Raw genomic sequence first — 288,358 nt, 5'->3', positions numbered from 1 at the left:
GAATGTCAATGGTAGTTTAATAGGAATAGCATTAAATCTATAAATTGCATAGGCAATATGGCCATTTTAATGATATTGATTCTTCCTATCCGTAAGCATGAAATGTTTTTCCATTTTTTTGTGTCATCTCTGATTTCTTTGAGCGGTGTTTTGTAGATCTTGTAGAAATTTTTCACCTCCCTGGTTAGCTGTATACCTTGGTATTTTATAGTTTTTGTGGCAATTGTGAATGGGATTGCATTCCTGATTTTGCTCTTGTTGGTGTATAGGAATGTTAGTGATTTTTGCACACTGATTTTGTGTCCTGAGACTTTGCTGAAGTTGTTTATCAGCTTAAGGAGCTTTGGGCTAAGACTGGGATTTCCTAGATATAGGATCATGTCATCTACAAACAGGGATAGTTTGACTTCCTTTCTTCCTATTTGAATGCCCTTTATTTTTTTCTCTTGCCTGATTGCCCTGACCAGTACTTCCAATACTATATTGAATAGGAGTGGTGAGAGAGGGCATCCTTGTCTTGTGCTGGTTTTCAAGATGAGAAGTGATGCCTTATATTATATCACACATGTCTAACCTGCCTACCCCAAATCCCTGTAAAATAAATGCATATTTTATAGTGACTTCAATGCAATGTAAATAAAGAAAGATTAGGCCTAAAAGTAGCATTTACCTTCAAATTGCTTTAACTCCAGTGCTGAAGATGCACATACAATGGAGCAAATATTTTGCAAGCCAGAGTTAGATATATGATACCATCAGTTCAAAAGATGGGCTATGGCCACAGAGGAAGGACCAAGTATTAGTGGGGATGGGTAGACCAGAGAAGGAAGGCTTCAAGGAGGGCGAAGAATTGAGCTATGACTTGAAGCATAAGAAGAATTTATTAGAGAAGAATGTATATGCAAGTGATCTAAGAGTTCACAGTCAATGCTGGATCCTAGAACACTGTAAGGTTTCTGTGTTGATCTGGATGTGCAGACGCTGGGCTAGGTGCTCAGAATACAACAGGGAAGCCACAAAGTTCCTGCCTTCACAGCACTTACAGTTTGGGGGATACAGACCGACAAGAGTTTGCAATGTAGAGAGATGAGGGTAAAGTATGGGGTGCGGTGGCCCTGTCTCAGGCAGCCAGAGACACTGAAGATGGGATCTGATGGTTGGATGGGAATGGGCTAGGAAGAACGGGGGCACATGTCGTTAGAGGTCTTGATGTCAGTGGATGACCATTTTGGGGACTAGCGATGATGTGACTCGTTTAGAGAGCTGCAGGTTGTTTGCTAGAACATTTCAAGGTGGGCTGGAGCCAGATGGTGAAGTGGGAGAATACATAGGGACAGGATGGATATGGGCCTTGAAGAGCACAATGAGGAGTTGGATTGCCCCAAACCTTGTTCTTGTCTTTGACATTAGTGTAAATGTGAAGAATTCCCATTTGGTAAGAGAGATTAGAGGCTTGTGACAAAGGACCCCAGTTCCCACTCTTCCATTTCTTGGTCATCATCGAACCCCTCCTCCCTCAGCTCAGCCTCACAAAGCATTCTGAGTTTCTGTCCCTTCTACGTTATTGGTTACACGCAGTCCCCAACATACATTCATCTTTGCACCATATTTCTTTTTTAAAATGGTTATTTTATTTTAGTTTATTTTTTTCAGTTCTGGGGTACATGTGCAGCATGTGCAGGTTTGTTACATAGGTAAACGTTGCACCATGTTTCTTATGCACGAATAACCTTGCAGGAATGGCCTCCTGGAGATGACCAGGCAAGTGACTTCCTTCCCCCTTCCCCCAATCCCAGCTCCCATGGCATTCCTTCCCTTTTCTCTCTCCTAATCTTCTCTGAGCTGATGTGAAGACTGCTCACCTCTGCCCCATGGGCATGGTTTTTATCTCACCGTGGGGTAGCTTGGCAAGAGGGGAAGGAGAGGGAACTGGAGAGAGTAAACATCAAGGGCTGTCCTCTGCCTCTGCCTCCCGCGCCAGACCTTGTCTTCCTGCCCCCTCAGACCTCCACTTCCTCACCGTGGGTGATAGATGGACCCCTCTGGTAACCTTGGCTTTCAGCTTTCTCTCAAATATCCAGGTCTGCCACTTCAGAATACAAGAGGGAAGCCACAAAGTTCCTGCCCTCACAGCACTTACAGTTTGTGGGATACAGACTGACAAAGGTTTGCAATGTAGAGGGATGAGGGATGAAGTGTGAAAGGGGCCACTGCTAGAACATCTGTGTGTGGATTTCATCTTTCTCTATGATATTTCAATGAAAACAGAACGGGGTGCAGAGGAGAGCCTTGTAATCCCAGGTCGGCCTCCCTTTATTATCGTAGATGAATTAGAACCCTTTTAAAAGAAAGCTTGCTTTGAGGATAGAAAAGTAACAGGAAAGCTCTGTGATTATCATTTGTTCCTTAATGGAAAGATAGCAAAAGTTTTCACAGCTACAGACAGCCAAGCCCTGGGGCCACTGAGACGCAAGGGTAGCAGGGGTACACCCCAGAGTTAAGCAGAGACCCTGTTCTCAGCCTTTCTCGTGATGACAATTCATGCTCCCGGGTTTTAGTTGCTAAAGGATCAAATACACTTTAGATCTAGAAGTGAATGAAGAAGTGTGTCTGTAAAAGAACACTACTGCCACCTCAACAACAAAAAAAACATTTTCCTCCCAGCCTAACATAGGTAGGTCCTGCCGTGGTCTTGGTGGTCGACCACTGGGGGGCAGAAGAGGATAAAAGTTTTCCCTAGAAGATGCCTTGTCGACGGGAATCATTGGTCTCCCTGGCGCTTTTCCAATTCTCTGTGATCTGGTTCAGGCTAACTCTCTCAGAGGTTTTAGAGGAAATTACAGTTTGATCTTCCGGGCAGGAAGGTTATGTAGAGCACTGGTCCTCAGAATGTCCTCAGATTCCTGGGGATCACTGAGACCCTTTCAGGAGGTCCTGGAAGTCAAACTATTTTCAGAATAATAACAAGATATTGTCTTTTTTCCCTGGGTTGATACCTGCACCAATGGTGCAAAAGTGATGGTTAAATCTGCTGGTAGCTTAGCACAAATCAAGGTACTGGCACAAAACTCTTCTAACAGTCATTGTATTCTTCACTATCACACACACGCAGTTAAAAAAAAAAAGCCAGTTTCACCTAGGAATGGCCTTGATCAAGTGGTAAAAGTTATTGATTTTATCAAATCTTGACGCTTGCTTGGATTTATTTCCTTTTACTATTCAATGTGACAGAATGGGAGTACACACAGAACAGTTTTGCTGCATACTGAAGTAGGATAGTTATTCTGAGGAAAAACACTTTTGCAACATATACAAGATTCCTCCCTTTTTGGGGAACATCAATTTTACTTTGAAAAAAAAAAACTAAAAAAGTGACTGACAGAGAAATTATGGTTTTTCAGACTTCAGTATTTGGCTGATGTTTTCTCAAAAATAAAGTGAGCTTATCCCTTTAAGGAAAACAAGTAACTACAGTATGTGTGTCAATGACAAAATGTGAGCTTTCAAGCAAAACTTGGAAATCTAGAAAACTTGTATCTACCACAGTGAGCTTCACAAGTTCATATCTGAAGACTTTTCTGATCAATCTGATGGTGATATTAATAAATTTGATATTTTTTGTATTTTATAATGAAATGTGTCAAAATGGTGATGATTTGCATAACTCACTGAATGACTATTTTACCCTACACATAGTAAATTAAAAGATCTATTCAAAGTGTAAGACAATAAATGGATTTTAATATAACAGAGTACAAAAAGTTCATTGATATGGTTTCAGATTCCATATTACTACTAATCTTTCAAAAACTAACATTTCGGTAGTTTGTTTTTTTTTTTTTAATTGGCCACAAAAATATCTGAAAAGCTGTTGAAATACCCCTTCTTTTTCCAACTACTTATCTGTGCAAGGCTGGATTTTCTTATGTCAATCGAAACATGTAGGGCCTGGCGCGGTGACTCACACCTGTAATCCCCGCACTTTGGGAGGCTGAGGTGGGTGGATTACAAGGTCAGAAGTTCAAGACCAGCCTGGCCAACATGGTAAAACCCCGTCTCTACTAAAAAATACAAAAATTAGCTGGGCGTGGTGGCAGGCGTCTAATCCCAGCTACTTGGGAGGCTGAGGCAGGAGAATTGCTTGAACCCGGGCGGCAGAGGTTGCAGTGATCCGAGATCGAGCCACTGCACTCCAGCCTGGGTGATAGAGTGAGACTCTGTCTCCAAAAAAGAAAAAAAAGAAACACTGTATTACAGCCAACGGAGAACAGGAGCAGATATGAGGCTCTGCTAGCCACTAACCACTAATTCTACCATGTTTTGAATAAACATTCAGGAAAGTAGGTGTCTTGATTTGTTCCCCTGTCATTTAATTACTACAAATAAACATGACTTCCTCCTTTGTCTACAAATGCTCTTCTTTTGAAAACCAAAGATCTTGACCAGGATAGTTTTACTAGGCAACCTGTGCTTTGCTAACAGCAATATGATCTATCACTTATATTGTAAATGTTTTTAGTTTACAAATACTACGCATACATTCCACTCAAATACTCTGAAGTCAAGATGGGATTTGCCCAAGGTTGTGTAGTAAACAGCAGCAGAGTCACTAAAACTCTGTTTTAATGACTTAAGGTCATTTGCTGCCCCATGACACCGCTTGATCTGGAAAGTGTCTTCGCCTAGGCAGTTTGCCAGAAGAGGGAGAGAAGAAATTAAAGAGACCAGATAACTTTGCATTTGGTAAAGAACAAATCTGTCTCTCTTAGGCAGGAGTGAAGAGGATGAGATTTTTGTGTGTGGTAGGTTATGGGTCTGAACTACAATTCAGATTCTTTTTAATTTTTTTTAATTTTTTATTTTTAGATACAGTCTCTCTCTGTTACACAGGCTGGAGTGCAGTGGCACGATCTGGATTCACTGCATCCTCGACCTCCCAAGCTCAAGCGATCCTCTCACCTCAGCATCTGAGTAGCTGGGACAACAGGCGCCACACCACCACGCCCGGTAAATTTTTGCAATTTTTGTAGAGATGGGGTTTCACCGTGCTGCCCAGGTTGGTCTCGAACTCCTGGACCTAAGCGTTCCGCCTGGCTCGGTCTCCTGAAGTGTTAGGATTACAGGCATCAGTAATTGCACCCGGCCAAACAATTCAGGTTCTTTTTTGTTTTGAGACCGACTCTCAAACTGATCGCCCAGGCTGGAGTGCAGTGGCACGGTCTCAGCTCACTCCAACAGAGGTTGGAGTGATTCTCCCCAGGTTGAAGGGATTCTCGTGCCTCAGACTCTTGAGTAGCTGGAGTAAGCCTAATTAATTAATTTTTTTTTTTTTGGTATTTTTAGTAGAGATGGGGTTCCACCATGTTGGCCAGGCTGGTCTCGAATTCCTGGCCTCAGGTGATCCCGCCTGCCTCTGCTTCCCAGAGTGCTGGGATTACAGGCGTGAGCCACCAAACCTGGCACATTTGTTACATTTGTAGACAAGCGGGACAAAATGAAGGGAGGGAAGCTGTGTATAGAATGAAAAAGGCGATTCTTCAGGAGTTAAGAGTAGTTTATAGAATCTGTCACCAGTGTCTTTTCCTTGTATTCTGTTTTCCCGTTTCACACATCTCTTTCCTAAAGAGTTGGCAACTTTAACAATATTTACATTTGCATGGCCCCTCTCAATTTTCAAAGTATTTTCGCAATCATTGTTCACTAAACCTCAGACAGAGCCTTCCCTCTGTGAGGAAAGCTCACAGAGTAGGTGTTATGGGCTCCTGGTGCCTTGGCAAGCAGAAGTATTTCAGGAGCTAGGCGAGCTGACTCTAGCCTAGTCTGGAGGATGAGCTGGTAGGATGGGGAGAGCCTACCCCAACTCAGCTGCCCACAGCATCAGCACCACCCTCCACTTGGAAAAGAGGAAGCACCAGAACCCAACGTTCCCCCAGACAAAAAGCCCCAGAGTTTCTGATTCAGTTGGTTAAGGGTGGGGCCTGGGAATGTGCATTTCTATCACGTTCCCAACAGATGCTACTGGTCTGGGAACTACACTTTGAGAACCACTGCTTTAATTCATACCATATGTTTGCAGAATTGGTCCACAAACTTGTATGTTAGGTGACACCTGATGAAAGAAAAAGTTCATCTGAATTAAATTTAAAGAAGTTTAATTGAGCAATGAACAATTTGCGAATGGGGCAGCACCCAGAGTCACAGCAGATTCACAGAGACTCCAGCACAACCACGTGGTGGAAGAAGATTTATAGACAAAAAAAGGGAAATGAAGTACAGAAACCAGAAGTGACGTACAGAACAACTGGATTGATTGCAGGTTGGCATTTGCCTTTTTTGAACACAGTCTGAACACTCATCAGTGTGTGAGTAGTTGAAGTACGGCTGCTGGGATTGGCCAAGACTCAGCTATTGTTCCAGATGCATACTCCTAAGTTAGGTTTTCAATCTTGTTTATTAAGCTAGGTTACAGTTCATCCCCAAGGACTCAAATATAGAAGAATGGAGTCCTTCTCAGGCTATATTTATTTTGCTTTAACACACCTATGTCCTTGAAGGAACCCATGAAGAGCCCTTTCATGAAGAGTCTGTTTTGCTGATGAGGAAGATGAATAGAAATAAGCAACTTGTCCAAGGCCATGCTGATAGAAATTTGGTAGAATCCGTCTGAAGTAGACCCATGATCTTCTGATTCCTTACTAAGGGTAGTTCCTAAGGCTGTTAGTCTTTCACAACTTTCTTTAATAGCAGACAGGGGTGATTAGCAGTTGCTATTTGTGAAATGTCTAAGAGTTGATGCCTGGGTTGGCCCTTGAGTTCATAGCTGTGAAAGTAAACCCATTACAACTATTTTTGTTGGTTTGTTTGTTTGTTTGAGATGGAGTCTCACTTTGTTGCCTGGGCTATAGTGCAGTGGCCTGATCTCGGCTCACTGCAACCTCCGTCTCCTGAGTTCAAGCAATTCTCCCCCCTCAGCCTCCCAAGTAGCTGGGACTACAGGCGCACGTCACTACACCCGGCTAATTTTTTTTACTTTTAGTAGAGATGGGGTTTCACCATGTTGGCCAGGCTGGTCTTGATCTCCTGACCTCGTGACCTGTCCGCCTCGGCCTCCCAAAGTGCTGGGATTACAGGCGTGAGCCATCGCACCTGGCCCCCCATCACAACTATTTTATGGTCTGGGTCCCAGATTTTATTCACCTCTCTACCCCCGCAGTAACCTACACAGTGTTTTCTGCATTCTAGGTGTATTAAATAAATACATGTTGGCTGAGCACAGTGGCTCACACCTGTAATCCCAGCACTTTGGGAGACTGAGGCAGGAGGATTGCTTGAGCCCAGGAGTTTGAGACTAGCCTGAGCAACATAGTGAGACCCCAACTCTAGAAAATAAGTTGAACATGAGCATGACCTAATAGCAATGAAAAAAGAATGCTCCCTATTTTTATCCATGACACATTATAGGAGATAAAAATGTCCTTCAGCGTACCTGAGATTATCAAGGATAGAAGTACATAAAACATTAAATTTCAGCTCTTTAGAATTATATGCCTAAATGCTGTTGGGTTTCCAAAGATAGTGGATTTCAACCCAATTTAATTTTAAAAAATGATGTTCACTCTAAACAAATAACTGTGCTGGGGTTGTAAGTAAGATCTAGTTTCTCACTTACAGGAATTTAGTGTCAAGTGGGAAGATGCAGAATGTTCGTAATTAACTACAGTATTACATGAAATAGAATGTGTTACCTGCCAAAATAGAGATCTACAGTGCAAAGAGACAAAAAGGTGAGAACTGGCTTTCACTTAGGAGAGTGAATGAAGCATTTGTGGAGGAAATGGTATCTGAACCGAGCCTCTAAAGGGTAGGTGGATCTTGCCTGTTAAAGAGAAAGAATCTTCTGGGCAGAGAAAATCACATGGGAAAAGAGATAGGCACAAAGCTCTCTTGGGAGCAGCTACTTTTCCATATGGACTGGGCAGGGCACGCGAGTGAAGTATGAAGTTCAACTGGAATGTCATTGGGAACAGCCAAGGCCGAGAACTATGGAATAGTTTTGAACCAGGGGAGATATGATCAGGGCTGTGCTGCAAAGAAAGTGGCTGCAGCAGGGAGCAGTGTGGAGGGCAGGGGGAAGAGATAAGAAGAGAGAGGTGAAGAGTTGGAAACCAGTAAGAAGGACACTTCAGAATGTGACATGAGTGAGAGAGTGGGTTTGGGCTCCTCTGTGGTAAACCTCATTTTGAAACTGGTTTCACTCGCTACCCCTGCAATTTAGGCTTTAAAATAAGACTGTCTTTGGACTTTAGTTTTCTCACCTGTGAAAGGAGAGGGTCGATGCTGGCTCAAGTCGGCCATCTCTGATGGTCTGTGATGCTAAGCATCTTATTTGTCATCTGCTACAAATCCAATTCTGGATGGCCGAGGTCACTTCTCATCCTTAAAATTTGCTAACATGAATTTGGTGCTGTTTGCAATTGGAAATCCCACTGATATGGCCATGATTTGGGGCAGGATTGGGAAGATGAAATCATTGAGTTGGAGTTTATTCCAATTTGCCTTATTTAAAACTTATTTCAGTTATACCAACTTTTCAAGCATGGCTGAAAAGAGAAAATATATCTTGCTGGGTTTACAAACTCGGGGGACAGGAAGTAGGTTTCCAACTCTGAACATGTGGTAGGTTACTTAGGTTACTTCTTATAAACACAAGGGTTTTACATCAGGGGCAGAGGCCAGATTTCATGACTATAACTGGAAATCTTAGGGAACAGATGAATCATATAACCCATCACTTCAACCGGAAAGCAAATGTATCCTACTATTAGAGTTTATCTCGAAATGTTTTGGGAAATCTCAGGGGGCTGGAGGAACCCTCAGCTCAAGCCATTTGTGGGATGTGTTGGTCCGGCATAGACTCCAGCCAAAAGACCAAATATTGCCTTTTGTTGTTTCCTGGAGGGAAGGATATGGACAACAATGATCTGGCCATGGGGAAGATTCAAGGGAATAAAAATGAATCATCACCAGCCACCAGGAAGCATCAGGAGCTCTCTAAATGGAATGGAGGCCTCCCATACCTTGGGTGGGTGAGGTAAAACAATAGCTGATGAGGGAGACAGAGGCGGAGATAGGAACACTCAGCTGTACTGAGACTGGCAACCATGGTGAAGGAACTAACCAAAAGAAATATGAGCTTGCTGCTGCCCCGAATTTCAAAAGAAATCACTTCGGGGCTGGTTTCCTGTAGTGTCCCTTAGGGAGGTCATTTTTTTTTTTTTTTCTGAGCCACCCCTGGTGATTTCCTCATCAGCTGCCCCAGCTCTAGTATCCACCATGAGCAATGTCATCTGCATAAAAATGTGGAGAATGTAACCAACTATTCACTCCATGTCCAAAAGGGCTCTGTGAACTATGAGGCTGCACGTGCAGCCTGCTGCACAAAGAGCCTCCAACCAGAAGACTGGAGTGCTAATTGCTGCCCTAGGAAGGAGGGTGGAGGGACATCTGCCCTCCAGTTCCGGTCCTCAGCTGCGGCTTTGGGGGAATTTTAGGCACACCCTGCTAGTTGCTGGACCCTGGGACATAGGATTTGAGCTGGATTCTTTCTTGTCTTCTTGTGCTTTTTAAATAATGTAATTAATTAATTACCTTTTTTAAAGCATCCTTATATCTCTCCATTTATTTTTGTCTTCTTTAGTGTTTCTAAATAAAGTCTTTTTTTAACCTTTAAAAATTAAGGATATTTTCAAACATACAAAAATTAGAGGATAGTATGATGATCCCACACCACCTAACTTCGATATCTGACCAAGTTTGTTTCACTTATGTCCCTTCCAGTTTTTTTCTAGATATGTAAAAACACATTCCAAGTATCATGTCATCTGTAAAGTCTTCAAAATATATTGCTAGCAGATAAGGAGTTTTAACAAATAACAGTACTACTATTATATGTAACAAAACTAGTAATTTTTTCACCTCACGTAATGCCCGGTGATCCACTTTCTTTTGTTGTCTAAAATGTCTTTTTTGAAGTTGGCTTGAGTTGGAAACCAAGTAAGATCTATACAAAATACACGTTAGTTCCTCTCTTCTTTTCATGCTATTCATTTGTAGAAGAAATCAGATAATAGGTTCTGTAGAATTTCGAGCTTTGGCTTATTGCATTCTTGTGGTGTTTTCCCAGGGAGCCCTTGTGTCCAGACGGTGGTCTTTCAATAACATTTGCCAGTTTTTTATGATTACAGGGTTTTTGCTTATTTGATTTTATATTTGTATCTTCTTGTTCCTATGCTGAAAAGCTCAGTCTCTATATTAACATAATTACTTATCAACTTTAGCTTACAACACATATATAGCTTAAAAATAATAGGCAATAAGACTACTGAACCTAGGTTAAGAGTTCTCTGCAATAATTCCATGGAGGTAATATCTTCTTTTACATCCCTAAAGATATTTACTATAGTTCCTTTCTGCATTGATGTTTTCCTTTATTTTCTTTATCATTTCTGTTTCACTTTTCAGGCATTGATAAACCTTGGCTGTTGCTTCAAATATAAATGATTCTAGAACATCAGAATAACTAGTAACAATAAGATTACTCAAATAAGCACATAAAATCAAAGAAGGTAAGTAAAAATTTTATAATCTAACGTTTGAATTGGACATATCACTATAAACTCATTTTATCTTTTAAAATAAATTTTAAAATGCATATTTCATTGCTCTGTCCCTTGAAAAAGTCTAAAAGGAATGACAACTCAGCAGTAATTAACACAATAAGCATCCAGATTGTGGTTTTTAAATCCTATTGTGTCCAGAATTGGTGGGTTCTTGGTCTCACTGACTTCAAGAATGAAGCCGCAGAGGCTCGCGGTGAGTGTTACAGCTCTTAAGGTGGCGCGTCTGGAGTTTGTTCCTTCTGATGTTCGGATGTGTTCAGTTTCTTACTTCTGGTGGGTTCGTGGTCTCACTGGCTCAGGAGTGAAGCTGCAGACCTTCGAGGTGACTGTTACAGCTCTTAAGACAGCGCATCTGGAGTTGTTCTTTCCTCCCGGTGGGCTCGTGGTCTCGCTGGCTTCAGGAATGAAGCTGCAGACCTTTGTGGTGAGTGTTACAGCTTGTAAAAGCAGCGTGGACCCAAAGAGTGAGCAGTAGTAAGATTTATTGCAAAGAGCAAAAGAACAAAGCTTCTACATTGTGGAGAAGGACCTGAGCGGGTTGCCACTGCTGCCTCCGGCAGCCTGCTTTTATTCTCTTATCTGGCCCCACCCACATCCTGCTGATTGGTAGAGCCGAGTGGTCTGTTTTGACAGGGCGCTGATTGGTGCGTTTACAATCCCTGAGCTAGACACAAAGGTTCTCCACGTCCCCTCCCGATTAGCTACATACAGAGTGTGGACACAAAGGTTCTCCAAGGCCCCACCAGAGTAGCTAGATACAGAGTGTCGATTGGTGCATTCACAAACCCTGAGCTAGACACAGGGTGCTGATTGGTGTGTTTACAAACCTTGAGCTAGATACAGAGTGCCTATTGGTGCATTTACAATCCCTGAGCCAGACATAAAGGTTCTCCACGTCCCCACCAGACTCAGGAGCCCAGCTGGCTTCACCCAGTGGATCCCGCACCAGGGCTGCAGGTGGAGCTGCCTGCCAGTCCCGGTGCCGTGCGCCTGCACTCCTCAGCCCTTGGGTGGTCGATGGGACTGGGCGCCCTGGAGCAGGGGCTGGCACTCGTCGGGGAGGCTCGGGCCGCACAGGAGCCCATGGAGGGGGTGGGAGGCTCAGGCATGGCGGGCTGCAGGTCCCGGAGCCCTGTCCTGCGGGAAGACAGCTAAGGCCCGGTGAGAAATCGAGCGCAGCGCCGGTGGGCTGGCACTGCTGGTGGACCCAGTACACCCTCTGCAGCCGCTGGCCTGGGTGCTAAGCCCCTCATTGCTCGGGGCCGGCAGGGCCGGCCAGCTGCTCCGAGTGCGGGGCCCGCCAAGCCCACGCCCACCTGGAACTCCAGCTGGCCCGCAAGCGCCGTGTGCAGCCCCGGTTCCCGCTCGCGCCTCTCCCTCCACACCTCCCTACAAGGTGAGGGAGCCGGCTCCGGCCTTGGCCAGCCCAGAAAGGGGCTCCCATAGTGCAGCGGTGGGCTGAAGGGCTCCTCAAGTGCCGCCAAAGTGGGAGCCCAGGCAGAGGAGGCGCCGAGAAGGAGCGAGGCCTGTGAGGACTGCTAGCACGCTGTCACCTCTCACTATTCCCAACTAACAGGAACTAGAGCTCTTTAGAAAAATGCTTGATTCCAAGTCTAGGGCAAAAATTAAAAGGTGAGTCTGGGACATTGTTTTGTGTCAAAGAAGAAACAAGAAAGCCTTTCAAAACAAATGGGGCTGTCGTTATCCAATGGGTTCTTCCTGCCTGCTGCAGAGACAAAACCCATTCACTGAGACCACAGTATTGCAGTAAAGAAGGAGTTTAATTAATACGAGGCCGGCCACGTAGAAGAACTGGAATTATTCAAGTCAGTCTCCTGAAGGCTTGGAGGTTAGAGTTTTTCAAGGAGAGCTTGGTGGGCAGGAGGCTAGGGAATGGGAAATGTTGATTAGTTGGGGATGCAGTCATAGGAGCCTGGAAAAATGGTCCTTATGTGCTGAGTCAGCCTCTGGATGGGGGCCACAGGACCATTTCAGTCACGAGTCATGGTCTGCGTAGAGTCAGTCAGTTGCCGTAAATGTAAAAGTCTAAAAACATCTCAAAAGGCCAGTCTTAGGTTCTACAATAGTGATGTTATCTACAGGAATAATTGGAGAAGTTACAAATCTTGTGACCTCTGGAACAATGGCTGGTTATTGTTTAACTATGCCTGTATCTTAACCAGAATTCAGGCCCTTCTCATAATCCTAATCTTGTGGTCTTCCGTTATTTTTACAAAGGTGGTTTAATTTTGGGAGTGGCTATTATCATCCTTGCTTTAAGGTTAAACTGTAAACTAAAATCCTCCCAAAGTTAGCTTGACCTATGCCCAGCAATGACAGCTTGGAGGTTAGAAGCAAGATGGAGTCAGCTATGCCAGCTTTCTCTTACTGTCATAACTTTGTAAAGGCAGTTTTAGGGTCATATCAAAAAGACACAAGAACTGCCATTAAGGGGCTCCCACTGGCCAAAAATGGGATAATTTGTGTGTGAGAAAGAATTAAAATACATCAGATATCTAAAAATTCGTGAGTATTTAATGACTTAAAATTCCTCCTTGGTCATCTTTGGAGGCTGCTAAAATTACTCAAAAATGTATTGAAAAGGGAAATATAAAGGATTTATTCTGCCTTTCTTGTATGTACTATATTTCAGGGTAACCACATTGTTGATGAGGGGAAGCTCTTTATAGGATAATTCCAATGAATAAATGCAGAAGAAATGATAGAATTAGAAAATCATCATTTTGCAATCCCTATAAAATGAATCCAGGCAACAATTATGAGTCGCTTTTAACCCGTTTGCTAATACAGGTTAAAAGTTGACAAAGAACTTCATAATGGAAATATTAGGCTTCTCTCATCAAAACCCAATCACCAATCTTGGTATCATTAAAAGTACAACTGGACCATATAATGATGTTGTGCAGTAGAAAAAACATACCACCACTTAGAAGTATTTTTGCCTAAAAATCTTATCAAGTCAGTAGGTTTAACTACCAGTTTAAAGAAAACAAAAGAAGTAGAACAATTTAAACAAGACTATGAAGATGCAATAAACCAAATCCTGAATGAGATATTCTACAAACCAAACAATCCAGTTTCTCCAAAAAATAATTGCATATAAAAAGAGGGATAAATTTTTAGAGAATAAAAGATACTTAAGAGATGGAATAACTGATGTCTAGACCTTGTGTGGATCCTGATTTAAACAAACCTACTATAAAATACATCTTTGAGATAATCAGAGAAATTTGCACATAGACTTAGTATTCAATTATATAAAGAAGTTATTATAAGTTGTATTACTGTCATAATGGCATGATTGCCAGTTTTTAAAAAGTTTGTATTGGTCAAAGATGAATACATATTGATGTATTTACTGGTGAGTTGATATGATGTCCAGGATTTGCTTTAAAATACTCCAGGAAAAAAAAATAGGAAGAGGAGAGGTAAAAAAGGAAGAATAGCTGTTTTTTTAAGTGGCAGACTGCTGATTAATTGTTGAAATGGGGTAACAGGTGCATGTGAGTTCCTTGTACTATTCTTTCTAAGTTTGAAAATGTCTATGTTTTTCAAAATAAATCATAAAGGTTTTCAAAAATAGAGAAAGTAGTAAATTCCTTGTGAATAATTAAAAATCTAAATTATTTCTAAATAATAATAATTTAAAAACAATGGAAAAAATAAATCTTAGTAATCATAGGGTATGGCAAAAAAGGAAACTGAATATTCAAAACAAATGAAAAGAGAAAAATTATCTCATGAAGTAACCATCTTTTCTATAGGATGATTTATCTTTATATTGTCACTACCAATTATCTAGAACCCAGGAACCCTCTCTTCCATGTGACTCTGTTAGTACACAGACAAATTCCAATTTTTTTGGACTTTTTAAAGATGTTCCTTCTGTTTATATTTGTAATGTCATCACCGCTTAATCCATGCCATTATGAAATTGCCCCATGATTAACATGATTTGTGGATTTCAGTTTGTTTAATATGGCTACATATTAGGTTTCTTTTTCTTGATGTCACTAAAGGAGGCACCCAAATTGTGTTTGCATCACGGTGTTGGTTGGGGTACAAATCATTCCTTCCAAGCTGGGCTGTTTCCTCTCCATTGGTGGATCCTGGTTTTGTCACTCCATCCCTGACAGCAAATTAGGGACCCATTTTTCGCTCAAGCCTATTACTTATTAGAGTGACCCATCATCTACTTACTACAGTGACTATCAGCAGAAATGAATTTTTTAGTTTCTGAAAATGAGCCCATTTCACAACATAGCTAACAACTAGCCTGATTCAAGAATTCCAGCTCTCCCAGTACAGACTTCTCCTTCTCTTCAGAGGCAAACGCTGGGGGTTGGGGCAGGGCGGGAACAACTGAGCCTTGTGCTCTGCCCTCAAGGTCAACAGATTGAATGTGGCCTTGTGTGTGTTGTGAATGTACAGTACATGACATCATGCATATTCAGTGGGCTTTTCCAACCGCCAGTCTCACTAATGATTAAAATTTCTTTTTAGAAAGGCACCCTTCTTTGGCTTTTGAGATTATTTGACTATCTTGGTACTGTTACCTCCTTTTCTGTCTTAGCCATGATTCTTCTTCATCCTGACTTGCCCCTTTTTCTCTCTCCTCTCCTTTCTCTTCCTCTCCTGCTCTCTCCTCTGCTTGCCTTTTCTCTCTTTTCCTTTCCCCTCCCCATGCCTGTCCTCCTCTAACTTTTCCTTCCTCTCCTCAATCTTCCTTCCTCCCTTTTTCCCTTTCCATTTTCCATACATTAAACCAATAGAGATACCTGACCTCAACTATCAATTTTAAGTGGATACATTTAAACCTATACCACTTTACTCCAGTGCCAATTCTATACCTTCCATGGACTGTGAAATATTTATACTCATATATCCCATTATTAAATCCAAAGTATTAGGTTGGTGCAAAAGCAATTGCGGTTTCTGCCATTGAAAGAAATGGCAATTTCTTTAATTAATTTGCATCAACCTAATAAAACTTATCTCCTGAAAAGATTCCCCTCCCTTTTCTTTGACTTTGTAGATGACTTCCATTCTCCAGACTTGGAGCCATGTAGTCATCTCTTATTCTTTCCTTAACCACTCTTTTGAGCTAGGCAATGAATTCTATCCCTTCAACCTTTAAACCACATCCTAGCCCATTCCTCCCTCCATTTTTGCCAGTACCACGGTGGTCTGGGCCCTTGTCATGTGAATTATAATAATGGGCCCCTTCATGCTTCTGCCCTCTATACATTTTTCTTCTTGGGTCTCCTGGGCCCATGTTCAGCCTAGATGATTCTCACTTGAACACTGCTTAACTTGCCTTGATACACTTAAAACCTGTGAATACCTAACTAAACCTCCTCTGCAGGAACCTATATCCTCAGGCTGGCATTTGAAACTTTTCTTTTTTGTTTGTTTGTTTGTTTTTTCAGTTCGAACTCATTTCCCTTTTATTAAAGTCCAAGTTATCATTACATGGTTTGGTACTCAGTAAAGGAAAACTTGTTCAAATAAGGTAATATATTATCATCAGTATTTCCAGGTGACTGTTTACACTTAAGTAGCAATAGCAATAAATCCTTGGGAAGCTCATCCATGGGGTTTACACTTTGTCAAGGCCCAGTTCCTCCGGAGTGGAGATTCCCAGTTCATTTAAAGTTGGTCTGAGTTCCTGGATGACATAGGGGCAGATTTCCCTATAAGGTCCTGCTTTGTCCTTAACAGCCTCTAGGATGCCAACTGCACTAGCAAAATCATATAACTGTCTGAATGCCCACAAAGCAGCATCAGTGATTTGGGCTCTGGAACCAGATCATAGCCAACAAGTGTGTTCACCCCTTTACACAATTCCCAAGCATCTATATCTGGCTTGTTGAAGTATGTTACCCGGAAAGCATCAAATTCCTCATCTGTCTCATGTGACCCATGGGAATAGCAGCGAACTGACTGGATAGCCACGGCCAGGTGGGGGTCACAGCTGGGTGCAGAAGGCCTCGAGGGCCAGAGAGCTGTGCCTAGTAAGATCGCAGGCTGAGGCTGGAGAGAGGCCTGGCGTGAGCTTGCGGGCTGCTCTGGAGCTGGCGGGTTGAAACTTTTCTTAATCACTTCCAACTGATCTGTCCAACTTTCTCTCCATTCAGGAGGGTTTCTTCCTGACTCTGTATACATAATTTTCATTTCCTGTCCAAACTTCTTGTGCTTTCATTCCCTGTTAGGATGCCACTCTGCCTTCTTCCCACCCTATCTATGACCTTTCCATTCTCCAAGTCCATATGAAAGCCCTCTTCCTCCAGAAGGGATTTATGGATGAAACGACTTAGATGTCTGGTTTTGCTTTAAAGTAATCTGGTGGGCAATGGAAAAGAGTGTGAGAGCTATAAATGAGACAACCTCAGCGATGTGTTGATGTGTTAGATATATGGGGGCTCATTATCCTATTATCTCTACTTTGGTATTTGCTTGAACTCTTCCATAATAAAAAGTTATTTTTAATGAAAGAAAAGAAGCTATGAGTGTGGCTATGAAACCTGATGCTCTATACCAGCAGGACTCATCAGCAGCTGGGGAGGATCCCAGCAGAATGGCAAGCTGGTCTTAGGATGGGTGGGAAAGAGGAGGCTGCTGGCCAAGTAATTTCCTATAAAATGAACTCCACAAGGGTGAGGATTTGCCTCCATTCTGTTTATTGCTGCACCCAGAATATGGAGTATTCCTGGCCCTCCATAGTATTTATTGAGTGAATTTATTGAGTGAATAGATGAATCTACAAATCGAGGTAGGTCTGAGAATAGCCTGCAAATCCATTCTGTGGGAGAAGAGGGAAATGACCATGTTTCTACTGGGCTCTAAATTTGCTCAATGTGCCACAAAAGTATCGATAAAGGCATCAGATAGCTCATCAATTCCAAAGGTCATCATGGTGTGCATCCCTTGCTTTACGGGTGGATAAGGCAGAGAACAAAGAAGTCTCTGCCTTCTGGGGCTTATACACTGGTGGAGATACAGACAAGAAAACCCATTGTTAAATCCTATTGTCTGAGAGATAAATGCAGGGTGAGATACTTAGTGCCATGGGAGTACAGAAGAGGCTTCCCCAACTCTGGAAGCACAGCTGAAACCTGTTGGCTTTGTGAAAAGTGGGGGGAGATCCATTCAAAGCAGAGAAAACAGTTGGAGAGGAACAAATGGAAGAGTTTGCTATGGGTGGGTTATTGAACAAAGGGGATGGGGTGGGGTGGTTGTTGAAGCATCAAGAGATAAGACTAGACAAAAAGGCAGGAGCCAGATGCTACAGGGTCTTGTAGGTCATTTTAAGGAATGTGACTCTATTCACAGAGCTGCAGGAGGATGTTTAACGTTTTGGAGCAGCTGGAGTGATCTTTGCATTTTAGAAAGATCTCTCTGGCTAAAGGGTGAAGAATAGATGGGTGGGTGAGAGGAGCGGAGCCTGGAGACAGCAAGAAGAGTTAGAAAGCAGTTGCAGTGGTTCTAGAGAGATGAGGGGAAATTGACCTGTGAATAGAATGGGATACAGAAATTTTAGGATGGATAATAAGGTCCTTTTTCAAACCAGGAAATGAAGCAATGAAATAGATATCTATTTGTATGGGTCTTACTCTAAGTTAAGTTCTTTTTCCCAAATAGATTTTATTTGGGAAAATAAAGAAATGTCTTTAAAGTCCTTCTACTATATAGGGAGTGCCCGACTTAGGGAAGGATGCAGTGTGGAAAAGGGAAAAGAATGGTGGCCTGAGAATGAGGAAACCAGGATTCAGCCTTAAAGTGCTGTTCTGATTGCTCCACTAACTTTGTATTATTATCCATGAGTTCTTCCATGGCTTTAGTTCATTGTCTCCATTCATGGAGGTTGATTTTCTCTAATACTTCATGTTTCTTGATTATGGGCTCATCTTTGTGGTTGAGATTTCCTGTTAGACTCTTCCCATCTGTTTGCATGGTCTTTTTGGGAGAGACAATAATTGCCCTTGTGATTTGCATTCTGACTTGCTTTCAGGAAGAGGAAGGACAGGATGTGTCACCTGGCAAGGCCATTTAGTGGTTGCTCTGTTGGGTGTTGGTACTCCCCACTCCTTCCTAAGGTCACTGGCCACCTGTTACCCTGTCTCTGATCTAGTGTGGCCTGGAGGCAGACTCCCCATCATTGCTGCCTGGTGGCTGCTGCTTTCACATCTACACCCTGTCTGTTGCCTCAGACCCCTTTCTGCTCCAAGTGTATACAGCCTCCAGGCATAGCCTACCTTTCTTATTGATCTTCTATAAGTTTGGACTATAGATTTCCTTTCCAGGCCAACCTTCTTGGGTGCAGTGGCTCAGGCCTGTAATCCCAACACTTTGGGAGGCTAAGGCAGGCTGTCACTTGAGCCAGGAGTTTGAGACCAGCCTGGGCAACATGGTAAAACCCCATCTGTACAAAAAATTAGCTGGGCATTGGTAGCACTCGCTTGTGGTCCCAGCTACTTGGGAGGCTGAGGTGGGAGGATCATCTGAGCCCAGGGAGGTCGAGGCTGCAGTGAGCTATGACAGCACTACTGCACTCCAGCCTGGGTGACAGACCAAGACTCTGTCAAAAAAAAAAAAGAAAGAAAAAGAGAGAGAGAGAAAGAAAGAAAGGAAGGAAGGAAGGAAGGAAGGAAGGAAGGAAGGAAGGAAAGAAAAAGAAAGAAAGAAAAAAAGGCTGGGCGCTGTGGCTTAAGCCTGTAATCCGGGCAGATCAGTTGAGGTCAGGAGTCCAAGACCAGCCTGGCCAACATGGTGAAACCCCGTCTGTACTGAAAATACAAAAATTACCTGGGCGTGGTGACACATGCCTGTAGTCCCAGCTACCTGGGAGGCTGAGGCAGGAGAATCACTTGAACCTGGGAGGTGGAGGTTGCAGTGAACTGAGATCATACCACTGCACTCCAGCCTGGGCGACAGAGTAAGACTCTGTCTCAAACAACAACAACAACAACAAAAAACAAACAAACAAAAGCAACCTCTTTAACTTTTATTCCTTAAATTATTGGTAGCCAAATTCTTAATCTAGTTTTTAAGCACAACTATTTCTAGAAATTTGGAGGAAACTACAGCTTGTACATGGTCTACCATTTTGAAACAAAAGTCTCAGTTCTGGCTAGACCAGCCAGATATCTCAGAAACCAACCCTCTAATGGCCATTGGGATTAGTGTTTATTCACCATCTTTGCTGTAAGCAACATAAAAAGAGGGTGTGCAAAGTTTGGAAGGAAGGACAATTAATTTTCTTAAAGCTGATTTCTTGTTAATGCCTGAGTGGGAAGTAAGAAGTTTACATCCAAATGAGTATAGTTTTGGTCATTGGGAAATGGGTCAATAAAACACACTCAATGTCAAAAAAGTATCTCTAGTTGCATTTTGGAATTTGGAATTATATAATCCCACAAATGACTACATTTCAGGCTCCTGGGTTTGGCAGGGCTGCTCCTCTAGGCTGCGAAGCAGTTTGGTTCCAGGCAGCTAGAGGATTGAAGGGCACCTGAGCTCAATCCAAGTGAGGAGGAGAAACGCTTGAGAAGGAGGTAGCCAGGTACATGGCACGATTAAGGCCACAGCTGGGCAGAGGGCAGTCCTCCAGCGCAAGCCCCAGCCTGAGGGGCTGTCATCAGTGCAGAGAGAATTTGGAGGGCTCCGGGATTCTCCTTGGGCCTTGGTGGTGAAATGGAATGTGGGCTTTGATCCTTTGGGGAGGGGCAGGCTCTGTTGAGAGAGATTCCAATGAGAGAATCTCTAGAGAGGGGAAAAAAGGGTTAGTCCTGAACAATTAAAAACTCTTTTTTTCCCCTCTTTTCTTTTTTCTTTTCTTTTCTTTCCTTCTTTCTCTTCTTTTCTTCTTTCTCTTTCTTTCCTTTCTTTCTCCTTCCTTCCTTCCTTTCTTCCTTCCTTCCTTCTTCCTTTCTCTCTCTCTCTCTCTTTTTCTTTCTTCCTTCCTTTCTCTCTCTCTCTCTCTTTTTCTTTCTTCCTTCCTTTCTTTCTTCTTTTTTTTTCTGATGGAGTTTTACTCTTGTTGCCCAGGCTGGAGTGCAATGGCACAATCTTGGCTCACCACAACCTCTACCCACTCCAGGTTCAAGCAATTCTCCTGCCCCAGCCTCCTGAGTAGCTGGGACTACAGACACCCGCCACCACGCCCAGCTAATTTTTTTGTATTTTTAATAGAGACAGGGTTTTACCGTGTTAGCCAGGATGGTCTCAATCTCCTGACCTTGTGATCCACCCACCTTGGCCTCCCAAAGTGCTGGGATTACAGGCGTGAGCCACTGCGCCCGGCCCTATCTTCCTAATCTTAATCTAACTTATATTTGTAATTTTGCATTACTTTTCTTTAAGAATGCACCCCAAATCAAGTATATAAAAGCCCCTCAAAACCAGGATCCACCTTGCTTTCAGGGAAGTTTGAACCCACTTTCCTTGTGGTCAGAGGCACTTAGATACTGTGTGAGGGACTTCCTCTTTGGGAATTACGTGGCAAGCTGGTCATTTCATTGCTTTCCATCCCTTTGTTGTAAACCATTTTCTTTCTCAGCTTAGAGCACTTTCAGGAGAAACTGGCTCATGCAACACCTTCATTAAATGTGCAATATCTTGCAGCATTGCTATGGTTGGTTGAATATTGTTCAGCAAAAACTCCCTCTCTCTACTCCCCTTTCCTTCATAGTAGAGACTACTTCCTTATCCTTCTGACATTGGGCTTGGCCATGCATCTCACTTTGGCCAGTGGAAACTAGACAGAGAAGACATGTTGACAGTTTTAAGCGCTCTTCAGGGTCTTCCCTTGTCTACCCTATTGGGAACTCATGCTCCGGTAGCTGGTGGTCCTTTATTGTGAGTCCTGGAAGAAGATACGCAGGACAGACCTAGATCTTGAATCCAATATTCAGCATAAAGATGAGACACTGCTGCTGGCCTGCAGACCTTGAGTAAGAAATAATTATTTGTTATTCTGAGCCACCAAGACCTGGGGGTTGTCTTAAACCCAGTAGAATTGTAGCAGGAGCTGACTACTACAGTTATACATTCCTAACCTGAACAGCAGAGCTAATATCACTTACCTCCCAGGAGGCAGCTAAGCTTGGACCGAAAGCTCAAACTTCCAAGATGTCTGACAGCAGCTCCCAATACAGCACCTTCCCAGGTTCCCACTTTAGCATGCTTCCACCTTACAAGGAAAACTGTGTCTAGGAAAAGGTGCTGTCTCCTTTCCCTCCCTCCTTCAGCCATAATTATAAATGCAAGGTAGTTCATGGTTTCCACTCTCTATAATCGCATTTTTGTCACTGCAGTTAATCTCCTTCCAGGACAGACCACTACACTTCACCTAATAAGCACTCTACTCTTTAGCTTCAGTTTGGCAACCCTATCAAAAGTCTAAACATATCTGGAGGATTCTTTGACCAAGAAGTTACACTTTCAGAAATTTAGCCTGAAGGAATATTCATGCAAATATATAACAGTACATATATAAGGATACAAAATATAGGAAACAATCTAAATGTCCAACTATAGGCAATTTATTAAATAAATTAAGGTGTAATGGACTCACTCACACTGCATCATTAAGAGTGATACAGTAAAAATGTGTTTTTCCTTGACACAGAGAGGGTTATCAAGAGGAATGCACAGTATAAATTCATTTTGTGAATAAAAAAGTGTATATTATATATATACACATATTTAGAAGGATATATGTTGATTATGTACAGTTGTTATATTTGGTTGTTAGAATTATGGGTAATTTTTATTTATTTCATTTTGCTTATGCTTTTTTCTTCTTTTAAAATCATATTTTCTAAAATGCCACACATGTTTAACTTTTGTAATAAAAAGTAAACAGTAAAATGTATTGTTATTTTTGCCCCTCACAACTGTTTTAGATGAATAAAGAGGCCTTCTTATTATGAAGCTGTCTACTTTTTCAGAGAAGAAATCATTTCAAATCCAGTGTTCTCTATCTGAAATAAACAACAGTAAAGAAATAAAATCAGGCCAGGCTCTGCACCTCTAACCTGTAATCCCAGCACTTGGGGAGGCTAAGGTGGGAGGATTGATCACCTGCGCTCAGGAGTTTGAGACCAGCCTGGGCAACATGGTGAAACCTCATCTCTACAAAAAGTGGAAAAACTTAGCTGGGCATGGTAGCATGTGCCTGTGGTCCCAGCTACTCTGGAGGGCTGAGGTGGGAGGATTGCTTGAGCCCAGAAGGCAGAGGTTGCAATGAACTGTGATTGCACCACTGTATTCCAGCCTGGGTGACAGAGCAAGACTCTGTCTCAAAAAAAAAAAAAAAAGGAAAGAAAGAAAACCAATAAAATGAAAAGCTAAAATATAGGGAAATAACTATAACAGTGTAAATAACTTGAGATAAAATGGTTAAACAATCCAAGTTTTAAAAGATCACAGAGTAAGACTGTGCTGTTTGTCTAAACAAAGGTAGTTAAAGCCGCAGTAGAGAAGAGAGCTGGACTTCTTCATAGTGGGAACTTCTAACAGGGCTGAGTAAATCTGGAAAGCAACAGACCCTTAAGTCGGCCTGACCATTGTGGATCAGAACACGTAAACGAGTGGAGTGCTGGAACGGCTCTGGGTCTCTTCCTGGCTCTGTATTCAGTGAGATCAGGCTAGTAGCTTAAAATCAGCTACCATGGGAGTACTGACACCATAAAAATCAGCAAATGCTACAAATCAGTGTTCTCCTTTCCCGGAGAATTGGTTGTTAAACATTTACTTGAGACAAACCATATAAACTTCCAGGAAAAAATCCAGGAACCACCAGAATCCTGGCAGAAATTCAAAGTTATACAAACACCTTCCCCAGTGGCTTCTCCCCACTACCTCCTGCCCACCACAGTGCCCTAGGACTCCCAGCAAGCCCACCTCCCCAAACCCTGCTTTCTATGCCCCAGTGGAAGCTCCTCAGGGGCTCTGAGTCAGGCCTGAAAATAGGGTATGTTCTCAAGGAGAAGCAAATGAATGAATAAAAAATGACTCCCGCCATGCAGTGGCCATGCCACCTCTTAGCACAAAATGAAACTTAAACTCTTCATCCCTTTGAACTTATAAAGAAAATATGAAGAGAAATTAAAATGCCCCTAGTGACACTTGAACTTGTAGAAGAGTACATCTAACTTCCTTTGTATCTTTTCTCTAACATTCTTAGCTCTATCTTGAGTAGAATTGCAGATGTTCTCTTGTTGCTTTTTTCTTTTGAATGTCTGGAAAAACAGCTCAGCTTTCAAAGTAGAATTATTAAAATAATTCCAGTTAGAATGTAAAATCTTTCGCTTTTTCCAAGACATCAACTTTTCCTGTGTTACCGTAAATTCTATAACTCGACCTACTTCTCTCCCTGTCTTGACTGAGCCCTTGTTATAAAGTAGGTTCAAATGATTCCTTCTTCTGATTGGGTTTTGGTAGGAAGAGGGAAAGAGGCTGGGGGCAGAGAGAGTGAGTAGGCAGCTACAATAAAATAACACCCTGTTCGCACCACTGCTCTCCAGCCTGGTGACAGAGTGAGACTCTGTCTCAAAATAAATAAATAAATAAATAACACCCTGCTTTACTGTCCACTTGACGTGGTTCTCATGTTTTATGCTGGTGTCTGCGAGTCTTGTATCTCTATGACTCTGTCAGTAATATCTGTTTAACATCAACTTTTAAGAAATATTGAAGGGAGGAAAAGGGAAAGGGTTGAAAAACTAACTTTTGGGTACTATGCTCAATACCTGGGTGAGGGGATTAATCATACCCTGAACCTCAGCATCACACAATATACCCAGGTAACAAACCTGAACATGTACCTCCTGAATCTCAAATAAAAGTTGAAATTATTTATAAAAGAACAATTAAATATTTAATTTAATGGCAACCATATGTAGGGAGAAACAAGAAAAAGAAGCACCAGGTTTTGGGCAAGATATTTTTTAAAAAAGAAATTGTACTTTGGCGAAAAGCAATGCTTTAAAGTTTCCATTATGAAAGTATCCATGCATATTAAAGAAAACTTAGAATATACTGAAACATTAAAAAAAAATAGAAAACACCAGAATCCCATTATCCAGCCATAATGGCTGTCTCCATTTTGATCTGATTCTGTCTTATAGCTATTAACGCATGCATATCTTTATTCAAATATAGAGCAGAAGGTATAAACAAACAGCCTTTGGGAGAAAAAAAAAGTCTGATGTGTTTTATTTGGCCTAGGCAATATATTTTTAATTTAAATTAGATCTTAACATGTAAAAATTAAGAGATGTCACATTAAATTTAGATACAGGGTTTTTCTTGAAAAATTGAACCTGCATTCCTAAATGGCTGGAGTTGAGGAAAGGTGGCTACTCTCAGAGGGAGACATGCTTGCCAATTTGCCAATGTCTCATTGTTTGGCTCCTGTAGGTATTTATGTTTGATGCCCCTGTAGAGTTTTTTTTTAAATCCTTGCACTCATATTATATATGCAACTTTATATTCAGATGCTTTCTCTGAGCAATATATTATTAATCTTGCCATATGTTGCCCCCTGATTATACCAGTGTACCTGGTAGTACATATCAAGTGCTTAAAAGTATAAACAGGAAAGTAACTATAAACAGGAAAGTAATTGGAATATGTTCTTCCAATTGTTTCTATGCAAATATCTTTTTAAATGGTGGAAATCATACAGCACACAATCTTGTATCCAGCTTTTTTCACTTTTTGTTGTATTATAAACATGGTACTCATCAAATATATACAATGTAGCTAAGTCTTTTTCCCATGGTTGGATACACTGCAACCTCCGCCTCCTGGGTTCAAGCGATTCTCCTGCCTTGGCCTCCCAAGTAGCTGGGATTACAGGCACACACTCACTCCTGGCTAATTTTTTATTTTTTTTTATTTTTAGTAGAGATGGGGTTTCGCCATGTTGGCCATGCTGGTCTCGAACTCCGAGACCTGAAGTGATCTGCCTGCCTCAGCCTCCCAAAGTGCTAGGATTACAGGTGTGAGTCACTGCGCCCAGCCTAGATTATCCTTTTTCTATCATAATTATGCTATGATGAATATTTCTTTGCTGCAGGATTTTTTACTATATTAAAGATTCTTGTCCTAGGATGTATTCCAAAAAATGGGCTATGCAATTGAAGAATACAAACAATTTTAAGGCTTTTGATATATGTTGTCAAGTTGTATCCTAAAAGGTTATCCAGTGTTCTGATTTGAATGCCTGCCTGCATTGTGTGAGAGTTATGTTTCAGGACACATTGACAGAATTAAATATATATACACACACGCACACACACACACACGCACACAAACACAAACACATATATAGTTGTAATTGTATATAATGAAAACCTATATGTATATATGTGTTACTGATTTGATACAGAATATGGTACCTTCTGGGTTTAACTTGCAGTCTTTTCCTCTCCAAAAACCCAACTTTGCCCTTCGAAAGGACCAGAACAGCCAGGATGGAAACTCACTAATTCAAAAGGATGGCCTCAGCAATGCAGGTAGAGGCAAGTGTCGGGGCAGAAACCCAGAATTCCTCACATTAGGCAGAACCGGAGGAAGAGGCTAGGAGCAGAGACACCTGAGGACAGGATGAGGCAAAGAATTCAGGGCCACAAAAGTCAGTCCTGTGAAAACCAGGAAGGTTCACACCACAGTCTAGGATCCAGACCTCACAGCTAAACCCAAAATAGCTAAATCCACAGGATCCAGATTTTTCATCTTCTAATGTACAATGTTTTCAGGTCTTAAGTCCTAATGAGGCCCACAGTCTGGGAGGCCACTTTAAAATTTCTGCCACAGGCAATTTCTTTATTTCGCTATCAGCTCTTTCTCCTCAGTTCATTCCATCAGCTAGAAATTCCTCTTGAAAAACGATTTGTCCAGAACAGAATGTCTTGAATGAAAATCATTTAGTCAACTCACAGAAGCACGTAACCAACCTAGAAACCGAGTACCACAGACCTGGACTGCCACCCTGGGTTAAAGCCACCCAAGACAGGAAGCAGAAGCCCAGGTGGCCCATTAGACTGGCACCAAGGGCAACATAAAGAGTGGCCAGCGCTCACTGCCTGGAGCTATTTATTATCAACATGGAGTGAAAAATCTCTTCATTTTTTTTGTGAGCACTTCATGAAGCGACAAAAGAAGTATGAGTACCTGAAACCTCATATGAATAAATGAGTATACATAGCTACAGCAATCTGTAATCAAACTTGAAGAGAATGGTTGTTTCTAGATAGAATATGAAATCTTTTTCATTAAAGGCATTTTTATTCCTTTCCACCTCTGGGTTTTTGGATTTGATACTAGCGTGTCTATTGCCTGGTAAACTGGGAGGGGAGGATGAAAGTGATAGCTGTCTCTTGCTCGCAATGTGTTAATATAGGTATTGAGCTCTACATCAGGGTTAGCAAATCTAGCCAAGTCCTAGCCTGTGTTTGTACAGTCTGTGAACTAAGAATAGTTGTTAGATGTTTGGAAGGTTGAAAAAATCAAAAGGAAATAATTTTTTTACTTGTAAAATGATATGAAGTTCAAATTTTAGTGCCCCTAAGTCAAGCTGTATTGGAACACAGCCATGACTTTTTGCTTATGGATTCTCTGTGGCTGCTTCTGTGCTACAATGGTAGAGTTGAATAGTTGCAAAAGAGACCATACAGCCCACAAAACCAAAAATATTTATTCTCTGGCCCTTTACAGAAAAAATTTGCTGACCCCTGCTCTAATACATTTAGAGTCATAGTCTTATATAATTTAACAACCTGACCAGGGATTCTATCACGATGGGAAGATACAAGAGAAAGACATCCATATGACTTGAAATCAAGTATTGAGCTTATGTTTGTTAAATTTGTAGATGCTGTTAAATCAGGCAGGATGAAGAGGGGGTTGTTAATGGAGTGTCAGAAAAGGAATTAAAAATGAAGATGATAAATGATTAAGTTTAAGTGTGCATTTAGGATCTAAAATGAAATGCTATAGATACAAAATGAGGAAAGCCTGAGAGAAGTATGGCATTAATATTCGGATGAATGTTGTCAAATTGTGTTAAATAGCAATGTCACATCCTCAAGAGAAGGAAACACGGGCAAGCTGTGGGAGAAGCTCAACATCGGGGCTGCACTTCTTGGTTTGTGTTGACCTATTGTTGATCTCAACGTTGGTGTCTGGATTTTGAAGCTCCATGCTCTAAAGAAACATGAAGCTGAGGGTCCTACAAAGATGTAAGTGGGGAGAAACAGATGTCTGAAAAATGGCGAAATGTGCTGGTGTATTTAAACACCAAAGCTGTTGTGGAACAAGGACTGGATGTGAAAAGAAGACTTGTTTTCTAATGCCTGGCCTTGCCACCTTCCAACCATGCACTTTAACCTCTCTAGGCTTCCTTATCTATGAAACAGATAATATCTCTGTAAAAGATTCTTGAAGGAATTAAATGAGATAATTTGTAAACTCTCCAGCACCGTGCAAATGTGAGATACTGTTGCTGGAAAGCCATGCTGTGATAATGAATACCTGGAGTACTGAAGAATTATCCCATACAGTTGTGGAGTTTGTGCACTGCACAAGGGGTTGCAGCCCGGAAGGCCAACGGGGCCTTGCAAAACGGCTTTGGCTCAGGCTGGATTCCTCAGGAAGGGGAGCACTTTCTTCTCATACTAAGGCATCGTCTGCTTGTAAAATCATGTACCCACCTAGAGGAGGTATCTTTCTTCATTCATTCTTATAAAGGTGCTGGATTGGTTTTACACATTTATATATAAATATACAGCAGTGTTATATATCTCAATGGTAATCAAACATCAGACTACTTAAAGTGATAATAGAATGTCCATTTTTGCAGAATCTTTTAAGGCAAAATGGAAAACCCCTTCAGTGTCTACCAGTTAAATGTCTACCTGATACTCCTGGTTCTCTGATTCTGACATTTATCCCTAGATTAAAAGACACATAGCATTCTAAATGGCTTCCCTGTGCTTCACTCACATGGAAATAAAAGTTCCTTTTTCTTAAATTTGTGTTTATCCAAATATCAAACTGCATTGTATTAGCGGTGGGATGGTGAAGATAAGTAAGAAGAAAAATAGATAGGGAATATTTAAAACCTTTTAGAGTTTTTGTAAATGTTTTGTGTTCTGTGCATATATCCTATGTACAAAATTTTCCTAATGTTTATTGATAAATCTATTCAGCTTTTTAGCCTAGTCTGTAAGAAGTGCTTCCTGCATTAGCAAGAGGCTGAGTGATATAATCTGTAGGCATCAGTAGTGATAATGCTGCCTGCTCTGAAGTAGGAGTTGAAATAAAAGCAAACAGGTGAACTATTGGCTTGAGCCAGATGTAACTTTCAACGATCCGGCATGTTAATTTCCCTTCCACTTTCAGAAAGGCTGTGAAAATTGTAGCTGAATATTTTTGGGCTGAAATAATGGCTTCCCTCACGAATACTTTATGCAGAGGACTGTGCTTTCAACACGTTTTTGCAAAGCAACGACCTTGTTTTCTGTCTGACTTTGCACCATAGAGGACTGTCTGGTTTTTCAGTAAGAGCAAATGGCCTACAAACTACTGCTTAAAATCCATGTGAGGTCTGATGGGGATATCAAACACTTTTAATATAGAATAGTTTACATTATAAGTACCTTTCTATATTACATAATTTTTATTAACCCTTGTAATAACTCTGAGAGACACAGACAAATATGATCCCTGTTTAACAGATAAAGGGATACAGTTGGAAATAAGTTAAATAATGAATTCAGTATCACACAATAAGTCAGTAACTAAATTAGGTTTGAACCATTACTCTTGGTCAGGTTCTTTTTGAGCTACTTACTCTGAATAACAGGAAAAATGTGGCTTATTTTTGGCTATTCTGAAATATAAACAAGCAGATATCACCATCAGATCACATTAGATGTTCAATTATATCAATTCAGTCAACCTCCATGCTGCTGCGTATCACATGGTTTAAAAATTATTTTCAGGGGCCTCATGAGTACGGCATAGGATAAGATAGGAGGATCTTGACCTGCTTTTAATTGTTCTTCATTTTCCTGGATTTAGACCTCTAAAGGTTGTTTTCATTCCATTATCAGCCAAATAACCCCCCACAAACATACTGAGTGTCTGCTATTGAGAAATTTACAATTAAGTCAGGAAGGCTGATTTTACATATTCAAAATGGAAAATACAAATGTAATGCCAATGTCTAAAACTGGTAAATACAACTATGGTCTCTTTAATGCACATATCTAAGTCTTGACTGCAATATGTACAATCTCTTCCAGAGCCTCTCTCCTTAATAGATCTTGATCTCCTTAAATAGATCTTGAAATTCCCAGAGATGCACACTTGAGTCCAAGACCCAGTCTTGGTTATTGAAGCAACAGTGAGTGACAAAGCCAGGGTTCTGAAATCCTGGTTCTGTCTACCCTACAGAGGTGTCTCCTCGGACTGTGAGGTACTGCTTGCCCTGCGTGGCCACTGCCACAGCTACACATGTGGCCACCACCAAGAGGCCAGCTGAGCTGTTCTGTCCAATTGCTGAGACTACTTCTAAGTTGTCCTTTATCTGTGCAAGTGAGGGAAACCTATTTATTCAACAAATTCTTATTGAACATCGATTATCTGCCAGGCACCATTATAATACATCTAGGCAGACTGAAGTTTCAATGGCAAACAAGGCAAAGTTTCTCTTCTCAAGAGATTTAGATTTCTAATGGGGGAGAGAGACAAGAAACAAGCACACAAGCCTGTCAAAACAAAATCTTGGCAAGGTGTGGTGGCTCATACCTGTAATCGCAGCCCTTTGGGAGGCCAAGGTTGGAGGATTGCTTAAGCCCAGGAGCTTGAGACCAGCCTGGGCAACATAGCACAACCCTGTCTCTACAAAATTTTTTTAAAAAATAGCTGGGCATGGTGCCTGTAGTTCCAGTTACTTGGGATACTGAACTGGGAAGATCGCTTGAGCCCAGGAGTTTGAGTCATGTCATTGCACTCCAGCCTGGGTGACCAAACGAGACCCTGTCTCAAAAAAGAAAAAAAAAATCTTAAAGAAAAAAAAATCTTAAAGAAGCAGGATTTACCATGAGGACCTCAGTCTCTTTTTGTTCAGTGTCATCAGTAAAAGGCAGAGAAATACAAACATGTATGACAATAACTACAAATACCAAAAGAACACTGGAATCAATTTTTTTTCTCTAGGCTCTTTTATTTATCTATTTTTAATTTTTATGGATACATAATAATAGATGTATTAGAATAATAGATGTACTGATTAGGCCTAGGCTAACTGAAAATTAAATGCAAATTAATTTTACTTAGCTTAGCCCTAATCAGAAGAATGTGCTCAAGGATTGGTTTGATCAGTTTTAATTGAGCAAATGACTTTTATCCCCTTTATTGATTGATTGTTTTTGATGTATTTACTTAGAAAAAATAGAATGCATTAAATATTGTAGACTTCATTTTCACTGGCCAGTAAATAGTTTTGGGAAATTTTATTATTTAGGACAATTTTAGCCACCAAATTTATACTGGCCTCTTGAACTCAAGGTGGAGGTTTGTTTTTTTTTTTTAAGGTAAGTTGCTTTTTTGATTTCTCTATTGTCAGAGATAAATTGTGGATTCCACATTATACATTCAAGAATCCTAATGTAAAACAATGAAATACACTATATTGAACCACTTTTGATAGGGTACCATGTCAAGCTTTCAATAAAATGTAAACACATGAAAAAAAAAAGACTTTGAATACTTGGGAAAACTAGATTACCATGTCCAAGGAATAGATCACGTTTTGGCATGGTAAGGACAATAACTCTGTTATTTTTCAAGAGGAATAGACTTAGGTAATTTCCACTGAAGTACAGTTTAATGAGATAGGTACTAATAACAATCTGATCTTAATAGGTCTAATTTTGGATGACAAAATCCCTGGGAGAGTTTTAAAAATCATGCAGTGATTCCTGCATAGCTTTATGGGAAAATAATTGGACCACAGTTCGCATAATTAGTCTTATAGCCCCTTATTTTCTGATGTCCTTGGATTCCTTTGGGGCTCTGAGAAATGTCAGTAACAGCAGTTAATTGATGGGGACCTATGATCCCATTAAAGTGTATGGATGTGTCAAAGTTAAAATATATATTTTAGTGAGTTTTGAGAATATATATCAAATTTAATACTTAGCAAGATTGTTAGTCACTGAAATTCCTTGAGAAAGACAAATTTAGTTCAGAGAATTTTATAGGAAAGAAGCAGTTAAAATGAGAGCAAAAGGATTAACACGAAAGGAGAGGTAAAGAACAAAGAGACAAACAACACAACCTAAGTCCAATCATAAGTCCTTTGACACAAACATAGATGTTGATCTAAAGATATTGAAAGGAAACTGTCTACACCTAATGTCATGTTTTTCATCTCTAGAGGATTGGGAAGGAAGCTGAGGATTTCCAGAAGTTGTCTGCTTCTAGAGGGTTTTCAGTGAAACTTTGGGTCAGATGTACCATGGTGCAGATTGTCAGATATGAACTGAGGATCCTAAGCATGTTTACTGGGAAGCATGTGTCTACAGTGTGTGTTCTGGAACTGCAGAGTAGTATTTGTGGTTAAGAGTACCTGAAATGGCCCTTTTCAGTGTAGTTTTAAGGCTGATTTTTATTGAGGTCATTGCATTTCATGACTGGGGTCTGTTTGAATATATTTGGTCTTCTAAATTTATATCATGTAGTGAATTCAGCAAGGTACCTGTTGGAGGTGCAGCTCACATCTGTTGGATTTATGACTACATATCCTCCTTATCATATCTGACAATACCAGAATGTTCCAAATGATATCTGATATCTGTCAGAGGGAGAGTCAAGTGTATCTCACGGGGCTATATGTAACAATTTTATACAGTGAGAATTTATAGAGATTTTGACAGATCTCATTAAAATGGAAAACGGGGACAGTTTTGATTGTAAAATACCATTAGCTCATTTTATATTTTTAGAGCTTTGGGAATAATATGTCAATGACATTTCTTGAAATATTTTAACTGTAAAGTGAGTTTTTTTTAAAAAAATACAATTTTTTTTCTATTTTATGATTATTAGAGATAAGGCAAGATTTGATCACCTATTGAATCTCCCAGCTAATTTTTTTCCACCCATAGTTTTATAAAGTCTGAACCAATTTCACCCTGATTTCGTCACTTTTTTTGGCATGTAGATATAAAGCATAAGCCCTTGAGACAGGGCTTGGAAAGACATCAAATGGTTTGAGAAAATTTTGCAATTGTCATTATATTTATATAATGTAAATATATAAATAGTTATATATGAGTATGTCTATTTATTATGAAATCACATTGAACAGCTATATTTTAATGGCAGTAACACCATTAACAACTATACATTTTGTGTAATACAGTTGACCCTTGAACAACAGTAGGGTTGCGGGGGGCTGACTCTCTGTGCAGTTGAAAGTCTGCATATAACCTTGGGCTCCCCCAAAACTTAACTACTAATAGTCTATTGTTGACCAGAAGACTCACCGATAATATAAACATAATTTGTATGTTACATGTATTATATACCACATTCTTAACAATAAGTTAAAGAAAATATTAAGAAAATCAAAAGAAAAAACATATTTACTATTTATTAAGTAGAAGTAGATCATCACAAAAGTCTTTATCCTCATCATTTTCGTGTTGAGCAGGCAGATGAAGAAAAGGAAGAAGAAGGGTTGGTTTTGATGTCTCAGGGGTGGCAGATGCAGAAGAAACTAAGTATAAGTGGACCCATGCAGTTCAAACCATGTCATTCAAGGGTCAATTGTAGTTGGCTGGTGTATTTTCTTTTAGAATAAGCTTTAGTCTTAAGTATTGAGATTTTCTTTAGATGGTAGATTACTTCCAATAAGTAAACAGTTTCCTTTAAAAATTTTTGATTGAGGTGCCCACAGAAGTTAGAAAAATCCTTTGTTTTTTTTTTAACTAATATGTCAAAATCATAAACATTAACTTAGACCTGTCTTAATTGTAACATGCTCATGTCAGAGATACGTGAAAAGAAAAAGCTATTGGTAATAGAATATTTAGAATGTATTGTTTAAACAGCACAGAGTATACATTGATTATTCTTAAGGTATTAGTGACCACCAAATAGTATCATATTAGGGTTATCATTAGGGTTGAAGTGGTAAGTCAAAACAGAACAGGGCATGATTAGAGCAGATGTTGGACATTGTGAGAGTCATCTAAACTAGGAAGAGAAGTTAGGGTCTCTGGATTTAGATCAGAGCAGCATTTAATCAGTGTGTAGGAAGCAGACAACACAAAAATTCTATAGGTGACAATCAACTGGCTTATATGCGCTTGTCATTGCTAGGATTCCTGCATCAGATAAACATGGTCGATAAGCCTTAGATGAGGGCTCAAGAGGAGCAGTAAGGTAGGTGATGGGTTCATGATAAGTTTCTAGTTTTTAAATAAGTACCCTTAAAATTAACATTGTCTTTAATGTACAAGTTGTGAAAAGGGGTTAGCATAGTTAGAAATAGCCAAAGTAAGGGGTTGGCCTAGTTTTCACTTAAGAAAGAAAAATGCTGACTTGGCTTCTGGATCCCCAAATCAGGCATTGACATACTTATTTCAGTCATTCGCAGAGTTGATAAAGCTAACTGAAGTATGAATTTCACGAAACATACCTTATTATTTTCGTATCTCTCCTTTCATAAGGTTAGGAGATAAATCTTACTGGTTACCCTGGGACCATCTGGAAAGCCTCAAGGATAGTTTAGATGTAAAAGAATCTTAATGTTTAAAAAAATACTTACATTTTGGGCTTAAATTTAGGAAAGACAAAAATAGGGAGTTTATATGCATTGGTGGTGCTTTAGGAATAATGATACAGCATCTATATGATGATTTGTAATGGGGAAAGTCTACAGCCAAGGACGTTAGTTAGGAAAATATTGCAATGGTCTAGGCATGAGGTGATGAGGGCCTCAACAAGAATCTGGCATTGAGAATAGACAGGAAGGAGCAAATTGGCAGCAGCAAATGAAGCAAGGACTGGCCAGATTTAGTGACTTCCTGAGAAAGAAGGCAAAGGAGAAACCAAAGATGACTTCTGGCTTTTTAAATCCCGGGTCATTGGGAGGAAGAGGGGAACCCTGAGCAGAAATAGGGATATAGTGTGGTAGAGCTAAAGTAGGAAAATTAAGAAGGCAAGTCAGATATAACCTGATAAAGGAGGAAATAGAAGGAAAGATATGTGTGTTTCTACTCATTCATTCATTCACCATACCACCTCATTCCATAATAAATCTGAAACCATTTATAAAATTACATAGAATATAAATAGATGAGGGAATTGGTAGATGAGAAAGATAAACATAGGAAATATCAAATCCAGATGTGATATTAGCACATAGTTTTGCACACTGTAGATTCTATATGCATGTTACTGGAGTTATGGTGTAAATTTGGCTTTAGACTTCTTAATGACCTGTGCAGACACAGAAGCACAACCCGTGGAGGATTGCCAGTATTCGTAAAAATGAATCTGCTGTTCAGCAGGAGCATAGCTTTTCGTGATCCTGAAGCCTATATATTTTCCTCTGCTCACAGAAAGAAGACACAATGATGTAACAGATGACGTGCTCTCTTGTCTAACAAATCCTACAGGGATTTGTGATGGAGTAAATTTATAATATTTAATATATGAATGTTATTTCATATATTAACCAGCCTTTCCCACCCCTCTACTCCTCAAGAGTATTTTGGCTTTGCTCACTCAGTTTCTTCTCCTCCTCCACCATTTGAAGAAAATTATGCCTTTGTGGGCTTTTTTTTTTCTGGATTTTGTTGATGACTAATTGGGAAGAAAGGGAAAGGGATTGAACTAAGTCTGGGAGAGGGGCCCCTTAAAGAGTTTTTGGAGAAGAAGTTGGCTTGGAAGAGTCAGGAGGCATGAAAAAAGTACAAGGAGAATAAAATGACTTTCAGAAACAATTATAATATTGGCTATATGTCACTCTCACAGTGTTTGAAAATACTTGTCAGGGGTTGCATTATTTTGAAATCTTAGCTGGATGCTGGAGTTTTTTCTTGGACGTAGGCACCACTCTAAGACAGGAGGATGTGGGTCCTAAACTCATGATGAATATATGAGGGGGCTGAATAGCCAGGTTGAATAGTAGACCTATGGTGCCATACTCTAACTGTGTGTTAGACTTAAACCATCACTGCAGATACGACCAGACAGCATCGCTTTATTCTAATAGTTAGGCCAAGAGCACAGTTGGTCTTAAAACTTTGGAACAAGGTGCCAGTCAAACTTAATACTTTATCCTTTTGAAGTTGTAAGCTAAGGGATAATACACTGGTGCATGTTCACTAAACAGAGGTTGTTTCATTAGAAAGAAAAGAAAACAAAACAAGAATTCTCAAGAAATGGCTAACTTGAAATTGGTTTCCATGTTAATATATATGAATGCCTACTCTCTCAAGAGGCACAGGCCAATCCCCACTCTGCTTGACTGGTATTGTCCCAGCAGCACATTCAATGCTAAGATATTTTTTCAAGTGTAGGACATTTCTTTGTGAGGGCTGCAAAACATAAGTGCTCTTAGTCTCTCCTTCTCCTGCCTTCACTCCTCCTCAAAGAAGATTCTGGCTTTGGCTGTTTAGTTTTTCCTCTTCCCTTGTTTTCTAAGCAGGATCCTATGGTTAGCAGACTAGTTCTTCTGGGTTTTATGATGAAGAATTGGTAGGAAAGGAGGTGGGGTGGTGTGATGGTTAATTTTACACGTCAGCGTGACCAGCTAAGGGATGCCCACATAACTGATAAAGAGTAGTTTCTGCATGTGTCTGTGGGGGTGTTTCTGGAAGAGACTGGCATTGAAATCAGCAGACTGGATGAAGAAGATCCCCTTACCAATGTAGGTAGCCATCATCCAATCCACTGAGGGACTGACGAGAAGAAAAAGGCAGAGGAAGGGTGAATTTGCTCTATCTGTCTAAACTGGGACATCCATCTTCTGCTCCCATTGGACATCAGCACTCCTGTTTCTCAGGCCTTCAGACTTGGACTGAATTACACCACTGGCTTTTCTGGTTCTCTGGCTTATAAAAAATAGATGTGGGACTTCTCAGCCTCCATAATTGCTTGAGTCAATTCTGATAATAAATCTCTCTCTCTCTCTCTCTAGCTCTGTCTCTCTTTGGTCTCTATAGAAACAGAACCAATAGATTATCTATATCTATATCTACCTAAAAATATGGAAATTCTATTAGTTCTGTTTCTCTGGAGAGCCCTGGCTCATACAGGTGGTGAAAGAAAATGGGTGAGCAGGTTAGGACAAGTCAGGAATTATCCCAGAGATTTGGGAGTTGAGAGACTCTGAAGGAAGTGTGGTGTATGATGGTTGAACACATGTGACATTTTTTTCTGGTAGTTTCATTTATTACTTTTTACAATGTTATTGAGGTATAATTGATATACAATAAATCACACATATTTAAAGTATATTATTTGATAAGTTTGTATAGTAGGGATTCATGAAACTATCACCACAATCAAGATAATGAATTACAGATGAGATTTTTTTCCTTTGCAACTTTTATTTTAGATTTAGAGGGCATAAGTGCAGGTTTGTTACTTGGGTATACTGCATGATGCTGAGGTTTGGGGGTACAAATGATCCCTTCACCAAGGGATTATCATACCCACCAGTAAGATTTTCAACCTGGCCCCTCTCGCCCTTTCCTCTCTAGTTGTCTCCAATGTTTATTGTTGCCAACAGATAAGATTTTAAGAACTATTACTGTGCGGCTGGGCGTGGTGACTCATGCCTCTAATCCCAGCACTTTGGGAAGCCAAGGTAGGAGGATGGCGTGAACCCATGAGTTCAAGACCAGCCTGGGCAATATAGTGAGACCCTCATCTCTACAACATTTTAAAAAAATTAGCTGGGTGTGGTGATGCTTGCCTGCAGTCCCAGCTACTAGGGTCCTGAGGTGGAAAAACTGCTTGAGCTCAGGAGGTTAAGGTTGCAGCAAACCATGATTATGCCTGGGTGACAGAGTGAGACCCTGTCAAAAAAAAAGAAAAGAAGAGAAACAGAAATATTGCTATGAAGTGTGTATTTCCTTCACTGTGCTTAAGAAACACAAGTTATATGTCTGCATTATTTTGAAATTACTTTTTAGTTGCTGAACTATGTTTCTTTTACTAGGATGCCACTCAGATTCTGGAACAGTGCTTCAGTAGGGTTACCTTCTAATACAGAATGTATATGGCTGTCTCTTTAACATTCTTCCATTGAAAATATAACCTCAAAATGTAATTTTGTGGTTGACAGATGGCTTGGGAGGGAGAAGGAGGCATAGCTTTATAGCCATGGTTGCTAGACAGCTTGCTTGAGCCAAGGACAAAGTAGCTAATCTCCAATAGAATGAAGGATTATATGCCATTTGGCAAGCTCCATTCTTGCAGCTGAGCTTTGGCTAAGTCTTGGACTACAGAGTGTTGAAAGCTGTAATATTTAGCAAAAACTTGGAGTTGCTAATAAAAGCCAGATCCAAATGCTTTAGCAATCAATAGAGTCAAGGGTAAGATTATGATTCTTTGACTGAAATTAAGGAGCCTGACCAGAATAGTTGCCTGGATGAATGGCTACCCTATCTCTGCATGGCAGAACAAAAATAATCCTCAGGAAACATTTCTGGGTCTACTCTAATGCATAGGTATGTGAGCAATTGAGACTCTAGGATTCCAAAGTTCTATGACACAGAAGAGATTATTTAAATTGAAAATTTTTAAAAGAAGATAATGTTAACTTCCCCCCAATGTTTTTGCAGAATTATAGATTGAATATTGAAAACATGTGCCAAAGATGAATTTCATTAAGACTCATTCTTAAGTCATTCCTTCCGGCAAAAATTTATTAGCAGGACTAATAATCTATAATCTATAGTAATCTATAAAGACTACTCCTAGTATACCACAGTAAAACCATATCCTTTGCACAGAGAATATATTTCCATTCTTGATGGCAGGCTCATTTAATTCAATCATTAAAATTTAGGTTTAAAAGAAGGAAATCTGAAACATCTCTCTTTTACAGTGCTTCAAATGGTTGGTTATCTGATCAATTAGAAGATCAGTCCTATTAGCCCTGACCTTCAAGGATCTACTGAGATGTAAGTTTTGTATGAATATGATTACCTGCATGGGGTGAGGAAAGGGTTAGTATTGAGCTCATCCAAATAAGCCCTCTCTGACTTATGACCATAGAATCACACATGAAAGAAAGGCCAATAACAGCTGTAAACAACTTTTGTCATTCCTGTCTTCAGAAGGAAATGGAGGGCAGGGGAGGTGGCAGTTGTAGGTGTTATCAGACACCTTCAGCTGGTCTCACCAGGTCTTATTCAAGTCCCACTGTGGGCACCAGCACTGGCGTGGACTCAGACAGGTTTTGCATAAGCACACCCTGACAGGGCCTCATCCTCTCTACATCGTGTACCCTCTTGACCCCAGACCCACAGCTTCCTGACTTACCCAGAGGCAGGACAAACCCCTACTCTGTCCTCAGATAATATGCAGCCTGGAAGTGCAGAAGGCAGTAATGCCCCATGGGGTATACTTGGCCAATGGAAGATGGCAACTGATAGACAAATTCTTCACCCTCTGTCCTCATCTTAGACACAGTTTATATAATGGCTTTTTTAAAGGTCTGATGGCACAAGATTAAGGCATCAGTTGAAATCAATGTCAGAAAACTCTATAGAGAACCCAACCATTGCAACCATTGACTTTCCTTCCTTCCCTGCATCCCTCACTCCTGAGATTACACTTCCCAACAGAGTAGTAAGATAGAATGCAGCTTCAGTCTCTGCTTTCTCTGCTGAAACAGTAGAGTGGCTAGACCTAAAATCTACTGGATCCTTGTAGAAAATAGATGTTTAAGAAGTTGAGGTTCATCATGTATAAAGAGAAAATTTACACAGAGTTTAGAATAGACATATAAGCCCAGGCAAGGCAAATTAGACCTGGAGCCAGACCCTGGGGTCCAGCCTGTGCATGGGGATAAGTGAGTCCAGACGAGGTTGATGTTGGTGGAAAATAGAAGAGGAGCAGTGTTGCCGTGTGGGAATTTGGTTCAAGTTAGCCCAAAGAAGTAGAATTGCAAAGTCAGTTCGGAGATGGAGACTCCACGTTTAAGATCTTGGTAATGAAGTGTTCCAGTCACTGTGTGGACTGGGAAAAATTGCATTTGGGAGGAAGTAAAAAAACATCTGAGCTGCAGACACAGGCTATGCAACCTCAGAAAAAGGATTTCACCTCTTGGGGTTCTATCAGTGGAACAAATCACAATTCTAACATCCTGTCTGTCTTTCTGCTTCCATAGTAATGGGGCAGTGGTGGTGCAGCTCATGGTACCGTACCCAGGGAAATTGTTTGTATGAATGAAGGGGCAGCTGCCCACAGAGAATCTTGTATTTTACCCTGCTCTGGGGTACATCAAACACATTATGTGCTCTTGGCAGTCCTTCCAGCAAAAGGAGGAGACAGATGGTAGGGATAAAGAGGAAGTGGTAGAATTTCCCCAACACTGGAGGACCTTCCAGGGGCCATCCCTCCCACATCTTTCCTTCATCAGCTATGGGGTGTCACTTCCAGACTCCACCACGTCTGGTCTCTTTTTTTCCTGCTGCGTATTTTGCATGGCCTGGCAATGACTGAGAAATAAATGGCTGACCCTTCCCCTAACTGCCTAGTTGGATTGCCTTGAGCTACTGCAAGGGGCCAAGGGCATCAACAGGAGATGACCAGCTACTCCCTAAAAGACAAGGGTACTGAAGAGGCAACTTGGGGGTGGACAAAGAATTCAGCCCTGTAGTTGTCTGGGCTATTCCTGCCATACAGTGAGGGGGACCTCAGGCCTAGGTCCTTCATTCACAAATTTTTATATTTGAGCATTATTTATTTCTCTGTGTTCTGTGCCCTTGGATATTTTGAAGGTATTTTGAAATGTAGTTTTAGCTACATTTTTTAAAAAAAGGATGAAGGTTTTAAGATATTCAAAGGAGGAAGATTCTCTTGTTGGTGTTGTATCAGATTCTTTTCCCTAGGGGGAAGACTGCTGTTGAGGCAGGGTGGGGTGGGTTCAAAAAGTTTGCAGCATGTTCTGGCTTTGGGCCCAACATTGTTGAAAAATGCTCAGAGGAGATTCCCAGAGCACTTGAATTTTGGCTTTAAAACGGTCTTTGTTTAGATGTTCAAATTTGTTTAAATATTTTCTCAAACAGAAACAATAAAAGAACCCAAATAGAATTTTTTTCCCCGCAAAACAAATTCTTTCCCAACCCAGGCAGTCAAGTTCACTGTGCAATCATATTCAGGTCTTCATCAGTACCATGCAAAAGAAGTGAAATATATAGGATGCACCTAAGACTTAAACTACTCCAGATTGTCTAACAACAATAATAGTAACCACTGTCATCCACTATTTGACATTAATATTTGCTAGGTCCTGGTCTAAGTGTTTCAAATACCTTACACCACTTAATCTTTCCAGCAGGCCTTTAAACTAAGTACCATGAGCCCCATCTTACAGTTGAGGAACTAGAGACTCAGAAGACTGGAGGAGCTTCTCTAGGGGCTACTATAAGTGTCAGAGCTTAGATGCAAACCTTGATTTGTTTGACTTTAGACCTGATCTCTATCAGTGGTGTTCTGGGGAATGTTTAACAATCAGCTCTCTGGGTAGGGAAGGGGAGGCCTGCTTTATAGTGTTTGCTGGTTTCCCATGGTGTAAATATTCCCACCATGGTTGATTCAAGCTACCAACTTGACTTCACTGAACACTGAATCGGAAAGAAATGCACAAAACTGACTCTGGCTGGTATCAGATGCTTCTAGCAAGCCACATTGTACCTTCCATATTGTCATCAAATACACTTTGGAGCCTGGAACAACTGGTGTCACCTACTGTTTGGTGGAAAGCCCACAGTCCCTCTACTATTTGTATCTTCATACACTCGTTCTTGCAGGGTATTTTTTGGAACACTGCTGCTGAGCACTTAATCCAGTCGGGCAAAGCCTCAAAGGCTTCCCGGGCATTTCCTCACTTGATTTTCCCTACAGTCATTTTGAGGAGACAGCTCATATTTTTCTGATTTCAAAAAATGAGGAAATGCAGGCTCAGAGAGGATAAGTGATTTGATGAAGGTCACACAGCACACAAGTGAGGAAGGTCTGGCTAGACTAAGGCTAGACCTGAGTCTATGAACCCTGTAGATGATGAAATTTTCTGGAGGGACTGAGAAATGCATAGGAGTTGGAGAGAAGTAATGTTAGTCAAGTAAGATTGGAAAGATTGGACAGAAATGAAATTTTATCTACATAATGCCAAAAAATAATACATCAGTCGCCTGTAGCTGGGTGGCAGCAAATGTCAGAGGATTAGCTGTGTTTTACTTTTTGACCTGGATATTCTGGGTAAAGCAATCATAGTACAGTAGAAAGAATATGGAGGGATCCAAAGGTCTGGATTTGAGCCCATCCTCAGTCACTACATATGCATCCTCAGCCACTTGGATGTGTCACTTGACCCCTCCTGGCTTTGACTATCTCATCTCTAAAATGGTCGAACAGGCTGGGCACCGTGGCTCACACCTGTAATCCCAACACTTTGGGAGTCTGAGGCAGGAGGATTGCCTGAGCTCAGAGTTTGAGACCAGCCTAGTCAACATAGTGAGTCCCATCTCTACTAAAATAAAAAATTAGCTGGGCCTGGTGATGCACACTTGTAGTCCTAGCTACTTGGAAGGCCAAAGGGGTGATTGCTTGAGTCCAGGAGTTTGAGGTTGCAGTGAGCCGTGATCACACCACTGCACTCTAGCCTGGGTAATAGAGTGAGACTCTGTTTCTGGAAAAAAAAAAAAAAAAAAAAAAAAATGGTTGAACAACTGCCAACTGAGAAAATGAGTTTATGATCCACGTGTTTGTAATATTAGGTTTTGGGGTTGAACAGACACAGCTGAATGAAAGGAACTTCTTTCCTTCACAGCCATTGAGCTTTAGAAAAAATGTTAAGAGTTCAGAATTAGCTCAATTTACTGTGTACTATGGGGGTTTATGATTTTAAAAATTATACCTGATTTTTGAAATTTTCAAGGGCTTTTCAAATATGTCCCAAATAATTATTTTTCATGGAACTGAGAAATTGTGAACTTTTGGAAAAGTATCTGAGTCAGTCTTCTCCAGGAGAACTTGCTCCAGCGGTTTTATTGTTTTTTAGATTTTTTTTGGTTCTTGCTGATCTTAAGGTTAAGATGGACAACTACTTGAATAATCCAGATGAACTAAAGTATTTCACCAAGTCCCTTCTTAGCACTGTCATCTAAAATTTACTCTGCATGGAAATGGTAAGCGCATCTCGCTGCAGACTTATGAAACTTTTCTCATACGTCGACACATGCAAATCACAGGCACTATTGGGTTAAGACTTGACATTTAAGGAATTAAATCCTCTACATTCTCCTTTGACCAGAAGGAATGTTGAGAAAGAAAAATATGGTTCTGTTTCTGCATAGATGTGATAAAGTCTGAGACTCGCAAAAGAGCTTAAGTAGTACAACTTGTGTGAGAAGAATTCTTTGGGTGCAGTTAGTATAAACAAAGGGTCCTTGACACGAACAGAGAACTAAGCAGCTGCAAAAGATTTGCTTAGAAAACCAAAAGATTAAATACTCTTAAGAGAAAAGAGAGAGAGGAAATACCCACTAAGGTCTCTGATATTTCCTTTTTCTTTTCTAACTCTGTATAGCCTTCTAGGATTAAATATGCTTATCTATGGCTAAAAAGACCAAAAGAATCTTCTACTTAAGAATGAACATTGTTAGTATTTTCCCTTTATCTCTAAATTTAAGTAAGCATAGGGACCTAAGGTTAAGTCACTAGAAAGACATAAAATAAATAAAAAAGAGGACACTGATAGTACTTTGACCCCCATGAGAATATTATGAGAGTCAATAGGAGTGATTGATGCAGGAAGAAATTGCCTTGAAATGAAACATACCAGAATCAATTTGTTTAATATGGAAAACCCGGTGGAACAATAATACATTTATGACAATAAATTTTGGGTATTTTTGCTATTTCTGATGATAAAGCAGCTACTCATATTCCAAGTTTCTTAAGATATTAACATAAAATTAACGGGAACTTACTTCCAGTAAATTCCACATAATTCCACATAATTCAACTGATCACACTTTTCTAAAATAGTCCTTATTGCTGCAACACAATTTTCAGCTCAAACCTGGGATATGTACAATGCATAATTTCATCATCAAGTTTGTACACTTCACATGTTACTGGAATATACTTGAAATACAACTGCTATTACACTGAAACATATGGAATTGTCAAAATGTGACATTTGACCTAAAAAACAGCAAATTTATGTTCTACTGGAAAATACAATACAATAGACAATTGAATAAAGCATACAACTGAATACAGGCATACCTCATTCTATTACACTTCACTTTATTGAGCTCTGAAGATATTATGTTTTTTACAAATTGAAGGTTTGTGGCAACCCTGCATCGGGCAAGTCTATTGGTGCCATTTTTTCCAACAGCGTATGTTCATTTTGCATCTCTGTGTCACATTTTGGTAACAACCAATATTTCAAACCTTTTCAATTTTGTTATATCTGTTATAGTGGTCTATGATCAGTGAGATTTGATGTTACTACTGTAATTGTTTTGGGGTTCCACAAACTGCATACATATAAGACAGCGAAATTAATTGATAAATGTGCGTATGTTCTGACTGCTCCACCAACAGGCCATTTCTGTTTCTCTCCCTTTCCTCTGGCCTCCCTATTCCCTGGGGCACAGGTATATTGTAATTAGGCCAATTAATAACCCTACAAAGGCCTCTAATTGTTCAGGTGAAAGGAAGTGTCTCTCCCTTTAAATCAAAAGATAGAAACGGTGTAGTGAGGAAGGCATGTCAAAAGCCAAGATAGGCTGAAAACTAGATGTTTTGTGCCAAACAGCCACGTTGTGAATGCAAAGAATTGTTCTTGAAAGAAATTGAAAATGCTACCCCAGTGAACATATGAATGATAAGGATGCAAAACAACTTTATTGTCCATATGGAGAAAGTTATAGTGATCTGAATATAAGGTCAAACCAGCTACAACATTCCCCTATGCCAAAACCTAACCCAGAGAAAGATCCTAACTCTCTTCAATTCTGTGAAGTCTGAGAGAGGTGAGGAAGCTGCAAAAGAAAAGGTGGAAGCTGGCAGAGATTAGTTTATGAGGTTTAAAGAAAGAAAATGTTCCTATAACATAAAAGTGCAAGGTGAAGCAGCAAATGCTGATGTGGAAGCTGCAGCAAGTTATCCAAAAGATTTAGCTAAGATCATTGATGATGGTGGCTACACTAAACAATAGATTTTAAGTGTAGACAAAAGAACCTTCTATTGGAAGAAGATGTCATCTAGGACTTTCCTAGCTAGTGAGGAGGAGTCAATGCCTGACTTCAAAGCTTCAAAGGGCAGGCTGATTCTCTTGTTAGGGGCCAGTGCAGCTGGTGACTTTATGTTGAAGCCAATGCTCCTTTAGCATTCTCCAAATCCTAGAGCTCTTAAGAGCTATACTAAATTTACTCTGCCTGTGCTCTGTAAGTGGAACAACAAAGCCTAGGTGACAGCATATCTGTTTACAACACGGTTTACTGAATATTTTAAGCCTACTGTTGAGACCTACTGCTCAGAAAAAAGATTTTTTTCAAAATATTACTGCTCATTGACAAGGAACCTAGTCACCCAAGAGCTCTGATGAAGATGTACAAGGAAATGAATGTTGTTTTCATGCTTGCCAACACAATAGCCATTCTACAGCCCATAGATCAAGGAGAAATTTTGAATTTGAAGTCTTATTATTTAAGAAATACATTTCCTAAGGCTACAGCTGCTATATATAGTGATTCCTCTGATGGATCTGGGAAAATAAACTTAAAACCTTCTGGAAAGTATTTGCCATTTTAGATGCCATTAAGAATGTTCATGATTCATGGAAGGTCAAAATATCAACATTAACAGGAGTTTGGAAGAAGTTGATTCCAACGCTCATGGATGACTTTAAAGAGCTCAAGACTTCAGTGGAGGAAGGAGCTGCAGATGTGGTAGAAATAGTAAGAGAACTAGAATTAGAAGGGGAGCCCGAAGATGTGACTGAATTGCTGCAACCTCATGATAAAACTTCAGTGAATGAGAAGTTATTTCTTATGGATGAGCAAAGAAAGTAGTTTCTTGAGATGGAATCTGATCCTGGTAAAGGTGCTGTGAATATCATTGAAAAAGGAGTTAGAACAGTGCATTAACTTAGTTGATAAATCAGCAGCAGGGTTTGAGAGGACTGATTGCAATTTTGAAAGACATTCTACTGTGGGTAAAATGCTATCAAACAGCATCTCAAGCTTCCTTTTGTGGAAGGAAGAGTGAATCAATGTGGCAAGCTTCATTGTTGTCATATTTTAAGAAATTGCCACACCAACTCTAACCTTCAGGAGCCATCACCTTGATTAGTCAGCAGCCCATGGAGGTAAGACCCTCCCCCCAGCAAAAAGATACAACTCACTGAAGTCTCTGATGGCTATTAGTATTTTTTAGCAATAAAGTATTTTTAAGTTAAGGTATGTACATTGTTTTTCAGACATAATGCTATTGCACACTTAATACACTGCATTATAGTGTAAACATAACTTTTATATGTACTAGGAAACCAAAAAAATTGTGTAACTTGCTTTATTGCAGTGTTCATTTTATTGCAGTGGTCTGGAACCAAACGCACAATATCTCCAAGATAGCTTATACTATAAAGTCATCAGAAAAAATGGGTGTTAATCTAAATATACAGATATGGAAAGCTATACAAGATTATTGTTAAGTGATAAAAGCAAGTTCCCATGCAGTACATATAAAATACCACCATTTTTGCAAAAACAAATACTTTTATAAATAATAAATATTAGCATATACATGGAAAAATATGGAGGAATATACATGAAGTAGTTGTTAACAGTGGCTATATCTAGAAACTAATATAGGAAACTTTTGTGTTCTATATAACATATTTCTGTAGTATTTCAATTTTTAATAAGCATATATCATGTTTGAAATAAAGACTACTTAAAAACTTTGAATACACAGACAGCAAATAATCATATGAAAAGATGCACAAAATCATTAATAATTAGAGAAATGCAAATTAAAACCACAATGAGATACCACTACACATGGATCATTATGTCTAAAAGTAAAACATAGTGACAACCAAATGCTGGAGAGGATGTGGAGAAACCAGACCATTTACACATTGCTGATGGGAATGTAAAATTGCACAGCCACTCTGGAAAACAGCTTGGCAGTTTCTTTAACAGTTAAACATACACTTAGCATATGACGCAGAAATCCCAATCCTAGAAAAAGTGAAAGAAAAACTTATCTTCACGTGAAAATCTGTACATGAATGTTTGTAGCTGATTTATTCATAAGCACTAACATCTGGAAAACAGTTCAATGTCCTTCAACCAGTGAATGGATAAACAAACTGTGGTACACTCATAAAATGGAATACTGCTCAACACTAAAAAGGAACAAGTGTCCAGGCACCATGGCTCACTCCTGTAATCCCAACACTTGGGGAGGCTGAGGTGGGAGAATAGCTTGAGCCCGGGAGTTCGAGACCAACCTGGGCAACATAGGGAGGCCCTGTCTCTACAAAAAATATAAAAATTAGCTCGGTGTGGTGGCACACGCCTGTGGTCCCAGTTATATGGGAGGCTGAGGCAGGAGGATCGCTTGAGCTCATGATCACTCCACTGCACTCCAGCGTGGGTGTCAGAGTGAAGAACAAAAAAAGGAATTCAAAAAGCTATTTGATTCTATGTATTTGACACTCTGAAAAATCACCACTATAGGGTTGGAGACCACATAGATTAGTGGCAGCCACGGATTAGGGTGGAGTGAGGAAAGCAGAAGTACTGGTGAACATTTTAGGGTCACAGAGCCATTGTGTATCTTGATTGTGGGGTTCACTATGCATCTGTAAGTATTTGTAAAGACTCATAGAATTGTACACCAAAAAATTGAATTTTAATATATATAAATCTAAAAACAAAATTTAAAAATACGCCATTGGAAGAAAAATTTAATGAATGTTTTATTTTTAAAAAATGTCTCCACAAGTCTTGATTCATCCTGTACATTTTCTGGATAGAGTTGGGAGAAACTACTTTTAAATTGACAGGGGTGGTTGCCAAGTGTAAATTAACTCTGATATTCTTGCTATGTGAGGAAAGATTGGGAGTTTGGAACCATAGCTTGGAAGCTCTCTATATAAATGCAAACTGTGTGTAGTGGAGGTCACGCTCAGTTACTCACCATGCATGACAGGGGGTTGTGGATGGTGTCCATCAAGGCTTGAACACCAGACAGCGCCCCCTTCACAGGTGAGGGCTCCCTTTCCCTACCCGAAGGATGGATTCATCATGTTTCTCTTAAATTCCTCAAGCTCCTCTTCCTTCTATCGAAACTGTGAATTAAAAAGGCACTTGAAGGGCAGAACCAGGGTCTCTCTCCTCTTCCAGTTTGGGGACCCTAATGCTTAGGCTCCACAAGGTAAACTGCAACGCTCATGGACAGCATGAGAATCACCTCTTTAGCAGTTAGCATCGGATTTGGCAAAATAGCCACCCTGTTCCCAATTATATTTTACCTTGCAGCAGTAAAAACAAAACAAAACAAAAGAGGAAAAGAAAGAGGAGGAGAAAGAAAACACACACACACACACAAATAACAACACAACAGAATCTCCTGAGCCCGGGGCTGGAAAGCTGAGCTTCGCTTTGTCAAGTCCATTTTCCAGCTGAGCCTAAAAAAGAGACTGACTCTATTTATGTGGCTTATTAATGATTCAGGTCTGAAAAATTTGGGTTTGTAAATAGGAGAGGCTGAATTACACTGTCCTGTGTAAATAAGTCTTTAAAATCGCACTGTAAGTAATGGCTGCGGTACACCAGATGTTTTTAATGAAGTGACCACTCCACGGAACAGCGCCCTGAGAGTCTAAGCTGATGGGAGGGCCCTCCCCCAAGTGCCTTTTTATTGTTTTATTCCCCTTCTAGTAATAGACCAACTTTTCCCTCCTGCCAGAAAAGAACAGCGAGAAGCTGGCTTTCTGCTTTTATGAATCTACCTGTTATTCTGTTTACTGTGGCCACCAGATGCTTCAAGTAGGAGCTAAAAGGTCTTTTCAACCCCAGCTCTTAAGTGAATGCTCCCACATCTAAGTCAACTGAACAAGTGTCTGTTAAGCCCTTCCTGTATACTTTATGTTTGAAGAGATAATAGCCAGAGAGCTCAGAAAGAATGCATCACAAGTGCTTTGTGCTGATCTGACAGTAGGTGTTCTTCTCTCCTCTCCTCTGCTCATTCCTGGCTTAAAGTGCAACAGAAAGGGCTGGAACTCTGGCTCACTGACCACTAGCCTGTGACACCAGATATCTGGTTTTCTTCCTATTGGTGCTGTGACGCTTGAACGAGTGACTGAATCTTACTGAGTCAGAGTTTTGTCACACAAAAATGTGGAGATTAGATTACAGGATTTCTCAGGCTCCTTCCAGTACTAAAAAGCTATGAGTCTGTGAAATAAGGGAGAAAATGTAAGAAACACATTTAGGCCAAATCCATAATGATGCCCAAGGATACCTAATGCTCAGGATTCTTTCCGAGTCAACTGATAAAGGTACCTGTTTATTCAATATACTGAATAAAAATTAAAGAAATGGCAAGGGGAGACAAATAACACTTGTTTTTTTTTCTTTTGTTGAGACAAGCTCTCACTCTGTGGCCCAGGCTGGAATGCAGTGGTGCAATCAAAGCTCACTGTAGCCTAAAACTCCTGGGCTCAAGCGATCCTCCCTACTCCACCTCCCAAGTAGCTGGGACTACAGTCATGTACCACCATGCTCAGCTAATTTTTTGCAAATGAAACCTTTAAATGACAATTTAGAAAGGTGGAGATGTTCCTAAGGTTCTAGAGCATATGGCACAATGATGTTAAGTACTCAGGTTTTGAGTCAGCCTATTCAGGTTCAAATCTCAGTCTCACTACTCAGCAGCTGTGTGATCCAGCCCAGTTTCTTTCTCTGAGCTCATAAATATAAAGTGGGATAATACTATTCTCCCCATGGAGTTGCTAGCAGGATTAAATGAAATAATGGATGCATGCCTGGGCCATGAAACATTTGATAAATGTTATATGTTACCACCACTACTACTACTACTACTACTATTACTACTAATACTACTACTTATAGTGCACAGTGAATGATTACTCCAGAAGTACTTACAGCAATGGATGGTGCTGAAGAGAAGAGACAGCTGTGGTGGAGAGACCAAGGCACCTAACTTCACAACCAAAGTCCAAGGTTTTAGGTAAAGATAACACAGAAGTAAAGAATATGTTCACAATCAAAATTCCACCGTGGAAATTATATAAGGTACTGCCCCACAAAGATATTAATGCCTGTCTCTTAAGGGTGTTAGAATGAGTTACATGACATAATGCCTGTGAGTCCTGCATTGTAAACCACGAACTCCTCTACAAATGTAAAGATTGTTCTAATCTAGGGAGATTATGAACCTAAACCTATAACAGCAGTCTTTCTAAAATGAGACAGCTGTTTATCTGACAGGCTGAAATACTTCACATTTTTTTTGAATGACTGGGGGTTATCTTCATGGACATCGATTACTAACAAATAGAACGTCCCTATTCATCGTGCTCTGCTGTTTTAACTTGCTTTCATGTACATGACCTCCTTTCATTCCCATGACCTGAAAGGTACAGAGGGGATTTGTCCCCATCCTGACCCTCTCCCAGTTCTTCCTTCATAGCTGCCACGATCTGGCCTTTGCTCCCATTTTTCTTTCCAGGTAGTGATTATTGGAAACAGACATAAGAATAATATCAAACACTTATCTTGAATTCTAGGTCAAAGGGTGCCTTTAAGCAAGGAAGGGGCATATTCAGGAGTTTTAGAAGGCTTAATGAGCAGCAGCTGACCTCGGAGAGTCTGGAGTGTGTGGACTGAAGCAGGGATGGGTTCGAATGCAGTGGACCGGTGAGTGTCATATCATGAGAGCAAGGGTGGTGAGACCTGCTTGTATTTTGGCAGTGAGAGTGAGAAGCAGGCAAGACACTCTGCAGGAAGTAAATCTATGAACTTCATTTCTTCTGCAAATGTTTATTGAACATTTACCGGGGGTCAGGTATCGTGCTAGGGGCTGGACATATATTGGGGGGTAAAATAGACAAAATCTTGATCTCTGTGAATGTATGATTTGTGGATGTCAAGTAACTGGATGTCAACGAGATGGAAAGTGGGAAGTCAAATGGCTAATTCTAGCTTGGCTGTCAGGGGAAATAGTGGTACACTGGGCTGCACTGGAAGGCGGGAGGAAGACTGGGTTTGTGGGAAGGCTGATGCATTTGGTGTTCAGCACAATAAAGTTGAAGAACTAATATCAAAATACTTTTCTGAAATGAAATCCGTGCTGGATTAAACTCAGGTTTTGTGGCTGGCACCAAGTGACCTACACGGCATTATACAGTGACTGAAAGTCTAATTAAAGCAGCACCCAGTCTGACTGCAAATCCACTTAGTCCTGGTCCCATATTTTAGGAGGCATTTTTCTTGCAAACCTTATATGAGAAAATTTATTGAAATAGTAGACAATGTCTTTGAGTATAGCTTTACAAGAATGTACTGAAATGTATATCAAGTTGATTTTTCTCATAAAGACCATCTATAAAAGTTGAAAGCACTACTCAGGAGGCTGAGGTAGGAGATCTACTTGAGCCCAGGAGTTCAGAACAGCCTGGACAACATAGCGAGACCCCATCTCCTAAAAGAAAAAGTTGAAACTATAAAATTAAATCCTGACTCAGTCAAGGAATTTTTGGGAGTGGTAAAATAACACAATCCAAGTAAATTATTTTCTCATGATTTCACTTAATACAGAGAAGGAATATAGAGAAATGATATGTCCCTTAGGCTGTGTCTCAACTATCAGGTGTGTCCAGGAAACCATTGTTAAGGGCTGGGTTGTGGTTAATTCCTGGCCAAATTCTCTGCCTGGTGCCTGATATAGCAATATTTAGTGTGGCTCACAGGAAGCACTGTAGGTCACAGATGTACAATAGCAGAGTCGACACATTATTGGGAAAACTTAGGAGCCTTGCTTTTTCCTTCTACTTCCCTAGAAGTAGGGCCAAGCCAGGGATCATTCTACTTCCTCACAGATGTGGGCCACAGAGTTGGTGAGATCATATTTTTCCCCCTACAAAAGTACTGAATCATTCTGACTCTTAAGGAACTTGTTTAAATGTCACTACTTTGCCACATAAACTATAAAGACCATTTTATCTTGAAAAAATATTGAAAGTAGGTTCAACCAATCAGTACTAAAGAAAAACCCATTTATAAGGTGTCTAGAGAATAGTTGATCCCAACCTTGGCTACGCTTTGAATCACCTGGGGAACTTTAAAATCTACTGATGCCTGAGTCTCACCCCTGGAATTCTGAATTAATTGGTCTGGGGTATTGTCTGGGCTTTGAGAGTTTAAAAACTTCCCCAGGTGATTCTGATCTGCAGCTATGGTTGAGAACCACAGCTGTTTCTGATGTTTGCTTAGGCTTCTTGGTAGTAAAACCATGGCATCAGCACAGAGGAGGGGACTCTTTTTCCACCTTACTTTGGCAGTGGAAATGTATCCTATGCAACTCCTGGAGTATCTTTATCTATTAATCTTTGTGTCTGATATGAACATTCTACTTTTTGGAGGTCTGCCTATGTCAATGGAATCAAAGACTGGGGTGATTTTGTCGTCTTCACATTTCTCTTCATTTATTTGTTATCGTTGTAATTTCTGATGTTCATACTTGGAGGATTTCTGATTCATTTTGGATATCACAATCATTCTGAATGGCTAATGAACCGGGTTTCTGTACCAGAGTAATGAAGCATAACTATGTTTATGTGTGAGTGACCCCTTGGGGCCATTCATATCCTACTTCAGCTAGTACTATTTGTTATAGCCTGAACAAGTCACTTAAATTCTCAGAATCTCATTTTCCTTATCTTATAGGTTGTTGTTAGGATTGCAAATAATATAGTGTCTACTGCATAATAAATACTCAATAAATTATAGCTATTATTATCTCCAAATCTAGATTGCAAGCTCCTTAAGGATATGAGGTCATGTTTCCTATAAAAATTTTAGATATTTATAATTTTCTGGCATTTATGAGATGGTGTTCAATACAGATAAGACAATTCCAGCTTTATAAATGATAGAGAATACTAGACAGAACTCTTTCATCAGATTGGCAGATTTAGATGTATAGTCTAGGACCATGTTACTAAGTAAGGTAACTGGTCGATTGGAACCTCAGCTCTATAGTTTTAAGTGGTTAAGAGCCTGGGTTCTAGAATCAAACCTTGTGGCTTTGCTTTTTTGTGTGTGGTATAGAGATGGGTTCTCACTGTGTTGCCCAAGCTGGCCTTGAACTCCTAGGCTCAAGCAATCCTCCTGCATTGGCTTCCCCCAGTGCTGGGTTTATAGGAGTGAGCCACCACGCTCGGCTGACCTCCTGGGTTTGAATTCTGCCTTCCATTCTCACTGGCTTGGTTCTTGATCAAGTTACTTAATCCCCCTCAGCTTAGTTTCCTTATCTGCAAACTGGGCATGTTCCTTGGGTGAATTAAATGTTGCACATATTGCATGCACAGTGCTTAACCAGAGCACACTACATTATAAAAGTTCAGTTAAGGCTTGCTATTATTATTATTGGCTTCATTCACATTGTTCTGACTCATGCATCAACTTCCAGAGGAGGTGACAGTGGCCAGCAGGTCACATGCAACAGAAATGAGGTGACACCATTTCGTAAGAAGCAAAGCATGTCTAGGAAAGAAGCACAGAAGAAGCCAAGGACAACAGCCTCTGGAAACTCAGCGGTGGCCACTACCCAATGGAGACAGCACATACTGGCATCACTCTTGGGCAGTCACCCAACTCATTAGAAGTTGACCAGCCCTTATTTATTCAACATTGTATACGGTAGCTATTGGAGTCTTAAAGGAAGTGAAAGGTAGTACCTTTGAGGAACTACAGTCTTGGTGGGAAGAGAAGTCTTCGTGAAGAAGATGGATATTCATGTTATATTATTAAGTGCTAAATTGTGTGATTCAGCCTGTTCTTTCAGTAGGAGTTACAAGAGGGGAGACAGCAATACTGGCCTTTCTGCACTACTCTTTCTGGAGGAAAATAATGCCATTAGCAATAACATTTTCAAACATAATTAGCAGGGAAGGTATCTCTCTGCTAACAAAAAAGCCGAACGATCTAATCCCCCTTTTTCTGCAACAATCCAAAATGTAACAAATATGTGAAGAATCAGGGAGTGGGTTATTCAGGAAATAAGTACAGGAGTTATGAAAGATTTCTTTAGAGGACTTTTTCCCTAATTCGAATCACCAAAGGTTTACTGAACAGCCCTTCTGTAACAGATAGGCACTGTGCTAAACCCATGAGATGGAGAATGAGGAAGATACAGTCCTATCCTCAAGGGGTGGCTCACATTCCAGTGACTATGTGGGACTATCAAGTCTCAGGGCATTTCTAAGGCCCTTCTCTTTTCCTGTGCTCATGGTAAAAACAGTCTGAAATAGAGAAACTGAGTAGATAAGCGGGCATAAGGAAAAAAGCAGTAAATAATGTATCATTCCATGAAAACTACCCTTGAAGACAGTGGAGGGGACAGACATAAACAGACCATTTCAGCCACATAAGTGAGGAGCTCGGACAGGGGTGTGCCCGGGTGTTGTGCATGCGCTGGGGGAGAGGTTCTCTGTGGAAGCTGGAACTGAGAGAGGCTGCCAATGTGATGTGATGTCTGAACTGAGTACTGAAGGGAATGAGAGATCATCAGAAGATGGGAAAGGTGTTCCAGGCAAGGAACAGCCTTTGCAGAGGCCCACCAGGGTCCAGCCGCTTGTGTGGGTGGTGACCTTGAAGTAGCTCATCATTGCTAAGATATAATGTGGGAAAGGGCAGAAGGTGACAGAAGCCAAGCTACAAAGGGCTTTCCCTGCTGGACAGCCTTAGCTTTCCCCAGAGGTGAGGGAGATCCATGAAAGGAACGTGTGGTGGTCAGATGTATTTTTAGACATATGTAGAGAAAGAATTGGGGGAAAGGCTCAATCGTGAGGAGTGGGTGCTGCTGCATGCAACAGTGGACTCAGCTTATAGGGATCTGTTTGCTCACATGCCAAGGAATATGGTGATGGCAGGTACTGACTGGCTTAGATACTCAGCTCCCCTCTGTGTTTTTGCTTGGCCATGCTTTTGTCCTCATTGTTGTACCTCACAGTGAGAAGATGGCTGGCCAAGCTCAAAACATCACCTCCATGTTTAAGGTAGCAAGAATGGGGAAACATACAACTATTCCCTTAAGTCACCAACACAAAACCTTTCCAGAAACCCCCAGACTTTCATGAGATGTCTGGAAGTTAGATCAGGACTATACCAAATGGCCACCTTTGGCTGCAAGAGAGACTGAGAAAGTAATAATCTTACTTCTATAGTGATGGGGGCCAGGGAGAAGGAGGTTGGAAGTAAGGGTTGAAGAAATGAACCTATCATTTCTGCCACAAAAGCTAGCAGGTGACAGTTGGTGAGGACCTGAGATAGGCCAACGGTAATCGAGAAAGGGCAAATATTGTTGCCATGGACTAAAATGGAAAACTCAGAAATACTGAGTATTGAATCTAGTTATGCTAGATGAAGACTTAGGTATTGTCTTGGGGAGATGTTCAGCAGGGAGCTGGATGTTAGTTCTAAACTTAAGTGAAGGCTCAGGCCTGGGGATATATTTGAGAGTCATTAGAATATAGGTGGGAAGCTGGGCCATCAGAGGAGTCAAGACACTCCAGGACAGCATGACATGAGAACAGCAGTAGGCCATGGTCATGCCATACATTTAGACATCGGAAGCAGAGCATGAGAAATTCACAGGAGATACTACAACAAAATGGCTGGAAAAGTCAAGGGAGTAGAGAATTTCTAGAAATGAGTGGTCAGTAGGATCAGAAACAAAAAGGCCCAGTAAGATAAAAACAAAAACTACCTATGGGGTTTGGTAATATGATTTTGCTGTTGGTCTTTCCCTGAGCAGTTCAGTGATGGGGTTGGGAAGATTATTTTTGCAGTGGAAAGAAGGAGGCAGGAAGTATAAATTCCTTTCCAGTAGAGTTTTTGAAAGTAAGAGAAATAAAACTAAGGCAACAAATAAGTAGGGAAATTTGTTTTTTATTTTTATGGGTAAGACTGGGCAGAGGGGATTTAGAGGCAGAGGGGAAGAGGCCAACAGGGAGGGAAGGGTTGAAGTTACAGGAGACTGTATCACTATAAGGGTGAAAGGCTTAATCATGATTGGCTTCCACCAATCTTAGGGCATCTGCCAGGGCTGAGGAAGCAACCCATCATTCCCGGGCTTATTGCACCCTTTACCTGAACAATATGGGGTTTCTAAAACCAAAAAAAAAAAAAAAAAAAGAGGGGATGGCTGTTGGGAGAGGTTCCAATAGTGTCTGCCACACCAACCCTCTCTCTACTTAAAAATGTCACAGCAGAATTGCATCTGCAGTGATTCATATCAAAAGCTTGAACAGTCTTTTCATATTGCACATTTTAATTTAAATACTTTCTCACTTCATGGTTCTCCTTAGGCCTAACCTACTTTCAATTAAGCCTGAGTCTGTGAAGACATACTAACTTGTTCGAGTCTATTTTCTCTACATGCTAGCACACACACCCTGGAATTTAATGGATAGTAAAATTATGCAAAGAATCACTGTGTGCAACAAGAACTGGGACATTTCCTGCCAAGCCCACCTCCAATACAAACATGTACACACACCCATCGGTGCTATACATAGAACTTGCTCTTAAATACCAACATCCATTTGCCACACTGTGGAGCAAATATGCTTCCATTCTCATGATTAAAATAACAGGAAGTATCATCATTCTTGAAGTCTTGGTATTTATAACAACAATATAACCACAAAAAATATGTAACTGTGGAGACTCTTGATAAGGTCTATTGGCAAGGCATCTGGTAGCATCCTTGGCTTGATGAAAAGCCCTGTATCTAAATAATCTTACTTTTCAAGCAATGCTGTGATGTACCCTGAGGATCCAATCCAAGAAGGGTAAAAACTGCTACAGACGTCCTCTATAACCTCCAGCCTGAAAGGGGCCTCTGCCTCTTCAGCCAGTCTGGCAGGTCATGGAAATTCTACTCTTGCAAAGAGAGCTGTGGATACAAGCAAAGTATTTCTTCAGTATTTACTTTGACTGGTGAAAGAGCCACGGCAGATTTTTTTCTTTTTCCCCAAGACACAAAATGACATTTTAAAGAAGAAACCACTCTTGGTGCCATAGCGTCTTTTAAAAATAATATCAGAATAAAAGCTCAAAGGCATGTTCTCTTAAGCACAGCTGTCCAAAGCCTCCTATTTCAGGGAGAATTCAGCCACTTTATGCAGACAGGAAAACAAGACTGTTCGTTTTAGCATCTTCTCTATTGGAACTATTTTTTTGTACTCAGATTGCATCAGATTCAAAACTAGTGACATCCTCTTATGCTCTGTTTCCCCAACCAGATCATGAGCTCTTTAAGGTCAGGGGCCATATTTTGTACTCCTTTATTTCTTGCAGAGTTGTGTTTGTCATGGTGTACTTTCAGGAAATTGTTGTTGAATGGATGAATGAATGAAAGAATGACAAAAATGGGAGAGCAGTGGTAGGTGAGTTGCTAGGCAGCCTGGTAAAGAGGATTACAAGAGTCAGGTCAGATTAGCAGGAAAGGTGGTGTAGGGGAAAGAATGTTGCATTCTGAGCCAGCAGACATGGGTCCTAGTCCCAGGCTGGCTTGCTTGTCTTCACTCATTCAACAAACATTTCTTACACTTCAAGTGAGCCAGGCAGGCATTGCGGCAGACACTGAAGAAGGCAAAATCCCTGCCCTCCAGGTGTGGTGGTAGTGGTGGTGGTGGTGGTAAGGGAAGCATGTGGAGATCAGGATTATGGGAGAGATGTGTGATAGGAGGTATGATCATGGCAAGCACAGGGCACATGGAAGCAAGGAGAAAGGGCTTCTAAATCAGACTGTGGATTCCAGGAAAGCTTCATCCACCTGAAAGGAAAAGACAGAGGCACAAAATATAACAAAACGTTTACTTGAGCCAAAGTGAGGACAGTTGCCCGGAAGACTTAGACCCAAGTAACCCTGGATATGAGCTTCATGCCGCCTTTATTACAAGCAGGTTTTTTACAGGCAGAAAAGGGGGACAGGGAGTAGGCTGATATGAAATTGTTTGTAAAGAATTCACATTGGTTTACAGAAACAACATTGCTCACTGATTGGCTATGCACTGTTAAGCTATAGGCTATGAGTGATAGCGTCCAGTGTGACATTATTAGGTTAATGTATAGCTACTTGTGGCAATAGCAAGCAGTTTCAAGGATGAATACATAGCTCAAAAGGGGGCAGTAGTGTTACTGGAAAGGGTTCCTGATCCAGACCCTAAGAGAGGGCTCCTGGATCTGGTGCAAGAAAGAATTTGGAGTGAGTCTACAAAGTAAAGTGAAAGTGACTTTATTAGATAAGTAAAGAAACAAAAGAATAGGCAGAGCAGTGGCATCGGCTGCTTGACTGATTATACTTATGGTTATTTATTGATTATAAGCTAAATGGGGTGGATTATTAATGAGATTTTTGCAAAAGATGTGGGGAATTCTTTTCTTTTCCCAGATTCCTGAAGGAGGAGGGTTTTGATTCAAGCCTTAAAGATGAGAAGGTGTTGGCTTGAAATTGACCAAGAAATTGACCTTTTACTGTAGGTAAAAGGACTTACCTGTGAGGATGTTGTACTGGAGAATTAAAGTCTCAGCTTCAGGTGAGACTTCAGGGTGGCTGTGATGGGAGATAAATTTAGAGACATAGACTAGAGCTACTTTCCAAAGGGCCTTGCTGCAATATAATTTAGTGGTTAGGAGTGGAGGTTTAGAGATCAGACAGAATTGGGTTCAAATCTCAGCTCTGGTACTTACCAGCCATGTGATAATAACTGATTTTTTTTAAAAATCCCATCTGAGCTTTAGTTTCCTTAACACAATGACTACCTGTTATCAGTTGTCTATTGCTGCATAACAAATTATCCCAAAATGTAATAGCTTAAAGCAACACACAGCTTCTTCAGCTTCTGAAGCTGAAGCTATAATTCTCAGTTTTGGTTGGTCTGGAATCCCACCAAAACTATAATTATAATCTAACCAAAACTATAATTCTCAGTTTTGGTGGGTCTGGAATCTGCACCTGGCTTAGCTGGGTCCTCTGCTTCAGGGTCTCTTGCAAGGCTGCAATCAAATGTCAGCCAGCGCTGAGATACCATCTCAAGACCCAACTGGGGAAGGATCCATTTCCAAGCTCACTGACATGGTTGTTGGCAGAATTCAGTTCCTTGCTGACTGTTGGCCAGAGGCTGCCCTCCTCAGGTCCTTGCTATGTGGGCCTCCCCGACATAACAGCTTGCTTCATCAAAATCAATGAGAGAGAAAGTCAACTAACAAGGGAGAAGCCACAATCTTATTTAGCCTTCTTCTCATCACTCTTGCCACACTATGTTTGTTAGAAATCACAAGGCCAGTCCACACTCCCAGGGCAGAGATTATACAGGGGAATGAACACCAGGAAATGGGGATCATTGGAGACCATCTCAGTGTTTGCTTGCCCCAAAGCTCATAGCTTAGTACCACTAAATAAATGTTAGTTATTATTATTATGCTGAATCGAGAGATAAAGTAAAACTACAGAGGGCCAGTAGTTTTATATCAGGGAGTAACTTCAGATGATGTTGGGCAAGTCAAGTCATCTGTCTTTGAACTTTCATTTCATCCTCAGTAAAATAAAAATACCTGACCCTAGAAAGAATGAGAAAATATATGTGCAAGCATAAATACATTTTTGGAACATCAAATATACAACTCTCCACTCTGAGGAAGCAAACTGCTTTGGGCCAGTTTTCCATTTTGTGTCTGCTCTATGAGTCTCACAGTCTGATGTCTTCACGTTTTTTAGCGTTTGGTCCAGTGGGCCCATAGGAATAAACACCTACAAAGAGCAGTGTGTCTCTGGAGAGTCCTTTAAGGCATTTCCAAGGATTTGCTTTTTGGTTTTTTTCTTTCTTTCGTTCTTTTTAAATATCTTTGCTTTTAAGGACCCCATGGGGGGCCTGGGAGAGAAAACAGACTATCTGGGAAATTTTAAGCTCTTGATAATAAAAATGGTAATAAAATCTCCTCCAGTTCCTGAGGCTTCGCAGAGGGGATGTTTATGGTGGATGGGGTTCCCCTTCTCCTGCGCAGCTGGTTTCGAGGTTGTGCGGTTTCCAGTCCTGCGGAGCAGCTCAGGTTACCGCCTCCGTGGCCGCGGGGGAGGGCATCTCCGACGGCCGCAGCAATGGGCAAGAGATCAGGGTCTTCCCATCCCCGCGACTCGCCCCTTTCTGCCTGGTAACCAAGCGGGATGCCTCATCCTACTCCCCAAACGGAGCGGATCACACACAGTAGTGTTTCATGGTCTTTCCTGCTGCGGTTTTCCCGGGGGAAGGTACTTCCAGAGGGTGGCCAAGTCTTCCCTAGCGGCCGGGCTTCGGGAGGGGGACAGAACTTAGGAGTCAGCCCTCTGCCTTCGTACAAAGGCTCGCTTCTCCTCAGGGCGTCTCTGGGTGGAGCGAAGTGGCCGAGGGGACCACGACAATGTCCCTTTGCTTCTCGGACCGATGGCCAGGCCTCCAGAGCCAGGAGCGCCCGGGACCCCAGGGCAGGGAGCAAAGCTCATACCGCAACCCCGCCACCCGCCCGCGCCCTGCCAGCCTGTTGGGGCCACAGCGCGCAGGCCAGCAGCCGCACTCGCCGCTGCGGGGTTCCCTTTGCGCTGAGCTCATCTCCTGCAACACCGCTGCCCCAGACCTTGCGGGCCATTTGGTCCCGGGGGTGGGGCTCCTTGGGGCCGCGGGGCAGCCCGGATGAGAGGATGACCCGGGAGCTCCCTGGGGGCGGAGTGGAAGGGGCAGCTCCAGGCAGCCCTGGCCAGGAGCTTTTACCCCGCCAGCCCCGCTGCTCCAGCGGCCGCTGCCTTAGAAAACTTAACGAGAACCAGATGTGGTGGCCACTGCCGAACTTTCTCAGAGCCGGTGATTGGTCCCCAGCCGAGGGCCTCAGCCAATTAGCTTGCTGGGTGGGCCTGGAGTCCCGCCCCGCCCAGGCGCCCGCGGAGATCCAGGTTCGAGGCTGGCGCGGCGCGGAGAGTGGGCTGGAGGCCGGGGCGGGACGCGCTGTGCAGCGGGTAAGCGCACGGCCGAGCGAGCATGGAGGGGGACCGGGTAGCCGGGCGGCCGGTGCTGTCGTCGTTACCAGTGCTACTGCTGCTGCCGTTGCTAATGTCGCGGGCCGCGGCGCTGCACCCAGACGAGCTCTTCCCACACGGGGAGTCGTGGGGGGACCAGCTCCTGCAGGAAGGCGACGACGAAAGCTCAGCCGTGGTGAAGCTGGCGAATCCCCTGCACTTCTACGAAGCCCGATTCAGCAACCTCTACGTAAGTTCAGCCCCCTCCTGGCACTTTTCCCGCAGCTTCTTCCCTGGGGTCGGTCTCACGGAAACCCTGCCTCCAGAGGGGAGGAAACAGACCCCACGCCCGGAGCCCCCCAACACCCTTGCGGTGGTACCCGGCCAGAGAGCGATGCCGCTGCCTGCCCCGCTGCTGTAGGGGAGCAAGAATGACCTGGAGGGGAGAGCAAGAATTGTTCGCAGCCACGTACGCGTCCCAGGCAGAAAAGGTGGCGTTGCTAGGGCGGCCAGCGGGCTTTGCAGTTAGGACCGCGAGAAGGCTGTGCCCGTCTGCGGAGCTGGGGTGTTCCCTCTTCAGACCTGGAGGCTTCCTCTCCGGGGACATGGGGCTCCGGGGTTGTGAGGGGAGTGAGAAGATAGGTGAACGAGTTTTAGGGCCCCTGGACCTACTGCACCGCGGAGCTGGGACAGTCGCAAAAGTTGCGCTTGTTTCCCTGAATCCAGACTCCCTGGCCGGTGGGGAAGGAGAGAGAGGCTTTTTGCCTAAGTCAGTTCCCTTCCCTCCCTGCGCGAAAGGGTAGCGTCTTTGGGCTTGAGCGACTGTCACCTTTTTGTCCCTCTCCTCTCCCAGGTGGGCACCAACGGCATCATCTCCACTCAGGACTTCCCCAGGGAAACGCAGTATGTGGACTATGATTTCCCCACCGACTTCCCGGCCATGGCCCCTTTTCTGGCCGACATCGACACGAGCCACGGCAGAGGCCGAGTCCTGTACCGAGAGGACACCTCCCCCGCAGTGCTGGGCCTGGCCGCCCGCTATGTGCGCGCTGGCTTCCCGCGCTCTGCGCGCTTTACCCCCACCCACGCCTTCCTGGCCACCTGGGAGCAGGTGGGCGCTTACGAGGAGGTCAAGCGCGGGGCGCTGCCCTCGGGAGAGGTAAGTGACCAGGGATATTTGACTGCTGAGGAAATTGAAGGATGGGCTTAAATTCTGGGGCAGCGACCCAGGGACTGGCTCGGAGTTGTTTCTGAGCCTACTCTTGCGCTGAACCTGACCTTGGAGGCAGCAGGGCTGGAGTGGCTTGGAAGTGAGGAAAGACGTTGTCTCTAGGCATCTTCTGAGGCCCTGGCAGGTGGTCACTCCCTTGAGGAAAAAAATGCTTAGCGGATCTGAGAGCGGGAGTGCAGATGTGGGAGCCCCTTTGAACATAAGGCAATTTACTGTTTGGTTGCTTATTTTTAGAACCATCTCTAAGTATACAAGTATTTCTAATTATATGTTCATTGAAGGGGAAAAAATCAGAAAATACAGATAATTTAAAAAAAGAAAACAACCACTCATTTTCCCACCACTGATAAACATTTTTCTGCGTACATTTTCAGAGTTTTTTCTTCTGCATATCTTTATTGCTGTCTATTAACAATGATGAGTTTACACTGCACATACTGTTTTATAACTTGCTTTTTTCACAGAATAGTGTACTGTAAATATGTTTCAATGTCAATAAATGTATTTCTACATCATTTATAATGATGCATACTACTGTATCCTGCTATTATCCTGTATAATACAGTGGGTGTACCACAGTATGCTCAACCAGTGTTGGGCCATTAAGGCTTTTTCTGGTTTTTCGTTATTATAAATAATAGCGTGAATCACTTTTTAAAAAGCTAAATCTTTGCACATGTTCTTAGTTGACATTCCAGGAAGTGCAATTGGTAGGTCAGAGAGGATGCACTTTTGGTAAAGTTCTTGATAACTTCTGCCTAATTGCCTTCCAGGTACCAGTTTACAAGTTTCTTAGTTTATAGGAGTCTGCCGTCAATGTGCTTTACAGTCTCTACCTGCGGAAAGTAAAAAATCCCAGGCTCCTGGTCTTTAGTCTTGTCATCAACATTTGAAGTCCTCCAAATGGATATGAGTGGGGCCAGCGTGGCTTGGTAAATGGCAAACTGCCTCATTCCTGAAGAAAGTAAGGGCTTCCTTCTATGGAATTAGACCTGAATCTAAAATACCATACTCTAGGGGCTGAAACCATATGATTCATCTCAATTTTAACTTACGGAAATGCTTCTTCACTATAGAAGGATGGTACATGCCCTCTCTAAGAGGTGAGGTTGCTTGCCCATGTCACTGATCTCTATCTTGTAAGGATGCTGTGACATCTATCTTTTGTATGGGGACTCTTTATTTTTTAATTTTTGAGGGTACATAGTAGGTGTATATATTTATGGGGTACATGGGATGTTTTGGTACAGGCATGCAATACGTAATAATCACATCTTGGAGAATGGGGTATCCATCCCCCCAAGCATTTATCCTTTGTATTACACACAATCTAATTACACTCTTAGTTATTTAAAAATGTACAATTAAGTTATTATTGACTATAATAACCTGTTATCACAGGTTATAGTCACCCTGTTGTGCTATCAAATGGTAGGTCTTATTCATTCCTTCTATTTTTTTTTTTTTTGGTACCCGTTAACTGTGTCCACCTTCCCCTGACCCCTACTACCCTTCCCAGCCTCTGGTAACCATCCTGTTACTCTCTATGTTGCATAAGGACTCTTTAAATGCAAGGTTTTTGGAATTAAAACTTTTGTCTGGTCCTTTTCTGGGGTGGGGGAGGTTTAGGGTAGAAGAGATTTGTAAATTCCATCTGTCTTTTACTTTTCTAATTAAAATCCACCTGCAGACATTACCATTTGCTAGTTGGCTTCAGAATGTTTCATTAAGAAAGGAGGATTCTGTTTGGATAGGGGATGTTCTTTCAATTACCCACATTGAAGTTTCTTCCAATATTTTAAAGAGCTCTGGGACTTGAGTTCTTGTTTTAATAGTTCTTTGGAGATAGACTTTGGCAAACAGTAATCTAATTTGCTTGAAGGACTGAGTTCTACATGGCGTTCTTAAATTTTGGCTTACTAACTTTATATTGCAAAGTTACTGGAAACTGGAAGATTCAAAGCAATGGCATCTTTGCCATTAAAAACAATTGCAGTTGGTGCCCTTTTTCTCCATGGATATTCCTGTCAGGTGTGACCAGATGTTGCACCTGATATTGCAGGAATGTCAAGGTGTAATTGTATCTGAAAAAAAAAATGTGAACAAATAATGTTTGTCAATTCAGTTAATCTGAGATTTCTTGAACTCTCATAGGTAGTTCACAGAGCAAAAAAGTTATGGTGTAGACCTTTGAAATACTTATTGATGGGAGACGTAGAGGACTAATGTTTAGCTGTGCTTTTTGTGGGGAAAGAGGAGTGTTTTGTTTTTGTCATTTTAGGGATGGGGTTAGAGACAGCTGAGTTATATAGATCTCTGTAATGTGGGGAATGTTTTGTTTATCTGGAATTTAAGTCAGGTTGAAAGGGCTAAAAAGAATGGATATTGAGAATGAGGTATCAAGAGAGATCGTTCTGAGCAAAAACATGACTCGGGAGAAGGTTGAGAGAGCAACCTATTAGCAAAGGGGCCAGAGAAATGGATGAAGGAGTCACAGGCAGTAACATAAGACAGATGAGTGCAAGGCTGCCCGCTATGGTTGAATATTTGTCCCCTCTGAAAATCATGTTGAAACTTAATCCTCAATGTGACAGTATTGAGAGGTGGGGCCTTTGAAAGGTGACTGGGTCATGAGGGCTCTGCCCTCATGAATGGATTAATTTATTCATTCATGGATTACTGGATTATCATGGAGTGGGCCTGGTTGCTTTATAAGAAGAGGAATTGAGACCTGAGCTAGCACATTAGCACACTCAGCTTTGTTGCCATGTGATACCGTAAGTACCCTGGCACTCTGCAGTCACCACTAGCCAGAAGGCCCTCACCAGATGTGACCTCTCAACTTTGGACTTCTCAGCCTCCATAATTGTAAGAAATAAATTCCTTTTCTTTGTGAATTACCCAATTTCAAGTATTTTGTTGTAAACAACAGAAGACAAATTAAGACACTGCCCAATGGAGGCCTCCATCTGGGTGGAGACTGAGACATGTTGACTTGGTTCAAAGGTTGATAGTCATTGATGGAGGTGGTTGGATTTCACAGAGAAAATGAGAGGTAAAAGCAGGACTTCATTGTAGCTTTTTGACTTCTGGAGACAAGGTTTAGAAGAGGGGTGGTCTACAGCCCATCCAAGAGAGTTCAGCCTGAGTCTGAGATATCACTGTGAAGTTGAAGAGAATAGAGACATATATGGAAATTGGTTAATGCTGAACCATATATGGAAATTAGAAATGCTGACGTTTTGCTGAAGAGTATCAGGAAGGATATAGTATTAGGGATGTGATAGCACTCAGCATTTGTCTTTGAATTTTTGGCAGGATCTGTAGGATTTAGTGCAGTAAAATAAATGAGGGACAGTCCCGCATGTGACAGTGTCCTACAGGCAGTGGGAGATGAAGAACTACACTAAGGAATGGAGGTTAGTGTTCACAGCAAACACTGGAGGCCAGACCCAATGATCCTAGAGCTCTAGAGGACATGTGGTCCTGAGGAAGATGACAAAGAGAACTTTGTGACCCCTATAAGAGTCACCCTAATTCTTCATTTTCATTTTGATAAGCCTCTATAGGCAAGCCCCTTGAAGAAAAGGATGTCACTATTCTGATTTTTGGCCAGATAGCTGCAGTTAATTAAATGAATTGAAAAAATTAGAAACTCTTAGAGGGGTGTATGTTGCATGCATCAGCCTGGCTCTGATGAGTGTCACTTCAACATTGATTGGGATGTCCTGTACCTGGGAGGGAGAGTCAGGCTCTGGTTTCTGCAGAGGGCTCTGGCTTTTCTCTCTTTCTGATAACAGGGCCTGCAGCCACTCACCCTGATCCTCTCTGTGCTGCTCCTCTCCCTGTGGAGGCCCCTCTCTCCTCTCTGGGATCCTGGGGGAGCTGGGAACCAGTGACTCGTTTGTCGGGTTTGGCAGCCCATCTGAGGGCTTCTCTTTGGAGACAGAGCCTGTGCGGCTCTTGCAAAGGCTTGTATCTAGGAATGTGAGGACCTTTCCTGTTTGGAAGCCAGTCAAGGAGTTTTTTGAGAGGGGGAGCCCTTCAAGACTTCATGAAGTGGGCTCTTTAGCAATTAGATATAGAATTTTGTAGAACTGACCAAGAACTTTACAAGTGATCATTTAGTGTGTGGGTGGCTTTTAAACAGCCAAACTCTTTTGGCGTGTACTTTGGGATCATAAATTCTACTTAAAAGGAAGTTGTTTCCTTCCTCTGATATTTGCCTATTTTGGTGGAGACAAAGAAATTAAATACTTGCCACCCATAATGAGTGCTCATCTCAAGAACAGTATATAGAAGATGTTGAATAAATTTTAATTGAAATGAATTTGTTGGCTGGTTGACTGACTGAATGAATAAAATAAAGTGCTAAATGCCCAGAGTTCACAGCAAAAAGTCAGACTCTCCTCTTCACAGCTCTGTTTACTACTCTCTTCCCCCCTTCCCCATCCCCTTCAATTCTTCACAGTCTCTACAACCTCCTTATCTTATGGAATTTCTCTAAATTTAGAACCAGGATTCTCTCCTATCTCACATTTATTATGGCAGATCAATGCCAGGAGCTTTGAAAGCTTAGCTTTTTGAAATGGGCTTTTTTCTCCTTCCTCTAGTACTTTTCTTTCCCTAGTTGATTTTTCTTTATTCTGACTAATGTATAACTCTGAAGTTATTGAGTCCACATTAGTTGATGATGTAGACTATCTTATGGATAGACATGAGGCAGAACAGCCTTTGTTTATATTTGGCAGTAGTTGTGGCTTCCTAGCATTGAGAAGCTCTAAAAACATTTCTTGCTTTTTGTTTTTGGAAAAGTCAAGCTTTGCTGATGAACAATCAACAACTGGAACAATAACAAATAAACTAGGCACCTGTTACTTTGTGAATTGAATGAATGAAAAAAGCAAAGCAAGATGTTGTTTTTTCTGGGTTAGAGAACTAAAAGAACTGCTGATTGTATTTTATTTTCTCTTGAAAAGTGTGTTACATCTATATTTCTTTATCCTATTAGCAAAACCTCAAAACCTTACTTTGAAATTAAACATTGAAAGGAAAAATTAACATTAGAAAAGAGCTAGAACAACTGTGGGAGTAGACTTAGAACAAAGGGAAGAGCCCATTCCTTCCTTGCTGTTTCCTTCAGTGAAATGTGATGTTCTTCTCTGTGCCCAAGTTTGTCTGTCTAGCAGAATGGAAAGGTAATGATACTTACCAGTAAATAATATTTCTAAGAGTCACATTATTTATGAAGTAAGTTGTGTTTTAAAAATACCTTCCCAGTTCCTTACTAAATTGTAAAAGTAGTGTGATTTAGTGAGAGAGAGACAGTTTCAGAAGCCTAAACATAACAGCTTTTTGAGAATCAAGCACTGTTCACAGATCTTTAGGAGGAGCGGTCGCTGAATGAAGGTAAAGGCAAAAATGTCATCTTGTTGAAAATATGAGGGTAAACAGAGTGTTAAGGAGTGATCCTCTAAGGACCTGGGTGTTGAATTGGCAGCTGATTCAGGCTCCTGGTCCCTCTCTGGTCTGTGTTGGCTCCTGCAGTGTTTATAACATTCACCAGCTGCCTCTGTGACACCTCCCAACCTCCACCCTGAGATCCTGGACACACACCCCGGCTCTGTGGCCTCTACCACCTTCTCCAGTGACCCTACCATTTCAACCATGGCTGTTTCCTAGTCCTACACCGTGAGACTCTCCTGGGCAAAGCCTGTCTTTTGCTCCTTCACATCCTCAGCATCAAGCATAACGTCTGGTGCTTAAGTAGACACTTGGCTGTTTGAATTAGTGTATGAATGAATAAATGAATGGTGTTTACAAACATATAAACAACTAACCAAGCATAATGAGGTGAATGCTCACTAGAGATGCCCATAAAGGTGTTACAGAGGTTCAGAGAACAGAAATTATTCTATAGGGAATCACAAACACCTCTGAGTGGCAGCATTTGAAGGTTAGGAGGCTTTCTAGGCACAGGGAACCACGAACAAAGTGTAGAAGCATCCAAGGACATGGTACAAATGGGGACTATTAAATAGTCTGACAAAGATGCAGTGGAACTGAGCCTGGGAGGGACGTATGCAGCCAGGTTACAACTCACCTTGAATGCCATGTTGAGGAGGGGTTAGGGTGTCCTAGGGTGTGGGCTCTAGAGCTGGCTGGCCCACCACCACATACTTGCCACCTGACCTGAGGAAGACCTGTTAGCCCCTGTGTCTTTTTCTCATCTGTGAAATGAGGATAACCCTGATGCTCGTATGAAAGGGTAGATGGAAGAGGAAAGAGAGTGATGCTGTGAGACAGTAAGGAGGCCTTTTGACCAACTAGTGCCTAACACAGTGCCTGCCCATAGTGGTCATTTAATAAATGGATGAATGAATGAATGAATGATGCAAATGAGAGATGCTGAGTGCCTAGGGTTATAAACTAGGGCAGTGACTGCAGGATGGACAAGTTAATTTTGCTGATTGCTCTTAGCTCTGAAAGAGTTTACATGAGAGAAGTTTGAAACCTTACAAAGTATATATTTTTTAACTTATGTTTTACCAATGCGTATTTCAACTATTAATCTAAATTGACAAATGGTATTTGCAATAATAAATAATATTGCTTATGAAATTATATTGTTAACTTGAAGAGGAAATTTTAAAGAAGGTTATGTTTAAAAACAATTTGGAGGAATCCTGAAAAAGGGGAAATTCTTTGCACGTTATGATGCTTTGCTTGCATTCTGTTTCTTTCTTCTTTTATTTGTTTTTTACAGGATGTTTCTCTCTCTCTCTCTCTTTTTTTTTTTTTCCTCACAGCTGAACACTTTCCAGGCAGTTTTGGCATCTGATGGGTCTGATAGCTACGCCCTCTTTCTTTATCCTGCCAACGGCCTGCAGTTCCTTGGAACCCGCCCCAAAGAGTCTTACAATGTCCAGCTTCAGCTTCCAGCTCGGGTGGGCTTCTGCCGAGGGGAGGCTGATGATCTGAAGTCAGAAGGACCATATTTCAGCTTGACTAGCACTGAACAGTCTGTGAAAAATCTCTATCAGTAAGTAACATTGAGCTGAAGCCCTTTCCTATTTGAATATAAGGACTTTTAGGAAGTACCTGAACACAAGTGACCGTAAGACCATTACATAATATATTGGTGGCTTCTAAGTAAGGCATCAAGTCAAAACCAAGGAACTAGATTCAACCCTGGAAGGATCAAGTTCACCAAAACATAAAAGGTCCTTTATTTTGCCTGCTCTATTGGGTATAGATACTGGAAACAGAACAGTATGTGTGTGTATTTGTAGAGCCACTGAGGCTTGCTATGAAAAACATTGCTCTTGGAACCACATAAAAATATCCAGTCATAAACTGCCCAGTTTGAGGTTTTCCAGATTAATCATTTCACAGGAGGAAACATTGTGATTTAGTCTTTTGGACAGATACTGTTAAACATTAAATTGAGCAATGTAATTTGCAGGAAAAATAACTAAGATTTATAGGTTTCCAGAAGTCTGAGGATGTCTCTCTGGCTTCATTACCTAAAATGAATTGAACCTATTCCTTAGACTCATCAGTGTCTGCCCATAATGGGCATTTAATAAATAGATGGATGAATGAATGAATGATCCAGAGGGCTTACTTAGCTAGTGCAATAATAAGCTCTTCTGCATTTTGCCAGTACAGATAGTGCCAGTAGGATATTTATTGACTTCAGGGTTTTTTGGGGGGTGTGTGAGGGGAGGTAGGGGTGCCCTGGCTTTTATTCGTTTCCTGAATATAGAAGCCAGACAGAATACATTGGTTACTTCCTGGCCTCCTTTAACTGCTTCTTGGCTTCATTAAATCAATCCTGGGTAGGTATAGAAACACCTTACACTTTTAGCATGCCATCCACTCTGCTCGGCTACCAGAAAGAGACCACTATAGCCAGGTTTGCTTACTCAGAGCTGACATTTATTGAAAACTTACTACTTGCCAAGCATCATGCTAAACACTTTCCAGATGTTATCTTAATTAAAACTCACAAGAATTGTAGGTTAGTACTACTATTTTCCCAATTTTACAGAGGAGCTTAGGGAAGTTAAGTAAATTGCCTATGATCTCAAAGTGAAGTGGCAAAGCCAAAATCCAAGCTCAAGTCTGGAGTGCTGAACTACTTATTTTATCTTATGCTGAGTCCTTGTTTCCTTTCCCATCCTTATGATCCACATTGGGCATCTTTAGGGCTCCATCTAGGCTGCCGCTTAGTCTGGACTCTGGAGCAAACTCAGTTCCTTACTCTCCCTCCTCTGGTTCCACCCTCTCTTCTACTTGGGAGCTCATAGATTTATTATTCCATAGATTTATTATTATAGAGAGGTCACAATGGCCAAGCACATGGAATACAAAGATTTCTAAGACACTGGTCCTGCACATCAGCAGCTTGTACCCTATTAGGATTGATAGACAAATAGATAAACAATTACAGAGCCCTGGGTAAGTGCTGGCATCTACACAGGAGACAGGAGACAGTGGGGCCAAAAGACCTGTGGGAAAAAGCAGTTGTGTTCCCTGAGCAGAGCCATAAAGGTCTCTTGGAACTAACATCCACAATCACATGTGACACACAAACACACAGACAGCATTTCCACTTACCCCCTTTCATGCCTTCCCTCATTTTTATCTTTGATACTTCCCAGAAATCTCTGAATTGCTTGGTGAAAGCAGAGTAAGATATGGGGCCAAATAACTCACGTATTTTTCTTTAGTGTAATCCATGCTTAATACAAATAATAAAGTACAAGCAATGCAGAATAATGTGAAATAAAAGTAAAAGTTATCCATGATCACTACTTCAAGTGATAACAAGTGTTAATGGTCCTTCTAGAATTTAGGTATATACAAAACTTTTAAAACCAAAATGGTTCTTTTGCTATGTAAGTGGTGTTTTCACATTAATCACTTCTTATAGGGGTCTTTTAGTCAGATGTCTGTCTATACTACCATTTTAAGGCTACAAAACATTATGTCATATATGTATAAAGACAGCTTATTAATGAACATTTCATGTATTTCTGATTTTTCTTGTTATAAATATCATTGCAGTAAACAGCATAATAAACATTGCTCACATTCTCATTTCTCCCTAAAATAAATTCTTAAAAGTGGAATTGCTGAGAAAGGGTGTATGATTTAAAAGTTGTACATTTCAGATTGTCAAAGTTACTGGTCTTTTCCTTTCTGATTTTGGATCTTGTTGTTATTCTTAGGAAGAACTTCTGTACATCAAATTTATAGAAATGTCCTTCAATATAATCTTCTATTTCACTTTTCATTATTTAAAATTTCAAAAATATACAGAAAAGTGGAGAGAATAACTAGATGAACACCCAAATGCCCATCACCTAGATTTATACATTGTAAACATTTTGCCATATTCATTTTTTTGTTTGTTTACATTTTTTTCTTTTTTTTTTTTTTTTGAGACGGAGTTTCGCTCTTGTCGCCCAGGCTGGAGTGTAGTGGTGTGATCTTGTGCTCATTGCAACCTCCGCCTCCTGGGTTCAAGCGATTCTCCTGGCTCAGCCTCCCAGTAGCTGGGATTACAGGCGTCCACCACCACACCCGGCTAATTTTTGTATTTTTAGTAGAGACTGGGTTTCATCATGTTGGCCAGGCTGGTCTAAAACTCCTGACCTCAGGTGATCCACCTGCCTCAGCCTCCAAAAGTGCAGGGATTATGGGTGTAAGCCACCATACCCGGCCTGTTTAAATGTTTTAAAGTAAGTCACAAACATCATGCCAGTTCATTGCTAAATGCCTTAGTATGCATCTCTTAAGGGTAAAGTTAGGCTGGGCAAGGTGGTTCTAATCCCAGCGCTTTGGGAGGCCAAGGTGGGAGGATTGCTTGAGCTCAGGCATTCAAGGCCAGCCTGGGCAACATAGCGAGGCCTAATCTCTACTAAAAATTTAAAAAATTAGCTGGGTGTGATGGTGTGCACCCGTAGACCCAGCTACTTGGGAGGCTGAAGTGGGAGGATCACTTGAGCCCAGGGGGTTGAGGCTACAGTGAGCCATGATCACACCACTATGCTCCAGCCTGGGTGACAGAGGGAGACCCTTCCTCTAAATAAATAAGTAATTAAGAGTAAAGTTATTTTCCTAGTCAATTGTTTTCTTCCTCAAATTTGTCTCACAACTGTGAGCTCAAAGGTCATAAATTATATAGTTCATAATGTTTGTCATACTCTTCCTCTGCAAATTTAAATACGAATTCACACGTGTATATTTTGAAATCATACTTTTCTATCTTCTGGAAGACAAGACAGTAGTTAATAAGTATTTATGATGTTTAGGGCCAGTGATAGGCATTTTATTTATTTATTTTTTTGAGATGGAGTCTCGTTCTGTCATCCAGGCTGGAGTGCAGTGGCATGACCTCGGTTCACTGCAACCTCTGCCTCCTGGGTTCAAGCTTTTCTTCTGCCTTAGCCTCCCGAGTAGCTGGGATTACAGGCACACACCATCACACCTGGCTATTTTTTTTGTATTTATAGTGGGGTTTCACCATGTTGGCCAGGCTGGTCTTGAACTCCTAACCTCAGGTGATCCGCCCACCTTGATTTCCCAAAGTGCTGGGATTTCAGGCATGAACCACCGTACCTGGTCAGTGCTAGGCATTTTAATGTGGTTTTCTCACTTAATTCTCCTAACAACCCAGGGAGGAAGGCATTGTCATCCCATTTTGTAACCCAATTTTCCTTTGTAGAAATAAATTAAGTTCTTTCTATTACTAAGCTTTCCAAATGACCTTGGATTTTAAAATAAACTCAAATTGGTTACTTTTCCATTATGCATAATGACAAAACCCAGATAGTGATTTATATATAATTAGAAGGTTATTTTATTTAGCTTTTATTGGCCATAATCTGTATTTTTCCACTGTTTGAAGATTTTATAGTTTCTGTTTCTAACTTCAAGAAGAAATTTCATAGTTGCACCACCTCTAATGTGATAATAAACTCAATATCCTCAGAACTTCAGGATTTTCTCCTACTGTCTTTAGTTTTCCTTATTTGCTTGCCAATAAACACCAACATTAATTCTTATGAACTTAACAAATATGTATAGCATATTGCACACAAAATCAGTTTTTCTTTCTATGCTTTTTTCCCTAAATTTACCACAACAGTAACCACAGCATATACATATATGTACACGCATACACACACACAAACACACACAAACACACACAAGAGAAAGACATTTTCAAATTGTACTGAAAAATATTGTTACTATAGAAATCCACATGAACATGATGAGTACCCACCCAAATGAAGGAAGATCTTTTGTTCTTATACAATTCAGTGAAGTTTTTATTATCTTATTAGGCATGGACTGTTATTCCTCATTGGCTGACTTTTGAGGAAATTCCATTGCTTGGGAGAATGTGAGCATAGTGTTTTGTACAAATATCAGAGGAGTATACAAACTGGCATATTCAACCTAGCCAGACTCTTGTTCACTCAAGTTTTCCCATATTTTTAGAAATCATATGTAGTTGTTCTCTTTAGGGTATACCATTGACTCTAAAATAATGGGTTATTGGGATATTTGGAAACTCAATGGAGTTCATGTTCTTTTCTCATGGAGAAAACGAGAGAGCTGTTTCCAGAAGTCTTTAAAAGACTTCTAAGCTACTTTCTTATTTGCTCCTTAACTTTTTCAGTGCAAAAACAAATTTTTTAGGTTTTGGCATTTGTATTTATTTGAATTTTTTTACATTGACTCACCATTCTTTGTGGATTAGGGAATTAATCAGTTCAAGTGAATAAACAATGAAATGTCTTTAATATTCTGTAGAGTAATGATAATTCAGATGCTTATTGACTGCAGTGTGTGGTATGGTTTTCTGTCATAATATAACATAGATGTGTAGAGCATGGGCTTTGGTGTTAACTGAATTCGGATCCAATTGTTTGTTATGTGACCTTCAGAAGATCAGTTAGCCTTTTAAAGCCTATTTTCCCCTCTATAAAATTGAATATGATCACCTCTATTTGCAGATTGTATTGAAGAATGTGAAACACTTGGCACAGGGAAGGGGCATCACCAATTCATGAAAGTATGTCGTAGTCATTTGGGTGTCAGTATTTGGTAGAGTTTTAAGCATACATTTTTAAAATGTGTTATGTTTCCAGACAAGTAGAGGAAGGATGAAACATTCCTACATTCCTTGTTTATTTTCAAATAGCCAGATTTTAGATAAACCATTTGGATTATGGAGCAGATTGATAATTTGATGATCTGGCATTCTGTGGCATACAGCTTTGAAACATAATGTTAAATAAAAGGTAGTTCACATCAAAAGTCCAGTATGATCCCTTTAGTTACCATGTAAATCTGCTTTTATTTGGTTTTATATACCAGTGAAAACTGAACCTGATCTTAATAGCCTTTCAGGTTTTTTGTTTTTTTGAGACAGGGTCTCATTGCCACACAGGCTGGGGGGCAGTGGTTGCAACCAAAGCCCACTGTAACCTGGAACTGCTGGGCTCAAGTGACCCTCCTGCCTCAGCCTACTGAGTAGCTAGAAGCACAGGCATGTGGCACCATGCCTGGCTAATTTTTTTAGAAAAGGGTTTTGTAGAGGCAGGGTCTCACTATGTTGCCTAGACTGGTCTCAAACTCCTGGGCTTAAGTCATCCTCCTACTTTGGCCTTGCAAAGTGCTGGGATTATAAGTGTGAGCCACCATGCCCAGCTGTCTTTCCATTTTAAAATAAGTTGTTCACCTTCTAGGAAGGTGGGTGAATGGACACTTTTGTTACATTTGTTACAATGACTGTTTCCTTTTTATTTAGACTAAGCAACCTGGGGATCCCTGGAGTGTGGGCTTTCCATATCGGCAGCACTTCCCCGTTGGACAATGTCAGGCCAGCTGCAGTTGGAGACCTTTCCGCTGCCCACTCTTCTGTTCCCCTGGGACGTTCCTTCAGCCATGCTACAGCCCTGGAAAGTGACTATAATGAGGACAATTTGGATTACTACGATGTGAATGAGGAGGAAGCTGAATACCTTCCGGGTGAACCAGAGGAGGCATTGAATGGCCACAGCAGCATTGATGTTTCCTTCCAATCCAAAGTGGATACAAAGCCTTTAGAGGGTAGGATCTCCCCTCCAGATTCTCATCTGTCCTCCCCCTTGCATCCAACACCTACTTATTGGCCATTCTATCCTGAAACAGAATCTTCCACCTTGGATCCTCACACCAAAGAAGGAACATCTCTGGGAGAGGTAGAGGGCCCAGATTTAAAAGGCCAAGTTGAGCCCTGGGATGAGAGAGGGACCAGAAGCCCAGCTCCACCAGAGGTAGACAGAGATTCACTGGCTCCTTCCTGGGAAACCCCACCACCGTACCCCGAAAACGGAAGCATCCAGCCCTACCCAGATGGAGGGCCAGTGCCTTCGGAAATGGATGTTCCCCCAGCTCATCCTGAAGAAGAAATTGTTCTTCGAAGTTACCCTGCTTCAGGTCACACTACACCCTTAAGTCGAGGGACGTATGAGGTGGGACTGGAAGACAACATAGGTTCCAACACCGAGGGTGAGTGCATTAGAAAACTGGGTGCTGAGGTTTCATCTTAACCATGCTGGTTTTGCATAGAGTTGTGATTTTTCTCTTAAGTGGGTAGGTGAAAAGTTTAGCAAAAAGAAGATTGGATCTAATTTTTAATCCCTGTGTTTCAAGAGATAGAGTAAATTTCCTTTGCCAAATAAATCTTGGCAGGCAGATTCTGTTCGGAATCTCTTGATCATTAATAATGTTTTTTTAAAATATGGGCCTCATGAAGTGAGTGGGGGGAAAACTGGGTTTGTTATGCCAGCTACGCTCTCAAGTGTAATGAACTATTTCAGTTTGAAAGTTCAGCAAAGGTAAAACATTTTGTGGCTTCATACACATTCCAGTGATGGACGGGTTTGTGCTTTTTAAAGTGGTGAGTTGTGCTGGCTCAGATGAACATGCCAGATTCATACTCTGTTGTGAGACAAGCCTAGCGCTTCCCTTGGTTGGGGAGATATGCTTGTGATGTGTGGGAGAGGAGAGCCCACAGGGAAAGAAAATGACTAAACACCTGTGTCTGTTGTCATTTCTGGTTCATGGCTATGCAGCTGTGGCATGAACCTCCCTGGAGCTTTGTCCTCATTTCATGACCCACTGATCGGACTGAGAGGCGAGGAGGGAGATGGCGAAAGCAGGCGGTGGTTAATTATCATGGACACGGGGTCTATGTCAGTCTTCTAGTCCTTGTTGAGACTTGTCATGCCAGCTGTTTCTTCCCCAACAGGCATGGAAAGATGTGAATGGGAAACTGACTCCAGATTGTTTGTTCCAGGGACTGCTCATCTGACCTCTGATAGGAAGAAAGAGGTCAGAGGTGACTGCTTTGTTCTGAATCTCCATGTTTTTCCACCTTTTCTGTTTCCTGTCACTGTTGTGGCAAAAACATGGCTGACCTAGCAGAGAGGGCCTTCTGGGTTCTGCTCTGGTATTATCTGCAGGCTATTGCATGGAGAGGTACTAATTTCAGGAGGGAAGAAAATATTTTCTGACTAATGTGGCATTGTGTAAGGATTCGAGGGAGTACATTGGTGTTGGCTTTGAGTTTGAATCCTGGCTGCCAAGCTTGCTGGGTGACCTGAAGTAACTTATGTAACCCATAAGCCTCTGATTTCTCAGGAATTACTTGGGAGGATTCAATGAGACAGCGTATGTGAAGTTCTTGGCTTCGTGTCTGCACTCACTGGTTCTTAATAAATAGTGGCTGCTGTTACTAATTTTAGAAGATTTAAAACAGTGGGAATGGGGTGGAGGATGGGTAGAGAATGAAGAATGTGCTTATTAAAGAGTTTCACATTAATTTGTGCCTAAGGGACCACATTTCCATGAAGTTGAAGATGTAAATTTTATTGGAAGTCTTTAGAACCTTCAGATCCTTCTGAGAATCTCCAGAATTTACAGTATGAGTTTCCTCTAAATACATTTTAAGGCCAAGTATCAAAGATTTTCACAAAGGGATTTGAGGTAAAGATGCATTCCTGAATGGCCTTCTCATTTGTGGGTTGTGATTTCCTTCCCTGGGAAGAGCGTGGGAATATTAAAAAGCAGATCTATGGAGTCATGTATTAAAGGGTTAAGAAGGGACTGCACACCCTGCTTCGGGCTCTGAGAGCTTGAGATCACTGGAGTAAAGTGCAGGAGGCTTCAGGAACCAGCCATAGAGTAGAACAGAGGCACAGCTATAACCCTTGTGGGGCATGAACTATGATATTTATCAGCTGCCGGATGCAGTCTACTATAGACATCTTGGTAATGGCAAAAAACGCCTGTGAAAAAGCTGGTTAATACACATTTTGGGGGAAGAAATCTAGAAATGTTTGAAACTTAGACAAAAAAAAATCCAGTTTTTGTTTTAAAAGCATTTAGGGGGATGTGTGAAGTATAGAAGCATGCAATTGTTAAATACTTTTGAGGGGATGCAGTGACTGTTTCTTTCACATAAAACATTGGAGGCTCAGAGGTCTGTCTGGTAAGTGTGGGCTTCCTCCGGGAAGCTGTGGGGTGGGAGTGGCAGAGACACAGAACATTGTCCAGTACTAAGTACCCAGCCATGTGGCATCTGCCTGGCTTTTTCTGCTGATGGAATAGAAAGTACATGGTTTTGGTGCTGGTTGGACTTGACCTTGACTCCCAGCTCTGCTATGTGGTTTGGGGCAAGACATGTAGTCTGTTTGACCCATGGCTCTCCTCAGCTCTAAAACAGAGTTAATGAAGACCTCGTCATATACTTGCAAGAACTGAAATGAGCTTGGGAAGCACCCTGCCCAATACATTTTAGTTTCCCTTTGAAGCTTTAGGGTAGTCATCTTGCTAAACCAAGAAATTAAGATTTAGTTAAAGGCCCAGAAAATATCACTCCTTTTTACATTTTTTTCCCCTTAGGGACTCATTTTACAGACCTTTCTTTTTGTTCAGAAATTTGGATTTTCAGATCATATCTACACCAGGCAGGAATGTCCTGGCCACACTCGAGCTCTGTCTTCCTAGGCCACAGAACAGCAGTAGATGGATGTGCAAGCATGCTTTCTCTGGGGAGTCTTGTTTCCAGGGAGCTCTGGTCGTTTTGTTGTCAAGTCAAAAATTTACCCAAGCACCTGCCGTGTACCTGTCTCTGACTCGGTGCTAGTGGAAGTTTTGGTTGGCATTTGCTAAGTGCAGCCTGCTGCTCTAAAGTGAGAACTTGGCATTAGATTGCATTATCACAGTTAGTCCTCAGAATTGCTCTGTGGGGAGTTCGAGACAAGCCTGGGCAACATAGGGAGACCTTGCCTCTATAAACAATTTTAAAAATTAGCCGGGTCTGGTGGTGCTCACCTGTGGTCCTAGCTACTCGGGAGACTGAGGTGGGAGGATCACTTGAGCCCAAGAGTTCCAGGCTACAGTGAGCCATGATTGTACCACTGCATAGCCTGAGCAACAGAGAGAAATATTGTCTGAAAAAAAAAGTTTTCCTGTAGGGTAGGTACAATCATCCTTCCCATTTTACAGAGATGGAAACTGAGCTTGGAAATACTTAGCGACTTGTCTAGCAAGGGCAAAGACTGCAACAAAGTCATGAAGAAATTAGAGAAAGCTGTAGGGTAACAGAGAGTCAAAGGCACTGTCCAGGAGTGTCACTGCTGTTGAGGAAGTCTTTGTGAGGAAGGAGGGGCTTGAGCCAGGCCTGGGGTCAGAGTCTGAGAGGGAGAATGTGTGAAAACATTATGAACATAGAAGTGACAAGAGCAGAGTTGAAGAGATGAGAATGAGGAGGGAGGAAGGGAGGGAGAGAGACAGAGACAAAGGTTGATTAAGGCAGTGGGGTGAGAGAGTTGCCAGTGAGGGCTTCAGCTGCCTGGGACCATGGGACTGCCTGTGTTGTGAGTAGAAAGGAATGAGGTTTACCGATAGGGGTCTTAGTTATTATTAAGCCTGCTGAGGCGGTGCTATACGCAGCTTAATTTAATCTCAATCTGCATGATGAGTTAGGAGGAAGGACACCTGGCTTTCAGAAACCTCATGTAGTCCCACTCCACTTTTGGCCTTGTGAAAGGCTGCAGGAGTGTGTTGCAAGCTCAACTTCCACCCTGAGAAGAATTCAAGCAGGTTCTGCCACCAGTGCAACCCTCCAGGTGCCAAAGACCATCCCCTGGGTGCACCTCCAGGTTGCAGAGGGTCTGTGACCAGGAGCCGCCGCCCCCCTATACCTGTGAAGACACCTATATGAGGAGATTCCCTGGTAGGGCCCCTCTCCCTTCACCACAAGTGGAGAGAGCCTGTTAGTGTCATGCCAGCAGTTGTAAAAGGCCACCCCCAGGGTCCTGATCACTGCCACCAGCATCACTACATGCCACACACATCAAAATTAAACAAACATGAAAACTGGACGAAAAAGCATTCCACTGTTTATTATAAAGTTGGATATGGTTTTTCTAACTAGTCTGTCATTCTGAGAGATGGGAAAACTTAGAAGAATTTTTCCTGCGGTGAAAATGACCATTTTTTTTTTTTTTTTGAGGTAGCAGTAAAAATTGTTAGTAGTTGCTCCAGCTGTCCTGAGGCAGCCTTGTGCACGAAGCCTCCTGTGTCCCTCTGTGTTGGCCCAGTGAACCCGGTCGACGCCATGGAACCTCCCCTGTGTCTGGGCCAGGGCCTTCTGTGAAGAAGGGCAGGCCGGCCAAGGGCTGCAGACAGGTGCTTAAGTGTTTCTGGGAAAATGAAGATTGAAAGATGGCTCAGAACAAGTGCAGAGGAGAATTTTCCATTTTTGTTACGAACTCCTAGTTAGGACAAGTCTCAAGTCCTTTGGCAGGGCATTTCTTTCTTTCCTCTGATATCTCCCCACCCCATTTTTCTTTCTATTAAGGACATGAGAAAAGTTAAAAACAAACAAAAAAAAACATTAAATAGAAAAAAGAGATTTAAAAAATCTTCATGTTAAGAATCCTTTAGCAACTATCAAACCTCAGTTAACAAATCCATGACAAAACGAGTTCATTCAAACCTGGCCAGCCTCCACCCTCCTGCTGTGCCCTGAGGTGTCAGCAGACTTCTTTATGGTCTGACTCTCCGTGGCAGGAGCTTCCTGGCAGAGCGTGGGTTCCAGAGGCAGCCATGGACTAGAAACTGTATTTCTCAAAGTGTGGGCACTCATCCACCTTCCTCTCACTCAGCTGGGAGCCTGGTTAAAAACACTGATTTCCAAGCGCCTCCTCTACCTTCTGAACCAGAAACTGCATTTTTAAGCCACCTCACTCCTTCAACTCCTCCAGGCCTCTGCCCAAATGTCTCCTTCTCCCGAGGTCTTCCCTGACCATACTATTTCAAAGAGCCAAGTGCGCCTGCCCTCTCTCACCCTCTTGTCTGACCCTGCCATATTCCTCTGCACTTCAGTGATTCTGATGCCCCCTCAATTTGATGGGATTTAGAGCCAGAAGATTGTTTCATCTCTGTAGGCCTCAATTTTCTCATTTATAAAATGGAGATATCTTCTAACTAGAATAGGAAGAAGTGCATGAAAATACACTCAAAGCCATGATAGGGACATGAAAATGACCACCGAAAAGAAAAAGTGCCACTTTTCCTCGGGTGTGTTTATTGCACATCTCATCTAGCTGGGATCCAGATCTTGATTCCCAGCCTTCAAGAAGTTCAGCCTCTTTGAATTTCACTGCAATTCCCATAGAAATTTGAGCAGTCACATTGGCCGGAGGTCTGGCTTTTCTCGCCCTGGATAAATAGCTGCACGTGGGCTCAGCACCGTTCTAGCTCCAGGTCTCCCCCTTCTTCAGGGAAGGGCTATCCGACTGCTGTGCGTCTGTATTACCTTCACTAAAGAATCTTCACGTTGTATTCTTGTGGATGGATGCCCAAATGGGCCGTAAGCACTGAGCTCGGCTTCTCAGGTGGCCAGAAATGAGCACGAGAAATTTCCTAACATTCTGCCCACCCCAGGAGCTGCCAATTGGTCAGATTAAATTTGTTAACGACATTGATGAGCAACACCTAGCTCAGAAATCCAAGGCTTGTTGTATCCCAAGCCTTCTATCAACACCAATTGGTGTGAGAATCACTTGCGGGGTGGCTAAAGTGTAGATTGCTAGGATGCACCCAGAGAGTGGAATTGGTAGGTCTAAGGTGGGCCCTCAGAATTTGCGTTTTTAACAGAAATCTCAGGTGATCCTGATGCAGTGGTCTCTGGAATCCACCGGGAGAAATGCAGCTCTCCGTGTGAAGGACTGCATGGTGCTGTGCTGAGGGTGTAAGTTGTTATTCACCCCTTGGTGAATTTCCTTGATGCCTCATGCTGTTGTCAGAACTGAACCCCACAAACCTGCTCCTCCTTAGTCTCCCTATCTCAGTAACTGGCAGCTCCACCCTTTTGGTTTCCCACATCAGGACTGAACATCATCCCACATCCAGTCTACCAGCAAACCCTCTCAGTTCCACCTTCAGAATATCCCAGACCTGGGCCCTTCTTATCCCCTGTACCAGCACTTCTTACCACCAAGGGACCAGCTCCTGTCTGATTTACTGTAGTCGGAGCATGTTACTCTTCTGCTCAAAACCCTCTAGTGCTTCCTATCTCACTCAGATGAAAGCTCAAATCCTTCCTGTGATCTCTGAGACCCTGCATGAATGACCCAGGCCACCTCTTCTCTCACCATCCCTCCCACATGCCCACACACCCCTCCTGCCTGACAAAGCACTGCGCCTGCCCTCATCTGTGGGGTTCACTCCCTCACCTCCTCCTGGCCTCTGCTCAGTCACCTTCTCCTGAGGTCTTCCCTGACCATGCTATTAAAAAGAGCCATGTACACCTGCCCCCTCCCACCCTCTTGTCTTTCTGTGCTGTATTTCTTTGCACAGCTCTTACACATCCACCCTACTAAGTAATTTACTTGTTTATTGACTGCTGCTGGGGAGAATGTAAGCTTCAGGATGTGAATTTTTGTCTCTTTTGCTCCCTGCCATGTCCTCAGTTTCTAGACTAGGTACAGGTCTATAGTGAATGCTCAGTAAATATTTGTTGAATTAGTGAATGAATGAACAAAAATTGTAAGAAGCATTTACCTTTCACCTAACAAGCTGCCATTGTAAATGGTAAGTGTGCAAACCTGTGTGTGCACTTGGGTATGAAGGCAGGCGTGGAAGAGGGATTATAAATGGAGGCTTGCCTTCCCCCGGATTAGGGGCTGATCCATCTTCTTTCCTTCATGTGGCTGTTATGAAGCTGAAAGAGACAGTGTGTGTTCTTGGCTCAGTAAGTACCATCCTAAAAATACAATATTCCACAAAACTGTTTAAAAAGACTCCCAGGTTAGCTTAACAGTAACTAGTTAACCCATTGTAATTACAGTTTAAGTCTCATAATAGCCTTTCATGGGAGCCTGCTCATTGTTATAACTTCTTTTTCTGTAATAGAAAAATGTAGTACAGCTTCCAATCTATTTATAAACCTTTGCACAGTTGCACTTGTAAGTTGCTGGCTGCATCGCCCTGCCTCTTTTTACTTAGATAAAAGCTATGACTCCACCTAGTTTAACTCTCCATATCTATACTGTCTCTCCTCCATCTTCTCTCTCCTTGTTTCATAATTCAGCCTTAGAATAAGAATTGGGTTGCAGAATAAGGCTTCACAAAATAACTGAAATAAGATACAATCCGAGCCTGTTATTTCCTTAATTTGTGGGCAGAACAGCGTGTAGAGTTTGGATTGATTTTTATCTGAATATTATGAAAATGGCTTTTTTTTTTTTTTTTTTTTTTTTGAGATGGAGTCTCTCTCTGTCGCCCAGGCTGGAGTGCAGTGGTGCGATCTCGGCTCATTGCAAACTCCGCCTGCCAGATTCACGCCATTCTCCTGCCTCAGCCTCCCGAGTAGCTGGGACTACAGGCGCCCACCACCACGCCTGGCTAATTTTTTGTATTTTTAGTAGAGACGGGGTTTCACCGTGTTAGCCAGGATGGTCTCAGTCTCCTGACCTTGTGATCCGCCTGCCTCGGCCTCCCACTGCCGGGATTACAGGTGTGAGCCGCCGTGCCCAGCCAAATGGCTGTTCTTTAGACCTGTAGCAGATTGCCTTTTTACTTGGTGTTCAGAAGTACATTAAGAAGAAATGCGACTTCTGGCAGTGCAGGGGTGAGGAAGAGGTGTTCTACTTATTTTAGAGATGAGGAAGCTGAAAGACACAGTTTGCACAGTTTCCACAAAGCCCCCGAGGGAGGGCTGAGGTTGAGTCCTAGAGCTTGGCGCTTTCTGCAGCCCCTCATTCCTTGAGCTCTGGGAGAAAGTCCTGATGGCCCTTAAGCCGTGAGCACACTCGAGAGTGTGTGAGTCCCTCCTGTAGCTGCTTCCTTACACTTAGTTGTGAATTTCTGAGGTGGAGAAACCTGAGATTTTGACACATCCAAGTTACATTCATTTCCTTTTACTCTAAATGTTTTTTTCCCTTTCTTAAACTAATAGACAGTGATACAGTTTTCTTCACAGCCATCTATTTTACCATGATCCATCCTGGGTTTTTTTTTTTTCTGCCTTGAGTTTTATATCACTTTTCTGTTTAAGTTAAGCTTGTCACTTTCTTGTTTAAATAAAGTTGAGTCATGCCTAATTTTCTATTTTTATCAAACTGGAATGTCTTAGCCAAGTCATCAAGGCCCTATACTAAATCTTGAGTCATAACTTCATTCCTACTATGTTCTAATCAGATTTTCCACTTGAACCTACACTGTCTGTCCTGCCAACCCTCAGCTTGCTGCTTTCCCAAGGATCTGCAGGCAGCACTCCAGTACTGTTCAAAAGCTAATGCTGCTGCTGCTACTCTCATTTCTTACCTGTGCTGTTTTTCAACATGCTGTAATAGTCATCTAGATAATCTTCCCTGCTTGCTTCTACCATTAAACCCAGTTTATAAAGTATGACTCGAATTATACTTGAAGTCTGTGCTGATTAACCCCAGACACGTGATGATCCCTAATCTAGTGCTCATGATCTCTGTACTTGGATCCCATTGAAGGGGTCGTGGGGAGTAGCAGTTAAGATTCTCGAGCTAGATGTCCTAGGTTCAGTTCCCACCTTTGCCACTCACTGCCTGTGCGACTTCAGGTGCTTTCGTCTACTGTGCCTCAGCTTTATCTGCAAACAGGGGTTAAAAAATTGTCCCTGGCCAGAGTGGTGGCTCATACCTGTAATCCCAGCATTTTGGGAGGCCTAGGTGGGAAGATCACTTGAGCCCAGGAGTTCGAGACCGAGACCAACCTGGGCAACGCAGGGAGACCCCTCCCCCCAACCCACCCTACCAAAAAATAAAGTAGGCAGGTGTGATGCACGCTTGTGGCTGCGGCTACTCAAAAGGCTGAAATAGGAGGATCACTTGAGCCTGGGAAGTCGAGCTTGCAGTGAGCCGAGATGGCACCACTGCTCTCCAGCTTGGGTGACAGAGCAAAACCCTGTCTCAACAGCAACAAAAAAAGTCCCTGCTACCTAGGGTTGTTGTGCAAATTAAGAGTTGTTGGCCGGGCAAGGTGGCTCACGCCTGTAATCCCAGCACTTTGGGAGGCCGAGGCAGGTGGATCACGAGGTCAGGAGATCAGGACCATCCTGGCTAACATGGTGAAACCCTGTCTCTACTAAAAAATACAAAAAATTAGCCGAGCGTGGTGGCGGGTGCCTGTAGTCCCAGCTACTCAGGAGGCTGAGGCAAGAGAATGCCGTGAACCTGGGAGGCGCAGCTTGCAGTGAGCTGAGATCATGCCACTGCACTCCAGCCTGGGTGACAGAGCGAGACTCTGTTTCAAAAAAAAAAAAAAAAAAGGTTGTTAAATGTAAAGCTTGTATATGTTAAGCGCGATTTAAGTGTTAACTTTGTTATATTTTTATTTGCTGATGGAGGTCTTTATCTTGGTGACATTGTTACCTATAATGCTATGTCTCATTAGCTCCTTTACTTTCTGCTCTCCCTGGGAATACTGGGTAAAGATTGATCTTTGGATTTCTTCCTCCCCTCCTGTCTCCTCGATTCCAGATAGACCTGGAACACAACTACCACTTGGTTTTTCCTAAGAGTAGGGTGGGTGTCCTCCTTCATGCCAGCATCAGTGTCTCACACTAGAATTCCATGCCATCCCTGCTCAACAGCATGCTCCTGGAGTCTCCAGCCAACTCCACCTCCTGGGGATGTGGAGGCAGAGGTGTGTGCAGCCGCTTGGCCTCCTGGTGGCCATGCTTGGGATTGGCATATTTCCTAGTGCCCCGGAGAAAGCACCCTCCTGTCCATCCACAACCCCCGCCACACCCTACCCCCTTGGCTATTTCCTTTATGAACTATGGCGTTTGCTCCAGTTTCCCCATTTCTTTGTAGCACAGATGGCCCTCTTCTTTTAATGGGCAGAATAAGTAGGAAATGGAAGAAACAGCTGCCAGAGCACTGAGTTTATCCTAGTCCTCCATAATTTCTTGGAAGATCTGCGAGTGGGGCCCAAGCTGTCTGCTATTGCGTGGAAATCATGCTTGTACCATACCCATCATAGTTAAACCCTGCCAAGGGCATAGGGCATTTTAATAGCTTGAATCCCTGTTGCTTTGCCCTCCTCTGTCCCCTTCTCCCCATGCCTTTTCTTTGAGGTAGGTGCCTGTGTTCTTTAAGACCCTTCCCTCAAAACAATCTTGGTAGTGAGACCAGCTATTATCTTTAAGTTCAGTGTTACCTAAAAGAAGGATGGTTAGACATAAGACATTTGTTAGCTTCTCTATTTGTCTTCCTCTCAGGATGTGTTTAGGTTGAACCATATAAAAGTGCTGATATTTAGCCCTTTTTGACCCACAAAAATAGTGGTTTCATGAAGTTCAACCTAACATGTACTTACTGGTTTCCTTTCATTTTACTGCACTCAAACCCACGGGTGCAGCCTCATCTTAGTTCACCAACTCTGCAATGAGACCCAGCCGGGAGCAGTAAGCAATTCTTCTTGCCAGCAGACAAAGCAGGTTAATTCCCTTGGGTTGAATGTTATGCCGGTCTCTTAAACATCAAAAACTGTTTGTTATGATCTAAACTGCTTTCTATGGAGCAGATGTTGTGTCCCTGATGCAGCAATGACATTGGAATCATTTAGTCCTTTTAAGGCAAGTTTGTTTTATTTTTCAGTCTTCACGTATAATGCTGCCAACAAGGAAACCTGTGAACACAACCACAGACAATGCTCCCGGCATGCCTTCTGCACGGACTATGCCACTGGCTTCTGCTGCCACTGCCAATCCAAGTTTTATGGAAATGGGAAGCACTGTCTGCCTGAAGGTAGTTGACTGGGGCTGGGAACTCCTGTGTGTCTATTCCTGCTGCTTACCTGTTTCCAGCTACCACTGTGAGCTCTGCTTTATGGACCAAACATCACTACTTAAATCAGAGTGCTATCAACTTGCAGATGCTCAATAAATGTGTGAGGAATGAACTGGTTTGGGCTGATTCCCAATTTGAGGATTATCCAGAAACGCTTCCTTCTGCCAGCTCATTAGAGCCAAAGTGTAGTGGAGAGGAGGAGGAGGGGAGAAGACAGACTGGAGGCAGGACTGTTTCATAGATGGATAATTGGTTGGTTAGGAAATCATTAAAGCGACTTGCTAAAGAGTGAGTTTTGGAAGTTGTCAGTGGAATAATTATACCTGTGTACACCCATCTCTAGCCAGGATGATGTCCAAGCCTAACTGGATTTGCTGTCTTTTAGGGGCACCTCACCGAGTGAATGGGAAAGTGAGTGGCCACCTCCACGTGGGCCATACACCCGTGCACTTCACTGATGTGGACCTGCATGCGTATATCGTGGGCAATGATGGCAGAGCCTACACGGCCATCAGCCACATCCCACAGCCAGCAGCCCAGGCCCTCCTCCCCCTCACACCAATTGGAGGCCTGTTTGGCTGGCTCTTTGCTTTAGAAAAACCTGGCTCTGAGAATGGCTTCAGCCTCGCAGGTGAGTAGGGCCTCTGAGAAGGCCGGTAGTCAGCGTTGCTTTGGCAGTGGTGCTCCTTGGGCCTTTACGCAGTGACAGAGGAATCACTTGTTTAATGTACTAGAGCCACATGTGTGTAGTTTTCCGGCCAGAGGTTTTTGGGAATGGTTTGACCTCACATCACTGATTTTTGAAAGGCAGTGATTTCGTCTAAATGTTCTCCCAGCTGTTCTGAGAAACAGGATGATTCCATTCAGAACATTTGTGTCCTCTTACCCCAATTTGTTGAAGCATATTTGTCAGGCGTTTTAAATTATGCACAGATCTGTCAAATGCAAAAACGGTACTTGGGGCACCTGGGGATGATTTTACTTCATGGGGAAGGGGTGCCCTTCTCCTCCCAGCTCCACAACCTATAATAGTATAGGCCGGTGCACCCCAGACTTGAACCTGCACACACATCACTTGGAGGTCTTGTCAAAATGTAAATTCTGGTTCAGCAGGCCTGGGGTGGGGTCTGTGATTTTGCTTTTCTACCAAGCTAGAAGGTGAGGTAACAGTGTTGCTGGAAAGGCCACCCGTTGACAACAAGGATTTAGAAGATACTTTTTGGATTCTCACCTTCCAACCTGAAAACTTGTTTGCTAGAGGTTTTATCTTTATTGCATGAAAAATAGTTTTGTGAGAAGTTCTTTCTCCATCTTTAACTGCAGAGCTCGGTAGCTGTTAATAGGTTCTTGCTTTAATCAAAATTTGAATAAAGCCCTTGGGTCAAAAGTAGATAAAATATGGCACACCTGGATAAATTTGTATTTCAGATAAACAATTTTCTAGTATAAGTATTACCCACATATTGCATGAGACATACTTATCTGAAATTCAAACAAAACCCTGAATGTCTTAGGTGGTAGTTTTTTTGTTTTTGTTTTTGTTTTTTTGTTGTTAGGTTTATTTGTTTGTTTGTTTTTTGCTAAGTCTAGCAACCTTAGAGAAAAGTCAAGGACGTTCCCAAGAGTATTTCTCACAGAATACAAGTTTGTTCAAAGAGAAGCTGGGTGAGGTAAGGCAGGATGAAACCATATTCTTCAATGGAAAAGTTTGGGAACTTATGGAATCAACAGCTGATAGTGCTTACTCTCAGATCTCAGATAATCTCCTTAGGCACGATCTCCAACAGTAGTAGAAATTGGGAGGGGGCAGTATATACTGGTAACTTTAAGCAAGACCTCTTTTCATCCCTGTGCTGAATGTTTTTCATCTCCAGGTGCTGCCTTTACCCATGACATGGAAGTTACATTCTACCCGGGAGAGGAGACGGTTCGTATCACTCAAACTGCTGAGGGACTTGACCCAGAGAACTACCTGAGCATTAAGACCAACATTCAAGGCCAGGTGCCTTACGTCCCAGCAAATTTCACAGCCCACATTTCTCCCTACAAGGAGCTGTACCACTACTCGGACTCCGGTATGTATAACCAGTCTTCACATCTGTAAAATGGGGATTATGTCCATCTCACAAGATAGATACAAGGCTTAAATGACTTACATGGCATGTCCTTAGAACAGTGCGTGGAACATAAAATGAGCTCTATTATGTTATTACTCTTATTGTTACCATGAAATACATCGTGTAAGTGAGCAGAATGGCTGCTATACACAAGAATATCTATATCCATACCTAGTATTTTCAAATAATAAAATAGCAACATTGTCCATGGGGTGGGTAGGGATGGTATAATTATATACAGTTTTTAACCATCCTACTTTCTGCAACATGGAAAAATAGTGATTATTGGAATTTGTATTTATCTCAACCTTGTTTCAGCTGATGAGTTCAGGCCGCTTTAAAAAAAAAAAAAAAATCACAGAAAGAGGCCAGGTGCAATGGCTCATGCCTGTAATCCCACCACTTTGGGAGGCCAAGGTGGGTGGATCACCTGAGGTCAGGAGTTCAAGACCAGCCTGGCCAACATGGTGAAAACCTGTTTCTACTAAAAATACAAAAATTAGCAGGGTGTGGTGGCACGCTCCTGCAATCCCAGCTACTTGGGAGGCTGAGGCAGGAGAATCATCTGAACCTGGGAAGTGGAGGTTGCAGTGAGCCGAGATTGTGCCATTGTACTCCAGCCTGGGCGACAAAGCAAGACTCCATCTCAAAAACAAAACCAAAAAACACAGAGATGCTATAATGTATTATAAAACTAATGTTAGATTTGGAGTCAAAAGATAAGAATTTATATCCTGGACTTGCCATTTAATATCTATAGGGAAAGGCCTCTTAATATGTGAGAATGTATTTTCTCATCTTTCGCATGGAACTAAAAATGCTTTTTCTATATTATGTGGTCAATGTGTGCGAAGCGTGATGTGTTCTGTGAAAATACTACCTGCGCGCAGGATGCTGCCTCCATCACAGCTGCTGTTGTGCAGCACAGCAATCCGGATTGAGTTGTGCCTTTCCTCTGACCCCTGCTGCTCCTATGCTGAGAGCTGGCAGCCTGGCAGGAGATGTAGGGAAGACAAGGGGAAGCAGAGACCTGGGCTGTGAACAAAATGGTCAGTGTCCGGATCACTGACCTGAGCTTGACTCCTAGACTCAGATGGTGAGAGACAACCCTTTCCCTTCTCTGGAATCCTTCAGATTTACGGAAGTGCGAGGTGTTGGAAGTCGTCACTTCTGTGAAATGTAGAGGATGGATTGGTTTAAAATTTAGGGTGTAGAGTCAAACCAATGTGAGTTTCAGTTCCAGCTCTACCATGTAGCAGCATTGCATCTTAGGCTACTTAACCTTTGTGAGCCTCTGATCACATGATTTAGTGCCCACCTCACCAGGCTGTTGTGAGGAATAAATGAGGCAGTATGTAGAGAGCACTGTTGGCATGGCTGGCCCTTAGTAACACTTATTCTTTGTGTATAATAACATGGACAATTGTAGTGCCTTCTCCCTCTCAGCACTGTGGCTTTGCATCCACTCAGGTTTTTGGTATTTCCTTGCACATTTTTTCATATAAACTCAGGAAGTTCCCAAGGGAACACACTCCAAGAATGAGATGAAAAACTCTGCAGAAAAATCCACCTCACATGAAAATCTCTGTATTTAATATTTTAAAAAAATTACCACTGTGTTTGTTGCAGCTGTGACCTCTACAAGTTCCAGAGACTACTCTCTGACTTTTGGTGCAATCAACCAAACATGGTCCTACCGCATCCACCAGAACATCACTTACCAGGTGTGCAGGCACGCCCCCAGACGCCCGTCCTTCCCCACCACCCAGCAGCTGAACGTGGACCGGGTCTTTGCCTTGTATAATGATGAAGAAAGAGTGCTTAGATTTGCTGTGACCAATCAAATTGGCCCAGTCAAAGGTAAGGTTTCCTTTTTTGTTGTTGGGTAAAAATGACATCCTTTTAAGTAGAGTTAGAATGATTCACAGAGGTTACTAAGGGTTACCTAGTGCCATGCTGTGTTACGTGCTAGGTGTAAGGATGAATAGAGCAGATCCTTGCCCTTGAGTTGGAAACAGAGGCAGAAAAGAGTTTTAGGGCAGGGAACAGTGTCCCTGCCAAAGTCAGGAAATAGAGCATAGTATGTGAAGCTGGTTTATAGCAATACCCAACTGTGCGTGCCAATCAGGAATATACCTGTGAACAAGGCAGACTGGAATTAGGAGGGAGAGTGATGCTGACAAGTATTTGTTACAAGTGTGATGAGAGCAGGGCACTGTGAGTCTAGTTTGAAGATTCAGAAAAGATGTCCCCAAGAAAGTGACATTTTAGCTAAAACAGATGAGAAGAATTTCATCCAAAACTAAGGTGGAGCAAAGAGCTAGTATCTGGAAAAACCAAACATCATAGAACTTGATGTATAACCTCCCCCTCCATGATTCCCAGAACATTATACTTAATGGTGAAAGACTGGATGCTTTTCCCTGAAGCTTAGGAACAAGACAAGGATGTCTGCTGTTGCCACTTTTATTCAATTCAGTACTAGAATTTCTAGCCAGGGTGATTAGGCAAGAACACAAAATAAAAGCCATCTAAATTGGAAAAGGACAAAGTAAAATTAGTCTCAGATGACATTTTGTGTAGAAAATCTCAGGAATTCACTAAAACACTATTAGAACTAAAGAACAAGTTCGCAATGTTATAAGATATGCAAGATCAGTACACCAAATTGTATTTCTCTATAGTAGCAATGAGCAAACTGAAGATTAGGAAACTGTTTCAAAAAGAGATAAATTTTTTAAAAGAAGTGCAGTACTTGTACATTGCATCCCACAAAACATTTTTGGAAAAAAATTTAAGACCCAGTTAAATGGGAAGATGTTCCACATTCATGGATTGGAAGACTTAATACTGTTAAGATGTGAATACCTCCCAAATTGATCTATTAATTCAACATAATCCCTATCAGAATCTCAGCTGGCTCTTTGCAGAAATTGGCAAGCTGATTCTAGAATTTATATGGAAATTCAAAGAACACAGAATAGCCAAAACAATCTTGGAAAAGAATAAAGTCAGACTTGTATTTCTCAAACTCGAAATCTAGAGTAATCAAGACAGTGTGGTCCTGGCGTAAGGATACATGTAAAGATCAAAGGAACAGAAGTGGGAACCCAGAAATACTCACATTAAAAGTCAATTGCTTTTTCAACAACAGTGCCGGGAGTGGGGAGGAGGGATAGCGTTAGGAGATATAACTAATGCTGAATGACGAGTTAATGGGTGCAGCTCACCAACATGGCACATGTACACATATGTAACAAACCTGCACATTGTAAACATGTACCCTAAAACTTAAAGTATAATAATAATAGAATCCTGATGGTTAAAAGACAAAACAAAACAAAACAAAAAACACAGTGCCAAAACAATTCAATGGAGAAAGAATAGTCTTTTAAACTATTGTTAACTATGGTGCTGGGACCACTGAGTGACCACATACAAAAGAATGAAGTTGAACCTTTTACCTCACAGCATATCCAACTCAAAATGGGCCAACAGACCTAAGTGTAAGAGTTAAAACTTTTAGAAGAAAACATATGGGTAAATTTTTGTGACTTTGAATTTGGTAATGGTTTCTTAGGTACGACACTAAAAGCACAAGCAACAGCAAAATAAACTGGGTGTCATCAAAATTTTAACAGTTTGTGCTTCAGAGGACATTATTAACAAAGTGAAAACACAGCCATAGAATGGGAGACAGTATTTTAAATCATGTGATATTTGTTCTAGAGTATAGGAAGTACTCTTACAACTCAATAAAAAAACAGGCTAACTAAAAGATGGGCAAAGGATCTGCAAGGACCTCTCTCCAAAAAGATATACAGATACCCAATGGGCATGTGTAAAGATGCTCAGCATCATTAGTCATCAGGGAAATGCAAATCAAAACCACAATGAGATACTACTTTACATCATGTGGTCGAGTATAATCAAAAAACGGGTAATAACAAGTGTTGACAAGAACGTGGAAAATTCAGAACCCTCATACGTTGCTGGTGTGATTATAAAATGATGTGGCTACTGTGAAAAACAAAATAGTGGTTTCTCAAAGTGAAACACAAAGTTACCATTTAATGGAGCAATTCTACTCCTCTCTATATACCCAAAAGAAATGAAAACATAGATCCCCGCAAAAACTTATTCGTGTATATTCATAGTGGCAGTATTCGTAATAGCCAAAAGGTGGAAGCAACATACATGCCCATCAGTTGATGGACACCAAAAAATATATTCATATACTGGAATATTATTCAACCATAAAAAGGAATGAAGTACGGATACATGCTGCAACATGGATGAACTCTGAAAACCTTAAGTGAAGGTAGTCAGTGACAAAGGACAGCATACTGAATGGTTACAATTATGTGAAATATCCAAAATAGGCAAATCCACATACATAGAAAGCATATTCATGGTTGCCCAGGGCTAAGAGATAATGAGAGCATAGGGCGTTAATAGCTAAAGGGTACAGGGTTAATTTTGGGGGTGATGAAAATGTTCTGAAATTGATTGTGGTGACGGTTGTATAACACTGAATATACTAAATTGTTTAATTATGTACTTTAAACGGATGAATTGTATGGTATGTGAATTACTTCTCAACTGAAGGCCAGGCATGCTGGCTTATGCCTGTAATCCCAGCACTTTGGGAGGCTGAGGTGGGTGGATCACCTGAGGTCAGGAGTTCAAGACCAGCCTGGCCAACATGGTGAAACCCTGTCTCTACAAAATAAAACAAATATATATATATATACAAAAAAATTTAGCCAGGTGTGGTGGCATGTGTCTGTAGTCCCAGCTACTCAGGAGGCTGAAACAGGAGAACTGATTGAACCCAGGAGGCGGAGGTTGCAGTGAGCCAAGATTGTGCCATTGCATTCCAGCCTGTGCAACAGAGTGAGACTCTGTCTCAAAAAATAAAAATAAATGGAAGCAAATAGTAGTAGAAACAAAACTCTAAAACCATTCTCATCGGGCACAGTGGCTTACACCTGTAATCCCAGCTACTCTGGAGGCTGAGGTGGGAGGATCACCTGAGCCCAGGAGTTTGAGGCCAGCGTTGGCCACATAACAAGACCCCGTCTCAAAGTAAGCAGTGGTTCTCAAATTTCAATGACCATTATCCTCACCTGTGAAGACTGATTTTAAAATGTTCTAGGCATATCATGTCACAGAAAGACATGCAGGAAACTTAAAAGCATGTTGCTCTGTGAAAGCAGCTAGTCTGAAAAGGCTACATACAGAATCATTCTAACCATGACATTCTGGAAAAGGTTACACTATAGAGACAGTAAAAAGATCAGTGGTTGCCAGTGGTTCAGGAGGAAGAAGGAGAAGGATGCATAGGTGGAACATGGGATTTTTAGGGCAGTGAAACTATTCTGTATGATATTGTAATGTTGGTTATAGGCCATTATGCGTTTGTCAGTCTATAGAACTGTCCAACACCAAGAGTGAGCCCTACTGCAGACTATGGGCATTAGTTAATAATGTGTCAGTATTGATTGGGGATAACAAATGCACCACACTAATGCACAATGTTGATAATAGGGGAAACTGCACATTTTGGGTGGGGGGATATGGGAGCTCTGTACTTTCTGCTCCATTTTTCTCTAAATGTAAAACCATCCTAAAAAGCAAGGTCTTAATTATTAAGAAATGTTTCAAGCAAGCCAGAGGATGAGCTTGTGAAGTCAGGGAACTCTACAGATGGGAAGTGGCTTTGTCAGATCAAGGGGACATTTTAATTCTGAAAACCAGGTCATGTTTTCCCCTAGAATGTAAGAGCCACACCAGGAGAAAAAAAACATCTTCCTCAATTCATCCACTGTATTGAAACTGTTGAGCCCAGAGTTAGCTCCTCAGCGAGGTGAATCTGTAAGTGATACGCGGTTCTGTGCTTTGTTATTGGAGCTGAGGGCTCCTTAAGCCTCAGCAGGCTCAATAAAGAAGTGTTGCTCCAGCAATATGACGAGATTAAGGTACAAGGACTAGACTCTTTTCTAGGATGTGAAAGTGACTTGTAATGAGAATCCCGAGGTGCTTTGGTTTTAAGAAACTTGGTTGGGAATGTAGGCATTAGGTGCCCAGAGATTGGATTGTAAGGTAGCAAATGAACACATGAAAATGTGAGTTGATTTTAGAGGAACATGTAAATTAGAAAGGGAAAGATTGCTATAGTAGATTTCTCAAAGAGAGATTTAAACCTACTGGGGAGAATGGTCTTTACCTTTAAATGTCCAGGTCAGCTCTGTGTTGGGTGTAGGCATCTGATCTGTAAAAGCAACTGTTAGTGAAATAATTTCCCAGACTATGGAGTCCCATTCAGATTCTGGAACCATTTAGGAAAAAGATGTGTCTCTGGGTATATTTTTCCTAGAGACATACCAAATGAGAGTAAGAAAGGATCAGAGAAAGCAAACTGGCAGGTACCAAGTTGCTTGTTTTCTTTAGAATTTTATGATTTTCCCTCCCACCCCAGTCAAATAATAATATCAAAGGATGGTTTACTTGGTGCCAAGTACTGTTCTAAGCACCTTACATGAATTAACTCATTTAATCCCCACAATGACCTCTACCCAATGGTGGGGTGGGGGTGGGGTTACTTGTTATCCCATTTTACAGATGATGAGACTGAGGTATAGAAATGAAGTAATTTGCCTGGTCATAGTAAGTGACCTGGGTGAGCTGGGACTCAAACTCAGGCACTGGCTCCAGTACGCACACCCTTACCCCTCATGGCTCTGCTGTTCCACAGTGGCCTCATGACTGCCTCATAATTTAGACCAAACTTTGAAAGAGGCAATGTGTGTCTTTTAAACCCTTTGTGTTTGAACCCTACTTCATCCACACACAGCAGTACTGTTCATTCTACCTGAATAGGAGGGAAAAAAAGAAAAACAAAAAAGAAACACCCAAAAGTTTTTTCTTTCCCCTCTTGGTACACAGCAGTATCTTCCTAAGAACTGCTCAGTTTTTCCAGAGGGAACTATCATCTAGTTGGAATTCATGTGAAACAGCGCAGCTGTCCACACCTGATGTGGGTGTGGTGCGACTTCCCAGGGCGAGGATGCAGAACTGGGGTGTCTTTCCCAGTGAGTAATTGGAGCCTCTGTCCCTCGGTGACTTCTCAACCAGCAGTGCCACCCCCCACCAATTGTTTGAGCTTTAAGCTTTAAGTGTGAGTCAGCTGTTTTTTGTTGTTGGTTGGTTGGTTGTTTGGTGGGGTCATAAAACACGATCCAAAAATGCTTCCTGTCCTTCCACTTCACAGGTCCTTTTGGCGAGTTGAGGAGGCTCTGGGCAGAGGGCTGTGCAGTGAAGCTGAAGGGACTGTTCCTTTAAGGAAAACCGCTCTTCCCCTTGATTAAATGAGTAAATTAGTTCCAGATCCTCTGTTAAGAGAGTCAGGCAGTTTAAGAGGGTGAGGGTGAAATAGAAAATGTCTTAAGAAGGATACTGTGTTCTTTACTTACTATAATAGGAGAAAAGCTTACAAGTCATAGAGAATGAGTTGTGAAATGGTTTTAGAAATGTATTTTAAAAATGTTTTGGGAAGCCAAGTTCAGTGAATGGGGCCCTGTGCTCAGAAGAGCTCCATGCTTGGTTTAATGCTTTGCTTTGAACCGTGGGCTCCACATTTTCATTTTGCACTGGGGATTGCAAATTATGGAACTAATCCTGTCAGTGACATACATTTTAAATCAGTATTGAGTAATTAGGGACACTTTCTTCTCAATTTTAGGTAGGATAATATATCCTGTCCAAGTTTGCAAGTCAACTTTTGAGCTGAGTTTTTGTTTTTTGTTTTTTGTTTTTTTTTTTTAATGCCTAGCAGGGTGGTAAGCTCTTGATGTCCATGTGAACACACTAATCTTTGCTGGAATGTGCCATGGTGAAATTTTGATGCTGGAAAGTACTGAATAAGAAGGCTAAGCATTAGTATTTATAAATCAAAACATGTTGACAATTACTTCCTGCTTTGGTGGGGTATGCCAGGCATTTTGTACAGAATCTTCCTAAAATGGAGAAATAATGATGGGGGATGATCACGTTCTTGTCTTACATTGGGTCCTAATGGATGAGGACATGACCTTGTCCTTAGTTATAACCTATTGAGGACTGACTCAGGAACCTGGTCTAGGCTCAAGTTAACTCGGCAACCACAACCCCAGTGCGGTGCCTCTTTCCTGTCAGCCAAGAGATCCAGAGGAACGGACCTCCAAGGATGTCTGCATGCTTCAGGGAGCTAGGCTTATGCTGACATAGTTCATCAGGTTTAAAAAGTGCTGGAATTATCTATTGGTCCTTTGTTTTGGCAAAGATTCTGTTACTCCAGCCAACAACATTGTGGTGAACTGAGGATAAACCCATAGCCCTCCTTATTTTCAGCCAATAATACGGGAATCAATAATACGGGAATATTCCACTACAAGAATGCACTGTGGTGTTTCTTATAAAGTGGGATGGAAAGAGTTTACCAGAAAACAAGGCTGTCTCAGCCAAGGCATCCCAGCTCACAGCAGGCTATGAGAGGGCACTGGAAGAGCCATAACGTGGGCAGTAGGGCAGGCACGGGGGAGAATGCCAGACACCCTGAAGGACTTGGGAGTGAGTCCAGTCTATGAGGTCAGCTGCAGCAGTCAGCACTTGGGATCTAGATTAGGAGTCACTCTGGGCAAGTCTCTCCCCATAGCAGTGGGGTTGTGGTTGCCAAGTTAACTTGAGAGTATAGACCAGGTTCCTGAGTCAGCATCTGTTACAATGGAGAACAGGGTCATGTCCTCACTGAAGGCTCAGTATAAGACAAGAACCTGATTCTCTCCTGTTGTTATTTCTCCATTTTAATAGAAGATTCTGTACAAAGTGGGGTGGGAGACACGGGTCAGAAAGAGTGAAATGATAGAGAATCCAGGAGGAGGTGGTAAAATGGGTGGTACTGCCAGTGTCTGCCTACAGATGCCATGATGCTGGTGTCTGTGAGTAGTGAGAACTGGTGAGCAGGATGGGACTCAGAGGATGCTAAGCTGGCTATCAAGACAGGGCCTCAGGCACAGAAGTATGAGGCAGAAGCCTGAGTTATTACAACTTAGATGGATCTCCCTTTGTAGCAGAGATGGCTCAATGTAGAATCTGACAGGCTTAGCTGGGGCTCTGGAAATCTTTTGAGTCTAAGATTAGAGTTAATTCTAGGGACTGAGGTTGAGCTAGAACCTCAAATAATGATGAACAGTGGCCCCACTGAGAAGGCAGAAGGAGTGCAGTCAGTAGAGACTGGGTAGACCTGCCAATGGGGAATTGCCTTTCAAATATGTTCTGTTGGGTTTTCTTAATTTTCTTTAGCAGGATTGGCAGATGTACATATTCCTATTTCCATTTTACATGGCAGACTCAGAAGTGCACAGAAGTGCCAGAGTTGATAGATTCATTCTACCTGAGCATCTGACACTCCTTCCAATACCTCTGTGCCATTGGCTTAGACTAGATAACTTCATGAAGTTCCTTCAGTGAGGGTTGCAGCAAAGCGGTGGAAAGCATGAGCTATGGAACCAGACTGCTAGACTTTTATTCCAGCTCCATCCACCTCTTCTGACTGTGTAACCCTGGGCAGGTTATTTGGCCTCTCTGTGATGCAGCAGAAGTGGAGATAGTATTTTCCTCACCATGTAGTTAGAAGGATGTAATCAGGCATCCTCCTATCTGTTTAGAACAGTGCCTCACACATAAATGCTCAATGAGCATTGACTATTATGTAGAAATAAATATATATATTTTAAGACATGGTCCTGTTCTGTCACCTAGGCTGGAGTGCAGTGGCACAATCATGGCTCACTGCAAGCTTAAGCTCCTGGGCTCAAGTCATCCTCCCGCCTCACCCTCTGGAGTAGCTGGGACTACAAGCATGGGCCACCATGCTCGGCTAATTTTCTTTCTTTTCTTTTCCTTTTCTTTCTTTTCTTTTTCTTCCTTTCTTTCTCTTTTTCTTTCTTTCTCTTTCTTTCTTTCCCTTCCTTCCTTCCTTTCTTTCTTTCTTTCTTTCTTTCTCTCTCTCTTTCCCTCCCTCCCTTTCTTTCTTTCTTTCTTTCTTTCTTTCTTTCTTTCTTTCTTTCTTCTCGAGATAAGGTCTTGGCATATTGCCCAGGCTGGTCTTGAACTCCTGGCCTCAAACTATCCTCCTACCTCAGCCTCCCAAAGTGCTGGGATTACAGGCATCAGCCACCATGCTCAGCCAAAATAGATTTCTCTAGGGAAGATTTCAGTTGTTAAGTAATCGCTACCTAGTGAGTAGATGGATCCTTGGTAAGGCTACTCCTGAAGAGTAAATACTGGGAAAGTCATTCCTGTTTAGTCTTAGAAATCTTTAAAAAGCAAGATTTTTAAAATTAATTGGATTTACCTATAAAAATTGGGAATTTTAGTAAGAGATCAACAGATTTAGAACCAGGAAGTTGGAGTCTGAGTCTTTGCTGTGCCACTTCCTGACTTTGTGAGCTTGGGCAATTTTTCCCATGTCTCACTCGATTTCCTTATCTGTGAAAATTACACATAATGGGGACAACAACTCACCACATAGAATTATCCCAAGAATCACAGGAAATAATAGAGCAAAAGCACTTTTAAACAGATGTTTTGGGCGTTTTTATTCCCTGGATGCAAACCTACTGAAAGCAAGTAAAGGTACTAGTTGTCTATAGGGTAGGCAATAGGAAGCCATGCTGGAGTTTAAAACTGAAGTGCAGAAAATCCACCCTAGCTTCAGATATGGATAATTTAGTAAGGTCTTCAGGTGTGTCACAAAACACAGACATGCAGTCAGTTCCGAGGACTCCTCTATCTCCATCTGTGACATTTGCTTACCAATAGCCAGATTGTGCTTTTATTTCCCCTCTACTCATGCAGAGGATTCAGACCCCACTCCGGTGAATCCTTGCTATGATGGGAGCCACATGTGTGACACAACAGCACGGTGCCATCCAGGGACAGGTGTAGATTACACCTGTGAGTGCGCATCTGGGTACCAGGGAGATGGACGGAACTGTGTGGGTAAGAGCCATGTTCTCATGTCTCCTTCTTGTAGCCCTTGTTTTTCCTCTGCCCTCCCCAGCCTTATGTCTGTAGAAGACAAGTATCTGTCACCTTTACAACCTCCATTGTCAATGATTTTAGTAGCTGTTAATCTGAATATAGTTATTTAAAAATTAAAGCATAGCTGTTTAGGTTTGAAGAGATGGTTTGGAGTGGAGTGGATTTTGCACCGGGGCTGTGAAAAGAAAACATCTGTTGCAGTTCTGGATGTTTTAAGTTTTATAATTTTGAGCTTGTAATAAGTAGTTCTTAGACTTACCAAAAAGCACATTTTCTGATTTTCTTTAAATTTTAGACAGAGATTGTGTGTCTTATATCCCCAAAAGGCAACGGTAGAAATTTCTTGATATTAAAAAAAATTGTTGGTTTTCTTCCAAGTATCCATTCTTTTTAAAACAGTTAAAGAATTCTTAGAATATTCACTTAAAAATTTATCTTCCTGTGGTGTTTACTTGAATGGCATGAAATTTTTACTATTTCTGATTATCTGCAACATGCATTCATATCTGATTTTTAAAAATTCTACATTTGCCAACCATTTGTCCCATTGAAGCATCATACTGGTGAGAAAACATTGAGTTTTTAGACCCTCCACTTCTGGGACCCTTGAATTAAGCAGAATTTTTCTCTTCTCATTTCTTCTTAGATGAAAATGAATGTGCAACTGGCTTTCATCGCTGTGGCCCCAACTCTGTATGTATCAACTTGCCTGGAAGCTACAGGTGTGAGTGCCGGAGTGGTTATGAGTTTGCAGATGACCGGCATACTTGCATCTGTGAGTTCCAAAATCATCTTCCTGTGTGGCCAAAATGGTGCTCTTTAATCTTGCTCTTTAATCTATCAGTGTTTTGACTTCTGCTATTCAGAGGCTCTGCTATATGGTTTTCTTAAGAAGATAGTTTACATCAAAATAACCCAAAGCTGGCTGGATGTGGTGGCTCACGCCTGTAATCAGCGCTTTGGAAGGCTGAGGCAGGTGGATCGCTTGAGTTCAGAAGTTCGAGACCAGCCTGGGCAACATAGCAAAACCCCGTCTCTACAAACAATACAAAACATCAGCCAGGTGTGGTGGCACACGCCTGTAGTCCCAGCTACTCAGGAGGCTGAGATAGGAGGATTGCTTGAGCGCAGGAGGCAGAGGTTGCAGTGAACTGACAGCATGCTAGTGCATTCCAGCCTAGGTAATAGAGTGAGACTCTGTCTCAAAAAAACAAACAAAAAAAACAGCAAAATCTCTCAAAGCTATGGCTCAGTTTCAGCCCTGTTTATTTTCACTGTTTTTCCCTAAATAGATATTTTTGGTGTTGAGTTATTGAAGGATGCCCACCTCAGTTGGGATTTCTGGCCCAGTCATGTAACAAGATGACGAACTTCACTAGTAAACACCTCCAGCTCTTTAGATAGAGCCTAAAGTATTTTTCAAATTAGAAGAGATGGATTTATAATTCACTGATGCATGTCCTACTTGACTGGCTAAAGAGCTCCTTCTGTAACAAATTACCTCTTCTATATTTCCAGAAAATACTACAGACCTAAAAATGGATCAAAAGAACTATCCCAATTCATCCCATTGATAAAGATGGATGAGAGTAAAGAAAATGCACTCTTTAGCCAGGCATGGTGGCTCACGCCTGTAATCCCAGCTACTCAGGAGGCTGAGGCAGGAGAATCACTTGAACCAGGGAGTTGGAGGTTGCAGTGAGCCGAGATCACGCCACTGTACTCCAGCCTGGCGACAGAGTGAGACTCCATCTCAAAAAAAAAAAAGAAAGAAAATGCACTCTTTAATTCAGTGGGATGAGGGTAAAAGTGATAGGAGAAACTGCATGTGTGTGTGTGTGTGTGTGTGTGTGTGTGTAGCAATTGCTCTGGAGTGTTATAAACTTTAATTGAGGACTGCTTAGGTGATGGGTTTTTGTGCTTAGTATTTTAACAGCAAATTCATACCAGTACTTGAACTTTAATAGCATACAAACCATCTAGGAATCTTGTTAAAATCCAGATTCTGAATCACTGGACCTTGGGTAGGGTCTGAGAACCTGCATTCCCTGGTCTGTTGCTGTTGGTCTGTGGATCATGCCATGAGGAGCGAGGCTCATCCTTTGCAGGCCTAAACTCTGGATGCCCTTGTCTTCTTCTCTTTTCAGTGATCACCCCACCTGCCAACCCCTGTGAGGATGGCAGTCATACCTGTGCTGCTGCTGGGCAGGCCCGGTGTGTTCACCATGGAGGCAGCACGTTCAGCTGTGCCTGCCTGCCTGGTTATGCCGGCGATGGGCACCAGTGCACTGGTGAGTAACTGCAGGTCAGCCTCAATGACTGAAAAGTTGCTTTGGATGCACATCCCCACATAGATGGAGCTCTCCCAGAAAAGACAAAGGACTTCCTTTGACTCTAACAGCCTTGTGGCTGCCAAAATAGTGAGAAAAAAGCGTCCTTTGAGTTAGAAAGGGGAGCCAAGGGTGATTTCCTCTGGACTAGATGGGCGAGCATATATGGCTTCCTTGCCGGAGACGTTCCTGTAGCACTCGGGAGCTTCTAATCTTGGTTCCTTGGAGCCAGCGCAGGCTGGAGGAATTTAGGGAAAGTTGCATACCTTCCTGTTAGGCGGTCTCCACCTTAATTCAACACTTATGGTTGTGCTCTTCTGCTTTAAGTGATATTTTAAGCAATCTCTAAACACATATATAATTTCTAATTTTTCTCCTCTTTCAAAAGAGAGAACTCCACATATATAAAAAGACACATATCAAAACTTTTCTCCCAGAAATCTATCTTTAAGACTTAATGCAGTATTTTATAAAAGCACCAAACCATTTGCAAGGCTAGCCATTGGAATTTAACTTAGAAAGAATGTGTGAGGTTGTTATTTAAAGGCTAGACATAACTCTCTGAGTATAAATGTCCATGAAACTAGGATTAGGAGTACTTTAAAATAGAAATCATTAAATAAATCTTAAATCACAAAAGGTTTTCCAAACATACCCTGTGGTATGTGATCAGATTGAAACTCAGTTTCACGTGAGTCACACACACACACAGTTAGGGTAAAACGACACACTGGGGATGAGAGAATGGTGGGAAATGTGTTTAGAATGGGAAAGGGCCTGCTGGGGAACATGAACCTTAAAAGGCAGACTTTCCCCTGCTCCTGGTGTTGCTGTGTGCATCTGCCTCCATCCGCCCAGGCCCACCGAGCTGATGTGCTAAGAACAGCTTTGCAATTCCTGGGAGCTTTATACCAGATCCGAATAGCACGGGCCTCCCTCCTCCTCACCAGATGTTTGATTCTCATCCTTCTCCCATTCCTTTTTCCCTTTGGTTTCAGCAGGATGGGCTGAGTGGACAGCAGGCTGAGGCCATGTGTTACTGACAGAACAAAGGTCACTGTGACAGCAGCTCAGCCCTCCACTTCTCTCTGGATGGGGCAAGTGCACATGGTGGTTTCTGAGCCTCATTCTTACTCTTTCCACTTGTGCTGTACAGAAGCTCTGCTGCATGGTTTTCTTGAACAATTTATGCTGAACTAACCCAAAGCCGTGGCTCAGTTCAGCCCTTTTATTTTTTTCTTTCACTAAATAGATATTTTTGGTGGTGGTATTGAGAGTTGAAGCTATGGCTTGAATATTCGTCTTCTTCAAAACTCATGTTGAAACTTACATTCCACTGTGGCAGTATTGAGAGGTAGGGCCTTTAAAAGGTGATTGGATCATGAGAGCTCTGCCCCTATCAATGGATTAATGGGTTATCTTGGGAATGGAACTAGAGGCTTGATAAGAAGGGAGACCTGCCTAAAATAACATGTTAGCACACTCAGCCCCCTCACCATGTGATGTCCTGCACCACCTCAGGCCTCTACTGAGAGTCCCAACCAGCAGGAAGGCCATCACCAGATTTCAACCCTTGACCTTAGACTTCTCAGCCTTTAGAACTATAAGAAATAAATTCCTTTCCTTTAGAAATTACTCAGTTTCAGATATTCTATTATAAACAACAGGAAATTGACTAATACAGACGGTAACCCTCAGTTGGGATTCCTGTGTGTCTTGGTATTAGGCCCAGTAATGTAAGAAGACTATGGACCTCTTGAATAAACACCCCTAGCTCTAGATAAAGAGTATTTCCCAATTAGAATGAGGTAGATTTGTAATTCACAGATGTTTGTCCCACTTAACCAGCCAGGAGCTCCATCTGTCATAGATATACTGGTGAGAAAACATTGAGTATATCTATAATAGATACACTCTTTACAGATACCCTCTACAGGTATGGAGTTCAGGGTGAGGTGCCAAAGCCTGACAGTGGGAATGATGCTTTTCCTTCTTGTGGAACACATCGTTTGTTTGGTTTAACCCTAGTACCAGCTCTAAGAAATGTGAATCCACTGAGAAAAATCTTGTCTGTAGAATTTATTTAAACATCTGGCTGCTCAGATCAGCAGAGATGGTGCTTTAAAAATATTTAGTTCCTTAGCTCTCTTGTTTAAAGCAAAGAAGTTGAAATTAATTTCAGCCTAGATATGATGAGTGTTAATCGGAATATTAACTTAGATTAGATGCTGCATGCTTTGATCACTTCTACAATGATTCTGTCCCTCCTTTTTTCTTCTACTTGTCCTGCAAGACTTTGATTACCTTCTGGGGTCATGTTAGGGCTCTGAAATTGACTACTTTTCCATATTGGGAATTTAAGTATTGTCATTTTTTAATTTGCCCTATTTTTGTCATTTTCAATTGTCCCTATTTTATTTCTGGTTCTCTGCTTTTAGGATTCTTTCCAAAGCCTACAAACTAAAAATATGCCAAACTCATCAGGTGCTTCCCCCAGTGTATTGGTTATCTATTGCTGTATAATAAATTACCCTAAAATGTAGCAGCTTCAAGCAATAGACATTTAATATCAGTGGTCCAGGGACCTGGGAATGGCTCAGCTGGGTCCTGTGCTTTAGGATCTCTCACAAGGCCACAGTCAAAGTGTCTGGTGGGTCAGTGGTCTCATCTGAAGGCTTAACTGGGGAAAGATCCACTCATGGTTATGGGCAGGATTCGGTTCTTTGAGGACCATTGGATTGAAAGCCTTGGTTCCTTGCTGGTTGTTGGCTGCCTTCAGTTTCTTGCCACTTGGGCCTCTCTAACACTACAGCTTACTTTATTAATGCCAGAGAAAGTCTGCTAGCAATATGGAAGTCATAATCACAAAAATGACATCCCTTCAATGTTGCTTTATTAATTAAAAGCAAGTTACTGAAAGGGTGTGGATTACACAAGACCATGAATACCACTAGGTAGGGACTGTTGGAGGCCATCTTAGAGGCTGCCTACCACAGCCACTTACCATGTAGTTGTCTTCTAAACTTTCAGATTGTGGAGTAGTAGAGAATGAATGGTCATTTTCCTAAAGACCTATGCATAAATCAGGCTAGGCTAATCATGAAAGTAACTTGAAGAATAAATATAGAAATATATGTGTATGTGTGCATATTTAAAGGCATTCCATAGGGTACATGTGTCTCAGTGACCAAAGAATAGAGGCTGTATTTTGTGGGAGCTATGCATTGTTAAAGCACATGCTCTTTTACTCCATCAAACTAACAATAAGGGGGTGTGGGAGTTTTTCTCCAGCCATAGTTTGTTAAAAAAAAAACCGGCTCCCTGGAGAGGCTGCACTTGGATTTGGGTTCTCAGTCTGGTCTGAGTCACTAGCCAGGAGGCTTTTATCCAAGTAGAGTTAAATCCTCTGCAGCTTCCCTCAATCTGGAGTGATTTCAAACTTGTGTTGGTGTGAGCTGGATATTTCTCAGACATGTTTGTCCTTTTGGATTGTTGTGACTTGGCCAGGTGCAAAAGCAGATTGTCTTGAGTTGGGACCTTCCCAGGAGGAGCAAGTGTGAGTGGAGGAAGCTGGGTTACAGATGGCCCATTACCCAGAGCCATCATTACTCAGGGGCCTGAGGGAAGATACTGACATTATTCTTTCTTGGGTTTCCTGGCGTTTTTTCTTTTCTTATTTTTTTTTAATTTTTATTTATTTATTTATTTTTTTAGGCAGGGTCTTACTTTATCACCCAGGCTGGAGGGCAGTGGTGTGATTACAGCTCACTGCAGCCTCAACCTTCCAGGCTCAAGTGATCCTCCCATCTCAGCCCCCCAAGTAGCATGCCCAGCTAATTTTGGTATCTCTTGTAGAGATGGGGTTTCATCATGTTGTTCAGGCTTGTCTCAAACTCCTGAGCTCAATCGATCTACCCCCCTCAGCCTCCCAAAGTGCTGGGATTACAGGCGTCAGCCACCACACCCGGCCTAGCTTCTCTCTTCTTTGATAACGAAAGCATGATCTCCATTATGTGCCTGGCCAGGTTTCCTATTCCAAGAATGTAGGTAGATGTTGGGTATGGTATGGTAAAATCAGTGTGGTTATAGGAGGAGGCAAGGATGAAGCTTGAAAGGAAGTAGTTTATTACACTTACAGGTCTGGAGTGGGTTCACCACATGCCACACAGGGGTACAATCAGCAGGGTGCCCAATTGAACAGATTGTACAGTAGAGAGAGAGTGGGACCTGTGGGCTGAATCCTTTATTGGGATCTGGGATGGGTTTGAGGTTAATTGATGCCAAGAAATTTCACTGGGCTCAAAGGCAAGTGGGCAGTGGTGAAGGGGCGGGAGCCTGGGGGAACTCGAGGCCAGGGGTTAGGTTTATCATCCAACAGTTCCTGCTGGTTTTGCTCAGTACTGGGGCAGTGAGAAGGATGTTGAAGCACAAAAGCATGAACTCGAAGGATTTTTAACACATTTTCCAAACAGGTTCTTTACTAGCTTAATAGAGTGTAGAATTGCACTGAGATTAAGCTACCTCTCATTACCTGAGTGATAAAGGGGCTCTACGACTTCTTGAACGTTTTTGTCTGTATAGCAGTCCCTACAGACCCCTGCTAGTAATGACTAAGCATAAGCAGTGGCCTCCTTCTCCAATAAAGTTCCTCCCTTGCCAGGGGGCTGAAAGTCTTTCCATGTTTTCTCTCTTGACATCTGATGTCCTGTGCATGCCCAGGCCCCGGGACTCTAGTCTCTATCATGGTGTGAGAGGCCCTCCAAGGAGGAGTCAGGACTGCGAATTCAGGGAGTCTCAATCTTTGGGGCAGGAATTTCTCACTTGTGAGATCTTCAGTCTCTTTGGGGACTTTCTCCTCCTTGTTGGTCATTTCTAATAGTTTCTGTCTACCCAGAACTTTAGTATCTTTGATGATGCCAACAGTATCTGTGGGGAGGAAGGCTGGTCTTTCAGATTGAGTCAGAATTCTTAGGCTGAAGGTTCTAAGCACATCGTTGATTTATTTGGTAGCTCTGGGGAATCCCCTCTCTCTTTAGTTCAAAAGTAACAATAAGAAACTGCTCCATGGGCTCCAGAAATAGGCCCTGTGTCTCAGGAATTCCTGCTTCCTGTCATTGCTTGGGGTTCCTGTTACCATTAGAAGTACTTTTAGCATGCGTATTGTGAATAGCTTTAATTTCCTGCATTCGGCTGAATGTTAATTTTTACGGCTTTAGTTTTACAGCCAGTTTTACAGCCTATTCCAGGTCCAAGGTATTGGATGGTCACCAGTTTTGCCCAGCTGGGCATTTGAATTGTCCTGTTGAAGAGGCAGAGCCAAGCTCAGGGATAATTATGACAACATTGGTTGATTTCAGGGTAACTGAGGAGCCAATCTGGTTTGTTTCTACCCTTGCAGATGAATTGATATCTGCTTTCTTGCCTTTATAGGCGAAATGATGGTATCCAGGGAGGCCAACCACTCACCTGGGTGGAGACTCTATGGGTTGCATTGAGTTCAGAATTTTTGGGGGAGGACTCCTAGGAACTGATATATGCTGACTAAACTCCCAGAGGCAGAAGATAAGCAGAATACTTACCTTCTAATTATAACATAAGAGATTGCTCTCTAGGGAACAGAACACCTACGCTTAATGCCCAGTGTGTGTACTTAATGGTATTCGAGAAAGCACATTAGTTATTAGAGGATGACCCAGTGACAGTGTGGTCTGGACAAAGGGTGGTGCAGGTAACTCTAGAAGAGGTTCCATGTGGGTCATGGGAGCCTCTTGAGGCTCCCATGGTGCTCCTCCCAGGGTGAGGAGCTAGCCCTGTTCCCAACCCATTCACATCAAATTTAGGGCTTCAAATATCTGTCTTCCCATGCCGATGTGTCTCTACCATGGGCTGCACCATATTGATGCAACACATTCTAATTTTCTAGGTTTCACACTGATCACACCATCCCACATTTTTTTTTTTTCTATTCACACATTTTAAAGAAACTTGGTTATTACTATGGATGGAACTACTGCTTTGTTTTATTTTCAGCCAAGCCTTAATCGGACCTACAACCTTTGTTTATCCTCCTTTTACTCTGAAAGACTTCCTGTCTCTTAAGGTAGCTTATCTCATCCCTTGGGCGTTAGTTTTAACCATTCAATTCTCAGAGCTGCTTTTTTTCTGCTGGGGATGGGAGGGGTGGGTGACTTGCTATTGTCGGCATATGCGGATTTCATTAAATAAAAGGAATGTAAGTTGGCTTTTGTTTGAAGTGTCAGGAGTTTGTAGTTTTGAGAAATATGATGGTGAAAATTAATCCTCATGGTGCTATGTGGAGAGTGTAGGGGCCTGAATTGTTTGTACTGATATGCCTGGCAAATTTAGATTTCCATTTTGTAAGTATTATTTCAAAACCCTAGATAATATTTTTTTCTTATTTCTTCTAAAAGTGGAAAGTAAAGAAAATACCTGGTTAATGGGGGTGTGGTTCTAGATAGTAAGATTCTAATTAGTCAAGACAGAATGTGCTTCTTAGCTGAAAAATATTTGGGCCTCATCTGGCTCCTTTGCATCTACAGACGAATGTTACAGGGAGATGGTGCCAACAACGAAAGAAAAAAAAAACCATTGTTGGATATATTTGTCTTTATTGCAGCATTGCTGAAAGGAAGTTAATGACTTATAGTCTAAAGGTTAGTTCAAAGGTAATAACTTCCTTGAATTCACTGTCAATGAAACATGCTGTAAGATGTGTTTTTTTTTCTGTGAGCGACTACCCATTTGATTTCTACACTGAACATGTTTAGTGTGTTAACTCACATGTTCCTTGATTTTTTTTCTTCCTTTCTATTAAGCTTCCCTTTAGGTGTCAGCATTTTTCTGCTCATGCTCAAAGGTCTTCTGAAGCTGACACCTCACTGGATGTTGATCCACATATCCAAAGCCCATGCAGTCGCACAGATTGTGTGAGTGAAGTCATAGTGTTCTTTGCTTCTTTCTTCTGTTTCTGACCTCTGCAGATGTAGATGAATGCTCAGAAAACAGATGTCACCCTGCAGCTACCTGCTACAATACTCCTGGTTCCTTCTCCTGCCGTTGTCAACCCGGATATTATGGGGATGGATTTCAGTGCATACCTGGTAAGTTTCAGAGGGCCAGATTAGGCACATGAATCTCTTAGCTCCTTCAAGGATATTTTTCTATGACAGCCCACTCTTGATTTAGCCTGGTCTGGAGCCTTGGTGGATTTTCCAAGCTGTGGATTTTTTTCCTTGGTTACCTCCTGCTGCCTAGTTTACTGATAGTTCACTGATTCGTAACATTTCTGGAGGCCTGCAGGAGACGACCCACCCATCGTCCTACCTCATAGCAGCTCTGGTTAACTGCCTTGGTGATCTGCTTGACCTTGATGAGTGCAATTTGGATGAAGTGTTGAGATCAAGCTTATTAAGCAGAGCCTTATGCGCCGGTAGCCAGGGTTAAGCCCGTGGCGACCGTGTTAGAGGAGCTTGGCTAGCTTGGTGCAGTCTCGTGAGTGCCGTTGGCTTGCAGCTTCTCAGACTTAACCTGTGGGCCTCAGGGCATGAATGAGCTTTGGCTTGTTTTCTCCAGAGTCCCTTGGGATGTTGGGCAGATGCCACTGCTATCCCTCATTTTCCCCAGATGACAATAGGGAGGGGCTGGGCTGCTTTACACTTAGAGCCAGCTAGGGACCTATAGGATGAACTGGAAGAACTGGAGAGAAATGAGGTAAATAGTGACAAGGTATTATAAAATAAGAATCTCGGGCTCCAAAATCCCAGCACTTTTCCATGCCACGCTGTGGGCTGGTGAAGTGGATGGGTTGCAATGCCTTCTATTTCTCTTTTGTGTCTTCCTCTGCCTTGATCCTGGAAGACTCCACCTCAAGCCAGACACCCTGTGAACAACAGCAGCGCCATGCCCAGGCCCAGTATGCCTATCCTGGGGCCCGGTTCCACATCCCCCAGTGCGACGAGCAGGGCAACTTCCTGCCCCTACAGTGTCATGGCAGCACTGGTTTCTGCTGGTGCGTGGACCCTGATGGTCATGAAGTTCCTGGTACCCAGACTCCACCTGGCTCCACCCCGCCTCACTGTGGACCATCACCAGGTGAGCTTAGGCCTGGGGCTCAAGAAGCAGAATGGCACTGGTGGTAGGTAGATCATAATTCCTGCCCGGACCACGCAGGCACAGGGCCAGTCACCATCTTTCATAGCCTCTTTCCTCCTGAGAAGACTTGAATAATAGTGCGTACAAATATGCATGTTTGTGTCATAAGGACATAGAGATATGCAATACATGACACATATGATCTGTTACACATTGGCCTCTTAGACCCTTGTCCAGTACAAACTGAAAGTTGAGATTGTGTATGTAGGTCAGACTGAGAACACTACCCTAGACCTGTTAGAGCAGCTTAGGGAGATCTGACAGTTAGAAGATCTGGCCAGACTGGCGTTTTGACCAGAAGGAAAACTGCTTTCCTATGTAACTATCTTGTTTACCTCTGCCTTCTGAATGGCAGGAAACAGTATGAACGCTCTGTTAGTATCAATAGGAAAAATTAGAAAAATAACACCTGCTAGTGGAGCCAGTTAGTTTTCTCTAAACTGACAATCCCAGCCCTCTGTAACCCAGCCCAACATCTCAGAGGAGGCACAGACATCTGGTTTCTGTTAGCCCATACAATCTGAGAACATGCCTGCTACCATCTAGAGCATTCCCCAGCTGGGTGGGGCATGGTGATCAAGTGCTCACAGTCGATTCCAACAGCAGGCAGATAAGGCAACTTTCTGTTCCTTGTTGAATTATTCAGGGATAGGTAAAACTTGTTTCCTTAATCATTACAGAAGAACTTTATTTAATGAAGAGCATAGGATTGGCTTGATACCTTTTTAGCCAAAATGATTCCGACACAGCTTGCTATCCAAAGATCCATTTTTACTATTGAGAAGGGTTCCATAAATACTAGTCTTGGCTTTTAATGTGTGAAAGTAAGAAGAACTGGAGAATTACCAATAGTTTTTTTCCCTTTTAATGGTGTTAATTGTTGCCCGGGTATGGTGGCTCATGCCTGTAATCCCAGCACTTTGGGAGGCCGAGGCGGGTGGATCACGAGGTCAAGAGATTGAGACCATCCTGGCCAACATAGTGAAACCCCGTCTCTACTAAAAATACAAAAATTAGCTGGGCGTGGTGACACGCACCTGTAGACCCAGCTCCTCGGGAGGCTGAGGCAGGAGAATCACTTGAACCCAGGAGGCAGAGGTTGCAGTAGGCCAAGATCATGCCACTGCCCTCCAGCATGGCAACAGAGACTCTGTTTTTTGTTTTTGTTTTTGTTTTTTAAAAAAAGGCCAGGTCTTGGTGGTTCTCAGATAGGTAAAAATTGGTAATGGTTTGATCCATAGTCCCTCTGTTTCTATTTTTAGGAAAAGATTTTAAAGGTCCAAAAAAGGTACGAGAAATTCTATTTCCCTCATGCCTTCTCTTTGAAAATGTCTTGGTTCTAACTCCATCTGGGATTTGAAGAAATCAGATGGTTGGGAGGTGCCTTTGGGGAATGGTTCAGAATTCAATTAAATTTATTAAGACAAGCATGTGTTAAGGACAATGATTTTAAAGGGGGAACCAAGATTTTAAAGGGGGAACCAAGAGACTGAGAAGTGAATGACGAAAATAGGGTCGTGTTCTCTTGTGCGGACTTTTTCCTGCCCACACTCTCTCGGCGCTGGTTTGGCCCCAACTGCTATCTCTGACTGGTCTCATGTTTGATGGGGTCAGCTTGAGGGAGGGTAAGGACGCTCTGTGCCCACAATTTCAAAATACTTAAACCCTTGCCAACCAGAAGCACAAGAGAAAGAAATTCATGGTTGGGTTGAAAAGTAGCAAATAGTAACGAATGAAAGGGATGCCCATGTATGAGTGATTTGGGACACGCATTTCCCAGGAGTTAGGCATGTCTCTTTGTTTGGAATGCAGACACATAGCACAGGGTGGTCCCTTAAAGCAAAAATGGATCCTTGGAGTTCTGAATGTGGAGCAGGGGTGGAATTGGGAACTTCTCCAGGGAATCCTGCAGTGTTTGAGGAAGTAGCATTTCCCTCTCTGTGTTCCTTGAGACACATTTGGCTGAAGAAGTCAGAGTCTTACCTTCTCCACGGGGTCTTAAAAAGAGCTTTGTCTTCCATGGGTCATGAGCTACAGTGACAACTGAACGGCATTCGCTTCCCCCAATTCTGGTGAGTCGTGTAGTTGAGCTAGAGCTAGTTGGGTTTGAGCTCTGACAACTTCATTCGCAGTCTTTTGTGTTCCAAGAGGAATTGTAGGTGCTGGAACCTGATCATAATGCTCCCAGCTTTGTTCTTTAGAGTCATTGGAGGGTTTTGAACGGAGTGACATGAAATGCCTTTATGTTTAAAATGGGCCATTCTGGCTGCTGCTAATTGAGTTTACACTGGTTTTGGAGAGAGTGAGGGCATAGAAGGGTGGAAGCAGGAAAACCAGTGGGAAGGCTGTTGCAGAAATTGCAGGGAGAGGATGAGGCTTTTTGACCAGGGTGAGGGGGTGCAGTAGTGAGAAGTAAAGATATTCTAAGTGGATTCTGAAGGTATCCTTAAAAAGAGTATTTGACATATCAAATGTGGATGGTGAGAGAAAGGAGGGTCAAGGATAATTAGGTCTGAGCAGTGGAAAAATGGAGGTGCCATTTACTCATATGGGAAAGACCAGGGGAGCAGCTGGTTTGATGGTGAAGGCAGGGGCTCAGTTTCTATTAGTTTCTGATTTCTATTATACATCTAAATGGTGGTAGCAAGTAGGGTTATTGGCTATGTGATTCTGCAGACCATATGCTTTAAGTTGCAGGAATTAAAAAGGAAGGGGAAGCACCTCCTCTTGTTTAAGTTCCTTTGGGTAGTCCTAACATAAATGAACAAGTTATCTCAATAACCTTCTGCAGCAGAGTCTTCTCAGAACAACCTGTATTTTGGACAAAGCCTCAATGGCACTGTGGAAGCAGCCTGGGAGGAAACTGCTTTGCAACCAAAGCCAGCAGGACTTCAACCATGGAGTGAGCTGTGAGGGAGGGGACAAGAGGAGAGGATGCTGGAGAAAGAGGGGGAAAGGGCAACATGGCAGGAAGCTAGAGCCTGCAGGAAAAGATTCAGCTTTGAGATAATCCCAGGTGCAGGGTGGCTAAAGCAATTCTGGAAACTGGGCTGTGGAAGAACCATTTTTAAGCTGTTTGCCACCACCTCTGCTATGCTTTACTACTAATTCCACTCAGTTTTACCTTTACTCCATGTAGTTTTCCAGTGGGTAGACAGAGGGCACCGTGGCGCTGGGCTTTCAGTAATACTTTCTAAGACACACACTGGCCAGTCGCAAGATGGCCCTCTCCTCAGCAGCTTTGAGCTTGAAGCTTGAAGCAAGTGGGGAATGAATACAAATTGGCTTTAAGCATCACCTCGGCTACTGAGTCTCCAAGGATCACCTGCACAAGTGCTCTGTCAGCAGAGGCGCCCAAGGTACAGGCAGGATGGGCCTTGTGGGCCTCTCCTGGCCAGAAGGAGATCATGCCCCTTCCCAGGCTGAGTGAGCTGCACTGCTGATCTTACCTCCTCTTGTTCTTTCTTGATGTGGCTGGGCCTTGATGACAGACCCTCCTGGCAAGAAAGAAGCATCAGATGATCTATTTCTGATTCCCATGGTGGAGAGGTACTTAGAACACATTTGCTTCCCAAGTTTGGTGTCCACGGGCTTGGCTGAGACCTGGACAGTAGGAGAAGGAAGGCCAGGAGGCCAGGCATGGGGTCTCGAGCTACATTTTGCATTCTGTCCTTGACTCACAATCAAAGGTTTTTCTTCTTCCCTCTTCCCCATCTGCTCAGAGCCCACCCAGAGGCCCCCGACCATCTGTGAGCGCTGGAGGGAAAACCTGCTGGAGCACTACGGTGGCACCCCCCGGGATGACCAGTACGTGCCCCAGTGCGATGACCTGGGCCACTTCATCCCCCTGCAGTGCCACGGAAAGAGCGACTTCTGCTGGTGTGTGGACAAAGATGGCAGAGAGGTGCAGGGCACCCGCTCCCAGCCAGGCACCACCCCTGCGTGTAAGCACCTGGCCGCCCCCGCTCCCCTCAGCTGTATCTAAGGCCTTTGCTAGGGATGGTGCCTGCTGTGGTGAAATGGGGGGACATGTGGGGTCACCAGGTCTAAGGAAAGAAGTCACTATGTGCTATGTTGATTTATAATCTGGTCCACACAAGATCCCAATTTGCGTTTGGTGTCTGGTTTTTGTCATTAGCAGCTTCCATAATTGGAACATCTGCAACTCGGTTCAGCAGGCAGTTACTTCCCCTCCCCAGCCCAGGGTGACAGGGGACACGTGTCACTCTGGAGTCCTAAAAGGAAGCTGACACAATGCTGGCTCTGTTTTTTTTTTTTCTTCTCTTGAAAAAAAAAAATCTGTTCTGCTTTGTTCTGAGGGAAGTGTTTTGCTGTCTTCTTCCCTAGTAAATGGCAGATTTACATAATTGATCCTTAAAAAAACCCTAGAAATTAGAATTTCTTTTGAAGAACATCTGGAGCACATCTGCGTAGGGCGAAGAACTTTTGATATTTTTGGAGGCTCTGGTATGTGGTAAAGTAACTTTTCTTCCCTTCTCCCTGCCTGACCTTGTTCCCCTTCCTGCTCTCCCACCCTCTCTCCCACAGGTATACCCACCGTCGCTCCACCCATGGTCCGGCCCACGCCCCGGCCAGATGTGACCCCTCCATCTGTGGGCACCTTCCTGCTCTATACTCAGGGCCAGCAGATTGGCTACTTACCCCTCAATGGCACCAGGCTTCAGAAGGATGCAGCTAAGACCCTGCTGTCTCTGCATGTAAAGTGGATTTCTCCTGTCGGGGGCAGGGCTGCGTGGCTTTCCCAGTGGGAGCCACCTCACAGGCCCTGTTGCAGTGAGGTGGACTGGTGCAGGGAAGTCCTGGAGGGTTTCTGAGCTGCAGCCCATCGGCATGGGCCCGATGCCACCACCATAGGACCAGGGCTCTCTCTTGCTGGGAGTCACCTGTCACTGACCAAGGCTGTGCTCTCTGGTTCGTTCATGGGGTTTCAGATAATATGGAAAGGGAACTTTAGAGTTGTCAGCACATGGAGGCTGTATGGTGATCCAAGGGAAAATGGACCGACTCTTACCCTAAGTCCCCAGGGTTCTATGTCATAACATCTCCATAGAAATCCTGGAAATCAAAGTGACAGGACAACTAGTCACAAGGTGTGATCTCTGCGATTTGTTGGGGACTCCAAGTGTAAGTCAGTTAATGACTGTCTCACCGTTGCAGCCCTTCCCTTTCACTTTGGTTCTGTCCCTTTGACCCACTTCTTTCCTAACCTTCCCTGACTCCATAGATGAAAACTTGAGGAGTGTGTGATGCTGGGAGAGGAGTGGATGGAGCCTTCCCCCGGGGATGTTTGATGCTTCCTGAGCCAGCAGCCTCCCTAATGCAAGGCACCCCATTTTGGGGAGCGGGTTTTCTCAAAAATGGAGGAAAAATAAGGGTGGCTGTCTCGAATGGCATCGACACAGTGGAAAATCATCTGATTCCATTGTTGAACTTCACACTCCAGGCACTTGCTCATCCCTAAGAAAGAATAGTACGGCATTCAAGTTTACATTTACTTCTGTTAATGAACTACACTTATTTGGTTCCAGAAAAGCTTAGAGGCAGCCAGTGTTTAGGAAGAGATGTGTTCTTTTTAAGATTCGAGTTTGTTGGGTCCTGTCCCCTCCCCCAAGAAAACTCTCACATTGTTTTGTAAAACGTTCTCTGGAAGAGGTAGAGACTAAGAAGTTGACATCACTTTAAGCTAACCCTCTTTTATTCAAGTCATAGAGCTTGATTGCCTTTCTGAACATGCCCCTGACCAGGACAGGGTGGTGATGGTAGTGGTAGTGGAACTGAAAGAAATGGGACATGGGTTATTTGCACATTTTAAGGAAATTTACTTAAACTGGGACTTTTTCTCTTAACCTGAGGTTATGACATGGGTTTATGAATCCCATGATTCCCGGGTTAATGGAAGCTCATTTGAATGTGTACTCTTGCCTGGGACAAACGACTTTTCAATTTTCACATAAAAGTGTAGTTGACCTTAGGCCCGCCCCCCATATAAGCTGCCTGTTTTTCCACTGAAGCCAAATCCCGTTTTGTACAATCTTTCTTGGCTGACTATGCTCCCAGGGGGCGTAAGTGAAGCCAAGCCCCAGGAGGCTGTTAGGCAAGGCAGGAACTTGTATGACCTCAGGGACAGCCAGCTAACCCCTGAATGTTGGCTTTGCACATCTGCTGGGCTTCTCAGAGCAGGAGCCTGGATTGGAAACTGAATGAAGCAAGTTCTGCATGGAGTTGAGGAAAAATATCAGACTCAACATTTTTTTTATTTTTATTATTTTTTAAAAAGACTTGTCATTTATTTAGCAATGAGGAGAGACCTCACTAGCCAGAGGTTGGATAACCACTACTCCCTAGTTCCTTAACCCAATAAATTAGATTTTTTCCTTCTTTTGAGACAGGGTGTAGCTCTGTGTTGCCCAGGCTGCAGTGCAGTGGCACCATCTCGGCTTGGTGCAGCCTTGACTTCCTGGGCTCAAGTGATCCTCCCAACTCGGTCTCCTGAGTAGCTGGGACTACAGGTGTGTGCCACCATGCCCAGTTAATTTATTTTTTGTTTTTTAGACGGGGTCTCACTATGTTGCTCAGTCTCGAACTCCTGGCCTCAAGCAATCCTCCTGCTTTGGCCTCCCAACGGACAGGGATTACAGGCGTGAGTCACTGTGCCTGACTACACTTTCTTTAGTACAGGATATAACCAACATCTTGCCTCCTAAGAGTCAGGGGCAGGAGTATAGGTGATTGTACTTCAGGTAGAGGAAAGATCTCATTCACAGAGGAGGGGAGAGTAGATTTTGTTGGCATATAGTGGCAAATTTTATTAAGGCTCTGGGAAAAGTGCTGATGACATTGGGAAAAGATTCAGTTTTTACCCAGTAAAATATTAAAAACTTATTTTGCTTAAGGCCATGTCCTCTAATTACTGAAGGGGCTGATTTTTTTTTTTTTTTAAATCATCAGTCATAATAGCACCTATTGAAGGGCTCACTGTATACCGATTACTGATTAGGACACTTTACAAGCTCTTATAGTATTAATTTTTATAGCAACCATATGAAGCAGGTACACTATTGGCCTCATTTTGCAAATGAGACAAACGCATAGAGGTTAAATGCCCAAAGCCACATGGCTACTAAGTGGCTGAGCCTAGATTTCACCCGAGTGCCCACATGTCCAGCTACTCTGCTCTGTTGCCTGCAGGATCACAGTGCAGTGTTGCTCACTGCAGCCGTGCATGAGCAAGGCAGCTGGTGTGAACAAAGGGGAAATGTAACCTAATTCTTCTAATTCTATGATTTGATGCACAAAGGGCTCCATAATCGTGGGAATTGATTACGACTGCCGGGAGAGGATGGTGTACTGGACAGATGTTGCTGGACGGACAATCAGCCGTGCCAGTCTGGAACTGGGAGCAGAGCCTGAGACGATCGTGAATTCAGGTCAGCAGCTTCACTCAGCAGTCTGCATTTCATTTGATTCTACAAAGTCACTTGTCTACTTTACGCCGAAGTCTCCCCTCGATTTTTCTCCATTAGGGGAGGTTAAGTTCTAGGCAAGTCATTTTATTGAGCTGTATGACTAGCCCCCTCTGTAAGCAAACACCTTCATACATACGGAATGAAATAGGTGATTCCTACTGTGCGCACTTCTTAAAAGAATTCATGGTAAGAATTCAGGGTGACACCTTCGTTTATTCAGCCTGGCTCTGGCACTGTGGATGCCGGTTGTCATCAAACTGGTAGGTCTGCTGGTCTAGAAGCTAGAGGTAGTGGAATATGTAACAAAAGTACTTGTTTCTCTATTAACCTGGTTCTTGGGGACTTGGAGACACTTGGGCTTTGTTTTCCCCTGCTGACCCCCCTGCCCACCCGACCGTTGGAGGGCTTCAGGTTTGCCCTCCATATCCTGCAAACACTCCAGTCCTGACTTTGCTTTATTTCCAGGTCTGATAAGCCCTGAAGGACTTGCCATAGACCACATCCGCAGAACAATGTACTGGACGGACAGCGTCCTGGATAAGATAGAGAGCGCCCTGCTGGATGGCTCTGAGCGCAAGGTCCTCTTCTACACAGATCTGGTGAATCCCCGTGCCATCGCTGTGGATCCAATCCGAGGGTCAGCTGGGCTTCCCTAATTCTTCTCTTACCTGTAGATCCTGATGTGAAGCCCTTGGGTTTTAAATACAATGTGGGGAAGGTCAGAACAAGAGAGTGAAAGCTCAAATGCATTCATGTAACAAAGATTTACTGAGGATCTAAGAGGTGTCAGGACCTGTTCTAGGAAAAGACAAGGTCTGTTCTTTCATGGCACTTATATTTTATTAGGAGGAAACAAGACTGGTATAAACAATATTAGTCTGTGATGTGATATGTAGAAAATTCAGATAGTGTTGTGAGAACTAGGGCTACTCTGAATCAAATGATCAGGCCAGGCCTCAGCTGACACTTAAACTGGAAGTGAAGTGGGATTCCTCCAGCAGCACATTTAGAAACCAGGGTTGACGCTCACAGTAGGGCCGACCTACATCAAGTGACATTAGCCAAAGCTCAGACACCTCTGGCTTCAATGTTGCTGTAGCAGAAATCAAGATAAACATTTTCCCTGTCTGTATAATTGCTAAGGTCATCAAATGTGACATACAGGATTTGTTCACTGTCTCAGTACTTGTTACAATCAGGGAGAATTTTTATATCTTGAGAAACTCTTGCCATGTTTAAGTGGAGTTTCTACGAAATGAAATTCCCAGATGCCCTTCAAATCAGTAAAGAAAACCTTCAGCTTTAATTTTCAGGTAAGTGCTTTTTGACTACGAACTACTTAGTGCAGTGCCTCAAAGGTGGTTTCAAACTTTGGGTTCTACACACAGGAAAAGTACCTGTATCCTTCTCTATTCCAGTTGACTTAACAGGAATTAATAGCCCTCTTAAAAACTCTTTGCATAGGCTTGCCTTTCTGACATTTGGACATTTGGAAGGTCCTTTTTTCTTTTTTTTTTGAGACAAGGTCTTGCTTTGTTGCCGAGGCTGGGGTGCAGTGGCACAGTCTCGGCTGACTACAACCTCCATCTCCTGGGTTCAAGCAATTCTCCTGCCTCAGCCTCCCACGTAGCTGGGATTACAGGCATGTGCCACCATGCCCAGCTAATTTTTGTATTTTTAGTCGAGACAGGGTTTCGCCATTTTGGTCTCCAACTCCTGACCCTGGGTGATCCACCTGCCTTGGCCTCCCAAAGTGCTGGGATTATAGGTATGAGCCACTGCGCCCGGCCCCTCATTCCTTCTTGGTGCTTGACCTGAAAACTGGGGAGAGCTGCCATCTTGTAGGCAATGATACTTTGGCCATGTCTCTGGAGTCTGGGGAAAAAGCATACTTTTAAGCTGAAATCCACATCACAGCCATGAGTTTAAATATGAAAGTAGAACTTTCTTATCCAGACAGCAAATATAAATGCTAAAGGACTTGAATTTTTAATAAAAAGAAAACCCACCTTTGAACCAGGTTGCAATATAACACATGTAATTACATCTCCTTCAACTGCGTAACAGAATGGTTGTCAAGCCTTCCTGCATATTTCTCATTTGCTTTCTCATAGATTTCACCTTTACAACTTTCTTCCTCTGGCAATCCCCAAATAATTTACACCAAATATCTGTGTGAGCTTGTTTCAGACTTATTGTTTTTGATGATATTAAATCATTTTGGGGAGGAGACTGATCAGAAGCGATGAAGCAATGATATGCATGCTGTACCCTCTGGCCACCTCCACCTTAGCGCAAAGTGGAAACTGCTTTCTGGCTTTTGCTCTCAGCTTCTCTCTGCTTCATCTGTTGGGCATAAGGGATGAAATTCGCAACAGGGGAAACCTATGGTTTCTTCCTCTCCTCTCACTGAGGTTCTCTGTAGCCCAACTGATTTATTCAAAGCTTCTATAGCTTTTATAAAATAGTATTTTATAAAAAGTGCTTTCAACATTATTTCTGCTCTAACTATAAACCTGTTTGTTTCCTTATAACCTATTTCCACTTAATAGGACCATATTTCCTCGTTAGTATCTGTTATGAATATATTTCATTTTTAACGTGGCATTTAAAAGGTAAAGTGCTTAACTTAAAATGTTTCCATCCCTGGGTGCCAGGTACCCCTTCAAGTACCAAATTGTATTTTTGGCAGAAGAAAGAACAGTTTCCCTCTCAAATCCCTGGTCCACATCTCTTCAAGTTCCATAGTTTGTATCAAAGCCATTCCTAACAGCTGTATTTGTTTCTATTCTAAAACCCAAGATCCAATTCAAGACTTCAACAAACGGAGGGTTTTGGGGCAGTTGAGTCAAGGGGTATCTCGGAGGCAGGGATTCTGATAGTAACTTAGTAATGACTTCTCCCACATAGTGACAATAATCAGAAAACCTTGTGATACAGGTAAAAGTGGAATATGGCTGTGTATTAGTTACCTACTGCTGTGTAAGAAATTGCCCAAACCCTCAGCAGCGTAAGATAACATTTAGTCTCACAGTTTCTGTGAGTCAGGAATCCAAGTGTGTCTTCACTGAGCTCCTCAGGCATGGAGTCTCTCACAAGGCTGCAATCAGGTAATGGCCAAACTGCAGTGATCACAAGGCTCAGCTCGGGGAAGACACAGCCCAAGCATGCTCACATGGGCTACAGGCAAGACTAATGTCTCTGGCCAACAGCCCTCAAGGACATCAGTTCCTTGGCACATGTTCCCCTTTACAGGGTAGCTTGCAACATGGCATCCAGCTTCCCTCAAAGGGAGCAAGAGAGAGCCCCTAAGGCAGAAACCAGTTTTTTGAGACCGAATATCGGCAGTGATAGCCTATCACTTCTGCTATACTCTATGCACTAGAAGAAGCAAGACACTAATGCAGCCCAAACTCAAGGAGATTGCTTAAGGCTATAATACATGAGGAGATGGAGATCACTGGGGGCTGCTTAGATGCTGCCTACCACAGGCTACATAGCTATTCTTTTACAATCTTGATTTTTAACTTACAGCAACTTGTACTGGACAGACTGGAATAGAGAAGCTCCTAAAATTGAAACGTCATCTTTAGATGGAGAAAACAGAAGAATTCTGATCAATACAGACATTGGATTGCCCAATGGCTTAACCTTTGACCCTTTCTCTAAACTGCTCTGCTGGGCAGATGCAGGTAATACTACTGATGGAATGCAAATAGATAACCTCTCATCACAGTGAATGTGAGCACTAACAGATTTTACTACAAAATGAAATCCCATCACTTAGATCTCCTTTCTTTGGTCTGTAAACTTTTAAGTACTATTAAATGAGTCTTAAAATGAACTTTCTGGGGTTTGGGTGGAGGGAAGGATATATCAAGCAGTAAGTTTGTACTGCTTGCCTGACCATGAGTGCCTGGCATATTTTTAACAGTTAAAAGAATTAGCCATTGTTGAATTGACAAACTTAAGTGAAGTTATTCTTATGCGGGGAGAGGGTCACTATAACTTACCTATAAACATCTGTTATAATGCTAAGGACATTCTTTGGAAAGCATTGTAGCAGGGTAGCTTCCTTCAGTAATAACATGGGTATTAGCAACCTAAATTTGTTTGCTTTTATCAGCACAACTGAAAAAATGCTGTGTGTCTAGTTCTATACTAAAGAATATGAAAAAGACTGTTCTTGAATTTGTAATCTAATAAAAGGGCCTAATGTACATAGGTCACTTTTATAACCCAGTTGTTTAAAACAAGTTACATTTCTTAAAAGGATTTGAAATTTAAATCAGGGCTCCATGAGAAATGTGAAACTTGGAAATTCTTGAATGGTTTAGCTATTGTAAAAATTTTTAAGACTGATTCCTTTACATTGAAATATGAGTTATGTTACCATTTTAGTCACTTTTTTCCTCCTACCTAGAAAATATTTTAAAAATACTAAGGATTTTGGTTAAAAGGTTGCCTCAGTAATTATAGACATAGCTTACAAAGGGCAAGTATTTACCCAGATGTTATAATTTATAAGCTAAGGCTTGAAATCACACAAATTATAAAAATAATTATGTTTAATGCCCTACTTTGGCAGAAACTTACCAGATTTCAGTAAATGCAATCCTGTCTTCCAAAAAAGGATTGAAAGTTTGAATCTCTACTGAAAACTGGAGACTAGTAATAGGACAGGTAATTTTACAGTTGCTAATCTATGACTGTAATGGAAGTAAAATATCCTATTTCCCCATTCTATCACTGTGTCACTATCACTATATGTCACTATCATTTTTGGCAAAGCAGCTGAAGGACCTCATTTTCCCCCTTTGTTTTAAAAGGAACCAAAAAACTGGAGTGTACACTACCTGATGGAACTGGACGGCGTGTCATTCACAACAACCTCAAGTACCCCTTCAGCATCGTAAGCTATGCAGATCACTTCTACCACACAGACTGGAGGAGGTGAGCCCCACAAATTCTGGACAAGCCTGAAAAGGCCAACTGTTCCAGAGGACACACCACTTGATTTACCAAAAGTCAGTACCTGACTTGACTCATTAAGCCCTCTGAGGCTTTTGTTTCATCACCTCCTCATTGGCAGATAAGATCCTTCAAGGATGTTTTTCATCCTTTCATGTTTTTGAAATCATCCTTTTACTTCACCCAGAAATCGAATGGTATTGCTCACATATAGCTTAAAAAGTAGCAAAGCTATTTGATAATTAACTGTCTCAAAAGGGAGCATATTAATCTAAATATGTTCTTTAGAGAATAAGACTACCCTTGATACCATGAGCTATATTACAGGGCTTAAGTTGGCTTTTGACACTGTGGACATATTGTCTGAGGGACCGAAAAATACTATTTAGACTAGTTCTCAAATGAGGAACTGTGGAACATTAAAGTCTAAGCCCTTTACACCATGCCCTACAAATCTGATTTGATAGCTCATCATGTGATTCTAACATGCAGCTAGAGATGAGCAATGGATTTAGAGCAATGGTCTTCAAACTTCAGTATGGCTTTAGCATCAGCCCTTGGACAGAGAAGGCTGCCAGAAATTTTCCTCTATTGCAACTGATTTTCTGTAGCTAACTTCTTTATCTAGTAAATGACTCTCCCTGAATTCACTCTTCCTTTCTGTTACCAGGGATGGTGTTGTATCAGTAAATAAACATAGTGGCCAGTTTACTGATGAGTATCTCCCAGAACAACGATCTCACCTCTACGGGATAACTGCAGTCTACCCCTACTGCCCAACAGGTAAAAAGTATGCTTTAGGATGCTCCTTTAAATTAGCAGGGTAGAGAAGGGATATATATGGTATTTGATTACCCCTGCTGCCTGTGACACTGCCACCATTGCCTTCTTCCTGCCCTGAGGGCCAGTCTTTACTACCTTAAATCTACCTAGTTTATACTACCTTAAATCTAAAATCTACCTAGTTTAAACACAAAATGCAAAGACTTGCTGTTGCAACTTGGTTACAATATACTCACCCACCACCCTGTCCCACCCCTGCTCTTCTCTCACAGGAAGAAAGTAAGTACAGTAATGTAAAGGAAGACTTGGAGTTTACAATCAGAACCTGGACCCTAAAGAACAGTGACTGCAAAGGCAAAGAAAGTAAAAAAGGAATTGGCCATTAGACGTTCCTGAGCATACAAGATGAACATTTTTTAGTGCAAAAAGACTTTTGTGAAAAGCTGATACCTCAATCTTTACTACTGTATTTTTAAAAATGAAGGTTGTTATTGCAAGTTTAAAAAGGTAACAGAATTTTAACTGTTGCTTATTAAAGCAACTTCTTGTAAACATTTATCAATATTTAAAAGATCAAATTCATTCAACTAAGCATTAGAGTTTATCATTCAACTAAGCATTAGAGTTTAAGACTCTAAACCTGATTTTTGCTATGGATTTTTTCTGGCCAAGAAATTAAAGCACATGTGATCAATATAAAAATATAATCCTAAACCTTGACAGTTGGAGAAGCCAATGCAGAACTGATGGGAAAGGACCAATTATAAAGGACCAATTATTTATAGTTTCCCAACAAAAGTTCTAAGATTTTTTACCTCTGCATCAGTGCATTTCTATTTATATCAAAAGGTGCTAAAATGATTCAATTTGCATTTTCTGATCCTGTAGTGCCTCTATAGAAGTACCCACAGAAAGTATCACATTTATAAATACCAAAGATGTAACAATTTTAAAATTTTCTAGATTACTCCAATAAAGTGTTTTAAGTTTTCCTATGACTTAAGGATCTATATTGTCTCTAGGACAAAGTTGGGGGTTGGCATATATGCCTTAACCACAAAGGAGAAAGGTGATTTATGCAAACATACAGTACATAATAAAAATTCTACTTTCCTAAACTTTATTAAAGAAAAAAGCAATGGTGGTAAATCTCTAGAACATACCCAATTTTCTGGGCTTCCTCCCCCGAGAATGTGACATTTTGATTTCCAAACATGCCAGAAGTGTATGGTTCCCAACTGTACTAAGTAGGTGAGAAGCTGAAGTCCTCAAGTGTTCATCTTCCAACTTTTCCCAGTCTGTGGTCTGTCTTTGGATCAGCAATAATTGCCTGAACAGCTACTATGGCTTCGTTGATTTTTGTCTGTAGCTCTCTGAGCTCCTCTATGTGCAGCAATCGCAGAATTTGAGCAGCTTCATTAAGAACTGCATCTGTTTTATGAGAAAAGAACACTGCTTCAATACATAATTTTTACATTTAAGGCCATTTATTTATTTCCTCCTAAGTATTCAGTCTGTAAAAAAATAGTTTGAATTAAAAAAAAAATCACTTACCTCCTGTGTCAAAACCAAGAATATGTTTGTCTAAAGCAACAGGTAAGCCCTTTAAAAAAAGACAAAATGAGAGTATTTATAGTTAAGAATAGCATCCTTTCCTCAACTGAAACTGAAAAGCACCTAGCTATTCTGGTGTCTTAACTCTTTTAGCTGCATGGGCAAGGGAACTAGGAATTTTGTTTATATTTGCTTTGTGATGATTGTGATTAGCAAGTTTTCCCTATTTCAACCGGTTAGGGGGAAAAGTTAACCTTTAAATGTACCAGGAAGCTCTATAGCTCATCCAATCCTTTAGCCCAGGCATACAAAACAATATATCCTTATTGCAGCAGTGCCTTGTCATTACTGCTATGGAAGGCAAGTTGAGCCAGGCTGTTACTGTCTTATTTTGGCGACAGTAAGCAACAGTATAAACGGCAAAAATAGTACCTTATATTCCATTTCTGAGCACATTAATTTGTCTTTACAAATTGTACGAACCTTTCAGCCAGCATGGTGTTTGCCAAGATTATGTATAATTATGTATAATTTAATTTAACTTTCAAGACTTGACTTGGAAGTTACTTTGAAACAAACAGTCTAGGAAAATGAAAAACTAAACCACTCAGCACCTATGGACATACTAAAGATGGTGACTATGGTGATGCCAAACTTCACAGAAACAAATTCTAAAATGAGGACAGTCTGTACTTCCTGCTGATTATATAAAATCACTGCCAAGAAAAACACACTACCCACCCGTACTTTCAATCTTTCAATGTTACAACCTGTTACTATTCAAATGCTTTAGTCACTGCTCAATTCTTGCCTTATCTAGTAATGTAAATCTACGTAGGCTCTGTCTGCTTTAAAACAGCTAACACATGTAAGTGTGAAGAAACCAATGGGTACGAAAGCACAAGTGAGCAAAATTAAAGAGCAGAATTGTACTGAGTGGCTTTATATGTTCATCTAGTACCAGAGGCTCCACTTTTTTTTTCCTTTGCCAACACGCCACCAAGCTACCCCTGAAAACTACCATATGCCTCAAATAGTAGTTATAAATGCTTATAAGTACACTAGACTGTAAGAACTCCACTAAATTGTTATAGGCTGGTATCTTTTGAGATGACACCAAAATTAAAATTTGGAGCATTAAAAATAAAACTAAATTTTACTTTACAAACAAGAGCAAAGAGATTTGGCTAAGCCTTTACTTACACTGCCTTCCAAAGCATAGTTTTGCTGAAGGAATGAATGAATGAATGAATGACTTTATTATACCAGAACAATTTACTGTCTGTTCTATAGTGTGGGTGAAGTAAGCTGATCTTTAATCCAACTTCCAGTGGCTCGATTCATATACAACGAGCCAGTAAGAACCTTTAAAAGAAAACAGTGTCTTTCAGAGATACTGCCCTGGCATTAGTAACCTTTTAACACTGCTTGGCCTGCCTAAAGGGGCTGGAGGACAAAAGGCATTGGGAGATGGGGGAAGGGCGCAGGGAGGACAAACAACATAGTTGTGCCCAAGGCATTCACTACAACATCATTGCTGCAGGAGGTAGGTGTTATCAGACACTGCTGCTGCTGACCTGAGGACAGTCTCTCCACCGCTGCACAGCCAGTGAAACTTTAGGCATATTTGGATTTCTGATCTAATCTAAAAATATTCCATATTTTCTCTTTAAGGGGAAAGTAGTCATGGGATATAGCTTTTCTCAGCCTACAAGGTAGGACTGAAAGATACCATTTCAGTCACCTGTACCTTGAACCTTACACTCCAACAGAACCCCCTGTCCCTTCACCTGGGCAGACTGACAAGCTCATGCAGACATCCACGCATGGACCCTTCTCCCCACCTACCGTAAGAGCACAGGCTCTCAAGTCAGACTGCCTGAGCTCAATCACTTACCAACTAGGTGACCTTAGCCAAATTACTTTCTCATGTTTTATGCCAGGAAATTGAATAAAACAAGAATTTACTCTCAAGAAATAAGAGCAAGGATATAATTTAGATAGAAAAAGAAAACTAATTTGTAGTGAGGTGTGTTCCTTCTTCTCCAGCATGAGTCAAAATAATCCAATAAGTTTCATATGGGTAACTCATTTTAAATAAACTTCAACAGGCCACAAGCATGATTTGTGGACTGTGCATGAGCTATTTGTGGCTTTTTTAAGGTACAAAGTGAGAGGAACATTAAGTTTTTCACTCAAAAATGACCCCCTAGCCACTGAATACATTGAATTTGCTTTAGGAAGCACTGAAGTAAGCTATCCTTTCTCTAAGTTGTAGAACGTAGAATGGATATCTTAAACACATACATGCAAAGTTTAAAATCATGGCCATACCAGAAGAAATGTTCATTAACAACTTATTTAGGATTTATAGAAACGTACCTCTTTTGTTTGATTTGCCTTAGCAACTGCATCCTGTGTCAGGCGCTCCTGAACCAAAATCCGAATTGCCTAAGAAACCCAAAAATATTTTTACTTTTTATAGGCTGTGTACCTGTCATCCTTTCTTCTATGAGCCCAGAGAATAAGGATGCTCATTTTGATGAAGTCAGAATTACCTAAGTTCATTAATAAACTCCCCATTAAATTAAAAATAAAAAAAACCCACTAATATAACGTAACCTTTCACACTTCTAGTATTTTAATAATGTTGAATGGTGCTTGCAACAATTAAAACCATTTTTTGAATAGGTAATGCACGTGACTGGTAAAAAAACAACTTTAAATACAGCAAGACACATGGTAAAAAGTAGGTCTCCTTCCTACCTGAGCCTTGCGATCCCCTACAGATTCCTTACCCTCACTAAAACTGCGAAATGACGAGCATGCTTAGCACGAATACACATTTTTGACACAAAGGGTAGCAGATCATACATACTGTCTTACACTTTGCTTTTATCACTTCACTCTAGAAAAATATTTTCAAACCTTTCAAAGGACACCGTTGGTGGTTTTAATCACCAAGGCATTTCATTATGGTAGGCATGCATGCAAGTATCCATACACACTTAAAAATCAAATTTTTAAAAAATGGAATTTTAATTAGGAAGATGACAATTACAACTCAAAAATAAGTGTGAAAACTTAAACTATAATTTTTAAATAAAAAACCAAATGCTATCTTTGAAAAACAGAATTCAAACAATGTTTAACAGTTATTGCAGATGTTATTAAATAGTCTGGTTGCCAAACAGTTAATATACTGATGCTTGTACTTGGCAAACGTACTAAGATGTTTTCCATATTATGTTATTGTTTGAATGCCTCTTAAAATAACTCAAAAGGGACAAATGTGCAGCAGGACTAGAATTTTATAGCATTTTGTTGTAGTTGATTTATACTTTATCCCCTTGGGTTTTGAAGTCTAACAAAAGCATCCCAAATACGCTATGCATTGTCTGACTCTCCTCTCACTTACTTTATGATTAAAGCTGACATGATCACTATAGAACAGTTCCAAGGCAATTTACATAATTGTCAGAATAAAGAACAAGCCTTTGAAATAGCTACATTTCACTAAAAACATTTTTGTCTTTTGGCATGCAATCTGGATTGAGAAAATCCAAGTTAACATTCAGATTCAGTATAGAAAATTTTAATAACTTAGGAATACAACAGTCTTGTTAAAACTGACATTTAATAATAAAAATCTAAAAAGCATGGTAAGTTATGGCTTAATCTCTTCTGGGTAGAGTGATATTTATCACAAAGTAGTTTACATGCACAAGGTCTAGTTAAAAGCTTTTAATCTCTTATAAAATTTCCAAGTCTGGTATCTTAAGTACCACTCCCCTGATCCACACCACTGTACTTTCACGATTACTAGGACTAATCTTCTGAAGTTTATGATTTCTCTCAGAAACAAGAGACCTCTTTCAGATTACTGGGATTCCTGAAGTATAGTTATGAACTGAGTGGCCTATCTAGCATCGGGGACAGAAAGATTCATTTCTCAAAGAGATTTTGGGGTTATATATTTTTGACCAAATTCACCATTACTCATTTGGCATTTTCGACCATCTTAACAAATGCAGACTATGAATCATTAAAAAGACTAACTAAACAGAAGTAGGGTAATGTGGGAAAAACAATGGACCACAGGGTTATAGTGCTTAAAATCCTGGCTCTGTCATTTTCTGTGTCATCTTAGACATTATCCTCATTGAGTCTCAGTTTCTTCATATGATATATATTTTTAAAAAGATATTAGCAGCTGTCTCTAGGATTGTTGGCAGGATTGAATGAGAACATCTTTGCAAAGGATTTAGCATAGTGCAGGCAGAAAACAGAATCCAAATCAGATAAAACCATGAAATCTACTTTATGTTTCATATTCTTCTGTGTATTTTAGTCATTCAACCATAATTTTAATATCAATAGTTAATATTTAGAAAATAAAGACATTTTTCTATGTGCACAGTTTCTGTCAAGAATCAAGAACATGAAGCTGACCTTAAGCATTACCAGATAATCATCATGACGCTGAATCTGAAGCAGGTTAGCCAAAGCCATCACACCAGCCTTAAAATCAGGATTATTTACTATAAAAGATTAAAAACAAAAACTTACAACCCTGCAAACGTATAATTACAAACATATTTGTGAACATACAAAAACATTTTTAACTTTTCGGTAGCAACAAATCTCTTAGTTTTTAAAACTGCTACTCACAAGAGAAAAAAGAAAGCCCTGTAGACTATCAACAATTAAATAAATTGGTAAGATAAAATGGTTTTCCTATTACTGTATGAGACGGTCCCCAACTTAGGATGGTTAGACTTGTAATTTTTTGACCTTACAATGAGTTCAGTGGGATGTAACCCTAGTGCAAAATGAGGAAAATCTGAACTTACAGTGGTTCCAACTACAATTTTTCAGCTTTACAATGGGTCTTCCGGGGTATTAAATGCATTTTTGACTTATGATATTTTCGACTTTGGGACATGATCTCATCCTAAGTCAAGGAGTATCTGTATTTCATCAGCCAAACTGAATAATCCAATAAATGACTAATTTAACTCACATTATATTTGTCCTGTAACTTTTTCTGCAAGGCTAAATTATACAGCACTTTTAATTAACATTTCTTCCCAAGGCCATTAATTTTAGTACATAGATCCCCTCAATGGATAGTTTTCCCAAAACCTTCTCTCTAAGCAGCAGCTCTGGAGTGTCCAAGAGGCTCACTCATTCAAAAGGGTTAACTCCTAAATTATAGGTCACAATGAATTAGCCAGTGAACAAATATTTTACACATCATAATTTAGGTAATTAGATTATTCATATTTTTAAAAAGGGAAATTACTAAAAGATATCCAGGACTTAAAATAATGGAAAATTTTACCACTTGTCTGATAGAGTCATTGGATTAAAAGAAATTTATACATTCAAAAAGGCAAACAATGACCCCCATGATTAAATACAAATCAAAACTCCAAATTACTAGAAGCAAATCAAATCAACATTCAGATATTCAAATGCAAGGGGAAGGAGAAAGCACATTATAAAAACATTATAGAGAATAAAATGTTAACATAAATGCTGTCTGCATGGATCCTTCTAAATTTACTAAAACCAAGTAAACCTGGACTTCATTCTTCAAAGAAAACAACATTTAAAAAACCAAAAATGTTGATGTTCAATGTTATGCATTTATATACTCACCATCCAAATTGATCAATGGTTCTGCATTTTTAGTTGCATTGTCAGCAGTTTTTGAATTATCAGGTACTAAATCCTTGTATTTTTCAGCTATAAAAACAGGCAAAAATATAATTTGTAGAACTGCAACTCAAGGTAAAATGACTACTGCTATTTACCAAATTTAACTGAGCCAAAATGATTACAGGTTGAGTTTCCCTTACTGGAAATGCCAATAATTTCCAATTTTAAATTTTTTCAGACTTTGGATTATCTGCATATATAAAATGGGATATTTTGGGGATGGGACCGAAGTCTAAACACAAAATTCATTTTTATGTTCAATGTACAACTTATACACATAGCCTGAAGGTAATTTCATGTAATATTTTTAATAATTTTGTGCATGAAATAAAGTTTGTGTTAAGTGCTTATGTGTGGAAATTTCTACTTGTGTCCTCATGTCGGTGCTCAAAAAGTTTTGGATTTTGGAGCATTTAGGATTTCAGATTCTCGGATTAGGGATGCTTAACCTGTATAAGCATAAAACAATTCATTCAATCAAGCTTAATTTTTGCTATAGAAAATGTAAAAAGACAATGTAACTATCTTTTTGATTAAGCTAAAGCAATTACTGGACTATGTGACACAAGTATCTTTTCATTAACATTTCTAAAGGCAATCATTTCAAACATGTAAATTTTAGGAAGGTAAAAATCTGCTTTTACAGCTTCCTCTGAAATCTGGGGTAGAAGAATGGGAGGACGGTTAAGTATAGGTTACGTAAGATTAAATACAAACTCATTAAAAAGTACGCTTTCCCCCCATCTTCTTTTGAATGCTGTACATAAAATCCAAAAACCTTGCTTTCCCCAAAAAAATCAATACATCAAATACACCATCATATACAAACCTCAAACTTATTTCATGGAAACTTGAAATTCAGAATTCCAAAGGTAGATTTTATTATTTTCATTTGAAAAACAATACTTAAAAGGAATTCAAAAATAAAAACACTTATTAATAATTCACTAAACTTAATGTTCAAAATGGCATCTTAGGCTATATAGTGCTTATGGGATCTGTTAATGAAACGAGGAAAAAATAAAAGCATAAAATTTAAGTCAGAGTTAAAAAGGCTTCCACTGGCCAAATCTGGAACAGTATCAACAGCAAAATATGTGATGACAGAAAGGATTATAATCCATTGAGTAAAATAAAAATCCATGTATCTATACTGATTTAAACAAGTAAATTAGAGATGGGAAAACTTACAAGAGAAAGCCAACACATAAATGTAGAAAAAATGATGAAATTAGAGAACACCTTTTGTCGATTAACATAATAAATGATTGAGGCAAGAATCATCATATGGTTGCTAAAACTAGTGGGGGAAACTTGAGGCACAAAAACATAATTGATACAGTCTCAAAGTACCTCCCCACAAGATATATTTATTACAAAGAGGAAAATAGTAACTTTACAGTGGAGAAACCATAACCTAGTGATCAAAGTAACATAACTAGTAATGGGACATATCGCTATCACGTATCTCCTAATATGATGCACTAAAAAGAACACATCACTTCTGTGTTACTCCTAACAAAAGTATAAACCCCAAATCTAATCATGAGGAAACATCATATAAATCCAAATTGAGGGACACTCTACAAAATAAATGTCAGGGTCATGAAGCACAAATAAAGACAGGAACTGTTCCAGATTTTAAGATACTAAGAGAGATGTAACAACTAATGCAGTGCATAATCCAGGATTGCTCTGGGTTATTTTTTTCTGTCGAGAGAAGTGGGGGCTTTGGTAAAATGTGAATAAATAATAGTATATCAAAGATAACTTCCTGATTTTGATCACTGTACTGTGGTTATATAAGACAAAGTTGTTTTTAGGAAATGCACTTTAAAGTGTTTAAGAGTAAAAAGGAATCATCTATAATTTACTATCAAATGGTTTGGAAAAAAATGGTGTGTGCCTCTGTGTAGAGAGAAGGATGAAGCAAATGAGGTAACACGCTACATTTGTAGACTTGAGGTATATGAAAATCTTTGTACTATTTTGTAATTTTTCTATACATCTGAAATTATACATTTAAAAAATTTCAGTTATTAATCATGTTGACAAGCTACCAAAAGGCTTCAAAAAATAGTAGAGCACAAATAATAAAAACTCACAATGGTTTCAGCAAATTTTAAAATAAGTAACTTAAAAGTCAAGGAGGCAACATATCAATGTAAAACCACAAAAGAACATCAGCGCCTCCTACCGATTAGAGACAGTATTATTTGACCAATTTTCAAGTCTGTTTTTGCAATTCTGAATTTTAATAAACAAAACTTGTTTTCTAGCTTAGACTTTTAATATACTTTTGATACCATTCACCTTCAAGTATATGTTGACTTCCTTTTTCAATAGTGAAAAATTTACATTCCACACACAAGCTTCTTTTGTTCACTAAAAGAACATGCTATTACTGAGAAATACATGTACTTACTAAAGTCAACTGCAGGTATACATGACCATATGCATCTACCATTGAAGGTTAACGGGTTATAAAAATGGAACAAATAGAATAAAACAAATAAACTGAGATGTAAGAATTTGGGAATAAATGAAAAACACTTTTGATAAGCTACAAATTGGCTCATATACAATTCCTACCAATCCAGAGCAGGGTAGATAAAAAGACCTTGCTAAAGGCCCTAAAATCACTACTACACTAAAGCCATAAGGCTTATGAATACATGTATTTTCTAAAGAAAGAAAAGTTTTTTTAAAAAATTAAATGGAAAAGTAAACGAAGTCTCAAATTGAGCTTTCCTTAAGATTTTTGCCATAAGGCTTCTGAAATTTAAGTCTGAGGCATCAGCAAAAAATTGGCTGATGCTCCAAATCAGTGTATGTAAACACTCACATATACTGCATTCGCCACACAATTACTGAAATTGATAAGCACCTGTTGTGTGCAAGAAACTACGTCAGGTACTGTGACAGACACAATATTGACCTGTACCCCCCAAGATGTCCATGTCCTGATCCCTGGAACCTGTGTATGTGTTACCTTACATGGCAAGATTTGCAAATATGATAAAATTAAGGATCTTGAGATAGGGGATTATCCTGGATTATCCAGGTGGGCTCAGGAGGATCAGAGCCAGAGACAAAGTTATGACAATGGAAGCAGAATCAGACAAGAGACTGGAAAATGCTATGCTGCTAGACTTGAAGAAGGAAGAAGGCGCCAGAGTCAAGGAATTCAGGCAGCCTCTAGAAGTTAAAAAAGGAAAGAAACAGATTCCCCCGAGAGCCTCCAAAAGGAACCTGCCTTGCTGACAACTTGACATGAACCCAGTGAGGCTAATGTTGGCCTTCTCATTCTAAAATAATAAATTGTGTTTTCAGCCACTGAGTTTGTAGTAATTTGTTACAGCATCAATTGGAAGCTAAGAGAGGTACCATGTAGGAATCAAAGCTGAATATCAGCTTACAAATTACTGGGACGAATAAGACATAGAAGCAAAATGGAAAGTGGTTAATGACTTAAAAGGTATAGGGTTAAAAGCTATGGAAGTTCAGAGGGAAATTATACTGCTGCTAAGACATAAGACAGCATATGAGATGGATCTTAAAAAGATGGGTAGGATTTAGATGTGTAGATAGAATGAAATGGTATATTAGCCAAGGGAAAAGTGCGAACAAAGAAACAGAGGGGGAAATGGGATATAAACAGGAAACACTATTATTCTAATTTAGCTGGGATGTCAAGATGTGAATACAGGTTGGATATCAGTCATCATTAACTACCATGCTAAGGAGCTTAAAATTCTTTTTATAGAAAATGGGAAATTAGTGTTTATGGATATGTATGTTTATTAATATGAATATGTAACTGGAACTGTTCTTTGGAAACAAGGAGTAAGTGGCATCCTAAAATAGATTAACGTTTCAGAAAGTTAGCTTGGTTGGCCATGCAGTTAAGAACAGAAGGTGACACTAATGGGAGATATTATAATACTCCTGGCAGAAAGTGACAAGAGCCTGAATTAGGATTATGCCAATGGGAATGAAGATACAACAAACACAAGAAAAAGTCAGTGTAGGTGGGATGAAGGGAAAGGGATAAGCCAAGATATAAAAAGGCTTCCAAAGTAAATAATTAAGAGGACTGTAACTAACCGAAAAACACAAAATGCAGGGGATGCAGATAAGATAATCAAATCTTGCATTTAGATGTTGGCAGGCCTTTCAAAATGAAATGGTCTAATAAGAGAAAACACAAGTTTAAAGAAAAATTGTTTTTACTATAGGTACTAATATTCAGAAGCTTCCAACCATAGAAGTATCTGTGCTAAGACAGTAAACATAAGTAATATATTCTGGCCTATAGAGTATTAATGTATATTGGCATTAGACATGTTTCAGTCTTTTGAGAAATTACCTACTGCAACAACACTTCAAAGTCCCATCAATTCTGGGACACTAAAAACAATTTAATTTGAAAGGCTAAGGTGCAGACCATATTATCAAAGTAGTGTTACTCTGTGAGAAGACAGTCAATTAGCCTTCTCCAGAGGGCACCATTTCCAAATTCTAAAAGAAATATATAAACACCAATGAAAGACAAAAGTGCTTTTAACTTGTGATAAGAATGAACCAAAGGTAAAATAGTACTAGACAAAACAAACTGCAAAGTTCCCTACATTTTCACACTCCCTTTCCCATCTTTCCTCTCTCTTTAAAATACACATTCCCCACAAAACGTACCATTATCTCCATATTCAAGTCTAACAGCTAAACCAAGAAGCCAGTCAATAGCTTCTTGTCGATCTTGAATCTTGAAAGGACAGTTAACATCTCTGAGATACTGTGAGGGGGAAGAAAAAAAAACCACCAGTTTCATTATTACCATAAAGTCACAGAAAAAAGAATGGGAGAGTTGAAAGAGACCTTAGTTTGGATCTCTAACAATTTTTTAATAACATTACTACACTTTTGATGCAATTATATAACCCAACAGAAGGGAACATTTAAGTGTATCATCTTAAGAAAAAAAATAGAATACGACAACTTCCTCATTTTATAGATGAGAAAGCTGAGGCCTAGAGATTGACACTTGCCAAGGGTTACAAAACTTACACCTGGGACTAGAATCTAAGCTTTCTGATTCCTACTCTCAATATACATAGAGCAATTAACTAAAAAGAATAACTTTAAAAAGGATATACAATAAATCATTATCTATCTAAACCTTAACTTTCATATTATGGAAATGCCACTGAAAAGAGTAGCCATGTAACATACATGTAGGGTGTAACCAAGTAATTTAAATAAATGTCAGAAGCTGTATATTCAAATAAATGTTGCATATAATAGTATTATATGTAACATTATATGTAATATAAGATTATAATAAAATCAACTTGAAGGATAATAACTGTTTAGGTTCTGATATGTTGAAATTATTCTTACTGTCATTCCAGGTGTTTCACATCAGAAATATGTGTGTGTATATGTATATATATACACACACATACATACATATTTCTTTTTTTTGAGACAGAGTCTTGTTCTGTTGCCCAGGCTGGAGTGCAATGGCACAATTTTGGCTCACTGCAACCTCCGCCTCCCGGGTTCAAATGATTCTCCTGGCTCAGCCCCCTGGGCAGCTGAGATTACACACATGCGCCACCACACCTGGCTAATTTTGTGTTTTTAGTAGAGACGGGGTTTCGCCACGTTGGCCCGGCTGGTCTCGAACCCCTGACCTCAGGTGATCCACCCATCTTGGCTTCCCAAACTGCTAGGATTATAGGCATGAGCCACCGTGCCCAGCCTAGACAATTTTTTATATTCTCCAGATGCCTTTCTACATGCAGAATTCTGTATTGTCTTGTACACATGAATAGACCATAAAATGTAATATAAACAAACATAAAATCCTAAAAATATATTTCAAAGTTTTAAGAAGTCCACTGAAAATTTTAAAAATATTTTCTAAGAGCAAAGGAAAAGAATACAGTAGTATTAATAGTAGTAGTATAGAGGCATTGGCAGTAATAAGCTTATCACACTTGCTATGCGCCAGGGACTTCTGTGAACAATTACTCATTAAAAACAAAGCCACACTTATGAGATAGGTATCATTGTTACCCTCACTTATTGATGAAAAAATTGAGACACGGAAAGGTTAATAACAATGATGTAATTTATACAATCCCTAATTTATAAAATCACTGATTCTAGGGAGAAAGTACCTAATCACACTGCTCTCGCAAATGAAAAACTTAGCCTTTTTCAAGAAAAATATCTCACTCATCAAATATAACTGATAAAAATGTTTAATGTAAGAAATGACACTAAAAGGATTTTTATTCTAATCTGAGAATTCTTTTTTATGCAAAAGTGTTACTAAAACTAAATCAATGGGAAAATGATTCAAGGCACAAAAATATGACATACCAGAGATCATTTAAGGACTATTTCCCTAGCATACAACAAGGGATATCTGTTTACATTAAATATAAGCATAAACACGACAGTCTTAGTTTTCAAGCATCTCAATAATGTCTTTTTTTGAGACAAGGTGTCACTCTGTCGCCCAGGCTGGAGAACCTCAGCCTCCCAATTAGCTGACACTACAGACGCATGCCAGCACACCCAGATAACTTTCTATTTTCTTGTAGAGACAGGGTTTCATCATGTTGCCCAGGCTGCTGTCAGAACTCCTGGGCTCAAATGATCTGCCACCTCAGCCTCCCAAAGTGCTGGCATTATAGGTGTTAGCCATCACACCTGGCCAATGTCTTCTTTTAATATAAGAAATAGCACTGTGTTTAACAAAAATTCTGATTTGGGCCATAAAGGGAAAGCGAAATGTTTACATCATTATTTATTTAAGAAACTTCATGTTTCTAGAGAAAACTATTTCTACCTAATACTGAAAGCTTGGTAGGAAGACATAAAATAATTTGCTCTAAAAGCAAAAGACACATCTAAGAAAAAAGCAAAATCCCTGAAATCCAGCTTTCCTAACACTGATCATTATCATTTTTTTCTTAAAAGAAGAAAGTAATTTTAAGCTCATCTTCATGATTTTTCAGACAAACTCTCTGTATTTTTACTTTACTTCCTAATTCATTACCTTTTCAAAGAACTTGGGCCAGTCGCTGCTGTGGATGTTTCTTAAATTCCCTCTGTCTTCAATCTTGTAGTGTCTGATTTTCTGGTCTTCAAGCCAAACGATGAAGTTTCTAAATTCTGTTTCATCTGCAATAAAAAATATCACATAAATAACTAGAAGCACTACATAAAATACCTCCTTCTCAGGTATATGTTCAGATATATGTTCTTGTGGAATTTTCTTAACTTCAAAATACTAAGTTAATTGAACCAAAAGAGGGAGTTGAAAGTACAGATTCTGGAGTTGAAAGTACAGATTAACAATGATCTGTTCAAATCCTGGGTCCAGATACTTACTGGTTGTGTGAACTTGGGATAATCACCCACATTTTCTGTGCCTCAGATTCTTCAGCTACAAAATGAGGGTGCTAATAGAACTTACCTCATAGAGTTATGAAGATTAAAAGAAGTTGTTTTATTTAAGAAGTTTCTTAAATAAAATAAATACGGATAAAAACACTGCCTGGCACATAGTTTTGCTATTTAAGTGTTACATATTAATATTCCAGTTCCTTTGCGGACAGAAAGGGGAAGGAGGGCAAGGTTAAATTTATAGCAAAGTAATAAAGTAAAATATATAACAAAATAATAAGTAAAAGAAATTAAATGACAAAAAAGACACTGTGACAACTGTTGTCATGGAATGTTAACTGCACATTAAGTGCATAATTGTTTCGTTTAATCCTCCCCATACCTCTTTTGAGGTAGGTAATATCCCATTTTACAGATAAGAACATTGAGACTCAAAGATTCCAATCCAGAACAAGGCTCTATTGTCACTGATACTTTTTTGTTAAAGTAGAAAAACAATAGATTATAATTTGATATGCTTCTACAGGCGATCAACAAAACACTGTCATCCTGCTTAAAAATTATTTTCAATTTGTGAGTCAAATTCAAGCTTCCATTATAGGGTCTTGAGAATTACACAGTGGTCTGAGTATCACAAATTATACTTGATCACTTTCAAACTTACCAGTCTATCACAGGCCACAACTATACAAAGGAAACGAGTAGTGGTGGGTAGCAGTTTAGTTACAGTGAGTAGCAACGTTATTACTTTTTAAAATTCTAATGCTGTAAAATCCCAAATACCTTTGTATTCACAATTCAACCCTCCCACTCATCTGCTATTAACTTTTTTGCAACACCACATAACACAACTAGCCCGTTACTACACGCGCTTACCCTCCCACTGTGATCGGTCCTGATTTCATTGTGTACTGTCTCAAACTGCTCAGTGGGTTCTGATTGCTTCCACCCCTCGTCCCTTTAGCTCCTGGCAGGCAGTGAACTAGTCTTCAAGTTACTCAGCACCTTCCTCAGAATCCAGCACCGCGCTGGCCCATAATTAGCAGGTGCTCAAGGTATCGCCTAATTACCCAGGGAACCATGGAGTTGAATAGTGAGTGAGAAAGACGAATGCTCTCCCTTTTATGTACAGAGAAGGTAGTTACGTGGTGCTTGGAGTTAAGCAAGTGCAGAAAGTAACATGCCGAGACAGGAGTAGGTGAGAGGGCTTTAAAGGCGGGAAGGGGCGGCGAAGAGCCGAGGTACGTGGCGACCCAGAGGAGAGGGGCCCGGAGGCTGCCGGCGGAAACCAGGCCGCCGAGGGTCCCGGCGGGGAGGTGGGGTGCGGGCACTGAGGCTGGGACCTCCGCCCAGGTCAGGGACACGCGGCCGGGCCGAGGCCGCCGCCTCACCTTTGCAGTTGAAGCCGGCGGGGTTGTGGTAGTCGAGAGCCGTCAACTTGCGTCGGAACATGGTCCCCGCTTCTCGCTCTGGTCCCCCGGGCCTCGGCCGGGAGAGAAGAAGCGAGGTGGAGCGGGAGGCGCAGGCACCGGCGACGCGGCGAGAGGGCGGGCAGGCGCTGAGACGCTCCGAAATGACGGCGGCCTTCCCCAATCGTGGCTTAAAAGCGGTGGCCGCCGGCAAATGCCCACCAATCGCGGCTCCGGCTGGGGAGGCGGGGCCACGTCGGCGCACGTCGACGCTCAAATAAACTTTATTGTCAGCTTCCTGGTTGTACAATAGGCAGAAAACCACTGGGAAGCCACTTTCCTTTCTTTCTTGCTATAGCATGCAGAGAATAGTATATGTAGGCTTTTGGTATTCGCTGTACCTCCCGTTGGATTACAGAATTACTGTTTAGTGTTTTGAGTGCATTCATTCATTTTATTACTCCTCCTACATAACAGGTGCTCTTCTAACACTGGTAATACAAAGACTACAAAGCAAGGTCCCTATAGTAAGATGCTTTCAGACTAGTTGGGAGTGATCCACAGGTAAACATACAATTGTTAATACGATGCGATCGTTCCAGATATCCTCAGCCAGAGTGAAATCTGAAGCCGAGATCGTCCCTCACTCCCCCTCACCCTCGGTCACAGCATCCAGTAGGTCACCAATTCCTGCCATTCTGTCTCTCCTAACTCTCAAATCCCTCACCTCCTTTCGGACCCCACTGATACAGCCACAGATCAGATCCTCATCACTTTTGCTTACTCTAATTATCTGATTGATTTCTTAGGGCCAGTCCTGCCTTCTCCAAACCATTCCTCCATACAGCGATGAGAGAGATTTTTCTAAAGCAAAAACCTGTACATAACTTTCTCTGCTTATGTTTTAGTGGTTCCTGGTTACCCCCTAGAAATAATCAAAACTCCTTATTGTATTTAAGATCTTTCCTGATCCAGTCTCTACTTGCTTTTCAGACAGTGGAGAGAGAGCAGTGAACAAGACAGACCAGGCCCCTATTTTCATGGAGTTTAAAAGGCTAATGAGGGAAACAATAAACAGATAAGTATAAACTAAGGCTTGAAGATGGTGAGGCATTCACCATGCAGTCAAAAGGGTAACCTAGTTTGAGGGAAGAGGATGTATAAAGGCAAGAAATGAGCAACAGCATGGCCCAGAGGGACTAGAGCTTATAGGGGCTGGAGGGTGAGAGGGAATGACAGCGGATAAGACTATAGACAAAGGCAGGAGTCTGATAAGGAAAAGCCTCTCATGGCAAGCTAAGGGAAGCTATTGAAATTCTTGGGGGTAAGCCAACTATGTATGTTTCATTTCATTTCATTAATTAAGATTTTAATTAAACACTTAGGATCTGAGGAGCATACAAATGAGTAAACTATAGTCTATTTTCAGGAAGCTTAAGTATAATGACAAATATAGATGTGTAAATAAATACTTATAATCTGGAGTTAGAAAGAGTAAGTGAATTACAAGAAATATAAAATGTACTACAAAGAAGTACAGGCCAGGTGCAGAGGCTCATGCCTGTAGTCCCAGCACTTTGGGAGGCTGAGGTGGGAGGGTAGTTCAAGCCCAGGAGTTTGAGACCAGCCTAGGCAACATAGTGAGACTTTGTCTCTATGAAAACTAAAAAAAAAAAAAGAAAGAAAGAAAAATTAGCCTGGAATGCTCGTGTGTGCCTGTGGACCCAGCTACTCAGGAGGCTGAGGTGGGAGGATCACTTGAGCCTGCAAGGTTGAGGCTGCAGTGAGCCATGATCACACCAACCTGGGCAACATGTAAGACCCCATCTCAAAAATAATAATAATAAAAAGAAGTACAGAGGCTAGAATACAGCTTTAGTTTTAAGGGGGCACTGTAAGATAATCTGTATTTTTCAATTAAGGTGCTTATAGAGTGAATCAAGAAAATCAGTTCGAGAGTGTCTCATTTCCAACAAAATTTGATCAAAGATATGGCTATAATCTCATATTGTAGTGCATGCTAGTTGTATAATTAATGAAATACTAACCAAAAAATGAAAGAATGAACCAATCATGGAAGGGAAAATAATAAGTACTTACATATAAATAATAAATTAAAAAGGGGGAAAAATACAATTGCAGACCATGAATTTCTTTAAAAAAATAAGGAAAAACATCTCTTACCATTTGTTTTCTGAAATTGACCTTTCAAGGCAGAAAATGAAGTTGTTTGCTCCTGGCCTAGTCTTTCCACTTCAGGGTCCCCATTGTCAGCAACTTAAGACTGTCCCTAGTCATCAGCCCTGGCCACCACCAGGAGTGGGGAGGTTGGAGGAAGATTCAGATGATGCAGAATGCTAAAGTATCAGGGGATACTTGAGCAGGGGATAAAGCAAACTTTGGGAAAGAAGTATAAAATAAATATTAATCCATTTTTTATGTTAAAACCCAGTTATCTTTTTTTTTCTCTGAATTTGAAGGAGTTCTTTGACCTATTCTGAATGGAGTGTCCAACAGTAAGTGAATCTTACATAATTCCATTTCTGAAGACCAAGCCCTCTGTATACTTCAAGAAAAGGAAACCAACTTTTTTGTGTGTGTGTTTTCATAAGTACCGAGTGTTTAGCTCCCACTTATAAGTGAGAACCTGTGGTATTTGGTTGTCTGTTCCTGTGTTAATTTGCTTAGGATAATGGCCTCCAGCTGCATCCATATTGCTGCAAATTTGGACATAATATTTGTTCTTTTTATGGCTGCATAGTATTCCGTGGGGTATATGTACCATATTTTCTTTATCCAGTCAGCCTCTGATGGGCATCTAGGTTGATTCCATGTCTTTGCTATTGTGAACAGTGCTGCAATGAACATGAGAATGCATGTGTCTTTTTGGTGGAAGGATCTGGAAATCAACTTTTATTATCAAATGACCTGAACTCCAATCTAATGGTTGATCATAGGTTTGACAGGCTATTAATTCATCTGTTGAATTGTTCAGTAAAGTGTTTAGAGTGTCAATTACATGCCAGGCAATCTTGTAGGCATTTTGGAGTCATCTGAGAGCTTAAACACAACAACCCTGACCTCAGGGAGCTTATCATTGGGCAAGGGAAGACAAACAGTACAATAATAAATAAATACATTATTTACTATTCAGAAGGTTCTAAGTACTATAGGAAAATTATAACAAGGTAAGTGGGGTAACAAATAGCGGTGGGGATATAATGGGTGTTGCAGTTTTAGACAAGATGGTCAGGTTGGGCCTCATTGAGACAGTGAAGTGTAAGGAAAGCCTAGAAGGAGGTAAGGAAGTTAGCCACACAAATATCTGGGGAAAGAGATTTCTAGATGGAGTACTCAAAAAAAAAAACCAAGATAAGAATGGTTTTTATATTTTTAAATGGTTGAAAAATCAAAAGAATAATAATATTTTATGACATGTGAAAGCTATATAAAATTCAAATTTCAGTGTACATAAATAAAGTTGTATTGGAACACAGCCATGCCCATTTGCTAACTGGCTGCTTTGGTGCTACAAGGGCAGAGTTGAATAAATGCAACATAGACCACATGACTCACAAAACCTAAAATATTTGCAAGGGCATATATGGTTGCAGAAATGTAGAGGTGGCCATTTCAACGGTATTGCCAGGGCAACACATTATCAAGAAAGGCAACCAGTCAGAGGTACAAGTTGCTCTTTGAAGGACAGTTTCACAACTTGTAACAACTTTTAAAGTCTTGGCAGTTTTACTAGAAGCCTTTGTTCAAATTAGTCTTCCGAAAACAGTGAACAGAACAAGTTGGTAATAACCAGGAATAGCCACAAAAGTCTCTACAGTGCACAGAAAAACAGGTTTTATATTCTAATGAATGTTATCAATTGAACACCCCATGAAATCAGAATTTTTGGAACAAGTTGTATAATGCAGAAAGGTCTCTCTCCCTGGGGGAGCCTCCCGATGAGCAAACATCTCCTTTATCTCTTTCTGAGACTCTTTACGTTAAATATGAAAACTTGCTGCTTTTTAAGGTCAAGCTCTGGAATTTCATGATTTAGCATTAAAAGCAAAATAGCAGGGCAGTAGAACTCAATTTTATTGGTAGAAAACGAATAGGAATGAATAGGAATTTATGTAGTCATGCAAACAGCATAAAGCATTCACCTTCCGCATCTAATACTGCAGAGGAAACACTTGCCGAACAGTGAAAACAACACAGAGGACAATACAGCCAAGAAGCACAGACAGGCCATTCCCAAAAATGTCTGGTAGGGAGCTAGATGCAACTTTTCTGAGATGTGATCCAATAAAATCTATTTTATACTTGAGCCAGATTTGGTTGGGGTTTTGTAACTTACAACTGAATAGTTCTAACATGAGGACAGATCCCAGAGAGAAAGGAAAGAAAGATCCACGGACTTGGTGGGACTAAACATAGGATGGGAAGGAGGTGGATGGCTTAAAGGAGGTTTCTAGAAGGTCACCTATCAGAGATGTGATAAGCAGTGAATTCTTGCATAGAAACAGGAGCACCGGTAGAAGGGAACCAGTCTGCGGAAGCTGAAGAATTAAGTTCTGCACCTGTTGAAATCGAAGTCCTGTAGATGTAGCCCATAATCACTGCTGAAATGTCAGGAATGAATGTGAGTGAGTGGATGAGATGTCCATTGAGGAGCCATCAGCATAAAGTTGTAGATGGAAACTGTTACAGTAAGCTCCCTGAGGAGACGGGGAAAGAAAAGAGGACTGAAGACTTCATCCTAGGAAAACCCAGTATTCATATTTAAGGAGTAGGAGGAAGAGTCATGGAATATGGGAAAAGTGGTTGGAAGGACTAAGAGAACAAGGAATATACAGCGTCCTAAAACGTGGAGAGGAAGGGGTTTAAGGAGGCAGGGTTGGGGGCAGAGTAACAGGGATCAACATTTGGGTGATAGGATTATGTGGATTCTTCCCCCAAAAGTGACAGAAAAGCCACCTCTGAATGCTTGAAAGCCGGTAATGAATAAGGCAGAGGTTATGGTGTCATATGATATTGACCAGCATACAGTCAAATTTAGATCACCTACTTTACAGATCTCCCATGCATATTCCTGTTCTCTCTTCCCTTTCCCTAGTACCTCAGTGACCCCCACCAGGCAGAGCTGCTAACTGAGATGCCTGCAAAGGCCTGACCTTTCCCTTTGTTTCAAATTCTTGAGAACTAGTCTTTCTCCAAGATGCTAGGAATTAGGGGCTGCTACTGCAGGGACCTTAGAGGGCTGGGAAATCTCATTCCTCAGAAATCCTTTGACCAACTTGTAGAAGGTATTGTCTTGACAGCTGAGTGCCAAACAGCAGGCTTTACTTTAGGTTCAGACTTGCCAGGGTTCCAAAACCACAGCACTGAGTTCAGCCTGCCAGCTGAAGAAGGGGCAGGGGATGGTGAACTCCTACAGATTTGCCCTGATCCTGCCATGGCTCTCAGACCTGTGAACATTTTAAGTAAAAGTCTCTTTTGATGAAGAATACAAGATATTCTATCTTCTACTTCAAAGTCTGACACAACTATTGTGTGTTCATGACATACGTATTGGGCCACTCAGACATTGCTATAAAAATAGTTGAGATTGGGTAATTTATAAAAAAAGAAGGTTTAATTAGCTCACGGTTCTGCATGTACAGGAAGCATGGTGCTGGCATCTGCTAGGCTTCTGGAGAGGCCTCAGGAAACTTACAATCATGGCAGAAGGGGAAGTGGGAGCAGGCGTGTCCCATGGCCAGAACAGGAGCAAGAAAGAGAGAGAGTGGGGAGGTGGAACATACTTAAATGACCTGATCTCGTGAGAACTCACTCCACTGTCATGAGGACGGTACCAAGGGGATGGTGCTAAAGCATCCATGAGAAATTTGCCCTCATGATTCAGTGGCCTCCTATCAGACCCCACCTCCAACATTGAGGATTACAATTCAACGTGAAACTTGGGCGGGGACAACATCCAAACTATATCAACATCTAAAGGCCTAGGTAGCTCACAATGAGTCAGTTAAGGAGGATGTCAGACCTGGGTAAAGAGCGAGGGTGGAGAACATACATTCATTCATTCATTCAGCATGTGCTATGTACCATCGTGGACACTCAGGATATAATGATGAAGACAGACATGATCCTCCCCTTCATGGAGGTTACAGCCCAACAGGGAGGCAGGAAACAGCAAGGCAAAGGAGATGGAGGTAAACAGAAAGGGACCTACGTTAGATAGGGTGGTCAGAGGAGGCCTCATGGAGGAGGTTACATCTAAGCCAGCTATCAAATATGAGCTATTACCGGATTTCCCAATGGGGAAAGGGCAGAGCATGAACAAAAGCATGAGCAAAAAGGCCCCTTGTCAGCAAGGGTTTGCTTCTGTGAAACTGAAGGAAGATCAGGGAGGTAGGAGGGTGGTGAGCCGGGGGTTGGGTGTACTGGTGTTAAGTGAGGAGGGAGGCCATGGTGTGGAGTATGGACTTTATTCCATGTGCATCAGAAAGCCACTGAAGGTTTTAAGCAGGAGTGACAAGCTGTGGCTTGGGTTGTAAGATCTTTCTGGGTACTGTGTGGAGAATACAATGGAGCTGGTGGAGAGTGAGAAGCTGGGAGACCAGTTTAGGAAGCCATTGCAGTGGTGAGGTGAGTGGGAACGGTGAATGTCAGAAGCTGTTGCATTGTCTGGTGTAGCATAATGGATTGGGGGGATTATCCTTTGCAAATTGCACTTTACTCTCTTTTCAGCCATTATTGTGGGTGATTGAGACTCATCCGTATGAACTATTCACCTTCGTACCTCCCGTTTACAACTCAGCATTGCTGGAAGAGCTGAACAGCCGCATGGATCATTTTTCAATTATAGAAAAATAAATTCTAAGCCTGAGAGAAAAAGTGCATGAGAAAGAAAGGGAGGAATATAGCTGCTAGCAGACAAGACATATACTTCCCAGCTCCACCACTGTGACTCTTTTAATTCAAAGAGATTTTTCAATTTTCCAGTGAGATTCTGGCCTCAATTCCTGTCCTAGGCTCAGAAAAAGCACAATAGTTTCTTTATACATCTTTTCTTTTAAAAAGCTCCCTGGAAAATATTGTAAATATGCTACTATATTGAGGTTTGATAATAAAGGGAAAACTTTTGCTCTTTATACCCATTTCTACTTGAACACCTTGTTTCTCTTTATTTCTCATGTTTGCTGGGTCATTCCTACTTTAGCGTTGGCGAGTAAGAGCAGCAGCCTCCTGGGAATTTAGTGCTCGGTATCTAATATTCAGTGCTGGGTGTGGGTGTTAGCAAATGCTAGGGAAAAGAAATCTCTGTCATCCTTCCCTTTCCAGCTGTAATCACGTAGAGTTTCCCTAGTAGCATTGGTGGAACCTGAGACCTGACCTCATTGGTCCCACTAATGACTAGGTAGGAATAAATAATTTAGATTGTTAATGAGGGTTTGAGCTATTTCCCCAATGAGCCCAACTTTCTGGCAGCCTCAGACTTTAGAGCTCAGTGGAGTATGTTTCTAAAGCTGCTGCCATTTTCACACCCTTTCCTCACAGTTGGGAAATAGTTGGAATTTGGTTTTTAAAAAAAGTATGGATCTCCTGGAGATGGGCAGTCTTTGATAGCACCCTGGGAAGTAAAGTCTGTCCTAGGCTGTTCATTCATTCCAGGCATTGCTAAAGGAAGTAATACAAAACAGACCACACATGGGAACCTAATTTCTGATTTGAACTTCTTTTCCACACAATTTATAAGTTAAATCACCGTCAATCTGTGATGAATCCATTATCATCTCCTTTTTCAGGAGTTGTGCCTAAATTTGGGGGTACTTCTGACTTGCCAAGGAATGAGTGGTAGTTAGCAGATCACTTCCATGTCCTTGTAGACCCACATTGGTGTCCCCTGGGCCATTTTCATCTCTATCCACTCTTTGGTTCTTGGTGCACAGGTTTACAGGTTCTCTGTGTCAGGGCTGTACTGCTCTTAGTCATACAGGAAAGTCCCACTGCTCCCACACTATCCAAGTGACAAGAGCTCCATCACCTCAGGAGCCCGGGGGACACTGATCCTCTGCCACAGTGTGGCCTGTGAAGCTGGGCAGCTCAGCCTCATCTGCTTACCTAACGGATGGCAAACATGGACCCACCTCTCTGCACTGCAGCATTGGAGACCATGTTTTCAACACATGAACTTCTGGAGGATGTTCAAACCATAGCAACTCCTTTTGGGGATCTCATAGACCAATGGTTCTCAATGCTGGTCCCTTGAGTGGCAGCAACAGCATCACCTGAAACTTGTTAGAATTGCACATTCTCCAGCCCCAGCCCAGGCTTACTGAATCTGAAGCCGTAGGGTTGGGCCAGCAATCTGTGTTTTAACAAGCCCTACAGGTGACTCTGATGTGCTCAGGATTGAGAACAGCTGTCGCAGAGAACTTTGTGGGTTTCCTTGTGCTGACTTCTACACATGAATTCCTAACTTGGGCCCATTCCTGGGCCACTGCTCTGTCCTTCCTCCCTTCAGGACCATTCATTTGTTTCTGCTCAACCCCTGAGACCTTAGCAACAGCCCAGGCACACCCCTGCTTCTGCCGCCTGCACAGCAGGATCCCCCGAGAGGCAGCCTTCATTTGGAACAATTTCTTTTCCACTCCTGTTTCCCAACCTTTCGGGCATCGAGTTGACTAAATTCGGAGTAAGAAATAGGCCAAATCCTCTGTTCCACAAAAACTAATTACCTTCTCTGTCCTCCTCGGTCCTACTCTGTGAGGTGGGGGAGTTCTTTTCCTTCCTTTCTCAAGCACATTCCTCTGTGTTGTCCATGGCCCTCTCCACTGGGCAGGTGGCCCCGAGATATTGGGACACGCTCATGTCCCAAGATAGTTTTCTGCCTCCTCTTACAATCTCTGGCCCTAGAGAGAGAAGCATAGGAACATTGAAGCTGGCCAGCTTTCATCAACCACTGATGCTGCAGCATAAGCATCACAGTTTTCCCTAGGGGGTGTGTATCTCTACTCTTGATTTATGCTCTTTCCTTTGGTTATTTTAGCTTTTCCAGGGATTTTCCATGCCTTCCTCTTTCTCCCTGCCTAAACATAAGTGTAAACCCACTTGTTCAATCCCCACCTCTCAGAGAAGCTCCAATTTTGCATTTCTTGGGCTAGCCCCATTCTCTACCTCACAGCCAGCATGGCTAAAAGTCAATATTTCACCCTCCACAATAAACCTCCTTGTTCTCTTGCATTTCCCTTGATCCTTTCCCAGCCTAGTGAGTTCCCATCACCCTTTGAATCTCAGTTTTGACTTCAACCATGTGCAGGTTTCCCTGACTTTTCCCCACATCCAACCAAGCCTGGGCACTGTCCACTGTGCACCTTCAGTAGCTTTTCAATGTGGGCCTCTGCAGAGCTCCTCCCCAGCTGGGGCAGGATCCCAAGGGTCTGTCTCTCATTCACCTTTGCACCTTCCAGCCTAACATAGATGCTCATGTCAAACCAGTATCGTAGCAGCCTAGAAAGATCATCCCTTTTCCTAGTGGGCTACCTTATAGCTGCAGAGCTGCCATGTCCAAACATACTGGAAGAGGTATAAACACTCTGAAAGAGGTATAAACACACTTCCAGTCACCCCTAACAAAGCTGGAAGCCCAGAGCGGGCCCAACATTTTGTACTAAGTCAACAGGGCAATGGCTACGCTCACATCCTATTCACAATTGGCCTCCTAGATGACATTCACCATCTTATGAGGCTGAGAACCCTAACCAGCTATTTACTATTTCATCACATTGAAGACCATAACTTTACTAGTCCAGAGACTCTTGCCCTGGAAGAGCCAAGTTGCAAATCTTTATGCCTCACGGGAGAACTTTCTGGAAAGTCTCAAGTCATCAACAGACAGTTTACATTCCTAGATTCACATTCCCTTGATGTGTCCACCAATCCTAAACTATTATGTCACAATCCTTACCCAATTCTAATCCAACCTCCCTCTCCTACATTAAAAGATCTCCCTTAAACCAGACGTCAGAGTCTTCATAAATAAGACCTTGTTTTCCTTCTATTGAGACTTCCTTATGGTGGAAACTATGCACTCAGCTTTGCCTTATTATCAAGTAATTTGGGGAGCGAGCATGCAGCAGGGCATTGCTTACCTAGGCCTTTCCTGCTTACCTAAGGGATTATTACTTTGCATTCATAGGTTTGCATTCAAAGGGAGTTTTGTTCTCTCAGCGTCTTCTACAGTGAAGAAGTTCTACATCTTGACGCAATAATGCCTATGTACTCGAATGAAAATTCGAACAGCCATGGAGACAATAGCCAAAACGCTTTTGTCTCTAGATCAAAATGACCTTCGGCTTCTGGCTGCAAAGAGCATCTGCAGACGAAAGACGCGATGATGTGGCGCCTTCTGAGAACTGACCAGCAGAGGGCGCTCTTGAGAAAGAAGAACGATGTGCAAGATTCTTCCGGTCAGGGATGGCAAATTCCACACAGGAGGCACCACTTAGCTGTAATTATTGTAATGAATGGTAAAGGCAAGTGGACTTCCACAGAACATGAACCAGAACAGCCATGGAGTGATAGCGGTGCCTACTGCGGGAAACCCAGCGGAGAACCTTCCCAAAGTGGTATTCAGGCTAGGACTTCAAGCCTCTAGTGGGGTTTGGCCTTTTTACCAAGTCTCCTGAAATAACAGAATTTCCCCCAGTAATTCTGAGCCCTGTGGCCTTTAGGACATGCCATCTTGAAGTCGTTCTGAACCACTTACTCTGGTGTTTCTGAGAAATTATTCTGAAACAGAAGGTCACTCTAAGCCAGAATTGGCAAACTTTTTCTGTAGAAGGCCAGATAATAGATATTTTCACTTTTGTAGGCCATACAGTATCTATGACAATCTTGCAAATAGAAGAACTATTTGGCTGAGTAGCTGGAACTGCAGACGTGCCATTGCACTTGGCTCTGAGTTATCTCATTCTGATTCTGTGGGAACTCAGTGCCTTTCCTTGCCTTTGAGCTATTTTGTAACTGTAAATTGTAGATAACTGATAGCAATGGAACAGAATTCTTGTTTTAGACATGCAACTGAATCCTGTCTAGTGGAAGCTCAACTGACTTGTCTGCCCTTCAGTAAAGAAGCCAGTTTTGCATCCATTTGGAAATTCATTTCAGTATTCCTGATCTTTAAATGTCTCTTTTTAAATTTTTGCTTTGACCAATTGTAACATCACCCTGGTTTCCAAATCTGTTTTAGAAAGCTATCTTGGGGCATGAACCTTGTAGCTTAAAAGCAGGCACAGAAAACGTGAAACTAATGGGTGTGACTGTATTCTAATGAAAATTTATAGACACTGAAATTTGAATTTCATATAATTTTCATGTCACAAAATATTTTTAAATAATTTTCCATGATTAAAACAGTAAAACCATTATTAGCTAATAGGCCATCTAAAAACCAGCCAAATTTTGCCCATAGGCTGTGGTTTGCCAGTTCCTGCTCTGAGCCAACCCTCGGCACAACTTCTCAACTCCATCTGTAATGCCCATGTCTCTCTGAGAGAATACCTTTATAAATTCTTCTTCCTAGACCGTCTAGAAATAGTTATCCACCAAGAAAGATGAAGGAACCAAAACATCTCTTTCAGGTCCTACCGTGTCTATTACTAAGCAAAGTGCTGTTAAAAATTCTGACTGAGTTAAGGGGTTTAATAAAAACACATGATTCTCAAGGGTCAAAATGACTGCTCTTTCTGGTGTGAATACTAACTGCATCATGCATTTCTTGCCAACGAGGAGTCCCTTTGCTGACTTCGCACCAGATTAAGGGAGAGCGTGAAGGTGGAGCTGGATCTTCTGAGGTTTGGGCCCTCAAAACAACCTTACTGGTTGAGATTTTGGACATGGGACTTAACTCTCTAGCTTCTGTTTCCTATTCTGTAATGTGAGGGGGTATTATTACCTGATAGGGCTTTTGGGAGGGTGTTAAGAGCCAAAACACGGTAGGCACTAAATTGATGTTAGCTTTTATTACCCAACAGATAGAGATAAGCCCTAAGAAATGCCACGACTTTCTGTGAGAAAGAGGTGCTCTTTAGTGTTAGTGATGGGATGTAATAGGAATGGATTGTAAGATCTTGGAGAACAGGATACAAACTAAGTTCTTCTTTTTTCTGAATTACTTAGCTTAACTCAGTGCCTGGCACCTGAAGTGGTCTCAATTGTAAGGAAAAACCGGTACTTCAATAGAAAACAATGCATTGTTTACAGTATTACTCTTCCAAGTTATCTAATTCTTTTTTTCTTTCTCTTTTTTGTTTTTAGAAACAGGGTCTTGCTATGTTTCCCAGGCTGGGCTGGGCTCAAGCGATCCTCCTGCCTCAGCCCGATCTTCCTGCCTCAGCCTCCTGAGTAGCTCGGACTACAGGCAGGAGCCTCAGCACTTGGCTCGGAATTATCTAATTCTGATTCTGTGGGAGCTCAGTGCCTTTCCTTGCCTTTGAGCTATTTCGTAACTGTAAATTGTAGATAACTGATAGCAATGCAAAAGAATCCTTGTTTTAGACATGCAACTGAATCATGTCTAGTGGAGGCCTAACTGACTTGTCTCCTCCTTTGTGAAAGAGGCCAATTTTGCACCCATTTGCAAATTCATTTCGGTATTCCTGATCTTTAAATCTCTTTTATTTATTTTTGCTTTGGCCAGTGGTAACATCTGCCTTGTTTCCTTATTAATAATGAGTTAGAGAAAATCTTTGACATGTGTTCATTTAATACCTATGTGAGAGTCCTGATTTCACTTTTGTTTTTGTGGAAAATTGTCTTTCAATATGCTGTTTAATTATGAAATTGAATTCAGGGACGTTTTCCTAGAAAACATTCGAACGTGGTCCTAGGGAATGACCTAAAACACTTCTATGTTGCCTTTTTGAATCATCTCCTCTTTCCATTTACGTTCTACTCATGACTCTGCCACTACATTTCTATATAATTTTGAATGGCACTTCAATTTTCCCATCTGCAAAGTAGGGAGTGGAACTAAAAGGCATTCTATAAGACAGCAGTTCTCAAACTTCATGGTCTAGGGACTTCTACACTTTTGAAAATTATTGAGGACCTCCTAAAATTATCAGGGCTTTGGCTTATGTGGGTTGTAGCTCTTGTTATTTGCCATATTAGAATTAAAACTGAGAAAATTTAAAAAATATGTATTTATGAGGCTGGGCATGGTGGCTCACGCCTATAATCCCAGCACTTTGGGAGGCTGGGGTGGGTGGATCACAAGGTCAGGAGTTCGAGACCAGCCTGGCCAACATGGCAAAACCCTGTCTCTACTAAAAAAATTCAAAATAAGCTGGGCATGGTGGCCTGTGCCTGTAATCCCAGTTACGCAGGAGGCTGAGGCAGAATTGCTTGAACCCGGGAGGCAGAGGTTGCACTGAGCTGAGATCATGCCACTGCACTCCAGCCTGGGCAACAGAGTAAGACTCCATCTCAAAAAAAAAAAAAGTATTAATTCATTGAAAATAACAATAACAAGCCCATTACATGGTAACATAAATAACATATTCTTATGACAAATAACTATATTTTTCAAAACAAGAAAATATACAGTGGGAACAGTGGCATTGTTTTACATTTCTGCAAATTGCTTTATTGTCTGGCTTAAGAGAAGACAGATTCTTGTATGTGCATTTGCATTCAATTTGTTGTGACGTCAATATGTAGGCTCTAAAATATCCAATTATGTTCATGAAAGAAGGCAAGTAAAAAAGGCAAATAACATCATAATAATATTATGAAAATAGTTTTGACCTTGCAGATTCCCTGAAAGCGGCTCAAGGCCCCTCAAGAGTTACTGGTACACTCTTTGAGAACTGCTGTTATAAAGTAAACCAAGATGACCTAGAGGTGGGAGTAGTGATTTTTTGATGATGGGCATGCCAGTACATCATGCTGGTCCCTTCTTAGAGTGACAATTGGCTCTCCTAAGCATTCCGGAACAGCCTTTCCTTGGGCGCGCACATACGCAAGTATGTGCATGTGTAGCAGCATCTGTTGATCTGTGCTGGGATTCTGTGTTACAAGCTTGAGTGGGACTCATATATCCCTGGAGTAGGGACAGGAAATAGATTGACGGTGGGGGAAGGAGATAAGCTCCATTCTTTTTTCCCAAGGAAGCTCTGAGTGAGTCCTTGAAACTGTATTTGCAAGGGCCTTTGTCCTAGAATTCTTTCTTGATCCTTTTCTCAAATCACGGCTTGGAGAGTGAAGTCTCTGGAAGCTTCTACTCTTACTCAGATGACCCTGCTTCTGACCCTTGGAGGGTCACTGGGCTCTGAGATGACAGAGAAGCAGGTATTGGAAGAGTAGTCAGTAAAGGAAGAGAGTTTTCCTTCCTGAAAGTCCTGAAGAAAAAAAAACACTCTGTGCCTTCCCTGTTAGAATCACTCTTCTTGTTCTTCCTTGCACAGGCTCCTTGATACCAGGAAATATTTTCAGTGCAAGGTGAACCTGGAAGCTACTGCTGATAATTTCTAGGTACCAAATGACCACTGTGAAGAAAAGGTAAATATTGACATGAGCTCACTGATTTCTTCCTTTTAGAGAAGTAACTCAGAGATTTGAAGTTTATAAATAATCCGCTTATTCCACAAATAAGAACAGACTCAGAGCTTTTATTATCACCTCCCTTTTATGTACTTACATTCCAATTTACACCATAAGATAATAGTTAAGAATTAAATCTTTGCAATCGGGACAAACCTAGGTTTATATCCTTGGTCTGCCACTTCATGGCAATGGGAATTTAGAGAAATGTCAACCGTTCTAAACCCTAAATTCCTCATCTATAAAGTAGGGGTGAGTTACTTTGAGATCCCTGCAAAGCAGAGCCTGAGTCAAGGACCTGGATGCAGGTAGTTTATTAAAGGTAGTGTTGAGGGTGATCCCAGAAAGAAGCAATGTAGGAAGAGAGAAAATGAGGCAGATTTAAGTGAGAAAAACAATATGGCATATTATTGGGCTGGTTACTGTTGTGGCTGATTGAGGACTGAGCATCCTCTTAGGGATGCTCAGAGAAATCATATAAAATGCATCCAGAGATGTCCCTCTGAAAGGGTGGGAGCCTGAGACTTTTCTCCAGACTCGTCCCTCATTGGCTGAGGATTGCCCCAGGGGCACCAATTTTCACTGGGAAGAATGAGCTTGCAGAGAACTCTCCACTGCAGCTGTGGCTGAAATCAGCAGTGGATCGTGGATGTGTCATGAGGCGCAAAGCTATCTGCTACAAGAGATAAATAATGACTGTGTCCTAGAGTTAGTGTGAAAATTAGATGAAGTGCTGTCTATAAAATGTCTAGCATTGTGCCTCGCTCAAAGGTAAGTACTAAGTAAGCGTTCACTTTATTGTTGAGGCTGCTGTTGTGATCATTATGATTATTATCATTGTATGTTCATGAGTGAGAGAGATGAGTAAATATATGACTTAGAGGGTTCCAAGAATGACATGTAATCTGCAGTCTATCTCTTCTATGCCACAGCCTGTATGATGATTTACCATGACCAATGGCCAATTGTTGTGATTATTAGGGGTCATTACACTACTTTTACTTTCTCACCCTCATTTTGATGTTTTGTCAAAATTTGGGCTCAAGGAGAAGGCATATTCTGTCAGTTGTTTGTGATGGAAAAAAGGTTGCCATTATGCTAGAGCAGCGCTGTCTAATAGAACCTTCCACGGTGATGGAATTGTTCTATATCTGTGCTGTCCAAAGACAATAGCCATTAGCTGCATGTGGCTTTGGGCACTTAAAACATGGCTGGTTCAGCTGAGGAACCGAATTTTTAATTTTATTGAAAGTTGTAGTTAATTTATATCTAAATGTAAATCGCCAAATGCACACACAGGGAAGGGCAATTAGAGATAGTGTTCCCAGTAGATAGTGGAAGGGCCCCTTCCCCTGGGGCTAAAATTAAGGTGATGCAGCCAGCAATGTATTTCCTGCAGCCCCTGGGCCTGAAGCCCACGAGATCTGACTTCCAGGTTGGCGCATGGTGGTATCACCCAGGCCAAAGGGCTGCTGGCTGAAGACAATGTCCCCATGATGTTGTGAAGACATGGAGCCAGTAGAGGTTGGAGGGGGAGAGGTGACGACCTCCACTCAGCTTTGGCCCATTGTTTTGTGTGCAGAGCCAATTGCCCACCCCTTTGCAGGGGAGAGCTTCATTCTCAGCTGCCCTACAATGAGGGAAAGATTAAAGAGAAGCCCATCCACCTATTGTTGTCTACTTCCTAAAGGTTACACTACCCTAGAGACAAGATTCTTGGACGGACGCGGTGGCTCATGACTGTAATCCCAGCATTCTGGGAGGCAGAGGTGGGCAGATCACCTGAGGTCAGGAGTTCGAGACCAGCTTGGCCAACATGGTGAAACCCTATCTCTACTAAAAATACAAAAATTAGCCAGGCGTGGTGGCAGGCACCTGTAATCCCAGCTACTCAGGAGGCTGAGGCAGGAGAATCCCTTGAACCCGGGAGGCAGAGGTTGCAGTGAACTGAGATTGTGCCACTGCACTCCAGCCTGGGCAACAAGAGTGAAACTCTGCCTCAAAAAAAAAAAAAAAAAAAAGATTCTCATTTAAGTATGATTAACTCCAGCATCACCTCCTCTGGCTGGTCATCACTTCTACCCTCCCTTTAGCTTCCGTGTCCTAGAATTGACCACTTTGGTAACTGACTATTCACTTGTCTATTTTCTCCATTAAACCACAAGCTCCAGAAGGCAGGTTCCATGCCGTCTACCCTAGCACAACGCCTCAAACACAGTCAAATACTCAACAATACTGACAGCAAGGGCAACAGGAGTGGAGAGAGGAGAAAGGTTCATATTTCCTGAAGTCATTCATAGACCTCGTGGAATTCAAGCTGAACCTTGACAGAAAAGCAAGTTTAGTTACTCAAGGAGTTGTGTAATGACATTCCAGAGGGGGTAACATCAGAAGCAAAAGGGGGAACTGGCCAGGCATAGTGGTGGGTGCCTGTAATCCCAGCTACTTGGGAGGCTGATGCAGGAGAATCACTTGAATCCGAGAAGTGGAGGTTGCAGTGAGCTGAGATCACGTCACTGCTCTCCAACCTGGGCAACAGAGTGAGACTCTGTCTAAAAAAAATGTAAAAAGCAGCAGACAGGGAAGTGGGATGAACTCACAGCACACTGAAGGAGATAGGATGAACTGGAAAAGAGGGTTTGGAAGGCAAGATGGGATTAACCAAGTGGGGCCTCTCAAGGGCCTTGAGAGCCAGGTAGTTGAGATTGGATGTGATGTGGTTGACAAAGAGCACCATGAACCAGAGAACCTTGGGTTTCTGAACATGGTGAAAGATGAGGTAACATCAATAAATCTGTTAAGATGTGGTTGGCATCAGTTGTTTTTTGCCTTTAACTTTCAATCCTGCCTCCTGTAGCAAAAGGACTTCAATTTCCTTAGAACCACTGTTCTGCCCACATGGCCCAGTGACTCTACCTCTATCCCTAGGTCCAGGGGTGGGCGAGCACAGGAACCAGATCTAGCCAATAGTGTCTTAGGAAGGGTTCCAGGGATATAGCCAGAGGCTTCTGCTAGAGCTGTTGTTATCTTTCTTCCTTGATCACTAAACTGTTGAGATATAAACCTGGGCCTGCTGACACCATCTTGATGCTGCGGGGCAAGAGTTTGAGAATTAAACCAGCACAGAGAATAGCCTAGCCAAGGGATGACCGGGACATTCCATGACATCCTCTAAGCATCTGGATCCAGCTGGGCTTGAAGTGGGACCTATTCTGGGGCATTAGGTTTCTGTCACTTGCAATCAAGGAAGTCCTGACTAATGAATACTCAGGGTCAACTGGGTGAAAGTGGGAGGAGATGAGCATCAGAATGGCCATACCAGCTGGTGTGATGGGAATTCAGACATGAGACACTGAGGGTCTCAACCAGGGCGTTTGGGGGCTAGAGAGAAAGGAGGTGAGTTAAGAGGTGAGCAGGAGCTATCTAGCAGTTTCCTTTCTTCGAAGGTTGCTGTCAAGTAGTGTCTAATGGTTCTTTACCACCTCTGCCTTCGTGATGCCCCTTTACCTCTTTCATTTTTCTTTTCTTTCTTTTTTTTTTTTTTTTTTTTTTTGAGATGGAATCACGCTCTGTCACCCAGGCTGGAGTGCAGTGGCGTGATCTTGGCTCACTACAACCTCTGCTTCCCCGATTCAAGCAATTCTCACGCCTTAGCCTCCCAAGTAGCTGGGATTACAGGTGCCCACCAGCACACTTGGCTAATTTTTGTATTTTTAGTAGAGACAGGGTTTCACCATGTTGGCCAGGCTGAACTTCTGACCTCAAGTGATCCACCTGCCTCAGCCTTCCAAACCGCTGGGATTATAAGCGTGAGCACTGTGCCCATCCTCTTTCATTTGTTTTTAACCATTTTGTGAGATAAATGAATCAGGCATTCTTGTACCCACTTTAAAGCAGGAGAGGTCAAAGGACTTGCCCAAGGTCGCATGGGAGCGCTGGGGCCTAGTTCTGGTTCTCTAGTGCATGCTAATGCTTGAGCACAGTGTGGACTGAGCTCCCCAGGCCCTGTCTTTCTGTTGCTTCATTGTGGAGATGCAATAACCGGCTCCTGGCTTTTCTTATGACTTCCAGAGAGAAACAGCAGTAGTTCTTGCTGAGGAAAGGCCCAGGAGCCCATGGCCTTCTTCATTAAAATAAATTCTGCCTGAGTCTCCTGGTTCTAAATAGAAGAAAATGTAGATTTGGGGCAGAACCGAAGGGAAAGGGATTTCCCTTGGCAAATTATTTGCAATTTGTGGATTGGAGCTGACCCAGCTCCAATTCCCTCTGTCATTCTAAGTGCCATCTACAATGTGACCAGCTTATTAAAGAATGAGAACTGGAGGCAGTCCTCCCACAGGGGCTCAACAAAACAGGAGCAGAGTCACAGCCCAGCAGCGTCTTCCTCAGTGTAGCATGTCTAGTTGCTGGCTAGATTCTTACCCTTCAGTTACATGTTCATGCCTAGGCAGCCACTTCTGGGGGCTGTGGGAAGAAGAGCGAGAATATTTATGAGTTGTTTGTGCCTTTCCTTTGGCAGTATGAAAAGCTAGCTGTCATAAATACTGTAGTGGTCCTCAGACTATAGCATGTAACAGAATGCATGTTCTTGAGTCACTGCCAGGGATTCTGAGTTCGTGGGTAGCTCAGGATCCGCTTTGTAAAGAGGCATTCCAGGTATTAATACTCCTGAAGCAAGTGGTCCATGGACCACAGTCTGAGAAACACTGATGTCAGTGGAGCACTAGTGTGCAAACTCCAAGTGGCCCCCTTCATCCGTGGTTTAAAGATGCTGCTGTTGCTGGCACAAGTCCCAGGAGATCCAGTATTTCCTTCTTTACTAACAGGGTCTGTTACTGGCATAATCTGAGGAACATTCAGAAGTCTTTCTTGACTAAGAAGATCTCCAAGGAGCAGCTGCATCTAGAGTTCTAAGGACTTAGCTTCTCCTGTACTCCTTTTAAATCACAGATAGCTACAGAGAACAGCACTTCTGTTGTTCAGTTTTTATTTTTCATAAGGGAAAAAGCCCACTGTGGCATACCTGCAGCAAGTGAAAGTGTAAATACAGCTCCTCTGTCTGCATACTCCACCCTATCAGAGCCCTGGGCTCTCCTCACAGCCCCCACCTTTCTCTGTCCCCAAAGGCCGTACCCAAGATGTACAGACCTAGTAAGAAATGCTTTTAGAGTGTCAAGTGAGTTTTTTCTTCTTTCGGACATCTCTATTAACAAAATCCCAAAGAAAATCAATGGATTCCTATTTCCTCATCCATTCATACCATCAGATCCTTCTCAGATTGGCCACAGAATCAGTGGCCTTCACAATGAAATTGACTGCATATGAAATGAATCCGAAAATTCCATTTATTAAAACACATACATTGTCCATGTGGGATGAAAATGTGCACATCACATTCAGGTTTTCCTGCTTTAACATTTCTGTAGTTCTCTCTTTGAAACACACACTCCACAGATCTTATATAGGAAAAATGTGAACAACTTTTGGGCTGCAAAACATTAATGCATACATAACAATTCATCATTGCCAAGAGCAGCTAGAAGCAAATATTTAGGAAGAAAGACAAAGAAGTATAAAAATTCCTAAAGACAGCATGCTTTATTTTCTCAAAATTCCATATGTGACTATGAGCGTATGGAGAAATCGTTTGATTTTTAAATTTATTGTTTTGTCCTTGGTAGGCAATCTCCTTCAAATATTATTAGCAAAATCAGACATAGATCAAAGTATTTATTTGCATCTTCTGATTGAAATTAAACAGTACTTGGTTTCAAATGTTTTAAAAATAACACTTTTTAAACTGGAGTTGATATTGAGGATCATGTAAAATTGTTCTTTATAGACTTTGCATTCTAAATATGAAGTTTATTGTTACTACTTATTAGTTAATTCCATGGCAGATTTTCATTACTATCGAATATATTATATGTAGAAACTAGGGCCTTAAATAATTAAGCTGACCTTTCCTATTAGTTATTCCTTAAGATAAAATTATGCTGGTGAAAATGACTGTTGAATTTCTCAAGAAATTAAACTCTTTAGAGGCATAAGTAATCGAAAGACTTTTTCCCCTGAATAAGTACAAATACCAAGAAGCCAAAATTCATATAAAGATTTTCGTATTATAATTCCATACTGTAAGACATAAAATTATGAAAAAGCCAAAACATTTTCCTTAAAATGCTCCCTAGAAATTGTAATTCCATCTTAATTGCTCCAAAGATCTAGATTTACATGGAAATATAAAGAGTCCTTCTGAGAAAAGGAAATGCTGTGAATAGTGGAAATCGTCTGGGCCTTCTAATGATGCCTCAGTCACCACCAAAGAGTGTTTTATTCATTCATGCTTGTTTTCATGTGACCACATACTCAATTCGTGTTTTGGCCCATGTAAAAACTGTGATATGTTTTAGCTTATTCCATAGTGTTACTAAGCTAATTGTACAATGCTGTAGTTTAATAAATACTCTGCTGTTTTTTTCACCCCTAAATCTTCATGGGCGTCCTAACTGTAACAAAAACCCCACAATTTGAACAGAAGAACAGAAGCATCTGGTTACAGAAGTGCATTCATACATTTCACAAATGTTTCAGTATCCTCTTCTCCCCGACCCCAGCATGAGCTTTAATTGGATGTATTTATTCTTTCACCAGCATGCCCATGAAGGAGCTAAGGAAAACATTTACCAAGTCTGTTTCAAAATCTGTCCTTGGCATATCAAACTTTTTCTCTTCCTTTTTCATGCTTTTTTTTTAAAAAAAAAAAAACAGGAGAAAGCGAATAGAGAGGAAAGAGAGAATAAAATTAATTGGGAGATGGAGATGATATTTGGGGATTTGAAAGCAAACAAGATGTAAGAGAGGCCCTCTTTGACTGAAAATGACACAGGAAAAGGTGATCAAGGCTTCCAGGGCCTGCTGTTACTGATGGAGACTACAGCTACAATGAAAAATTACTCTCACTACCATATCTTGGGGAAGGAGCGCTCTAGTTGCAAGGAATTTGTAAATAAAGGCCGAGAGACTCTAACAAACAAGATGGAGAACAAAAACAAAGATTCCATTAAAAAATTTGTTAAGTGAAAAACCAAGACCATCTCAGTGGACAAAAGAGCCAGAACTCTTCCTGGTAGAGCCGGCCGTGGGGACCGCACCTGCCGCCCAAAGAGTGGCGATTTGAGGTCCTTCTCCCTGGAGAGTGAATAGCTGGAGTTCTGAGAATGGTCACCTTCTCTGGAGCTGTGGGTTTATTTCTTCTGATACTTGAACAAAGGAGGGCCATGGTTTTCTTGTTAAGAGCACAAAAAATGTTCTTTTAATCTAGAATATCCATGATTCAGGGAAAGAGGGAATTTGCTCATACTCATGGGAAAAGCATTTCCCAGCTCATGGTGAATGCTTAACTCTCCTGCTTGGTGACAGCTGTGCTGCCCTGGGTCCTGGATAAACCAAAATGCTTTGGATTCTGGAAAACGTATTGAAGAGGCATTTATACCACTATTAACTAGGAGGTATTTTAGGTGTGGCTAAGGCTCTGAAGTAATCTTAATTTTCAAAATACTGAGATTTTCTTTCCTCTCCAGGGTCTTTTCCCTTTCATTTCCTTTCCCAGCTTTAGAGTAAAACAACAAAACTTCTGAATGGATGTAACATAGGGACATTTTCATGCAATATTACTCAAAAATTGTCACAAATATATGAAAGCACCAGTCACAACACAGGATTTACTTTTACTTGCAGAATCAAAGCTATCATGTACACATGTTAGGAATAGTGAAAAGAGAACACAGACAGCCGGCATTTTTTGTCGTTGTTACCATGAGGATACACCACGGGGAACATCTCCCTAAACATTTTGTTTGATCATTCTTGGAGTTCAATCTGATAGACCAGTCCAGCCTTATCTCCACACTACTCTAATGGGGAGGGGTGGAAGGAGGGGTAGAGGAGAAGGAAGAAAGAAAAAGAAAGGCACAGTGACTATACATCAATGCCATTAAACCGAATTGCATCTACACGGGACAGCTCAGCTTATCAAAGGGTATTCTAAAGACAATATTCATTCCAAGAAGGTCACACATATCTTACCTCAGTACAGCTGTCTGTTTTAATTGTTATTTTTTAAAATATGAAGCAGAAACATGAGGATTTTGGGGGGGGACTGGGGGATAGCAGAAAAGAAGTGACACCAATTTTATTTTTATATATTCCCCTCCTCCAGGCAGTTCGTCAGAATCAGATCTCTTAACTCAGGATGTGGATCGGCTTGCGTTCTCATAAAGGGGACCAGATCTTTAAACATGCATAGCCTGGAGTTTCCAGAATGGTTCTCCTCGCTCTCTTCAAATGCCGTGGACTAGAAAGGTGCCCACTTTGCTAAAAACTCTACATCAATGTCCCAGGAGCCCGGAGGCTCTTCAGGCCCCTCTCAAAGACTTAAAGGATGGCACAGAAAAACTTCTTCTCCCTAAACGGGTTTTCTGAAGCCGGAACAGGGGTCAGGAGGGGGTCTTCCTTGGCATGTGCTTCACAGTAGGCCATCAAATCTGCAGCTGCCTTGGACACCTGGAAAGGGAGACAAAAACAACCAACACTGGAGTCTGGTACAGTCAGTCAAGGCCCAAGGCTTTAGAGCCCAATGTCCTGGCATCAAATCCTTGCTCCATGAAGCAAGATACTCAGCCTCTAAAAGCTCCTGCTTCCTCATCTGCAAAGAAGAAAGTGGATGACACTGACCTCACAGGATTGTTGCCAGCAAGTCTGGGACTAGGTTAAGGTGAGTGAGGCACTTAGGGTGCAGAACAGAAGGAGGCACTCGCTGGCAGGGGCATGCAGGTGTCAACCCTGCACTTCCATAGCCCCGCAGGTGGCTGTCTCCTTCATTTTTTTTTTTTTTTTTTTTTTTTTGAGATGCAGTCTCGCTCTGTTGCCCAGGCTGGAGTGCAGTGGCTTGATCTTGGCTCACTGCAACCTCTGCCTCCTGGGTTCAAGCAATTATCTTGCCTCAGCCACCCTAGTAGCTGGGACTACAGGTGTGTGCCATGGTGCCTGGCTAATTTTTTGTACTTTTGGTAGAGACAAGGTTTCACCACGTTGGCCAGGCTGGTCTTGAACTCCTGGACTCATGTGATCCACCTGTCTCGGCTTCCGAAAGTGCTGGGATTACAGACGTGAGCCACTGTGCCCGGCCCTCCTTCACTTTTGTGCTCCGATATCTCATTGCCCCACCCTAGTCCCAGCCCTGGTAACAAGGGTTAAATGAAAAAATCCCTGTAAATCATTTAGTGTCTGGCACATAGCAAGCTTTCCACACAGGCTAGCCATTATTATCATTTTGTAGTCGTGACTCTCTGCTTCAGGAATTGTGCTAGGGATGCCTAAAACCATGTCAATTTCCCTTTTTAAGCAGATGCATCAGGAGATATATCTATGTATACACACACTATATAGAACATATTTTTATACTTCATATATATTAAAATTTATACCTGTGACTTTAACCAAGCATTGTGCCCTTTAGTGATGTTTCACTGGGAGGCCGTCACTGATTCTGGCGATGCTGTCATTTCTTACAACATATTTGTAGCTGCTTGTTACAAGTTCCCTGTAGTACCTTCCTTCAACCATCTTCACCAGAGGAAATTTTTACTACATTAGAGGGTGGATTTAGTTTCAGGAAATAAACTAAAAGTCATCTATAGCTACATCTGGGGACTAGGTAAATGATCAACCTGGGGAATGCCATTTGGGGTCAAATTTTTTACATAAAATAACACATTTCCACATGAAAGCAACACCACTGTACTACTATGAACGCCTTTCAAGTAACTACTGAAAGGATAATCTAATTTAAGATTTGGGTGAATTATATTATTACTAAAGATAGTCACTGCCCCTTCCTACAAGTGGGACATACATGCCCACATGTTGACATCAGACTTGCCCAGTGACATAAGCTTGCTCTGGCCAGAGAGATGTGAGCAGAATTTATGTGGATCAATTATGGGCAGAAACTTTAGGAGCCAATGCACAGTTTGCCATGTCCCTTCCTCTATACCACTTCGTCCAACTGAAATAATTTATGAGGAACCCTCTTAATTGATGCAGAGGTTTTAACAAATGGCATAGTGGCAATACCCTTGATTTGTTTCTTGTCCCAGGGCTGAGTTGATTAAACCTTTGTCACTCCTGCCTCAGCCTCCCGAGTAGCTGGGACTACAGGTGCATGCCACCATGCCTAGCTGGTTTTTCAAAAATTTTCTTGCTATTTTGCCCACGCTGGTCTTGAACGCCTGACCTCAAGCCATCCTCCCGCCTCACCTTCCGGAGTCCTGGGATTACAGGTGTAAGTCACTGTGCCTGGCCTTTGTTACTTAAGGCTACTTCAACTTTATGATTTACTGGTTGGGTAGAGAAATCAGTTTCCTCTTCTCATCCCATAAACCATTGAATTTTTGGGGTCTCTGTTCCCTTTGCCACAGAACAGATAGAAGCAACATTCCGGACAGAGGCTGCTCCATCTGCCAGCATCCCTGATGAAGGTGACATGGTGTGGAGTGGCAGCTGATTTATGATTGACATGTGGTAGGAGTGAGAAGTGTGCCTGTGCTATTGCAAACCCCTAAGAATGAAGGGTAGGGCACCTTCTGTTACTACCACAACATCTAGCCAACCCTAATTGACACAAAGAGGTATAGGTATTGGTTTGTGTATTTGTTTCCTCTGGCTGTCTTGAACAAGTCATCACAAACTGGGTAACTTAAAACAATAGAAATTTATTCTGTTAGAGACTAGCAGTTTGAAATCAAGGCATCAGCATGGTTGGTCCCTTCTGGAGGCTCTGAGCGAGAATCTGTTCCATGCTTCTCTCCTAGTGCCTGGTGGTTGCTGGCAATCTGTGGTATCCCTTGGCTTATAGACATATCACTCCAATCTCTGTCTCTATTTTCACATGGAATTCTCTCCTGAGTGTCTGTGTCTTTATGTGGCATTCTCCTCTCTGTGTGTCCAAATTTCCCATCTCACCAGTTAGAGTTACCCTAATCCAGTATGATTCCTCTTAATTTGATTACATCTACAAATACCCTATTTCCAAGTAAGGTCACATTCTAAGATTCCAGGTGGGCATAAATTTTAGGGGACACTAGTCAACCCAATACATGATATGTATGTAAAAATCAGTCTCACTTTTTAATAGACATTACAGTACTTATAAAAATATTTTTATTTTATACTTATTTTGTTCCAGACATTGAGTTAAATTTCCTCTTTTGATCTTCACAGTAATCCTGAGGTAAGAATTATTATCCTCTTTTTATAGATGAAAAATTGAGGCTCAGCAGATTATATAAGTTGTTCAATATCATAGAGCAAAGCACACAGCAGAAAAAGAACTTGAACTCGAATGTGTTGCCATTAAGCCACAGCCATCTGCATATAAACTACTCGAATGTGGGCTTTGTTCCAAAGGTTGAAATTGAAATTCTTTATGAAATGCTTCTATGACAAAATGAAAGGAAACAGCCTGTTTATGTCTTAGCTCTCCCACATGAAAACAAAGGACAGACTTTCAGACTGAATTGAGATCACTTTTTTTCTTCGTTCTTTCTTCTTGTTTGAGCGATAGTCATTGTTACACCAAACAGGAGCTTAGCTGTTAGGCAGTGGAGACTGTAAATCAGTGATATCTAAAACTCATTTGTTACGAAGAGAAGCAGCACCGTTCATCCCTACCCGTTTGCAACACTCACATACAACTATGTAGCATGAATATTAAAAATCTTTTTATGATACAGGAAGTACTATACTAGGAAAATTTAATAACTTAGAGCTGCTCATATCTTTATATTTGAACATTTGATTCTGAATGGTTTCCTTCTTAAAATATATTATGTGTTTTATCTTGTTTCCTCAACAAGATTGCAATCTCCTGTGGGCAATGCTCCAACAGTGTCAGAATCCCAGCAGTAATTAGAATAATTGCTAATATTTATCAGCCCTTGCTATGTGTCAGAACTGTGCTAACCACTTTACATACGGTATCTTATTTAATCCTTACAACAACATTATGGGTCACAAGCTATTATCATTCTCATCTTAAATATGTGAAGTGGAGGCTTCATTAAGTGTTTGCCCCAGGTCCCACAGCTCCTGAGCTACTGAGTTGTGAGTCTCAATGTCCCTGACTTAATCTTCATGAACATTCCTCCTTTCTAACCTGTGGCTGTCTTCCTTGTCCTTTGCCTTATAATGAGTCACAGCAATCGTGTGCCTAGCAGATCTTTCTGCTTTCTGACAACCCCTGCTAACATTTTGCACACAGCTTTTTCTACATTCCTATGCCTACTTCTTCCATGAAGATTTCCCCAATAACTCCAGAAAATCTCTCCCTTTTCTGTCCTGTTGATTCTTCCTCCAAAGATATCTCAAATTTGGCTCCCTTCCTGTTATATCTATTGCAGCTACCCCAGTTCATACTGCAGTCTTCTCTCTTTGTGATTACTAAAATAACTTTGTAAATAAAGGCAATTAATTTGGATTACCCCAGGGTTCCACAGATCGAATTCGGGGGGTGGTATGTGAACTTCAAATAATACAAAAAATTTACATCTCTATTTTTCACTAACCTCAAATGGAAATTTAACATTTCCTCTCATTATAAATATAGACAACACACTGCAGTAGCCCTAGCAGTACATGTGACTTGGCCACTGATAGATACCAGATACTTTCAATCACATTATATTCATTGCAGACACCTCAACATTGCATTTCTGTTCATCCACCTTATGATTGTAGACCTATTAGATCTTACATAATCAGTTAACAAAGGAGTACCTATGTATAACTACATCACATATATTTTTAAAAATTGATATTTTAAATATTTTAAAGAATATTATTTAAAATGTTTTACAAAAATATTCTAATGACCCTCATGTCAATATAATTAGTTTCTTTTGTAATTTAAAAACATGATTCTAAGGAGACCATAGGCTTGAGCAGACAGACAAATGAGTCAAGAGCACAAAAATGTTTAATTATCTCAGTTTTAAATGACTTCCTGTGTTCATAACTATGCAGGAGTAGTATGCTCCATACTGTAGCTAGAAAGATATTTTTAAAATACAAGTGGATTCCTATCATTCTCCTATTTAAAACCTTCAATAACTTCTCATTGTAATTTGTAGAAAACCAAAACTTTGTAAAACAGCCTGTGGGTATTGCATGTTTTGGGCCTCCCCCTCTCTCCAATTTCATGTTGTAGCATTCTTCCCTCTCAAATATCTCCTTTACTTTTTGAAAGCTCCAAGTTCTTTTTTGCCTCAGAGTGTCACATATTCAGTATCCTAGAATATTGTTCTCTTCATCTCCTCAATGGGTTGGCTTATCGTCTTCCTTCAGAAGTCAGCAGAAATACCACCTCCTTGCAGAACCTTCACTGATCGCCTCATCCACAGTGACTTTCCTGATTATTTTCTCTCAGAGTACTTTCTCACATTCTTCTCTTTCACAGAAATTATAAATTGCTGTCACAGTTTATAATTACGGACATCGTTTGTTTATTTGCCATTTAATATTTGCCTTTCCCTTTAGGCTCTGGGCTCCACAAAGGCAGGAACCACACCTGTGTTATTTACTACCGTATAATCAGTTCCTGACACATATTCAACACTCATAGTAATTGCTGAAGGAGTTCTCAAACATAATCTTCTTCGACAGATATTTCATGCAACGAATATTTACTGAGCATCAAATATGCCAGGTGTAGTCTGGATACTTGCAATAATCAGGGAACAAAATATACAAAGATGCTTGTCCCTGTAGAGTTTATACAGCATTCTATACTTCCAATTTTGGCTATGACGGAGTAATAAGGGCCAACTAAACTCTCCTGCCTTAAATTAAAAACTGGGCAGAATATATGAAGAAATAATTTTTAACTTTTAGACAATAGGCAGCACAGAGGAGTGATCCCTGAGAGAAGGGAGATAAGATAAATTCTACAGTTGCCCCAGCTTACTGCCTGCCACTGCACAGGGAGGGAGTACCCAGACAGAGTTCAGCAATCTCCCTGAGTTGAGGAGAGAATAGCAGAGAAGAAAGAATTACACTAGAGGAGAGAAAGCTCTTAAGGCCTCTGGAGGATTCATCTTGAGTCTTTAGCCGAATACTGATTGGCACATGCATAGGAGAAAACCACTTGAGGCTATGCAAAGAATATCAGGAAGGAGCAAGTAAAACAATCCTGGAGATCACATAGGGCCAGAGTAGAAAGGCTTCCCAGCACACAAGACATTGAGTAGAGTCCTAACAAGGTTATTACTTCATTAGTGATGCCATATAGCCCCAGGTTAAATGTTGTGGACCCACCTATCAAAGTTGAAAAGTTGAAAAGTAAGTCTTGAATAGATCAAAATGTTTCCAAGTAACTTAACTGTTATTTTAACAATTGTTAAATACTTTAACAAAAGTAACAATTGTTAAATACTTTAACAAAAGTAACAATTGTTATTTTTAAACAATTGTTATTTTAACAATTGTTAATATCGTCCACATGATCAAGAAGGTAGAATAAATCAACACATGATAAAAAGACATACAGAAGATATAAAAAGGCACAAATCAAATATGTAGACATGAAAAAATACAATGAGATGAAAAATACAATGAATAGAATTAGCAGATTTATAGACACGAATATTGTTAAAATAACAATTGTTAATATTGTCCACATGATCAAGAAGGTAGAATAAATCAACACATGATAAAAAGACATATGGAAGATATAAAAAGGCACAAATCAAATATGTAGAGATGAAAAAATACAATGAGGTGAAAAATACAATGAATAAAATTAGCAGATTAGCCACTGTAGAAGAAAGATTACTGAACTTGAAGATAGCAATAGAAACTATCCAAAATGAAGTGCAGAGAGAAAATAGACTGAAAAAAAAAATGAACAAAACACACTGAGATAGGAGACAACTTCAAATGACTTAATACACATATAATTGGAGTCCCTAAAGAAGCAGAGAGATATGGGGAGTGAAAGATAAAGAAAAAATATTTGAAGATATAATGGCTGAAAAATTTCCAAATTTAATGAAAACTGCAAATCCACAGGTTCAAGTAACTCAAGAAACCCCAAATGAAGAAACATAAATCAAACGACACCAATGCACAGCATAATCAAATTGCTTATATGGTATTTGAGTGGGAGAATGGTGAGAATAGGCAATGAAACATAGTGGTTATATAGAGAATGTTGGAAGGTAGTAAGTTCATAAGAAAATAAAAAAGTAGTTCAGGGTAAAGGGGATTGAGAGAGTGTGTTGGTGATGGTAGTGAGGGGTCTGGGGAACAGGTTGCAATAGTTAAGCTTAATTAAGAAAATAATCAATCTTTTGGTAGAAACTTACAAAATGAAAGTTACAATAAAATAAATGGTGACCCATTGACTTACATTCTAACGAAGCACTCAGAATGCTGTGTTGTGAACAGTACTCTATGGGAGTCAAGGGTAGAAGCAGAGACTACCCTGGAGGCTACTGCTTTATCAAAGTGAAGGGCAACAGGGATTCAGAATAGAGTAATAGCAGCGGAGGTGGTACAAAGTAGTCTAATTCTGGATAAATAGCATTTGAATGTAGAATCACCAGGATTTTCTAATGGATTAGATGCACAGTATGAATAAAAAAGGAAAATTAAGAATAACTCTAAGTTTTTGGACCAAGCAAATGAAAAATGAACTTGCTGTCAGTTGAGCTGGGTAGGGCTATGGCAACAGACTTTTGGGGGTGAAGATCAAGAATGCAGTTTTAGACAGATTGAAATTGAAATGTCTGTTAGTGAGATGTATGATGCTGGAGTTTGAGATAAATAATTGGGCTAGAGCTATAAATTTGGTAATCAAGGTCCTAGAGATGGTACACTAAGCCTTGGGAACTAACAAGATCACCAAGAAAGTAGAGCTGAGTAATGAATGAACCCTAGGACCCTTGAATGTAATAAGTTGGAGAGCCTAAGACAAACGAGAGGAGAATTAAAAGGAGTAGCCTGTGAAAGTAGGCATTACTAAGAGGCAAATAAAGAAAGTGTTTCAAGGCACAATGAGTCATCAGTCATGTCAAATGCTGCCAAGACATCAAATAAGATGAAAACTAGTAACTATTAAATTTAGCAGTCTGGAGTCATTGGTGATCTTGATGAGAGAAGCTTCAGTGGAATGGTGGGTGTGAAAGCCTCATTGGAATGGGTTTAAGAGTAAATGGGCCTTCTGCTCCTTCTTCTTCCGGGACAATTCAATCTTAAAATGATTAGGTAGGACCAAGCAAGTTAGGATTTTACATTAGCTCAGGGACTCATGATGGGATATCAGAGCTGAAGTAGGATAAGGAGAACATCTACGCAGGGTCCAGCCTGGTAAGGAGTATAGGAACCTCCACATGGATGTGCAAGGCATCCATGTGGGGAAAGGAGGCCATGGAGTGGAAGCTTGGTTCCCTACAAGACAGTGACCAAACAAGGATAAGGGGAGCCAGGTGTTTCACTGCAGGTGAAGGGAGTTACAAATATGGAAAGTAGAAAACTGGAATGAACCCTGCAGTGTAGGGTAGGAATTGGTGGTGTCAGTGAGAACTTATGGTTACATATACACATACATACAGATATAGAAAGAAATATAAATGGGGGTGGGGGGGATGGAAGAGAGAGAGACAGACTGATTGTATGACTGTATTATCTAGCTCTATCCACTGAGAAGTCCTGGGGGCAGCAACACTTCAGCAGTGAGCACATTTGGCATCTAGATCTTGGTTTCTAAATACCATTCTCAAAGGAACCAGGAACCAGTGCTCTTTGGAAAAAAGGATGATTCCAGGACTGGGGCAGGGAAAACAAGGGGAGCTTAGAACATCTTTCTGTGCCAAAAACTGAGAAAGAGCTCTAAGAATGAGGGCAGCATGCCAAAAGGACACAATAACCACTTTCAGTCTGTGCCAACGGAAACATCAAAATACATGATGATAGTAGCAGACTGTACACCACTGAATAAAAGAGGAAATTCCTTCCCAAATTCCAAATACTTTTTAACTTCAAAAAGAAAACAAATAGGTTTGTGTGGAGAAATCTGGAAAACACATTAGTCAGGTAGTGAAACTTAACATTACCAGTCAGTAACAATTTGAGATAATGTCCCACCAATAGAATACAATGAAATGAATACTCCATTAGTTCTATGATATGAATGCCAAAGTTTTGTTACCTGAATTTAATTATAATTATCTGAAAAACCCAAACTGAGTGACATTCTAAAAAATAAATGGCCTATAATCTCCAAAAGTGTCAAGGTCATGAAGGTCACAGAAGTCTGAAGAACTGTGCCAGACAGGACAACTCAATGCAATAAATGATTCTGAACTTGGTCCTCTCGCTAAAAGGGACATTACTGGGATGATTTGCATACTTAAATGGGATCTCAGGATTAGAAGGTAGTAATGGGTCAGTGTTAATTTCCTGATTCTGATGATTGTATTATGAGTATGTAGAAGAATGTCCTTACTTGTAGAAAATACACATTACAGTATTCAGAGGTGACAGGACATCTTTTGACAACTTATTCTCAACTGGCTCAGGAGAAAACAAAATTGTTTGCACCATACATGCAACTCTTCTGTAACTTTGAGATTACTTCCAGAATAAAAATGACTTTGCAAAAGAAAAGGAAAAGAGAAATTAGAGATGGTGGATATAGATACTTTTTTCAAAGTCATACTGCAAAAAATGTAAACAATTGAGGCCGTTGCTAGAAGGGGAAGTGGAGGGATTGAGAAAAAAATCAAATTTTATTTAAGATGGAGAAATAACACCATGTTTGTATGATAATGGAAATGATGTAGAGAATCAAAAACTGATGATGCAGGATAGACAGAAGGTGGAAGAATAAACTGCTGGAGGTTTCTTGGTTAGAGAGGTGGGATCTACTGCACAAGTGAAGGACTTCACTTTTGATCACAGCAAGGATCTCCCCAGATTAGCAATTGCTGAAATCCTACTATCCAGCATCCTCACCAAACCAGACTGGGACTGAGAACCGGGAAGTAAGGAGTTGTGGGGGTGGTGGGGCGGGGCAGGTGGTACTCTAGACAGCTTCAATGAAGGCTACCGGACTGTGAGTCTAGGCTCCAAAAAAACAGGAGAATTACTCTAGAAAGACTGCTTGACAATGCCAAGATGAAGCAGTTGTCAGTAAGGATAAAAACCAGATCCCCAAATTTAAACAGAAGGTAGAGATATAATCCATCTTCATTACATCTGAAATTGAGACACATCTTAAAATTGATGTTGCAAAATGCTTGCAAGCCATCAGGCAAAAAATAAGCACAGGCTGTCATTGCCTATACACACGGGAAATTGCCTGTGTATTAAGGGTATCAGTCATAAAATCATGGCTTTAGTTGGGTTGCCCGCATTAATGGAGCCATCTAAGGTTGACTTAACTTTAATTTGTGTTTTAAAAGGATTTCAAAGATTATACTGGATGGAGGCTTGAGATGGGAAGTGTGTATAGAAAAACAATCCAACTGTTTCCTCCTAATCTATACTCACACCACTCTACATACTTCTTTTATGATACCAGATGTGTAGGTTTTCCCACACCAAGCAATTCTCTGGCCCACCTGTGTGTCCTACAATTTAATTCAATTCTGATACTATCTATGTGGAGATAGAAACAGATCCCACAGGTAAGAGCTTAGTCTCACAAGGCTGCCCCTGCCCCATTTCAAATGCCAATAGCAAGCAGTAGGCCCCCAGGTTACTCACAAGTTCTGTCCAACTTGGCTACAAATCAGAGGTTCCCATGACTACCTCTTCAGGTTGGATAATTTGCTAGAGTAGCTCACAGAACCCAAGAAAACAGTTTACTTGCTATTTCCAACTTATTGCAAAGGATATTTTAAAGGATATAAATGAAGAGTTGGAGAAAGAGATATATAGGGTGAGGTTGGAATTGGCCTAGAAGGAGGATTGTATTCCATTTTTCCTAATAAAATTGAACACAAGCATTTTAGGGAAGGGATACTCTCAGCTCAAATGCTGGAAAAATACTTAAAATGTCCTAAACCTAGAATATATGTCCTCTCTCTAGTTCCAAGCATGGCATCTAACTGGACCATTTCTCACTACAGGGTTCCATGAAGTTCAATTTCAATCTATTATCATAATCATCATAAAGATGACTTAATCATTAGAAATGTCCATATTTGGCTCACTAATTTATACATATTTGTCCTCGTTGTGAAAGTCAGTCTGTTCTTTTTATATGTTAAAGTGTTTTAAACAGAAGGCACACTATAAATGCTAGATATTTATGATCATACAATGATATGAAACAATTTATCTTTCTTTAAAATGACTAATTCCATCCTTTTAAAAAATATTTAATTTGACTTCCCCATTACCACAGTTTTATTTGTCCAGTTACATTCATGCTTGGAATCTCCAAGTCCATGAATGTAACTGGGAATGTCATGGGGAATATAGTAATGTTTTGTTATATGACACTCTTAATATACAAATTTAAAGCTGTCTACTGAAAAAAGCTTTTACAAAATGCTTGTGTACCCCAGTACCATGAAAGATGCAAGCAAGTAAACAACATGGTCTTTGAAAAGGACTATGTAGTCTAGGTGGAAAAATTTATTTGATGAAGATGAAACTAATTAGTAAATTGATTAGTAAATATGGTCAGAATAGAAAAAGAGATTCATGAACAAGTAGGAACTTGAGCTGACCCCTAAAGGAGGAATAAGATTGGGAGAGGCAAAGAAATAAGAGGGAAGGGTATTCTCAGTGAGAAACCCAGAATAACCAGAGAGGTGACACTTTGCATAGCACACTTTTAGAACGATAAAAGGAATCACTTGGAAAGGTCTGTTGGGAGTATATGGGAGAAATGAGACATTTTTCTGTGGGGTCAATTTATGGAGCAGCCAATTAGTTAAGAAGCAATCATTTTACCCATGCTCTTGCCTTGCATCTTATATCTTTTACTCTTAAATTTACATTATTTTTCATAATATTAATAGCATCTCCTGCCAAAGAGCATCTTTCCAGCTTACAATGATTCCTATTCCCATTCCCATTCCTCTACATGGGCAGGTTAATTCCTAGGGGCTATGTCTGTATAATGGAGTTCAATTTGAATGTCAGTTGATTGAAGCTGGAGATGGCTCATTCTTGCTGGAACAGAGATGGCACTCTAGGACTACGTGCTATGGAGACTGAAAATGATTGAATCAAGCCATCTCTTTTTTCATGGAGCTGGAACTATGAGTTGTGATCCTGGGAACCATGGGCAGCCATCTTGTGCCTGCTATATGAACCTGGCAGCTAAAAATCCCTTCTTCCCAGGAAAAGGAAGAGGCAGACACAGAGAGAGGAGCAGAGACAGGTGACGGAGCACTTGCAGTTCTCAATGGCCTTCCAGTTCTCACTTCCACTGCCTATCTAGCCACATTTCTGCTCTTGGATTGAGACATCCTGTATCTTTTATAATCAGTACCTCTTTCTGCTTAAGCTAGCTTGGTTTAGATTCCTATTATTAGAAACTCAAAGAGTCCTAATACAATGATGAATAAACAGATTTACTGAAGCCCTGCTGTCCTTTACTTTTGTGCATGTTCCCTCCTCTTGTGCTCTAAGGACAAGGTTTCTTTCATTTTGTCTTTGGTCAGTGTTAGTGTGAGTCTATTGCTGTTTCATTCATCCAGGTGTCACAGTCCACAGCCCCTCTCTCTCCCTTCCCCTAACTCTCTTCCCAATTTCCTTTTATTTCTCTTTACCCTCTGTCCTTGAATGAAATCCTAACAAAGAAATACAAAGAGGCTGAGAGTATAATTTATATATGCCCGAGGCTTATGAAAAGATAATTGGTTCACTTAGCCCAAATCTCCCAGGGTCTGTGATGTAAAGGGATAGAAAACAAGAAGGCTTAAAAAACAAACATGCTACTCATGTAACTATGTTATTCATAGAGTAGGGCTACTCTATGCAGCATAATTTATTCCGGGGGTCACATGAGGGATAAGGCCACTGCCTGCTTAAGGGACCCTCAACAACTTCAATTCCAGCTGTGTCCCCAAATCCTCCTCTTAAGAGTCCTATTCTTTGCCACCTCAGTTGCAGTAGGTTCTGCCAGACGTATATAAAGCCATTTCTATCCTTTATAGCTTGAAGAGGTCACTACTCTCACTGGAAAATCACAAGCCTGGGATCTTCAGAGAGAAGCCCCTTCCTGCTGACAGGATCACGTATGGAAAGTAGGTGGAGAAGCCTGAATGCTCAAAAGCCTTGAAAAGACTTCCAAAGGCAGATAACCAAGCCCTAAACCAGCTAGCTGACAACCGTGTCAACACAGTCAACACTTTATCCAACTGCTCAACTAAAAATAATCTGTCACTTCACCACAGCAAGCCTGCCTGGCTCTGAGGTACAGAACAAATGCTGAAATACAGGATGCTGCTGTATTTCTAACAATGTAAGGTCCAATGACATCAAGTGGGATTCAGAGATTTGAATGTGAAGATCACCTAGGAAGGCAACTACTCACACCCAGTTTATCAGGTTCATGCTTTGCTTCTTTTTTAGTATTGATTTATTTGTGTCTCTTCAAAGGGCAATCAGAGTGTGGTGTTGGCTTCTTTCTGATGACATTTGGTAACTATGCTTCTTGGATATCTTGTTTGCATCAATAATAGGCCTTGTTCAATTTTTTTGTAGTCTCCAACTAGGTCAGGGATCTTTGAGAGCAAGAATCATGTTTTTGTCTATCTCCATCTCTTTAGAACCTAACAAGCCCTTGCAATTTATAAAGCTCTCAGTAAAGTATTTATTATATAAGTAAATGAATGAACAACTGAACAAACAGCAAAAATCCAACCTCATGATGAGGGTCTAGGAAAACTTTTTAAAGGACCTAATAATTTGATCTGAATCTTTAATGAGTCAATGCAGTCAAGTGTTAAGTAAAGTAAGGTAAGTAAAGCAGCAAGGTAGAGGGGCAAAGGAGACTGGATGTTCTAGGCATTTGAAATTCCCATCAAAAGAATTAAAAGTGGTTCTGTAAGGCATGCAGAAAAGAGAGCAGGAATGAAGCTGAAGAGATGACAGGGGTCGCAGGAACTTTGTATACACTGCTAAAGGGCCTGAATTTTATTTTACTGGTGATGGGGAATCATGAGCTGATTTTCAATAAAGAGGAATGTAATTAGATTTTCTTTTAGAACATTATATTTGGAAGGAATATGGAAGGTAATTGATGGCGGGATGGAGATGTGTTGAGATGGAATTGCAGACAGCAAATAGGAGCCCCTTGCAGTCAGTAATTCAGGTGAGGGATGATAAAAGTCTAAACTATTTCTGAAAAGCTCTATTTCTATTATCTTTCTTCTGCTGTTAGTTTTCATCACCCATGAGCACATCACATCCTCCTTCAGGAACAGTAACTGGGGATGCTGAATATTAACAGAAAACATCAACCACAGTAAAGCTTCACAAACTTTTATCATAGTTGGACCACCTCAAAAGTCAAAGTGGTATTTTCCAGAAGGCCCATGGGCAGAACCTCCTCTCCCTCAAAAAGAACTGAATGACCCTTTCTGATTTGACAATCCATGGGCCACCTTACTTCTCTCAGCAGGTATTGTGCCCACCTGTTGCTTTGTGCTTTTTCAGCAAGAGAGTGAAAAAGAAGAAGCAAGAAAAGAGGAGAAGAGGAAGATGGCAAAGGAGCACGGTAAGGTCGCTTTAGTGATCTCAGTCATGAAGAAAGAAGAAGAATTAAGGCTGTTGAAAGAAGAGCAGGAGCTGATTAAATCCTGTGGTCCATTACTAGGCATCAAATTTTACGAAGGAGATTTAGGATAATGGGAAAATGTCCATGGGTATTTGCTCATCTTACTTGTAGAGAAAGAAGAGCTCTCTCTTCACTCTCTAGCACATACCTGATGAGACTTAGCAGAAGTAAACTCCTTCCCATAGGACAGTGGTTCTCAACCTTGGCTATACATCGGAATGAACTGAAAAATTCTTTTTAAAAAATACTGATGCCTGAATCATACCCCAGGAGATTCTAATTTAATTGGTTTGGGTGTGGTTCGGTAATTGGTCCTTTTATAGAGCTCTCTGGGTGTTGGGAACGCACAGATGAGCTGAGAACCATCGCTGTAGACCAGGGGTCAGTGAACTTCCTGTGAAACACCAGAGAGTAAATATTTTAGCTTTGTGGGCCATATGGTCTCTGTTACAACCACCCTACTCTGCTGTTTTAGAGTGAAAGCAGCCATAGACAATACGTAAATGAGTGTGTTCTAATAAAACTTTCTTTATAAACATAGGCAGTGGGCTGGCTTTGGCCCATGAGCCAAATTTTATTGACCCTGTCAGACTCCAAAGGACAGCTGGATTGCCCAGGTGCTGAATTAGGTATGGAGAAAATAGGAAAAATATTCTAGTTTTAAAAGGGCATTTGGAAGAAGGTTGTAGTTTTAGCTTAGTACAATGAGATATGTTTCTGAGCTGCATTTCACAGAATTCTTGGGTAAGGCATTTTACTTCTGGGGCAGTAAAGTTTTGATGGTTAACAGAAATTTACTTTGCCACCATGCCATAGCTATCTATTAATAACGACAGCATATTGGCCAAGGTTTTCATCTGAAAACTACCAACGAAGGGTCTGAATTTAAAGTCTTGGTTCCAGATGAATTAGCCCCAGCTTACAGCAAAGCTGTCAGGTTAGGTCTGGGGAGGGAGAGGAAAAAAAGAAACACATAGACTGTGAACTTTCATTAAACCTCTTTGTTGTTTGACTTCTTAGGGAGGCAAGGTGTGACTTTTGTGTTTGCAGGAAAAAAATTCAATAAAGTATAAAGAAGAAAAAACTTATAACGTGCAAGGATAACTAGAAGTGTTAGACCCAAAATGTGGACATTTAGCCTTAGAACCTGAACCAGGACAGAAAAAATTAAAAACCAAATAAGAAAAACGTTTCCATGAGGACAGGGAGGGGAACTAGTGCACTGATATATTTTATGTGTTCTCTAATTTCTCTCACTGGAATTTAACCACGAGCCTGTTTTGCTTTTTTTTTTGTGTTGTGTTGTTAGTTTTTAATTCTACATGGGAAAGAGGATCTAATTTATTCTATTATTTTATGCTGGAGAAGGGAAAGACACGTTAGAAATGAACTTCTGCCTAATCTTTAAGATGCTCTCCTGTCATTACTGGTTTTATCCCTCTCTAGGAAAGAGTGGTCACATGACAGATGACTGCAAATCATGCGCCTTAGACTCACGCTAGATGAAGTGTGGGGTTAGACCATCCTCACCTTTATCCTGTCGATATTGGCTTCCATCTTAAGCTGCTCTACCAGCTTCCTGGCTTGTGCTATGCTGGCGGTGTTGTTGCTGGCCATCGGAGTGCTGGATAGATCTTTCAGAAACACTAGAAAAGAAAACAAAAAGAAGATTGTACCAGAGAATTCATGAGCCAGCAAATGTGCAAGTTCATCGTAACTAGGGGATCTCAAAGCAGTGGCTGTAGCCAGGCCTGGCTTCTCCAGCCCTCTCCATCCTTGGTCGGTATTACCTCTGACTGGCAGGCAGAGCAGAGGATGAGGTTTGATTTTCCAATTCTCCCTACTTCCCCATCCCTTCTTTAGATAGAAAAAAAACACACACACAAAGAATATTACCAAATGTTCTCCCAGTGGGCTCAAACCCCATCCTTCTGGTTAACTGTGACCACCTCAGCGTATTATACTACAGAGACACTATAGTGGGAGGCTTGGCTTTTCAGTGTCACTTAATCCAGCATTGCTGTAAATAGCCATTCCTCCCCACTCTATTTGAAATTAAAGTTTGAGTCACAACGATCTACTTTACTCATAATTCCTCAGGGACACATCTATCATGCCAAATGGGAGGGATTGCCATGCCTAATCTCTAAATATGACAATTAGTTCACCAGTGTTATTCTAAATGAAGTACAACAAACTTATTAACTGATTTCTTTTATAAATCTGGAACATAAACATTTTGAGAGTAGAGTTCTTGGCTGGGCATGGTGGCCCACACCTGTAATCCCAGCACTCTGAAAGGTCAAGGTGGGAGGATCCCTTGAGGCCAGGGTTTGAGAGTAGAGTTCTGTTCCTAGGCAGATTGCGAGATGGTTTCTTTGTCTCTGCCATACCTCTTTCTCCATGTGTGCTCCCCTCCCCCTTCAAATCCTATCCCACATTCATTTCTCTTCTTATCCTTTCTTGACACACCATCTCACTTTATTATTGTTGTTCATCTTGGAAAATACCTTATTTTATTCTCGTTGCTGATGCCCACTTCCCCCACATTCTGAACAAATCTTACTTTGTGTCAAGGTGTCATATGCAATTTTAGGACTATCTGTGTAAATATGCTCCTTGAGATCACTGATATCCTACTGGATAAAGCAAAACCTAAGTGCTTTGATTTGACTAGAGTGCATGACCCATGAAACAGAAACATTAAACACTGCCTCGTCAACACTAATGGAATCTTGTTCTGAAGATATTATATAAAAAATAATGACTTCTGCTAGCTTTGGACAATCTTTTTACCAAAGGATGAAGTAAGATCAGGTTACTTATCTTAAAAAGAAAAAGAACACACAGAAAACCTGGAAAATGAAGAATAACCCGTAACAAATTCTGTACATAGATTTTTTTTTAACCTACCAACTAAAATCAACAAATAATTATTGTCTTAATGACCAAAAAGCAAAAGTCTATAAATTATCTCTTTTGGTACTTATTTCTTGATATCCAGTTCTTCAAGACAAAAGAAGAAATTAGGTATAACTCTCTATAACATACAAATCCCTTCATGAAGAATATTATGTTAAAGAATACTACAAAATAAGCCACCCAACATCATTTACAGAATAAATTGGAGGACAATTAATTGTTCCCTCAATTTCTTTTCTTTTTTTTTTTTTTGAGATGGAGTCTGCCTCTGTCGCCCAAGCTGGAGTGCAGTGGCGCGATCTCGGCTCACTGCAAGCTCCACCACCCAGGTTCATGCCATTCTCCTGCCTCAGCCTCCTGAGAAGCTGGGACTACAGGCGCCCGCCACCACACCCGGCTGATTTTTTGTATTTTTAATAGAGACGGGGTTTCACCATGTTAGCCAGGATGGTCTTGATCTCCTGACCTCGTGATCCGCCCACCTCGGCCTCCCAAAGTGCTGGGATTACAGGCATGAGCCACCACGCCCGGCCATCCCTCAATTTATTTTCAAAGAGTTTGGAGACAATAAAATGAGAGGGAAGATTGAAGGAATTTTTGAAGTCACAGAGATCTCTGAACTCTACTTTTACACATTTGGAGATCAAAGGAAGGAGAATTGCATGGAAAAACAAAATAATAAAAGGAGACTTTAACAAGTATTATTTCATTAGCATGGTTAGAGACCCAATCATCGCAGCCTCACAGGGAAATTACATGCTCCACAATTAAACAAACATCTAACAGCCTAGGAAGACTTCATAGGGCCAAGATAGAGCATTGACTTATTCAGAAGGGTAGCCTAACTCTTCTATTCATCCAACATTGGATGCAGCCACAATTTACAAGCCCCTGGATGCTGTTCTGTGAAGCTAATGTTTCTGCCAAACTGGAATTCATTCATCACGCTGGAATGCAGACTATCACAGAATTACCAAATTCTTATTGGGACATTTGAGATTCTGGCCAGTGACTCTTCTGCCCTGAATCTACATCAGATTACAGGGTGACCTGTGGCAGAGATCACAACTTGCCTTCTAATCCCTCTTCCTTTCTTCTTCATTAGTAACGACACTTTTTTTCTTAGTGGAGACCACAAGAACCCTGAATTTTAGCTAGGTGTATTTAGCTGAAAGATACATTCCAAGCCTCTCTTGCAGCTAGGTATAGTTACATGACTAAGTTTTGGCCAATGAGATATAAGCAGAAATGTTCTTGAAGGGAAGAGGTATACACCTTGTCTCTCCTTCCTCCTGCTACTGGCCTGGGAGGCATCTGCATTGATCACAGAAGTCCATCTTGAACCTCTAGCATGACTGCTACACTAGGGTGAACAGGAAGGATCTGGGTCCTTACTGACTTTGTGGAGCCACCATGCCAACTGTGAGATGGTTACCTTTGATGTGACAGAGAAATAAGTGCCTATCTTATTGATGCCACCATTATTGAGGGGTTCTCTGTCATTAGCCAACAGACCTGCTATTAACTGAGTAAATGACCCATTATTGTCATTCAAGCATCAAGGAAAGTCTGTGTCTCAATGCCTTTTCATGCTCCCTGGGAAAAGCTGTGAATGGCTTGAGGAGGCTGAGATAGAGAATATATTTGTTCTATTGCTGCTGTAATATATTACTACAAGTTTAGGGGCTTAAACAATAGAAATTTATTATCTTATAATTCTGGAGAGCATTAGTCTCAGATGGGTCTCACTGGGCTAAAGTCAAGGTACAAGCAGGGCTGTGTTCCTTTTTGAGGCTCTGAGAGTTCACTTTCTTTCATTTTCTAGCTTCTGGAGGCTGTCAACTTTTCTTGGCTCTTGGCCCTTTCCTCCATCTTTAAAGCTGGCAAAGGTGAGTGGAGCCCTTCTCATGTCACATCACTCTGACCTCCTCTGAAGTCACATCTTCCTCTGACTGACTTCTGCCCACCCCTTCCACTTTTAAGGACCCTTGTAACTACATTGCGCCCACCCAGATAATCCACGATAATCTATTTTTAAGTCAGCTGATTAACAACCTTAATTCCATCTGCAACTTTAATTCTTCTCTGCCATGTGACATAATGTATTTCTAGGTTCTGGGAATTGGGATATGAACATCTTTGGGGGGTTGTTATTCTGCCTATCATGGAAGAAGTCCTCTGTATAGGGAGGGAAGGGAAGTAGGGAGGTGGGAAATTGAGATGGGGAAAGAAGAGGCATGGGGCAGTAGTCTAGAAATGCAGGAGGGGAAAACACATTTGAAACCTCAATGGACTTAAGAGAAAAAGTAAACCTAGGCTTTGTTTTGTGCTCCTAGTTTTAGGCAGCTACACCCTGAATGTTCTTGTTTAACTGTATGAACCAGGCGAGTCGAGCACCACTTTTAGAATCAATTGGTGCATTTTCCCTTTTTTTCACATCCAGCTGATTTCTCGTAAAAGCAATGAAAAAATCCCCTCCTGAAGACTGAAAGAATTGTAAAGTACTAGGCCAGCGTTCCAAAGAAGTGTTTATTTTCCTAAGAGGTGACAGTGGCATTTGGGTGAAGGGTGAGATTCATGTAAAATGGATACTGGATCCATTTTGGGTTTAGAGTCACGTAGTGGGGGATCTCCACAGGCCAGAAGCTAAAATAGGAGCAAAAGAAGGACACCAGAGAGTAGAATCAACTGGTGAGGGAGTAGGGCTGGAGGAGACACAATGGCATCCAGTGTTGGTGAGGAGAAGAGAGGAAGATGACCGCAACTGGAAACACTGGGGTGGAGCTGGAGCAGCGTGAGGAGATTGTGAATTAAGCCATTTACACCCATCTCTGAAACTGTACACATTTTGATGCTTCATTCCTTTCCATCCAATGGTTTTTTATTCTTTGTGATCAGTCTCTTCCTTTTTCTTTCTCTTTTAAACTGACCACAATGTAGAATGTACATCTATATATTCATTGGAATTTGCTGAATTACCTCCTATGTTCTTAAGATATTCTCTTTCTTCCACTTTCTTCATACATCAGACAACATCTGAATATTAGTTGTTAGTTGCTTTTGATTTGCCCACATCTATTTTTCAATCCATGACCGTGGTCCACAATAGACAATCTTCCCCACCTCTACCGTGAATTACGAAATTCCAATTTTGAATACTATGTTGCTGGATCATAATTTTCTGAAGCTCATTTCCTTGTAGACTTTTTGCTCATGTTGTGACTTCTGCAGAATTTGAGGGTCAAGCAAACGAAACATTACACACCAAGACGTTAAATGCATGCTGTTCTGGAACAAGTATTGGCTTTGTATATGTTAAAAAAGACAACACATGTGCATCCATGCTTTCTAGCTGTTTCCTGAAATGCCAAGTGATGTACCTCTATTCCTGGTTTATCTGAATTTGTTCAAACCTTATAAAGCCAACTATTGCAAACAAAACAAAGAATCTTAAACAAACAAACAAACAAACAAACAAAAAACGCAATGTGAGAGGAAGAGGAGAAAACCCATTCCAATGTTTAAGTGTGCAAATAAGAAAGAGTTTGTCTTCTAAGCTTGAGGTATTTGGACCCTGCATCACACACACACACATACATGCACACACCCCTCCATTTATGCTAAAAGAAGACCTCTACACTGATTCATTTTTCCTTTTTAAAAAATTGTGATAAAATGCACAATATAAAATTACTATCTTAACCATTTTTAAGCATATAGTTCAGTGGTATTAAATACACGTATACTGTTGTGCAATCATCACCACCATCCATCTCCAGAACTCTTTTTACCTTGCAAAACTGAAACTCTATACCCATCAAACAATAACTTCCAATTCTCCCCTCAACCCCTGGCAACCACCATTCTCCTTTCTGTCTCTATAAATTTGACTACTTTAGGTATCTCATAGAAGTGGAATCATACAGTATTTGTCTTTTTGTGACTGGCTTATTTCACTTAGCATAATGTCTCTAAGGTTCATCCACACTTGAGCCTATCAGAATGTCCTTCCTTTTTAAGGCTGAATAATATTCCATTGTATGTATATACCACATTTTCTTTATCCATTCACCTCTTGATGAACACTTTGGTTGGTTCCATGTTTTAGCTACTATGACTACTGTGAATAATGGGGTCCAAACATCTTTTAAAGACCCTGCTTCCAATTTGGGGGGGTTATACCCAGAAGTTAAATTGCTGGATCATATGGTAACACTTGTTATTTTCCATTTTTTTTGTTTGTTTTGTTTTGTTTTGTTTTTCACAGTAGCCATCCTAATGGGTGTGAGATAGTATCTCACTTTGGTTCTTATTTGCATTTCCCTAATGATTAATGAATTGAGCATCTTTTCATGTGTTTATTGGCCATTCATATTTCTTTGCGGAGATACCTATTCAAGTCTGTTGCCCATTTTTGCATTGGTTTTTGTTGTTATTGTTGTTGAGTTTTAAGTGTCTCATATTTAGGATATTAATTCTGTATCATACAAGTGGTTTACAAATATTTACTCTTATTCTGTGGACTGTCTTTTCACTCTGTTGAACTGTCCTTTGAAGCACAAAAGTTTTACATTTTATGGAGTCCAATTTGTCTATTTTTGCTTTTGTTACCCATGTCTCTGGTGTTATATACAAATTCAATGTCATGAAGCTTTTGCCCTATGTTTTCTTTTAAGAGTTTTATAGTTTTTAGCTCTTATGTTTAGGTGTTTGATCCATTTTAAGTTCATTTTTGTTCACAGTGTTACGGCCAACTTCATTCTTTTGCCTGTGGATATCCAGTTTTTCCATCATGATTTGTTGAAAAGGTTGGCCTTTCTCCACTGAATTATGGCCTGGATGTTTGTGTCCTTTCCCACATTCACATGTGAAAGCTTAACCCTCAATATAATGGTATTTGGAGGTGGAGCCCTTGGGAAGTAATTAGGTCATGAAGGTGGAGTCTGCATAAATTATATTAGTACTCTTATAAAAAGAGAAATGATTTCTTCCTCTCTCTCAGCCATGTGAGTAAACAGCAAAAAAATAGCCATTTCCAAATTAGGAAGAGAACCCTCACCAGGACCTTATCATGCTGACATCTTGATCTTGCACATTTAGCCTTTAGAACTGTGAGAAATGCTTATTCTTTAAGCCACCTTGTCAATCGCATTTTTTTTTTGATAGCAGCCCAAATTGAGTCAGACAAATTGTCTTGGCACCCTTCTCAAAAATCATTTGACCATATATGTAAGGGTTTATTTCTGTGCTCTTTATGCTATTCCATTGGTCTCTATATATGGATTGTCTGTCTTTATGCCAGTGCTACAGTTTTGACTACCATGGCTTTGTAGTAAATTGTGAAATCAGAAAGTGTTGAGTCTTCCAACTTGTTCTGTTTCAAGAATGCTTTGGCTATTTGGGGTTCTTTGAGAATCTATATGAATTTTAAGACAGATTTTTCTATTCTTACAAAAATATTATTGGGATTTTGAAATGGATTGCAGTGAATTTGTCCATTGCTTTGGCTAGCATTGACATTTTAACAGTATTGTCTTCTAATCCATGAACATGAGATGTCTTTTTCCATTTATTTATGTGTTCTTTCAGTAATTTAAAAAAAATTTTTGTTGAATAAGTCTTTTACCTTCCTGGTTAGTTCTTAAGTATTTTATTCTTTTTGATGCTACTGTTAATGGAATTTTTTCTTAATTTCCTTTTCAGATTATTCATTGTTAGTGAATAAACATACTACATTCACTGATTCTTACTGGAGAAGAATGCTTTTGTCTTCTACCTTCACATGAGTTTTAAAGTAACTGCATACAAAAAAAGTCTTCTTGAGGAAAGGATGTTGCACCTTGTGAACATAATGGGGTCAATAAAAAGGGTTGACAGAGTCCCATTAGATGCTTAGGCAGTTTCAACAGGGAAGCACAGACACACATCATATATTCTTTGCTAGTGTCCCTTTTTCATTTTACATGTAACCCAAATTGTGCGGAAGTTTTTTTAAGAGAGAATAAAGGTTTGAATTCATTAACCACTGAAATGGCTTTAAAATAAATATGCTGAGAAAATCATGTAGACAAAGCTTCAAAACATACATATCTCTTAAAGACAAATGACAAAAAAAAAAAAACACCTTTTGGTTAAAAAGAGGGTGATTCATTTCTACACACTACTCCCCCTCACCCCATTGGCCTAGTCTTTGGTGATGCACTGTGACTTGTGATGCCCTGGAATTTACCTTTGTAGGGCCCACACTGGCTTTGGGGCCGCCAGAGGACCACCCCAGAGGCATGCCCAGCAGTAGACTTCACTTTTTCTAGGAGTTGATGGGGCAGAGGTAAATGGAGTCAGGGTAGGTTCTCTTGGGGAAAATCGATTCCTGAAATCACTTCTGGCATCTCAGAACATTTCTGGAAATCAGCTGGGGTGATGATCAAAGGTTGGATAGTGCTAGAGTGACATTCTTTGGTACAACAAGCTGTTGTGAGCCCAGTAGTTGCCAGCACCTGCCAAGTACTGGGTCACATGGCAACCATGGTATAGCATGGAATACATGTGGTTACACTTCTTTAAATTTGAATGGGAAAATTTTCACACCAAAGGTTGATTCTTTAAGAATTCTATAGCCAAAATGTCTTTTAAAACTTCTAATAATCTAACCGGGTCTGGTGGCACATGCCTGTATCCCAGCTACTTGGGGGCACTGAGAAGGGAGGATTGTTTGAGTCCAGGAGTTTGAATCCAGCCTGGGCAACACAGTGAGTCCCTGTCTCTAAAAAAAAAAAAAAAAAAAAAAAAAAAAAAGAAAGAAGGAAAGAAAAAGAAAAAATAAATAAAATTCTAATAATCAGAAATTCTAATGGGACTCAATCTTTTCTCAAGGTCCCATACTGGACTCACTGGCAGTGGTAACCAACCAGGAAGGTACTGCCTCTTATGAGGCTTTTGGAAATGTGTGGGGTTGGTTAGGGCTATGACAATAACTGGGAGTGCTACTGGCAGTTAGTGTGCAGAAGTGGAGACTCTAACGCCTTGTAGTATGCCAGTCAACGATGAATTGTGCTGCTCAAAGGCCCATAGTACCCCCAGTGAGAAATATGAAAGGATACCTAAAAAAATAGCCATAAAGCCATCATGAAAAATCTGCTCAAAGAAAGCACTCCATGTGCAAACTTTCAACTAACTGGGTTTTTATATTCTTATGTCTTATAATCCCTATTATTTTCTCACTCATGATGAATAAGTGTTAAGCATTCATAATTCTCAGCAATATGCGTTATAGATATCTGGTCCCAGCTTATCTAAAACAGAGCAGAGTCTCTTTTATGCAGTCTACTGACAGAATGAGATTATTCCGGGTTATATTTGCCAGTAAGCAAAAAAGATACAAATAGCAAAAATCCCTGGAACAATTATAGGAATTGTGTATAAGAGATTGATAGAATTCTGAAAGAATGCCCTAATTATCCCACCTGAATTCCAGACTGAAGAATAATACAGAAGGAATTTTATTCTTTTCAACTGATGAGAGGAGTATAGTCCCCGTCCCACCCAACCAACAAGAAACATGAAAAATAGGCCTGTTATGGAACAATAACCATTAGAGGAGATTTCATTTTCTAAAAACACATTCAGCACTTTAATTTCTTTCAGAAGGAACTTTTCTGTTAAGAAACCATACATTTTCTTGTCATTTAGGCTTAGTAATAAACACACAACCCCTTATTTCTGTGGCACAAAGATAAATAAATGGTTTGTTAATGGGTGGAGAGTGTGTAGGTTAATTGTGGAGGATTCCATCCTTTTCATACTTCAATTGTGTTTTTCAAGGGTGGCATCCAGACAGACTTCCCTAAGGCCTGTAATTTCAATTACAACTGTATGTTTCTCAGGACTGTGTTTTGGTATTTGCAGTAGGTGCTGAGAGATTTTGTTTTGTGTATTTACAAGTTAGGATTACATTGGCAATAAAACAATTTTTCTGTCTAGAATACAAATTGGAGGTTTATAGTCTCTCAGTCACTTAATATTTTTATTATTCTTGTTTGTCAGTCAGCCACATCTTTGGTGATTGTTTATAAGTTGCTTTTGAATTAGCAGACTAATTTCACGATGTTCCAATTTAGAATTTCTCAGAGCTTTTGCAATTAGTCATCTGGATAAATGTCTTTGTTAATTGCTCATACCATAACCCATGTTTAGTTTGGTCATTTTTGCCACTCACTTTTTTTGATCCTTACTCTAATTTATTCTGCAGCAAGTAAGTAAACCATCATCAAATTGATATTATATATACTAACATATGCTATATTATATACTACTAAATGATGTATATATACACACAACATAAAATTGATATTTATATACAATAATTAGATTGGAATATATACTAATATTAGATAATATATACTAAAATACTGTTAATATCCATTCCTCTAAAGGGCTTTCACAAACAGAACTCTAGAGAACTTATCAATAGTGGCTGCAATGTGAATTGTGAATGAAGTAATAATTGCAAAATATCGGCCTGCTAGGTTTCAGGGTCGTCGTTTGTCAGGCACCTTTTTCTATTGCCAGTTCATCACTTTGACCTGAAAATACTAAAATAGCACATTTCAATCTCTACTAATCAGCAAACACTAATTTCTTTTGGCTTCTCAGTCACTAAGCAGATTTTAAATCAATAAAGATTTATTGGGACACTTACTGCTTTTCTCTCAACTCTTATAAGCCCCGGAGGATCTGGGTTGGAATCCACCTTGCACACTCAGTCACTCTTTCCCAATCATGTCTTTCAACAATTGGGAAGTCACAAAGATCTTTTAGGTGTCATGATGCCCTGGTTTCCTCATTCACCTTTGTTCATTTTTGAGCAGCAGTGTGGAGGTTTGAGATGAAGAACAAAAAAGGAGATGAGAATAGAGAGGGTGCGGGCAGGTGTGTGTAGGGTAGATGTCTATACCAACAGGCATGGACTAGCTTGGAGATAAAGGGTATGGAATAATCTTGAGCCCCCCCAAGTTTGCATTTGAAGAGGGTAGGGCAGGGAAGGAACAGGAAGATATCCAACTGTGGATAGCCTCAGGGGGTTCACAGCGGGGCCAGACACAGAGAGCTGGACTCACTCCATGGCGCTGGCTAAGATGAAGAATGAATTTGTCAACAAAACAAAACAAAACAAAACAGGAGCCTTCCAAGTGCCTCCCCACTCCGTCCCCACTCCTCTTCTTTTTAGTGCTTCTCATTTCCAGAGATTAGATTTTACAGGCCAAAAGCTTTGTTCTTTCATGGAGGACCAGGAACTCACACTAATACGAAGATTTGCTTATGGACCAAGAGCTCGCCACATGCCAGGAACTGGGCCAAGGGCTTTAACGCATTATCTTGTTTCATTCTCACAGCTCAAGGGAAGTGAGCGATGCATCCCTTGTTGAAGGAAATTGAGGCTTAGATTAGGTCAGCACATTCGTCAGAAGGGTGTTTCGGCTGCAGTCTCCCCAGGGAAAGATTTTCTTTCAGTTCTTCTCAATTCACATTTTCAGAGGCACCAGACTGATCCTAATCTGGGGTCGATGGTATATTTGGCCGTTTTCACATACATAACAGCAATTTTATGACCTGTATGGCCACAGGGAGAGCAAATGCAAATGAGGACCAGTGTGGAAACCCCAACAACCAAACTTGCTGTGGGGGTCAAGAAGGAAGAAAATAACCCAAGGGAGCAACATATTGACAGAGCAACCTAAAATCCACTCTGGACTATTTCCATGCGGTTTCACTGGGAAGTTGCCACTTACCAAGTGGGAGAGAGACAAAACAACGTATTTCTTCCCTGAAATCAGCATGGGAGCCGTCTATGCTGTGTGGGTGGAGAGTAAGACACAACATGGCTTCCCTGTCTCACGCAGGTGCCAGAAGCCATCATTTGAAATGACAGCTCTCTGCTTTCCAGTAAACTGCTGGTTTTGAAAACATTAACTTTACAAGATGCAGCCTTCCTCTGGGAAAGAGGGTCATTGGTTAGCTGTTTCTAACAACCCTGACAAAAAACAGAGTCCTAGAAAAATGACTTCAAAGTCATGGATTTCACAAATTTTGTAAAATGAAACGAATAGGCCATGTTGCAACTTTAAAATGACATGTAAGCTTTTAGTTTTTATCTGAGACTTGGATAAGGAAACAGCTTGTATCTATAAATGGGAGCTGGCATTCTTAGACGCTAGGTGGGCTTTGTTCACTCCACGGAAAAAAGATTAATACTTTGAACTGTGGATGTTGGATTTTTTTTTAATACAGAAGCCCAGACCATGAACCAGTAGGGTTCCAACAAAAGAGAAATAATGAACTAGTTTCCATAAAAATAGCTCTGTTAACCTATGGATGCCTAATACTCTGCAACAGCAGGCAAGGGGCATCTGACAGGCAGCAGCCTTCTGCCTCCTTGCAGGAAATTATCTATTGGTTAATTAATTTCTTTATTAAAACGAACCACTCACACTGCTTCCATCCTAAAACCTCAGGCAACCCCTGTAGTTCAGGGAGACTACCCTGGTGGAGCTTCCTTGCCATTGCTTAGATGGTCTCTTAGGCTTCCAAAATCATAACACGAGAAATCCTTTGGTGAACAAAGGATGCTGAGTTCCCCAAATAGGAACTGGACCTCTTCCACCCCCTTGTGTGAAATTCACTGTTTGCCATCACTGTGTTATCTGGGGATATTTCTAGTGGTACAACTGACACTAGGTATAATAGTGAGAAAACATATGCCAGGAGACAGAAGTGCTGGATTCTAGTCTGCTCTGAAACTCCCAGCTGTTTTACAGTGAGAAAATGATTTAATCTTTTTGGGCCTCAGTTGCTCAGCCTTAAAGTGGGGATAACAACTATTGGATTGTACATGCATGCCTAATGTTTGTGACAGCACATTGTTAATTATGGAGTGCTATACAAGGAGTGGGAATGAACAGAAAACAATGACCACCACTGTTTATTGAGCAACTACTAAACACTGTGACCTAAAACATTACATGCATAATCTCCATTCCTCATAACAAAGAACATGAAGAAAGAATCATGAAATAAGAATGGCAAAGGGAAAAATCTCTGGATACAACCAACTGTGACTCTATTAAGCAAGAACTTCATGAGCAATCCTAAGCGGAGGAAATTTTTTGAGGGAGGGTTAGTAAATCCTTTTTTGGAATTTCTAACTTTCATGAACAACCTATTAAAGAGATGGTGACTATTCTAAATTGCGGTTTAAAATTCATTAACAAGGATTTACTGCGTGCTTAATGTGTGTGACCCAGAAGTGCATGCACATGTTACAATAAGTTTCTAAAGAAACCAGCCACTGAACGAATGTGAGAGCCTGTGCGTTACCTCACTAATTCTGGAAGACACTTTTCATTGTTCGTTAAGGCTTCCTGTGGCCACAGAATAAACTTGCAAGCCTAGCACCTGAGGCTTCCATAATTGGCTGCTCCCTTCTCCCCTTCAGGCCTGTATCTTATATGGAAAGACTCAGCAGAGCACCTGTCTCCTTTTATCAGCTTAGTACAAGGAGGGCTGGTAACACACTTGTTTCCCAATTCACTTTTAAAAAATATTATTTCCCAATTCACTTTTTAAAATTATGTATTTCTTTTGTAAAGAAATACATAGCCATTTTCGGAAAACTGAAAAGCATAGAGATTCAGAAAACAGAAATCTTCTACAACCCTAGCACCTATAGACAACCCAGTTAATCTTTGCAACCATTTTTCAGGTGCTTTTTCCCACCTTGGAGTGCTTACATTTTTGTGTCTAATATCATGCAGGGAAGGAAATATTAACTAATATACATAATCATCTGTGGGGCCCTGCATAAATGCTGACCTTTTGGGAAGATTTCTCATGATCTACACTGCAAGATTTACCACCCTGCTCCATTTCCTTTAGAGAATGAAGTTATTTTAATTTTTCCTCATTACTCAAGTGTCAAACTTTATTTTCCATCTTTTAAGGCTATTACACATCTCTGATAATGTATAGCACAGAGCCACTTTTTAGTCTTTCAATCAATACTGTTTTTAAAATGACTTCTCTAGGTACTTAAAATAAATTGCTATGCCAATATCCCTTTGACAATAAGGAGTAGAGGGAAAATGTAAGACATTAAAGATAAAGGGACAAGCAACCTTTCCTTTTACTTGCTCACCAAGGGCATAGACAGCTATTGCCCATGCTGATAGAGAAATACCCTGGGTTTTGGGGAGGAGAACCAAGAAAAGGGCCCTTTTTACAGAATGGCTGTTTATTTGGGTGAAAGGAGCTTGTTTGAAAAGTTGACTTGATGACCAGGAGTTTATCTTACAGATATTATTTTTTAAAGTCAGTTTTATCAAGATATAATTTATATACATTAAAATTCACAGCTGGGTGTGGTGACTCACGCCTATAATCCCAGCACTTTGGGAGGCTGAGGTGAGAGGATCCCTTGTAGCCAGGTGTTCAAGACCAGCCTGGGCAAAAAGACCAACCTGTCTCTACAAAAAAAATTAGCCAGGCATGGTGGCATGCACCCTATAGTCCCAGCTACTCCAGAGGCTGAGACAGAAGGATCACTGGAGCCAGAAGTCTGAGGCTGCAATGAGCTGTGATCATGCCACTGTGCTCCAGCCTGGGCCAGAGTGAGGCACTATCTCTAAAAAAATAAGAACTAAAAAAAAAAAAAAATCAATGGAGTAAAAAAAAAAAAAGTTAGTGTGCCAATGGAAGAGGTTGACAACTGTGTATATATAGTTCCTAAGCTACCATGATTGCAGAAGCTATTTTAAGAAGCTATTTAGCCACCTCTGCTGCTCACCTTCTTCCTTTTCTAGCGTACCCTCATAGAATGAACATTTTTGAGACCGGTCCCCAGGTACCAAGAGCACTTCCAAGAAAGGAAAGGCTGTGAACTTGACTGACCTTACTTAATGTATACCATGGAGTACACAGAGTTCTTAAATCTAAGTGTTTAGCAGGACCCAGAAGTATCTTGCAGAACCATCTATCCAAAACAGAAATCCCTTTTACAACCACTGATTTAATACACTTTAATCACTTGTGATACAGGTTTAGAAAATTCCTCCCAAAGCATGGAGCCCATAGTGGCACTGTGTTTTATTTAACAAGTTTGGTCCAGTTCTGGCGGTCCCTGGAGACTCATGAGAGGAAGGACTCTCCAGGATGGGGCTTGATGATTTTTTTAGGAATTAGCAAGTTAGAAAAATGGCTCCTCTGCAAATTTATGCCACTGAGCCTTAAGGAGAGATTAAATATGAGGCATTTAAAAACCCACTGAACCATGACTCTGATTTTGCAAATAAAAAACTTAAGGGACAGAGTGATTATATGAATTGCCTCAGAAAACATAGCTCTCTCTCTCCTGCTCTCTCTCTGGCCATGTGACTTGCCTGTTCCCACTTCACCTTCCGCCATGAGTAAAAGCTCCCTGCAACCTCCCCAAAAACCGAGCAGATGCCGGTGCCAGGCTTCCTACACAGCCTGCAGAACTGTGAGCCAATTAAACCTCAAAGAAAAGAAAAGAAAAGAAAGAAAAAGAAAAGAAAAGAAAAGAGAAAGAAAACATAGCCATAACACAGTGTCAGAACAAAGGACTTAAACCCAGGTTTAAGACACCTGGTTAGATGCACTTTTCACTGTCTTGAATGTTTCTAACATTTTGCCATCCCCCCAAATTGGGAGCATTATTAAGGTTTAGGTTTCTCACTAAGTTGCTTTTCTTCCCTTCCAAATGTAGGGTCACTACTAGAGAAACTCTGTTAGGAGAATGGATGGGTGGGAGTGTGTGAAATAAAAGTAATATCCTACTGTCCCTGTTGACCCCTCCCCTCCCTATGGTGATCACTACTGATGAGGCATTCTGATGTAGTAAGCTTAAAGAGACTGGGCTGGGCCGGGCGCGGTGGCTCACGCCTGTAATCCCAGCACTTTGGGAGGCTGAGGCGGGCGGATCAGGAGGTCAGGAGATCGAGACTATCCTGACTAACACAGTGAAACCCCATCTCTACTGAAAATACAAAAAAATTAGCGGGGAGTGGTGGCGGGCGCCTGTAGTCCCAGCTACTTGGGAGGCTGAGGCAGAAGAATGGCGTGAACTCGGGAGGCAGAGCTTGCAGTGAGCCGAGATTGCGCCACTGCACTGCGGCCTGGGCGACAGAGCGAGACTCTGTCTCAAAAAAAAAAAAGAAGAAACTGGGCTGGAATTTCCACCTCAGTTATTATTTTTGTGCACTGTTTTACAGAGACTAAAAAGCCTGCAAATTTGACTACAAAGGCTCCCTGATTAGTGTGTGAATAGTATTTGCTAAGAACGTCTCTGCACTTTAATAAAATAGGTTTAATGTTGTACAAAGGGAGAAACAGATAATTGTGTGGATCTCCAGGGAGTTTTTTAGAGGACAGCTCTTTTTTATAAATGTGGTATCTTGTGATGAAAATGTGAAGGGAAAGACAGAGGGGCATGGAAGTAGCAGAGACATGAAGATGCTTAATCAACTGACAGTCCTGGCACCCCGAGGTCTGAACCAATGTTCACATAGAGAACGTGGGAGTCAGTGTGGGGTAACATGGAGGGTACTGAATGCTGAGGCTGAAGGTCTGGCTTTGACTTTCAACTTTGCTGAGTGATCACGGATGAGTCATTTCCCCCCGGGCCTCAGTTTCCCCCTCTGTAAAGTGAGAGTGCTGAGATAAACGACTGCTTGATTCCTTTCTAGTTCTTTGTGCCAGTTCAAGAGGTCGATTGTAGTTTTATTCCTATCACTGCATCAGTGAGTTCCACAGCTCTGGGACTCTCTCGGTAGAGTGAAGTTTCAGCCCATATTCCAAAATGAAATGTACAAGGAAAGTGGATGAATATGCAGAAAAGCCCGAAGACCCCAGTTGGTTGGAAAGGGGATTTTAAGCTTTTCATTCTTGGGTGTCCATTTCCTGGCTTTCAGGATCACTCTCACTGTGACCTGACACTAGTGATTCTTTGACTCTAGCAGGACTTCCATCTACTGAGCTTACTGCCTTTTCTCCGGCCCTCAAAACCCTCATGCCCTCACGTGCTGCTTTACCAGGCCTGGAGTCCGTGGCCTATCATGGAACCACTCCCTTTAAACTCAGCAATCCTGCCTCTTTCTCCATCATACTGGCTGATAAAATCCCCAATCCTGGTCGGATCCAACTCTAAACCTATTCCGGAGCAACTACAGTGCAAAATAAACACACATCATGAAAGCTGGTCTCATTTAAAATTCACAGATATTAACTTCAAGTGGATCCTCAGTGCTATCCAGCTTTCCTTCCACATTTCCTGAGTCACCTTCTCATGATTTTCACACCTTCCCTTCTCAAACCTGTGATACCTCCTGTCTCCTCATCCTCATTCTCAGCTGGTGAGCTCGCTGCTTCTTTCACTATAAAAATGGCAGCAACAAGAAGAGAACGCCCATGTTCTCCCATGACCAACTTACCTGCATCTGCATTTCTGTCTGCATAAGCTCTGCCTTCTCTTCTCTTGTGGTAAATGAACACTCCTGCCCCTGTCTTAGGGCAGCCCCTTCACTCGAGCAGTGGCTCTCATTTTCTTTCGCTCACCAAAGGACTCGATTCTTGCAGTTTTTTCCTGGTCCTTTCTGGCATCATTAATTTTGTCTCCACCTTACTAAAGCAATGCCATTGGCATATAAACAACTAAAATATCTCCCATCTTAAAAAAATAAAAAGCAACAACAACAAAAATAAAACCTGTCCCTTGATTCTGCTTCCCTGTCCTGGCCAGTATCCTATTTTTCTGCTTTCCTTTATAGACAACTTGAAAGAGTTGCCTATCCTTGCTGTGTCCACTTCCTCTTCTTCAATTTTTCTTATATCCACTACAAATAGTTTCCCCCAGCGCCTTTCCTGAAACGACATTTGTCCAAGTCACCAGCAAATCCAACTTCCAGTTGGCCAAATCCAATGATCACTTCTCAGTCCTAATCTTATTTGACCCCTGTCTTGGTTTGCTGTGGCTGCTGTAACAAATTCCCACAAGCTGATGGCTTCAAAAAATGTAAGTTTATTCTATAACAGTTCTAGAAGCTAGAGTTCGAAATCAGCTTCACTGAGCCAAAATCAAGGGGCCAGCAGAGCCATGCTCCTGCCAGAGGCTCTAGGGAAGAGTCCATTTCTTGCCTCTTCCAGCTTCTGATGGCTACTGGCATTCTTTGACTTGTGGCCAATTCACTCCAATCTCTGCTTCTGTGGTCACGTGGCCTTTTCCTTGCCTTTTGTCATCTCCCTCTGTCCTCTCTTATGAGGATACTTAGGACTGGATTTAGGCGCCCCCACCCCACCCCCCAGGATAATCTAGAATAACTGTTCCATATCCAGAGCTTTAACTTAATCACATCTGCAAACATCCTTTTTCCTTATAGTTAACATTTATGGATTCTAAGGATTAGGACCCGATACTTTAGAGATTTATTCAGGCCACTACAACCTCCCAGCAGTATTTAACACAATGGATGGCTTCCTTTTTCTTAAACAATTTCTTCACTTGACTTCGGTGATCCGCTCTTTCTTATTTTACCAACCACAATTATTTTTATTTTATTAATTTATTTTAGAGACAGAGTCTCCTTCTGTCCCCCAGGCTGGAGTGCAGTGGTACAATTATGGCTAACTGCAGCCTTGACCTACTGGGCTCAAGTGATCCTCCCACTTCCCAAGTAGCTGGGACCACAGGTGAAAGCCACTACACCCAGCCCAGCCACAATTTTATTTCCTGTTTCTATGAGTTGTTTGACTATTTTAGATAACTCATAAAAGTGGAATCATACAGTATTTATCTTTTTCTGACTGGCTTATTTCACTTAGCATAATGTCTTCAAGGTTCACCCATGCTGTAGCATGTGAGAGGATTTCCTTCTTTTTAGGGCTAATAATCCATTGTGCATATATACCACATTTTCTTTTCTCCTTTTTTTTTTTTTTTTTTTTGAGACAGAGTCTTGCTCTGTTGCCCAGGCTGGAGTGCAGTGGTGTGATCTTGGCTCACTGCAAGCTCCACCTCCCCGGTTCACGCCATTCTCCTGCCTCAGCCTCCCAAGTAGCTGGGACTATAGGCGCCTGCCAAGCTAATTTTTTCTATTTTTTAGTAGAGACGGGGTTTCACCGTGTTAGCCAGGATGGTCTCGATCTCCTGACCTCGTGATCCACCCACCTCGGCTTCCCAAAGTGCTGGGATTACAGGCGTGAGCCACCGCACCCGGCCCACATTTTCTTTATTCATCCACTGATGGACATTTGGGTTGGTTCCACCTCCTGGCTATAGTGAATAGTGGTGCCGTGAACATGGCTATACAACTATCTCTTTGAGATCCTGCTTTCAATTCTTTTGATACATACCCAGAAGAGGCATTGCTGAATCATATGTTCTATTTTTAACTTTTTTGAGGAAACTCCGTACTGTTTTCCAAAGCAGTTGAACCATTTTACGTTCTCACCAGCAGTTCCAATTTATCTACATCCTCACCAATACTTGGTATTTTTTTCCGTTTTTGGATTCTTGTCTTGCTTTCCTGTCATTTCTTTCTCAGTCTCTCTTCTTGGTTTGATTCATCTCCCTGATCCCCAGGTCTCAGAGTGTTTGCACTTTATTCTTGTATGTTGACACTCACCCCCCTCAGTGATCTCATTCACTCTCATGGCTGTAAACACTCTTTCCTTGCTTACATCTCCCGATTCTGTATCTTAGTTACAAATCCTGGCTCTCACCTCTAGGCCCATATATCCACTGCCTACTCACCCTCTGTATGTGAATGAGCGCCTCTCACTTGACATGTCCCAAACCAAACTCTTCTTTTCCAAACCTGCTCTTCTTACAGTCTTTCCCATATAGCAGTCAATGGCAGCTCAATTTCTTCTGATTGCTCAGATTAAAAACTTTGAGAGTCTTCTTACTGCTTTCTTTTGCTTCACATCTCACCTCCAACCTACCAGCAAACCCCTGGACTCTTCCTTCAAAATATAATCAGAATCCAACCCCTTATCCTCGTTCTACTGCTATCACACTAGCCTGGCCACCTATATTTCTGTATTTCTTTTCTCTTTCTTTCCTGTTTTTTTGTTTTTGTTTTTGTTTTTGTTTTTGAGACGGAGTCTTGCTCTATCACCCAGGTTGGAGTGCACTGGCATGATCTCAGCTCACTGAAACCTCCTGGGATCCCGGGCTCAAGCAATCCTCCCACCTCAGCCTCTGTAGCAGGTGGGACTATAGGCGCATGCCACCACCACGGGTTGGTGCCATCCTCGCACTAATGAGTAAGTTCTCACTCTGAGTTCAGGTGAGATCTGGTTGTTTAAAAGAGTGTGGGGCCTCCTCTCTCTCTTCTCTCTTCTCCTCTTTCTCTCTCTCTCTCTGATGTGCCTGCTCCCCCTTCACCTTCCACCATGATTGGAAGCTTCCTGAGCCCCTCACAAGAAGCAGATACTGGCACCATGCTTCCTTACAGCCTGCAGAACCATAAGCCAATTAAACCTCTTTTCTGTATAAATCACCCCCACTCATGTACTTCTTTACAGCAATGCAGGAATGGAACAACACAAGTGATACATTTAATAGTGAAAGGTCGCCTTCAAGGACTCATATTGTATCTTTCTGTTTTGGAGAGACACTTCTAAGGCAAACAAGAAACCGATTTTGCAGATGAAGAGAAAATAGAGAGATCAGGTGACGTGACCAAGGTCAAAGATGATGACCAGGAAGCCGAGTTTTGTGTCTCTGAGAACAAGAGCTTGCACTAAGAAACCCTAGGAAACAAAGTCCTTTTTCACGCTAGTTATTTCCTGTGAAAATGACTAGTTTCCTCTGTAAAGTAGGGCCAAGGATAGAGCTCTCATCTGAAATCATTTTGCTTTGATAGTGAGTATGGATTAGTCAGGCTGCTGGTTACTATGTCCCTCCTCACCAAGAAACGTGGATGGGCCGGACAAGGCTTTTTTGTCACTGGAATAAAGCAAAGCTGACGCTACTAAGAGAAATTAGCATGTTCAGACTATATTTGCACAGTGCATTAACCAAATATGCCAAAAGCAGCACACACAAAGGAATTGGAAGACCAGCTCATGCCTGCTTAGGGCATCATTTGCTTGGCTGAGAGTTATTCAGTGTCACATGGCTTGAGGCTAACATGAATGGGCCACCTTACAGAGAGGGAGTGGTGATTGGTACTCTGCATAGAAACATTATGGAATTTCTAGAGATAGATGTTTTTATTACCAGTGAACTTAAAATTAAGGTGATATATTTTCTTTTGGCTGACAGGGACAGATAATATCATCCTAGCAAATAGTTTTCTAGAGGCACTGATTCTCCTATAAACATTTTCATTTATCTGTCTAACTGGCATCAGAGCAGCCTGTGCCACAACTGTTGCCAGCCTCTTCTCTCGACGCCAGCCTCATATTGTCCTTGTGTGTTCCACCCTACCAAGGATAGAGGGATCAAGAAAGCTCCTGTGGCAAACGGATTCAGTTTTATCTCATCCTAAAAAAATACTGTAATGTCATGAAAAATCAAGCCAAAACTGAGGAGGAAGAAGAGATAGACATGACTTTTAGTTTTAACACTTGTCTATTCATTAACCCCACCCACCTCCAATCACTTTTGGCTCCGGGTACATACGGCTTATATTTATGACTAATGCCTGGTATTCTTTCCTTACCTTGGGCCTTGCTTGGAGGAGCAAATCCTGCTGGAGCTGCTAGAGGGTTCTGTGATTTATGGATACCCATTTCAGAAACCCTGTGTGTCCTGAAAGGCTGCTTAGTGCCTCTTGATTCTCAGCATCCTCGCATTCTTTTCACTTCTGCAGCAAATGTTAGATGAGTCATGCAGATATGAACTGCATCCACCATTGGGGGTAGATAGGAATGGGATGAACAGAAACAGTCCGTGGCCCCATTTCAGCAGCTATTTAAAATAGCTGGAAAGGAAACAACAAGCAGCCCTGTATCTAAGCCAGGTTACTTGCTGGCTGGCCCTTTAACTGAGGTGACTCCTGATTAAGCAAATGAGTCTGATTCATTTTACAGAGGTCTAATTAATACTTTACCATTAGAGAGTCACTTCAAATTCCCAGGATTTGGTCCTACAAACCCAAAGATCAGTAACCTCGGTTGCTTGGGAAATACTTCTTATTCCTGAGCTTCACATATAGATAAACGACAGAACAGAATCTTTAATAAAAGTCTTTAAAAATGCTTAAAGTTATAGTTCGGTGAGAACAACGAAAGCACATCATTTATTATAGACTACGGCTTAGTTCTCACTAGTTCTTGTGATGGTATGGAGGCTAGAAAATGGCAAACACCCGGCCAGGCGCGGTGGCTCACACCTGTAAATCACAGAACCCTCTAGGCAGCTCCAGCAGGATTTGCTCCTCCAAGGAAGGCCCAAGGTAAAGAAAGAATACCAGGCATTAGTCATAAATATAAGCCGTATGTACCCGGAGCCAAAAGTGATTGGAGGTGGGTGGGGTTAATGAATAGACAAGTGTTAAAACTAAAAGTCACGTCTCTCTCTCCTTCCTCCTCAGTTTTGGCTTGATTTTTCATGACATTACAGTATTTTTTTAGGATGAGATAAAACTGAATCCGTTTGCCACAGGAGCTTCCTTGATCCCTCTATCCTTGGTAGGGTGGAACACACAAGGACGATATGAGGTTGGTGTTGAGAGAAGAGGCTGGCAACAGTTGTGGCGCAGGCTGCTCTGATGCCAGTTAGATAAATGAAAATGTTTATAGGAGGCTCAGTGCCTCTAGAAAACTATTTGCTGGGATGATATTATCTGTTCTTGTCAGCCAGAAGAAAATATATCACCTTAATTTTAAGTTCACCGGTAATAAAAACATGAAATTACAGGCGTGAGCCACCGCGCCTGTAATTTCCAGCACTTTGGGAGACCAGGTGGGTGGATCACGAGGTCAGGAGTTCGAGACCAGCTTGGCCAGCATGGTGAAACCCCGTCTCTACTAAAAATACAAAAAAATTAGCCGGGCGTGGTGGTGCACGCCTGTAATCCCAGCTATTGAGAGGCTGAGGCAGGAGAATTGCTTGATCCCAGGAGGGGGAGGTTGCAGTGAGCCACGATCTTGCCACTGCAGTCGAGCCTGGATGACGGAGCGAGACTCAGTCTTCAAAAAAAAAAAAAAAAAGAGAGAGAGAGAGAGAAAGGCAAATACCCAATTGAGACTTCAGAGGAGACTTGGTATTTCTAGGAAGTGTTTTGGGGTCATGACAAAAACCTCAGGATTCTAATTACACAAGGGGATCAGCTCATGTTTTCTTCTCATTTGCCAAAAAACAACAACAACAACAACAAACCACCAGAAGACTTTAAAAATTTTCAGCCTTCCTTTACATAACAGAGCACTGTTTCTAAACATCTAGGTAGCCTTATTTAATCTAACTGGGCAATTGAACAGAAATCCTGCCAGCCCTCTGGGCCTACTTTCTTTTCAAATGTCAGTGTCATCAAAGGATTTCAGGCTTGCCTATTTAATGTACCAGGCAGTGCTTGGAGCTAGGGATAAAACAGGGAACCAGGCACAGCCCCTATTTTTAGGAAGCTTACACTCTAAAGGTAAAAACAGACCCATAAATAGGGAATTTCAACATGGTGTGATTTGTACTAAGATAGGAGAAAGCCCAGGGTATGGTGGAAACACCTAGAAGAGGCATTTTTTTTGTTTTTCAGAGAGAAAGAAAATTTTATAGTACTAATGTGAAATATAGCAATCTGTTATATTGAATAAGAATTTTTCTCCAGCTAATAAATACAAAGCTCAGTGCACTCCCTCAGTTAGCAAGGAAGTGATATAAATTGATTTTCGATCCTTGGCAATCTGATGAAGATAAACTGGAATCAGAATTTGAAGGAATGACATCAAGAACCAGACCTGCCTGACTTTTGAGGTCTCCTGTTATTTACTGTTATTCACCCAATGAGTCTTAATTGAAGTAGACCCACTGGCCAAATAACAGTAAATAACAGGAGACCTCAAAAGACCTGACTTTTGAGTAAATAACAGTAAATAACATGAGATCTTGACTTACAAAAGAAAACGTGAATTGGAAGAATTTTAATACTACTAAATGAGAGAATGGGATCAGAGTAAAGAAGTGTGATGACTGTAATTCAAAATGACTTCAGCTTCGGATAAGTAATAGAAATTTGATCCCAGACAAAACTATTTATCATGTTGCTGGACTGACTGTCCACTTAAATGAAATAATCTTACCAAATGGAACTGCTAATGGCGAGGAAAGACAAAACATTGTTGTAGGGCTTTCTCCTTAGTTCAGCTAAAAACGGGGTCCTTGTCACACAACCATGAAAAATTAGGCTTGCAGACACTTTGAAGGGTGAGAAGGACAGGGTGTGTTGGGTGGAAAGAAAAAAAGGGAAACAGGGACCCTTAGCAAAGCCACAGTCCTGCTAGGACGCTTCCATTCTCACAGACTGAATCCCAGGTTCCACACCGGAAAAGGGAGAGGCCAGGCTCCTCCCCTCTGCAAAATGGCGCCAACTTCCTGAGGCTCCACCCCAGCGTGCACTCTGTCCAGTGCGCAGGCCGGTAGGGAGTCTCTTTATGCTTGGCTGTCTCAACATGAGAAGGCAAGTGCATGTATCAGTGGTCATTTTGGGTTTCTCACCACGTGCTGAGCACCAAAAAGGTGGCCTAGGTTCCTGGCCTTCCTACTCTGACTCCTGAAAAAAATTAGTCCAAAACTCATTCTACAGTCAGATATAAACTCTTTTTTTTTTTCTTACACACGAGTCTACTTTTGTCCATAGTTTCTATGACTTGTTTAGAAGGGAGGAGATGGAATATTTGTGAAAGTTAAGATCTAAAATCTGCTTTTTGCTTTGTTCTTCATGACTTTTTTTCCCTAAATAAGCTTAAATGTGCCTTGGTGAAGCTTGGTGTTAGAAGCAAACATAAAGTCAAACTGATGATTTCAGAAGACTTCGGAAGACAGAAAAATGACATCATCAGATTGAGAACTTATTAAATACTGTTTCTTTAAAAATTAAAGTGGACAATTTTTTTAAAAATTGGACACTTTACCTTCTCAATGTCCCTAGACCTCTGTTTTCTCAGTCATTTGCTCAGCTTAAAAAAAAAAAAAGAAAGAAAGAAAGAAAAGAAAACAAATTAAACACAAAAACAACTGATCACTTCCTTGGAGCCTTTTTCTCTTTGGCCCTACTTCATCCTCACCTCTCCAAGTATATTTAAGACTTCAGGCCAGGTGCGTTGGCTCACACCTGTAATCCTAGCACTTGGGGAGGCAGAGGTTGGTGAATCACTTGAGGCCAGGAGTTTGGGACCAGCCTGGCCAACATGGTGAAACCCCATTTCTACTAATAAAAAAAAAATTACAAAAATTAGCCGGGCATAGTGGTGCAGGCCTATAATCCCAGCTGCTCAGGAGGCTGAGGCAAGAGAGTCAGTCACTTGAACCTGGGAGGCGGAGGTTGCAGTAAGCTGAGATGATGCCACTGCACTCCAGCCTGGGTGATGGAGTGAGACCCTGTCTCAAAAAATAATATAAAATAAAAGACTTCAATGTCAGGTCTTGCATAAGAGAATTTGAGCAGCAGGCCCTCAAGAAGGCAGTATCCTCTGATTTTCAGAGGAGCAGATTCTGAGCGCTTCCTAATTTGTGCACATTTTAATTATCTTTACCTACAACGGCTATACCATGGGTTGGGAAGAGGTTGGCCTCAAAGAGGCCCAGAATCTATTCAGGTCTATTGTCACCTGAATCCTCTGCCATATACTAAGTGGTCAAGTTACTTAAACATCCAGTCTCAGTTTTTCAACTGTAAAATGGGAACATTTTTGAAAAATTTTAACTGACATATATGTTATATTGTATATGTTAATTGTATTATGTGTTATATCATTAATTACATGATTGGATATAATAATTCATGGGGTACACAGTGATATTTTCACACATGTATACAACATGCAGTGATCAAATCAGGGTAATTAGCATATCCATCACCTCAAACGTTTATCATTTCTTTGCATTGTGAACATTCAAAAATCCTCTCTTGTAGCTATTTGAAAATACAAAATCAATCATTGTGAACTTTAGTTACCCTACAGTGCTATGGAACACTGGAACTTATCCCGCCTATGTAGCTGTGATTTTAAATCCTTTATAAAATGAGAGTTAAAGAATATACTTCTTAGGGTTACTGTGGGGATAAAAGAAGATGGTTCATGTCCAGTGCTTAGAATAGTGCCCTGTACACAGTGCAAGCTTAACAACTGCTGTGTGTTATTAGGATGATGAACACAAGAGCAGAGATGACAGGCAGCATTGTCAGACGTGCACGAGGACAGGATGTTTTCTAGATGCTAAGTGAGACCAGTGTTTACCTCCAATTATTTACACTTTCAGTAGGTCCTGGCTTTGGAAAATACCATGCTCAGAACTGTAATATAGTAGTACTGTGTCTCAGTCTATGTATTGCGGCTTGCCTAACAAGTTAAGATGAATCTCATCATGGAATTTTCTCCTTAGAGCAACTTAGCTTGTCAAGGGCTGTTTCTTCCTCAAGGTTCCTCTGCTGAATCTCAGAGCAGAAGTTTGTTGTGGCATTGACTCTCTTCCTCTTCCTTCTTGCCTCTGACCTGCTGTATTATACCTTCAAATAGCAAAGACTCTCACTGAGGTAACACATATAGGCCCAATCTTCCTAAATGTTTTATATTTCAAAACTACCTCTCCCATCCCATTCTTCTCTATTAACTAATCTCAACTCAAATGAATAAGCCTGATGATGTACTACTAATTTCAGGTAAAATGATTGGTAGTGATGACTGATATATAAATAGTACTTCATAATTTAATAGGGGTCTTCCATGTATAGTATGCCATTTTGACTTCATAGCTATTCTGTGATATTTAGGTGGGTGTTATCATTCCTATTTTCAGATTAAGAAACCGGGCTCAAGTGAATTAGCTGGCTTGCTCTAGTCTACAAAACTGTTAAGGAACCTCAGTTAGGAACCCAAAGCTGCTTCTGTGGTCTGTGAAGCCAATCTCAATATGATGTTAGTTGCTTAATTTATAAGGTATGAATGACCAATAGCTTAAGCCTATCAATAAATATGCACATTTAAAGAGAGACCTGAAAAGGACCATAATTTTATAACTACAGAATGAAGACTGGGGTAGAAAGTACGAATTCCAACATCTCTGAGCAGAGAATCTTTCTGAGTTTTGTTGCCCGTTCCTGCTGACCCGCATGATCAGCCCTAAGCAGAGGTGTCCCAGAGTCTCTTGAAGCTAAAGCTGAGTCCACCCCTACCCCAGGGAATCTGGGATCCTTTCCTGTCACAAGCAAGGGTTGTATTCCATTTTTACCTTAAATTCATATACATTTTACATTCTATTCCATGTCTATATACATAGTTTTAAATAAAATAAAGTGAAACTTTCACCATATTAATCTTGGCACATGGTTGCAATTTATCCATTTAAGAAAGTGCTAAGATAGCATGAAATCCATTTAAGGTCAGCCAAACAAATATTTGTTCATTAAATCAAATGAAGAACATATGTCTGTGTGTGTGTGTGTGTGTGTGTGTGTATTGTGTGTGTGTATATATATGTGTATATATATACATATATATACACATACATACACACATACATATATTTGCCAATACAGAATATAAAATGTAAACATGTATATATATATATTTGTGTATGTATGGGGAAAAGTGGACACTAACCATCCAATTTCACAGTTTCAAAAAATGTGAATCTCTACACCAACCCTCTCTTAACCTCTACAGTTCAAATCCAAATCTCAAACTTTCTGATTTGAATTTGCTTATCCCTATGTAATTCTAACTTAAGACCTAAGACCAAAAGGGAATCCGCTTTGAAATGCTCACTCTCACTCTGGGCACCATCTTGAAGGTTCCAACAGAAAGGGCAACACATCAGCTTACCATGGCAGCAATTCGCCAGTCCACAACAGAAAAAAAGCCTTAGACAGGCTCCAAGCATTTCCTGCTTAATGCCTATTTTCTCTGCTCAGTTGTCATTTTTAAATAATGGTATTTTGTGAAAAACAAAACCACCCTGTATGTGGGAAACCATAAGGAAAGTTATTTGCTAGAAAGAACTGCCTTGCTAACAAAACGTATGTTGGCATGTTTAAAGACAGAGCTCCTGGGGCTGCCTTCAGTAAGTCTTGCTGAAAGTGTCTGCATGGCATTATACACAAGGCTTTCCCTTCTCCTCTGCCCCCACCCTGCGGCCTTGGAAATTTGCAGTTGCAATCTTTGACTGGACTCTATTGAGACTTTCCACCCCCGGCTGCTCAGGAAACACATACCAGCAAACAGAATGAAAGGGCCTTTTATAAGCAGGAGTCCGTTATGTCTTAAACAGACTCCCACAGAAAGACTTTTTTGTTTCTTACTCTTTAGGAAAAACTGAGCTCCTTCTGAAAAGTCTTTGGAGAGGGAGAAGAAACCGAAGACAGGGAGAGGGCTCAAGGGAGGAAGATAGGCTAGGGACAAAGGAGGGGCAGTGGAAATTGTCAGAGAGGTTGAACTCTACTTTTCTAAGGTAAAAGCGACAGTGTTGGATAGCCGCTGGTAGGGGTAGGGGTCAGGGTGTGGTTGTCAGGGCTAAGAGGGGAGTTGGCTTCTACTACCCCTTGGAGTCTTCCCCCTCGCCAACTACCACCATCCCCAAAAGAGGGAGTCATCCATAGCAAAAAACATTGAGAGACTCTAGTGCTCTGGTCTCCAGAAAAGTTTCAGGAAACTAGATTTTTGCTAAGTAAACTTAATTTCTTGTCTTTTTCTTCTCCTTTTCCTTTTATCTAAAAAGCTACATTTTCTGTTTTACAAGATCCACAAGCAATTTCTTTCCCATGATAGCATCCTAGTTTCTCACAGAAAAAGTAGTTTCTCTCTCTGTTATAAGAAAGCATAATCTCCATTATTTCAGACATCCCCAAATCACAATAGTCTGAATTGTCAGAGTTTTAGCTGTCAGAAGATTACACAAACACGCATATACACACAGAAAGTGGAAGAAATGTAAAAGTCTTATTAGTTCATTCTTTATTAAACATTTAATAACCACTTATAACGGAGTCCAGGCGGTATCATTTATGAAGAAAATGCTAAAGAAAATAGTGCAAAGGAACAAAATGATAGTTTCAGAGATTTGGGTGTATTAAGAAATGAAGAGAAAATGATGCTGTTTATTGCAAATCTGTATGGGTTTAATTAAAACAGAATCTCTGTGATACACTAAGTCAGCTGAAGTTAATGCTTATACATTTTTAATGAATTTTTTCATAATTTGAAAAATCCTTTTCGAGTTTAATTTATGAGGTCTCATGTTGCTTAAGTAGAGCAAAAACCCATTGGCATGAGAGCATCCACCTCTCAGCCTCTGAAGTAATGGCATTGATTTCTCCTGCTTTGTTGTCCTGGCCGCAGGTGTGAAAGCATTATGAAGTAAGCACTAGTTCAATATCCTGTGTGCACCCCATCCTCAGGGGCTTAATTACCTGCCTGTGTCCTAAGGAAGAAGAGAGTCCCTGTGGGTATGAAATAAAGCATTCTATGGTTTGGGCCTTCTTCCAACAATAAAAAGTTGTGCTTTAAAACATGCCTGACACAAAGCAAGTTTGGTAAGAATTGTGGAAATGTCAATTATTGGTTCCCAAACACTATTTTGTTTATATGTTCACTCCAGGGTCTCGAGTATTCTGCCTCTACTGGAGTCCAGGCTTTAGAAGAGGTGACCTTCTTTCAGGGAATAGTAATAGCAGTTAACACTTCTTACATACCATAATGCAGGCCCTAAGTACTTTACTAGATTAATTCACTGAATTCTCACAACACTATGCGGTGCATACTACTTTATCTCCCATCTTACAGTTTTGGAACGGGAGGCACAGAGAAGTTAAGAAATGTACTTAGTCACATAGCTGGTAGGTGACAGAGCTGGGATTTCAACCCTCACAATCTGGTTCCCAAGTCTGTACCTTTTTTCACTATACAATACAGCCTTTTAGGACACCGAATATGAAAGGACCTCAGAGATGACCTCATCTTAATTCTCTAATTTTATAGGAGAAAGAATGAGATTCAATGAAATTAAGTGACGTATCCAGAGGAATATGGTGAGTTCTTGGCAATGTTTGCAGCAGAACCAAAATCACTCTAATCCTAATGAAATGTGTAAACACCACACCCTTCACCCCACCCAAAGAACTCAGGTTCTCCTAAGCAGCCCAGCTCCCATGTTTCCATGGCCCCAACAGTTGCAATTTATCGGGGCTATGGAAATTCATGATGTCTTGGCTGAGAAAGATCAACATCTGTACTGGCAGTAACACAGGTGAAATTCATGGTGAAGGCATCTTCCACTGCCTACATAGAATGAAATGGAAAGAGGGAATAAGAACCATTCAAGGAGCATTATTCTAAGAGCCCAAAATCTCCGATGCTCACCTAGACCTTTCCATTTATAAATTCTCTCCAAAGTCAGTCTTTCCAATTGTATCTCATAGTTTCATGGCATTCTGTTCCTATTGTTCAGAGTACTTCTGTATCATAATTTGTAATTATATTCTGCCTTCTGTATCCGTAAAGTCAACCAACCATAGATTGAAAATATTTGGAAAAAATGGATGGTTACATCTGTACTGAATATGTACAGACTTTTTTCTTGTAATTATTTTCTAAAAATATAGTATAATAACTATTTACTTATATTGTATTAGGTATTATAATTATTATAATTATTATATTTTATTAGGTATTATAAATAATCTAGAGATGATTTAAAGTATAGGGGAGGGTTTGTATAAGTTACATGCAAATACAGTTGTCCCTTGATATCTTCAGGGGATTGGTTTCAGGACCCCTGTGGATACCAAAATCTGAGGATGCTCAAGTCTTGCAGTCAGTCCTGCGTTAGTTCCAGATATGGTCCTCAGTATCTGCAGGTTCTACATCCCACAAATACCATATTTTTGATCCAACATTGGTTGAATTCTCAGATGCAGAACCCTCAGATACAAAGGGCCAACTCTACAATATCATTTTATACAGGGACTTGAGTATCCATGGATTTTGGTCTCCAAGGGGGTTCCTAGAATCAATCCCCAACAGATACAGAGGGACAACGGTTTATATCTAATTGTGTATGTGTTTAGTTCTGCTCCCCAGCTAGACAATACACTCCATGACAGGGGCCATATCTATTTTTATTTGCCTATAAATACCTAGAATCTGGTACATAAACAGGTGTTTGGTTAAAATTTGTTAAATAAACTTATACCAAAGCCTCAGCAACAGAGTGTTAAAAGATGATCTCCGTTTTGCCTGATAAACATCTGTTGTTCAGTGCTCATTATCTTTATTCAGTTACTGGACCATATCCATTACTAGGGCGGAACATGTTCAAACAAACAAGTCTCAATCAGCCAAAGCTCAGCTGCCTTACAAATCTACCTTTCATTCAGGGTCCAGGAACCCACTAGCTGGGACTGGTTATGTTGTCAAACCGTAATCATCAAACTAAGGAAAAAGACCAGTCTAAAACATCAAAATTGGGGATACATGTATTACTTTTAAATTCTGAGGGTAACTCATAGTATGTGAGCTGGATTTGCTACAAAACACTTCTTCTGGGGACCTGCTTGAAAGGCTAGATAAAACAATTTTTGTTTGGCATGTGCAAAATTTATATGTAAAGAGCTATGTTTAAAGACTTTAAAGATGTTCAAAAACAAATTATTCTTTTAACATTTTAAGCACTATTCTTACAATCTTGTTTTCACATTATTGCACTAAACACTTCCATTATTATCCACAAAGAAAAGATTTTTTGAGTAATATTAAACACCACTCCAGTCACTTCTGAAATACAGCAAAGTGTGAATTAATAGAGTTTAAATTAATGAAGACTTTCTCTAAGTTATAAAATTTAGAGTAAAATTATAAAATTTAGAGTAAAATCATTAAAAGTTTTCTAGGCCGGACGCGGTGGCTCATGCCTGTAATGCCAGCACTTTGGGAGGCTGAGGCGGGCAGATCATCTGATGTCAGGAGTTCGAGACCAGCCTGACCAACATGGAGAAACCCCATCTCTACTAAAAATACAAAATTAGCCTGGTGTGGTGGCACATGCCTGTAATCCCAGCTACTCAGGAAGGCTGAGGCAGGAGAATTGCTTGAACCTGGTAGGGGGAGGTTGCGGTGAGCTGAGATCGTACCACTGTACTCTAGCGTGGGCGACAAGAGCAAAACTCAGTCTCAAAACAAAACAAAACAAAATTTTCTAAATTCTATTTCCTTGATGATGATACACAAGAATTTCTCCAAAAACAGTAACACCTTGTTTATTTTAACCCTTTTACAATGAAGGCAGTAAGAAAATAGATGCAAGTTCGTAGTTTATTTTGTGCCTAAGTAATAAATCTGCTTTAGTTTCTATTCTGTAGCTGATCTCCAAGTATAAATTGTCTTATTTTTGTGTTATATAAGTTAGTTTATTTTTTTACTTATTTTCACAGCATTAATTATTGGAAAGAAGGCCTGCAAACACAAGGCAAGTATTCTCTCATGGAGGTCACACCATAGATGTACAACTCTTCTTTTATTTTTAGAAAATATCTTTGTGTAAGTTGGGATAATTTGAAAATGTGGATTCAACCCTTTGCCTTATTTTATCAAGACGCAACTGCAAAATCTGCTCTTTTTTTTTTTCAAATGAAGGAGGTAAAAGTTGACTTTATTTTTTGGAAAAATGCTCTCAGCTGGGACTCATGTCTACATGAGGACAACCAGGAAACAAAATTGGCCAGAAGCAGCTCTTTGCAGAGTGGAGACAGTGCAGCTCTTTACCACGGGCATGAAGACAGCATGGTGACATGGTCAAAGCTTGTTAGGTCAGGTCACCACCTCCGCAGGTGTCTTTGACACTGTCTAATAAAAATGCTTTTGGGATGGCTTTCAGCCCACTGTTTTGCCCCTGTTGCTTCTGGTTTATTATCCTGTAGCTTTTGTCTTCACTTTTGAGGGATGTAGTGAGGCTTCTTTATCAGTTTTTTTTTTTTTTGGTTTGTTTTTTGAGATGGAGTCTCTCTCTCTTGCCCAGACTAGAGTGCAGTGACACGATCTCGGTGCAGTGCAACCTCCACTTCCCAAGTTCAAGCAATTCTCCTGCCTCAGCCTCCCGAGTAGCTGGGACTACAGGTGCCCGCCACCATGCCCGGCTAATTTTTGTGTTTTTAGTAGAGACAGGATTTCAACGTGTTGGCCAGGCTGGTCTCAAACCCCTCAGGTGATCCGCCCACCTTGGCCTTCCAAGGTTCTGGGATTACAGGCGTGAGCCACCACACTCGGCCATTTATCAGTTTTTAATACAGTGTTTCTGATGCTTAATAAGAAAATGATCCAAAGTTCAGATTTTCCTTTGTGATTAAAATAATCATGACCTAATATCTCAAAGGAATGATTAAAAAAAAAAAAGTCTGATTTTTACTTTCAGGGAACAACACATCTCCCCTTGATTAATCCTAAATACCTTTAATCAGAGGTAATTCAGTGTGTGCAAGATTTATACTATTTGCTGGAAGTTAAGTGATTTAAAAAAAGACATGGTTTTAATAAACTCTGCACTAGGCTAAGGTTCCAACTCACTCCCTGGAGGATGCTACGTCTCACAGGAAGATTACAGAGGCGATTGCAGTATGAAGGCAACCAGCCATGTCGTTGCTGTCTGACAAATGGGATGCGATTTTCTTGTGCTTTACACTTGGGGCTCAGTAAGTACAGCTATGGAAAAATTGTTTCTTCCCTATCCCTCTTCATGGCAGCGGCTGGGATTCACTGGGAAGTGTGCTGACTGGTGGATATTTTGACTCCAGAACATTTGGGGACTTTTCACTATGATGGAAGAAATTTCAGAAATGAGATATCATTTTGAAAGAGTAGCTTAGGATGTACTTACATGCCTAAGGGCTACCAAAGGTTTAGGGAAAGTCCATTAAATCGCGTTTTTCCTAACCCCTACATCCTTCCCTCTAGCCACAGTCATGTTTTCACCAGGCTCTGCCCACCAGTGCCCAAGCCAGCCCTGAACATGCCTGGCAGTGTAGATAAAATCAGATCTCCATCAATGGGTGAGGTCTGAAATAGATTTTGCTTCCTTAAGTCTCATAGCCAGGGACCTAGGAAACACCTGATCACCCAGATAATGCTACCTTCATCCCACTGTTTTGGCTGGGTCTTCTGCCAGGCCTCAATCTCCAGTGGCCAGACCTTCTTCTCTGAATTTTAATAAATGCTATTAGATGGGAGGCTGCTTCAAAGCTGGCAGATGGCCCTGGAACCCTCACACTATCCACTACCTGACATACCCTGTCCATCACACTGCACCCCTGGGTACCTACACCAACCTGGGTATGGTCCACAGCAGCCTGGCACTGCTCCACCACACCGCAGGCAGGTAGGCCTCCCAGCACCTGGCTCTTCTTCTACTTCTGGCTTCCTCCCCCTCAATGGCCACTGTTGAAGCTGCGCCAGCTGCAAATCCGCTCTCCCAGGAGAGAAGTTTAATTGGATTAATTTCCATTTCTTTTTTTTTCAGGATTATTTTCGTGGAAAATTTTTAGCACTTTGAGATGTTATAACACTGGCATCCTAGAGACCGAAATATGAAATAACTTAGTACAAAATAGGTCCTCGTGGGAAGCCAATGTGCACGTTTTCCCACCATATTCTGCCAACGGTGCACTATTCTCAACTACTCCATTTATCTCTAGGGGGCAAATAATGGATGTGTTCCAGCACCCACTCAATTTCTGTGTTTTCGTCTAGCTGAAACAATAATAGATGTAAAATATGGCTCTCTGTCTAAAATTAGCCTCTGGTTAGACACTATCAGCTACCACTCAACACAAGGAAATTTTACACAGAAATAAAATGATTACATACGTAGAATGATGCATGATTTCATTTAATCAATAATTCTTTATTCTTTTGGTGCCTACTCTATGTAGTATGTTGTACAGTAAGGGATAAAGAAACAAACAGGAATAGGCTCCTGTTCTCAAGGAGTTTATCTTTGAGGTTGACTTTTTTATTCTTTTATAGTTTTACTGTATAACTGTAATGCCTCCCACCCTGAAAATGACAGTTATTACAGGTTTAACTCACAGCAAATATTGTTACCTGAAACCTACCACCACAGTCTCAGGAGAACCCAGAAACCTGGATGTAGCGTTCTGCAGTGTGTCTTTGTCTGGGAACAGAGTACAGCAGCTGTTTCCTAAGTTCTAAACACAGACCCATAATTCACATATGTAGGCAAAAGTGATTCAGGCTAAGTATGTGTTCCTTTCAAAGCACTAATTTAAAGAAATACCACTTTTTTTTCCCAAACAGCATTTAGTCACAAAATATTTTAGAAAAATATCAATTTTCTGTTGTGGGGAAATCGTTTAAGGGCTGGGCTGAAATTCAGAGGAAGACTTTTGTTTCTTTTTTTAAATAAAAAGTCACTTTATAAAAGAGAACGGATGGCTTCTAACGTATCATATTTACCCATTTCCCCTCCCTAATTTTCCATTTACCCCAAATTCAATTTGTTTCCTTGCTGCCTCTTTAAGTCCCTCCCATATCCTCAGAGCAGCTTAGGTGTCTTTTGTGAATTCATTTATGCTCTTTGTTCCATTCATCGTATTTAGGGCAGTAACAGTTTACAAGAAGCAAAACACATTATAAGTTAGTCATAATTATTACATTCAAATGCATCCTCTCCCTCATAATGTAGCAGAGGTGTAATATGACAAAATAGAAGTTTCTCAATCCAAAGCTGCCATCCTTATCTATGAAGCAGTAAACTGCCCTTCACAGAAGGCATTGGCTCTTTACCTTTAAGGATGGTGCCCTTATTCTAAGAAAAGAACAAAGAAGGTTAGTGGGAGTACAGGGAAGAGACAACTGAATTGATTCATACACTTAAGCTCTAAACGTGGCCAACATCTCTTAGTAGCTGAAGTGAAATGGTAAATACTTTGGGTTATATAGTTTTCTGATAAAGTAAAGGCAAAGCAAACTCCTAAGTAGAAAGAAATGACCCTGAACTTTTAAACTCAAGCAAGCAGTCATGGAGTGACAGGCTCTTTGGCCTTGCCTGATGACAGTGTACATGACAGAAAGGCATGATGGCAGGGCATGTATCATCTTTGTCCATTTCCCCTCAGCTGAGACCCCAGTCATACCATCTTCAGGTTTCTTCCAAAGTTATGCGTAACTGAGTGACTCTGGTCAGTATCAAAGACCAGTATTTGGTCTGTATTACATTTGAAAACACAAAAAAACATAAAGAACTCTTCAAATGAAATCTGATGAAGCTAATAGCCCATGAGGATCAGTTCAACAAGTTGCATCAGCAAAGACCTCTCTTTGTTACTGGATCTACCAGATCCAGGCCGCAAAGGAGCTCCCTTAGACTGCTTTAATTAGGTATTTCACTTACAAATGAATTAATTAATTAGAGATAAGCACCTGAAAGCACATTACTCATGTGGTCTAGTTAAAGCTTTAAATAGATAAAAAACTGCTGACACCTCATTACTATTAGATAATTCTACACGGGACTTAACACCCAAGATGATTTACCAAACCTCTTGCCAAAACAGCATTTATTCTAATCCCTCCCGCACCTTGGGAACCTTAGCACAAGGATCCTTCAAGAAGATTCAGGGAGAAAGGATTAGAGCAGGAGCTATGGTTACTGTGGCCTGTGTTTCTTCATCAGTTTTTCTTTCAGACATAATGAAATGGCCTGAGACGGCAGTCCTTTTCCATTCTACCTTGGTCTGGCTTGTCCGTTTTATGTTGCCTAATAACTCCATTCAATGGCACAGTCATTTCTGGCAGCCTCCAGCTAGAATCAGAGTGGTGGCAGACATACTCAAGAGCCAATATGGAATGACTCCATTCCCCCAAAAACAAGATGATTGCAATTTCAATATCTTCTGCAAAAGTAGATAAAAAGGCAAGCAAGCAAACAAAAAACCTTGAACTTTATATTGGATACAGTGACTCCCAGTTTTAAGCACACGTGGAAATTCTTACCTACAGATAAAATTTTAGTGATATTCTTCCCATTGTTTTTCATATATATGAAATGAAACATATGTATGAAAAAGGTATTTGGATATATGTAACATTTATGCATATATTATATATGCAACATATGCATAAATTATATACATGCAACATTTTCATTGTTGGCGGTCAGTTTTAAGGGAGAATATAGAGTACTTTAATCCTAATAATAGAACTTGTAAATGTAACTTAAAGGAAGTCACCTCCACTCCCACAGTAACTTCTAGTTTTACAGCAGTACTAAGAGCTCTGTGCTTATTCCTTTATCTAGAGCACAGCTTTTTGATCAGTTGCTCCTCCATACAACCTCTAGACCTCCTCTCTACATCTCTGCTTCTTCCCTGATCCCAAAGGTGATGACAATGGGGGAAAGGACCATTCATCCTGTACTGCCCTCTCATCCTATGATCCCATGGCACCTGTTCTTTCCACTCTCCCCCATAAACTTATTTGTTTATTTTTAGAGACAGGGTCTCACTCTGTCACCCAGACTGGAGTGCAGTGATACGACCTTAACTCACTGTAACCTCTAACTCCCGGGCTCAAGCAAGCTTCCTGCCTCATCCTCCCAAGTAGTTGGGACTACAGGCACAAGCCACCACACTGGCTAATTTTCTTTTTTAAAAATTTTTGAGAAAGGAGGTGTTGCCATGTTTCCTGTGCTGTTCTCAAACTCCTGGCCTCAAGGGAGCTTACTGCCTCAGTTTCCCAAAGTGTTGGTATTACAGGCATGAGCCACCATACCTGGCCTACTTTTTAATGCTTCTATCATCCTCCAACTTATTAACTTTTAAAAAATATAAACATACATTACAGGTGAAAGAATAAAACAAGGAACACCCACTTACCAACCACCTAGAGTTAACAATGGTCACTTTTGCTTCCCCATCCCTCTGTCTCTCCTGCCATTTGAAACTAGGTAGCAGACATCACGAGACTTCATTCCTGAACACTTCACAGTATCATCCCTTTGAAAGCAGAAACATAAGCTTACAGGTTCAATTAATTAATTTCTAGCCGATTTAGTGAGCTTTAGCAGTTTTACTTAAACATTTGTTTTCATTTTTCTTGGGCTATCTTCCACCTTAAAGAAACAAAACACACACATACACACACACACCCCCACCCCCACCCCCAAAACCAAGCCAGTAGCTGAAATACACGTTGCAGCATAATATCTGATGTAAGGTTTTTATAAGGACTGCCCACACAATGTTGTTCGCCTGTGTGGTGCCTTTGGCCTCATAGTAGAATCACTGACATCTTAGAAGAAAGCATCCAGGCTGGTAACCTTGTAGGGAATAGCTCTCTCGAGAATGTCAGACTTGGTCAATTATGCAATTGTTTTGGGAATTTTACCCCTGGGCACTTCTGGTTTGTCTGAAGAAGCCCAGCAGTAATGAAAGTGGACAGGACTCCACCCACAGAGGAGTTTTGTCCTGGAGATGGTGTTAGGCATCTCTGGAAAGACCTCTGCTCAACCTTCACCAACCAGGGCAGCCGTAACAACAGCAGGAAGTGACAGTCTCTTCCTCACCTAACTGGAATCAGTGAGGGTGTAACATTATCAGGACACATTCAGTATTTAGGCTGAGCCACTGGAATTAAGGGATTTTGGGGGTTGGGGTGTGGGGATGGAAGATGGGAGCAGCTCACAGTCCTGCCTAAGGTACAAGGGAATCTTAGTGCTCTCTTCCTTTTCTGGCCATTCTTACTATATCTCCCCCATTCTTTCTTCCCCATCTCCCAAGAATAATGAAAGCTAACATTTATATATGGCTGAGAGGCAGTGCAGCAAAGTGGTCAAGAGCTTGGACTCTGGGCCACACTGCCCAAGTTTGAGTCTCAGTTCTGTCATTTACTCAATAGGTGATGCTGGGCAAGTTACTTAACCTGTGTGCCTCCATTTCCTCATCTTGAAAGTGGGGATGATAACATCACCACATATTTCCTGGGAGCTTGTGAAGAGTAAATAAGTTAATATATGTAAAGTACCTAGAACAGTGCCTGACACTATTAGCTATACTTTTTTTCATTTACTAAGCAATTACTTTATATAAAGCCCTTTTCATGATTCAACTCCTTTAATCTAACAATAACAACAACAAAAAAAACATAAGAAAAGGCTATCAGGACGGGCATGGTGGCTCACGCCTGTAATCCCAGTGCTTTGGGAGGCCAAAGTAGGCAGATCACTGGAGGCTAGGAGTTTGGAGACCGGTCTGGGAAATATAGTGAGACCCTGTCTCTATAAATGTTTTTTTAAAAAATTAGCCAGGCTTGGTGGCATACACCTGTAGTCTTAGCTACCCAGGAGGCTGAGGTGAGAGGATTACATGAGCCCAGGAGTTAGAGGTTACAGTGAACTATGATAGCACCACTGTACCCCAGCTTGGGTAATAGAGCAAGACTCTGTCTCTTAAAAAAAAAAAAAAAAAAGCTATCATTATTCTCATTCCACAGATGAGGAAAATTAAGTTCAGATTAAGTTCACTAAATTTCCAAGATTTCCCAGTCAGTAAGTGGAGGGGCCACGATTTGAACTCAGGCAATGGGTCTCCAAGGTCACATCTTTGGCCATTCAGCTCTGTGGCTTCCCAAGTCAGGACACAAGAACTCCAAGTTACTGGTTAGGGACTATTTCATTCTCATAGGCCTTGATAACCATTCCCTTCCCTACCCCGTAACAGAATTTATTCATATTTTCCCACCCCAAGCACACACATACATACACATGTACATAGGGTTTTTATAAGGCTTATTCCATTAAAGCATGACACCAAGCCACATTACACTTTGTTTTGCGTTGCTGCACATGCCAAAGCCGACCAATGGTACTGACAAGCCCCTGCCCCAGCTTCCAGGGCCCTGACCACATTCCCCTCTCACCCCCCAAGTGCACCACTAGACAAATTCTGAGCTAGGAGCACAGTTCCCAACTGTACACCTCTTTGTTAAATAATGGCTCAAAACTGACGTGAGTAGCAGTGATGCATTTTGGAAGTTCAAAAACTAAAGACAAACGGGAGGAAAGTAGGTTGTTCTGGAAGCTCTGTCAGCTAATTCCATGTAGACAGGTGACCCATATTATGTCAATTAAGTGCTGTTCTAGAGGCATTCTGCCATGGGCTTTTTACATTGAACATTTTAGGGTAATGGGGAGACAGATTAAGGTTTGCTGAATGCACCAGGGCCTTTCCTTTGTAATTCAATTAACAGAACAAGACATGGACTTTTGTTGAAATCCTCCCAGGTGGATGAAAGGCAAAGTGGGGCACAGACTTTTAAGTCCATGAGGGTAAAAGTAGGCTCAGACAAGGCTGTTCAGCTTCTGGAGTGTGTGCCATGTGCAAAGATGGGGCACAGCAGTGTTTGCCCATGAAGCCCAGGTAGACAATGAGGAGTAAAAGGTACATGGCTAATAGAGTCTTGAGACCTCCTGCCCCAGCTGAGATCTCTCGCTTCCTGCCCAGTGGCTGTCACTTTCCCCCTTCCTTCCATCCTGGGCTTTTGAACACTTCCATATCCTGAATTCCTTTTCTCAAAATGCTTCCAGGAAAATGTATCGGTCCTTTATGATTTGGCTTCCAGCTCCTTCTTCAGCCTCATTTCTTGCTGTGACTCCCTCTGAGCACATTGGCCTTTTTCAGTTCCTTAGCTAGCCCCCCTCTTTCCTGCCTCAGGGCCTTTGCACACATGCCATTTGTTCATTTGTTTTCTGCCTGTCATGACTCTACCAGCAACTCTCTTAATGACCTCAAATTCATCCTGCAGATCTCCGTTTTCCTGGCTTCCTGGAATACTGCTAATTTCTAGACATAAATACAGTTTCCACATCTATATTTGTGATTATATTATTGTATATCTTCCCCACTAGACAGGAACCTCCATGTTGGTGCCTGTCTTGGTTCACAATTACATACATAGGGCTTATCATAGCTTCCGCCCCACGCTGGGTACTAAATATTTATTCATTGTTGAATGAATCCATGAATGAATGGATCAATTCCATTCTTTCAGAGTCCTGGTCTCTCAATGCATTTCTTTTCTCAGTTTGTATGCTGCTTAAAGGATCTTGAGTCTGAGGCATCAACCAAAGCAACAGTGGGATTTTCAGAAAGGAATGGTTGTAGACTGTTGGGAAGAACTGCAAGAAGCCAGGTTTCCACAATCCATTTCTCTTCATTTCTGTCTTTAGTGCCTTCATCAATGCACAGACAGATGCCTGAAGATGTCAGAGTTTAGCTTATTAACAAATGAGCTATACAAACTTCCTCAGTATTCATACTCAAGGGGGAGAAGTCAAATTTGGGCCCTGCAGTTACATGCAGCTCTGAAGGGGGTGCCTCTGCCTACGAATCAGTCACTCACGGGGTCCTTTATGCAATCCCTGATGGTTGCTATGATCTTACAGCAGGCCCTTTATTTTCCTTTTTGGTCTTAAACTCCTCTGCCAAGTACAACACCATGCCTTCCTCAAAATCATAGTAAGGTATACCCAAGTCAAATGAGGCTGATTTTAGAAGGAAGAGGTTATTGGCACTTTTGTCACCATTGGAAAGAGTGTAATTAGGTACAACATTTTTAGCAGATAATTCAGCAATATCTGTTGAATTTTTAATGTTATACCCTTTCACTTGAAAATTCACCTTCTGAAGATTTGCCCTGAAGAATTCTCACACAGCACAAAAAGATCAAAAAGACTTATGTACAAACACGATTCATATTTTATTAAAAGCTGAAGGAAAAAGCTCAATTATCCAATAGTAGAGACGGGCTAGATAATTCTGGTAAAGTTATTCTATTTGCCAGAGTCACTCAATGGAATATTACATAGCCAGAAAACAGAATGAATTCTATATACTGACATTGAAAGATATCCATAATATACTGTTAAGTGAAAACAATGAGATTCAGAATAGTGCAGTTCTTTATTTTATAATGATAGGTAAATATCTGTTAATAACTATGGTTATATAAGAAGTTTACATGAAAATTTTGATTTCTATATTGTACCCTAGTATTATTTATACTTTATAAGTGTATTTTACTTAAATATAACAATCAAATTTACATTATAAAAGCAAAGGTAAAAAATTGTCTTTAGGCTGGGTGCGGTGGCTCATGCCTATAATCCCAGCACTTTGGGAGGCTGAGATGGATGGACCACTGGGTCAGGAGTTTGAGGCCAGCCTGGCCAACATGGTGAAACCCCATCTCTACTAAAAAAAAAAAAAAAAAAATTAGCTGGGTGTGGTGGCGCACACCTGTAATCCTAGCCACTAAGGAAGCTGAGGCAGGAGAATTGCTTGAACCCAGGAGGTGGAGGCTGCAGTGAGCCGAGATCGTGCCACTGCCCTCCAGCCTGGGTGACAGAGCGAGACACTCTCTTCTCTCTCTCTCTCTCTATATATATATGGATAGATAGATAGATAGATAGATAGATCTTTAAAATATGACAGATCATTTTTATTAACTTGACCAAGAGTCTGTCCTTAGACATAGCACCAGACTTAAAAGAATGCAGCTCTCCATGGTTTCTAGAAAAACTAGGCATTTGGGCCTGTGGTAGCCAGCCTCCAAGATGACCTGCAATAAACCCTGCCCTAGTATTCACATCCTGTGTGACCAACAGAATAGTGTAGAAATGATGATATGGTACTTCTAAAATGACATTACAAAAGACTGTGCCTTCTGTCTTGGGCCCTCTTTCTTGGATCGCTTGCTCTGGGAAAAGCCAGGTCATGAGCAGTCTATGGAGAGGCCCCGGCCAAGAGAAACTGAGGCCTCCTGCCTACAGCCATATGAATGAGCTTAGAACCAGATCCTCCAGACCCACTTAAGCCTCAGATGACAGCCGCCCTGGCTAATACCTTAACTGCATCTTTGTGAAGGCGCCTGAGCCAGAACCACCCTGGATTCCAGACCCACAAAACTATTAGAAGATAGATGTTTGTTGTTTTAAGACATTAAGTTTGGGTTAATGTGTTATGTAGCTATAGATAACTAATACAGGATCCAGTCAACTCTATAATTTTTAGTGCCTATTTCCCAACCTGCACATATTAACTTTATACTCTAAGCCTAGTCTCACATTGGTTCTGTCTTTATACCAACCTAAATCGGTAAAGACCAGCAACTAAAGTTAGTGTAGGGTATTCTGTTCTCTCCTCAGGAGGATACCACTAATGATGAGGAGAGCGGGGCTGAATCCAAGGGACATCACCGGGATCATAGGATCCAGAAATCAAATTTGGTTATCAAACCTTCAAATGAAAATCCTTTGGTTTAAAAAAGACTTCTACCTTTTCTATTCGACCCAATCAAATTGTTACATTATTGAGACAGGCAGTGGTTCAAATTAAATGTCACAGAAGAACACCCTGACAATGAGAAAAGGAGAGAACACTGGGAAAAGCTGTCCATTGTTTCCTTGCTAAATGCAATCTCTGATGAAAGAGGAATGTACTCCTTTTCAATACAGGTTTAGTTTTGCTGAACACCAAATGCAGAGAGGGAAATGAATTCTCACTGCAGAAATTCTTCTGCTATTACTGTTGTTATACTTCTACTTAAGACCCTTAATTTCAATGCTTTTGAATCCAGCCATAAATATCTGTTCAAATAGTTGTAGGATGATTTATTTTCTGTTTAAAATGGTTTGTACATGTATTTTATATAACTAAAAAATGTCTGAATGAATCAGCACTTCACAAATCAATGACAGGTCAGAGGAGCATGGCCAGCATGTCTGGAAGGAACCAATTTCTCCCATAGCACCATCAATTCATTGCTAGCTTGGTCCAAGGAGACTTGGCAGTGGCTGTCAGCCTGAATAAAATCCAGGAACCGTCATGCCTGTGCCTCCAGCGTGGCTTAGTGATAAAGTCACGGAGTCCCTGTAAAAGATTCTCCAGCGGCCAGGCGCGGTGGCTCATGCCTGTAATCCCAGCACTTTGGGAGGCTGAGGCAGGCGGATCACGAGGTCAGGAGATCGAGACAATCCTGGCTAACACGGTGAAACCCTGTCTCTACTAAAAATACAAAAAATTAGCCGGGTGCGGTGGCGGGCGACTGTAGTCCCAGCTACTCGGGAGGCTGAGGCAGGAGAATGGTGTGAACTCGGGAGGCGGAGCTTGCAGTGAGCCCAGATTGCGCCACTGCACTCCGGCCTGGGCAAAAGAGCAAGACTCTGTCTCAAAAAAAAAAAAAAAAAAAAAAAAAAAAATCTCCAGCAGGCTGCATGCAAAATATATTCTACACACATATGTTCTATTTTCATGATTATAGGGAGATGCCAGTGTGACAGATCAAATGCAAATTCATTTAAAAATACTGTACAATTAATAGCTTTCTCAACCAATGGATATTAAAAGTACCTCTCTTATCCTATAATGTATTGAGATTTATAAAAGTTTTTAAAAGAAATCTTTTCCAATTCAAAGTGTTGGGAATTATTGTTCTAGAGATGCCAATGCAAGGTTAAAAAATTCTTATTCTTCACTAAGATATAATGGCATTCTAATCCAGTTTTACCACTCTGTAAAAGTAAAAACTCAGTAAATTGATTAAACCAAATCATGCTTCAGGCATAAATTTACATTTACAGAATACTAATTTTAAACAAAAAAAGAGAATAGGCCCATTATATATCAGTACGTATGGTACATAAAATGTATCACAATGTCTTCATTCCTAGTAGGTTTTTTAAAAAAACAAAGCTTAATATGAAATAGTTAAATAAAGAAGGAGGCAGGAGGAAAGGGGCAGGGCTCCTGAGGGTCAGGTGGTAGGAAAGGCAGAGAGTAAAAATTCTTGCCTCATTTGGAAAGCCCAGATTCTAGCAACTTCTGTGCAATAAAGTCATAGCAATAGTCCCCTGAGTTTATTAGCTGAGAAGGGTGAAGAAGGAAAATGCTATCTGTTTCAGTTCTCTGTTGTACCGAAGGGTACCCTGTGTATTAGTCTGTTCTCATGCTGCTTATAAAGACATACCCAAGACTGAGTAATTTATAAAGGAAATGACTCACAGTTCTGCACGGCTGGGGAGGCCTCAGGAAACTTACAATAACAGCATAAGGGGAAGCAAACACATCCTTCTTCACATGGCAGCAGCAAGGAAAAGTGCCGAGTAAAATTGGGGAAAGCCCCTTATAAAACCATCAGATCTTGTGAGAACTCACTAGCTATCATAACAACAGGATGGGGGAAACTTCCCCGATGATTCAATTATTTCCACCTGGTCCCTCCCACAACACGTGGGTATTATGGGAACTACAACTCAAGATGAGATTTGGGTGGGGACACAGCCAAACCATATCACCCTGCCAAAGAATATCCCCTCTGTTGCCATGGTTGACTTCTATGGCAAACTCAGCTTCCGCTCTTTTGGAACTTGTCTTGTCATTCAGACTGAAAGAGTAAAGGTAACTAAGGTGGATCTAATGTGCCTAAATTTATTTTTATTTTTTCACTGTTAATCTAAAGGTATGGTCAGAAGAGCTCAGCCAAACCATGTAGTGAGGTATTTAGGATGAAAATTTTATTGCAATTTTAACACAGATGATCATTTTTATTTTCAAGATACTTATCTACTGTAGTTTTCATTTATATGGTAAACAGAAAATATAAACCCCCTTAAAGATTGAAAACCACAGCTATCTCACAATAAAAACGTAAAACAAATATACTTCCGCAAATAATTCTTTCCAATATTATTGAATCTTAAGTGTCTAGGAAGCAAGAATAGACTTTTCTCAAGATTGGAGCCACAGTGAAAGGTAAATAGTTATTTGGGACAAACTATTTCCAATCCCTGAGTGATGGGGTGATTCAGGAGCATGGATGCAGCGAGCCAACCAAGTCAGAAGTTGCAGAGAATATAAACTCCTCCATCTCCCACAATTCCTCACACTCACATAACAAGAAACTGACACTGAAAAATCTTCAATACAATGGCAAAAGAAAAAATATTTGTAAGTGTAGATATATTTCCATTTACATTTATCTGTCAAGATCTGTCAGAACCTACATATCCAAACCGTAATGTTCTGTGTGTCCCCAGCTGACTGGGCAATCAGGCAGACGTAGCAACTGTTTGAAGATGTCTCATATATCAATGGGCACAAAGTGCTTTCCGAAGAATAATTTTTTTAAAGAAATGAAGCTGATCGACAACTTGCTAAGACACAAATATGACACCGAAAACTCAACTTGAATCTCACAATGGGCGTGGACACAAACACCTTTAGTCTTGATGTTGCGCTTGTTTTTGGAGCATGAGTGAGTCAAAAAGCTTGAAGTTTGGTATTAAAATATTTTTAATCATTGCATCTAGTTTCCCTCTTTCTCAACACTAGAGTGAAAGGGGTATATATACAGAGCAGCCACATCAGTCTGTGAAGCCCAGGCCCCTGCACAGATCATGCTGCAGCTGCCTTAGCTGGGAGTGGGTGGGCCAGGGCAGTTCATCCCAACAACATCTCCATATGGTGCTCTGAGTAACCCCAAGTGAATCCCTCTCTGTAAAGAATTCTAACACATCCTATGCAAGATGGTAAGGCACTTTTACTATTCTTTGCCCCTCCTTTCTCTCTCTTCCTAGGTTCTGAGGCAGAGGCTGAAATTCATTTCCCAGGCTCCCTTGCAGCTACGGTACAGGTACACACTCAGGCTCCTGCCAGACCCTGAACTGGAAGCTGGTAATGTGGAGAATCAGTGATGGTACATGTGGGTGTGATGGCAGCTACTCTGGGCTTTCAGAGACAGCTGTGGCAGCAATTCCAGTGGCAGTTTTTGAGCACCCAGGGTCAGGTGTTGGCTGTGTGAGCTGTGGTGTTTGCATCCAATAGAGGCAGGTGGGGTACCTTCTTAGGATCGGCTCTGTGGTGTGATTTGAGTGTTATTCTGTCTACCCATCCTGCGTGTCTGAAGATTCTCTAGCTCTCCTGAGATTCTCTGAGCATTGCATGCCTTTTGAGAAATTCCTTCTATGGTAAAGTTCACCAAAGCTGCTGACTACTGCTTTTAACTAAGAATGCCCATGGTGGATACAGCTTGGGAACAGAACAAAATTCTCTGAGGTTGGAGTCCTTGTTATTTGCAGCAAAGGTTATTTGATTAGGATTTGGGTCACAGCTACCCTGTCACTGTCTGAGTTCTTCCCAAACCATAGAATTGGTGGTGGTTTTCATTTTCTGACCTTGCAGGGACACAAGGGAAAATATTGAGTACATCTGTGGAAGTCCCTGCCATCTTCTAAGGATTTATTGTGCAGGTCTATGCTACTCAAATAATGATATTCTTCTTGATCTTAGGGGAAAAAAAGAGAATTGAAAAACTCCAGAAAAGACTGGAAATCGTAGAGGTCTGGAACTGTGTGTGTTCACTGCCATAGGGGAAGTATTTTTTTAAAATAATACAATAACCCAAAAACAGATTTCTTTCTGCCTTGCCCAAGATTTTGAACATCACCAATAATATTTGAGCAGCTGTGAGCACATAAGTCCACGCCCTTGCTCAAACCACATATTAAATATAATCAATTCTTGTTATTCATGGTAGTTATGTTCTATAAATTGCCAAAAACACAGAGCATTGCATCTAGCAAAAATATGGGGTTAGGTTGCTTGGAGCCTCCGTTAAACATTTTGGTCAACCAATCAACATATAACCTTGTTTTCTGTGTGCTTCTGTTTAAAAGACATCTTATTTAATATCTATTGTTGATTCATTAACATTAAACTGGAGGTAAATATAATCACTTGAAATGATTACATATGAAATATATCATTTCAAATATAAAGCATTATATTTCACTGAACTATTGGGTATGTAAATTGCTTGTAGTTTTTACTATTATAAATAGCTCTACTGTAAACAATTTTAAAGAAAGTTTTCATTTTCTTTACCATCATTTCCTGAGGATAAATACCCCAAACAGGTTGAAGAAAGTAAGTATCCCTGATTGCTTATAATAAACTAAGTAGGTCCTTTCAGAAAGTGATGACTAGCTTTCCTGTTTCCACAATAGTTCTCCTGCATTGAATTTTTCTCCTGCATTGGATTTTATTTTATTTTTCCTTCTTTTTGAGATGAGGTCTCCCTCTGTTACCCAGGTTGGAGTACAGTGGTGCAATCATGGCTCACTGCAGCCTCGACCTGCCAGACTCAAATGATCCTCTGACCTCAGCCTCCAGAGTAGCTGAGACTACAGGTGTGCACTGCCCGGCTAATTTTTAAAATTTTTTGTACAGACAGTGTCTCTCTATGTTGTCCAGGCTGGTCTTGAACTCCTGGATTCAAGCAATCTCCCACCTTCGCCTGCCAAAGTGCTAGGATTATAGGCATGAGCCACCATGCCTAGCCTATTTCTTTAATTTTAATAAATTAATAGATATGACTATATCTCATTTTTGTTTTCTTTTGCATTTACTTAATTACTGGTGAGGTTGAAGAGTTGTTCATACATTGACTCAGTTATTCATTCAATTAATTAACATTTATCAAGTTCCTACTAGGCAGACCAGGAAACCAGGCCTGTGTCAGACACTGTCCCTGCCTTTGGGGGAACCTCTCCTCCACCTGTCTTTACTTTTATACAAACTGCCTGTTAAAATTCAACTGTCTGCTTATAGGAGGCTTGTGCCATCTTTTTAGCTTGAATAAGCACTTTATGTAATATAGAAAACAAATATGTACCTATTATATTTTCAATATCTTCCCAATTTACTCTTTTCTTAGTTTTGATGGTTTGGTTAAATAACTATAATTTTTATGTAGCCAGAAATAACAGTCATACTCAAAATGAAAATATTTAATAATTAGAAAGATAAAATATCAATATGTGATAAAATCAAAAATATTCAATCAAAATCTATTTAAAATTTCTTTTGTTTGCCGAATTAACTATATCCTAAAATATACATGCTACATTATGGAGAAAATAATTTCCAAAATATTCTAGAAATTTCCAAATCATTGGTCTTTTTTTTTTTTTTTTTTTTTTTTTTTTTACAGATTGTTATTGTGATCTTAGTTGATGTAGCTGTCACCTAGCTAAGTGATGCTCCTGTTCAAACCATGTAATAACCACATCAATAACTTCACTGTTATACTGACAGTCTGCTCCTGGGCACACTGCAGGCTCTGCACTACTGGGTTATTATATACCTGGACGCTAATGCCTCCCAGAGGGCCTATGCTCCAACTGACTCTGCCCCTGCACCCCCATTCTCCCCAACCCCCACTTCCAATACACTGCCACCAATGCCACCTGCTCCACTGCCTGCTTTGTCATCCCTGACAACGTAGAGCAGAGGGAGGGCACTGTGCACACCTCCACTATCACCTCCTGGACCACTCAGTGGCTACTGGGGCTGTCAATATCTATGCTGGCCGTCCTCCCATGTCCACTACCCCACCATGGTCACTGATGGGTGGCATGATAAGATGCCTTATAATCTCAATAAAGAGATACTTTCTCAGCTGGGCGTGGTGGCTCACGTCTGTAATCTCAGCACTTTGGGAGGCCTAGGCAGGCCAATTGCTTGAGCCCAGGAGTTTTGAGATCAGTCTGGGCAACAAAGTGAGACTGCTTCACTACAAAAATAGAAAAAAAAAATTAGCTGGGCATGGTGGCGCACACCTGTGGTCCCAGCTACTTTGGGAGGCCGAGCTGGGAGGATTGCTTGAGCCTGGGAGGTTGAGGCTCTGGTAAACCATGATCACACTGCACTCCAGCCTGGGCAACTTTTTTGTCTCCAAAAACAAGAAAAGAAAAAAAAAGAAATACTTTCTCTTTACCAACTGGTATGAAAACATTTCAGTATGTTAACACCCAATATAGCTCTAATGGTGCATGCCAACTCTGGATATCCCAAAACAAATGCTTTATATAAAATGATAATTCAGAAACATAATTCTGGCAGATTTAACACTTACTTAGATAGCAAATCCTAAGCATTCTCAAATATTTTAGATGGTCAATATGGCAGGGTGTGGGAACACACTGGTATCATCCTCAAATTCTCCACATTTGAGCTTTGCATGCATAGACTGAATATCTAACCTAAATAAACAAAACCCAAAGTCAGCTGATGAAAGCATATAAAGGATGGATACATTTACACCATTACTTTTATTCAGTCATGACTGTTGAGCTACTCTTTCTGGCAATTAGACGACCAATAGATCCAAAATCTCACTAAGGCCAGTTGGAAAGAACTTTAGGAAAGCAAAGTTTCTCTCTGCTCTGCCCCAGGCCCATTTCTACCCTCTTGCAGAGAACATGGAAAGAAGACACAGAATTGGTTTCTGGGAGTAAAAGTATTGAGTCTGTTAAGAAAAATGTTCCAAAGCTCAGAAAGAAGGCAGAAAGATTACTGTGTGCCCTTCAATGTCATACTAGATCCTAGGTTCATCTGACACTGTAGAAGGACACTTATTTGAATGAAAAAATAACCCCAAAGCTTATGGTTTTATTGCCCTGTGGGACATTAACCAGTTTTGAATATAACTTGGCAATCTCATTTCCGCATTTCTTCTTTCTTTGATTATATATAATTCAGTCTCGTGTATTCCTGAAACCAGGTTTTTTCACTCAGTGTTTCCTTCAACGAGTTAATCAAATCTTTTACATGTGCTTGTTACATATTTGTATGAGATTTCATGTTCTTAACTTTTTCAATAAGTATATAAAAATGCTCCAAGTCACTAATCATTAGGGAAATGCAAATAAAAATGGCAATGAGCTATCACCTCACACCTTTCAGAATTAGAATTTAAAAAACAGAAAATAACAAGTACTGGTGAGGATATGGAGAAATTGGAGCCCTTGGGTACTGTTGAGGGGAATGTAAAATGGTTCAGCCGCCATGGAAAACAGTATGATGCTTCCTTAAAAAATTAAAAATAGAACTATCATATGATCCAACAATTTCATTTCTGAGTATATACGTGAAAGAATTAAAATCAGGGTCTTGAAGACATATTTGTACACTCGTGTTCATAGCAGCATTATTTACATTAGGTAAAAGGTGGAAGCAACCCAAGTGTCCACTGATGGATGAATGGGGAAACAAAACATGACAAATACTTCCAATGGAATATTATTCCACTGTGAAAAGAATGGAAATTCTGACACATGCTACCATGTGGATGAACTTTAAAGACGTTATGCTAAGTGAAATAAGCCAGTCATAAAAATACAAATACTGTGTGATTCCACTTATATGTATGTAGTCAAATTCGTAGAGACAGAAAGCAGAATGCTGACTGCCAGGGACTGGGGGGAGGGCAGAATAGGGAGCTATTGTTTATTTAAAACAGAGTGTCAGGTTTTAAATTTTTAAAAATTTTTTTATAGAGATGGGGGTTTCACTGTGTTGGATTTTCAGTGTTGCCAGACGAAGAGCTCTGTAGATGGATGATGATCATGGTTGAACAACAATGTGAATGCATTTAATGCCACTGAACTGTACTCTTAAAAATGGTTATGATGGTAAGTTTTATGCTACAGGTATTTTACCATACTTTAAAAAGTTTATTTTCCTTTCCCTATCCTCAATTTTGAACACAAGTCCTAATTCTGTTTAATGTCAGAACTATTATTACTTCAGTTCCATCCCAGCTAGGGATGGCCTAACCCTCAAGGGAGTAGGGCTGGCTCAGAGACTGTGGCATCAGTTAGAGAGTGGCTGGAACCTGGTGGAGGCAAAGCCAGTCAAGAGCTGATGGAGGTAGGGGCGGGGGCTGAAACAGGCAGGGAGAGGGGAAAGGATCAAGTTCTCCAAACAAGCCTTAGAGCAAACTATTTGTCAGAAAGGGGTCAGGACAAGAAATATGCTGTAGAGACAGGGTGGTGTTAAAAGGGAGAGAATCATACACCAGGACATAGGTCCTTGAAGATCAGGTCAATTCCAGAGTAGAGATGGGGGTCCCAGAAAGCTCAACAAGGCACCATCAGATACAGAGATCTTCTCACAGCTGCTCTTTCTTTCCACTTTTTCCATCTTTCCTCACTGCTGCTGAAGGGAAATACACCAGAATCTTATGGTCTTTATTAATGAGTGGTCTGGATTACCTCACCATTTGATTTCCACCAAATCCTCATGGTATTGCAGTAGGAGCACTGAAGGGAGAATTGACAATACCCAAGTGCTGTAGCTAGCTGTCAAAGAAAGGGGACAGTGCCTTGGTTCCAGGAGCAGTTGGCCGGGAAGCTCTTCCCTATGGGTGGCAGAGACATTCCTCATCTCAGAGGGTGGAACGTTACAGAGTTCGAGGGCTCTGCAATGAGTTGCACATTTGCGTTCAGTGCACATTGTACCATTTTTAGTTATTTTTAATTCAGACAAAGAGCTTTCCCTGGTCCTTTGTGGCTGTTTGTTTGTTCCATTGGGCTTTTGCTGGAGCTGTTATTTAACAGTTTCCTCTTTCTTTCTTTAATAAGTGATCTTTTTTAGCTTTGTTTCATGTTACTTGCTTGTATCTTTCACTTTTTATTAAACAGGGATGAGGAAGCAAGGCAAGAGCTCTGAGAACCATCCCATCATTTCTCCTGGTCAGGTCTGTGGTGTGCCTTCCTACATCCATCCCAATGCTCATCAGAACCATATGTCAGATCCAGCAAAATCTAAAGGCAGGGGCTACTTCTACCCTTAAAATTGTTCTTGCAAGTCATTCAAAAGAACCACTAAGAAAGGAAAAAAATAATTCTCTGTCATTTCCTGTATAATTTAAATATTTCATAATCATTTTTAAGCAATAATATTAGCCTCAAAGGCAGCTTGGGGACATGGTTGGAATAATGCCACTCCAAAATTTTTAGAAAATGAGATCTGTAAACTAGTATTCACGTTCTCTAACATATGTAACCACAGGACACAGGCAATTCACTTGAGAAGCCCAGGCCATAGATGGAAAGTAAAATAAATGGGAAACAATATCCAGAGAGCATGAACCCTCTAGGGAACAGTTAGGGAGTGTTAAATACATAGCCAGAGGGTTTCTCTGCTGATAGAGCCCCTTTCATACCAGCAGCCCTCCCAGTCATCTCATTTTAAGGCAGAACTTGAAAAGAATGTTAGTACTATGCAGATATTTCCCACTAACTTGCTGTAAAACATTATTCCTTCAAAACATTGTGGGGCACACAGCTGTTACGCCCCTATGGGACCCTGGCTCCAACATGGCAGAGCCAATGACAGTCTGTCTACTTGGCCATCACGTAAGTTCACATAGCCTCCCATCACATAAGTTCCTTGCCCTCCCAGAACCAGGTGAGAAGGGACCCTACACTATTTGGTAATCTACTAGGAAATGAAGGCAACATTAAACATGGGCTTATGTCCCTGGAAAGCAAATTTGATCATGGATTCACCCATTTAATAACTTTTTCATCAAACTCCTCAACTTCTCTCTCCTTTTTTGAAGTTACTGCTAGAATACCAGTTCAACTGGAAATTTGGTTCCATCTGTGGGGCCTACCAAGTGACACTTCTTCATTTTAACATTATCCTTTTTACGTCACAGGTTTACTCCCATGATGCCCCCACCCCGGAATTGTCCAAGATGACAACCTGCCTCCTTAGTTATGGGGGCCATCACTTCTACAGCTGCCTGACATTACAAAGTCTCATTCTTCACCTAGATGATCAAACCAAGGAAACTCATACATTTCCTAACTGTAAGTGAATGACTTGACTCTACCGTATTCAGCCTAGATTGACCTGGACTGTCCAACTCTAGTTAGTGCTAACAAAGCAGGCAGTATACAACATATATTCCTAAATTTCCAAAGGCCAAAATTCTTCTTCAGCCCTGAGGGCTCTTGGAATATACTCCATGGTAAGTCAACATTCACTCCTGGATTGTGGCAAAAAGGATGCCACCCAAAGAGACTGGCATCCACTCTAATATGATTCTACTGCATAGTAGCATTATTCACTTGTTCCTTTTGTGTCAACACTATTCCTCCTTTACTCACTTTATTATTTGTGATGGCTGTCATCATTATATAATTCATATATTCATCTTTTTTGGCTTTATGTTATGTTCAATAATGACACATTATTCTATTTCCTTATGATTTTAGTTCATGTATTATAATCCTGCCTTATATTCTAGTGTATGACTTTTTGTTTAAAGTGCGTATCTTTTATGTGGCATTTTAAAGTTTATAGCTATAATGATTGTTATATTTTGGCCATCTATCTTTCTTATTTTTGCTATTCCTTACTTTCACTTTATAAATGCCATAGTTATTAATTAAGCACCTTAAATATACTCCCTTCTAAGTAAAATTATTTCTATGTAAATCAAATCTGCACACAAACACATACACACACAAGTCACTAAAATTATCAAATTCATTTTTTGGTGATTTCTAGTTACAGCAATAATAAAACCCAAAGCTCCTAGGCTTCTTTCTATGGGTAAAAAAGAACATTTAGGCTATTGGTTTTAGTTCTTCCTCATCTTATCTCATTCTCAATTTTTGGACTGTTATTTGGAAACTTATACTTTTCTTGGGAGTCAGAAAGACACATATTCAATTCTGACTCTACAACTTAACAAAGCAAGTCACTTAACCTCTTTGAGACTATTTTCTCATCTGAAACAAGAGGACAATACCACCAGGGTTTTTGAAGACTGAATGAAATAATGTGTTATAAAAAAACTTGATAATTATAGATGTTCTCTAAATATTAGTTCCCTTCCTCTCTTCCTTTTACGTTTTAGATCACAATTTTATTCTGCAACGGGTCTATGGTCTATGCATTGATCCTCCTAGTTAATGTTTTTAGTATTCCATCTTGACAGCAGGACTTCATAAGGTGGCCACAGTGTGAAGAAATTCCTGTTCTGAATCCAAAGTGTAAGGTCATTGACTATTTAGGGTTAGTGGGTATATTAGTCTGTTTTCACACCGCTGATCAAGACATATCCGAGACTGGGCAATTTACAAGAGAAAGAGGTTTAACTGGACTTACAGTTCCACATAGCTGGGGAAGCCTCACAATCATGGTGGAAGACCAGGACGAGTAAGTCACGTCTTACGTGGATGGCAGCAGGCAAAGAGAGCATGTGCAGGACAACTCCCATTTTTAAGACCATCAGATCTTGTGGGACCCATTCACTATCACAAGAACAGCACAGGAAAGACCCGCCCCATAATTCAATCATCTCCCACTGGGTCCCTCCCACAACATGTGGGAATTATGGGAGCTACAAGATGAGATTTGGGTGGGGACACATAGCCAAACCATATCAGTGGGATATGTGAAAATCTTTCTCTAGCTTTTCCAAATGAATGACATCTTGCCTGGATAATTTTTTCCATAAAAAGAGCTGCAGATGTTGTTTCATTTCCTTGGGGAGTTCATGGTCTTAATTTCAGCTACCTCTGAAATCAGTACTTGGAATATTATCTGGCCTTTTTTCCAGATGTTTAAGATTTCTTCCTCACTGAAGTTTGAAAATGTTATAAGTAAACATCTTGGCATCTTTCTCTGGATGTTAATTTCCAGATTAACTTCCTAATATGTAGGCCACATCTTTAATGAATTCTGGAAATATTGTCTACCTTAAATTGTTGATTCGTTAACATTTATTTATTCTATTAGCTCAAGTACTTTCACCTATTATTTTTAAGTTAAAACACTGTGTTCCATTCTAGAAGTGGATCATTTTGGCCTGGCATTATTCATACATGTTTATTTAAGCTATCTAATTTTTTATTTGATTCTGTAGTTAATAAATATGCTTCCCTAATTAACTATTTAGTAGTTCTCCATGTAAACTCTTCTCTTTACTAGTTCTGGAAATATTCTTAATTGTATGTAATACTGTAATTTTCACTAAATGGCTTTTTATTTCCTGGCTTTAGTTATGTCAGGCAATTTTAAAGTTCATTGTTTATTTTTCCTATTCTTTTATAGTTTTGTTATGTGGAATTACAACTTTTAAAAATTAGCTGAATTATTTTAAAAGTTCTTCTTTGTTTTTTGGATACTGAGGCTATGTTATTGAAGATTTTTGTTTGAGAAAATGTCATTGGCATTTGAATGGGTTTACTATGAAGAAGGCTACCTATACTGCTACTTAGGCCATTAATTTCCCAGAAGCAACAGTATTTTTACTTTAAATTCTAGTTTTTAGAAATAAGTACAGAAGTACTGTAGGTTTTGTTAAACTAACAATAAAATTCTTCCAATAAGTGAGACTCCTCTATGTATTTTTATGTACCAATAAGCTTATATCTTGAGGTTTTATCTTCAAATGAGCCTCTGTCCAACAGATAAAATTATACTTTAAAAAAAAACTGAAATGTAAATAATTAGTTTCCTCTGTTAGGATTTTACTCTTAACATCATGACTGATCTAGAACTAAAAGAAGAAACATCCTGCCTAACCACACAGAGCTCAAAGTACTGTTTTCCTCCATAATAATAATCCACAATAATATGATCCATTGTAGCAAAGTTGGAATTAAGTCAAGTGGCGCAAAGCTCTGCTTTAACATTTCTTAAGTCAAGCTTATGACATCTGTCCCTGGAGATCTGAATTAGGAACTCCTCAGTATGTTAGTCTGAGAACAAGTTTTAGCATTAAGAAAAGAAAAGCTATTTATTTTTATATTTATCATACACCCAGCCATTTTACCAAATTTCCAACTCCAAAAGAAGCAAAAATCTTTATATATCGAGAAATGCACTTTAAAATAAAAGTACGATATATTTGAATTGAGAAGCATGTTTTCCAGATGGAAACCGCAAAATATAAAAAAGTCCTTTCCAATAATACATGATTTTAATGCAGTTGTAATTGGAATCTCAATGGTTGTTTTCCCCTTTTTGCAATATAACAAAATGAGTTTAAATTTTATATGGAAAAAATGTCAAACAATAGCAATAAATGTTTAAAAAGAAAAATAAAATGGGACCCAGTTACTTTTCTAGATGTTAAAACCTGAAATCAAACTATTATAATGAAGATGGTTTCATTGACATTGGAATAGAAAATAAATCCAGGAAATACAATAAAAAGCACAGAAATTGATCCAAATTGATCCAAGTATATGTGGAAACAATATATGACTAAAGTAGTGTTCCAATTCAGTAGATAAAAGAGGGTTTTTAAAGTAAATGATGTCATGGAGTTGGCTGTTTGGAGGAACATATTTATAGCTCACAGCATATACAAAATATATTCTAGATGGATTTAATACATAACATGGAGAAATGTTTTTTAAAATATTAGAAGAATAAGGAGGATATTTATATTACCTTGGATAGAGGAAATATGCCTAAGCAAGACAAGAAGCCAAAAAACCATAAAGGAAAACAAAGACATATGTGAATAAATACTTTTTAAAAAAAGAAAGAAAAAGAAAAAGTATGGTAAAGGATACTATAAGCAAAACAGACAAATGATGGGCTGGGAAAGAAATAACTGCAGCATGTAAAGTGGACAAAGTATTACTATCACTAATAAACTAAGGGTTCTGTATAAATTGAGGGAAGAGTCAAATAACCTTATAAAAACATGGGCAAAGGATTCGAAACGACATTCGCAGAAGAGAAAATGCAAAAGATCAATGACAACATATGAAAATATGCTCAACTTCACCAGAATTCAAGGGAATGCAAATTAAAATAGAATACCATTCCTCACCCATTAGAGTGGTAATTTCCAGTGATGACTAGGAGATAGAAAACAGGCAGGCTTATATTTACTAATGGGCATCCAAATTGCTACAACCTTTTAAGAAAGAAATCTAGCAATATATTTTAAAATTCAAGAGACCTAAGTGCTTTGACTCAACAATCCCCGTTTGGGATTCCACCACAGTGAAGCACGGATGTATGACAGGTTAATTAGAAGAAATACAACTACAACCAAGGAAGACAAAATTAACATTGTTCCACAGGTGACAGTGGAGTGAAGATGATGTAATCATTAACATGAATCTGTTAGATCCACAACTACCAGCTAGGTGAATTCTGTGACATTTGTCACATAAAAGATAGTTGCACATTAACTCTTATATTTGAAAAATTTCCAGACAACTACCTAATATGCATGCATGTGATTGAACTGTATGCAATTGCTGATTTCAACTACTTTGGCCTAATAAAATAACAATCTCATAAATTGCAACCCAACATATGTTTATTACACATTTATGAGCATGAAGAAAAATGTGGAATGATACACCCCAAAGCATTAACATTGGTTACATGGGGGAGGAGGGAGGCAAGGGAGAAAGGGGGAAATGAGCTTCTTCCTATAGCTTTTTACTTGTAAAAACAAGAGCATGTTACATTTGTAAATTAAAAATACCTAATAAAGAAAATAAAGAAGGTCAGGCCTGGGGGCTCACGCCTGTAATCCCAGCACTTTGGGAGTAGGCTGAGGTTGGAGGATCACTTGAAGTGAGGAGTTCGAGACCAGCCTGGCCAACATGGCAAAACCGTCTCTATAAAAATTACAAAAATTAGCCAGTCATGGTGGCACATGCCTGTAGTCCCAGCAGAGGCAGGAGAATCGCTTGAAACCCAGGAGGCAAAGGTTGTAGTGCGCCAAGATCGTGCCACAGCACTCTACCCTGGGGGACAAAGTGAGACTCCATCTCAAAAAAAAAAAAAAAAGAAAAGAAAAGAAAGAAAAAAGACTCTCAGGCTCGACATTGCTTGAAAACATATATCTACGTATGTCTACGGTAATGGCCCACTTTATCAAACATAATAAAAAACAATTTATGTCCTTATCTCTTTCACCAAGACGGTTAAAAATGAGTTGTTTAAAAAAATAGAATTCCAGAATATATTTGCAACGAAACTAGCAAAAATTAAAATTCAGAGAACTGAATGACTGTTCTGTCTAACACTTAACTGTTGACAAGTGGAGCAAGAGGAACTCTTATACTGCTAATGAAGAATAAATTGGTATAACCACTAATGGTCAACCTAATAAGGTGAACATTTACAATGTTCTATGCCTTAGCAACTGAACTCCAAAGTATACGTCCTAGAAAAACTCCTGGATGTGAACCAGGAGACATGAACAGAATGCACACAGCAGCATCGTACATCAGAGCAAAAAGGTGGACACAACCCAAATGCCCAACATGTGTAGAATGAATAAAGTGTGTGATATTTCACACAGTGGAAGAATGATACACTAATTATTGCTAGATAGCAGTAAAAATGGGTAAACTACAGCTATGTACATCCACCTGGATGAATCTCAAAACATAATGTTGGTTAAAAATCCAAGCCAAAGAAGAAGCATGATGTCATTTATTTAAAGTTCTAAAACAGGTGAAACTAAACCATATGCAGGGAAGCGATAAATAAAATGTCCAGATTATGGCTTTCTGGGAAGGAAGAAAAAGGAGGATGGAATTGGAGAGAAGCATACAGGAGTTTTTAAAGGTGGTACTTAAAAGATGGGGAATGTATGTGGGTTTGTTCTACTAACAGTCTTTAATATATATATGTATGCACATGTATTCATTATTTTGATGTGTGATATTTTACATATACACACATACATACACATATAGACACAGAAAGAATGCCTTTAGGTCTATGTCTAGCTTTCACAGCTTTATGCCTATGAAGCTACGAAAGACCAGAATATGCAACCCCCAAATGGGAAGGAATTGTTGATCTGAAGGCTACCAAGAAGCAGATGCAAGAAAATTCTTTCCCTCCTTCTATTTGCCTTAAAGTAGGACATAGATTTATTAAAGACAAAAAGGTATCCCGCCCCGCACTCCCCTCCTTCTCTACCGGGGAGAATGAAGGCTAATCATTGAGGACAACTTAAGACCCTTATTGGCCTGGAGATGGTATGAGAGGAATCTACATGAACAAGGATTACTAACTTGCCTTTATCTGCCATTTATTTGCCTTCCCCAAAGTTGACCCACTTAGAGACTCAAAGTTATTTTCCATTGTCTTGTCACTTCTCTGAAGAATGTACTGTTCTTTGCTGAAGATGCTCTATAAGCTGGAATTCAAAGCCATCTCTTTAGGAACTAGTCAATCCTTGTGTGTCTCCCATGTGTACCATGTGTATATGAAACAAACATGTTAATAAACTTGTTTGTTTTTTGCTTTTTAATCTGTCTGTTGTTACAGGGGGCCGTTCCAACTAAGAACCTATAAATATTGAAGAAAAACTTATTTTTATTCCCCTACAAAGCCCATCCTCTTATTGAAGAAGCCACTTAACCATCTTCCAGGTACACTTTGGGTTGTAGATTCTTAATACATAACTGAATAAATATATTTCTAGAGTAATACTCAAAGGAATATTGCTGAGAGCCATATTCTTCCAGTGCCAGAGTAAAATGGAAAGTTATCTTATGGAATTTTTTGTTGTATGCCAGAACTGGAGAGAATATAACAGAAAACCCAAGCTAAACACACACTGTGACATAAATATTTCCAAGTCACCTTGGGAAAATAATTTGCCAAGTTATAGCAAAAAGCAAAGGTAATATTTCTGAGTAGAGTTACATTGGTTTTACTTTTACCCTGGGTTAAGAATACCTTTCTTTCACTTTAAGATTTAAACTAAATGACACCAAAACTCCAACCTTGGCTAGTAAGATTTTTGAGGGCAGGGGAAAAAAACGCCTTTTCTCAACCACAAATCTCGTGTACTCAGGAAACACTGATTTGTTGGGAATAGACCAGGTGGAGCTCTATTTCCAGATATTACAATGTTGGTCCTGATTCACAGCAGTTGAGCGGCTAAAAGCATTCTAAATAAGGCAGTGTTTCACCAGGTGAAGGAAGACCATTAGAAAGGGAGGAAGTCTGTCCTTATTCCCATCCTCCACAGCTGCCTGAAACCAAAGTTGTACCCATGACTGAATCACTACTCATTTTGATCTCCCGGCTTCTTTTCCTTTCCAAGGATTATTTTGAGTACTTGGACTTCTATTTTACTCACTCAGTTGTATCTACTGTGGTTAGGAGTTTGATAAATAATCTGATTTAGCTAAGATGCTTTACCGACAGGATATCCTGTATCTAGTTAACTAAGTAAGGCTAGAGGAAAGAGTGATTAGATAATCTGAATGCATGTTATTTTTAAAAAGGAAAGGAAAGGACAAAAAAGCCAAAGTAGCTACAGGGCCTTTATTATCTCCAATAAACCAAAACAGTACGGCACTGAACTACCTTGTATCTGCGAACACAATTTATCTCTAGATGTCACATTTTTATTTTCTAATGCTAGAAAGTTCTACATTGTGCTCAACACCTGGAAATATAGGTGCAGTACAACCAATGAGTTAAAAAGCTTTAAGTTTTCCCTTTAGCAAACAAAAAAAGGGAAATTAAATTAATGGCTGCTCTTGAATATTTATTTTTCCCAAAGTTTTTCAGACTGCTTTTATAAAATAACAGTTTTACTGAGATATAATGAAATACCATAAAATTCACTTTGAAGGTATACAATTCAGTGTTTTTAGTATAGTCACAGATTAGACTGTGAATTCTGTACCCATCACCACTATCAAATATCAGAATATTTTCATCACCCCAAAAAAGCAAACCCAAGGACCGGGCATGGTGGCTCACTTTGTGAGGCCGAGGCAGGTGGATCACTTGAGGTCAGGAGTTTGTGACCATCTTGGCCAACATGGTGAAACCCCGTCTCTACTAAAAATACAAAAATTAGCCAGGCGTGGTGGCACACACCTGTAGTCCCAGCTACTTGGGAGGCTGAGGCAGGAGAATTGCTTGAACTTGGGAGGCGGAGGTTGCAGTGAGCAGAGATCGTTCCAATGTACTCCAGCCTAGGCGACAGAGCGAGACTCCGTCTCAAAAAAAAAAAAAAAGAAAAAAAACAAGCGCAAACCCATACCCATTAACAGTCACTTCTCCTTCCCCTCTTCCCTCTCCCCCAGGCTGAAACCACTAATCTACCTCCTGTCTCTATGGATTTGTCTATTCTGGACATTTCAGTGCCTGGGATCATATAATATGTAGCCTGTTGTGTCTGGTTTCTTTCACCTAGCATAGTGTTTTCAGGGTTCATCCATGTTGTAGCATGTATCAGTACCTTGTTCCTTTTCATGGCTGAATAATCCATTGTATAGATATACCACATTTGTGTTGTTTCCTCCAGGTTGCTTGTTTATGATAAGAAACAAAAGCAAGCCTAGGAAGCAGAAAGAACCAGATTCCAGCTGCGTACTCAACCTAAGCCAGGGATTAACAAACGCAATTACTATTATATCTGCATTTATACCCAATTCTTGTAAACTGCACTACTCCTGGAGGATGTTAATGGAGACGTCAGCTGTGGTAACATGGAATTCTAAAAATTTCTCTTACACTATTAATGAGGAAAGAGGAAAGAAAATGGAATTTTAAAAAATTGAGGCTGAGGTAGGAAGATTACTTGAGCCCAGGTATTCAAGACCAGCCCAGGTGACATAACGAGACCCTATCTCTTCAAAAAACATTTAAAAATTAGCCAGGCGTGGTGGTGTGCACCTGTGGTCCTAGCTACTGGGGAGGCTGAGGTGGGAGGATCGCTCAAGCCCAGGAGGTCAAGGCTGCAGTGAGCTATGATCATGCCGCTGTACTCCAGCCTGGGTGACAAAGGAAGTCCTTGTCTCAAAACAACAACAACAAAAACAAACAAACAAAACGATAATTGAGTAATTGCTACTACAGGTAAGCAGATAAACATATTGTGGTATACCAATACAATAGAATACTACCCAAGAATAAAAAGAATAAATAGTTGATGCATACAGCATGGATGTATCTCAATGTAATTATATTGAGATGGAGATAGAAGGGAGAGATGATCATGGAGCATAAGGAAACTTTTGAATGAATACGTTCATTATCTTGTTTGTGATGATGATTTCATGGGTGTATGCAGTCAAAATTCATCAAATCATATACTTTGAATATGTGTTATTTATTGTATATCAACTATACCTAAATAAAGCTGTTAAGAAATAATTTTTTAAAGAAGCATAGGCATACTCATCAAATTACATACATCAAATATGTGCAGCTTTTTAAAATCTCAATTATACTTCCATATGGTTGTTTTCAACACATGTATACATCCTAAAAAGGTATTTGCATGACTACTGTGTGGAAAACACTGCCTTCATTTTGCATATATAATTTCAATTAATTTTATAGCAAGTAAAGTTATTCTCATTTTTCATACTAGGAGACTTAAGGTTGAGAAAGTTCAGTAATTTGCCAAGGTGGTCACAGTCAGTATTACGCTAACTTCAGTTAATTTTAACCCCACAGCCCCAGCTCTTTTCTCTACACCACACTGCCTCTCACTGCTCCTATTATAGACCCAACCCGTCCCAGAACTTCCCAAGTCAGTGAATTTTCCCATCCACAGAAGAGGTTGATGCTTTAGGATAGCATTCCACATTTGTTTTGTCCATCATTTTGTGCTGCCACAAATACCTCCCCAACCAATTTATCTGATTCAGTGGATTTATTCATTTTCAGTGGATCTATTCATTTTCAGTGGATCAGAGTGGTTAATCTAGATTAGATCAAGGCAAGTAATCCTGGTCCCTGGGTCAAGGAAATGAAAATAATTCACTTGAGATTCAAAGTAAGCTGCAAAAACACCAAAAATTGGCCACTCAATCCACTAGCCAGGTATTACATTTCTTTGGGATAATAGTCATTTCCTTTGATGTCGGGAGGCCCAAGAAGGTGGCTATCTAAAGCTGCTCTGAGGTGTCCAGCTAGTTTTTGTAGCAAACTTGAACCGTAAGTTGAGGTTGACATCCTGTCTCTGAATAAGGAAAGCATAGGGTGGTTTTCTCTCTCTGTGTAGCTCCTCCAGATCATCTTTCACCACACAAACAACTGAACTCTGTCCAAATACTACCATTGTATCTGGGTCCATTTGAACATGGGCTATAACCTTGACTAAGTAAAATTGATAAAAATGTGAAAGCTGGTTTAAAGAAGTTTTTGTAAGTTATCTACACTTTTTGGAAATACTGCCATTCCTTCATGCAAGACTTCTGTGATGAAGGTTAACTGTGCTGTATATCTTCCATTTGCCTCTCCAAATCCATTCTCCATCCTATTCCACCTGGCTTATACCCCAGGAAACTAAACTGCATGAACTCAGTAGCAGACTTCCTTGCTCTTTGCCTCCCAGTTGGGTTTGGCCAATGAGGAGCATGAGCAGGCGATCAGAATAAGTGGAAGAATCAGTTCAGGTTATTTGTTTCCTGGGGTCTCTGCCTGCAGGATCATTATAATCTGGCTATATCCCTTTCCTGGAGGCCACAGCTCCACTAAGGAGGTCCTCTCCCCACTGTCCTCATACCTCAGGCCAAAGGATAATATAGGAGCCCTGGAAAACTGCATTCTCCCTTGCAGTTTTCCTATACTCTGCCCTCATCCTTGGAAATATTCTTAGTATTTACTAAGTACTCTTGAAATTAACCAGTTTGAGGATGCCAATTGTTTCCAATACAGCTGGCATTTTCTGAGGGCTGAGTATGCCCTATTCAGAATATGAACTTATTCAAAGTTCTCAGTTTATATGAAAACACTGACATTCATGGGATTAATAACAAGCCCAGGCAAAGATTAACAATGGCTAGATGAGGAGTAGAGTGGTCAGACAGCATCCATTCAGCCTCACACCAGTGCTCACTGGCAATTGTGTAAGGTGAAGGCATAGTCACATAACTTATGAGAACAGTGAATGTGGTAGATACATTTCACAGATTTTAAAATGTGAGGAAAGCAAAACATTTTCAGGTTGATATGTCATGCTTCTTCATGCTTATAAATTATATTTCCATGGTGACATCAACCTTTTTTGCATATGGTATTCCACTTCGATTGAAGCTTTAAGCCATTTTTTGGTTGTAATTATAAAATATAAAGAAAGAGATGCTTGCTACAATAAAAACTGCCTAAATGGCAAATCTAAGCTTTCAGAGAGGTACCATCTGTTTTTCCTCATTGAGAGGTATTATCATATATAGTGAAAAATGCTATAAAAGTGAAGTGATGCTTTTTCTGTCATGAATAAGTTATAATCCCAAGTAGATTTTGATTACTTAGAGCTTATAGCAAAGACATAAGTCCATTAAGGAAAAGATGGATCTTGATCCTATCTGAGCCCAAAACAAATACTTCCTATCTCCAGAATCACCTCAACTATATCATTCCCATGAAGTGTATCTAAAATAGCTGCTTTAAGGTTTATTTTCCTTGATGATTTTTCTTTAATGAAGCCAAAATGTTATTAATACTTAACATGAATCTGTAAAGGTCTTTTAAGTAAAAAGGCTAAAATGTTGGAATATTAATAATGACATTTTGTTTTTTTGTTTGGGGTGTGTGTGTGTGTGTGTGTTATAGAATACGGCAGGGGATAGAAAACAGAAACCCATTGAATAAATCTAGGCCAGCAAGGTAAAAGCTCTATCCTTTCATTATGGGTATTGATTAGAACTTAAAAGAGTATTTGAAAGAAGGTCTCAAAAGAAAATCTGGAGGACCCTGGCAGCTTTCATTTAATTCTGTATAACATCAGATGGCTCTTAGAAAGCACTCACTTATTTTCCAAATAAGTGGTAATTTCACTCTTTCAACTTTTCCTAACTCAGTGTGACATATCAGTGAATAATATCATCTTACATTTGTGTCATATTTTACAATTTATACAGTATATTCCTATTCATTATCTCAATTGATATTTACATAGTTCAGATATAGTCAGGGTGAATATTATAACCTCCATTTTACAGATGGGGAAACTAAGGCCTGGAGGTATAAGTCAAAACTCTTTTAGTCACAACTTGAATTAGCTTGGGCAAAACATGGGAATGTATTGGCTCACATGGACTGGATTCATGGACTCCAATTATGACTGGGCTCTCTCCTTCTTTCCCTTCTCTCTCTGACTCTCTCCGCCTCCCCTCTGTGCATTGGACCTGATTCTGTCCACAGACTGAAACACAGCTTTCCATGATTCTTACTGCCTTGGGACCAGAAAGGATGAGACCTCTCCTCTCAACTCGAGTTGGAAAATTCCAGAGGAAGAACCTGCTGGCCCCTGCTGATGGCAGGCCCACCCTCTGAACCAACTATCGTGGTCTGGTGATGAAATACTGAGGCTTCCTCAGCATGGGTCAAGTCTCCTCCCCTGTGGTCAGTATTACCTAAACAACCTAAGAAAATCGGAACAGAATAGCCACTGAGGAGACTAGGAGGACAGAGGCAGCCACCTTAACTTGTTTCTACTGCCTTAAATAACTTGTCCAAGGGGCAGAATCAAAACAACTGCCCAGATCTTCAGTCCGCACCCGTCTCCTTCACTTCATAGCCTTTACTGCAGGAGCCACAGAGGTGTAACTGTGCCTCTCTCTTCCTCACAGTTACCATGTGGTCTGGCTCAAGACTAGTTGGAAAAGACTCGATTCTGTCACTTTTCAGCTGTGTGACCCTAAGCACATTACTTAACCTCTGGGAACCACAGCTTCCTCCTTTGTAAAATAAACAGTTCCTGCGTTGCAGGGTCATCTAAAGGATAAAGGGAGATAATATACCCCAGATGACTTTGAAAATAATAAAAGAACTACATTAAGGTTTATTACTTAAGTTCCGCATATAAATGTTAACAGAGGCTAAAACTACACATTAACATCCTTCAGCCGTAGTTCTCACTACCACCAGCCCTCTCTGCTAGCATCACTTTGGTTCTGACATTTTTTTTCTTTCAGTTTTAAAGGCACATTTTAAAAAGAAGCATAATAGTGTCTCAAAATGTAAAACTTAGCTCAGAAGAAAAGCTTATGAACAGATGGTTCAATGGCACTTATATTCACCTTTTTGATACAGATTAACCAGGAGATGAAAAAATCTCCGGAAGAGACACAAGAAACTCTCCACAGTGGTTACCTCTAGGGACTGAGGCTAAAAGTTGGTGGGAAAGAAACGCTTTTATTTTTCATTTATGCCTGTCCCTACTACTTGAATTTTTAAATATTTCACATATATTGTTTTTTTCTGCATGAATTTCTTTCATGATTAAAAAAACCTAACTAAAATCATAATTGTCACAAAAAAGGATCATATATCAGTTATAGTACACAGTATATAGTGTATGCTAGTTATAGTATACAGTATACAGCAGTTATAGTATATAACTGATATAGTGTCTGGTACATAAAAAGCTTTCAATAAGTTTGTGCTTATTGATCAAACTAGATATCCCTAGTTACCACCTAATCAGCTAAAATAAAATCTAGTTTTCATCTCTATGAATGTATATTTTTCCATGAATCATATTGTAAGAAATGCTCATTACCATCTGCCAAGGATATGATTTTAAACTCATAAATTCACACACCAAACATGAAACCTCCTTTTTAAATTCTCAATTTTAAACACAGTACATGTGGCTACCTCTCAACGCTGTTACTGCTCTTCTTATAAGCTGACTTCCTTATTAACATTGGAGGATGCTGGGCTTCTAGGAAGCATACCATTTTACAGCTGCGGGTTTGCATGATATTTTCTAAGAAATTAAAGGTTACATGGCAGCATATGCCAAAGCTAACAGAGATATTTAAATAGTATTTTTTAAAAATGATGTAAATGGCTAGGAAGTTTGAATGCTATGCACTGGTTAAGTGCTATACTGGTTGCCTAGTTACATCTCTGCAGAAAGGTTAAAATGGTTGTCTCTAAATCTAGAAGAAATTTAAAGTCCTAAAGTTTCATAGTTAAGCCAAGGATTACCTGCAAACCCCTATGCAGTCATGCCTTGAAACAAATCCCCGTCAGGTAATGGTGCTTGGGGATGTCTTAAGGGGATTGTTAATAAAAAGTATTTATATATATGAAATTTGTTACCTTGCTCTCATTTCATTAAAGTTATTACAACTGGACTGTTCTTTTTTTTCTTTTTTTTTCTTTTTTTTTTTTTTTTGAGATGGAGTCTCACTCTGTCACCCAGGCTGGAGTGCAGTGGCACGATCTCGGCTCACTGCAAGCTCCGCCTCCTGGGTTCAAGCCATTCTCCTGCCTCAGCCTCCCAAGTAGCTGGGACTACAGGAATGGGCCACCATGTCCAGCTAATTTTTTTGTATGTTTAGTAAAGACTGGGTTTCACCGTGTTAGCCAGGATGGTCCCGATCTCCTGACCTCGTGATCCGCCTGCCTCGGCCTCCCAAATGGACTCTCCATTTTATCACTACCAATTGCAGTCTGCTACTATAGGCTATTAAAAAACTTTCCAACCTAGCTGATGCAAATTCTGTCCCACGATAGGTGGAAGAAAGTCCAGTATTTTAAATTTTTAAACTTAAAAACAAAATTTTACTGTGACCAGCTCTGCAAAGTATAGGCCAGTCTACAACGTAGTAACAAAAACTACACATCTTAAGAATAAACAACTAGTATCTTAACTCTCAGAGATGTTCCTCTTTTACCCTTCAAGGGTTTCCTAATTAATTCTACCTTGCAGACACTATGACATCCAAATATCTGTTCCCAGTAATGGAACAGAATAGAACAATTTTATGACAATTTTGGTGTAGAAATTTAACATGAGTGTATTACAACGGATTCACACTTTTTCCAGAATTTGAAGGTAGGAGGAAACAGTCCTTTTCTTTTTTCCTCTTGAAGTTCAATCGGCATATTTTGTTTTAAACTGAGGTAAAATTCACATATAAAATTAACCATTAGCCATTGTAAAGTGTACAATTCAATGGTATTTAGTACATTCACGGTGTTGTGCAGCTATCACTGCTAACTAGTTCCAAGATATTCCATCACCCCGGAAGGAAACCCTGTACCCAGATAAGTAGTTATTTTGATCCTTATTTACATTTACTCTCTAATTTCTCTTTGAAAAAGAATAAAAGAACCTAAGTTTAAATTACAGCATAAGAACTTGATGTGTTTTCATTTCTTCTGAAACTTGTTGATTCACAAAAATTGGTAAAGATTTGAAGCTGAAATGAGGCGAGTCTTAGCAAAATGAAACCAGGAGCGAAAGTCCTGGAAGGAAGAAACCCAAAAAGAGATTGAGGAAAAACTCAAAATAATTCACAATTCTGTCCAGGCCCCATCCTTGTCAGAAAGCCAGATTCTACTTCAATGACTGATAGTGCTGAATCTTTTTTGGAAAGAAAAAAAAAAAGAATTGAAATAGAATGCTTTGGATCTACCAAGTAGGAAATTTTGGAAGACAGGAAACCATTAAATACGTTTAAAAAAAAAAAAAAGAAAGTCTTCCAGCTCCTAAAAGTCAAATGCCTATTCTAGGGAAGCTAATTTATTGTTCTTTCAAGTACAATTACAGCTCTCTTTGCTTAGTCCTAATGATTTAGAGAATAAAATTCTCAAAATAAAAGCCACAGAAATGTAAGGGATGAGGCCCCAGGACCTTCAGCTTCCCTGATTTCTCAGTGTGGTTTTGCTATGGATGATGCGGGCAGAGTACTGCAGAGGTAGTGGGGAAAGGCCCAGCAAGCGTCTTTACCCAGATGTAGCAACTTTACATGGGGGTAAGTGGCTCATGCTCCACCGCTGGGAGTCAGGAAGCGCAATGTTCTTAGAACCAAATGAGACTCCAAGACATGATCCACTCCAATCCCCTCCCACTGGGCATTCAAGATAGTCTTCCTAATATTTACCTCTTCTTGAACAGTCTGTGCTGTCTCTTAGGGGGAAAAAGTTCGATTTTGCTCTATGAAAGGCAAGATTAAAGCTAAGAGAGCTCTGTGCTGCATTGGCAAACTTGGATTTTATAACTCCCATGCAGGCTGACTGCTGAAAAAGATTCAGCGAGGTCCTGTGGTCACCTCAGTAACAAAGTTATTAAAGCTTCCATCATCAGAGGCAAAGTGCAGGAGCCTGCTGGTAACACAGGAGAACTGAAAGGGCAGCTAGGGCTTGTGACTATAAACGTGGCTGCTGCTTCTCAGTTCTGAATCTCAGGGGTTTTTTTTGTTTTTTTTTTTTTGTTTTTTTGTCTTTTTAAGCTGGTCTGAACAAACATGCATATATGGCTACAGATTTTCCAAGAGTTGGATTAACCCCCATTTTCAACCCAAATATTATGGGATATGGTCATTATTTGGTTCACTCAAAATTTATATTTTAACAATGCATCAATGTGACAGCTACTTTCTATTAAGAGTCATTTTGTTAGACATCTGGAGTGACCAACTGTCCTGATTTGCCCCGGATTCTCCCAGTTTTAGCACCGATAGTCTTATGTCCCAGGAAAGCCCTGTCTTGGCAAATAAGGGCAGTTTGTTGCCCTGCTGCTAGCTCTAGGTTTGGACTTCAGGTCTGTATTGCTGAAGTGTCTAAAAGTGGATTTTAAGAGGACTTGCTACAAAAAAAAAAAAAAAAAAAAGCTGAAAATTTTTAAATCTTCACCATAAATTTCCAGCCATATTCTACTCAAAAGATGATTTTTAAAAAATAACCCAGTGATCTATTTCATACGCCCGGCAAGAAATGGTTTCTTACTTTGTGGGGATAACTTAATGTATGGAGGAAATTATACCATACCTAGAAATTGGCTATAATAAATACCACTCTAGTGAGGTTCTGTATTATTATGTTATTTTTTCCTCCAATTTCCACATTTTAAAGCCTAATAAATAATACATAAAATAACAGCCAGACATAACAGCATAAAATAAAAACCTCACATTTCTTTGGTTCTGTTCAAGACCTTGTAACCTGCACACTGTAGGCAAACCCTCCAGAGTTGGAGAAATGACAAAAGCAGCATACTCTCTAGGGGCCATACCTATAGTACCCAAAAGTCTGGGCAAGAAAGGAGCCATTGGACTTCAACCAGTCCCCTTGATCCAATGCCAGACACTTCAAGAAAATCAAAAGTCTTCAGTACTTGGACCTACGAAATGAGAACTGTAGAGTCAAGATGAGAATTGGCTTCATCAAAGTTGGAAACCTTAATGTTTTAATCCTATATAATTAGACATTAGATGGTCTGCTACCTGAAGCATTTCTACCTTTCTGAAGAATTAGTCTCTTTGACTTTGTAGTAGGCAGAATAATAGGCCCCAAATATGTTCAGTCCTAATCCCAGGAACCTGTAAATACATAACCTTACAGATAAAGAGACTTCAAAGATGTGATTAAATGGAGGCCCTGGTGATGAGGAGATTAGCCTGGCTTATCCAGGTATGTTCAATCTTATCACACAGATACTTAAAAAATCAGAGAACCTTTCCTGGCTAAAAATTAAGTAGATGGGACTATGGTAGAAAGACGCATGGAGAGGCAATGCTACTGGCTTTGAAGATGGAGGAAGCTCTAGAAGCTGTAAAAGGCAAGGAAATAAATCCAACCCAGAGAGCCTTCAGAAAGGAACACAGTCTTGTTGATATTTTGCTTTTAGCCCAGTGAAATCCCTATAGAACCTAACCTATAGAATGGTAAGATAATACATTTGTGTTGTTCTAAGCCACTAGGTTTGTAATAATTTGTTACAGCAGCCATAGAAAACTAATACACCTTTAATCACAGTTGCTGTTCAATAATGCCTTGGTGGTATTTTGCTTCTAACTTCAATATTTGACCATTACCTCATGTTTAATTTTTTTCCATGTATATACTTTGAAAACTAAATTTAGCCCTAGACCAAATATACTCAAAATCCCCCTGACAGTACAGAACAATACTTCCTTTTACTTGTCTACTTTGCTTAGCTTCTTGCGTTTGTTAGCACAGAGATTACTTACATAAGGAACTACTGAGCATAACTGAAACCACTGATTTTGTATGAAGGAAAAATGCTTTTAGGTGAGTGGAATATGCCAAATAACCTCTTTAAATTTGTGTGCAAAGACACGGTAGTTCACAATGTTCACAACGTCTCCCTAGAGTGCTCTGGATGTCACAATGACTGGAAGATGCCACAGCCTTTTGTGAACCAAGGACAGGGATACCAAAGATGATAATGAAGAATTGTCCCATTGGACGTGCCAGCAAACCCCATTGACAAACTCTGCTTGGATTGATTTGAAAAATTTAAGCATACTTATCAGCATGACAGAAATCAACTCAAAGAACATCAGATGCTTATAAAAGAGTCATTATTAGTAACATTTGATAGAATATGGGATGTCTCAGCCCTCACCTGAAAGACATTAGGTACTTAAATTCAAAAGAACTTGACTATAGGGCAGCAAAAGCTACACATGTATAGGTCAGTACATCTCTGACAGATCACCTCATTTGGAGATATCCAAAGTCCAAATTTGCAGACCTTATAAATATGAGTTGAGGAAAATCGATCCTCTTATCCTAAGGAAGGACTGATACCTAGTAAACATGAAATAAATACCTGCTGAATGCATAAATGGATGGATGACTAGCTCCAGTAAAGCAAGTCAGGTTATGAGTAGGTTTTATTTTTTTTTAGCACTTGCTGTATCCCCTAAACAGTTATGTAAATAAACAATTAAAAGCCCAACAATTCAGCAAGCACCCATACTCCGATGGGGAAAGAAGAGAAGTAGCTAGAGGTAGAAATGAAACAATCCCAGCCACGAGGTGACAACCGTTGAAATTGGGTGATGGGGATGTAGGCGTTCATTATATTATTCTCTCTACTTTGGTACACACTTGGCATTTTTCATAATGAAGTTACATTTTAAAATGGTGGGGGAGGGGAATCTAAGTCATTGACTAGAGAAAACTGTGTATCTTGGAGTGGGCAAACACGTTATCACCTGTCTAGGATTATGGTTATCTTTCAAGTCTAGAACAAGACTCAAATGCTATAGCTAGTTCCAAAAGCTAAGTAAGCTTCTTCAAGATGAAACCCCAATAGCATTAGATTGACCTCTTGTTGTTGTTGTTGCTGCTGCTGCTGCTGGAAAAGCCCTTACAATGTTTACAACCATCTGTTAAGAACAGGGTTTACCTTTCCCTGACCTAATCAGCCTCATCTGAGGCTTTATCTTGCACAGGGTATGCCCTCAATGTCTGCCACCTATTAATCATGTTTGTGCCGTAAGGATACATTCTGTTAAGACAGCAGCCTCAAAGGCTCTCCAACTCAGGTTTTTAGAAGAAAATGAAAAAATTCTGGATGAAAATCAATTTTAACTATCATTAAAGACAGCCATTTTTTCTTTAAATTCTGAAGTCATGTCAATATTGATAAGGACTCTATAACTGTTTCTTTCAATAAAACATCACATGCTTTCATCTATAGACCACTTAACATTTTTTTTCCTCTTTAAGTTCTGGTTAAATTCAAGATTCTAGAAGAAAATATTTTGGAATTCTTACCTCTTCAGTTCCTAAAGCCTGAGGCTCACTGGCAGATCTGGCTGTTGAGAAAGCAGAGAGAAAAACGAATTTTTTAAAAGGAAAAATAACATGATACACAAGAGCTGGATAAGTAGAATGAATGAAGTTTCTGAAACGGGGGTGGGTGGTAATGGCAATATAGTTACAAGGGCAGGAGGTCTCACAGGTTTACATTTCAGAGCCTAGAAATGAACCTTTTATTAACTCTCTTTCTTTTAAGAAATAGATTTGTGAAATTGGAGTCCCTTTCTTTGTGAAATCTCCTAGCATGCAAGAAAACATGAAAACACAAAGGCCACTTAGGAACCTAGAGGAAGCAGAGTCCTTGGTGGGAGAGGCTGTATACCGATGGAATGAATAAGAACAATCTTTCCTCCTGACCGAATCTAATTTGCTCCGAGCATGACCAAAGCAGCAGAGACCAACACACTCTTGCTCCAGGTATTAGGGACAGAGTTTGAGTGCATACAGTTTGTGTGTATCTGGCCCTTTAGGAGGGTGGAGGACACGGTGGTGGTTATAAGAGTATCTTTGGCACCCACAGCTTCTATAGGCTGTTTAGAAGTAGAAGACACCTATGCCCTTAGCCACTAATGACCTCTGTGGCTATCAGGCAGAGTGGCCTACGTTTGTCCAGTGCCGAGTGTGGTTCCTACGGGAGAAAGTTCCTGTGTAGATGAGCTTCTTTATTCCTGAAAAGCTTTAGAGCACTCAGCTCAAAGGGAATTGCTAAAGCCTCAAGGAACACTTTCCCATTCCTATTTTGCAGTGTCTGCGAACAAAGAGATATCTCACATCTAGAATAGTATGAATGAGGGTGGAACTCAAATTCGCAAGGGGTTCTAGGGCCAAACGAACATCAGTGTCTCCAGAGGCCTCACATTACTTGAGACTGGCCTGTGTGCTACAATCTCAACCCAACCAATTATATTCCCAGACTACCATAGGGGCCGTATGTTTTTAAATGGGCTAAAGTTATTAGAAAACCATTATCTCATGATTAATGACAGCAAAAAGAAAAAAAAAAGCCAAGGGCTAAAAACAACTTATTTTCGGAGAATGAACCCTTGGGTAACAAAGACTAGGTGGGACATGCAAAATAAGCCTGTTCAAGGGGGTTCTGGGCCCGGCACTCATTTGTTATTGGTGATAGTGGAAGCTGGCACAACTACTCTGGAAGGCCGTCTGGTCCTGTTTATCAAGGGACCCAAATATGTTCTCAGTCGTTGTTTTAGTGATGCCACTCCATGACTTTAACCAAAACAAACCCACAATGTGGACAAAGAAGAATTATCAAGGTGTTAAGAAATAGCCTAAATATCAATAATTCAACCTATTAAGTAAAACAGAAACTCCACATGATAAAATTTTAAAACAATGAATACAAGAAATTTAAATGGGCCAGGTGCAGTGGCTCATGTCTGTAATCCCAGCACTTTGGGAAGCCAAGGAGGGAGGAACACTTGTGTCCAGGAGTTTGAGACCAGCCTGGGCAACAGAACGAGACATATTCTCTACAATAAAAGTCAAAAGTTAGCCAGGCATGGTGATGCACACCTGTGGTCCCATCTACTTGGAAGGCTGAGGTGGGAGGATAGCTTGAGCCCAGGAGAGTGAGGCTATAGTGAACCATAATCATGCTACTGTACTCTAGCCTGGGTGACAGAGTGAGAGTCTGTCTCGGAAAAAAAAAAAAAGAAAAAAGAAAAAAATGTTTAAATGATGAAAAAATGCATTTTATATTCTCTTTTTACTTAACTTTATTTTAAAATTAATAAATATTGTTACTTTAAAAAGTAACTTAAAATAAGGTTATTTTATTATAAAGTAAAAAGAATGTAAAATGCATTGTCATTTAAATTTTAAAGTAAAAAATATAAAATATTATATATAGTGTGAACTCAACAATTTTCTAATATACATATTTACATATTTTTTCTAATATATATTTTCTATGTCTTAATATATTTTTCTAATATATATGCACTAACATGTATTATATACATAATATAAGTTGTATTATATAACACATTTTTTAGTATAATTATACATAGTATCTTTCTGATACATAAAGACTGGAAGAAAATACATCAAAATCTAAACAATATATTTCCTCTGTTCAACAGAATAACAAAAGTGGCAGAAATTGCTAGATATACCCCAACATCTGCTCTCGTCTTCTTCCATGGTTTTAATAGAATTCTAAGCTAAGCACCTACATATCAATAATAGCTACTTTCCCCAACCTCCCTTGCTGCTAGGTATGCAGTCATGTGACAAAATTCAATGGTACAGCATCAAAAGTGGTATGTGTAACTTCTGGGTCAGGGCCTCCCCTTCCAACTTCTTCCATCCTGCCGGTTATAGCAGAGCCTTTGTGACAAGCCACCTTAGACAATGAAAGCAAGAGAAACCTCATAGGAATGATAGAACAACAGGATAGAAGGAGCCTGGCTCCCTGCATGATCTTGTGGAGCACAGCTACCTTACCAGTCCTGGGCCATCCATGTCTGGATTGTTACATTAAAAAGAAGTAACTTCTAACTTATGTTAGCCACTGTGAAATCAGGCCACTGTTACATGTAGTTCAACTAACAATTTAATTAATAGATGGAGCCATTTTTATTTTTTCTTTCAAATTTTCAATAATTTCCACATTTTTCAATAATCAGTATGAATTACTTTGATGATCAGAAAAAAACTAAGTTAAGTTTTGTTTACTAATGTTAAGAAAATTAAATATAGAATAAAGTTTGGGCAACATGTACCTTCTTTCCACATATGAGAGGAAAAACGAAATCTATAGTTTAAAAAGTTCTGCTTTAAAATCTGATTGAGGCATATTCTAAGCAGTAAAACTTTAGTCAATGCATTATAATTATTCATTTCAGAAGATACCCGACTTTTTTTTTTTTTTTTGAGACAGAGTCTTGCTCTGTCACCCACGCTAGAATGCGGTGGTGTGAACGTGGCTCACTGCAGCCTCAATTTCCTGGGCTCAAGCAATCCTCCTGCATCAGCCTCCCAAGTAGTAGCTGGGACCACAGGTGTGCACCACAACGCCCAGCTATTTTTTTTTATTTTCTGTAGAGACAGGGTGTCTCTACATTGCCCAAGCTGGTCTCAAACTCAGGGGTCAAGCAATCCTTCTGCCTCAACCTCCTAAAGTGCTGAGATTACAGGCGTAAGCCAAATACACCCAGCCAGACTTTTTTTTTTTTTTGAGACGGAGTCTCGCTCTGTCACCCAGGCTGGAGTGCAGTGGCACAATCTTGGCTAACTGCAACCTCCTCCTCACGGGTTCATGCCATTCTCCTGCCTCAGCTTCCCAAGTAGCTGGGAGTACAAGCGCCCACCACCACGCCCGGCTAATTTTTTGTATTTTTAGTAGAGAAGGGGTTTCACCGTTAGCCAGGATGGTCTCGATCTCCTGACCTCGTGATCCGCCCCACCTCAGCCTTCCAAAGTGCTGGGATTACAGGCGTGAGCCACTGTGCCTGGCCCCAGACTTCTTAAAGTGAATTTAGAAACAGTCTTAAAAACAGATTTGTGTGTACACTCATACCTTTAATTTAAGGGTGCTATTGGTTCTTCACATGGAATCATGCTGGATTTCTCCTACAGTAATTCCACTAGCCCAAGAATTTGATTTTATTTTCCCCTGGAGTAGTAATAGATTTGGCAGAGCTCACATAACCTCCCTGGTCTCCTTTGTGTCCCACAGGCCTGCATTATAAGATGACTGTCCAAGATAAAGGAGTCGTACCTAGTCCATAAAACAGAGAAAAGATATCTTGCCTACTTGGGAATCAGATCTGAAACAATGGCCTCATTAAAACTAGCCTCTAACCAGATTAGAATAATATGCTGAGATCATTTAAACCTGCAATAATGTTCATCAGCAGCATTTGGTGCCTTTTAGAGGATCATTAAAACCTTGTGCATAGGCACACAAGACACTCCACAAGGTTGACCTTAGAGACTTACATGAAGTCATATATCAGAGAAAGAAACTATTTTCCCCCTTTTTCCCAAGAGAATGCCAAATGATCCTTTTCTCCCTTGTGAACCACAATATCCAACACTAATATGGCTAACCTATATTCAATAACAAAGGCAGGATGCCAGGGTTTCTTCACTTCCCTCTCAGAATGACTGTGCCAGTGCATTCTTGAGAAACCCCTTCACTCTCTCCTGCAGTAGGCAAATTGAAGCTAATAGTCAAAGCTCTGAATTCTCAGTTTCTCTCCCCCTCTTGCCTTTGCAGGAACATAAGCAAGCCAACTCAACAGGCCTAATTACCATGGTAACAACATGCACCGTGATTATGAGTGTGTTTGTTTTTTAAAATGACTCACAGATTGTTCCCCCAGAAGCCCCAGACACACAGGTTTCTGGCTGGTTTATAAAATCCATCTGAAGTTTTCTTGCAAATATCTTGTGCCTATTATCATAACTGGTGTGATGAAGAGAGATTCATCAAATCAAATATGCCTTTCTCCTTAAGGATGAAAAAAAACCCATTTTGTTCCTTAAACACTCCAAGATTAATCAATTTAAACTTCAGGTTTATAATGAAATTAATTTGAGTTTGTACACTGGAGATAATTAATCTGTTCCTAATTTAAATAATTAAGGTATTTCATAATGTGGTTTTAGAGACCCAAATGAAATAATCAGGTGAAATAAACTGTAGTGAAAAATATAAAATAAAACAGCCTAAATCTGTGGGTACATGACCACATGTAAAGTGTTATAAAAGAATAGATGTCAGTCTTAATACCAAGATGTTTTTAAACAAATCTACAAAACAACAGCATCTATTTTTAAAATGCAAACATGAAAGAGTCCAGACATTTGGAGAACAGTGCACTGCTTCCACTCATCTATTCAATAAATATCATTTTAGACCTTCTATGTACTAAGCACCATTGTTTATAACTGGAACATCACAATAGGGCTTAGGGAAGACTATTTTCTCATGGGAGGCAAAGGCCATGGGCATGGCTCAGCGCGTTATCTTCTCTTAGGAAGCTCCTTTGCTTCACAAGGCACCATTCTGGGTAAGGCTGTCAGTGAGAGGGAACATTACCTAATGATTATACCAGGCCTGCAGTTCAGAGTCCTAACATCGGCATCACAGTGGACTCCCTCAAACAACAACAAAAAATAAAACATATATATGCTAGTAATTTTGATATGTTGATTTCTTCTGTGTGAAGTGGAAATAAACCCTATTTTAAAAGAAATGTAAGTGGAATTTATATAAATCTATTTCGCTTAAATCCCTCGATGCTAACATATAATACATTACACACACACACACACACACACACACAGACACACAAAAAAATAGTCATTTAAAATTATTGTATCCAAATAGCTACTGTACTGTAACCAAGAATATATTTTTTCTCTAGAGTTTGAAGGGAAAACCAGAGAGTTTCAATCCATATAGGCTAGGTTATACTGTGGCAACAACTCAAAAACTCTCTGGCTTATTTGAGCAAAGCTTATCTCTCACTTTCTCTCCATGTCCACTGCGGTTTAGCAGAGATGCTCTTTGTGTTGTCTTGACAGTATGACCCAGGCTTAAGAGCGCAGAGAACACTTCTATCCTTCAACCACTGCACTCACCTGCCGGTTCTTATGGCTTCTTCCAGGAAGTGATGCACCTCACTTCTGTTCACTTCACCGGCCAAGGCAAGGCATGTGGCCACACCTAACCAAAGCAGACTGAGAAGTGGAAGCCTATCCTGAGCTGGAAAGGAAAACTGGAGATATTGATGGCTAAGCACATGGATTCCTGAACAAACAGCACAAACCCAGACTATTACTTCATGAAGTCAAAACGACATCCGACAATAATAGGCTTCCTTAGGGGATGCCTTATTGCAAGGTCTGAGCACCTATGATTAATGTTGGGCCATAACAATCACTTCTGCAGAATTTGGTGCAAATCCCTTGGATAGAATAAAAGATACTCTACTGCAGATTTGTGATAACAGTAAGTTATACTAATAATATATTTATTTTGAATAATTACACTACAATTCAGGCACCTTGCTAAATAAACATTTCACATTTATTATGTATTTTTCTCCTGTCAGTTTTGTGAAGTAGATATTATCTTATTTCCCATTATAGATGAAGAAACTGAGGCATAGAAAGCTTAAGCAATTTGCCCAAGTAATTCTGACTCTAAACCAATGTCCTTTAACTGCTACACTCTCCTACATGTTATCTTTGAATGTTACTTTTCTACACTTCAGTATTTTATGATTATTTTAAGATGAATAAGAAAAGACTAGTTGGACCTTTTATTTTTTTGCCTAGGAATTTTCACCTCTACTTAAATTTTTCTTATTTTGATTTTAAAAGTCATAGAACTATTTAATATCAACTTTTTTCCAAAGAAAAAATAAAAATGTCAATGAAATGCCTTAATGCCCATACACAGCAATGCTCCCTAAACACAACCGTCATTCATGAGGTTTAAAAAAACGGCAAAGGACCAATTTAATTCTCCCAAATAAAGCCTTTAAAATGAAAGTGAGGGGTTTTTTTCGGTTTAAATTTTTTCACAATTTTTCTTCTATGGTTCTAACATAGATCAGATAAATACTCTCCTTAAACAGAGCTCTGTTGGCAAAGTCTAGAATTAACTTACTTTCCTGTTTAAAAATGCAAATCTAAGAGTAGGAAGCACTCCATCATTTATTTTAAAAAGTACTCCTACCATTAATGCTTAGTCTGTTATGAAGAACATGCACAGAAATACACCTTAGAGACAAGTAGTCAAAACACTGTAATAACAGCAATTGCACTGAATTTTCCCTTTTTCACTATTGCTGCCTCATGTGCATAGCCTCTGAAATATAATGCCAAAGTAGGAAGCAGCAACCATAAAGAGAATGCGACAGTAATGGAACTGTATATGCTGCCTCCGGAGCTGGAAAGTGGAAACTATTTTCTAAATAACTCATAATCAGAAATTCCAGAGATGATCCATTCTTCTTTACAGGTACTGTAATCAACAAAATACCTACCTCTCTAGAGAAAACAAGGTTTTCATTTAAGTCTGACAGATACTATACACAGAATGCTTGGCGTCTCTAGCTCATTACTTGGCCCAGGGTAGATTTTTATATAGACCAAATTGATTTAAATGACCAGTCAGGAAAATGCAATTTAATTATATATATATTTTACAATGCAGAAATGCAGGGCTGGTTGTCTAAATTAAATGCCATTCTTATTGCTTTATAGGACCTGATGTATTTCCTTCTGGAATATTTTGTTTAGAAGGTTATTCTTTACTTTGCCTAGCTTCCTCCAGTCTGTGTTTTTCGCCAGGATTCTTCCTCTGGCCTACCTAGATCATTGCTAACAACAAAAACAAGTTGTTGTTTTTTTCTTAATATTTTCTTTTAGGTTCAGGGGTACACGTGCAGGTTTGTTATATAGCCAAAAACAAGGCTTTTGTTCGTGTTTTTCTCATTCCAAATGCATGGAAACTTTGTTCAATTCAATGTTGTATGATATTGCTCAGTTATTTAACCTTTTTAGTCTGGATATCTTCACTTATAAAATGGGAATAATAATAGTGGCCAACTCTATTGACTGCCTACCCACTAACCCCCTCTTCCTTGCTAATAGAACCAGACCCTTTTGCTGGGGTCTGATGACTTTGTTCTTCAGAGAGGCTGGGCTGCTCCATGGCCTCGGGAGGAAACTCTTAAATTAGCCAATCACAGTGGTTCTGTCTGCCTACTTACTCATACATATAGCATGTGAGTTGTGAGTGGAAATTCCACTGGACACAGATTTTCTGTGACTTTAAAAAGAGCCGCGGCAGGGCAAGGTAGCTCAGGCCTGTAATCCCAGCACTTTGGGAGGCCGAGGTGGGTGGATCTATGGTGCTCAGGAGTTCAAGACCAGTCTGGGTAACACGGTGAAACCCCATCTTTACTCAAATACAAAAATTAGCTGGGCATGGTGGCACGCACCTGTGGTCCCAGCTACTCAGGAGGCTGAGGTGAAAGGATCAGCCTCCCACCTGCAGGCTGAGGCTGCAATGAGTCATGATCATGCCACTGCACCCCAGCCTGGGTGACAGAGCGAGACCCTGTCTCAACAAACCAGAAAGAGCCACATAAGAAATCTGCCACCCCTTGATATGCCTCTACATATTGAAATATGCCTATAATTCCAAAATTGTAGACGCCATGTCCACACAGTGAGGGGAAATCAACCTGCTGAAGGTGTCACAGTGGGAGGAAGGGAAGAATCCAGGTTGCTAAGGACATTATCCAGCTACCACATAAGTAACTCTGAAGCTACCCTCCTATCAGAGGTCTTGCGATCAATTTCCTATTGTTTACGCCATTTTAGTGGGACATTCCTTTATCAGCAGCCAGAAATATCCTGATAGAAAAATATTGTCCTTATTTCGTAGGGTTATTTTAAAAACTAGCTAAAGTATCCAGCACAAACTGAATGCCTAACAAATGTTCATTCTCAACTTAATTCTTGACATATGTTAGTCTTCACTTATTCAAATTAGTTAGTGCTTTCTTTACTCTGTGTGGTCTGAATGACCCCTCTAGGAGGCTTTCCCTGGTTCCCCAAAACAGGAATAAGGGCAGAAGTCATTGCGTTCTCCTCTTTATTCAAATAAAGATAATATCAAGTACCTAAGGTCATTTTAAACAATAAGAATGGTATTTAATTCAGACAAGTAGTGTAGTGCTGATTGCAGTGTAGAGAAAAAAATGTAATCAAACAGAGTAGTCTTCCTGACTGTGTAAATCAATTTGAACTAAATAAAATCCAACCCAGATCAAGTAATCAACACAGCAGCCAAGTGTTCTGCATTTGGAGTCCACAAAGTTTATTGAAAAGCTGCTTTCTGTAGGGAAAAGACATATTTTGTAGATTACAGAACATGTATGTGAAGAAGGACACATTTCCTCTGAAATCTCACCTCATTCTTATTTCAGAAAGGCACCTGCACCTTCTGCTCAAAACCTTCTCCACAAGCCCCCTTCGCCCCAATATCTTTACATGGCTGACTCCTCAGCATCATTTTGGTCTCAACTCAAATGTCACCTCTTCAGAGAGGCCTTCAGGGATTACTCAACAAAGTAATCTCCCAATTACCCCTGCCAGCATAGGCACAGTCCCACCATTCACCCTGTTTCTACTTCAATCCATCAAAGCACTCACTACTACTTGACATTTTCTTTTATTGTAAGTCATTTCTGTCAATGGTTCCAATCCTGGTTGATTCTGATTTAATTATTCTGAGGTGAGGTTGGGACATGATATTTTTTTCAAACTACCCTCTCAGTGATTTCTAATGTGTAGTTAGACCTAAAAACCACTGGTTTATGTGTTTATTGAGTCTCTCTCAATACTCGAACGTAAGTTTCAAGAAAACAACTGACCAATTTTGTTCATCCTAGTCTCCCTGGCATCTTGACGAGCACACGGCACATTGCAGACAGTAGGACTTTGAACACATCGATTAATTCTATTGTAATTATATTTCTGTATTTGTCTGTTTTCCCCATGAGTTTGTGAGCTCTTAGAGGACAAGTACTATGTCTAGCCCACTCTGCATCAAAAAATGAGTCACTCAAGAATGTTCATTAAATAAATGAATGATAAACAAACTGCATTGTGTGGTATAAGGAAGACAAAGATGAAACCAGATGTGACCGCTGTCCTCAAAGAGCTTGGAGTGTGGTCAAAAAAAAAAAAAATTATGCAGATTGCTGTTATACACACTAGAATGAGCTAGATGCTGTGATGAAAGAACAAAAGATTTCAGAGGAGGCATTGTTTTTTTATTGAGGAAAAAAGGGAAGAAACCAAGGGAGGCTTCATGAAAGAGGCAGCATTTGAACTGAGCTTTACAGGACAGATGGAATTTGGTTATTCAGAGAAGTAAGACTGTGGGGACAAAGTATGGAAGGGGAAGCAGGAACTAACTTATCCCAGGCAGAGAGAAAAGAACTCAAAAAACAAGTCAGCCCAGCTGGAGGTTAGGAGGGCCTCAACTAAGACACCGGCTATAAACATGGAAAAGAGTCAGTATCAAGATATTTTCCCAATCACAATTGCAAGGGGCCATGCAACTTCCTGCAACTAGAGGTGCTTGGTGAGGAAAATAGTGAAGTTGAATTGTCATAACTGAGGTAATTATAAATGGGGTGTCATTAACAATTATGAAATCAGGTGAGGAGCTGGTTTTGAGGAGTGGGAAAGGTGATGGTGAGCACAGTTTTGGACATGTGAGTTTCATTTTCTGTGGGTTGGATGTTCTGGTGAATTTGCAGGCAGCTTGCTGTACAAGCTGAGAGAGGAGGTGAATGATTAGGATGCTTAATCAGATTTGGGACTGAACCACACAGCAACAGTGACTAAAAGCACAGGACAGAATTTGATTAGGGAGAGGGAGAAATTAAATGGCCAAAGACTCGTATCTTGAGAACACTCACATTTGGGGAGCAGGAACTGAAGTTAGTGAAGTTGGAGCCCGCAGAGAGGTAGGAGATTTGTTTCATCTACTTCTTAATTACTTTGTGTGCGTATGGAAAAACTAAGCATGTTTACAGGGAAAGAGGAAAGGACCAAGAAAGAGAAGAAACTAAATATGTAGGAAAGACAGAATTATTGTCACAACATAATCCCTTAGAAACTAAAAGGGAATGGGATAGAGAGTCCAAGTAGAGGGTTTATTCTTGGCTTGAAGGAAAGATGATGTTAATCTGACTTAGGAGGAAGAGGAGAATGAATGATGTGAATGATGCAGATGTTTCTGTCCCCCTACATACCCATATGTTGGAACCTGATCCCCAGTGCAATGGTATTAGGACATGAGGCCACCTTTGGAGGTGATTGGGTCATGAGTATGGAGTCCCATGAATGGGATTAGTGCCCTTATAAGAGAGACTGGAGAGAGCCAGCTGGCCCCTTCTGTCATGTGGGGACCCACAGAAAGTGCTGTCCACGGCCTTCGCCAGACATCAAATCTGCCAGTACCTTGATCTTGGACTTTCCAGCCCATAGAAGTGTAAAAAAAAAAAAAAGATTTCTGTTGTTTCTGGGTTACCTCATCTTTGGTAATTTGTGACAGCAATTCAAATGATCTAAAATAAAGGAAGACATGGGGAAATTCTAAGGTGGTAAGAATGAGGTTGAGGAAGTCTGTAATATGTGCCTTCTCAGAAAGACAGAAGGTGAGGTCACTTCTAACGCATAAAGGCAGTAGGGACTTGGTTGAATGGTTTCCATTGAAAATGCACAGGACAGAGTGAAAAGTGAAATAAAAAAGGAAGAAGGAAAGAATTTTGAAAGAACAGCAATGGCCCTGTGGAGATGCAGTGAATCTAGAGTAGAACCAGTCAGCCCAGTTTTCAGCCCCTCTCCTCTACCTCTGAGTGCTGGGTTCCTGGGAAGAGGATCAGGGGAATGCCTGACCCCACACCCGGGCTGGCCAGGGAGCAAGGGAAGGCCAGGGAACAGGGAAGAAGTGGTCAAGAGACTGGTTTTTCAAAGCTTTTTCATTAACAGCTTGACTGTTTACACATATTTGCCAAGAGATAAAGGGGCTGATCCTGTCTTATCTCCAGCCTCTGTATACAGTGGTACCACTTCTAAGAAACATGTTATCACTAAAGTTTGAGAATTGAGCTCCCTTTTTTTTTTCAGTGTTTAATGAAGTCCTCTAGAGATTGTCTGAACACTGACTCCCACTAAATACAACTTGTTGTCTTTAACATAAGAATTTTCAAGAACCATATATTTACAGATATCTCTAATACTCTTACCTGAAAATTTAAATCTTTATTCCACAGTGGCATCTTTTACACCTGAACAAGTTTGTACACAGAAACTCCATATTTACATAGGGTACTAAATGTAAACCGTCTACTCTTTTTTTTTAAACAAAATATTTTAGTCTTACAAACAATTTTAAATGTGACAACATATAAAGACTTTGCCCTAATATGAGGTAAGTGAAATGGAGTTGTAACTGGGAGGTGAGGAATTAATGAACTGTTTAACTCTAAATTCCAGGCCTATTTTATTATCCCTTATGAAGAGGTCAATATAGGCTAGGTCACCCCCCAGATCATTTTTAGCTCTACCATTCTAGCATGTCCTAGGCCAGGGACTAAGTCCTTTATAAATTTTTTTATTATATTTTTAATTGAAAAATAAAAATTGTGTATATTTATGGGGTACAATGTGATGTTTTGATACATGTATACATTGTGATGATCAAATCAGGCTAATTAACATAGTCATCATCTTGGGGGTGAGGGTGGGAGGGTGGAGACTAAACCTCAACACAGCTCTGCAACTCTCCTCTCCCACCCAGATCTAGTAAAGACAGGCACCTGGCTTCTCCCAGTAATTGTTGAATGAATAGATGTGCACATTAAATAAAATTAGGGGTCATTATTTGCAAACTTCCCTCCACCCCTGGCCCCCAGCACATGGACAAAGTGCATTACAGAAAGTTAACATTAATTATTCAGGAGCTCTTCAAACCATTTAAGGTCAACGTCTGACCCCACATCGTAAAGCTCAGATACTGTTGCTATTCAATAGGGTCCCTGCTAATTGTTCTGCCCAGCTCTCCTCAGCCTCACCATACCCTGCCTCACCAGTTTAAGGATTAGGAGTAAAATCTGTCGTGGAAAAGGAAACAGAGGATTCGTTATTTTTAAAAGTGAAATTTTGGTTAGGATCACACTTCATTAGTAGAAACTTGTTGTCTCAGAAACTTGTTGTATTGTTTAACTACTGTAGCCCCTCCCTACAAGTTACTGCTCCCCCTTATAAAGGATTTGAGAGCAATTTAGTACTTTAGTTTCTCCCCTCCCTTTCTGACCATGATACCTACTGAGCATTTTTCTCTAATGAGGGGACCAGAAAAGCACTGAAGAAACAGCTCTCCAGGGCCTCCGTAGTGGTAGCCTGGTCTGAGATTTGACCAGCAGAATCACTGGTGTGACTGTCTACAATAAAGGTTTGAATTTCACTATCAGGTTCTGGACATCACCAACTAGCAGAAGCTATGCCCATTTTCTTACTCTGTCCTTTTGATCTCAAATGTTACTTTTGAGAGGAGTATTTTATTTACGCAGGGATAATACTGTTGTATAAAGGAGGTTAAATACGAAGATTATGATTATGATCTAATGACACATTATGTTAAAAGATCCCGCCATTTGCAAATGTCTCTTCAAAAATTTGATTAAAAATTTGCAAATATTCTCAACACAGTATTTCTGGGGAAAAACATCAGCAAGGAATATGAATAGACATTTTTCTAAGAAGATATACAAATGGCCAATGAGCACAAGAAAAGATGCTCAACATCACTAATGATTAGGAAAATGCTCATCAAAACCATAAAGAGATACCACTTCATACCTCTTAAAATGGCTATTATCAAAAACATAAATAAAAAACAAAATAAATATTGATGAGAATGTGGAGAAGTTGGAATCCTTGTTCATTGCTGGTGGGAATGTAAAATAGTGCAGCTGCTATGGAAAACAGTATGGCAATTCTTCAAAAATTAAATATATAATTACTATGTTCCATCATTTTCACTTCTGGGTTCCCAAAAGAAGTAAAAGCAGGGACTCTAACAGATATTTGTACACCCGTGTTCATAGCAGTATTATTTACAATAGCCAAAACATGGCCCAAGTGTCCATCAAAAGAGAATAAACAAAGTATAGTCTATACATTCAATGGAATATTATTCAGCTTAAACCGGAAGGAAATTCTAGCACATGCTACAACATTGATGAATCTTAAAGACATTATGCTAAGTGTTTTAAGCCAGTCACAAAAGGACAAATATTGTATGACTTCACATATATGGGATACTTGGTCACATTCATAGAGACAGAAGTAAAATGGGGGTTTCCAGGAGCTGAGAGAAGGAGGGAAAGAGGAGGTATTGATTAATGGGTATAGAATTTCAGTTTTGCAAGATAAAGACAGTTCTATGGATGGACGGTGGTGATGACAGCACATCAATGTACTCGCTACCACAGAACTGCATACTTAAAAAAATAGTTAAAATGGGAAATGTTATGTTATGTATATTTTATCACTATAAAAAAAGTCTCCCTAAACCTGTGAGGCAATGGTAAAGGCCAAGAATATGCTAACTTTTCCTTATGCCACCAAGGAAGAAAAAAATAACATTCGAGTACCTTCTATGTAGAAATCACTCACTTATCCACACACAAAAGCAAAAACAAAGCAAAACAAAAACTTTGATTATGTATTACTAGCCCTTCTTTACAATGAGGAAACTGAGGTTCCTAAGTTAATGTACCAAGGTAAGTAGTAAGAACCAGTGATAGGTTTCAGAGGCAGATCTGCCTGGCTCCAAAGCCTGTGTTCTTTTCACTCCACAGTGTTTTCTCCTACCCACAGAAGTCTTTTATGAACAGGCTTTCTACTTTGACTATACAGCTTTTAGACTTAAAAGTTGGGCCTGCCTTCTGAAGCAGGCTAAACAAAGTCAGTCAACCAAACACATTCACTACATGTCCACCATATGAGGCCCAAGGCTGGCAATGAAATAATGGAGTCATGTTTCCATTCAGCCATTGGCCATATGGCAGAAAAAAAAAAAAAAAAAGCACAATTAAAATTTCTGTGTTGGTCTACTCCTCAAAAGCCAGTGAATACCCCAGGAAAAATCATTAAGTCTTTCAATATTCCATATGGCCAGAATAAGTGGAAATAGTTTCATTTTACAATGTAGAAGCATATTCATCTTTTTCCTAAACATTCTACCATCATAGTTACTGATCTGCTGTCACTCACTAATGTTCTGCTTCAAGCTGGAATTTAACGATTAACAAATGTTTTGTGCTGTGGAGAAAATAGGCACCTCTTAGTTGTTTTCAGAAAGATAGCAAGGCCCTCTCGACTCTACTATGCCAGTCGGGCAAGGTTTCATTTTCTTATTCATGTGTGAAACACACACAGAAGAGTAATGCAGATTGTCTGTGCCTCCCCAAACAAAGTAGGGTGTTGGCATTATCTAGTGAATACAGCCTGCAGAGGAGTAAGTACTAAAGGGTAAGCCTGTCCTCATCCATGCAGCTCAGGTTGCCAACTTTTTACTTCATTTCATGATGCACAGCTTGATTCTAGAACTCCACTGGGTCATTCTGGATCGAAGATCTATCCTAGGTCTCTTCTCTAAGAAGATGATCTTTACATACTTCCCTTTAGGATGCAAATAGGAAGTGGAACTGCAAAATCCATGTCACGACTTGTTTTGCCCACAAGTTTGATTAAATTCAGTGAATCCTTCAAGGAGTTCCATGGTTTCAATACTAGCAGTACTTTGTCTCTTAGGCATGGTGCAGGTTTACTTTAATGAGCAAAAAACCTCTGAGAAATAGACATTTTTTTTCTTTAGTAGCTATAAAAGCTTCCCATCTCTCAAAATGTGCTTCTACTCCACAGATTTTGAGAAGCCATATCGATTTCATAAAGATAGCCTTAAAAATAGCCCTATAGCTCTTAACAAGTTAGAACGATGATAAAGGAGGAGGCATATACATACATACACTCTCAACTAGCATATCTGGTATCTAAGAACCTATGTTTCAAGAATTTGTGAGTGTCAAAATATTGACTTTTTTTTCATTTTTACTCCATTATAAGCAGTTTTTTCTCTTTCTTTTGAAAAATTATCTCCTTTCATTATAGAAACTCTAGAAAAAAAAACCCTTTCATCAATGACTACTTACTGCTTAACTGTACTTTCTGTTGAAGATTAAAAAAGCTTAATTCTTTAAATCGTGCTGCATGAGGGTATTAAACTCTCTAATATATCCTGTCAGAGGAATCTCACAATCTCAGTTCTCATCTGCTAGACCTATTTAGTGTACTTTTACATATCATTCATAAATATGAACAAGTCATAGACCCAGGTTCTCATTAAGAACATCCTTTGCTCAAGAAAATCAAAGAATAAAAATCATGTTCTGGTTTTACTACTTCAGTCTATCTACCAGATATTCGCGTAAGGAAACAACCCAGCTGCACTTTTTTATTTTGTCCCTCACCGAGGCTAACATGCACCTTGACCTAGAGGTGAATAAAATGCATATAAACATAAAATCCATGCATATGCTCGTATCTGATTCTGGACAAGTTACTGGCCTTAAACCCGCCACGCTCCTTTGAACAAGGATGCAACTTTAGGATAAGACCTACTGGCAAATGATAGCTGTGTCTGAGGTTATCCTGAAAGCAGCTGCACAAGCTGAGGGAGGAAGACACTGTTTTTTAATGGTAAATACTGCCCCTCACATACGCAATTCAAGCCTTTGTTGGCAAAATCTAAGTACAAAAGAATTTAACTCCCCCAAAAGCCAAATCACAGCCATTATTTTTGCAAATCAGAAGATATCCCAGTGCAATGTGTAAGAAAGAGAATGCAATTAATATTTTACACCACTCACTCCCCTAAAACAAGGGGACTGCCGGGCTCCGATGACCAGACCACAGCTTCACAGCCCCAGATGGATTTCGACTCAGCCCTGGTTTTCCTCCGAGAGAACTATACAAACAGCTTCTTGTATTTAGCATGTTGGCCTGTTTAGTCATCAAATCTAAGCACTGATGATGAGGTTTTTTAAAAATCAAATGTGTCATAAATGTGGTCATTCTCAAAGACCCTTCCAAAAGAATCTAATCATTTCCCCTAGTCCTGAAGCGATGTCTCTATCATCCCTCAGAAATCGGACCTTAAAACCACAGGCGACGGTCGTTTTTCTCAATTAAAAACGAGCAACATGGAAAACGTTTCATTTACCTTAGCTCCCGAGGCTTGGTCAGAGGAGCGTGGTTTTCCCTTCTCCGGAGCTGATCTGTGCAGGCGAGCTCCGGCGCAGCCCAGCCCAGCCCAGCCCAGCCCAGCAGTAGTAGGAGTTGCCCACGGAGCGCGGCAGCAGCGTTGTGAGTATGTGTAGCGGCGGCTGCAGCCCAGGGACTAGTCCCCACCCAGCTTTGTCTTCAATCAACGTTCTTTCTACAGGAAGCAGCGCATCTCCCACTTCCTCCTCTTCTTGGTAGCTGTTAGCGGCTTGCTTCTTTTCCCTCTCATTTCCATTTCAGGGCTTACTCTGGTGGTTTTGTCTGCTCCTGGGCTGCTGACAGTGATTTGACTTTAATCCCCCTTCACCCTTTGTTCAAGTCCCTCTGGTGCTGTCTGTTCCTTCCTTCCCCTTTTCTCATCCCCCCACGGTCACCTCCACGACAGCTTCCACACACTGCTCAGTCGGCCCCCTTCCTGGCACACTGCCTGCTTTTTTAGCCTGAACCTGGCTTGTTGCTATTGTTGTTCTTGCTGTTGTTGTTTCTACTGCTGCTGCTGTTTTTTTCTTTGGGTCAACATCCCCTGGCCAGGTTCTGGCCCCCGAGATCCCACACCAGCCTCCACTGTTCCTCCTGATTTACTGTGGTCCCCATCAAGCCAGCTAGCTGGGAGCTTGCAGCTTGCAGCTTCTCACTGCAGCATTTTTCTCTGTGGCCAACATTTCAGAGGCTTCATTTCTCCAAGGTCCCACTACCACTGAGATCTTACTTAACCCACATGCTCAGAAAAGAATGGCCCTGATAAGTGTTCTTATGGGGCACAGGAACTAAACCAAGTTTGGCAATGCTACCTATAGGCCTAATAGTGAGGACTATTCCCAAAAGATTCTCATAGATGGGAAGGAATGAGGTGGTGCTGAATGCTGCACATTCCCAACAGAGAAACTGAATACTCCTCTCCCCATTCCACACACACTAGTAGGGCTGAAGGACCCTCATGATCCTCCAGTCCCTTCCCTTCATCTTAGGAGGTAATATGGTAGAACCCACCAGGGTAGAGCCTGCAAGCTGTCTCTGTCTGCCAGAATTTCAATCCAAATTGCCATTAATGACTGTATGAACTTGGGCAAATTATTTAACATCTGTGTGCCTCAGTTTCCTCATCTGCAAAACATAGTTGATGATAGTCATGCTCTACATTGGAAATATGAGGATTAAATGAGATGGTATACAAGGTGCTAATAATAGTTCTGGGGATATAGGACGTATTCGGCACATATTAACTCTTATTATTTTTAGAGGATGTTGGGCCTCACATTCAGCAAGTGATTTCGGCAGTCAGCAGCCGAACCCTCACCAGTACTTGGTTTTCCGATTCCTCACTATTAGTATGTTCACAATTGAGCCCAGATGTTTTAATAACAATTTATTCAATGTGTGAGTCATTCTCCCCCCAGTACTAACACAAGGTACTTTGGGGAAGCTACAGATTAAACATGAGATGGGGGAAGGGGAATCCTGTTCTAGTGTCCAGGCAACACTATGGAGTTAAAAACAAAAACAACAACAACAAAAACACCTCTTCTCAGGAATCAGTGCCTGGAAAGCTAATCTTGCCAGGCAACAGTTAATTCCCCAACTCCTCCTTTTTAATCCAGTTTTGTCTTAATCCTCCAGCAAGTAAACTAACAGGAAATGTTAGAAATCTAGGACTGATGGAGAATAACTCTCCAGGTGAGCCTTCCAAACACATCGTGAGGACCACAGCACGTTAACCTAGAAGGTACAGAATTTAATTTCTATGAAATGTTCTGAGACAGTCCCAAAACACCCTTTGTTTTGATTTGAACAGTTTGCTTATTTTTTCAAGGAAATCTTTCATCAAAAAGGACCCTGATGTCAACTCACTCACTCCTGAAAATTACAAAATGGATTAAGATTGAAAATGAGCAACTAGCTTTGATCCACCAGCAAATAGAAATGCAGTAGTGAGATGGATTGGGCATGAATCCACCAACATGTGAGTTATCTCCAAACCAGGAACCCTTGTGCCAAAGGTTACCAGGAACTTTTAAATGTAAATTTAAATATGCATGATGCCAAGTCTAAGAAAAATGAGAAGCAGGTTATTAATGGTTGGAAACAAGACTATGGTTAATTTTAGACAAGTAGGTTCTGGCATAAACTCTAGATTCAAGTACAGTAATTTTTTGTGTCTTTTTGTTTCTAACTCTCTCTCTCAACCATCCTCCAATGGTTGGTATTTATATTTAAGCCTATATAGGTTGGTATTTATATTTAAGCCTATATAGGAAAACCTCTTTCAAACAATAAAATCTCTAGGAATTTTGCCTGCTGCCTTTTAATCAGTTCTTCCATCTCTGGCCCTTATAAAACTCACAGTAGGTTAATCACCAATGTTAGGAGGTGCGAACAAAACTCTATACAAAGCTAAAAACTAGATTTTAAGACCTCTCTTTCATTAATACCTCATTGCTTTTCAACTGGTCCTAATAGCCTCTTTTTCAGGAGAGAAAAGTAAAGTGTGGGGGTATAGCTTGGCCAGGATAGATTAATCCTGTTTGGAGCTCTTAACACAAGTTTGCATACCAAGTTTGCAAAGTGTTAATTTCTTAGGAAAATGACATCTCGCCATTAATAGTTTATGCATCAATTGCTAACCATGAGCCTATCCCAGTACATTTTATCACTGGGTAAAACAAAGTCTGTAAAATACTCTAACATTCATGCATGGCCTATTTGCAGGCATTAATACCTTGTATTCCTTACATCTACTGGTAGCGGAGGTTGGGTAATGAGGAGGACATAATTTTGGCCTGATGTCTCTCCTATGTTATTGAGCTTTCTAGCTGGATGTTCCTTGGAGTTATGTTTAATAATCCCCAAATTATGTACTATACCTTCATCCAAAGCCTGTTCCTCTTTCTATATTCTCCATTTCATATAATGAGGAATACAAACCAGTTGCCCACATCAGGAATATAAGAATAATCCCAAAACCTTTTATCTTTGTTATCCCAATCTGATTTAAAGTTCCTCTTCCTTTCATTCTCACCACCAAACTATCTCCTTGCCCAAACCCCTCCTCCCTCTTCCTCTTGCCACTGTCTTATTTTACAAATGCTTTGGTTTTTTCTGTGCAATTACAATACTTTCTACTTTGTCCTCCTACCTCCAGTCTCTCTTCGAAGCCATCCCCATCAGAAGTACATTGCTGAGATGGAGAGTTGATCAAGTCACTTTCCTACTATAATTCTTCAGTATCTTCCCCTCCAGGTTGCTTACAGGATATATGCCTTAATTCCTCTGCATGGCATACAAAGCCTTCTGTGATGTCACCTGTCCACATTCTCACCGTAGGGCCTGTCGCAGCCTTGTATCCTACAACCTTCACAACAGGTTCCTGATGGGGCTGTGCTGCTTTCTCCCTGCATCTTGGCACATGCTATTTCCGTTGCCAGAAATGCCCTATCCCTTCCTCTATTTTGCCTGCTAGTAAACCCCTACTTATCCTTTAGGACTCAGCTTTTCTCAGAAGGCTTCCCTGTCCGTGGAAACTAGGCAGGTGCTTCCTTTTCTGTGAGTATGACTGGTGCCTTGCTTCTACTTCCATTTCAGCACTAAGGCCATTATTTTCAGGTTTTGTTAGATGTGCATCTCACCCATTAGCATTTGGGTCCATTAAGGTTAGGTCCATATTTGCTTGTCACACAGCAGGTAGTCAACAGATGTTTGTATAATGAAAAGGCATCATTGGCAGAAATTCTATTCCTTTGAGTGAGGGGAGGAAAAGGAAGTCTCAAAAATGAGAAGTTGGTCATGGGGTAAGAAATAAAATCCCTCCCTCTCTCTATATATATTTTGCAAATTTTCTATAGAAATCCATGGCACATGCACACAAAATTCTGAATATTTGTTATATGGGCAAGCCTAAAAAATTCTGGGACAACTCCTAGTTCCATTTCTGCATTGAACTTCTTATAAAGAAGCATAGTCTGGCAACAAAAAAGTAATTAGAAAATAAATATTAAGGCTGGGCTCAGTGGCCTATGCCTGTAATCCCAGCAATTTGGGAGGCCAAGGCAGGCAGATCACTAGGTCAGGAGTTCAAGACCAGCCTGGCCAACACAGTGAAACTCCATCTCTACTAAAAATACAAAAAGAAGCCGGGTATAGTGGTGCATGCCTGTAGTCCCAGCTACTCAGGAGGCTGAGGCAGGAGAATCACTTGAACCCAGGAGGCAGAGGTTGCAGTGAGCCAAGATTTTGCCATTGCACTCTACCTGGGCAACAGAGCAAGACTCCGTCTCGAACAACAACAACAAAAAAGAAAAGAAATATTAAAAAGAAAGCTATTCTTTATTTGTATCTCTGTAGGAACTTTAAAGAGACTGATGAATAAGCTAGAAACACTTCTCACATCCCCTTCTGCACTCTCAAATCTTTGCCACATTCCAACTGTCCCAGAGCATCTCATATGCCAAGTCCCCAAACTCTTTAATCTCTCTGCAATGCTGTACACCTCCTTCTCTCTCCTCCCCCGCCATGCCCAGCTAGTTCTTTATTTTTTCATTTTTTATTTTTTTGAGACTGTCTTGCTCTGTTACCCAGGGTGTAGTGCAGTGGCACAATCTCAGCTCACTGCAACCTCCACCTCCCAGGTTCAAGTGATTCTCCCGCCTCAGCTTCCCGAGTAGCTGGGATTACAGGCGTGTGCCAACCCACCATGCCCAGCTAATTTTTGTATTTTCTGTACAGATGGCGTTTTGCTATGTTGCCCAGGCTGGTCTTGAACTTCTGACCTCAGGTGATCCACCTGCCTCAGCCTCCCAAAGTCCTGGGATTACAGCCTAGTTCTTTATTTTTTGATTGACTTGCCTTCTGTGGCTGAGCCCTCCCTACTTTTTCTTCCCTGTCTCAGCTTTGGTAGGTAGGTCTGTTGGTCAGTCAGTCTCTCTCTCTCTCTCTCTGTTTCCTATCAGAAAGGAGCCATCAGCTGTGCCAGCAAAGCCAGCCCTTGAGTGCACGTGTGGGCTGCAGGGAAGAAGGAAGAGTAAAATGGGAACAAAAAAGTAAATCCATGTAGTCATAAATCTTGTCCACTCTTATACATTGATGGTACATTTAATGGCTTGCTTAATTGTTCAGCTGAATAGTAATCAAGAATAAATAAATTACTGAGCTGTTATTTTATCACAGAAAAGCTAGAATTCCAGGCATTTCTTGGATCAGCTAAAGGGAATAGAAGCCTCTTTAAAGAGTTCTTCAAAAAGATATAATCATGATCTGATCTGTGTGTCACAGGATCATTCTCTCCCTCCAGACATCTGAGCCTAAGCCCAGCTGTTAGGAGCCAAGAAGACTGAATCATATTTGGCTCGAAGAGAGTCAGGGGGTGGGTGGGCAGAACTAATCTTTCTGGAGAGAGAGTGCCTGGCCTTCACTAATGAAAAATGCCAGTCTCTGTCTCACGGCCCAGCACGAAAGCTAGTGGGACAAGGGACATGAAGAGTGATAGCCAACTCTTTCATCAGAGAGAAATGTGTTGGAACCATGAGTTCTCTCCTTTTGCTCTGGGCACAGCCAGTAGTGCGAAGCCCCCCAGATCCTTCTCTGATATTGCCTGAAATGTGACACATATATGTATACGTGTGTGTTGCATATATACATACACTCCTGGGGAGGCTATCGGTGATGAATGAGTTAAAGATGCTTGCTTTCCTAACCCCTCACGAGAAGACAAACATAAATGTTGATGAGGAGAGGAAGGGGATGGGTAAGGAGGCCAAGAGTAGATGGAGATTGAAGAAGGGGGCTGGAGGAGGGCTAACCATGAAGCCTGAGGTCTTACTGAAGAGGACAGTAGCACAGAGGGACACAGGCAGGGAGAAGGCAAAAGACGGGAGGGAGGCATAGCCAGAGCTGGAAGTAGGTAAGAAAGAGCCACGGCCGGCCGGGTGCCGTGGCTCATGCCTGTAATCCCAGCACCTTGGGAGGCCAAGGTAGGAGGATCACTTGAGGTCAGGGGTTTGAGAGCAGCCTGGCCAACATGACAAAACCCCATCTCTACTAAAAATACAAAAATTAGCCAGGCGTGGTGGTGGGTACCTGTAATCCCAGCTACTCGGGGGGCTGAGGCAGGAAAATTGCTTGCAACCCTGGAGGAGGAGGTTGCAGTGAGCCAAGATAGCACCACTGCACTCCAGCCTGGGCAACAAAGCAAGACTCTACCTAAAAAATAAAAATAAAAACAAAGAAAAAATTTAAAAAACAGCCATGGAGGCCTTGCTGTGGATACAAACAGTTGTGCCCAGAGAGAGTTTGACCAGGCTACTAGAACAAGGGCTCCACACTCCCCAAACCAGGGCTGCCTTGTATGTTTCTGAAGTTCTGGTCTTCCCATAAGCAGAAACTGTTCCAAACCCTTCCTCCACCAGCAGAAGTTGGAGCTGGGCTATTGACTGGGGTCAGGTGAAAGAATTTAAACCAAATGTGTTACTACCATAAAAACAGAAACAGTGATTCTGCAAAGTAAAACTTGTTGCTTCCACAAAGTCCCTGAAGATCAATATAGACATTCAGGGACAGGCCGGGCATGGTGGCTCACGTCTGTAATCCCAGCACTTTGGGAGGCCAAGGCAGGCAGATCACCTGAGGTCAGGAGTTTGAGGCCAGCCTGGCCAACACGGTGAAACCACATCTCTACTAAAAATACAAAAATTAGCCTGGTGGTGCACGCCTACTTGGGAGGCTGGGGCAGGAGAATCACCTGAACCTGGGAGGCAGAGGATGCAGTGAGCCAAGATAGTGCCACTGCACTCCAGCCTGGGCAACAGAGTGAGACTCTGTCCCAAAAAGAAAAAATAGAAGAAATTCAGGGACAACAGGAAACGGGCAACAAGATCAAGATGAGGGAGTTAGCAGCGAAGTGTGACAGAGGTTAGAGAACACTGTGCACCCACAAAGCCTTGGAAAAATAGTCGTTTAAAAGGAATGTCAGAATTAAAGAATACAAATCTGCAAGATTAATATCACACATGTAAGTCATTTTGAAGTATCTTGAAAGAAAAGCTATACAATAATAACTCCAATAATTTATAGGCAAGGCAGAAAGGCAAGACTTAGTTTTTCTGTGCCAAAAATGTAGACCAGACAGCGTGATCTATTTTGTCAGTAAATAGGTTGGCAAAAGAGGATAGGAAATTAAAGGAGCTGTTTGAAGGCATTTTTCTTTATGTCTTTGTTGATTTCCCTACTGGAAGGGGTTTTCATAAATTTACTTGTGACCTTCCTTGGCTCCTCTGGCTCTATTCTGTACCTAAGTTTTCAGGTTCTCATTTTGAATTTTCTATGACAGAATTTCACGAACAGAACCATAGCAGTGGAGGGAACTATGGCTTGTGAATGTGTCCCTTCCATCAGAGTTCACTAGAGTGTGATAACTAGACCTGCCACTCCCTGAGGGCAAGGGCTAGGTCTCGCATCTCTTTATCTTCAGCACCCACCTCGCACAGCACTTGGTACATTGCGTGCACTCAGTATTTGTTTGTTAACTTTAACTGAATATAAACAATTAGGTCCTATGGAAGAAAGTTATGACCACTACTGACCATTTTGAAAATACCAGAACATTTTATAAAATCAGCTAAAAATCTAAGAGAATGAGTGAACAACTACTAAGGCTGCTTAAAATATTACCAAAAATGTCCCCAGAAATCAAAAAATGAGAAGAGGATGTAGCAAGGGGGGAAATGTGATAATGATTTTGGAAAAGGAAAGACCCTGAGGTAACCGACCAAGTAATAACATTAAACCAGCAGGCAAAAAAAATCTATTCTTTACTTAGATGATAATGAAGTCCCACTATATGTAGAAAGCTCTTATGAAGGAAAGTGTTGTCAATTGATTGCTCTTCTGGCAAATCTGTGAACTCTGAAGGTACATTTGCAGTGATGCAAAACACTTCTCATGAAATGTTGCTAAAATGATTTCCGTTACTTTAGTAAGAAGCTGTTCAACATTCTTTAAGTATTACTTGTATGATTACACAGGGAAATTTCAACAGAGAAGAATTATGTAGTATAGAGTACAACTGGAAGTCTCAAATTATTGACTTGGCAAAAATAATCTATAATTAAGATTCCTTAGCGAATTACTATTTTCGTGCAGTTTTATAAAAGAAAATGACTAAGCTAGGGACCCCTCCCCTGCCCCGACAAATTACCACTTCTTCATCCTGGTTATAGCTCTTATCACTTTGTATTATCATTGCATGTTTACCTCCATCTTCAACCACATGTGAAATCCTAGAATTCATAGGTAATGTCTTACTCAGTCTTGTATCTCTGGTGCCTTGCACAGTGCTCAGTGCATAGGACACAGTAGATGTGCAATAAAATCTTATTTGCATATATGAATAAAGGCAAAAGCATGACAAGTAAGGTCCAGAGATTCATTTTAGGAGAAGGAAGATAAGTCAAGTTTCTGTAGGGCTCTTTTTAATTTTTAAAATGTTAACAAAGTCCTATAGTATCTGTTAGTATGGCAAGTTTGTTCATTATACATTATTGTTTATGATTTTATTTTCCAATGAAAACAGTGAGTTACATGCTCAAGATCAGTTGTGGTCACTGATTCCTTCCTAGTTCAGAATACTGAAATTTACCCAGACCACAGCCAAGTCATTAATTTACTGTTAAAATATTTACGTACATCCCTCACTGCTAAATTTTTACATCTAGAAAGTAGATTTGCATAAACTGAAAATTAACAGCATAATATGACTTAAGTAAATCCTGCCAAAATTCTAGCAACACACTTGGTGCAGAGCTGATGTAAAAGTGGAAAACTGACATTACCTGCACGCTTATTTAAGGATTACACACATCAATGGTTTTATATCTGAAGGACGTGGCAGCAATAACCACAAATACTATAGGCAAGAGAGAAGAAAGTTGTTCATGCCCCACAGCGGAGAAGGCACCACTAGAGAAAAGATAAGATTTTAAAGAAGAAATTAAAGTGTTCAGAATGGACATATTTGCTTAATCTATTTATTAGTGAGACAGACTCCCATTTCATTATGGAGTAACTGTCTAAGGAAACTCTTCAAAGACTCACCATCTATGACAATCATCAGATGGGAAAATGAAAACGTCTTCCTACCCTTAAGTCTGTAGGAAAATAACAATTGTGTTCTTGATCAGGCAGGGTCTTGATGGTGCCTAATATACAGTAAGCACTCACTAAATCTTTGTCAAATGAGTAAATGAACTCCACAAGAACAATAGAAACTCACTGTTCCCATTTATGATATAAGTAAATGATGAGGTTAGTATGTACTCTTAGGATAAGAGTCAAAACTGCTGCTCCAGTACCATTGGGTCAAAAGCTGATGGTGATACGAAGTGCATCTTATGATCAAAGCATTTACAATGAAGATTTCTGTGTAGATTTTGTGTAGAATGATGAGTATGCATATGGGGAGCCAAGTTATGTCTTTTGACACCAGATTATCTCCCTGCTCCAAGGGAACCTGTTGGGGCTGGTTTCTCCCACTTGGTATCTGGAAATGTGTTAATTTATCATCAGTTTCTAGGGCTGATGGAGGACAAAAATCATCCTTCCACCCTCTCTAGATTTGGGTGCAAATGTTCCTGAGGCTGCCTTCTTTTTCTTATAATCAATTAACTGGGATAACGTTGTGTACATAAGCTCCATGATGGGTTGGCATTGCATATGCAGGTGATATGCTTTGGATATTTGTCCCCACCCAAATCTCATGTTGAACTGTAATTCCCAGTGTTGGAGGTGGGGCCTGGTGGGAAGTGTTTGGATCATGGGGGTGGATCCCCCATGAATGGCTTGGGACATTCCCTTAGTGATAAGTGAGCTCTCACTCTGAGTTCACAGGAGATCTGATCACTTAAAAGTGGGTGGCACCCCCCCCCCACTCTCTCTCTCGCTCCTGCTTTTGCCATGTGATGTGCCTGAGCCCTCTTCACCTTCTACCATGATTGTAAGCTTCCTCAGGCCTCCCTAGAAGCTGAGTAGATGTTAGCACCATGCTTCCTGTTCAGCCTGCAGAATGGAGAGCCAATTAAACCTCTTTTCTTTATAAATTATCCAGTCTCAGATATTTCTTTATAGCAATGCAAGAACAGCCTAATACAATGGACTCTACGTGTTCCCCAGTGCCCAGAAGAAATGTTTTTCTGCTTGTAATCTGTTCTTTTCCTCCGACCGTCAGTAACCATAGGTCAGCAATTTTTTAGCCTCCTATGTGCCACAGAAGACAGGAAATTTTCACTGGTACACTTGGTAGATTTCAGGCATAAACAGAAGAAAAAGAATACGGAAGAAGATTAGGAGGGAGGGGTTTATTTTTTTTCATGAGAGCTGTTTTTTAAATAAGATTGCCGCAAAGAGAACTCAAATGGGAGCCACATAAACAGGCAATTTTAACAGCCACATAAGAGGCAACTTACTTTAAGAGGAAGAAATATGAAAACTTGCTTCTAAAATTAAGGGGGGGAGTGCAAAAAACAAAAATAAAATCTCCAAGGAACAGCCAAATGAAAACAACAGAAGCTGAAGAAAGAGAAAGGACCAAGAGGCAACTATGCTGCTTCCAAAACTCCCAGAAACAAAGTTTTAATTCCGTGATTAGTATTAGTCTTTTTAGGGATGGAGTTGGGTTGGGAGGAACAACTTTTTGGTTTAAAAAGGATGGGGATATTACTGGAATTGGCCATTTAAAAGCATTTATTTTTTATTAGGCAGGCATGGTGGTACCTGCCTATAGTCCCAACTACTTGGGAGGCTAAAGTGGGAGGATCACCTGAGCCCAAAAGATAGAGGCTGCAATGAGCTGCAACAATCATGGCACTGCACTCCATCATGGGCAACAGAGTGAAACCCTGTCTCAAAAAAAAAAAAAAAAAAAAAAAGCATTTGCTTTGTATCTAAAATTAGGTATAATTTATACATTTGAATATACAAATATTTATTGAAAGTTTACTAGGTGCCAGAAGGAAACAAAACAGTGTTTCTGATCTCATGGATTTTATATGATAGTGAGGGAATGCAAAAATAAAATCATTAACAAATAAATATGTCAGGTAGCATTAAATTTTGAGAAGAAAAATAAAGCAGTGAAGGGGAACAGAGCAGCAGGAATGCACACAGTATTTTAAATTGAATGATCAAGGAAGGGTGCTGGTTATTCTCTGATCGCCATCTCCTCCCTCACCCTTTTCAATTCATTCTCCACTTTGCTTTGCTCTCCAACATGGCCCTCAATTATTTCTTGGCTTCTACTGTTCATACTCTGGTATAGTCTCTTCCCACACTGACTAAGAACTGATCTGTGTGACTAATAGAATGTGGCTGAAGTGACAATGTGTGATTTTTCAAGGCTAGGTCATGACAGGCCCTGTAGCTTCTACCTTGGCCTCCTTGAGCATTTGCTCTGGGGGAAACCAGGTGCCATGTTGTGAGGTCACTCAACTTGCCCTGTGGAGAGGTCGATGTGGGGAGGATCTTAGGTCTCCTCTCAACAACCAGCACCAACTTGCCAGCCATGTAAGCGAGCCACCTTAGAAATGGATCCTCCACCCCAGACAAGCCTTCAAACAACTGACGTTTTGACTGTAACCTCAAGTTAGACTGAGGGCCAGAAATGTTAAGATAAGCTGCTCCCAAATTCCTGACCCACAGAAACTATAAGAGAAAAAAAGTATATATTGTATGAAACTGCTGTTTGGGGGATCATGTGTTATATACCAGTAGATAACTTGTATAGTACCCAGTACTTCATTACTCCAACTCCCTCGATCTCTGATTTCCATCTGTGTTAGACCAGCGGGTAGAAAGTAAGGTCAGTGTGTCTATTCCTCAGCATTCTTCTCTGGTCCTGGTTTCCTTCCTCAAGAACCACAACTTCTTCTGGGCAGCCCCACAGGTGTCCAGGACTGCAAATCTCTGCATTCCTCCAACACTAGCCCATTCGAGCCTAGGTGTAGCATCAGATCTTGCTGTTGGTTTCCTGATCCCCACACATACCTCTGTAAATACTCCCTTCATTCTCCTAAAAATGGTGTGCCTTCTATTTCCTAATATACCCAGGCTGATACAAACATCCTCCTGCAGGAGAAGACATTTAGACAGAGACCTGAAGGAAGTGAGAGGAGGCCTCCTAACATCTAGGGAAGAGTATTTCAACAAGTGCACAGTACTCTCCCCTGAGACTGCAGAAGTTGAGTGTGTTCAGAAGCATCAAGGAGGGGTCAGCATGGATAGAGCAGAAAGCACACATAGGGTATAAGGATGGGGCAGTAGTTGGGGGCTATACTTCATAGAGTTTTGTTGGTCACGGTTGTATTCTGAGTGTGATGTACAGCCACGGGGTGGGAAATGGTCTGAACAAGGGCATGACATGATCTGACTTGCATTGTGAGACCAGAATGACGCTAGCCAAAATAGAAACTAGAACAATGAGGAGGGCCTTTTGGAATTTAGAAAGATGATGTTGGCTTGGCTTAGGATGACAAATAGTAAAGGCAATGAGGAGAGATTGGATTCAGGCTCTATTTTGAAACTAGGGCTATAAGAATTTGCTGCTGACTTGGATGTGAGGGAAGGAGAGTAAGGGTGAGGAAGACTCCAAAGTGAATGGTGACTGGTGGAGCTATTTACTAGGATGGACTCAAGAGAGTGGAGGGGGCAGTGTGGAGTGAAGAGGGAAGGAAATCAAGAATTTGTTCATCTCAACTTCCAAAGAGGAAAAAGGAAAAGCGTAATCTTCCACTGTTAAAAAGGAAGATGAGAGGTAATTTTTCATTTTACAAAAAAAAAAAAAAAAAAGGGACCTGTATTCATAGAGTAACATCCCTATGTCCTGGCCTATTAGAATATGGCCATTAGAAGACTTTTTAAAATCAAGGAGCACATTCTCAATTTTAGTTGGAAGTGCAATCACCTCTTGGTAATTTGACTCTCCAAGGTCAGACTAAATAAATCCAGGAGCTAAGGCCTTCTGAGGGTCCAGGGCCCCTCTCGTCTGTGATAAAACTCAACCCGCCTGTAGGTGGAAGATTCTACACCGCTGAGGATTCTAATTATCCTGCCTGTAAAAGATAATCTCACTGGTTAACTTCACATGACTTTCTTTTTTTAAATTTGAAATGTGACTACCTTCAGCTCCAGGATGTGACAGGAAACAAGACTCAACAGATACTTCCGCTTTTCTTGGGACAGCACCCTTCAGCCCACTTCCGTAGTCAGGGCTACTCTTACCATAAAAGTAGAGCTCTGCCCCCACCCAAACCAAGAGGCTCACTTCTTACACAACGTCGGTTACCTGCTTTTCCTTTGCAGACTTGAAGTGTCAGAGAATCTGCCAAATGGGGTTGACACTCCCGCTTACAGACTTCCCTCTACAGACGCTGCAGAGACCAAGTGGCATTCGTCACCTCTCCTCTGTGCTGAGGGGAAAAGGCGACGCCCTGTGCCTCATGGTGGGGTCGGCTGCATGCTCACTCCCACCCTCCCAGTCTGCAGCCTGCCTGGGGATGCCAGTTCACAGGCCTGTCTTGATGCCAACGGGCGTTTGTTGTTGTTGTTGATTTCATAATGACCTCTGTCTAAAAATTCTGTAGGCTTCCAGGAAGGGACACAGCATACCGTGATAAAATGGATTTTTCCACCCCTCCCCCCTCTGGTTACCATGGAAACTCTGAATGACTGATTTCCTGGTTGCCATGTAGATGCAGTGGGATCCCAGCCGCTGCACCACACAAAGACGTCAGTAAGAATAGCGAGAAAACAAAACAAAACCAAAAGAATCATGTTTGAAAAGACAAAGGATTGCATCTCAAGCTTTCTTCTCTCACACAAAAGTGGAGGGAAGGAAGCAATTGTAATTAGGAATGGTGCCCTTCCTGGAGTAGGGGTGCATGCACCTGTCCCACATGGGAGGGAAGACTGGAAAAAGGGGAAATCCCTTTTTTGTAGCCAGGGGTGTTGGCATGGTGACGGGCAGGCAGATGCCATTCTCAGGTGGCTAGAGCCCTTCAGCACTCAGCCTGCGTTCCACCAAGGAAACCTGAAATATTCAGCTGGGTGGCAGAATTAAGTTAGGTAGAAAACAAAGCAAAAAACAGGTCGCACACACATTTTTTTAGAATGTTCTTCTTTTTATAGTTCTAACTTTTAGAATTAAGATTCCAAATGCTTGAATTTAATATGGGGTTGAGGTTGAATTTTTACTTCTATCCAACAACTTCAGAGAATTAACAAGAAATTTAGCTGCTTTCCTGTCTTTTTAAAATTGATTTGTAACAGCCTGATAAAACCACGTAAGAAAAATTGATTAATCCAGGTTTCTATGGTTTTCATAACCTGGGTATTATCCATCTTTAGTAATATGTATGATGAGAACTTGTGTGTGAAAAAAATTGTATGTAAAAAATATTCTATATTACTCCAAATATATACAAAAACTAAAATGGTTGATAACTCACCTCCTTGATTTTTCATGATTATATCTGAGTCAAGTAGTTTAAAATTAATCTGTTTTTCCTTTTCCAATATCCACCTTTCTGCCTTTTGACAAATGGTTTATACATTTTAAAAACTGAATCGAGTAGGATTCACAGAGTTACTGGTGCTTTACTGTTAATTTTTGGCAGCTGAATCACAAGGTCATTTTGTAATACCTATCTTGTCAAAGGTGGAAGCTGCAATGAACTAGAGTGTCCCATGTTTTATAGATGCTGGAGCAGTGATGTCGAGACAAAACTCTGTGCCCAGGGGACTACAGAGCACAAAGAGGATGGATCCAGCCCTGTAACTACCATTTCTTAATATTATTTCCAGCATGTACCACTGACTCATCACTCAGGCCAGCACGTCCCATACTGGATCAATAGGTGACACGCAGGGTAAAAAGTGCGGATGGGGAATTCAGAGCTCAAATCATTTTGCAAAATCTTAGGTTCAAGAACATTGACCAGGTTTATTTACCATGGGACTTCTCGGGGCTTTTCATATTCTGACATCTGGGATGACTCTCTGAGAGGGAGTTCTACAGAATAAGAATGTGGCGTTTCCCAAACGTATTTGGCCACTGAGTACTGCCTTCACAGAATCTCTCGTAGTTCTTCAGAGCATACTTTGAGAAATGCTGGGCAAGATTGCCTCTAAGATCTAATTATAGTTTAAAGATTCATGGATATTTATTTATTTACTGAGACAGGTCTCACTGTCACCCAGGTTGAAGTGCAGTGGTACGATCTCAGCTCACTGCAGCCTTGACCTCCTGGGTTCAGTCAATCCTCCCACCTCAGCCTCCTGAGCAACTGGGACCACACAGATGCGCACCACCATGCCTGACTAATTTTGGTATTTTTTTTGTAGATATAGGGCTTCGCCGTGTTGCTCGGGTTGGTCTCAAACTCCTGGGCTCAAGCAATCCACCTGCCTTGGTCTCCCAAAGTGCTGGCATGAGCCACTGCACCAGCCTTTATTTATGATTGAAAATTACCTATTTTTAAAAAGTGATTTGGCCCATATGATACACTAACTTAGCCCATAGAGAAACAGATTTTTAAGAGAGCCAAGAGAAAAAAAAACAATTCACAATAAATTCGGTGTTTTTTATCTATTTTAAATCAAAGCAAGAGCACCAAGTTGTTTCAATAAAAATTGTGGCAGGAGGGCTGGGCATGGTGGCTAACGCCTGTAATCCCAGCACTTTGGGAGGCCGAGGTGGAAGGATCACGAGGTCAAGAGTTTGAGACCAGCCTGCCCAACATGGTGAAACCCCATCCCTACTAAAAATACAAAAAATTAGCCGGGCCTGGTGGCGTGCGCCTGTAATCCCAGCTACTCAGGAGGCTGAGGCAGGAGAATCACTTGAACCTGGGAGGCGGAGGTTGCAGTGAGCCAAGATCATGCCATTGCACTACAGCCTGGGTGACAGTGTGAGACTCTGCCTCAAAAAAAGAAATTGTGGCAGGAGGTAAAGAGGAACAGATACCAAGGGCCATGGTGTGGTGCCTCCAGCTGGGAGTCAGCCGGAAACTATGGTAGGTTCTCCCGGGAAGGAACCACCAATGCTCAGGGGACCTTCTTGGAACTGAGTCCTCTTCCGTGGAGGTTTTGGCGCTTCCATCTGACCATACTAACTCTTTATACAACACTCCTCTCCACCCACACACACACACACAGGGCTGTCAACAACAGCAGAGTCACCAGCAACTTCAGCACCACTGAAGCCAATGAAGAAAACAATGACTTAGAGAAACTCCTCCTCCTCTTCACTGTGACATCATGAGTAAGAAGGGGACAGTCTCAGACATAAGATCTGCCCCCTACCCAGCCTAGTCCAGCCTACCCTGGGGAGAGAGAGTTTGAACCATATATGAGATGGGAAACCAGACCAGATTGTTTTAATAAACACAAGTGACGACTTATGAGTTATGACATAGAATCAAATATTGTTAAGGGGACTGGGTCCCTAGAGGGAAAGGAGAGCCAGTGACAGGAACACACAGCTGGTAGCAGCCATTTGCAAGATAAAACTGCTCCATGTTTCTGCCTCAACAAATTGAATGTCTTCAATCAAACTGGTTGAATATCTGGGACAGCCACGTGAACAAAGTAGGAAGGAGCAGAGCGAACTGAGAAGAGAACACACAGCCAGGAGATGCACAGAAAGGAGATACATTTCCTTTGCCTGAGTCACCAGAAGAGTCTTTAGAGCCACGGTGGAAACCAAGGTGGTGACCAAGGGGTGGGGAGGAGAAAGGGGGCCTTGCAGGCTGAGGCCACTGGCTGCTTGGAAGCATGAGTTGGGGCAGAGCATGGCTTATTCTGTGAGCCATGAATAGCTTGGCATAGTGGGACCAAAAGGCCAGGCTGTGTGGGTGGGGTGGACTGAAGAGGTGGGCTGGGGTTAATTGAGGAAATACCTTCCATGGCAATTCAATCAAAATGGAAACATGAGGAACCATTAAAACTGTTAGTCAAGAGGACTGATGTGACTGGGTTTGCATATGTTGGAAAGACTGCCCCATGACAGTGTGGGATAGGCATTGAAAGAAAGTAGGGTTGAGGGCAGGAGCAGAGTGGACACACTCAAAATATTTGAGTTTTTTTTTTTTTTTAAGTTCTGGGATGCATGTGCAGGTTACATAGGTATACATATGCCATGTGGTTTGCTGCACCCACCAACCTGTCATCCAGGTTTTAAGCCCTACATGCATCAAGTGTTTGTCCTAATGCTCTCCCTCCCCTCACCCCCAACAGGCCCCAGTGTGTGATGCTCCCATCCCTGTGTCCATGTGTTCTCATTGTTCTATATGAGGGGTTTCTATAGCAGTTGGCAGTCAGGTGTCTGGGTATGTCTGTGAGGAGGTAACAGAGAGAGAAGAGCAAGAAAGAGGAGGTCAGCATTAATTCCAAGAGTAAGACAACCAAGTAGATGTTTGTGCCTTCATCCAGCCCTTCAACAAGTGTATATTTGCACTAATATAGAAGCATCATTTCTTCCCTCTCCCCTGAAGACCTTTCCTATGATTTACGGAAAGGAGAGCATTGATTAAAAACACCTGAAATAGTTCAGCTAATTATAACTTAATTGGGTTGTTAGTCTCTTCTGCAGTCTTTAGCTGCAACATCTCAGCCTGCTACCTTAGTGGCAACAAGATTAACAGCAGAGTTCTCCAGAGGGAGAAGAAAATTTTCCTTCGATTCTGGCAAATAGGCCAGACGTGGTGGCTCATGCCTGTAATCCCAGCACTTCTGGAAACCGAGGCGGGCAGATCACTTGGGGTCAGGAGTTCGGGACCAGCCTAGACAACACGGCAAAACCCTATCTCTACTAAAAATACAAAAATTAGCTGGGTGTGGTGGTGTGTGCCTGTAATCCCAGCTACTGGTGAGGCTGAGGCATGAGAATTGCTTGAATCCAGCAGGCGGAGGTTGCAGTGAGCCGAGATTGTGCCACTGCACTCCAGCCTGGGCAACAGAGTGAGAATCTGTCTCAAAAAAAAAAAAAAAAAAAAAAATTCTGGCAAATAACTGTACTCTGAAAAAGGGTCACACACAGGCCATTTGTGGTAACGTAGGCCAACCAACCATCTTGTTAAATAAATTTTGAGCCCTGAGTAGGTCTGTGACCATTGGGGTGGGACCTCAGGAAAAGCTACTCTGGCACTGGGACAGTGGGTGTCCCAGCTTCTGAGCACTTCCGTTTGTGTGTGCGGAGCCCTGTGGCTGCTGCAAAAGAAATTCTGCCTGCCAGTCATAGGTTCCATTATTGCTGAGCACAACTTGGACAGCTCTACAGGATGTAGAAAGAAGAAACAAATGAACTGTTCTGGTGAAGACCTGGGGAAGATGCTTCCTTGTTCTCTCTACAAAATAACATGTATTAAAATTGAATTTTTTAGAAAATGTATTTCAAGACATCAACGCCAGACTAAAAGATTCTAATTGTACCTTCTTGCATGAATCCCTATGTCTAGACTAGATATTATCAGGACAATAGTCTCATATCTGAATAAGCTTTTAGTGTTCTGGCTCTGAATAGGAGGATTTTTGAAGGATCTCAATTTTATTATGATTTAGGTCAGGAGAGAGCAAATAAGCATGACATCATGGTAACCATCTAGGAGAGCTAAAAAGGAGGCCCTCTTGACAATAGGAAAATAACATACAGTGACTTAGAAACTTCATTAGACAGAATGTTCAGAGACCAGCCTGTATTCCTTGATGGGATTTTCTGGGTAGCTGTGTGTAAACAGTTAACTTATATTAAACATCTTTCTTAAATATATTAATAATATAATTTTCATGCAGTCTATTGGACACAATTTATTCTTCTTTCTTGATGGAGTCTGCATTGCCTGGAACTGTCATTAAGATCACAGTTGTCATCGTATGGCCCCAAAGAAAAGCATTTCCTTGTGTCTATACCTACACCTCTATATGCTGGAAGTCATGTGTATTTCACAATAATTTTCTATTTCCTACAAAGTGATTTTTCTCATCTGCCTCCATCCTACCCTTCTCTTTTCATGTGCCTTAATGTTTTGCTTGCTTGTTTTCTTTCCTTTTAATGGTTCTGTTGAAATATTATTGTGGACTTCAAAGCCAGATTACCTGGGTTCAAATCCGGGCTCCAACACTTAATTAGCTGTGTGACTTTTCTATGCTCTGGGATTCTTGTCTGTAAAATGGAGAGAAAAATAGTATCTACCTTAGAGGATTACAGTGAGGATTATATGAATTCATACAGAACAAACAGTGCCAGGCTTTTTGTTTGTTTGTTTGTTTGTTTGGTGCAGCCTCTAAACATGGGGTTCCCAAACCTGGTCAAATATTCAGAATCACCTGGGGAGAAATTTTAAAGTCTAGATTCCTGGGCCCCCTGCCATAGATTCTAAC

The 288,358-nt window shown here is 40.8% G+C and overlaps 3 protein-coding genes and 1 long non-coding RNA gene across 17 annotated transcripts; 2 read left to right on the top strand and 2 right to left on the bottom strand.

The window, feature by feature from the left end:
- The first annotated feature begins 61,227 nt into the window (after nucleotides 1–61,227).
- Nucleotides 61,228–124,869, top strand: NID2 (nidogen 2). Of its 4 annotated transcripts, XM_009427813.5 has the most exons (22): nucleotides 61,228–61,545; nucleotides 62,149–62,454; nucleotides 69,336–69,568; nucleotides 75,356–75,657; nucleotides 75,739–76,098; nucleotides 86,742–86,891; nucleotides 87,319–87,564; nucleotides 88,808–89,008; nucleotides 90,680–90,910; nucleotides 99,950–100,093; nucleotides 100,782–100,910; nucleotides 102,283–102,426; nucleotides 109,467–109,586; nucleotides 110,344–110,577; nucleotides 114,360–114,581; nucleotides 115,186–115,355; nucleotides 117,956–118,085; nucleotides 118,590–118,761; nucleotides 121,659–121,816; nucleotides 122,954–123,077; nucleotides 123,766–123,878; nucleotides 124,151–124,869. In XM_009427813.5, exons 1-22 carry the CDS (start codon nucleotides 61,318–61,320, stop codon nucleotides 124,159–124,161), a joined length of 4,128 nt encoding a protein of 1,375 aa, XP_009426088.3. In that variant the 5' UTR covers nucleotides 61,228–61,317; the 3' UTR covers nucleotides 124,162–124,869. The 4 variants fall into 4 exon arrangements, with proteins under 4 accessions (XP_009426088.3, XP_016781576.1, XP_009426087.3 ...); XM_016926087.4 differs by lacking the exon at nucleotides 102,283–102,426; XM_009427812.5 differs by having other exon boundaries at nucleotides 75,356–76,098.
- Nucleotides 124,870–124,984: 115 nt separating this feature from the next.
- RTRAF (RNA transcription, translation and transport factor) lies at nucleotides 124,985–140,153 on the bottom strand. The gene is given in 8 exon segments (NM_001246406.1): nucleotides 124,985–125,309; nucleotides 125,433–125,481; nucleotides 127,815–127,883; nucleotides 129,885–129,973; nucleotides 131,097–131,183; nucleotides 135,852–135,951; nucleotides 138,229–138,353; nucleotides 139,970–140,153. Coding segments are annotated over 8 exon segments (735 nt in total). The 5' UTR covers nucleotides 140,031–140,153; the 3' UTR covers nucleotides 124,985–125,154.
- Nucleotides 140,154–159,916: 19,763 nt separating this feature from the next.
- Nucleotides 159,917–282,600, bottom strand: GNG2 (G protein subunit gamma 2). Of its 11 annotated transcripts, XM_063792908.1 has the most exons (6): nucleotides 282,267–282,570; nucleotides 278,027–278,079; nucleotides 251,984–252,024; nucleotides 216,485–216,604; nucleotides 178,983–179,098; nucleotides 159,917–163,159 (listed from the first exon to the last, which is right to left on the bottom strand). In XM_063792908.1, exons 5-6 carry the CDS (start codon nucleotides 179,067–179,069, stop codon nucleotides 163,031–163,033), a joined length of 216 nt encoding a protein of 71 aa, XP_063648978.1. In that variant the 5' UTR covers nucleotides 179,070–179,098; nucleotides 216,485–216,604; nucleotides 251,984–252,024; nucleotides 278,027–278,079; nucleotides 282,267–282,570; the 3' UTR covers nucleotides 159,917–163,030. The 11 variants fall into 11 exon arrangements, with proteins under 11 accessions (XP_063648978.1, XP_054521990.1, XP_063648977.1 ...); XM_054666015.2 differs by lacking the exon at nucleotides 216,485–216,604; XM_063792907.1 differs by lacking the exon at nucleotides 278,027–278,079 and having other exon boundaries at nucleotides 282,267–282,523.
- LOC134808296 (uncharacterized) lies at nucleotides 211,031–214,028 on the top strand. The gene is made up of 3 exons (XR_010150942.1): nucleotides 211,031–211,065; nucleotides 212,142–212,284; nucleotides 213,109–214,028. It is a non-coding gene; the product is annotated as an uncharacterized LOC134808296 (long non-coding RNA).
- Nucleotides 282,601–288,358: the final 5,758 nt, after the last annotated feature.

The sequence above is a fragment of the Pan troglodytes genome, chromosome 15 (genome assembly GCF_028858775.2).
Source record: "Pan troglodytes isolate AG18354 chromosome 15, NHGRI_mPanTro3-v2.0_pri, whole genome shotgun sequence".
In the NCBI taxonomy this organism is placed as follows: domain Eukaryota; kingdom Metazoa; phylum Chordata; class Mammalia; order Primates; family Hominidae; genus Pan; species Pan troglodytes.
This window is presented reverse-complemented; position numbering and strand designations above follow the sequence as displayed.

Excerpts from the sequence above, each read along its gene's own strand:
- NID2 (XM_009427812.5), top strand. The coding sequence starts at position 61,318 with ATGGAGGGGGACCGGGTAGCCGGGCGGCCGGTGCTGTCGTCGTTACCA. Across the intron at positions 86,892-87,318 it reads GAAGCACTGTCTGCCTGAAG|GGGCACCTCACCGAGTGAAT; the intron begins GTAGTTGACTGG and ends GCTGTCTTTTAG. Across the intron at positions 90,911-99,949 it reads TCAAATTGGCCCAGTCAAAG|AGGATTCAGACCCCACTCCG; the intron begins GTAAGGTTTCCT and ends CTACTCATGCAG.
- GNG2 (XM_016926081.4), bottom strand. The coding sequence starts at position 179,069 with ATGGCCAGCAACAACACCGCCAGCATAGCACAAGCCAGGAAGCTGGTA. Across the intron at positions 163,160-178,982 it reads CCAATATCGACAGGATAAAG|GTGTCCAAGGCAGCTGCAGA; the intron begins GTGAGGATGGTC and ends CTCCCTTTCCAG.